This window comes from Monomorium pharaonis, chromosome 1, assembly GCF_013373865.1.
Source record: "Monomorium pharaonis isolate MP-MQ-018 chromosome 1, ASM1337386v2, whole genome shotgun sequence".
Lineage (NCBI taxonomy): Eukaryota > Metazoa > Arthropoda > Insecta > Hymenoptera > Formicidae > Monomorium > Monomorium pharaonis.
The window spans coordinates 14,493,682-14,739,500 of NC_050467.1; the positions used below are offsets into that span (position 1 = coordinate 14,493,682).

The 245,819-nt window shown below is 34.9% G+C and overlaps 7 protein-coding genes, 4 long non-coding RNA genes and 1 pseudogene across 18 annotated transcripts; 8 read left to right on the forward strand and 4 right to left on the reverse strand.

Annotated features, from left to right (window-relative positions):
• Positions 1-4,635: 4,635 nt before the first annotated feature.
• LOC105836395 (DDRGK domain-containing protein 1) lies at positions 4,636-7,219 on the reverse strand. 2 transcript variants are annotated; one of them, XM_012680396.3, is made up of 2 exons: positions 7,032-7,219; positions 4,636-5,730 (listed from the first exon to the last, which is right to left on the reverse strand). In XM_012680396.3, exons 1-2 carry the CDS (start codon positions 7,105-7,107, stop codon positions 4,934-4,936), a joined length of 873 nt encoding a protein of 290 aa, XP_012535850.1. In that variant the 5' UTR covers positions 7,108-7,219; the 3' UTR covers positions 4,636-4,933. The 2 variants fall into 2 exon arrangements, with proteins under 2 accessions (XP_012535850.1, XP_028046946.1); XM_028191145.2 differs by lacking the exon at positions 7,032-7,219 and adding an exon at positions 6,673-7,014.
• Positions 7,220-16,336: 9,117 nt separating this feature from the next.
• LOC105837229 (tuberin) lies at positions 16,337-227,267 on the reverse strand. 6 transcript variants are annotated; one of them, XM_036289105.1, is made up of 30 exons: positions 227,054-227,267; positions 226,825-226,961; positions 224,192-224,385; positions 223,924-224,124; positions 223,676-223,850; positions 222,490-222,690; positions 207,867-208,008; positions 207,613-207,761; positions 207,365-207,537; positions 194,523-194,691; positions 194,237-194,458; positions 193,922-194,174; positions 190,175-190,293; positions 189,911-190,075; positions 189,181-189,346; positions 155,016-155,212; positions 150,939-151,055; positions 148,940-149,121; positions 148,652-148,865; positions 102,260-102,694; positions 102,016-102,184; positions 101,740-101,941; positions 101,326-101,509; positions 101,081-101,257; positions 100,419-100,591; positions 99,921-100,269; positions 99,693-99,833; positions 99,432-99,602; positions 16,701-16,838; positions 16,337-16,628 (listed from the first exon to the last, which is right to left on the reverse strand). In XM_036289105.1, the coding sequence occupies exons 1-30, from the start codon at positions 227,130-227,132 to the stop codon at positions 16,416-16,418; spliced, it is 5,607 nt and encodes a 1,868-aa protein (XP_036144998.1). In that variant the 5' UTR covers positions 227,133-227,267; the 3' UTR covers positions 16,337-16,415. The 6 variants fall into 6 exon arrangements, with proteins under 6 accessions (XP_036144998.1, XP_036145006.1, XP_036144993.1 ...); XM_036289113.1 differs by having other exon boundaries at positions 101,332-101,509; positions 227,054-227,132; XM_036289100.1 differs by lacking the exons at positions 16,337-16,628; positions 16,701-16,838 and adding exons at positions 53,134-57,144; positions 57,265-57,420 and having other exon boundaries at positions 227,054-227,132.
• Positions 39,391-42,355, forward strand: LOC118646392. 2 transcript variants are annotated; one of them, XM_036289139.1, is made up of 2 exons: positions 39,391-41,147; positions 41,359-42,355. In XM_036289139.1, the coding sequence occupies exons 1-2, from the start codon at positions 41,138-41,140 to the stop codon at positions 41,904-41,906; spliced, it is 558 nt and encodes a 185-aa protein (XP_036145032.1). In that variant the 5' UTR covers positions 39,391-41,137; the 3' UTR covers positions 41,907-42,355. Both variants share the same exon structure in this region; 1 of them encodes a protein (XP_036145032.1).
• Positions 47,227-75,487, forward strand: LOC118646396. The gene is made up of 2 exons (XR_004963941.1): positions 47,227-47,357; positions 74,306-75,487. It is a non-coding gene; the product is annotated as an uncharacterized LOC118646396 (long non-coding RNA).
• Positions 53,237-56,979, forward strand: LOC114254047 (annotated as a pseudogene).
• Positions 61,935-73,382, forward strand: LOC105841100. The gene is made up of 2 exons (XM_036289135.1): positions 61,935-64,088; positions 64,168-73,382. Exon 2 carries the CDS (start codon positions 69,900-69,902, stop codon positions 70,950-70,952), a length of 1,053 nt encoding a protein of 350 aa, XP_036145028.1. The 5' UTR covers positions 61,935-64,088; positions 64,168-69,899; the 3' UTR covers positions 70,953-73,382.
• On the forward strand, positions 88,300-92,170 carry LOC114254557. Its single transcript, XR_004963942.1, has 2 exons — positions 88,300-89,136; positions 89,222-92,170. It is a non-coding gene; the product is annotated as an uncharacterized LOC114254557 (long non-coding RNA).
• LOC118646395 lies at positions 90,720-97,955 on the reverse strand. The gene is made up of 2 exons (XR_004963940.1): positions 93,175-97,955; positions 90,720-92,875 (listed from the first exon to the last, which is right to left on the reverse strand). It is a non-coding gene; the product is annotated as an uncharacterized LOC118646395 (long non-coding RNA).
• Positions 143,438-145,773, forward strand: LOC118646394 (protein PXR1-like). Its single transcript, XM_036289142.1, has one exon. It carries the CDS (start codon positions 143,900-143,902, stop codon positions 144,275-144,277), a length of 378 nt encoding a protein of 125 aa, XP_036145035.1. The 5' UTR covers positions 143,438-143,899; the 3' UTR covers positions 144,278-145,773.
• On the reverse strand, positions 151,444-155,009 carry LOC118646399. The gene is made up of 2 exons (XR_004963946.1): positions 154,820-155,009; positions 151,444-154,659 (listed from the first exon to the last, which is right to left on the reverse strand). It is a non-coding gene; the product is annotated as an uncharacterized LOC118646399 (long non-coding RNA).
• A 7,532-nt stretch (positions 227,268-234,799) lies between the features above and the next one.
• Positions 234,800-236,320, forward strand: LOC105840888 (transmembrane emp24 domain-containing protein eca). The gene is made up of 4 exons (XM_012687972.3): positions 234,800-235,101; positions 235,396-235,616; positions 235,712-235,858; positions 235,940-236,320. The coding sequence occupies exons 1-4, from the start codon at positions 234,960-234,962 to the stop codon at positions 236,087-236,089; spliced, it is 660 nt and encodes a 219-aa protein (XP_012543426.1). The 5' UTR covers positions 234,800-234,959; the 3' UTR covers positions 236,090-236,320.
• Positions 236,321-242,553: 6,233 nt separating this feature from the next.
• On the forward strand, positions 242,554-243,591 carry LOC118646497 (vicilin-like seed storage protein At2g18540). The gene has a single exon (XM_036289520.1). It carries the CDS (start codon positions 242,554-242,556, stop codon positions 243,589-243,591), a length of 1,038 nt encoding a protein of 345 aa, XP_036145413.1.
• The last annotated feature ends 2,228 nt before the right edge of the window (positions 243,592-245,819 follow it).

The following is a 245,819-nucleotide window of genomic DNA, read 5'->3' on the forward strand; positions in this document are numbered from 1 at the left end:
CGATCCGAGCTCTCCATACCCCTCAATTAATAAAGAACCACGCCCCTCTACCACTTCGAGAAAAGAGCCACCGGCATTAGTGACGCTTCCTATCCAGCTACCGAATTATAGTTAACTGTTGTGCGGCGCGGAAATCCGCGCCTGGCGCCCAGAAAATTAGAGCATTTTCGGAGTTACCGCTCAAGCAGGCTACCGTTTTCGGACGTTACCGATCTCGCGAGGAAGCGTTACCCGCGAACTATTAGACAACTATTGCTGTTAATTGGGCGTAGCTCCTCGGACCCGGCGGTTCCCGACGAAAGCTACGTCGCAATTTATCTACATCCCTGTATGTATTACTTTTCATTTAACAGTTGCGCAATATTAGAGTAGTCACGTTGCTTTCACACAGTGTTCATTCTGTCCACGTCACATATTTCACATTTAAGTTTTATATTTGTCATGTCACGGTATGTATCATATATGAAATGGAAATCACGTGTTAATAAAAGTTTGGTATTTTTATTAATAATGTTACGCGTCATTTTCACATCAGTATCACATCTAACGTGTGCTTGATTTTTCTGTTAGATTGTTTTTAATTAAGCGAAGCATAATGTTACACATTACACATAAATGTTGCGAATGTTCTTAATATGTTAATTATTTTATTTCAAATTATACATATTCCACCAATAAATGAAAGCCTATAAATGAAAGATAGGGATGCAGATAACAAATGTATAGTATTATAACATAGATGATATCATAGATGATATATAACATACATAATATAAACACAGATAATATAAATAAAACGTAGTATATAAGATAATATTATTACTTTATAAATGCTATATACATAAAATCAATTTTATTGAAAATTTATTTTAATTAAAAAATTTTTTTTTCGGAAAATAAACAGCGTAATTAAATGAAGGTATTTATGCTATAAAACTTTTGTATAAAACATTTTTTATATTTTGTTTAGTTTACGAGATATATCGAAAAAAGGTAAAAATGTCTCAACCTTGGAAGGGTGGTTTCACTCCTTCAAACCGTTTATAAGACCAAACGGAAAATTTTCTGATTTTAATGAAACTTAGCATAAATGTAGAGGGGGTAAATGCATTAATTTAGAAATGTTTTATTTTGATTCAAAAACAACTTGAAGAGGTGAAAGCACGCTTCAAAGTTGAGACATTTTTGCGTTTTCTCGATATATCTCGTAAACTAAACGAAATATAAAAAAATGTTTCATACAAAAGTTTTACAGTATAAGTACTTCTATTTAACTATGTTATTTTTTTCCTTTAAAAAAATTTTTTTTTAACAAATTTTTTTTCTTTGTAAAAAAAATTTTTTGGAAAAAAATAAATAAAATAGTTAAATAGATGTATTTATGCCGTAAAACTTTTGTATGAAACATTTTTTTTTATTTTGTTTAGTTCACAAGATATATCGAGAAAACGCAAAAATGTCTCAATTTTGAAGCGTACTTTCACCCCTTCAAGCCGAACCAAAATAAAACCATTCTTTGGTTTTATTGATAATTTTGAACCAAAATAAAACATTTCTAAATTAATGTATTTACCCCCTCTACATTTATGCCACGTTTCATTAAAATTAGAAAATTTTCCGTTTGGGCTTATAAACGGTTTGAAGGAGTGAAACTATCCTTCAAAGGTGAGATATTTTTATCTTTTCTCGATATATCTCGTAAACTAAACAAAATATTAAAAAATGTTTTATACAAAAGTTTTACAGCATAAATACTTTCATTTAACTACACTGTTCATTTTACGAGAAAAAAATTTTTTTTAATTAAAATAAATTTTCAATAAAATTGACTTTTATGTATATAGCATTTATAAAGTAATTACACTATCTTATACTACGGTTTATTTATATCATCTATGTGTATATTACATATGTTATATATTATCTATGTTATAATACTATACATTTATATCTGTATCCCCGTATGTATTAGTTTTCATCTAACAAATGCGCAATATTAGAGTAGTCACGTTGCTTTCATACAGTTCATTCTGTCTACGTCACAAATTCACATTCAAGTTTTATATTCGTCATGTCACGGTATATATCATATATGAAATGGAAGTCACGTATCAAAGTTTAATATTTTTATTAATGTTACGCGTCATTTTCACATCAGTATCAAGTCTAACGTATGCTTGATCAATACACCACATCTAACGTGTTTGATTTTTCTGTTAGATTGTTTTTAATTATGCGAAGCATAATGTTACACATAAATGTTGCGAATGTTCTTAATATGTTAATTATTTTATTTCAAATTACACATATTCCACCAACGCCTATAAATGAAAGAGAAATACAATTACGTGATGTGATAAAAGATATTATAACAAATGTAGTGAATGACTTATCACTTGATGAACTGTGTGAAAGCAACGTGACTACTCTAATATTGCGCACCTGTTAGATGAAAACTAATACATACAGAGATGCAGATATAAATGTATAGTATTATAACATTGATAATATATAACATACGTAATATACACATAGATGATATAAATAAAACATAGTATAAGATAGTATAATTACTTTTATAAATGCTATATACATAAAAATCAATTTTATTGAAAATTTATTTTAATTAAAAAAAATTTTTTTTTTCGAAAAATAAACAGCGTAGTTAAATAAAAGTATTTATGCTGTAAAACTTTTGTATAAAACATTTTTTATATTTTGTTTAGTTTACGAGATATATCGAGAAAAGGTAAAAGTACCTCAACCTTTGAAGGATAATTTTACTCCTTCAAACCTTTATAAGCCTAAACGGAAAATTTTCTGATTTTAATGAAATTTGGTATAAATGTAAAGAGGTAAATACATTAATTTAAAATGTTTTATTTCGGTTCAAAACCGGCTTGAAAAAGTGAAAGCACGCTTCAAAGTTGGGACATTTTTGCGTTTTCTCGATATATCTCGAAAACTAAACAAAATATAAAAAAATGTTTCGTACAAAAGTTTTACAGCGTGAATACCTCTGTTTAACTATTCCATTTATTTTTTCCCCAAATTTTTTTTGCAAAGAAAAAAAAATTTGTTTTTGAAAAAAAATTTTTTTGAAAAAATAAATAATATAGTTAACTAGAGGTACTTATACTGTAAAACTTTTGTATGAAACATTTTTTTATATTTCGTTTAGTTTACGAGATATATCGAGAAAAGGCAAAAACTCTAAATTTTTGAAGGGTTTCAACCCTTTAAACCGTCTATAAGCACCAACTTATAATTTCTAAATCCATGTATTTACCCCCTCTACATTTATGCCAAGTTTCATTAAAATCAGAATTTTCGGGTTCGCGAGGTTCCCTTGTGAGTCGGAAATTGTAACTTACATGTAAGTTACGTGTAATTTCAGAGTAACGTAACCTGTTATATTCGGTTACATTGCTGTTACACTGCTACTATGTTACTGTGTTCACTGGGTTTGCTGTCACATCATAACAAATGTTTGCTTAATATAAAAGATCTATAGTTTGTACCTACGAAATTCGTATTCACAGACTAGTAGACGACGAGAACAGTGTCGAGTTTCGAAAATTAGATTTTATTGCCTAATTGAAACAAAATTGTGAAACGAAAATTTAGGTTATATACGCGTAAAAAGTTGATAAGTAGAGCAATAAAAAAAAATATTTTTTGTCCTCGATATAAAGTCCAATTCACAGATGGATATTAATATGTGTACTTTAATTTTGGAAAAGAATTTCTAAATTTATAAAAGAGATATATACGAAATCTCATTAATGATGTGCATGAATGACTCTACATTATCGACCTCGATCAAGTTTAAGAGGCAGTCCAGCATCGCCTTAAACCTGTTACGAAAGCACAACCTGTGCTTAAGCGCTACCTGTTTCATCAACTACTTTCTTCTCAGACACTCGTCAACGCTAGGTGGCAGTACATTTATTTTCTCTTTCTTACCGACGGCCATCTTATGCTTCGATATTTTTATTCATATATATATCACGAAAACATGTGTATTCTTTACAATAATAAACCTTTATTTTCTATACGTAGTTCGATGGTTAATTAACTCCTTCATCACCTCTTCAAACTTTGTGAGCGAGTGATAATCGTCACAAAACTCTTTAAGAGCATCAACTAAAAATTTCTAAATTCATGTATTATAGGACATGTACCACCTTTACATTTATATCAAGTTTCATTAAAATCAAAATTTTCGGGTTCGCAAGGTTCCTCTGTAAGTTATGTTTTGTTTTATTTTTGCTTTAAAATTAAAAAATTGTCTATTTGACTTTCATAATTTTTAATATTTTGATATAAAAGAATAATATAAATATAAAATGTGGTTTTACTTAATGTCAGATTTACAAGGTACTTTTGTTTAATTTTAATTTTTGTTTAAAAAATTTTTACTGATAATTTAAATAGTTTAATTATATGTATCTGAATAACAATCAACTATAATTTATTATATGTATTTGTCTTTATTGCAATAATAAAATAATTTAAATCTTTTTCTAATAGATAATCAGGTTAGTCTGAGATTAAGTACAAAAATATATCAAAATCCTGAAATCGCAAAGTTGTCTCGTGATTGAAAATTCTAGATAAAAATATAAACAATTATTTTTTTTTGTTTTTCATTCATAGCTTCCGTTAATTTTCCAAAAAAGGCAAAAGAGTTGAGCAAAATTACAAAGTAAGCGATTAAATGGAATATAAGTACATAAATGAAGATGTTAGTGGAAAAAAATTAATAGCTACACAGAAGTGATACAAAATGTATAACTTTACTCTTGATATTACATTAAACTCATATTATAAAAGTAAAAACTATTAAAATTTTATTATCACTGTATACAGTAATCATACTTGTTTAGTTACAATCGAAATATGTACAACCAAAATTAAGTGTAGCATTTATCTAATTAGTTGAAATGCTACAGCTTTTTGCAGGAATCAAATTAATTAGATTATTTGAATTTTCAGCTAATTCAGTGATACTAACTCGACCACGTTGTTGCACAAATTTTGTAACAGCTTGAAGTTCTTCTTGCGATATATAAATAAATTTTCCTCTATCATCAATTACACCAGTTAAATTACCATTAGCTTGCAATTGTTGAACTCTTTCAACTACACTTGCTGTTTTTAGTCCAAAATGTGCAGCTAGATCTTCTAAAACCAGTATTTTGTTCAACTTTATATATGCAAGAAATTCTTTCAATAAATTTTCCTCGCATTCCTTATTTTCCTGTTCGTAACCTTCCTCCTCTATACTAAAAGTTTCTTTCATTTTCAAATATTCTTCGTATTCTCGTTTCTCTTTTTCTTCTTTAATTTTCCTTTCTGCTTCTTCGACTCGTAATTGTTCGGCATGTTCCTTCTCAACCTGTTTGTTCCTTTCATCTTGCAAAAGTTGCTCTCGTTTTTTACGTTCTTCTCTATCTCGTTCAGCTGCTTCTCTTTGAATTTTCTTTTCAGCTTTAGCCGCTAATTTTGCTCGTTTCTTTGCTCCTACTTTATAATCTGGCAACTCTATTTTATCATCTCTGTCTTCATTGTTATCTTGGTCATGATTACGTCCGTCGTCTTCCTCAGGTTGGTAATTAACATTTCCTTGCATACGACGTCTGACATTTCTCATGGCACCTACTCGCCTCAATCGGACAGCTTGAGCCATTCTAGCATCTCGAGCATTGGTTCGTACTTTCTGTGTAACTAAAGATAAAACTTGCTTGTTTACTGCTAAAGAGACCTTTTTAATCATTTTGTATAGAAATGAACAAGAGATTTACAAAGCACATCTTATATATTCCAAACTGTATTAAATTATCAGTTTATTATTTTAATTTATTAATTTAATATAGAATATTTTTGACTATACAATATCACTTTATCATTTAAAGTTATCAATTTTTAACAACTACAAGCATCTTAGATTTATTCTTTTTACTATAATAGTAACTAATTCAATCAATAAATATTTTACACATAAAGTTAAGATTGCCTATTTTGATTTGCAATTATGTCAGTCTGGAAATATGGTTGCTAGCTAGATATCAATGCTCAGAAACATCTTTAAAATTCCTTCTTTCCTGGAAAATAAACTATAAATAATTTCTTGCAAAAAATAATACCTCAACCAGGATAAAGTTATCGGCGTGCAATTTATGTAAGTATATTAAATTAATGCAAAAATTATATTCAGCCAAGATCCATTGCAAATCAAAATAAATGATCTTAACATCAATCTTTTTTTCTAATCGATAATAAAAACTTTCAGTAGTAAATATTGAAATTTTGGCTGTGATCAGCTGCAAAGAATAAAACAATGAATAATTTAGAATGTAATAGTCCACACAGCCTAAATGACCATATAAAATTCAAATAAACTTGTATTTAAACAAATGATCTTATTTATATATCAACAAAAATTATTTCATAATATTACTTTCTCATCAAATTTATGAGTATTACAAAAAATATAATAAAAATAGCATAAAATTTTACACATAAATTAAAGCAAATAAAATATTAAATAACTCGAATTTTACACAGATGTAATAGTATATTACATCTGTGTAATTTAAACAAGTATAGATAGTGTTACAATCTAAATTTTTATATCGTTGGTAATGCTTTAAGAGATGCGACACATACATTCTTAAATTTTGGTAGTATACATTATTTCATTAGTTCACAATTTAAGGCCCAGTTCCATGATTTAATTTAACTAAAGTTTAACCAACCAAACACACACGCACGCGCATTCTTTTTCACTGCACTGCTGCACTGGTGCAACAGGTTAGAGTAAAGACAAATATATCTTTCTCAATTTAATTTATTGTACCGGTGTAGCAGTGCAGCGAAAAAGAACAGGCCTTAGATCTAAAAAGGTTAAGTGACAGCAAATGGTTGGATTAGATCATGAGAGAATTCACAAGATTTTCATATGAAAAACAACTGACTTATAAAGAAAATTATCTATAATTTATCATGTTAAAGCGTGCCAAATTTACCTTGTATAAAAGCGGTACATATAACAATTAGTACAATAATTGCTGCGGCGGTAAATGTACACAGATAAACATCCATTTTCGACAGGAATAAAGCTTCGAGTCCACGATCCGAGAACGAGAACTTGGTCCCCAAGCGTGGACACAAGGCTTAAGGCCGCCGCACAGCTTCTGCATAACCAGTGTTGCCCAGTGTTGCCAACTCTGGGTTTGCTGTTTCTACCAAACGGCATAGTTCCTACCAGAGACTAAAGGGCCATCTACAATGGAGTGTTTTAGCCGTAACAGCACTAAAACTACGGCAATGCTGTCTAGAATAAAAACGACGTAGCAATAACATACAAGCCGGCCATCAAAGAAAGGCGACCAAAAACTAATCCCGAATGCCCCAACGCTCATCGTAAGCACGCAGTGAATTGGCTCAATGTCTGCTGTAGGCTGTAAACAGTAAAGCAATACAAAGTGGAGACATTTTCTACGACTACTGCTACGGCCTACGACTCTCCATTGTAGATGGCCTTTTAAAGGCCCTCACACATGAATTGACATAACCGTAACAGTAAGGTTTCGACCAATCACGTACTTGAATTAGCTAAAGACCTATAATCAAAGATTCGCCAATGGCAAACACAATTTTGATTGGTCACTTGAGTCACATGGTTTATCCGCCATTGCGTACCCACGCTGGGCGAGGAAGAGGGGAGAGTGCTCTGTGTTGAGCAGTATAAGTTAAAGGAATATGTGTCAGAAATTATAAGGTAATTCAATCTCTGTATTCTAGGGTCACTTTTGACGATACACTCAGGAAGAACAAGAAAAATTAAATTTGCATTTGTTATATGGCTGCGTACAACTTGGAGCAGGCTCACATTGTTTACTATCTCCACTACTCCAGACCCCAGCCCCAGATCCCAGCCCCCGGCCCCAGCCTCCATCCAGTCACCGTATAGGTACAAGATGGTGGATAGCAGTCATGGTGGGGGGTTATTGGCGCATCTTTGATTATAGGTCTTTAGAATTAGCTGGTTACGGCTAGAGATACTATACAGAGATTCGCCAATGCGTTAACGATTTCTGATTGGCTCCCGTCGCTTGAGGTATAACCGGAAGTATGAGAAAGAAAGATAGATATAACTGACAGAGAAAGCCTAGCCGACTTAACCTGTCACCTGTCAAAAGAAAACAGAGTGTCTACGTGTCTACCAAATAGAATATAAAATCAGAGAGAAACCTGAGGTTGCACATATTTTTCTACGAGTCTAAATACAATGCTTGGTAATTATTCAGTTTAGCCACTGGTATTCAAATATTGATGTAGTTGTGCTTATTCGATACAGTTTTGCTTCAAACGAACGAATCTAGCAAAAAAAGCGTCGCTCTGCCCCGGAAAGCGAAATAATAATCGTAAAATTTGTCGAATATTCAGGTTAAGAAATCTGTCATTCCGATAAAATGTAGCGACACGAACACTCTCCGCGGCCATGTGCGCATGCTCTACAGTCATATGTACATGCTTGGCGGCCATATACGCATACTCGGTGGTCATATGTGCATGAAATAAAGGCGCGAATTTAAAATGTATGTGTACTTTTAACGACTTCCTTGTATTCTAATAGTAACTAATAATAAATGAGTCTACATATACTAAAAATAATAAATACTGTAAAGATTAGCATATGATCTAGTAATAATCAACCATCATTGACAATTCTTACGTAAGGATCTTGCTAATCTTTTGTGTGGAAAGTCGCAAACCCATGTGGTGCAGAGAATGCTTTACGCACGCACACACACACACACACACACACACACACACACACACACACGGGGGGGGGCCTTCGGCCCCCCCTCCCGCACCCACCCCGTCCAAGTCGCTAACCCATGTGGCCTTATACTTTGCTTGCAATATACATGGGTTGCCTATGTATATTGCAAGCAAAGTAAAGTCCACATGGGTTAGCGACTTGGACGGGGTGGGTGCGAGAGGGGGGACCGAAGGCCCCCCCTTGCACCCCCACTTGTGTGTGTGTGTGTGCGTAAAGCATTCTCTGCACCACATGGGTTTGCGACTTTCCACACAAAAGATTGTGCTTGTAAAAATATGTATATAGACATTTGAAATTCGCGCATTTTTACCATGACTTGTGCTAAACAGAGCATGCGCTTGTGACTAAAAGCGTGAGAATATGATCGCTGCGCGTGCTCAAGTCATTATATTGTGTCAGGTATGACAGGTTTCATAACCTGAATATTAGTCAACTTTAGCGATTATTATTTCGCTTTCCGGGGGCAGAGCGACGTTTTTTTTGCCAGATTCGTTCGTTTGAAGCAAAACTGTATCGAATAAGCACAACTACATCGATATTTGAATACCAATGCCTAAACTGAATAATTACCCAATGCTTAAATTGTATTTATAATACATAATGTATATATAAACATAATATGTATTTATATATAATAATATATAATTTCTTAATAATCAATTTATATTACTTAACCTTACATGGGAAAATTAATAAAATATGCCTAAACCTTTTTTTTAAATATATTGTGTTTTAAGGGGATACTAAACTGCTTTGTTTTATCACTAATTTTTTGGACACCGAAATCTTTTTATTGATTGCATGGAATTGAAAAACCTTCTCCAAAATTAAAGTACAGATAGTAACGCGGTGCGCTGCGATCAATTTCATATGAAAAACGAAAAAAAGTTAGAAAATTATAGTTTTGTTATCGACTTCTGTAGTCGACTTGTGAAAACATTTGCTGCGTATAAAAGTTTTAGACTTTGTACGTATAAAATAAGCATGAGGCGCACTTGGCATTTCAGCAAAACAATACTGTGTTTTTAGAATGAGCCTAGGAACTTCAGAAAAAAAGTTTTCCGTGTTTAAGGAAATCCTATCTGTTTTATCGACAGAATTGTACAATTTGTTCCAAAATCCTTCTTTATAATTAAAGTATAGACGATAACAGTGTGCGGAATACATAAACAATACATCTGGAGAAGGATTTCTAAATCTATAAAAGAAATACATACAAAATTTTGTTAATGACGTGCCTAAATGACTCTACATTATCGACCTCGATCAAGTTTGACGAGCAGTTTAGCATCCCCTTAATATTTTTTTTGTTCACGATTATTAAATATCAATAACTACAAATAAAAAAATATATTGTGACGTGGTAGCTCAGCTGCCACGAGTAGCAGCGTTCCTCCCCCGTCACAGGCTGCGAATTCGCGCCGTACGGGGAAAATGGGCGAGAGGCGAGAGGGGATCTCCATGGGGAACCGCGACAGACCTAGCGAGCGTAGCATTAATGTCTTATATTTTTGATTTCTTTGCGCGGCGGCCGTCTTCCGATAGAATGCGGCGAGAGAGCGAGAGAGGAGGAGAGAGAGCGACAGCGATGCGGGGAAGGAGGAAGGACGCCACCGGTGCCCGGGAGAGACGAGCACGCGGCCCGCACGGGGATTCGGCGTGGCCCTGGGAGAGCCACGGCCGGAGCCTAAGGCGGCGGTGCCCGCCGACACCACGACGGAACGTCCCGGAGGGCTGTGGAGGAGCCCGGATGGGACCAAACGCGTCGAGGGAGGCGTCAAGTCCTCTCACGAGGGACGGAGGTCTCCGCGTGCGCTGCCCCGGCTCGGGAAGTGGCCCAGCGGGAGAAAGAAAATTTCGCGGGGGCCTGCGAGGCCCCCGGAAGGATTACGGCGCGCACGTCCCTGCGTACGCAGGACTGCGTGCCTTGCAGCAATTGGGTCGCGGCGCGGAAACAATGCGCATGACGGGACGGGGGGTCGCGGCGTCGATCCGGGATCGACCGCGATCCACCCCGCTTTTGCGTGCGAGCGGCCCAGCCGGGAAGTTGCGTGTCGTGTCCCTTAACAAAATTATCGGTGTGGCTAGTGCGAGGCTGCAACCAGGACAAAGGGACGAGCCTGGAGACGGTGGAGGACAACGCCAGGAACTTATCGGTGAGGGGACCTGCCCAGATAAGCCCATGTGAGCGGTTGCCGGCCGGCGAGGTGTCCCCAGTCCCGTTCTGCATCCGTTTTTGCGTTGGTGCGTTATTCGCGTGGGCCGCAGGGCGGCCGTACGTTCGCGTGAGTAAGTGGGTATTTACCGGATGCAAGCGGGCGGGACGCCAACGCGCCGAGCCACGGGGAGGACGGTGGTGAGAACGCTCGGGTTCCGTCGGAGATTCCCCTCGACCGTGTGCACCGCAAAGCCCTCGCGCGAGCGAGTATCGCGTCGCGAGTAGCGGGAGGACGGGACGCCCGGTTTCGCGACGGTGTGTGGTGCGGCAGCGGCCGGCGATCCTTTTGTGACCCCCGCGAGACACGCGGTCGCGTTCTCTAGTTGCCAGGAGTGTCGGCACGTACGAGCGCCCGAGATTCATTGTGCGCGGGAAATTCTATCGTCTGTCCTTGTCGGCCGCGTGCCTATCGCGGGAGCCTCCCGCGTATCGTTCGCGCTCCTGCTTGGTTTGATTCGCGACGGGGCGCCGCATGGTCGGAACGCCGCAGGCCGCGTCCCGTGACATTATTATTTCTGTCTGATTATTAATTTTCAATAAAGATCGTTATCTGTTAAATTCAGAGCCTAATTTTCTAGTGTGCCGTCCGCCCCTTCGTGTTACCGCATTCGCCTGCTCCCTTACGATTCACCCCGCCCCTCTACCGTTAGGCAGAGCTGGCCGAGATTGTCGCGCGAGGATCGAGGGCACCTTGGCGTATCGATTTCGCGGATTGACGCGTCGCCGAGCGCGTCTGGCGCCCAACGACTCCTCGCGATCGCGTGTGACTGAGATTCGAGCGCGACAAACACGGCATCGGGGGTATCGGCTACCCCGCCGGTCCTATCGTTTTTGCCCGCGGCTTTTCCGGTCAGGAAAAGTCGTGACAATATATATTGTATTCTTGCATTTACAATCAAAATAAACCGCCATCGAAAACGTCATATCCGATATCCGGTTTTACCCCAAGACGGCACATTGGCGAATCTCTGTTATAGTATCTCTAGTTACGGCAGGTTACGGTTATGGTCGCCCAATCCGACGCGTCAAAACCTTACGTTATGGTTATGTCAATTCATGTGTGAGGACCTTTACCGGAATCCTACTAAACTTACGAAATTTGAATAATTTTACTTTTAGGTTGTAGTTAAGGAAAAATGTTATAGACTTTTCTCTAGTTTTACCAATAATAATAAAAAATAATAATTGCTCATTTACTCAGTCTTAAAAAAAAAAAGAATATATTTGATAAAAAATATACACAAATATATATACATACCCAGTAAACACATTTTATAGCGGCAATATAACATGGAAGTTACATGTAATTTAACATTGTTATTCTTGTGATATGTAGGTGCTATATGACATGGAAATAACCTGTTACGTAATATTTGTTATACGCAAGTGATATAGCTGTTATACATCGTTTTGGCGTTACAGTTATTCAACAAAAATTGTATAATCGTAACATAACACGTTCGTATCAATGTTATTACGGAACGATGCGTCGTAGTTGACTCAGAAATCAGACAACATTCCCAGATAGCACACGGACGTCCTTAGGACGTCCTCAGGACGGACTTCGTGGATATCCTGAGGACGTCCTGATTTTATCCCGGGACGTCCTCAGGACATCCTGAGGAATAGCAAACAAGCGCCACTTTTTAGTCCTCAGGACATCCTGAGGACAGTCCATCGGACGTCCTGAGGATACCATAGGATTTCCTTAGGACATCCTCAGGAATAGCAAACAATGACCACTTTTTATCAGATTTTTTAGATTTTTTTTTTTAGGATTTTTGATAAATGTATCGATTTTTTATAAGAAACTCATAAGAAATTTTTTGAAACGTTTCTCAGAAAAATTTAAAAAATAAAAAATTCCGATTAATTTAGAAAATTTTTTAAATATTTCTAAGTATTTTTAACAGTTTTTGAGAATTGAAAAAAAACTTTAACAAAAAATTAAAAGTTCTAATTATTTCTACGATAATTTTGTAAGAGGAAGAAGACTATACATGTTTTAGCGACAGTTGTACCTGTTAAAGCATGTTTAATCTCTGTACCCGAGAAAACGGTCACCCATCCAAGTATCAACCATCGCCGACGATGCTTGACTTCGAAGACCATACGCATCCTAACGCTTCGTGATGATCCATGAGTACTTCTTGTTTATGCATACATATTTGTTATAGATCATTACAATAGATGTTGTCAGAAGGATGAAACATATATAGTTAACTTATATTTTTATAAATAAATATAAAGTTTTACAGTTTTTTAAAGTCATTTTTACATATGCGCGCGAAATAGCATGTGGAATAACTTATTAAAAAACTGTTTTTGCGCCGTTTGTATAAAATAAAATTAAAAAATTATTTAATGTCATCTTTTATAATTTTTTAGTATTGTTAATATGCCATATTGTTTCAATAAGTGTAGACATTCAATCTGACTTTAAAGTCAACATTTTTACACATTTGATTTTGCAATACATTCTAGAAATACATACGATATTCAAAGATTTCTCACTTGCTATATTAATTTACGTTTTTTTTCAAAAATTACTATACGTCCAGGATGTCCTGCATACTATTTTGGGATGTCCTGAGGACTTTCGTAGGATGTCCTGAGGACTCTCTTAGGACGTCCTAAGGACTGTCTTGGGATGTCCTGAGGATTGTTTTAGAATGTCCTGAGGACTGTCTTAGGATGTCCTGAGGACTTTCAGGATATCATTCTTAGAACATTCTGTGCTATCTAAAATGTCTGGTATTTATACAGTCATTATATTTAAGTTTATCTTCAGACATTTTGTAGCTAATAAAACTCTTTATACAATATTTTAAGAATAACGTTTTCAGCTAGAATACATATATCCTCAGGATATCCCAAGGATGTCCTCAAGACATGAGTAAAATTTTAATTTATATTAATACTATTACAGAATTTAACATTCTAAACTTACTTTAGAAGTCAAATTTATACATAAAATATTTACAATAATACAACTATTATATCCTGACAAGATCCCAGGACATCCCGGGACATATTCAGGATGATCCTGAGGACGTCCTGTGCTATCTGGGTTATAACATCCTGAATGACAGATCTATTTAATAATAAAAAAAATTATTATAAAGATAATGTTTTCAAAAATAATGGTTTGTCTACAATTACTGCGCACAAAAAATGCACAAAATCTAAATTCATCATGTGCTGAACAAAAACAGAATAATAAATGTATACTATTCAATTTTTCTTAGAATTATGATCTATATAGTTAACCATCTAATTAATCATTTAAACGCTTCAAAGATTAGTGCTAAATAGATCGCAATTTCCATCAAATTATTAAGGTTATGGAAAAAGATAAATTTAACAATGAAATTAATAAGTAAATAAATTAATGCTATTTATTTTTAATGTTTTACAAAATTTAATTGCTTTTATAAAAAATAATATAGTTGCGTCAGTTTATAACATATAGATATATGTAGACAATAACAAGTACTCATATCGATGAGTCAAATTGGCGTAGCAGGTAGAGTACAAGGTTCGTCATCCTAAGGTGTCCCGGGTTCAAGCCTAGCAGCGGCAAGTAAGAATAAAATAAAAAATAACGTAATTTAAATTTAATTAATTAATAAAAATTTATCCTAAATTTAGTATGTGCTGTTGATAAAAATAATTTAAAAAAAAATGAAATTTTTATTTTATTTTTCTTTATAACTGTTGTGTGACGATTAGATAACATGTAATTATAACATGTTATATTGCTGAGTCGGAAATTGTAACTTATATGTAAGTTACGTGTAATTTTCAGAGTAACGTAACCTGTTATATTCGGTTACATTGCTGTTACACTGCTACTATATTACTGTGTTCACTGGGGAATAATAAACTTGTCACATTGACAGCAATTGTGCATGCATGTTGACAACTTGCCGTCAGTTTGTTGAATTCTAATGTAGAATTTTATATGATGTCAGAACAACAGACAGTTTGCGGAAACACCTTGGCTTTAGTTTGATAAAATTAATAGGGAATAAGTGACAGCAAAATAACAACACGTTGCCTTTATTTGGCTATCTGGGTATTTTCTTCTCTCTCGCACGCAGGCGTGTGTAAGAGAGAAGGAAATACCTGTTATATCGTGTACGTAAGCCTTACCCCCACTCCTGAAATTTGGGACAATCTTCGGTCTAGATATACTATGCTCTAGTTTACACCGAGCACTTGGTACGCGTATCAAGTAGTGAATTTAAGCTGATCAACCAATGATTAAACACATTCACTAGTTATTTACTATTTGATACGCGTACCAAGTGCTTGGTGTAAACTAGAGCTGTGTCTATGGAGGGATGAGAGCAAGAGAACGCGATGGATAATATGCGGCGCGTGGGAGCGAGAGCGCACGAGAATACATACGCGATGGGTGGGAGCATCGATATATAGTACTGGATGGAGCATATAACGAAAATCGTCTTGACGGACGTAGAAAGGGACAAGACGATGTGTGGATAGGAGCGGCTCATGGAGCTATGGAGCCCTGAGGTCCAAATAGATATATTAGATACAAATGCATAAATATATTTTTTCTATCGATAATATTACATTATAATAAAACATAAAACATTACATAACCTTATTTAACATGCCGCAAATATATAACTATAATAGGTTACTTACGCTGATACATCTTTGTTTAACTCACTCGTTTTGCACAATAAACAGGCAGAAACCCTATTTATTAATTATTTATAACGAATATATCAATAGTTCATGCACACGTCAGAACACGTTGCCCGTTGCACATGTATAGCAATACACATTAAAAGCGTTGTAGGATACGGTACTGTTCCCTTTCTTCTAACACAAAATTCAACCAATGAAGAGAGAGTAGAAAGAGAGATCCGAGCCCACACATCTACTTCTCTCTTTCTAGATCTCTCCAGACGGAACATCAAAGAAATTTTGCCGCATGCTCCATCCAGTACTATATATCGATGGGTGGGAGCGAGAGAACGCGATGGGTAGTATGCGATGGGTACTATGCGATGTGTAGGACCGAGAACGTCCGATGAGTTTGAGTGAGAGAACATGCGATAAGTGTGAATGAGAGCATGCAATAGGTGTGAGTGAAAGAGCATGCGATGTGTGTGTGTGTGTGTGTGTGTGAGTATGCGAGAGTGTGAGAGTGCAAGTGATAGCTTGCGAGAATATGTAATGGGTGGAAGCAAGAGCGTGCGAGGAATGAAAGCGAGAAACGCATATTATATATATATTTAATATGTATTTATTTAATATTTTATAATTACAAATTTTATTTTTATAATATAATTTTTATAATATAATTTTTTACATCCAAAAATCATAATTTTCGTCTATCAGTGGCGACATATTAAATAGACGGCGCAGGTCCCAAACATCCGCCTCACCAAATTGGACCCATGAACATTCGATGACATCATCATTCTGCGCTTTATGGATATCTCTATGATAATGCGTCCAGAATTTTTCCCGAATATTAATAAAACCGGGTATCCTGATGTCATCCCGATAGATCCATGACTAGAAAAAAATTAACAATTTTTAATCTTATAATTTAACAACTTTTTAAAATATAAATGTCTAAAAACTTACTTGCTCGCCAATTGGTTCGCGAACCGACAATAATCCTGCTAGAAGGATATTTATTGGAGGACCAGGAAGCGGAATTTCCACGCGTAGCTCGTTGTGAATAATGACGCGCTGGACGGGCATCCCATCCACGCACACGTACTAAAAGACCAGAAGAATATAATTAAAAACTTGTACAATTATATTTAATTTTGTACACTGCATATGAAAATTACACTGCTTATACCTGTGACAGGATATTCAATCCGTATAGCCTGCATTTTTCACAAAGTCTTTTACAGAACAGTTTTCACAAAAATCTAATGCATGATCTGACTGCACCGTTGAGAAGCAGTAGACTAAAGATGTGTGCCACTCTCACTTGAGAGATGAATTTGAAAAAGTCGTGTCAGCTTTGTGGAATTTTTTTATTTGCACGCATTCTCATTTCAAAACTTTATAATGCTGTCTCGGTTAACGTCTCAGTTAACATCTCGTTCAAAATAAAAACCACATTAAACTTACATCTATACCTTACATCTATACCATACATTATCAAACTACATTGTACAGTTATCGAACCGCTATCAAACGGCATCACACATCTATTGAACCGCCATTGAACTACTATCAAACTACATCATACAGCTATCGAACTGCATCATACAGCTATTAAACTGCATCATACAGCTATCGAACCGTTATCAAACTGCATCATACAGCTATCGAACTGATATTGAACTGCATCGTACAGCTATCAAACTGTATCATACAGCTATTGAACCGATATCGAACTATCACTTGTGAAATAAATTGAAAAAAGTTGTGTTAGCTTCATAGAATTTTTTATCTACACATTATCATATGTGATTTATCAACAAGATCATGTTATATGAGTTATCTCGGTCAACGTCTCAGTCAAAGAGCATATTAAACGTATCATATTCCCCATTTCATACATCTATATATCTTATATCTTATATGGGGAAAGAGTAGAAAACATTTTACTGCATTTTATTTTTCTTTATTTTGAAAAAATTTCACAATTATTTTGATGTTGCGACTGTTATGAGTGACACATTCATAACAATAAGGTGTCAGTAACACGATGACGTAAGTCGGTCAGCTGCAGTCAGCATCGAGCGCATCGCGCGAGGTTTCGCGCAATCCGCTCGACAATTAGCGCAATGCTCCTTAGACAGCACTTGCTGTCTAAGCAATAATTTGGAAATACTGACCGATTTACGCCCTCACGCAATCCTCCCCTTCTTTCGATCCAACTACCGAATTATCGGATATATAAACCGGCGAAAGAAGATGAGGAGCGGGTCAATCCGAAGTAGACAAACGAAGACTACACACGACACTCTGCTTTGCGGGGTCGTGTATCGCCGAGATAACTTATTGTAAATACACAACCACGACGCTCTGCTTTGCGGGGTCGTGGACGAGCTCATAGACGTGATACTCTGCCTTGCGGGGTCGCGATCTATTCACTGTAACTGAATACAAGAATAAAAGTGTTCAATACAACTAACGGTGTGAGTGACCAAATACCTTCCTCGCGAGATCTCTGGCAACGATCCCAAATCGTACTCACAACGAGGGGTACAACACGACCATCAGTTATATATTTTAAATACATTTTGTAATGCACAATTCTTAATATGTTTTTCACATCGTATAGTATTACTAACATCTAGATTATTTAAAGATTCAATGTCTTCATAATCTGTATCTAATGTCTTGATATATATCCCATCATCGGTATCGAGCATGTCCGTCAACCATTCTCGTTTCTGAAGTCCCTTAACGTATATGATATTGCTGTCATCCGTATTACACACAGCAGATGTAATCAGACGTTTCGCCATGCTATACGGTATCATCCCGTCTTTCCATTGCAATCCATGATGATATGCAATCAATCAAGAAGCGCAAGACTTGTCGGATTTTGTAAGAATACGCCATGGCATGGGGCTAGCAAAAATATAATGTGCGAGAACAGTTCCTTTTCTCAGTACCGCCACTTCCTTTACGATAAATTTTTTATCGACAATGAATCCTTGCAGATCCACAAATGTCGGTACGATCATTATGAGTAACTCTTCAAGACTGTACTTTAATACCAAATATGTCAGTTTTTATCAGTTTGATGTTACATGATTTTGCGCACTACTTTGGACTACGGACAATATTTAATTACACGATCATGTAAAATGAGACAATAAGCAGTAATATTCGCAGGAATTTTTCTTGCAATCAAATTCTATGCGCACATCTACGGTAGCACTCTTGACGGATTCGTTTTGTCGCGAACAGTCAATGACCGCAAAAGATTTTCTTTCCAGGAATGTGATTACATTGAGCAGTGTTTCACACTCATATCCATAATAAGATTTACCAAAACGTCGATACATGTCATACAGAATGGCATATCTAGATTTAGGAAAGTCTAAATTCATATCGTCATACGGATAAAATTCAGAGTTTAGATAAAGTTTTACATTGGTTAAATTACAGTCGTCAAAGATTGTAACATCTTGAGACATGATATTTTTTCGACCAGTCTGCAGTGCGAAAATAACGAAGCGCGGTTTCTCGAGTTGAATTACAGTTTTAACAGCTCATGAATGTTTCGTCGTACTCTGCAGCAAAGGATACTCGTACAGATCCCAAGAGCGAAAACTCATACTTAGACATTGTCCACTCTCCAAAGCTCGCAGCAAAGATAATTTGTTGACTTCGTTTAACGTAACATGCGGCATTCGCCACTGCACTTTAAATAATTCAATTTCCGGTTGAGCCGTAGAATTTCCAACGATAGAATTGTTATCGTTGCGCGCTTGTATTAAAATCACTTCATGACGAGCGTTAACAATCACGCGTTTGTAATCTTCGCAAAAGCCTAATAATACACTAAGCGGTACGCAAAAGTTGAAGTATCTTTTCGGTAGGTTATACGAAAATTCCCATCCTGCATTCTGCATAATTACTGCTTTGTCATATGACAACGATACATAGTTCTTGAGAGCTGGTTATTCCAACGTTTCTGTTGCGATCAATTTCCACACCGTTGAGTTCATATCGAATTTCATCAAACATGAACGCCACGCAATTATTTCCGAGATTTATCTCATCTTTATCCTTATCCGTATCGTCTTTCTTCTTCACCACCAATCTTCCTTCGACGTAGAGAAAACTTTCACATAATATCGTGTATAAATCCTGCTGTTGTATGGGTATCCTTATTTTATCGCTGTATCCAAAAGTGGTGTTGGCGTATGGATTGTACGTATGAGTCACAATCTTGATGATGTTAGACATCTTAGATATTTCGTACGATGAATCCCAATGATTTTAAAAATTCAACGTTTAACGCGGTGAGATTCTTTTTATCAGACGAGCGAATATTTTTAACTGTCTTACAATTTATTTCACACGGTCGAATATTCTTGATTGGTGTAAAAATTGTATCCTTCACGTGCTTATTCAACACGAGCATCTCACGTTATCTTAGTACGTGTAATCTAACGTTAATCTCCTCTTCACGAAAATCGAGTAATTAACCGTCCTGATCCACAATGCGAATCGTCAAATCAGTAATGCTCCATGCGACGATTGGAAGGTAAATGATCTGTGCAGGCGTTTCCAATATCTTATATCCTGGTGGTACCCTCGGCGAAAATTCGTGTATTGTGTGTACGCACTTGTCGTTGCTGTACGCACCCGCAGTCACGTTACATTCTATGCGAATAATGTTTACGTTTATGATATTTATGCATCCGATTCGTGCCACATTCGCGATTCAAGAATACGTCGCGATGAAAATCCCAACAGCGATCCAACGTTGTTAGGTTTAAAGAAATTTATCTGATAAGCACACATAGTCTCACTCTTCATTGTATTATTGTTAGCACGAATCACCAACGGATATTCGCTCTCTTCTTCATCTTCTTTGTGAAACGTCCTCTTTTCCGCAACATCGGGATGAGATTGTAAAATTGCGCGTTTCAAATATCTATCTATATCACGCAATTCATACGATCCTTCGGAAATTGTAATTTCCTTGTCGTCTTTGTCGTAATAAAATTTGTTATTCGACGAATTTACATTAGGTATGGTATAGTATGTTTCAAAATCTGTGAGACCGAGCTCGTAATCGCCATTGCTCAAATCTACGGCTGGAAAATAACTTACCGCGAGGATGCTACTCTTGACGGTTAGCGTAAACGTCAGTGACATGTTGAAACGAATACTGAGTTAAATTGCACAATGTTAGTCTTTAAATTGATTACTAACTGTTTGAAGAAAACGCAGACATAGTTGGCCGCAGTTGCTTTGATCATAACATTGATAAGGCGTGTGATTGTACTCGATTCGCGTTACATCTAAATATTGCACCAGTTCTTTCGGCAGTCTAAGATTGCCGAAACTATCAAAGTATATAGCGCGATTTCCTGTCTTTGCGTATGCCACCCAGTGTGTACTTGATCTTTCAGCATTATCTAAATTAACAATACCGCTCTCGTTTCAATATGCTCCAGCCGTTGGTAATGCTGTACGCATAAAAATTCCTCTAAAGTGTGGAATGCGCATACGTTTCGCTAACTGTAATAATTGTGTGTTAGTAGTTGCACCTTTTGGCATTTTTAACGTCTTTTTGACGTTTTTTTTTTCGTCGACACTCCTTGTCCACGCTTATATGGAACGAGATAAACTCCATGACCTTCCATGACACGATTATAACGTTTCAATTCGTTCAGCTGACACTGCGCTGCCTTGTTATCATTCACAACCTTCGCAACTCCCGCCGCTCCACCGACCAACGACCCGAGAACGCCCAACAGCGGTAGAATGGGTAAAACACCGCCGCGTTTCGCTACCGGAAGTATTCGTTTACTCGCTCTCTTCTTTTTATCACCTTTTTTCTTTTTCAAACCCATACCGATTTTCGTTTTAGTTTTCATAGCTGCCCAAACGGCTGCTGCAGCAGCTCTTTCTCCGAAAGTCGAATCGTTCGCTGTAATGCGTTTTCGCGCTTCCGCAGCGAGTATATTATCAGCTGCGTGTCTATCGGTGAGTTCGTTGCTCCGGGAGTACGCAATGTCGTGTTCGCGACAGGCCGCGTCCAACAGATTAATACTCCGATCACCTCTGGCCAATCGCTTTTTCAGCCTAGAACCGCCTAGTACCTGGACCGCAAAATTGATATCCTGGGGGTCTATTACGGTTCTTAGGTGAGTTCACTCACTTTTCGCATTTCCAGCATTCTCTCCACTGATTGGTGTATACTTTTAGAACTAACAATATACACCAATCACTGTAGCTCACTTTTCACATTTTCACAGTGAGTGATTTCACCTAAGAACTGTAATAGACCCCCTGGTATGTGCAGTTCGAAAGGAAGCGCATTTATCGCACGATTTAACAAGCCGCGACTTACTGCTGGCATTCGCGACAATTCTTTATCAACGGTGCGGGGCCGTCGATATGCGTCTGGTGCAACGATTGATTGTAAAGTTCGTAGAAACGACGATGGCTTCGAATCTCCGTGTCAGTCTGTAACGAGCCGTTCCTCCGCCACGTTAAGGCATATAGATACGAGGCCGTTACCCTCCTACCTCTTGTAGTCCCCTCCGCTTATCTCGGTCTCCCCGCACATCTCCGCTCCTCTTGTCACCAAACGGGGGCTATAAAAGCCCTCCGCTGGTGATAAGGAATCAGATCTCCCCGGTCTAGCGAACTGAGCCGACCGATCCTCTCAGCGAATTGAGCTAAGTATCCAGAGCACGCACTGAGTGCCGAACTTAACCTAAAACCGGCTTCCTTACTAGCGCGCACTGAGCGCTTCCTCGCGCCACGCAGTGAGTGGCAGAACACCGCCCCGCTCGTCACCCGGATCCCGGTACGCGTACTGAGCTACCGATCCCGACCGTACACGGGGACCCCCGCACTGAGGGGAAACCGCCGACGCGGAGGATCATCCACGCGGGATGATTCCCAGACGATAACAACAGCTGATCACCGTGGCTGTCGAGCCAAGCTCCGCGCCGCACCGCGCAGTCGCGCACCACCGCGACCAGTCATAGCGCCGCATCGACCGACTCGGCGAATGAGAACGTCGCACCGTACCGCGCAGCCGCGACCGCCGCAGCCAATCCGGCTACCGCCGCGACCGACACGAACGCCGCCGCACATTATACCGCCGCGATTATACCGCCACGAACACCGTAGTCTGTAAGACCGGCCGCTACCGCCGATCGACGCACCGACCGATACACGGGCCATACGCCCGCCGCAGCCAATCCGGCACCGAATACTCAACGCGCACATGCGCTCCGCGACACACGTCGCCATAACAAATCGCCCGCGACTCGCATAGCGAGATCTTAGTTGTAAGTTGCACATATTAGAGTAGGGAACCTGTATATATTAGATAGGCATATATTAGAATAAATCATAGTTATAAATATATACCGCTTGCCTCTGTTATTCATTCAACCAGCCCGCCGCCCGAACCCTGAATTACCCGCGGCTATCCGTAGCACATCATAATTAAAAATTCACGGTTACAAGTCTTTATATGTTCCGGAAGCCTGTCCCACACGTGTTCGATATAATTGCCACACACGCGTAGCAGAATAGGTTTCGACACGAATTCTAACTGCTCGGCACTCAAATCGAGTATATCGGAGGGATGTGACAATATGAGAAACATTTTATATACTGAGCAATTTTGCTCGGTGCGTCTCTATAAATAGATCGGTCTTATTATAATTTTTGTCAATTTTTATTAGAGCATAGAGGGAGAAAATATGCGGTTTGTGCAACATTTACCAGCGATTAAAGTAACAAATTTCGATGACAGAATAATGTCCAAAAGAAAAATACGGAGGCATGGAAACATGTTGCAGAGTTCTATACGTGGTATAATTTGCGGTTCGTCAAATTGTGGCAAGACGAACGTATTAATAAGCTTGTTGGAAGTCCGCATGGAGTACGTTTTGAGAATGTGTATGTGTACTCGAAATCATTACAACAACCGAAATATCAATATTTGAAAAATTTATTGACACCGATTGAAGAAGTTAGTTATTTTGCATTCTCCAATAACTGTGATGTCATTTAGCCGAGTAAAGCGCTTCCAAATTCCATTTTTATCTTTGATGACGTGGCGTGTGATAAGCAAGATACGATAAGAGACTACTTTGCAATGGGGCGACACGTGGATGTCGACTACTTCTATCTCTGTCAGACGTATGCAAAGATACCGAAACATCTTATACGCGACAATGCGAATTTGCTAATTTTATTCAAGCAGGATGGTACCAGTCTAAAACATGCGTACAACGATCATGTAAATACCGACATGTCTTATGAGGATTTTAGCAATTTATGTCATACTTGTTGGCAACAAAAGTATGGATTTTTAGTGATAGATAAGGATAGTGCACTCGCCGATGGACGATATCGAAAAGGATGAGTGAGTCCCAGATGCGCACAGTAATAAACGGACACAGCAAGCTGAGTGAAACGGACACAGTAACAAACGGACACAGTAATAAACGGACACAGTGCAAAACGGACACAGTAACAAACGGACACAGACCAAATGCGCACAGAGCGAAACGGACACAGTGCGAAACGGACACAGACCAAATGCGCACAGAGCGAAACGGACACAGTGCGAAACGGACACAGACCAAATGCGCACACTGCACATGCGCACGGACTAAATGCATACACGGAAAGTCGCAAATCCATGTGATGCAGTGAATGCTTTGCACGCACACACACACACACACACACACACACACGGGGGGTGCAAGGGGGGCCTTCGGCCCCCCTCCCGCAACCACCCCGTCCAAGTCGCTAACCTATGTGGACTTTACTCTGCTTGCAATGTACATGGATTGCATTTGGTCTGTGTCCGTTTCGCTCTGTGCGCATTTGGTCTGTGTCCGTTTGTTACTGTGTCCGTTTCGCACTGTGTCCGTTTTGCTCTGTGCGCATTTGGTCTGTGTCCGTTTGTTACTGTGTCCGTTTGGTCTGTGTCCGTTTGTTACTGTGTCCGTTTCACTCAGCCTGCTGTGTTTATTACTGTGCGCATCTGGGACGCTCCCAAAAGGATTTAATGACTTCGCAATACCATAAAGCAGTTAGTTGTTTTTGATACATTGACCAAGTAGCGTTTCTCAACATGGATAACACAGATAACAATATGGATCGTGAGAAGATTAATTGATTGATTGATAGATAAGATTTATTCGACCAGAGGGTATAACCCTATATGGTTCCCAAGATAGTTTCTACAGAGTATTTCACAGAAATGTGTTAGTACAATTGAAGGAAATATATAATATATATAGTTAGAGTATTAAGCATAGCGGAAGAGTGTACTATTCCTAGGCTATAGCTCTACAGTAGAAAATATATAGAGAATGCAAATAATTGGTTCAGCGTAGTGTGATGAACTCAAGTAAAAAAAACAAAACCGTAAGCGAAAGTATAACTGCAAGCATAGTACACAAGTACGATATAATTAAGGAGCGTGCAAAGCAGGCACAGTAGATGGTTGATCCAACAGGGGGATGCATGTAGGAACAATGAGGCCCTCGACCTCCACTCGGTATGCCCAGTCCGTCTTGTCTCGCTCAAGAAGAAAGGAGTAGAGGCGCGTCTTGAAGTCGGAGAGCGAAAGAGTGAAATCGTTGGGGGAACGAGGGGCAGGATCAGCAGGAACTGAGAGCAAATCAGGAATAGAATTGAAGAGGATTGAGGATTGGATCTGAAAGGAATACTGCATGGCAGCAGTGCGGGGAGTGGGGTAAGTAAAGAAGCGAGGAGGAATACGCTGAGAGGAACGCACAACTGTGGAGGAGGCAACAAATTGATACTGTTGATAAATATGGCAAGGACATTGTCTCAGCAACACGGAATACGCCTGAACACCGACGAAGTACGCCCGACGGGAGGAGACAGACAACCAGCCAATAGCAAGGCGATAGGGCGTTAAGTGTGAGAGGTTGCCAAAGACAAACCTGACACACGCGTTTTGCATGACACAATGCGTTTTCTGGAGTTTTAATGTGTTGGTTTTGTTGAGTCTAGGATAGGCAACACAAGCGTAGTCAAAGTATGGAAATACCAGGGCCTCGACGAGGTGTTTGCGTAGGCGAAAAGTAAGGGAATGACGGTAGAAGCGTAGTTTACGCAAAGCAAAATGAATTCTCTTGATAGTTTGGTTGATTTGTGGGGCCCAGTCCAAGTTAGGGGTGATAGTAATGCCCAAGGCACGAACCTATGCTTCGTAGCGCAGTAGCTGATCACCAATGCACACACCATGGATAACACAGATAACAATATGGATTGTGAGAAGATTGTGAAAAAGATTGCGAAAACAAATGATTCAATTCGCAAAAAATATCGCGCTTTGAAAGCAGGTAAAGTGCAAGAAAAAATGGCGTTGGAGAGACACTTTAAGCCCATTGTCGAACCATTAAAACAGATTGTTGAAAACATCGTTGGTGATGTATCAGATCCGATTAAGAATAAAACGTTCTTCTCGGGGGAAGACAAATACGCAGAATCAAAACCCAAACGAAAGCGATCAAACGCTTCGTTTAACAATTCTATAATGACCTCTACTTCTGTTAAAAAAATGAGACGATCAAAAACTGTAACAACTAATTTGAATGAAACATCACAAATACTACATGATAGTGATTTATCGTACAGTCATGTACCTTCCGTCGAAGACGTTTTTGAAATCGCAGCCAATGAACCGCTTGTGACGTCTATTCGACAACAGTTGGAAATGCGAGAGGGACGTGAAAAGTTGCACATACACTATAGTCCATTAGATCAAAAATATATGGGAGCTGTTCTGAGCGGTAAAAAACCAGTCATCATAGATACTGTTTACGGAGTTTATTTCACCGACTTTGGAACGATGCTCGGCGATAAACGCATCGACATACATAAGAATGATAACATAGTTATAGATGGTAAAATATACACGGGAACGCCTGGTCTGTACGAATTAATTTTCATGAAAATGCCCAACATGTACACGAATAATGACCTGCAAAATTATAAAAACATTCTATTGGTGACAAATGCATATAGACGCGGACATATTGCACATAATCAAGTAATGGGCAACAAAGGGTCTAAATATAAAAATATAATTGCGCCCTTAGTAACAGACGCAAAAGTTGGACAAGGTCTATCAAGCGCTATTACATTAAATGATAACAAGATCGATTATGTTCATTGGGATGATCCCAACGAGCTTGTGGATCGCCTTCGATTGCTCGAGGCCTCATACCAGGCAGTGCACAATGCTCACGGCAACGAGATTCTATCAATTATCGAGGAACTTCGCGAGGCTGGTTTTATTATAAAAGTGCGTGAAACAAATCATTTAGTCAACATCGAAATGTCAATCAACAAGTTTGGAACATTACTCGGAAGAGGTGGTGCGGAACCATATTATCAATGGAGCGGATTAGTCAGAAATTACGTGCGCAATAACGCTCTTATCATGGCTGTCACCAATTTTGGTGCAAAGTCGCGCAAGATTCGACGTTTAGCGTTACCTGTAGATGATAGTGATGCAGCCAATAAACGATATGTGCAACAAACTGTGAAAATTTTAAAGGATCGACAGGATGAAATCGAGAGGAAGATTGAGACACTTCAAAGTAAGGTTGAAATTACAGCTCATATGTTAAACGAGATTCAAAGACAGCTCGACGCAATGACTCATCGTGCAGAGTAAAAAAGTCAGTACGTTGAATATATGCACCATTTACATGTCATACTCTGAACATGTCTGAGAAACAATTGCTGGTTGAGAAGTTGCATGCTCCGGCGAGAAGAAATTTTCCTCGAAGACGCGTCATAGTTCATGGATACGATGACCTGTGGCAGGCGGATGTGATTGAGATGCGTCCTTACACACGATTTAACCGAGGTTATCACTACATACTCACCGTTATCGATGTGCTGAGCAAGCATGCATGGGCTGTGCAGCTGAAGGCCAAGAGTGGTAGCGAAGTTGCTATTACGATTGCAAAGATAATTCGGAAAGATGGAAGATGTCCGAAAAATTTGCAAACAGACAAAGGAAAGGAATTTTATAACGGCAACGTGCAGAAACTATTAAAAAAACATAATATCAATCATTATTCTACATACTCTATAATGAAAGCATTAGTTGTCGAACGCTTTAACCGAACATTAAAGAACGTCATGTGGAAAAAATTTACACTCAATGGAAATTATAGATGGATTGATTTGCTGCCGCGTCTTGTGTCAGAGTACAATGCACGAAAGCATCGAACTATCGGCATGTGACCCATCGATGTTACGCCTGCAATCGCTAAAAAATTCTTAACCGCGGTGTATAGTCACGTAAAAATTGCGGCACTCGCGCGATTTAAGGTAGGTGACTCGATGCGCGTCAGCAAATTCAAAACTTTTTGAGAAGAGTTATACACCAAATTGGACTACGGAGATATTTAAAATTATTAAAGTACAGCGTACCAATCCTGTGACATATGTACTGGAAGAGTACATACAGCTTTCCTGTGGAAAACCTATCGCTGGAGGATTTTACGAATATGAGCTGCAGCGTGTTGCAAATCCTGACGTGTATCTCGTTGAAAAAATATTGCGCAGAAAAGGAGATGAGATTTATGTCAAGTGGCTGGAATTCGATGAATCGCATAATTCATGGATACATAAAGACACTGTTATTTAAATTAAATATAAAAAATTGTTTTTATTATATTCACATAAAAGTACAATGTAACCAAATACATTATTATATTAATTTTATATTATGTGAGATTTCTTTATCATCCTTCCATCATCCTTAATACATTCTTATTAATACTTGTTTTTGTGTAATAAAAATATATAAAATTATTTTTAATGTAAAATGTGAAATTTAAAAGCTATATAATGTTAAAGATATTATAGTGGTATGCGATAATGTCCCCACAGTAACGTTTTAACTGAATCGGGTATAAGGTATCTCTTGTCATCATATGGACTTAGAGCGATTTTCGTTTCGGACACCGTATATACTTTATGTAGCTTGAATCTTATGCATGATTGGCGACGCGTCATCTCGATCTCATCTCTCAAACACTAGGTATAATCATTGAATGTTATGGTTCGCGCTACTATATTATTCTTGACACCTTTCGCCTTTTTAGTGTCCTTCTTTCCATCTACCTTTAACGCATACATCTTTGCTCTAAGTCCAACAAACTCAGTCATTATCACACCATTATTCTCGTCTTTCATCAAGCCCGGAACTTTTTTATTCTCGAGAGGCATACCGTACGCGTTGTCGACCGGATAATCGCTCGTGTCGAACCTAGCGATATCACGTTTCATCGTCTCGTAAATATCCTCGCACTCGACGAGGTATATGAGACTGTCGGTGTCGGTATACATGACTACATTTGTCACGATACAGAGGTAGCATGTATTCATGGTGAAATTCATATAGACACGTCTTAGAACTATCTACGATACACATGCCTACGTAAATCGGCTTATATAATTTCACCTCGAGTTTTCTAAGTTCAACGGCGATTAAATTTTTTGCAAAAATACTTCGACTATGAAAATTCGGTTTCGCGATCATTGTCTCCGCACCATACCGCCCCACCCATTTTGTCAACAACTTAACGTCAACATGATTGCGCACATTCTCCATGATTTGAAGGGGATCCGGGAGTGACAGAGTTACCGACATTTTTTTGGGAACTTGGATTTTCGAATTGGAGCAACAGAATGCAAAATCCTTTTACAGGATTAAAGTACGCACAAAAATGAAGGGGGCGATGTACAATTTGTTCTGATAAATAAATAAAAATTGTTATTTATTAGTCACTTAACGACAATATTTGCTTCATACAAAAAATCTATAGTTTATATGTATAAAATAATCACGTCGCCCCCTAGAAAAAACTCTCAGGAATAATATCGTGCAATTAGAAATAAGATTAGAATCCTAGAAAAAAAGATTCGCATTCCGCAAATTGGAAAATGAAAAAACGAAAATTTGGGTTATGTACACGTAAAAAGTCGATAAGTAGAGCAATATAAGAAACAATTTTTTTGTTTTCAATATAAAATCCAATTTATAGATTAATATTAATATGTGTACTTTAATTCTGGAAAAGGATTTCTAAATCTATACAAGAATTACATATGAAATCTCATAATGATGTGCACGAATGACTCTACATTATCGACCTCGATCAAATTTCAAAGGCACTCCTGGATCCCCTTAACCACATTATTCATTAATTTATACAAGTTTTTTTTTGAAATCATTTTTGGCGAGTGTCCGGAATCGTGTATTTAACTCTATGTATTTACAGATCCATGGAGATTGTGCGAATTGTAATATACGGTGTATTTTCGCAATACGAAGACCGTGACGCATGCACTGCGGCAGGTTGCGGTAATGTATGACGTAACGTTTCTTATCATACAGCGTGGCGAGAAGTTTACATTCACGCTTGCCTGGTTTATCACATGTTGGGCAGAAAGGTAGGTCAGTGTACTCGTCGTGAAGGTCTCGGGGATACTCGAGATCAACTTCGAGAATGTATCCCGTTGGTGAATCAGCAGCGATCGCATTTATGTCAAAATTCGAGACTTCGATCCATTGAAATTCTCCATACAGCAGCGGCTGACACATCGCCCAACCGTACAAATTATTAACGTCAAAATACATAAGATATGAGGATGATTTCAATGGGTCGTACGTCTGTATGTATTTGTTGTTAGCCTGTGCATATCTGCCTGAACATTTACTGAGACCGCCTCGTATACCGCGTTCGATGAACATTACCATGTCAATGTCAGTAAGCAGTTCGAAAGTAATTTTTGTATATTTTAACATAGCGTCCCACGTGTATCCGGAAAGAGTGTAATAATGTGCTGGATCGAGACCATAACTTTCTAAGCATTTATCGCGGCATAGCGGAATAAGCAAGTGAAATTTGCCCCCGCACTAATCGAGCTCAAATTGATATCATTAGTTGGCACCCTTGAGATGTAAAACTTCCCCAAATATTAGCTACAAAATTGCATTTTTGGGGGAGTTATGGAGGGGGAAAGAAAAATAAAGAAAGTGGTTTTTTTCGAAAATAATTGGACCGATTTTAATGAAAAAAATATATGTTGTAAACATCATTTAGACAAGTTTAAGAAAATTTTAAGTAATTTTTGTGGTAAAAAAAACCTGATAAAAAAATTTTTGAATTTTTTATGAATTTTCTTGGGGGCGATAGTTCTGAGATACTTTTATATTTTCACAAAAACATCTCTAGATCTTCTTCTTTAACACATTTTTTTTAATCAATCGGAGTGGTGGAACATGGTTAAAAATAATAATTCACACCGCGCTACCGTGCCGCGCCGCGCCGGCTGGGCGACCGGGCCGCGGCGCACGGCGATTGTTGTCATGTTGAACTTACATACTAGTTGCAGTGTTGCAATATTTAGTTGCCAAGAAAAATTATGATATAATAATATAAAATATAATAACACATATATTTCCAGGACGTCTGCAATGGGAGCGTCTTACAAGGGGACCTTACGGGTCATGGAACACCGATTTTTTTTATACTTATAGGATTTGAAGATCAGTACCCGGACTTCAATTTCCTAAAGCAGTACGACGCGCTTCTCAAAAATACTCGAGAAAATCGATTTTGAAGATTTCCGATATCTGTAAGTACAGAAAATTTTAACCTATTGTCAGAGCCGCTCGTAGCCGAGCGCACAGAGCTCTAGTTTCGTAAGCGCGGAGTCGCTGGTTCAATTCTCGCTCTGGCCTCAATTTTTTTTTCATAAGTTAATAAAGTTTTTTTTTTAATCCTATATCTTAACATTTATCAAATTGAAATGCTAATTAATTATTAAATATTTATTTGTTATTTTTTAAATAAAAATTAAGATTTTTTTATTTTTAATTACTACTTGATTGAAAATGCGAATATTTATAATAAATTAAAATTTGGTACAAAAAATAGAAAACATTAAAGAAAATGAAATACTTTTTAAGAGATTACGAGTAAATACAAAAATAATATAAAAAACAAAAATAATATTTATAAAAATGGTTGTTTAATTTTTATGAGTTATTAATTCATGTATGTTATAAAATATATTAATAATAAATACATTTGACATTACTCGTCAGTATTACATGAGCCAATTTAATTTTTATTTAAAAAATAACGAATAAATATTTAATAATTAATTAGCATTTCAATTTGATAAATGTTAAGATATAGGATTAAAAAAAAAACTTTATTAACTTATGAAAAAAAAATTGAGGCCAGAGCGAGAATCGAACCAGCGACTCCGCGCTTACGAAACTAGAGCTCTGTGCGCTCGGCTACGAGCGGCTCTGACAATAGGTTAAAATTTTCTGTACTTACAGATATCGGAAATCTTCAAAATCGATTTTCTCGAGTATTTTTGAGAAGCGCGTCGTACTGCTTTAGGAAATTGAAGTCCGGGTACTGATCTTCAAATCCTATAAGTATAAAAAAAATCGGTGTTCCATGACCCGTAAGGTCCCCTTGTTAGATGCGCACAGTAATAAACGGACACAACAGGCTAAGTGAAACGGACAGACCAAATGCACACAGACCAAATGCGCACAGACCAAATGCGCACGGACCAGATGCACACGGACCAAATGCGCACGGACCAAATGCGCACAGACCAAACGGACACAGTAACCTACAAACTTATCACATGGGTTGCAATTTTTCAGGCACCTCTATCGACGGGGTGGATGCGGGAGGAGAGCGAAGCCTCCCTTGCACTCCCCGCGCGCGCGCGCGCGCGTGTGTGTGTGTGTGTGTGTGTGTGTGTGTGTGTGTGCAAAGCATTCTCTGCACCACATAGGTTTGCGACTGTGCGCATTTGGCCCGTGTGCATCTGGTCCGTGTGCATTTGGTCTGTACGCATTTGATTTGTGTCTGTTTCACTCAGCCTGCTGTGTCCATTTATTACTGTGCGCATCTGGGACTCATTCTCTGCAATTAGGTTATAAAACTTATCGTTTCGGCAGTTCATCACGAGGAAATTGCAGTACGTTTTTAAATTCCATATGTTCGGGGTGCTTTTTTAATGTGAGTCCCCTTACCTCTCACATTATTTATGGGAGCGTCCCAGATGCGCACAGTAATAAACGGACACAGCAGGCTGAGTGAAACGAACACAGTAACAAACGGACACAGACCAAACGGACACAGTAATAAACGGACACAGTAACAAACGGACACAGACCAAATGCGCACAGAGCGAAACGGACACAGTGCGAAACGGACACAATAACAAACGGACACAGACCAAATGCGCACAGAGCAAAACGGACACAGTGCGAAACGGACACAGACCAAATGCGCACGGACCAAATGCACACGGACCAAATGCGCACACTGCACATGCGCACACTGCACGTGCGCACGGACCAAATGCAATCCATGTACATTGCAAGCAGAGTAAAGTCCACATAAGTTAGCGACTTGGACGGGGTGGGTGCGGGAGGGGGGCCGAAGGCTCCCCTTGCACCCCCCCCCCGTGTGTGTGTGTGTGTGTGTGTGTGTGTGTGCGCGCGCGCAAAACATTCACTGCATCACATGGGTTTTGCGACTTTCCGTGTATGCATTTGGTCCGTGCGCATGTGCAGTGTGCGCATTTGGTCTGTGTCCGTTTCGCACTGTGTCTGTTTCGCTCTGTGCGCATTTAGTCTGTGTCCGTTTCGCTCTGTGCGCATTTGGTCTGTGTCCGTTTGTTACTGTGTCTGTTTCACTCAACTTGCTGTGTCTGTTTATTACTGTGCGCATCTGGGACTCACTCTTATTTATCATCGGTGTGTTTTTTTAAAGTGAGTCCTCTCGCCTCTTACATTATCCATCATCGAGGTGCTTTTTTAATGTGAGTTTCCTTGACTCTCACATTATCTATTATCGGGCTGCTTTTTTAAAGTGAGTCCCCTCGCCTCTTACATTATTTATTATCGGGGTGCTCTTTTAATGTAAGTTCCCTCGCCTCTCACATTATTTATTATTGGCGTGCTTTTTTAAAGTGAGTCCCCTCGCCTCTCACATTATCTATTATTGGGGTGCTTTTTTAAAGTGAGTCCCTTTGCCTCTCACGTTATCTATCAATGGGTTGCTTTTTTAAAGTGAGTCCCCTCGCCTCTCACATTATTTATCACATGTTTTTTTAATGTGAGTCCATTCGCCAAAAAGATAATGTGAGAGGCGAAGTGTCAATGTACTCATACGGAAATACACCTTTTCGTGTCAATAAATCGAAATCCTCGTCAGATAAATGTAAAAATTCGGAACGTACAATTTTTAATTTTTCTTTGCTTAGAAATGATGCTAATTTTTCAAGACTAGTATTTAAAAATTTATATAAATCTATGAACCGTAGTTTTATGTAAATGTGTGGATCTAATTTGTCGGCTGTGTCTACGACATGTTTTGTAAAAGAAATGTACTTTTCTTTTGTGATGGGGAGTACATCGGTCTTTCCTTTGAACGCTGTGGCTATTTCCTTAATAATGAAATGTGAATCGTATCCAGATAAATTATAAAAAATAATTGGCATGTATGATACATTTCGATAATTTAAATTGCAGAGAGAATGTGCAGGACCGCGGTAACGACCAGTCAAATGACAATGATCGCGCACCCGCGTATCATCCGACGCGAATGGTTTATCGCAGATATGACACCGCGTCGCGCTACGGTATGCCTCCAATTGTTCCTCCGATAATGTTTCCATGGGGACATCAGTTGATAAACGAGTCTTAATTCATTATACGCTAATTCTTCAAGTTGTTTAGTGAACCACGCGACGCAATCTTTATCGCGACGAAACCGGTACGCGGATAACGTGTTGTCGTACGAGCATCGCACGTAATATCCGATGCTGAATATCTTATGTTGTTGATATGTGTACGACGCTTGCTCTGTATCATGTTGCGTCTTCCGCAGCACACACTCGAGGTCCGCGTAGACGATAAAGGGCACTCGTTCCTTGTGGTTTACATTCCGGAAATTCAACCACTTGTCGTCTTCAACAGGCAATGTGATAGCGCAGTCGTTCATTTTCTGACAGTCTACAGCGTGTGATTGCAACCTCTGGCATGATGAAAAATAGTTCAAGCACCTGTAAAAAATAATGGAAACATTTTTAATTACTTTTTTTTGCTAGATCATGTGAATTCTTTTAATATATTATACATACCGATCGCAAATGAATTTTTTTCCATTATGGTTGCTCAGTTGGGAACTGACGAGACGGGACAGATTTTTTATCCAAGGAAAGTGGCTTACGCTGTCTTCGCGCGGATTTTGCATGTATAATAAATTAACATGCTTCTCTTTCTTGTCATTGGAGAACCGCAGCGAAAGAATTAGCATTGCCATTTCCATTTTCATCCCGTAGACGTTGATCAATATATTGTTAAGACTCTCAAATTTTCCTATATCCTTTACTGTAACGGGAAACATAATATCATCAAACTTTAGGACTGTTGCATAATGCGGATATGACGACTCCAATCCTGTGTTTCTTTCAGCAGGATGTATTCTTCATCGCTTCATCATTATTTTTCGCGGTAATGTCACATGACACCCCGCGTGTAGAGGATTGTACTTATTTATATTTAAAGTCAAATTAAGTATTTGCGACAACGCCCATCCGCTATCACGTTCTTGAAACTCTTCGAGCGAAGCCAAAGTGGGCTCGATAATGTGTCGCTCGTACCACTCATCCAAGGCCGACGTTTGGAATAGTTCACAATTTTTGGTGTTTTTACTTTTGTTGGCACGTTTATCACTCGTTACAAACACGCCATTGAATGCTGTGTTCACTTTTACACTGTTGTGTTTTTCTAGAGCGTCCCGCACTCGCTTGAGCGCTATACCGCCTGCGTCTTCTAAAAACGTTCGCTGTTCAATATAGTTTATATTTATCACTGCACCTGTCTGAATGCGATTCTCGAACGCTGTATCTATCTCTCGCCACATGAGTCTGTTCGCGTTATTACTAGTGCTCGTAATTACCACCTACATGCACGAAACGTCTTTGTAATTGTGTCTTTTCACCTTCGAGTCGCACGATTCTCGTCACCAACGATTGTCTTTGTCCGACGGCAAGCCGACGACGTTTGATACGGCTATGTTCCTCAAGCTGTTGACACAAACTCGTCGCATCGCTGCAACCACTCGCCCAAAGTAGTGAGTCCATTTGCTTGCTCCAACAGCTCGCGTTCCACTTGCTCGAAATTATTTTCCATTTTTGTTTTTTAGCACTGTTTAAAACAATACCGTACAATCTTCAACAGGACACTCGCATATGATTTAGTAGCACCTAATACAGAATCGAAATTTGTCTTGAATTTCAAACTGCATTAGCTTGCTTTGTCTTTCACACCGAATAAAAAAACATATCTCTATCTCTTGCTCAGACAGAACGTATTCATCCTCATCATTGTTCAAAAGATTTGAAAATTCATGGTAAGTGCGCAGCATTTTCTCTACATAAGGATTCTCAGTATCATAACAAAAGTGGGTCATTATTGCTATCACTTCGATATACCTTCCAACACCTGCTGGTATCTCAATGAGATGGTAACAGCATTCTTGAGTCTTTTCTACGATTTGTTTTGCTATATCATATTCATTTTCATCGGTGTCAACCCAATTGAGTATCTCTCTATATAATTTTTGCTTCATATGATGAGGCCAGTTATGAACAAATTGGTCGTGTATGTAAACTTCCTGTATTATGGTGCGTTCATGCGTTCCGTATACCGAGTTCTCGATCACGTAGAAATTGCACTGGTGATATTCTCTGCACATGCTTTCGTTTTTCGGAATCATCATTATTGTTAAGAACATAAATGGCATCTTCTACGATATCGTCATTCATGTTGTAATAATGTATGTTTTTATACTAAGAAGTCTCTACTGTGCGCACACTGAACACATATTGCACTGAATTATTACTCCGGATTGACGACGGTTTCAAGTTGCACTCGGATCTTAAACTTCGCATCAAATGCGGTATTATGCGCTTCCCGATCGCTTATATATTTTTTATAACTCTTCATTTTCTTTGTCTTAACATCGGTGCTTGACCTCTGCAAGATTTGCATTATTTGAATGTGCGATTCTGAATGATCTCATCAAGTAAGTATCAAATAATTTATGTACGTGCCTAAAACATATTTTGTTACAGCAGCCGTACATCGGCGCTAGACCTCTGCAAGATTTGCATTATTTGAATGTGCGATTTCCGTATGATCTCATCAGTAAATATCAAATGTACATGCCTAAAACATATTTTATTACAGCAGCCTACATCGGCGCTTGACCTCTCAAAGATTCACATCATTTGAATGTGTGATTTTCGTATGATCTCATCAGTAAGTATCAAATGTGCATGCCTAAAACATATTTTGCCGCAGCAGCCGTACATCGGAGCTTGACCTCTGAAACGTTGGTCATCCTTGAATGTGTGAAGTTTGAAATATGTGATTGTCCCCTCTACTGAGATGTGTGAAGGGCGTGCAATATAAGAAGAGTTCTGACAACGGTATCACATCAGTTAATTAGCGGAATACGGACGGTAAAGTTCCAATCTTGCATTAGTTAATAGAAGGAAGTCGGAGTTTCCCCCGAAATTAAACTATTACGTTTCGATTCAGCAAAATGAAACGTGTGATAAACCGTAAATATTTTTTAAATTAATTAAATCAAATTTTGTTACATATTTAGTTGGATTTTATTTTTTATATCTTGCAACTTTTTTTTTTCTTTACAGAACAATGTCGCAGCCGCGTCATACTCCGCGCATTCTGGGGAGGAGATTTGCTTTGACAGCTACATTCTACAAATATTTGGATATAGGAATCAGTGTGGGACTTGAGCCTTTTGTAGAGATGATTCTTGGTGACAACAAGAGCAATGAGATACCGCTGTCACGTGATACCTGGGTAATAATGATTGAGAAACGGACGGATATCGAGCAACTCCTGCAGTCGGCAACCGCTACATCGTTGTGGATTAATGATCTTTTCATCGAAGTCGTTAAAATACGTAACGAGAGTATCATAAAATTCACTTTAAATAACAAAATTATGTACATGAAACCATCGACTGTACAATTTTTACTAAATCTTGAAGATGTTATCAATAATGCATATTTTAAGTTATGGAATGATATGCATATAGTAAAAAAACGATATAATCAATTTGTAAACTGTTTGCGGCGAAATAATATTCATAACAAGTGCAATGCAGTCAAATTGTTAAATGAAATATGTGTAAAAACTTCGCTCGTAGATTGCAAACTGATGGCTTATGCATCAGACAATATTGTATACGACGCGTTACAAAAGGAATAAGTGAAAAAAATTATAAGTAATTATTCTAACTTATTTTCTCTCTTCCCTATTCCTTTGAGGTATAATGGCGTGCGCAGAACCGAGTAGGAGGTACATAGATAAGATGGGTGGGAACGCATGTATGTAACCGCATATGAAAGAACACAACGAATGAAAGAGAAAGAGCGAGAGAATGATAAGACTGTATGGTTGGAAATATCGCGTACGGATGAGAGAGAGAGAGAAAGAAAGATTCGCAATAGAGGGAGAGAGCGAGCACCGCGGCGATGGCTGCTGCAGCAGCGGCAGGCGGCGGGCGGCGGCGGCAGTCGCGGACCCCGATTCCCCCTCTCCCGCTCCCGGGTCGCGGACACGAAAATCCTGCGTCAGCAATTTCCGCACCGCGAGATCCCCCTCCTCGCGTGACGTCATACCATCGCGCCTACGGGTACCCCCCGCACACCCGCACCTTCCTCGGAGCCCCCTGGTTAGAACTCTCTTAGGCCCGGTTCCACAACTCACGGTTAAATTAACTGGCCGATTATTCCATTGGAATTGATCAATCGTATTTGTTAATTTTGCTTAACGACAAATACGATTGGTCAATTCCAATGGAATAATCGGCCAGTTAATTTAACCGTGAGTTGTGGAACCGGGCCTTAGTATTAACTACTGTTAACTATACATATTTCATCCTTCTTATAACATCTATTGTAGTGATCTATAACAAATATGTATGCATAGACAAGAAGTGTTCATGGATTATCACGTGGCGTTAGGATGCGTACGGTCTTTGAAGTCAAGCAACGTCGGCGATGGTTGACACTTGGATGGGTGACCGTTTTTTCAAATATAAAGATTAAACATGCTTTAACGGGTACGACTGTGGCTTGGCTGGAACATGTTGTTATAGTCTTCTTCCTCTTACAAGATTACCGTAAAAATAATTAGAATTTTTTATTTTTTGTTCAAGTTTTTTCAATTCTTACAAGGAAAATATCACAAGTGTCCGACGCCAATTTGATTTTCCTTGAAATATGTTGTCAAACACACAAATCTAAGAGACACGTATTTTTTTTTATGAGCGGAGTTTCATGTTTAGAGGGTGAAACACCCCTTTGAAAAAAAACAATTTTTTTCTTTCGGAGCGAATATCATCGGAAGTATAAAAGATAGAAAAAAATTTTTTAAATAAAAGTTGTACGGTTTCAAGAGTATTTTAAATTTGTAAAGAAAAAAATTTTTTTTAAATTTTTTTGTTTAACAAAACACCTCCCACCATTATTTTTTTTAAATTAAAAAAAATTTTTTTGCTATATTAAAGGATTTCTTTTTTCTAAATTCAACCATGTATATTACAGTTATGTTACGAAATATCTTTTTTGAGAATTAATTATAAAGATTTCCGTATATAAGCTATCCGTGCTCATATGCGCTTTGTATTATAATTTAAAAACAATTTAACAAATTGCACATACATTTTAATTGAAAACACGTGATTTATACTTATCTTGAATATACATGTAAGTCTAATAAGAGATAAAAATTAATTAAATTGAAAACATATTAATTGAAAACATTTAATTCATCACGTTCTTGATATGAGGGATACGTGACTTTTAGTTCATTATATATATAAAAGAAAACGTACAAAAATTATTGCTATATATATATAATAAACTAAAAGTCACGTATCCCTCATATCAAGAACGTGATGAATTACATGTTTCAATTAAAATGTTTTCATCAAATATAATTAATCTTTATCTCTTATTAGGCTAACGTGTACACTCAAGATAAGTATAAATTGACAGTATAAATATAGTCATGTAGCAGTCTTACGTTCAATCAGTGCAATCGTTTTGTAATAATCATATGTGTGCAATTCGTTAAATTGATTTTAAATTATAATACAAAGCAAAGTTTAACATCTTTACAAATGATTCTCAATCCGCTTAATGTTGTTAGACTTTTATTGGCATCTATAAGTTCAATATATCTAACAAAAACGCCAGTAACTGAAGCAGAAATACAATTAAAAGAAGACATACAAAAATTATTGCTAGATAGCATTTTTCACTATAATGGATTGGAAGTGATGGAAGAAACCTACCTCGATTATCAAGAACCTTATAAATTACACAGTTTCGAAATAATTGAAGATGACAAAGAAGCATGGAGTGAAGATAATTTAAATTCTCATCTACAGTGTTCAAACAGTGAAGTAAATTTTGACAGTACTTATAAAAGACGAGCTGTTGAATATTGGCGGAATTTAGACGATAATAAAGAAATTAACCACAAAAAAAGGCATCGTTCTCTAAAATCAGTACAAAGTAAATTTAAAAGAGTTTCATCTAAACGTCAGTTAAGACGATGGGAAGAACAACTACAATCAACTGGAAATCGTTTGGAAAAATTATCTTATATCTCCAAATTTACACATGATAAATTTACTGCAGCTATTGAATCAGGATTTATGGTTCATGATATCGATTTAAAAAGATGGGCTTTACAAGCTCAAGAAGAAATAGGAAATGTAATTCCTATATTTAAAGCATCTCACAGCTGGATATCAAGATTCAAAAAATCCCATCGAATTGTTTCAAGAAAAGTTACGAAGTTTGTAACTAAAAGAACAGTGGAAGATTCTATTGATTTACAAAACTCAGCAAATAATTTTTTAAAAACAGTGAAACCACTTATTGAACAGTTTGGAGCAGAAAATGTTTATAATTCTGATCAAAGTGGTTTTTAATTAGAAATACATTTTGGAAGATCATTGTCTCCTAAAGGAATAAAAAAAGTAGGGCGTATCGTACAATCTGTGTCATCAACAACCCATTCATACACGATACAACCAATAATATCATGTAATGGTAATTTGCTGTCACCTTTATTTATTGTTTTGAAAGAAGCTAACGGCGAATTTGGACCGAGAGTACAAGAAACTTTATTTAAACTAACAAATGTTATTGTAAAAGCATCGAAATCTGGTAAAATGACATCAGGTAATATAAATTTCCTTTTATAAGGTTTTAGATTTTTAAATATTGATAATTAAAAAAATATATAAATTTGGATAAACAATTACATAAAATTATATAATAAAATTAATCTCTGATACATAATCAATTATCATCTTTATAAAATTTTATATTTAATTTAACAATCTAATAACAATCATAAGAAAGTTATTAAATTAATTTATATTTGTTACAGATCATTTTAAAATGTGGTTAGAAGCTTATTTTTCAAACATTGGTTCTAATAGCGTTCTTCTTATCGATTCATGGACCGGACATTGTCCCAATATCATTTCGGATTTAACACCTCTAGATAAACATATTACTACCATGATTATACCGAAAGGTACTACAGGAAAAATACAACCATTAGATGTTTACGGATTTAGAATTTGGAAAAATTTTGCTAAAAGATTTTCAGATATAGTTTTATTATTGGAATGTGATATAAATTTGCATGAACGAAATAATATAATAAAATTGCAATCTTTGATACATAATCAATTGTCATCCCCGCGATATCGTAACTTATTTAAATATTCGTGGTTTAAAAGTGGTTATACGAACGAAAGACTACAGGAATTTAAAAATCCAGTAGAATTTAGTTTGGATGATACTTCAACAACATGTGATGTCGAAGGTTGCAATAATGTAGCTATAGTAAAATGTTCATGGTGCAAAAAATCATTATGTTTAAAACATTTCTTCGTTGAGTATCATTATTGCAATGAGTATAATGAGTAAATGATACAATACAAAATGTATAAATTTATTGTATAAATATTTAAAAACTATTTTATTAATACATATTTAGAAATGATTGTGATGATGTAAATCACAATTTTATTATGTAAATAAACAAAATATAAAAGCATAAGACCAAAAATAGCTTTAAGAAAATAATCACAAGATATAAAGAAATAATGTACAGAAATTAGTAAAATAAAAAAATTTACTAATTTTAAAGAAAAGTAATAAAAACCATTATAATTCTTAATATTATTTATAATTTATAATTTGTGATGCTAGAATCAATTATATAGATTTCTATTATATATCTTATCAAAATTGTGTATAATCTTGTTTAGACGATAATTATTTGCGTACATGAGCACGGATAGCTTATATACGGAAATCTTTATAATTAATTCTCAAAAATGATATTTCGTAACATAACTTTAATATACATGGTTGAATTTAGAAAAAAAAATCTTTTAATATAGTAAAAAAATTTTTTTTTAATTAAAAAAAATAATGGTGGGGGGTGTTTTGTTAAACAAAAAAATTAAAAAAAAATTTTTTTCTTTACAAATTTAAGGTACTCTTGAAACCGTACAACTTTTATTAAAAAAATTTTTTTCTATCTTTTATACTTCCGATAATATTCGCTCCGAAAGAATAAAATTGTTTTTTTTTCAAAGGGGTGTTTCACCCTCTAAACATGAAACTCCGCTCATAAAAAAAAATACGTGTCTCTTAGATTTGTGTGTTTGACAACATATTTCAAGGAAAAACAAATTGGCGTCGGACACTTGTGATACTTCCCTTGTTAGAAACTTTTAAAAATACTTAGAAATATTCAAAAATTTTCTAAATTAATCAAAATTTTTCATTTTTAAAGTTTTTCCGAGAAACGTTTCAATTCTTATAAAAAATCGGAATATTTATCAGAAATCCTGAAAAAAATTTTTTAAATTCTGACAAATTTTTTTACTAGGGTATATTACGACCCAACAAAATTACCTTTTTAAAAAAAGGTATAAAAAAGCGCCAAGTATACGCGCGCATGGAACGCCCTCAAAAATCTATTTTTGTACAAAATAATTTTAATTTGGCACTACAAATGTAAAAAATTTTAATAAAATTTTCTTTTCCCCCAAAAACAGCAAATAATTTATTTTCTCTACAAAAGTAATGGTATGAAGAAAATGCGCCAACCATGAAAATGGATGTTCATACAAACTAAAACATCCACTTTTACAAATAATTATCTGTACAAATATTACAAATAAATATTTTAATACAAATTTTACTACAAAAACTTGGCGCCGCTAAACCGAATAATTTGCCAGCTCTCTTTCTTTTTCTTTTGTACGTGCATCTCTGATTTGAGTGCGTGCGTGTGTGTATATGTGTGTTAGTATATAATTTTGTTCATAAGGAAGCGATTTTTAATATCTGAGTCTCTTAGGGCCGGTTATTCCAACTTCTTGATAAACTTATCTACCAGGTAGGTGTCTATCTTCATTTCTTTTCTTAAATAAATAGACAAACATATATTGATAGTTAAGTTTACAAAGAAGTTGGAACAATCGAGCCTTATGCGTGCGTATGTTCGAATATGTCTCTCTCTCTCTCTCTCTCTCTCTCTCTCTCTCTCTCTCTCTCTCTCTCTCTCTCTCATGTGTACGTGTATAATGTTATGCGCATATAATGCCATTGCGATTTCTATTGTAAAAAATTGTAATTTTAAATAATTATTATTTTATTATGTAAGTTAAATTGTAAGAAAGCAATTTTGTATTAAAGCAAATTATTCGGTTTAGCGGCGCCAAGTTTTTGTAGTAAAATTTGTATTAAAATATTTATTTGTAATATTTGTACAGATAATTATTTGTAAAAGTGGATGTTTTAGTTTGTATGAACATCCATTTTCATGGTTGGCGCATTTTCTTCATATCATTACTTTTGTAGAGAAAATAAATTATTTGCTGTTTTTGGGGGAAAAGAAAATTTTATTAAAATTTTTTACATTTGTAGTGCCAAATTAAAATTATTTTGTACAAAAATAGATTTTTGAGGGCGTTTCATGCGCGCGTATATTTGGCGCTTTTTTATACCTTTTTTTAAAAAGATAATTTTGTTGGGATTTCACTCATTTTGTAGTGTCAGATATCTCATTTCTTTTTATAATATATATAAAAGTTAACGTTACTTTAAATAATATTGGAATATTAAATATATTCTAATTTTTTAAATATAAATTTATAATAAGTGTGCTAGAAGGATTTGAGAAAGAGAGAGAGAGGGAGGGAGAATAATGTTGCGTATATAGTAATGTCTATTCCAAAACACTTTATTATAATTAATACAATTCTTTTTATGCGTTTACAAAAATCACATTAAAAAATTTTTAAATTTGTAGTTAAATTATAATTGTACTTTTATAATAATTGTTTATTGTTCTTTTACAATTATTGGTAATAAACCTATTTTGTTTCTGTTTCACTTAATGCTCTTGGAACATATATATAATTATATGCCGGATTGTAGAGGTGAACAATTTACACATATTTGTTATTTACACATATAAATAAATAATAATTATTGTGCTAGAAAGAGTATTATTGTTAAATAGAGAGAAAGAGAGGGGGGGGAGAAGGGAGAATAATATTGTGTAGTAATGTCTATCCCGAAACAATTTATTATAATTAATGCAATTCTCTTCATGCATTCAAAAAGATATTTAAAAAATTTTTTATTTGTAGTTAAATTACAATTGTACTTTTAAAATTATGTTTATTGTCCTTTACATTATTGATAATAAACCTATTTTGTCCATGTTTCACTTAAAGCGCTTGCAACATATAATCATGTGCCGGCTTGTAATGGTGAACAAAGCGTGGCTGTCACAGAAACTTCTCATGTTTGCCAAGCCAACACATGATTATATGTTCCAAGAGCATTAATTAAAAACAAAATAGATTCATTAACAATAACTGTAAAATTTTGATTTTGAATGTGATTTGTGAATGTATGAAAATTTTTCTTACCATATTTTAAATCCAAATTTTAAATCAAAACTAAATAGTGAGCATTGCAGCATTGGTAGGAACAAATTATTACTATCCAGTACTAGTTGTTTTGTAAGTAACATTGTAGAACTAGTGGCTTTGTAAGTAATATTGTAGAATTAATGATTTTGTACGCTTCCTGCTGCTCTTCTGTCAACTTTAGCTTCTTTGGAATTGGGTTAAGTCTAAGATACACCTTGACAGTGTAAGATTGGTAATTCTTTTTCTTTTAAAACTAAAAAAGAAACATAACAAAAAGTATTGATCTTATGTAATCGTGAACAAAAGCGTGGCTGTCACAGAAACTTCTCAAGTTTGCCAAGCCGATACATGATTATCTGTTTTTCAAGAGCAGTAATTAAAAACAAAATAGATTTATTAACAATAACTGTAAAATTTTGAATATGATCTGTGAATGTATGAAAATTTTTCTTACCATAAAGAAATTTTAAATCCATACATATACTATCAGTTTAAAAATTAACATTACTTTAAATAATATTGGAATATATTCTAATTTCTTAAATACAAATGTATAATAAGTGTGCTAGAAGGATTTGAGAAAGAGAGAGAGAAGGCGAGAGAATAATATTGCGTAGTAAATCTTTTAAAAAAAGTCTATTCCGAAACACTTTATTATAATACTTTTATAATTATGTTTATTGTTCTTTTACAATTATTGGTAATAAACCTATTTTGTCTGTGTTTCACTTAATGCTCTTGGAACATACATATAATTATATGCTGGCTTGTAATGGTGAACAATTTACACATATTTCTTATTTATACGTATAAATAAATTATAATTATTGTGCTAGAGAAAGAGTATTATTGTTAAATTAAGAGAGAGAAAGAGAAAGAGAGAGAAAGAGAGGGAAGGAAGGAAGAATAATATTGTGTAGTACTGACTATCCCGAAACAATTTATTATAATTAATGCAATTCTCTTCATGCATTCAAAAAGACATTAAAAAAATTTTTTATTTGTAGTTAAATTATAATTGTACTTTTAAAATTATGTTTATTGTCTTTTACAATTATTGATAATAAACCTATTTTGTCCATGTTTCACTTAAAGCGCTTGCAACATATTTTGTCCATGTTTCACTAAAGCGCTTGCAACATATAATCATGTGCCGGCTTGTAATAATGAACAAAGCGTGGCTGTCACAGAAACTTCTCAAGTTTGCCAAGCTGACACATGATTATATGTTCCAAGAGCATAATAAAAACAAAATAGATTCATTAACAATAACCGTAAAATTTTGAATATGATCTGTGAATGTATGAAAATTTTTCTTACCATATAGAAATTTTAAATCCAAACTAAATAGTGAGCATTGTAGTATTAACAGGAACAAATTATTACTATCCAGTACTAGTAGCTTTGTCAGTAACATTGTGGAACTAGTAGCTTTGTAAGTAATGTTGTAGAATTAGTGAATTTGTACACTTCCTGCTGCTCTTTCGTCAACTTCAGCTTCTTTAAAATTAATTTAAGTTTAAGATACACCTTGACAGTGTAAGATTTGTAATTCTTCCTCTTTCTTTTAAAACTAAAAAAGAATAACACAAAGTATTGATCTTACGTAAGTGAACAAAAGCGTGGCTGTCACGGAAACTTCTCAAGTTTGCCAAGTCGGCATATGATTATATGTTTTAAGAGCATTAATTAAACAATAACTAAAATTTTGAATGTGATCTTTGTGAATGTATAATGAAAATTTTTCTTACCATATAGAAATTTTGACTGGAACAAATCATTACTATCCAATACTAGTAGCTTTGTAAATAATGTAGAACTAGTAGCTTTGTAAGTAAGGTTGTAGTATTAATGATTTTATACGCTTCTTGCTGCTCTTCCGTCAACTTCAGCTTCTTTGGAATTGTCTTATAAGATTTGTAATTCTTCCTCTTTCTTTTAAACTAAAAAAGGAAACATAACACAAAGTATCAATTTTATCTCAAAATAGTTTATTTATTCTAACAAAAATGAAAACTCTGTATAACTTATCTGATTATGCAAATTTCCCTCTACAATGTAATCCACGATGTAATATGCATAATTGTGCATAACACTAATAAAAACTAACTCGCCGCTAACCTCGCACACGTCAACACGTCTCTAACCTCGAACTGTCACTCGATCGACACGCGGCGGCACGGATTCGATTATCTTCACGATACATATGGTGCGTTCCGTTTCATGGCGCATGGTGCATCGTTCATCCTTGTTGTCAAATGTGTGAGCACAAAAGATAAAGGAGGATACAGTACAAATCCCCACCATTCGTCCTAGGCGCCGGGCCCCGGGCGACGACGATAATAATGATGATGACTACGACGTTTCTTAAACCAAATTTACTCTTGAGCGAAAAATTCTAATCGCGATACCTCCGCTCGTAAGTCATATAGCGGAAAAATAAAAACACTTTTATTATATAAATCGGATGTAAGCTATCTATTAAGCCTATTTAGAAATCAATCAATTAAGTCGTTATTGAGATCCGATAACTACGGTCTTCTCGCAAACGACGTCTCGCGTAAAAGAAGCACGGTGGTGCCTCGCTGCGCATACACTTGGCGCGAGGCACTACCGTGCCTCTTAATATCTTAGAAAATCCCTTGGACATCTTTTGGATATCGTTTGAGATATCTACAGGATATCAAATCGGTGAACATTTGTGCATCCCTTGGATATCCCTTGGATATCGCAGACGGTCCACGGATATCCAACGATATTGCGATATCCCAAAATGACATTCCAGGGACATCCCTAGGATAAAGTGTGCTGTGTGGGGTACTAGTATTATCAGATGTTTTTGAATTAATTAATTAATTAATTAATTAATTAATTAAACCTTGTATTATGTATATCTCGAGAACGGTTAGAGATACAAACTTGGGATAAGCACTAGTATTATCAGATGTTTTCGGATTAATTACTAATTAAAATTTAATTAATTATTAATTAATTAAATTTTTAAACATGCAATCTCGAGAACGGTTGGAGATGCGAACTTGGGATAAGCAGTCCCCTACAGCATGAAATATTGCTGCAACGTTGCAGAAATATTATTTTGCAAGATTGAAATATTGCAGAAAATATTGCTGCAATATTGCAGCAATATTCCTATGTCCGCTCCAAAACAATATTGTGCAATATTTCTGACATATTTCTGCAATATTCCCCGTAAAATTTCTGTAATATTTCAGCAATATTGCTGCAATATTTCTTGTAAGATTGCTGTAATATTTCTGAAACGTTAATGCGCAATATGAAGGAAATGTTGCAGGTGGTTAAATTAATCAAATAATATGTAAGATGTGTATTATACGAAAAACGAAAAATGAATTTATTGTCATACCGTTACGGCACAATAATTTAAAAAATTATTAATTAAAAAAGTAATTAAATTAACATATACCAACGGATATCGAATATCGTTCCATTCTAGATTTAAGTAAGCATTAAAATGAAGCAAGTCCAGAAAATGCCCATCCTGATCAATTTATACGCTAGAATTACACATGCATGTATGGTTCACACATGTTTAATTGATGTATTATATATATAAGTCAGAGTGAACATCTTCTGGACTTGCTTCACTCAATCTAGTATGGGACGCAACGCTGTCGTGATTACAGAATTTGTTGCACATCTATGTATCTTTTAGCTCTAATCTTACATAAAAATTTAAAATAAAAATATCCTGCTCTATTTTTTTATTTGTCCCTTAAAACTATGTAAAATATTACTTATTGTTAGTTCTAGATTAAGAAATACGGATTATACGGAAATAAATTTTGCAAGGTTGCAATATAATATTGCTACAATATTGTGCAATATCTGTTAGGAAATATTACATTTGTAATATTGCTACAATATTGCACAACATCTGCTAAGAAATATTACATTTGTAATATTGCTGCAATATTGTGCAACATTTGCTAGGGAATATTATATTTGTAATATTGCTACAATATTTCTGCAATATTGGTTATATTATGCACTATTGCAATATTTCTGCAACGTTGCAGCAATATTTCATGCTGTAGGGGGTGGTATTTTCAGAATACTTTAGAGACTTTATGCTTATTAATAATTAATTAATTAATTAATTAATTAAACCTCGTAGCATGTGTATTTCGAGAACGGTTAGAGATACAAACTTGGGATAAGCATTAGTATTATCAGATGTTTTCGGGTTAATTACTAATTAAAATTTAATTAATTAATAATAGAGATGCAAACTTGGGATAAGCAGTGGTATCATCGAAACACTTTAGAGACTTTATGCTTATCTATAATTAAGTAATTAATTAATTAAACCTTGTAGCATGTGTATCTCGAGAACGGTTACAGATACGAACTTGGGATAAGCACTAGTATTATCGGATGTCTTCGCATTAATTAATTAATTAAATAATTAATTATATAATTAATTAATTAAATTTTATACCATGTATATCTCAAGAACGGTTGGAGATGCGACCTTGGAATAAGCACTAGTATTATCAGATGTTTTCGGATTAATTACTAATTAAAATTTAATTAATTATTAATTAATTAATTAAATTTAAAAAATGCAAATCTCGAGAATGGTTAGAGATACAAACTTGGAATTAGCACTAGTATTATTAGATGTCTTCGGATTAATTAATTAAAATTTAATTAATTAATGTTTTGTTTAAACATATCGTAGTAAGTTAATCATAGTTTCATGGATTTAAGTTGCCTAACACCACAAAATATATAATATCCGCACAGAATTATCTTTCTTTAAAAAAAGGTAAAGAAAGATGCCAAATGTATGTGCGTGCGTGTGTGCATGTGTGTCTTTAAGGTTTTACTATGCTTATGTTTGGATACATGAGACAGTACAACCAATATGTCTGGGCAATTTTTATGTGACAGAATATTAGACTTCAATTGCATCGCATTATTTGATGTCTAAAAGAAATGTTTATTAGGTTATTTATAATAAAAGAGTGAGAGAATGTTAGGTCGTATATTCCGCGTGTCGCAACAAAAAAAAAAAACAATGATACGCATACATACAAGTAGACATTTTCAATGGAAGAGAAAGATAATATACATAATTTTAATACATATACACAAGCGGATAGAAATGATAGACATACTAACTGTACTAATTCGGATACGTAATTTTTTTCAATGTGGAAGCATGTGAAAAAGGAAATATCAATCTGAAATAGTACAGTTAATATGTCCAGGCATTTCTATTTGCTTGAGTATGTGAGAGAATATTAAATTTTTTGTCGCGTAATTTAGTTTGTTAAAAACCTAATATTATATAAGCAATAAAGTAAACTTGAAAAAATGTTAATTTTTGTATTGTCGCAACAAAAAAAAAAACAAAGTTATAATATAAATATACATATACATATACAAGCGGATAAAAATATTTAGACATACTGACTATATACTATTGCAGAGTATCTTTTTCAATGTGAAAGCATGTGAAAAACAGATATACTCCGAATAATATAGTTAATAAGTTTATGCTCCGTTTATATATGTGTATTAGACCTTATACGCATCACATTATTTATAAAAATATAATTGATAATTAATGAAATAAACATGTGAATATTACAGATAAAGAATAAAACCAATATAACTTTGTTTTGTTATTTTAATTAAATCTGAGTCTCAATCTTTAATTAGATCTTGAAGACCTTCATATATATTATAAAAAGAAATGAGATATCTGGTACTATAAAATGAGTGAAATCCCAACAAAATTACCTTTTTTAAAAAAGGTATAAAGCGCCAAGTATACGCGCGCATGAAACGCCTTCAAAAATCTATTTTTGTACAAAATTTTTATTTGGCATTACAAATGTGCACTACAAAGGAAATTTTAATAAAATTGTCTTTTCCCCCAAAAAGAACAAAAAGTTCATTTTCTCTACAAAAATTATGATATGTGTTGCGCCCGAGTCGAGAGATTGTTCGGTGCATCGGGATTTCTCCGTGGAACGTGAACGTTGTCCCTTGACTACGGATGTTGACGCGTTGTCAAGGGAGAGTTGAGCTTGAAATTTCGAGCCGAGCGGACGTGCTTTGATCTTGATCCGTGAACGATCTTTGTATTTCAAGCCTCATCAAAGAGTTTTACGAAAGAGAGTGTCTTTGTCATTTCGCGCAGAAGTGCGCGAGTGATTGTGCGAAGCAGATTTGCCGAGTGAACGCAACAATATGAAGAAAATGCGACAATTATGAAAATGGATGTTTATACGAACTAAAACATCCACTTTTACAAATAATTATTTGTTCAAATAGTACAAATAAATATTTTAATACAAATTTTATTACAAAAACTTGGCGCCGCTAAACCGAATAATTTGCTTTAATACAAAAAGCTTTCTTATAATCTAACTTGCATAATAAAATAATAATTACTTGAATTTACAATTTCTTACAATAGAAATCGTAATAGCATTATATACATTATACACGTACGCGCGCACGCGTGAGAGAGAGAGAAAGAGAAAGAGAAAGAGAAAGAGAAGAGAGAGAGAGAGAGAGAGAGAGAGAGAGAGAGAGAGAGAGAGAGAGAGAGAGAGAGAGATTCGAATGTACGCACGCATAAGAAACTGAGATATTAAAAATTGCTTTCTTATAAATAAAATTATATACTAACACACATACACACATACACGCACACGCGCGCACGCACGCAAGCACGCACTGACACATTCAGATGCACGCACAAAAGAAAAAGAAAGAAAGCTGGCAAATTATTCGGTTTAGCGGCGCCAAGTTTTTGTAATAAAATTTGTATTAAAATATTTATTTGTAATATTTAAACAAATAATTATTTGTAAAAGTGGATGATTTAATTCGTATAAACATCCATTTTTATAGTTGGCGCATTTTCTTCATATCATAATTTTTGAAGACAAAATGAACTTTTTGTTCTTTTTGGGGGAAAAGACAATTTTATTAAAATTTCTTTTATAGTGCACATTTGTAATGCCAAATAAAAATTATTTTGTACAAAAATAGATTTTTGAAGGCGTTTCATGCGCGCGTATACTTGGCGCTTTTTTATACCTTTTTTAAAAAAGATATTACTTAGCCTACGGGAAGATATGTACAATATATACATCCTAGTTCTACGTCGGTCGGACGGAGCGCGCTAATGCGCAGCACCTTGGCACGCGGTCGCGGGGTTGCGCAGAAGTCAGGAAGCCGAAAGCCGGCGTGCACCAGGTGGCGAAACGGTCTAATGATCTGCCTCGTCGGCGGGAACTAGGAGGCTGAGAGCCGGCGTGCGCCAGGCAGCGAGACGGTCTAATGACCTGCCTCGTCGACGGGAACTAGGAGGTCGAAAGCTGGCGTGCGCCAAGCGGCGAAACGAACTAATAACCTGCTTCGTCGGCGAAATCAAGGAAGCCGAAAATCGGCGTGCGCCAGGCGGCGAAGCGGTTTAATGAGCTGCTTTGTCGGCGGAGTCAAGGAAGCCGAAAGCCGGCGTGCGCCAGGCGGCAAAACGGTCTGATGTTCGTTTCGAACGTGGCCATTCCGAACGTGGCCATTTCGAACGTGGCCATTTCGGACGTGATCATTTCGGACGTGGCCGTTTCAAACATGGCCATTTCGAACGTGGTCAAATTTGAGCGTGGCCATTTCGAACGTGGGCAAATTATATCCACTCGTGAGAAGTTAGCAAAATCATTTTATGTAGATAACTGCGTCACGAGCATTGATTCCTATGCCGATTTACGAAATTTTTAAGAAGAGCCTATCTTCCTAATGAAGAAAGCTAAATTTGATTTAAGAAAATGGAAATATACTGAAATAAAAAGTCAAGATAACCAAACCACAGTGCTCGCTGGGATACTGAGAACGATACATTAGCTTTATCTGATTTCCATTTAGACATATTACCAGAGAAAGTAACAAAAAGAGTCGTACTTTCGTCGACGCAGAGAGTATTCGATCCATTGGGTTGTATTTGTCCCGTGCTACTTAAACCGAAATTCATGCTACGACAATTCTGGGATCAACATTTAGATTAGGACATTGAAATTGAGTCAAACAGCAAGAAAGAATTTCTAAATTGGATGCAGCAATTAATTTACTTCGAGTTTTGAGGATCCCCAGGTGGATTTTTGGAGAGCAAAACGACTCTATATCATTTCATATTTTTGTTGATGCAAGTTTACAGGTTTACGACACAGTTTTATTTGTCCAAGTAGAATCAAGTTTTGATGTGAAAGTGCATCTAGTCGAAGCAAAGTAGTAACGCCACGAGAAAAGAAAACGATGCCACGTCTAGAGCTACTCGCTGCTTCGATTGGAGCAAAAATGATGCATTCTTTTGACAAAGCAACAAATTACAAGCATATCAAGAGGTATTTCTGGAGCGATTCCACTACCGTCTTATCCTGGATACGTAGAAAAAGACAATGGGCGGTGTTTGTATGGAATCGAGTTCAACAGATAAGGAAGCTTACAGATCCTGGAGATATGTGCCGGGAGCACTTAACCCAGCAGATTTGCCCTCCCGGTGCTATGATGCAAAGAAACTTTTAGAATCAAAATAGTGGGAGGAACCTACATGGTTAAAATTACCTCCAGAGAAATGGCCTACAAAAAAGGAAGAAGCCGACGAGAAATTAGTCATCGAAGAATTTCGCAAAACTCCAAGGTAATTCAAGGAGACGTCTTTCGATGCAAAAAGCAACGTGGTAATGAGTCATTTTACTACAAATTCTACAGAGAAAAATATTCCATGGTACTTGCAAAGATTCTCGTCGTACTCTAAGATATTACGTTTAATTGCATGGATACTAAGATTCATCATCAATTGCAAAAATATCCACGTGGTCAAAAGTGAAGAAATTACTGCCAAAGAGATAATTTCTGCGGAGCTACTTCTAAGTCGACTAGCACAAGAAGAATCTTTCAGCGGATCTAAGGACCCACGATTACAAAAATTAAATATCTTTGAAGATAAAAGATTTCTACGTACGAAAACGATCATTCCTAATCGTCCAGACGACTTCAACTTTAGGTATCCTCTCGATAATTCTCGACTTAAAGCATTTATTAACAGAGAAAATCATCCAGCACACACATGTGAAGTTAAATCATGCTGGTATAAACATTATCATGAACAACCTGCGCGAGAAATTTTGGATTCTTCAATGTCACAAAATGGAACGTTCGGTGATCAATAAGTGTATGCCGCAGGCATACTCAGCAAAAGGAATGAAGCCCCCATCAATATCTTTGCCAGAAAATAAAGTCAGAGATGCCACTACGTTCGAAATAATAGGTATTGACTTCGCAGGACCTCTTTTTTTTAACAGAATGCAAAGCTTATATTTGCCTCTTTACATGTGTGGTTTATCGAGTTATCCATTTAGAGCTCGTTACTACATTGTCTACAGAAGGATTCTTAGAAGCTCTTAGAAGATTCATAGCACGACGAGAAAGACCTTTTATTATTTACAGCGACAACGAAAGAAACTTCGTGGGAGCATCAAATTTATTAAAAAAAATTAACTGGAAAAAGATCTCTCAATACGGCGCCATTAATGAAATACAATGGCATTTTAATCCACCTTCAGCTGCCTGGTGGGGAGGATGGTGGGAGCGTCTCATACATCTCGTAAAGGATTTGTTAAAGAGGACATTAAGAAAAACTTCACTCAATTATGAGGAGATGAATACAGTCCTATGTGATTGCGAGGCTGTAATAAACTCAAGACCACTCACTTATCTGTCCGAGGAAAACGGCGAAACAATCGCGATTACACCTGCGATGTTTCTACGAGATATACAAGAAGAGCGGGTTCCGGACTTGGATCAAATTGGAAGATCCTATCTATAAAAAAATTTACGCTACCGCCAGAGACTAAAAAAAGAATTAAGGAAGCGATTCCGCATCCAGTATTTGGGGCAGTTGTCTCATCGCAATAAACGCAAGCACTCTGCAATTCCACTCTCAGGCAATATTGTTTTTGTTGCTAACGATTTGCAGAAGCGCCTCGACTGGCCCCTAACCAAGTGTACCAGCGTAACGTACATTGTCGATTATAATGTTATCCTCGTTGTCCACATCGAAACGCTTATTACCGAGCATCATTCCATTCTTCTAGAGATGAACACCGTATATGTTGTCAATCGTCGCGAGCGAGTCATCCGTCGTTTCAAAAACATTCTCAAGCGATTTTATCGGTTGTACGGTTGTGGGACGCGTATAGAGGTTATTGGTACGTCGTTTGAAATTTGTTAATGATTAGATTTTTGCGGTGTCGCGGAAAAATCGAACGAGACGTTTGAACGGTTTTTCTTACTCGCATATGCCTCATCTCTCTCTTCCTTCTCACGTTTACGGGAACGAAATGTTATCAATCGGCTGGTCTTTTATTGCACGTACGCTGGAATTGTCAATAATCTTTTGCAGCGGTTCGATCAACGGTTTAAAGTGTCTCTTAGTCACGATATCCTCCTCGATCCTACCAGTTTTTAGAGCGCAATGTTTCTTGCGGATCGATTCACTCGTTTTCTCAATCTCCTTCGCGATTTTCTCGCACTCGCGTGTATCTTTGTCCTCAACCATGTTAACAGAGAGTGTTGATCGCACGTTTCACCCTGACAAGGTATCAGTAACGACTAACTGTTTTGCGATATTGCAAACTCATTAAATCCTCTTCTGTATCGCCTGTTAGCAAGCACACTGTCTTTGTCCATCACTAAAAATCCGTAATCACGCTGCCAACAATCGCGACATAATTCATTAAAATCATAATACGACATGCCGGTGTTTACGTGATCGTTGTATACGTGTTTCAAGTTGGTACCATTCTGCTTGAACAGGATCAGCAGGTTCGCGTTGTCGTATAAGATGTTTGGGTATTCTCGCGTACGACTGACAGAGATAAAAGCAGTCGACGTTCGAGTGTCTACCCATTGAAAAATATTCTCTCACGGTATCCTTATCGCATGCAACGTCATCGAAGACGAAAATCGAGTTTGGACGCGCCTCGCTCGGTGGAATGATACGTCACTGTTATTGGAGAACGTAATGTAACCGATTTCATCCATCGATGTTAACAAATGTTCTAGATACTTATATTTCGGCTATTGTAGCGATTTCGAGTATACGTACACGTTCTCGAAATGTACACCGTGCGGACATTCCAACAAGTTTATCAGAATGTTGGTTTTACCGCAATTCGACGGACCGCAAATGATGGCGCGTATAGTATTCGGCAGCATCGCACCATGCTTACGCCTATCCCCGCCGACCTCCATCGATTGTAATTTATCGTTGTAATTTGTAACGCAAATCGTCAAAGGTTGCCGCACGAATCTTATGTTTTCCGAATCTGACTACATAGCGGAATTGAACGCCCTATTTATAGCTGTGCGATTGCAGCGTTTTATGGAAATGTGCGCATGTGTGTATGTGTACACATCATGCGCCTGTGCCCGCGTTTGTACATATGTGCCCATGCATGCTAGAAAGAAGGCGCTTGCTAGAGAAAGTATGTACTCGTGAGTATGTGTGCGTGCGTGGACAAAAGCGTTTGCATGTGTACATGTGTAGAGAAGGAGTGTCAGTAGTCGGGCGTGACGCTGTGTGTATTAGTGAGGGAAACGCAAGTTGTATGGGTGAGAATGGGATATTAAAGCAAACATTAAAATTATTTTAATTATGATTGGGATTGGGGAAAAGGTAGAGAACGTATAATAATTATACAATAAATATATTAAGAATAATATAATATTAAATACAATAAAAAGTTAAAAAATACAAAATACATATAAAAAATATAAATGCGTTATAAAAGATATAAAATACGTAAACTAATCTTAAAAAATATAATATTATTATATACTCTATCATATATTACTCATATCTCTATCATATATCGCGTTGATATAACTTAAAGTAGTGTTCATAAACATTACGTAGTCCCAATCTTCTATTTCTTGTTTTTCGAACTCTATACTGAATAAATAACGAAGATCAAATATATCGTTATAATTATAATTGTTGTTCTCGCCGTTTTCTTCCTACAGCCAATCGTTATACGCTCCAACCGGCGGGTACAATGCACTTGATTACGTTGCTTTTTAAAGTCCATGTAACCGTGGACGCGGACAGTCACTGGTATTGATACGACCCCGCACCAGAAACACTGAAACAAAAAAAATATTAATCAGAAAATATTAATCAGTAAATATTAATTAGTAAATATTAATCAGAAAAAAACGCAATGTATACGTCGGAATAGAAAAAAGGGTACTACAATGCTTGCCTGTAACCGGATGTACGCCCTATGATCGAGCAACGGAAAAGTGTTGGGGTGTCGATGAGTCGTGCGCACGGGCTGCCGGCTATGGATACTTATGTATCCCATAGCCGGCATACAAGTAGGTAATTTTACTTGAGGTTCTCCCTCTAATAACAAACACTGTAAAAAAATATAAAATATATTAATATTTATAGATAAATTAATATAAAATAATATAAATTAGTATAAAATTATATAAATAATATAAAAAATAAAAAAAAATAAAAAAATACTTACAATCCATGCCATTTTATTCGGATTTGGCATACACATTTTTGGATTTTTACACAAGGAGTGGATGCGTCACAGTTTGAAGTCAAACTGACGGTGCTGTCAGTCCGGCTTCGAAGGCATTGTTTATAATTTTTGTACTTATCCCCACGCTGTGGAGATACCACTTGAGCTTGTCATTAATGCTCGAGTAAACAATTGCCTTTTGAGAGGTGCGATGTTTCACTCGTGACTTGAAAACTATTTTTTCATAATAGTACTCACGGTTTTTTACAGCAAATAATAAAAAATTGCTAGGAGACACAAGCCTCGCGGGACTATTTATAGGCATGCAAAATCGTAAGTCACTCAGTAACAAACATGTATCTCATACTGTCACATCCCTCCGATATTATAAATTTAAGCTGAGTAGTTACAATTCGTACCAAAGATCGTTCTGTTACGCGAGTGCGGCAACTATATTGAACACGTGTGGGACAAGCTTCCGGAACATATAGACTGATTTCGAAATTCAGTAATATCGTCACTGCAACGAGCATTACAATCAGCCGTGGCAGCAAACGCACATCGACGAACCCGCACCGTTGATCAAGAATTGTAGCGAATGCCAGCTGTCGCAACGGTAAAAAGCGGCTGTGGTCATCTTTTGAATCGCGCAATAAACGCGCTTCCCTTCGAGCTACATATCCCCGATTATCAATTTTGCAGACCAAGAACGCATTTGGAAAAGCAATTAGCTAGAGGAAATCGGGGTATAAATCCACTGGACGCGGCGTGCACCGAACACGACATTGCGTATTCTCGGAGCAACAAGCTCGCCGACAGACACGCGGCGTACGAGATACTCATGAAAACGCGTAATCGCGAAAGACTCGGCTCTCGGAGAAAGAACAGCCGCCGCTGCCATCTGGGCAGCCATGAAAGCCAAAACAAAGATCGGTATGGGCGTGAAGAGGAAGACGGAAAAAAAACTTTTGACAGCGAAACAGGCGGCATGTTACCGATTCTACCGATGTTGGGCGCGCTCGGATCATTGATCGGCGGAGCAGCCAGCGTGACAAAGGTGATAAACGAGCAAAGCTGCGCGACGTCAGCTCGAGGAGCTGCAACGTCACAATTGTGCGATGGAAGGGCGCGGAGTATATCTCGCCCCGTACAGAGGCGGACGAGGGCCGTACCTCGCCCCGTACAAGCACGGAAAAGGTATAAAAGCGAAACGAAAAAATATGTCAAAGAGGCGTTAAAAATACCCGCGGGTGTGACGACAAACGTACAACTACATCAATTGGCAAGACGATTGCGTATCCCGTATTTCAGAGGAGTGTTTATGCGTAACGTGTTACCGAAGAGCGGTGCGCATCTAAACAAGAGCGGTATCGTAAATCTGGATGATGCGGAGGATCACGGTACTCACTGGGTATGCAAAGAGGAGAAACCGCGTCGCGTATTTCGACAGTTTCGGCAATCTGCGGCTACTCATAGAACTCGTACAATACTTTGGGGACGATATGACAAAGATAGAGTACAATCGAACGTCGCATTAAACCTATGATCAAAGGAATTGCGGACAATTTTGTTTGCTATTTTCACACTCGATTTAAAGACTGACGTTGCGCTGTTTAAACTCAGTTTGTTCAAACATGTCGTTGAACGGTGTGCAACTGAGCGGTGTGCAAATAAACGATGCCCAAACGCACCGCGTCCAAATGAACGGTGTGCAAATAATCGGTGTGCATCTTTCCGTGTGCAAATGATCAGTGCGCATCTTTCCGTGTGCAAATGATCGGTGCGCATCTTTCCGTGTGCAAATGATAGGTGTGTATCTTTCCGTGTGCAACTAATCGATGCGCATTTCTTGGTATGCAAATGAGTAGTGGGCAAGTGAACAGTGTGCAAGTGAATGGTGTGCAAGTGAGCGGTGTGCAAATGAATGGTGTGTAACTTTTACGTGTTCTAGTGAACGGTGGGTATTTTTTCGTGTGCAAATATCCGGTGGTCAAATTTTACGTGTCCATATAACTGGTGTACATCTTTAATAAAATTTCTTTTGTGTCCAAATGCACAGTGTGCAAATGCACCGTGGCCATTTAAACTGTGCGCAAGATATCGTGTCCAAAAGCACCGTGTCCATTTGAACCGTGTGCAAGTGCACCGCTCCCAATTCCTGCTAACTTCCGTGATCTCGCAAAACTCGATGCGGAACAGCTCGAACGCAGTTCCGCATCAACCTAAATAAAAACCTTACACGGCACAAATAAACCGCGAGACTACCGCGTATTAATGTCGAAACGCTCAGCCTCGCGGAAGTTGCCCAACGTACCCGATCACTGGCCATTAAAAATCGCGCTAAGCCAAAAAGTCATCCGGCTATATATGTCAGTACGCGCAGTGACTAGGCGGAGAGTAACTTAACAACGTCCGAGCTACATTGGTTTACTAGGTCTTATCGCAAGTGACACCTAACACCGCTACACGCAATAGCTGATTGTAAGCCTGGCCATGAGACAAGAATAAAGTTCATTTGACGAACGAGTAAGAGTGTTTTTCTATCGTTGAAATCATGAACTGAATCTTCACACTATGGGTCCTAACCCGGAAGGCAGAACAAACCACTGAACTCCTACGAGAGGAACTCTCGATCCGACCTACCGTTACAACAGTACGCATAAAAGATTAAAATATTAAAAATCGCTTTCTTATAAACGAAGTTACATACTAAACACACACACACATACACGCGCGCGCGCGCGTATACTTGGCGCTTTTTTATACCTTTTTTTAAAAAGGTAATTTTTTGCACTTACCTTTCCGGTCGGAAAGTGCAAACATTTAGATGCAATTTTCTCAGAAACTAAAGCCCATTTATCCAAAAGTCAGGACATAATTTTTGCTTTTTACCTCTCTTTTCGAATGCACTTGGCTCATTCAAAAGTAGAGTTAGCAGATACCGGTATCTCCTTGTCAGTTTTATTACAACTTTATGATACAGTGTGTTTACAATACTTACTTTTTAATTAGTTATTATTTTAACAAAAATTTTTAAACAAACTTGACCCGCAACCGTCGCAAGTTATAGGCTATAGCGCGTTGAACATAAACATATTGTTGCGCTTCCCAAAGCACTCGCACTTCCACCAACACAGCTCCCGCGGCAACGCGCGAAATAAACACACAATTTGCAGGGAACAATAACTTTATTGAAGCTCGTGTTACAGAACAGGGATCCCGAACACGTCTGCACGAGTTGACGTCTCAGGATGTTCTCAACAAAACCATTTGTTTATCGATAACTTAGCAACGCCGCGATCGTTTGACTCAGCTGACTGAGGCGATCGATTTATTGATTTTCTGCGTTAAGCTCGCGCCCACAACGCGCGCAAAGCTCTCACTCGCGAAACTCGCGCTCGCAATATCTCCCTCCTTCTTTAAAATTGTCGTCCCGACAATTCAGGGAGGATTTCCTCGAGGAAAACTTCCTGGGCTTAGTTTTCAAACGTTTCTTGCTCTACCCGGAGCTGCAGCCACAGGTTACCGAGCGACGCCTTCTCCTCCTCCGCCTACTGAAACTTCCGTTCACCCTCTTCTCGGAAATGGCCAGCTTCCAGAACGATGCACGGAGTCCCAACTTCCCAAAGCAAAGATCTTCGCCTGTTCAATAAAGTTATTGTTCCCGGCAAATTGTGTGTTTATTTCGCGCGTGATCGCGGGAGCTGTGTTGGTGGAAGTGCGAGTGCTTCGGGAAGCGCAACAATATTATTACACAACCACACAAAATTAAAAACTTGGTTTGTACCACGGACCAGACCATGATATCTTTATGTATTTTAAGCCGTTAAACACAAATTTGGTATCAGAATTGCCCCATCACCCACCATTTCTTCTTTTTTAATTGAAATTGGCCTAAAAATCTTGAAAACTGCAATAATTTTTCTGTACGCGAAAAATGATGGGTGATAGGACAAATCTGACACCGGATTTGTGTTTAGCAGCTCAAAATGCATAAAGATAATGCATATCATAATTTGGTCCAACACAGACCAATTTTTTGCATTTGGCTGTGGTGCACCGCCAATGAACACAAATCCGGTGTCAGAATTATCTCATCATCTACTATTTTCGGCGTGCGGAGTAATTATTGCGATTTCCAGAATTTTTAAGCCACTTTTTCAATTAAAATAAAGAAATGGTGAGTGATGGGGCAATTCTGACACCGGATTTGTATTTAATGTATTGTATAAACTCAAAATACATAAAAATATCATAAACTGGTCCGTGATACAGACCAATTTTTTAATTTTGTATGGCTGTGTTATAATTTAAAATATTTTAAAAAATTAAAAACAAAAATTTCTTTTAAGTGTTATAAAATATACCTATATATCCTCTTCAAAAAAACCCCCAAAAACTCAGCACTTCTTTTTGCTCGGAAAATGTACGCTGCTTACACTCGGGGTATTAATCACTCATAGTTCGATTCAGCTAGCTGCCAAAATAAAATTAACGTGCATTTTGGCGTCGGACCGGTACGACGCTATAATCAGATATTTAGACTAAGTTTATATGGCGATGTCAGGCTCATCACCTTTAATGCCCAAAAAGTACAACCCGCCAAACTTCGCCAAAGCATAGGCGGCCGCCACTCACAATGACAGCAAAAGGTTAAATCAACAATTCTGAACACTTCGTACATACTGTTACGTCCAGGTGAATAATTCACGCTGTCCGTCACGACCATATGATGCGTCGCGCCGCGAACCAGGTTGCTATAGCAACCAAGCGCTGGCAGACTCGTGCGTTCTCGCTATCAGGGCCCGGTATATCACGTGCTACGAGTATGCGGTCCGTCCCGTTGGTGCGCATGCGTTAACTACTAATGCTAATTACTAATGAACCGCATTAGTTATCGCAAAACTTCCAAAAGGGGAGTAATCCTTCCCCTTGCCGGCTCCTTTGTTAGGAGGCTCGGCTCTGGCCTACTAATAATAATTGAATAATTTAACTAATTAATTCATTAATAACTTGTCAGAGAAGGGGTAAGCCTATGCTCTCGTGCGTGTCGGTGCATTTGCACTCGCGCGGGACCACTTGGCGCGGGGTAGCAAGGGCCAAGCACTTTTATTTAATTAATAAATAGCGTTAATAGATTTCGAGCACGAGGAGGAGCACGCGATATCTCCGTGGCAGCGAAATCTCCTATCCTCAAAACCGCGATGAAAAACTCAAGTAAGGAATGCGGGCGATAGTTGCGCGCCGCGTAAGCGTAAAATATGAATGCGGACGCTAAACTCCATCTGATAACTATAAAATAAAATACAATAATTAATTAACTAGCAAAATAAATGACAGGCGATAAATGATTTATTGCCTCGTCTTCCACGCTCTTCACCTCCGAACGCCCTTACTTGGGAGTATATAAACCGCGATTTTCGGGCGAAAATCGGGATTTTGCCACTCTGACTGGCGCCGAAAGGCTGTAAGACTTGCTACGTTTCGTTTTCGAACTAAGAATTATTTCAGTTTTTTCAGTTTCGAACTTAGAATATTTCGATTTATCTTGAATTAAAACTTAGAAAATTTTCGTTTATTTCAAGCCTAACTTAGAATATTTCACGAAATTCGAATTTAGAACACTTTTCGGATCTCGAACTTATAAATATTTCGGACATTCGGACTTAGAATAATTTCTGGACATATGAACTTAGAATATTTTTTTGATATTGAACTTAGAAAATTTTCACGATACCGAGAAAGACGCAGAGTGGCAAACTTCCCTATTAACTTATCCTATTAACTAGTTTTTTTTGTTTTATTCTAGAATCAGAACAAGCAATCGTCGCGAGCGTTGTACGTGCACATTCAAACGAACAAAACCGAAACCAACATTTGTGAAGGTGCGAGTTCTCATCATTTAAATAATTTTTTTCTCATTATTAAAGCCGAAGCAGTGATATTTAACTTAAGTTTTTTTTCTTTTCTTCCCTTCTCTCTTTCTTCGCGTCGCGGATCTGCGTGTGGCTAACATAATCGGTGGTGCTTCGATTTTTTAATCTTCCTTCACAGACGGTGTGGTAGGTGAAGCAGAGCGCAGAGCTGCGTTTCCGCAAAGAGCGCGGTAACCCCGCTAAGCGAACGCTCCGCAGCGTTCTCTCGCAGTACACGGGAGGATTGCGTTCTCTGTTTCTCTCTTTCTCTCTCTCTCTCTCTCTCTCTCTCTATTTGTCGTTACTCATCCTGCGGGAGATGAACAAGCCAACGGTGCAGGACGGTGTGCGCTGTGTAACGTTCATCCTTCCCCGTCAACTGCCTCTACAAACCCTATCGGGTTTAGCGTAGCCCCGGGCATCGGCGCACTTTTAAGTATTTCGCCATTACAGACAGCACCGGAACGGATACCATCGGTGCCGCTACAAACCAGGCGCCTCCACCCACGTGTATGGTGGTAAATATACGTCTTCCGCTCCTGCCGATCCGTGCTTTGAGGCAATCCAGCGTCCTCCGATTAAAACGACTATCGCCGCGCGAAGCACCGGCCGACCGCGTCGACAGACGATTAAATCGTAATCTCCTACTTCACACTATTACACTTAGTAATTATCAATTTATTGAGAACTAACAAAATGGCATTCCCCGCGACAGGATGGGAAGGTTACGCCGAGAAGGCCGGAAGGTGCAGCTGAAGAGGCTGCACAAGGAGCTGACCAAGCACGGGAAGTTCGACCCCTGTATTTTTGATCGGGCACTCCCTTCCGCTTTCACTGCACCGCCGCCTCGGCCCTTGCCTTCCCCCTCGCGACCGCTTTAAAGCAACGACACCGATCCACGGCCGTCGAGCAAGACTCAAGGCCACAAGCATCAGAAATCGACGATCGTGGCCATCGCTCCTGCCGGAGACGTGTATCCCGGCTAGGATCACGCTCCTGAACATTTTAGAATAAAAGAAAATTTTCCTTAAACTTCTCTCTCGTTTTCTATTTCTTCTGCCCGCTTGTACGTACTCCCTGTTCCCGCTCGGCAGGGAGTTCAAAAATTATTCAAAAATTTAACAATACTTGATCCTTACCCCGCCGGACGTAATAATACTGATATCAATAAAAAACATTTTTAAATATATCAACGGATTGTAGATCGCCTAACGGTCTGCATCGGATCTTCATGATAAATATAATTTCTTTCTATTAAATTTGTTCGGAATTAAAGGGAATCGCGGAGTTTTTCCAGCTGGCGTCGGAGCCGGAAGGAAAAGATCGCTCTCCTAAAAAAAAAAATAAAAAAAAGTTTTTTTAAATACTTTTTGTCACGAGTTTTTTAATCAGCGTAAGCGACGAAGCGTCGCTTGATTCTTTTATTATTTTATTGATTTTTCATTTGACCGGCATCGACGTCGTGTGATATAATCACGTTTGGTTTTACACGAACTTAGTGATCTTAGGCTGAATCGGTCATTCATTTCTCCTCACGGTAATAATAATCGAGTAGACGTTCCACCTTCCGGACTGAACGAGAGGCCACGCAAAGACGCTCCTCTCTCTCTTACATCCTATTGCTGCATTAAGAATACATGACCCTTCGTACCGTTGAAGCAGCTGTACGGAACACTTGAGGCCTGCAAAGCGCAGGAGACAGAATTTTCGGGTGCCGCCTTTGAAGATCAAGGCGTCATTTCCCCCTTTAAGATTACAAAACAGCAGATATTAAACCAATCATTTTATTACGAACTGCCGCATGCATTCCTTGGCGACAGACGCCATAACCACACGCGCGCAGCGGCGACAGACGCCATTTTTGTTTTACATCCATACAGCTGCAGTTAGTGTTATGAACGCATGCAATCGGCGACAGACGCTATATTACTTTTTTCGATAGTTCGACCGCGTGCAAGCATTCGTCGAACGTGGTCAAATAATTCTTAATTATTTTGAATACGCAACAACCAAGATTTACTTAACGCATTCTATTTATAGAATACGATAAATATTTTCTATATTAACAAAATCATTATTTTCAGTCCTTTTGTATTATTTGCAAAACTATAATTAGTTTTGTGATACCATCCTCCAATTAATTTTTATTTTATAAATAACTTTAAATGTTTTCAATTCAAATCCTAATTTATTCTTTTCGATTTTAGTCTAATTTCCAACTAATAACTTCTTTTTAAAAAGTTACGAATTTATATTGATTATAAAATAAATCATTATTTTATTTACCTGGAATTCCACGTAGTTTTCTTTCGCCTGATCTGCCTTTAATTTTTTATCAGCTATTTTAATAAGAGATTCGAATTAAATACAGTCCATCTCAACAACTTCAACATAAGTTTCTTTCCTTTTAATAATTTCCCAAACATTTTTTGGTTCTTCGAGCCGGATAATGGCGTCATCGAGAGCAGGTTGCGTGGCAGGAATTATTTTCTGCACGTGTTAAAGATCTCATTTCGTAAATTGAGGGGACCGCATGGTCTCCTCCATTAATTAATCAATTAATTACAGCAACAAGGGGCCATTTTTATGGTTCTATTTTTACTCCCACAACAACTGGTAAATCAACGAAAAATTAAAAAAAGCACATCAGCGTAGTAACAAATTCAACGAGCCAAGAGATTATCAAATCGATCAGAATCATGTCGCAACTGTCTTCTCGCATTTCAATTCAATTAAGTCGATTTTTGAGCATCTCAAATATGCTCCAGAATTCGATAGAGATTCTGAAAATGTAATCCGACACCTTATTAATACCAGACTGGACATTCTAGAAGACGATTGGGTAAAATTTCGATCTGAGCTCGGCATGAAGCTCTCTGCCGTAAAAATTCGGAAGGCCTCGAAGAACAGCCATATCTACGGACGAAAACATACGAACGATGCCAGGAATTCTACGTGCAGGCACGTGCAACGCTTCTCGCCCGTCAGGGTGAACTGGATCGGGCATCTTGTACAACGAGATCTACAGGCTCTTACCCTTTTATACCACCAGCGACGACCAATCGACGAGGCTTACTCAGAATCGACATCCCAAAATTTTCTGGAAACTACAATGCATGGCGATCGTATCGTGATCTATTTTTATAAATGGTCGGAAACAACGAAACATTGGATAACGTTGAAAAAATGCACTATCTTAAAACGAGCTTGACAGGAGATGCCGCCAAGCTCGTAAATATTGAAGTAGCCGAGGATTCCTTTGCCATCGCATGGCAAAAGTTGGTCGATCGATATGAGAATAAAAGGCTGTTAATTTCTTCACATCTTGATCGACTCGCCAACTTAAAGCAATTGACATCAAGGTCTGCCCGTGATCTAAATAGCTTGCTGTCGACCGTCTCTGAGACGATGGATGCGCTCAAGGATGCACTGATACCTGGGACGCACTATTAGTGCATCAACTCAGTCGCTTATTAAACGCCGATACCCAAAAGCTGTGGGAGGGGAAAAATCCAACTTCCTCTTATTCCACTTTTAAAGAATTCGAAGATTTATTGATTGGTCGGACGCGAACGTCGGAAAGTCTCGAATCAGAAACAAAGGGCAACTCCAATGGAAAAGGTCGACCACATCGTTCATCCGGCAAGCCAGACAACAAAATCACGCAGTTTGATAGTCACTACGTCTCGGACACCGGGAAGCTTGTCGTGTCAAGCTTGCAAGAAAGATCACTATCTTCACACCTGCCCACAATTCAAGGCGATGACTGCTCAGCGACGGCGACAACTCATCACGGAAAAGCGACTTTGTTTCAACTGCTTCGGCAATCATGCTGTGGCCCGCTGTTCGAATACTCGACGGTGTCTCAAGTGTAGCCAAAAACACCACTCTTTAATTCATGATAGCCTCCGACCTGCTTCAGAAACCGCTACATCCACGGATGCCAAAAAATCAAAACCGGAGAACTCTCAGAAAAAGGACGATAAACATCAATCCAAGCCCACAGATCAATGACTAGAAGCGACTCTCGCTCATCACGTCAAAATCTCTACCTCGGAAAGACCACTCACATTACTCGCTACGTGCCAAATATTAATACCCACTTCTGACGGAGATTTCAGGGTTGCTCGGATGCTCCTCGATTCCGGTTCTGAATTATCTTTCATCACGAAAGAATTAGTCGCTTCGCTAAAATTACCACGCACCAAAGCTTCCATTCCGCTACTCGGCATTGGCGGAACGCATTCAGGACGCATGCGAGAACGTGTTATAGTACCGTTGTGCTCGGAATACGACCCTTCTGTTACGTATGATTTACAAGCATACATCCTTCCACGAGTGACATTTGAGCTACCTACATTCACGATTTCAACTGACTCCTGGGAGCACCATCAGGGATTGCAGCCGATCCAGATTTCGAACGCCCTAAACCGATTCAAATCATTTTAGGAGCAGACGCTTACGGCTACATTATAAAACGTAAGTTAATTCAGAGTGATCCTTCCTCACCTATCACGCGGTCAACCATTTTTGGCTGGATAGTATCTGGGCCTATAAATGTTGAGAGTTATCGACGCGGTCGGAAATTATCACTGCTCCATCGATCACCATCTACATCAGCTGTTAACTAAATTTTGGGAGCTTGAAGAGCTTCCACACACTAAAGCCACTACTCTCAGCCCAGAAGAAGCCAAGTGCGAAAAGCATTTTTGCGCTACTCATCTACGAGAAGAGAGCGGTCGATACGTTGTACGACTGCCCTTGAAAATGTCTCCTACCGAACTTGGAAACTCATCTTCCACAGCCTTTAATTGCCTAACGAGACTCCGCCGACGCTTCGAGAAAGATCTTCTATTTCGTCAAATGTATACTGACTTCATGCATGAATATCTAACGCTCGAACATATGGAGCCCGTACCGAACGCAGATATCAACCGTCAACCAGCGTATTATTTACTACATCACGGAGTCTATCGTGAGAGCAGCCTAACAACCAAGTTACGTGTAGTCTTCAATGGCTCCAGTCGTACAGACAATGGAATCGCGGTGAATGACATCCTTTATTCTGGAGCTAAACTACAAACCGACATCTTTGACGTACTGCTCTGGTTTCGTCAACATCGTATCGTATTTTCAACGGACATCGTCAAAATGTACCGTCAAATCAAAATACATAAGGATGACAGAGATCTTCAAAGGATTTATTGGTACGACAAAGTTATAAAGCCTCAGCCGTTTCGTTTGACAACGATCACGTACAGTCTCAATTGCGCGCCCTATCTAGCCCTCTGAGTCCTCGAGCAGCTCGTCAAAGACGAAGGACATAGATTTCCCTTGGCAGTATCATCTCTAAGTAAAGGGCGCTATGTTGACATCATCGGGGGAGCCGACACACTTGAAGAAACGACGGAAATTATACATCAGCTGACACATCTCTGCACGGGGGGCGGGTTCCCTTTACAAAAATGGAGCAGCAACTCAAAGAAAATCCTGCAACGTCTCTTAATTTCTCCAAACGAAAATGCGCCAGTCGTTCAAATTGAATCGCCTGAAGTTAAGATATTGGGTCTCTGTTGGCATTCTAAAAGAGACGATCTTCAATTTACTTCGTGGCCTTCACCAAACCGTATTGTTACCAAACGGACAATCCTTTCGGAAATTGCTCAACTTTACGACCCACTAGGATTGAAATCACCGATCGTAATACGAGCAAAAATACTTCTCCAAGAACTCTGGGTTGCCAAAATCGGGTGAGACAAATCTCTACCACTGGAACTCGAAAATCGATGGAACAGCTTTCGCCAAGATCTACCGTTATTAAGCCAATTAAAGATCCCACGCTAGCTACATCTCTCCTCAAAGGCGAGCGTCATCGAACTTCACGGTTTCTCTGACGCCTCGCAACTTGCTATGGCTGTGGTTATCTATCTTAAAGTCATCACCGATGCGGGAGAAGCATCAATATCTCTGATATGCGCTAAAACAAAAGTGGCGCCGTTAAAACGCATAACAATACCTCGACTTGAATTAACAGCCGCCGTCATGTTGACATGTCTTCTTAGCAAGATTCAACGAACATTAGAACTAAATGAATGCTCGACATATCTATGGACAGCTGTGGCACTTACCTGGATCACTACCCACCCGTCTCAATGGAAAGAATTTGTTCGAAATCACACCACCATCATCCAAGAAGCTGCGCCGACAGCGACGTGGAATTTTGTTCCTGGCAAGAATAACCCAGCTGATTGCGCGTCAAGAGGTTTAAACAGCGCTCAGCTAAGAGAGCATCCCCTGTGGTGATCAGGGCCCGCGTGGTTGCGCCAGAATCAACATAATTGGCCGAAAAACAACGCACCGGTCGCGCCTAACGTCGATCAAAAAGAAAAACCGCGACACGTGTTGATAACCAGAAAAGTTGTACCATCTACCTACTGGGATTTACTGATGCGTTATTCTTCCCTAAAGAAACTACTCCGAATAACCGTACTATGTCAACGAGCAGTTGCGCGATTCTGTACAAGACATTCTCCCTCGCTGGACAGCCCGCTAACTCCTGAATTGAGACAAAGCCGTCAATTTTGGATCCACCAAGTTCAACGAGTGTACTTTCACGAAGACATTGCAATATTATTAGCAAAAAGACTTCTTTCCAAAACAAATCCATTAATACGTTTAACACCATTCTTGGATAGCGACGGTCTTCTTAGAGTGGGCGGCCGACTCGATCACTCACAATTGGATCCCGAAACAAAGCATCCATACATTCTACCCAAACAGTCACCTTTAACCTCTTTAATTATAGCAGACTCTCATGCCCAGACGTTGCACGGAGGAACGCAAATCATTCTGGCACATATTCGCCAGACTTATTGGATCCTAGGAGGCCGAGCACCGGTGAAATCATATATACTACGATGTGTTTGTTGTGCTCGTCACCGGAAGCAACGAGCCCAACAGCTAATGGGGCAGTTACTGGCTGCAAGAGTGACCCCGGCTCAATCTTTTTTGAACACCGGCGTTGATTACGCCGGCCCAATCACGATCAAGACCTGGCGCAGAAGAGCTGCCAAGACCTACAAAGGATATCTGGCTATTTTCGTCGGCCTTGCTACGTCAGGTGTGCACCTGGAGGTCGTAACGGAGTATAGTACCGAAGCCTTCATGGCCGCCTACGAAAGATTCTGTAGTCAACGCGGAATCTGTGCCACATTACATAGCGATTGCGGAACAAACTTCGTCGGAGCTGACGCTGAGCTTCGAAAGTTGTTTAATACCGCTTCACGCAAACTAAAGAAATTAGCTAGTTTTCTAGCCAACTGTGACCGGGGGTATGGCTTCCGAATGGAAGTTCATACCCCCGGCAGCTCCTCATTTTGGCGGCATTTGGGAAGCGGCGAGCAAATCGACAAAATTTCATCTTCGCCGAATAATTGGAGACTCCACATTGACTTATGCGGAACTTTCCATTTTCATCACTCAGATCGAGGCGGTGCTTAATTACAGGCCTATTTGCCCAATGTCTGATGACAGTGAAGACTTCTCCTTCCTCACTCCCGGACACTTCTTAATCGGAGAAGCTATTTACTCTATCCAGAGCCAAGCCTTGCAAGAGAATCAACATCACGCTTGTCTCGTTGGCAGTTAATCCGCCAAAAGACTGAATTGTTTTGGAAGCGTTGGACGACCGAGTGCCTACAATGTTTTCAATCAATCTCCAAGTGGCATCATCCCTCGAACAAGTTGAAAGAAGGTTCTATGGTGCTCCTTTCGGATGAACAGTATCCGCCGATCAAATGGCCGTTAACGCGCATTATAAAGTTACACCCGGATCAAGACGGGCTTACCCGTGTAGTAACCGTAAAAACTCCTACCGCGACGTTCAAAAGACCAATCACGAAAATTTGTATCTTACTTGTCGAACGCAAAGGACAAAAATTCAGTAACGATGTTCCCGAAGGCGGGCGGGAAAATGTTCGGAATTAAAGGGAATCGCGGATCGCGGAGTTTTTCCAGCTGGCGACGGGGCCGGGAGAGGGAGATCGCTCCCCTAAAAATAAAAAAAAAGATGTTTTTTAAATACTTTTTGTCACGAGTTCTTTAATCAGCGTAACCGACGAAGCGTCGCTTGATTCTTTTATTATTTTATTAATTTTTCATCTGACCGGCAAAGAGTCGACGTCGTGTAATATAATCACGTTTGGTTTTACATGAACTTAGTAAGCTTAGATTTAATCGGTCATTCATTTCTCCTCACGGTAATTTCTCAACCTACTGTTGCGGATAATCAAGTGGACGTTCCACCTTCCGGACTGAACGAGAGGCCACGCGAAGACGCTCCTCTCTCTCTTACATCCTATCGCTGCATTAAAAATACACGACCCTTCGTACCGTTGAAGCAGCCGTACGGAACACTTGAGGCCTGCGAAGCGCAGGAGACAGAATTTTCGGGTGCCGCCTTTGAAGATCAAGGCGACATTTCCCCCTTTAAGATTACAAAACAACAGGTATTAAACCAATCATTTTATTACGAACTGTCGCATGCATTCCTTGGCAACAGACGCCATTTTCGTTTTACATCCATACAGCTGCAGTTAGCGTTATGAACGCATGCAATCGGCGACAGACGCTATATTACTTTTTTCGACAGTTCGACCGCGTGCAAGCATTCGTCGAACGTGGTCGAATAACTCTTAATTATTTTGAATACGCAACAATCAAGATTTACTTAACGCATTCTATTTATAGAATACGATAAATATTTTCTATATTAACAAAATCATTATTTTCAGTCCTTTTGTATTACTTGCAAAACTATAATTAATTTTGTGATACCATCCTCCAATTAATTTTTACTTTATAAATAACTTTAAATGTTTTCAATTCAAATCCTAATTTATTCTTTTCGATTTTAGTCTAATTTCCATCTAATAACTTCTTTTTAAAAAGTTACGAATTTATATTATAAAATAAATCATTATTTTATTTACCTGGAATTCCACGTAGTTTTCTTTCGCCTGATCTGCCTTTAATTTTTTATCAGCTATCTTAATAAGAGATTCGAATTAAATACAGTCCATCTCAACGACTTCAACATAAGTTTCTTTCCTTTTAATAATTTCCCAAACAAAATTAAGTTAAATTTTTTTAGCTTTATTTAAACTGCACGCCGACAGGTTTCATCAAATTTGCAACATAGTTAGCAAATTAAATTTCGATGCTCAAGAGCATCTTAAAATCCGCCCTTCCTAAAAAATTGTAAATTAATTTATTGTGAAAAATAATATCTCAGCCGGGGGGATCTACAATCCATTGATATGTTTAAACATATACAGGTCGGACGAATTAATGTACTAGAAACATTTTTCTTTCATAAATAGATAAGTATACCTTGTAAGTCTTCCGTTTTTTACCCCAATCTTTTACTAAAATTCATCACCTTGAAACGGATACAATTGAACTATTTTTGTCCTTAAAGTATGCCATAGAAAAATATCTTTACTAAATTTTTAGTTTAAAATATCAAAAATGGTAAAAGTTATGAATTTTTTAAATAACAAGTTATTTTTTCGGTTTTGTTTCTCAAATTTGTTTCTTCATATTTGACATCAAATTTTATAAAAAAAATCAATTGTATCTTAAAAAAGGATATTCAAAAATTATCCAGTAATTTTTTCAAGTTAAAACCATCAATACCTTTATTACATTTAAATGATTGGGGTCTAAAGGATCTCATTATGAACATTATAAATTTCACATGAGATTTTCACGTGAAATATACTCATACGTTAAGGGTTAATATAATCCTTTACATTCTAATATTTTTTTTTAATGTTGCATACGAGTTAAACCTTTTGTGATTACACCTTCAAAAAGTTTCGGAGCTGGTCACTCTGGAATATAATAAACCCCAGTAAACGTTTTTACTTGCCGTATTACCAGTTTTTATTATGACAAAAAAAAATACTGAATAAACTTGAAATATTTTCCTAAAATACTGTTTAATAGCGAGTGTGAAAATTTGATTTTAACATAAAAAAACATTCATCTAATTTTCAAATAATGATTCAGATACAGAGTGTCAAACTTTTGGGGTCTACTGGATCTCAGGTGACCATAAAAAGTTAATATTTCCATTCAACAATAATAATTTGATCAGACTCAATTTTCATTCATCATTGTTTTTATCGTGCATTATTATTTTATTATATATAATACACGCAAAAATTATGTTGTGTATTCCGTAAAGTCGTCCATATAAACTCGCTTATTAGTTCTCGGTGATAATTCATCTGTAGAAGTTTCCGGGTTATTATTAATGTATTCTTGCAATACTCTGTTTCTTAATCGCTTGATGTGACGTAAACGTTCCAACCAATTGGAAGCGTATGGGTTGTGACTGTTTTGTTCCAAAGATGAACAAACCATTGAGGCCAACTATAAATAACATTCTATTATATCGTATTATGTTTAATCCTTCTAATAAAAATTTGTATACAAGGTTAAGTAATATTTTCTTAAATTCAATATTAAACAGTTAAATTAAATTTAAAATTTAAATAAAGTTACATTAAGTTAATGACTTATAAAATTAATTTAATTATGTTAAAAATTGCGTGAAAAAATTTATCTAAAGTTGTGTTAAGATTAATTCAAGTTCAATTTGAAAAGTTTATTTATAATAAATTAGAATGTTGTAATTTTTTATAATTCTAAATAACAGATTTAAATAATAGATTATTGTAAATATAAGAGAAAAGTTATAATATAAAATAAATCATCAAATTTAATATTTTATTTGTAAAAAAAAAAGAAAATTACTTTTCATATAAAAATGTATTTTTTTTACTTAGATAAATTTTGGACTTGGTTAGATGGTGTGAGAGTAAATGGTCGTGTGGCGACAGGACGACAATTCACCTGCAGAACGGTTACGCTAGGAAAGAGTGGAAAAGGCAAATGGATGGAGACTTTGGGTAACGAAGTAACAAAGAATTTTTGGAAAGTTTCCGAAACAATAACAAAAAAGACGCAGAAGGATAAAAGAATTAGACTACAATTCCGGTAGGTTAATGGCTGTACATTATAGAAAAGGAAAGCAAGGTTCTATGAAGAGGCAAACAAAATGCAGGAGAGATAAGTAAATTGAAAAGAGAAAATTAAAGGGTTTTCTGGTCCGAAAACAAAAAAAGCATGGATTAGAGGTGCAATAAAAAGAAAAGACAACGGCCTAGGATAGTGGCTGTATACATTAGAGAAAAGGAAAATTAAATGCTACGAAGAGGCAAAAAAAGGGTAGAAGAGAGGAGTAAATTGAGAAGAGTAATTTAAAGGGCTTTCTGGACCGAAAACAAGAAAAGGTTAGGTCAGAGATGCAGGAGAGAGATAAGACAAGAGGAAATATTAAGGTAAAGTATTAAAAGGAACGAAGCGAAGGATATAGTTTTATTGGTGATCCATATAGTACAGACTGCGTGAAAAAAGTAAAGAAAAAAGGATTGCGGTCTGCTTTGGGTTATGGATCAGGACTTGAATGCAGTTTATAATGGTATAAGAAAAGAAAATTCAGGATGTACACGAAAAGAATGTAAGATATAGAAAAAAGATTCGAGGACACAAGGGTGACAGGAAAGATAGAAAAAGGAGTAATATAAAGAAGGAAGAGAAAAATAACAAATACGACGAATTTAGTATGACGAAGAGAATAAGACTGTGAAGGGGCTGTGTGATGGGTTCACTGTCTTTCAAAGAGTAGATACCCAGGTAGCAAACACAAGTCAAATTTTGGTCATTTCCTAACTATTATTGATGTCACTAATTGACGTCCTAATTACGTTAAAATTATGGTCTAATGTCACAGACTGTTGACGTCACAATAAAGACGACATTTTAACATCATTTTTATGACTATCCCAGGTAAAAGTCGCCGTTATTTTGACGTTTTAGAAAATATTTCGGGTACGTGTCCTATAAATGCAGCACTTGCATTGTGAAAATATTGAAATAACATAATTATAATGTAAGAAAAAAATAAATTTACGTTGTTTCTCAACAAGCATAGTTATCCTCACCACACCATAATCACATCTGGCATTGCCTAACTTCTGCGATCACCCATCCAACTCTGAACCACTGTTGACATTGCTTGACTTCAAAGATCGTACGCAACCTGGCACTTCGCAATGATCCATGCACACTTGATGCTCATGAATACATATTTGTTATAGATCAGTTCAATAGAGGTCAGAAACATGAAACGTATAGTTAAATAATATTCATAAATAAATATAAATCTACAGTTCTTTTACTAATTTTTACATATGCAAAATAACATGTGGAATAACTTATAAAAATATTAATTGTTTAATAAACTGGCCAGTCGGGTCGACGTAAAGAGAATTTATTTTATTTATAAAAATATGTTTTTGTTCGGTTCTTTTGATAAAGTTAAATTATATCCCAGACAGCACACAATATTTATAAAATTCTTATAAAATATTTATAATATTTATTTGAATATTTTATAAATATTTATCCAAATATTTTATAAATATTTTTGTGGTATTAGATTTGACAGATCATAAAAATTTATCATAAATATTATAAAAATATTTATAAAATATTTATAAATATTTACAAAATATTACTTGTACAAATCTTTATTTTTTATTTACCATAAATATTGTATAAAATATTTAGACTATATTTTAATAATATGTTGAATAAAGATTTTTTTCTTCATGTACATATATAAAATATGTATAAAATACTTATACATTTTAAAAAAATAAATATTAAAAAATATTTATAAATATTTATCATAAATTCATAAATATTGTGTGCTGTCTGGAATAATTCTAAATATAGAAGTTGATGGTGATTAATATATAGTTAGATATATGTAGTTAATATAGACTTATAGATATACCGGGAGGTGGCCTGGTCCGAGGAGTGGGGGGTAACGGAGGAGGAGCTTGGCCGAGCTGTCGCTCGGCTCCGGGCCAAAAAGACTGCTCCGGGGCCGGATGGCATCCACGGTCGGGTCTGAGCTGTGGCCCTTTGTGTCCTCGGGGACCGCCTCAGGCGGTTGTTTGACGGCTGCCTGATGGCGGGACGGTTTCCCTCTCTCTGAGAGGTCGGCCGGCTGGTGCTCCTCCCCAAGGAGGAACGCTCCGCGAACTCGCCCTCGGCGTATCGCCCGATATGCCTGTTGGATGAGGCGGGCAAGCTGTTCGAGCGCATTCTGGCTGCCCGCCTCCAGCGGCATTTGGCTGGGGTGAACCCCGACTTGGCGGACGCCCAATTCGGGTTCCGCGGGGGCCGGTCCACGGCGGACGCTGTCCTCGTGGAGAAGGTCGTGTCCCGGGGCCGGGTGGCAATTGCGGTGTCTTTAGACATTAGCAACGCGTTTAACACCCTGCCCTGGATCCGGGAGGCCCTTGAGTGGTTCAGGGTGCCTCCCTACCTGAGGAGGGTGGTCGGGCACTATCTCAGCTGCCGATCCATCCGGTATGTCGGGCGGGACGGTTGTATGATCTCGAGGGGGACCAGTTGCGGGATTCCACAAGGATCGTTGCTGTGAAACCTAGCGTACGACTGGGTTCTGCGGGGCTACATCCCTGGTGGCGCCAAGCTGGTGTGTTACGCCGATGACACGCTGGTAGTCGCCGCCGGGGATGATTGGGACGAGGTCGGCCGGCTGGCGTCCAGATCGGTGGCGCTGGTGGTCGGCTGGATCACGGAGTTGGGGCTGAGGGTGGCCCTTCACAAAACCGAGGCGATCTGATTCGCCGGACCTCGGGTGAGGGGCCCCCCTCGGCCCCACATCACGGTGGGGAATACCCGGGTCGAGGTCGGGACCCGGATGAAATACATGGGTCTCGTTCTCGAAACCCGTTGGGGCTTCCGAGAGCACTTCGGCAGCTTGACCCCCCAACTGAGGGCCGTCACCTTCTCGTTGGGGAGGCTGATGCCCAATCTCGGAGGGCCGGGGAGTGGAGCGCGCCGCCTCTATGCGGGGGTGGTGACGAGCGTGGCGCTCTACGGTGCGCCCGTGTGATCAGTGGAGCTGCGGGCCGATCGGCGCAATGCCCGGGTCGAGCAAACCGCTACGAGTGGCAAGCGGCTCTCCGCCGGGGTGGCGTGACCCCGGCGCCGAGGGCTGTCGAGGCTTGGAACTTCCAGGCCCGGCGGCGATCCCTGGACCTCTGGTCCGAGCAACTCGCTCGGGCGAGGGAGGGGTCTGGGGTTCGTCGGGGCGGTCCGTCCGGTCCTCTCGGACTGGGTGGGTCGGGCTTACGGGGCCCTGACGTTCAGATTGGCGCAGGTGCTCCTCGGGCACGAGTGTTTCGGGGAGTACCTACATCGAATTGGGAGGGAGGTCGACCCCCGGTGTCACCACTGTCGGGCGGTTCACGGGACACGGCGCAGCATACCCTTGAGTAGTGCCCTGCGTGGGCGGGTCAGCGTCGTGTCCTGACCAGTTCAATAGGGAGGGACCTTTCGTTGCCCGCCGTAGTCGTGGCCATGGTGGGCGACGAAGGGTCATGGAGGGCGGTGGCCTCCTTCTGCGAGGATGTTATGAAAGAGACGGCGGAGCGGGATCGGGAGGCTGATAGGGCTGCGAGGAGAGCGGCGTACGGGAGAGTCCCTTTGCTGGCTCCTTCGCCCTCCCCTGGTGGAGCGGCCGGGGTGGGCCGTGGGGGAACACGGTTTACCCCATCTTTTGGCTGCCCCGGAACGGGGGACGGGGGACGAGTGGTTGCGTCTCTCGCCCTTGTACACATATGACGGGGGGGCGGCTGGCTTAAAATCCGGCCGTCCCTCAGGAATGGGCTTCCCCCGCAACTACACTCCCACATTTAGGATGGTTAGAATGCCGCGGGGAGGGGGGCATTCGAGGCGTACGATGAACCGCGGTTGCGTACCTCAGTGATCCCGCGATTCACCGGTTGCCCCGGAGGCAGGCAACCACCGAGGGGTTTAGTGGATATGCCGTCGCGCCTTTGCAATTGCGCGGCGGTGAGTCCAACATAGCCCTCGCCCTTTTCCTCAAGGCAAGGGTATGCATAAGACGCATTCCCTTCGTAAAAAAAAAGTTAATATATAGTTAGATATAGTTAATATAGACTATATTAGATATAGTCTTTGGAAATAGTTTTTTAAATGTTTGTTTATATGTTGTGACGTGACAGCCGCAGGCTGCTGTCCGTCACAAGGGCCTTACCGGCCCTTACGCGTTAACATCACGCGGATCCTGCGTCCTCCCGCTCGGGAACGGACGTAAAAGCGTATTATCTCGTGTTTTTGTGTGTGTGACGTCTCGTGTGTTGTTCGATCATTAATCGTTAAGATTTTTGCGAGCTTTGCATCGCGAGTGCGACGGGAATCGGTGGCCACAGCGATCTATCTTGCAATTTTTGGACGTCTCGTCTCGTCGGAGAAGCTTCCCGGAGGTCGCAGAGTAAGTGGACATCGAGGGAGTAACGGGGACCCTTTTTGAGCGGGAGTCGGCAGGTAATACCGCCCTTATCTTGCCTATAATTTCCATCTTGTGAGAATTTCGATACTGCCGCCGAATCACGCTTTCAGGATCCAGCAAAGGCGCGCAAAGCCGGCATCCCGACGGGGCGACTGCAGACCCGATCCAGCATAAATTCTGGCGGAGATCGCGACAGCTTACAATCAGTGAACGCCCTCATCGAGGAGGAGGTAACGCCCTGGTAGCGGAGGATGCGCCCGGCAAGGAGAGAAGAATCTGCCGCAGAAGAAAGCGCCAAAATTCTCGTGCACGGGGCCCAACAGTATCGACCACCGCGCTTGGATCGATCAGCCAGCGACGGCGTGCACGCCGCGCGTTGCGCGAAAATCGATTTCGGAAAACCGCGGCCAATAAGGGCCCGGCGTATCGGAGGCAAGGTGGGGCGCGTCGCCGAGCGGCCCCCGCAGGATCCAGGATCCCGCACTCGAGACACTGCAGACGTTGTATTGTATCGTGTGTGCGATCCAGATCCCGAGCTGAGATGGCGTGTAAGAGGACGCAGGAGCCGGAAACCTCTCGATCCGGACGAGGCCAAGACGAAGGAACCGGCTTGGTGAGACGAGCGTCGTGAATTGTAAAGCCACCGATTTCGCGATTGGGCGACTCGCGAAAAAGTCACGAGAGTATTACGATCTTGTAGTTATTCGATTAGAGTCACGGATTTATTGGATTATCGTTGCTTCGCCCGATCGCGCCCGCCCGCGTGAGTTCGCTCCGTGCTTCGTTTCGTGTTACAATTACGTTGCGTGTGTGTTCCGATCCGCAGCCGAGTCAATTGTAATTTTGTCCTGTAGTTGTGTCACGAGTTATTAACCGCGCTGTAAATTGTCGCGCATTTCTAATTTATTGTTACTAAAATTTGATTTAATTTGCTGCACTGGCATCGCGACTCTCTATTAATTGCGCTCTCGTGCGATTTCCTCTCATTGTTTTGTACCGCCTCGTTAGCTAGCTCATAAGAATTATCGCGCATATCATTCGCGAGATCTTGTAACGTGTGGAAGAGCACGAGTCCGTCGCGTGTTGCGCGGGCTTGGAGTGACTGTTCATTCCGATCGCCCTTGGTGACACTGTTATCCTATCGGGAGTTTGGCGTCCACTAACGGCGCAGGATAAAGCGTAAACAAGTCGGAGAATTTCCGCGTACGCAAAATAACTCGTTTCAGATCTGTCCCGCGTTTGTCAAATTTAATTCCGAGCGGTCATCCACTTGTGCCACGCACGAATTACCATTGCCGCTCAACGAAGCCTTGTCATTTTATATCACCTGTTGTCAAATATATTTGTTAATCTTACTGTTACATTTACGTGGTTTCAATTCTCTCGCCTTCTCGATTCCATCCGCCCGCGTCACCTCTCCCTCTCCCATTCCCAACCTCTCCCTCTGCCATTTTAGGGCTGAGTAGCTGGCTATCGGAGCCGCTAACGCCCCGGTCGCCTACGAGGCTTATTCTTTTCGCGACTAATTTGAGCGTAATCTCCCGTGTATTGCGAGAAGAGTGGTACGCTTAACGTACCTGGCGCCCAATCAAATATTTTTGTAGAAAACCTTACGAGAAACGGTCGTCCCGACATCCGGGCGGCTAAGAGCCGCGACCAGGGACGGAGGCGAAGTTGGCCGTCGCTCGCGAGCACGGTTACAATCTTTATATGTTAGGTTATGTTTATACAAATTAGTAAAAAATAAACGCATAAAATTCAAATTATTATATTTGCTAACCAAAAAGCAGGATCGAATTAATACGTCATAATAACGTCACGGAATGACGGCGAAAAATAAGACCAAAATATTACGTCATAAAGACGTCATTAAATAACGTCAATATGCCATCATTTAAATGTCATGGTCGCATTTTGGTCATAGGACGTCATTCGTACTAATATGAACAAAATTTGACGTCAAAATGACTTGTCTTTGCTACCTGGGTAATGGAATCGGTTAGGTACACGTGAAGTAGAGGGATAGCAGTTATAAGTAGAGTAGGAGAAGATAGGATTATCAATGTATGTGGGTAATATGATCACCTCTTTTAAAGCATTTTGAAGTATTTAAAAATATGATAAGATAGAATAGCGGTAAAGCGAAAATAAGGGAATGGAAGAGGTAGAGAGTGGTTTAATTATCTTATCGTTATGTCATTGGTATATTAGAATATTGGAAGTGAGTAGCGAGAGAAATGATTAAGTAAGATTATATTGTATTCTATGTATAATTTTCTTTTTGGCTATAGATGCTAAAGAGAAAAAAGGTTTCTTGTATAAGGATTCTTGCGATTATAGAGTAAGATAAGATGAAATACATTAGGTTTATAGGTAAATAGATTTATTTGATAGTAAAAAGCCATGCAACTGGATATTAGGATAAAAGAATAATTAAACGGTTGGAGGGATATATGTAAAAATGTAGAAGGTATAATATATAGGATATAGAATAAGAAACAGGAAAAGGTAAGGTGTTTCGAAAATAGAGTAACTGAATGTAAATAAACAGGTAAATGTCAAGAGAAATAATAATTAATAAATTAGGAGTTTAGGTTAAACCAGTATAAAAGATAAGTTGTGGATGAATGCAAGGTTAAGATTTCTAATGTAAACCAAGTTCCTTCTTGGCATTGTATATGCTTGAAGTAATAAAGATTCATTCATTCACTTAAATAAATTTTAAACTTAAAAAGTTAACAAATAAAAATTAGTGTTTTAAAAATAACTAGTTAAAGTTATAAAAATTAATTCTTTTAAAATTAACTACCAAGGAACCTCGCAAAATCAAAAATTTAAATTTTAATGAAACTTGGCATAAATGTAGAGGGGGTAAATACATAAATTTAGAAATTTTTAGTAGCGGCCCAAAAACGGTTTAAAGAAGTGAAACCACACTTTAAAGATTAAGACATTTTTGCGTTTTCTCGATATTTTTATATTTTGTTTAGTTTACAAAAATATATCTTGTAAACTAAACAAAATATAAAAAAATGTTTTATACAAAAGTTTTACAATAAAAGTACTTCTATCTAACTACAGTAATTTTCAGTTTTTTTCAAAATTTTATTAATGTAGTTAGACAGAGATATTTTTGCTATAAAACTTTTGTATAAAACATTTTTTGATATCTCCAATACTTTTCGAGATATATCGAAAAAAGCAAAAATTTTCTCTATGCATCAAGAGTTTCATCCTTTAGATCGCTTTTAATCAGCACTTGAAAATTTATAAATTCATCTTTTTGTCTAATTACCTGTTTTTTTTTCGTGAATGGAAAAAAATGCATTGTGTATCCCCCATGGTCGATTTATAGGGGTATGTGGGATCCATTAAAAAACTCACCGCTTGGATGAACAAAAATACAAAGAGACGACATACTGTCACCGGGAACAGGTGAGCTAGGACTATTTCGGGGACCTAATTACATGTGTGTTTTATCTAAAGTTAATAAAAAAACATTTTTATTTAATTACGTTAATAAAATTTACAAGAAATGAACTTTTTGGGGGTATTTCCTATATAAAGAAATTTTTGGGGTGACACATGGAAAAATTTTCAGACACTGTCGATTTCTGATAGAAGTGTGATCCATCCTTAAAATGTCCGCGGTGGTGTACTTTCAGCATGCTCAAGAAGGACTTTGGATATATTGTATAATATTCTGGAAAAATTCATTTATCCTTCTTACAATTTATACATAGAGTTTGTCTGTAATGTATAAAAAAACATTTAAATTATTACAAACGTTACTAATAAACATTATAATTATTTAAATAAGAAATTTGTTACTTACGAACAATTCTTATATTTCGTAGTGTCTACAATTATAGTATTCCTAAAAAAAATGATGCATGCAAAAATATTTCATGCACCAGGAGCAACTCATTATAGTAGGTTCACCACATGAAGATTACTGGAAAATATCGTCACGTTTACTATACGTTTATCATACTAATCTAAATTTAATAAACAATACATCACGTATTTATTTTTATGACAGGTGTAATCGCAATTTAAATTACTTATCTTTTATTAAAGAAAGAAATGTAGATTTTCTTATAGTTCAATCACAATCAGTAATTACACACAGCTACACTACTATGCCCACAATTTCTGCAAGCGAGCAATTACAATAACCTTTTTATTTCGTATTAAAAAAATTGCTGATTGTGATTGAATTATAAGAAAGTCTACTTTTCTTGCTTTAATAAAAGATAAGTAATCCAAATTGCGACTACACGTATCATAAAAATGAATACATGATGTATTGTTTATTAAATTTAGATTAGTCACGTATGATAAATGTGACGATATTTTCCAGTAATCTTCATGTGGTGAACCTACTGTAATACGTACGTTGCTCCTGGTGCATAAAATATTTTTGCATGCATTATTTTTTTGAGGAATACCATAATTGTAAACACTTCGAAATATAAAAATTGTTCGTAAGTAACAAATTTCTTATTTAGATAATTATAATGTTTATTAGTAACGATTGTAATAATTTAAATGTTTTTTTATACATTATAGACAAACTCTGTGTATAAGTCGTAAGATAGAAAGACGAAAGAATTTTTCTAGAATATTATACAATATATCCAAAGTCCTTTCCAAGCATGCTGAAAGTACACCACCGCTTACATTTTAGGGATGGAAATCATACTCCTATCAGAAATCGACGGTATTTGAAAATTTTTCCATGTATCACCCAAAAAAATTCTTTATATAGGAAATATCCCCAAAAAGTATATTTCTTGTAAATTTTATTAACGTAATTAAATAAAAATGTTTTTTTTATTAACTTTAGATAAAATACACATGTAATTAGGTCCCCGAAATAGTTCTAGTTGTTCCCGATGACAGTTTATTGTCCCTTTGTATTTTTGTTCATCCAAGCGGTGAGTTTTTCAATAGATCCCACATACCGCCATGGATCGACCATGGGGGATACACAATGCATTTTTTCCCATTCACGGAAAAAAAAAAAGGTAATTAGGTAAAAAGATGAATTTATAAATTTTCAAGTGCCGATCAAAAGCGATCTAAAGGATGAAACTGCTCTTGATGCATAGAGCAAATTTTTGCTCTTTTCGATATATCTCGAAAAGTATTGGAGATATCAAAAAATGTTTTAATAACTGTAACAACCAAAAGTTGTACCGTATTCTACAACGCTTTTAACCGTATTGCTATACATGTGCAACAGGCAACGTGTTTTGACGTGTGCATGAACTATCGATATATTCGATATAAATAATTAATAAATATGGTTTCTGCCTGTTTATTGTGCAAAACGAGTGAGTTAACAAAGATGTATCAACTCATGCGTAAGTAAATTAATATTATAGTTATATATTTGCGGCATGTTAAATAAGGTTATATAATGTTTTATGTTTTATTATAATGTAATATTATCGATAAAAAAAATATATTTATGCATTTGTATCTAATATATCTATTTGGACCTCAGGGTTCCATAGCTCCATGAGCCGCTCCTACCCACACATCGTCTTGTCTCTTTCTACGTCCGTCAAGACGATTTTCGTCATATGCTCCATCCAGTACTATATATCAATGGTAGCAATCAGCTGGTTGCAGCGTCTAACGCACAAACACTCATACACTCTTTCGATTGATCACTCACTCACCTGCTCACTCACCTTATAGCAGTGTAGCCAATCTTCATGCTTATGAACAATCATTAGAGATGGTTGTTAAAGATGCACGACACATCCAACTTTCTCGTTTTTGCTAATTACACTCAATTGACACAATACAAATTGCGGGTTTACTGTTTATTCATTCACTATCGATTCCCAAAAATTACTTTACTCACCGTTTCCAAAAATTACTTTAAAAAAAAAACGCGAATGCGAATAGCACAGGACTCGACGCAAAGCGACGGACCGCAAAGACGGTACGACGACAACCACGAGGATTATGTTTACAATGTGGAGCGACTGGGACCAAGAATGCCGGCGCCGTGGTAGAAGTCGCTGTCGCGACTGTTGCCATTTGCGGCGCCGCATCCTTGGCTGCGTGGCGCGTAATTAACGCGAGCGGCGAGATAAGACAAACGATCGGCTAAAACCTTTGCATTACTTGCGAATGCGGTAGAAAACATGAAACGTATGACGTACTTCAAAAAATTATTAATTATTTATTATAATTAGTAACTATTTCTAATTATAATAAATAATTATTATTTTAAAAAGCATGTATTATACGTCGTTATTACGTTTTCGAAACTATTGCAGTTACGATACAAAAGTGTCAGTCAATCGCAAGAATAATGTAATTAATAAATTACATTTGAGAAAATTAATTTTTATTCTGCTCATGAGAGATGTTTCACAGTCGAAATGTATTGGTCGCTCTGAAAAGAGCGGATTGGTTAAAAAAATTTTTTAAGTAGATGCTTAAAATGCCCGCCATCCATCCTAACGCATGCTCTCATGCGTTTTAATAAATTTCTTTTGACATTCTCCATTACTTCTTCGTCGATATCCCAAATAGCAAATCGTAATCTTGTCTCTAGGTCTTCGATATCTTCGGGAAGCGTTTTATAAATTACTTTCTTACAATATCCCCATAAGAAGAAGTCCAGAGAATTAAGATCCGGAGATATTGCGGGCCAACGTATCGGGCCGTACCGACCCATTCAGTGTCCGGGGAAATGCTCGTTTAAGTAACCTTTGTACGGTTGACCAAGATAAGTTTTGTTCTCGAGCAACTACCCAAATGCTTGTTTCGGGATTATTTTCGAAAGCACGTAACACTCTCTCCGTGTTCCGTACATTTCTAATGTCGCGATCTCTCCCAGTGTCATGTTTGTTCGGCAGGAGACTGCCAGTATCGTGAAGTCTTTGAGCTGCTGTATGTATGACGTGACCCGATGGATGTCTTCAGTGTTGAAACAATTCGGTGTATCTTCTTGCAGCAGGGTACGGCTGCTCGCGACACTCGCCAAGTGCCATCATCATGTCGTAGTATTCTTGACTTGTATACGCTGCCATATCTTCTTCGCCCTAATTGATTATCGCACGGTTATTGTACAGCATCGATCGTGCGTCTAATTTATACGATCTTCGCGGGTGGTCGATGCCCCCTCCTCGCCGCCGCGACAAATCGCCGGACACTGAATGGGTCGGTACGGCCCGATACGTTGGCCCGCAACATCTCCGGATCTTAATCCTCTGGACTTCTTCTTATGGGGATTATTGTAAGGAAGTAATTTATAAAACGCTTCCCGAAGATATCGAAGACCTAGAGACAAGATTACGATTTGCTGTTTGGGATATCGACGAAGAAGTAATGGAGAATGTCGAAAGAAATTTATTAAAACGCATGAGAGCATGCGTTAGGATGGATGGCGGGCATTTTAAGCATCTACTTAAAAAATTTTTTTAACCAATCCGCTCTTTTCAGAGCGACCAATACATTTCGACGGTGGAACAGCTCTTATGAGCAGAATAACAATTAATTTTCTCAAATGTAATTTATTAATTACATTATTTTTGCGATTGACACTTTTGTATCGTAACTGCAATAGTTTCGAAAACGTAATAACGTATACATGCTTTTTAAAATAACAATTATTTATTATAATTAGAAATAGGTATTAATTATAATAAATAATTAATAATTTTTTGAAGTACGTCATACGTTTCATGTTTTCTACCGCATTCGCAAGTAATGCAAAGGTTTTAGCCGATCGTTTGTCTTATCTCGCCGCTCGCGTTAATCACGCGCCACGCAGCCAAGGATGCGGCGCCGCAAATGGCAACAGTCGCGACAGCGACTTCTACCACGGCGCCGGCATTCTTGGTCCCAGTCGCTCCACGTTGTAAACATAATTCTCGTGGTCGTCGTCGTGCAGTCTTTGCAGTCCGTCGCTTCGCGTCGAGTCCTGTGCTATTCGCATTCGCGTTTCTTTTAAAGTAATTTTTGGAAACGGTGAATAAAATAATTTTTGGAAATCGGTAGTAAGTGAATAAACAGTAAACCCGTAATTTATATTGTGTCAATTGAGTGTAATTAGCAAAAACGAGAAAGTTGGATGTGTCGCGCATCTTTAACAAGCATCTCTAATGATTGTTCATAAGCATGAAGATTGACTACGCTGCTACAAAGTGAATAAACAAGTGAGTGATCAAATGAGGAAGTGTATGAGTGTTTGTGCGTCAAACGCTGAAACCAACTAATTGCTATACGCGACGTGTGTGTATGCCGTGTTTGTGTAAGAGAGAGAGAGAGAGAGAGAGGGAGAGAGGGAGGGAGGGAGGGAGGGGGAGATGCGTGCGTGTGTATAAACGTCTTTCCCAGCCCACCTTCACTTTCTCTCTCTCTCTCTCTCTCTCTCTCTCTCTCTCTCTCTCTCTCTCTCTCTCTCTCTCTCTCTCTCACTTTTACACAAACATGGCATACACACACATCGCGTGTAGTAATCAGCTGGTTCCAGCGTCCGATGGCCGACGATCTGGAACAACTTTTGGTTGTAGTGATTTTAGGAAACGCGTATTCCTAACATAATTCCAAGACAATCTTTTCTTTACCAAAATTTTATTTAAAGCATAATTTTATGTTATAAGATAAAATAAAAAGCGATTTACGCGGTGGTAATCATCCGTCAGCTGACGCGGATAGTCAGCCGCGCCCGCGTTACGCTCGTAGCGCGCCGCCCCTGCCTGCCTTCTGTACTCGACGCGTAATTCGTTAACTATTTTGGCTTATAACTCAAAAATTACGCTTCAAATAAAATTTTGGTAAAGAAAAAATCGTTTTAAAATTGCGTCAGAAATACGTCATTTTACGGACCTAATGTTGTTCTGAATGGCCTTTTATCTCGAAAAGTTTTGGAGATATCAAACAATGTTTTATAAAAAAGTTTTATGGCAAAAATATCTTTAATTACGTTAATAAAATTAAAAAAAAATTTTTTTTTCAAAAATTAAAAAATTTTTTAAATTTTTTTTCAAAATCTTATTGCTGTAGTTTTAGATAGAAGTACTTTTATTGTAAAACTTTTGTATAAAATATTTTTTTTGTTTAGTTTACGAAATATATCGAGAAAACGCAAAAATGTCTCCACCTTTGAAGGGTAATTTCACCCCTTTAAACTGTTTTTGGGCCGCTACTAAAAATTTCTAAATTCATGTATTTACCTTCTCTACATTTATGCTAAATTGTATTAAAATCTGAATTTTCGAGTTTGCGAGGTTCCCTTGTAACTGTAGTAAACATTCGATACCGTGTGTGTGTGTGTGTGTGTGTGTGTGTGTGTGTGTGTGTGTGTGTGTGTGTGTGTGTGCGTGCATACGTGCGTGCGCGCGCGCGCGTGTGTGTGTGTGTGGTGTGTGTAGAATAGAAAATCCATAATGTCAAAAAAATATTCTGTATATATTGTACATGCAAAAAATGTATATAAATAAAGATATACCTACATTTAGGGATATTTATAAGATACATGAATACACTTGATTTGTATAGGGTTAAAACGGATCAAGAGGAAAAAGGGGGTTTATGATTAGAAGGGCCGTGAAGGGGATGGAGGTGGAACGTGTAAAGATCGCACAATGGCCAGGGCGCGTAGGCGGTGATGAGAATGTATTGTAAATATGATGTATAATATGGAGAGACTGCAAACCCTGAAGGGACGCAGTAAATAAACATACATACATACATACATATATACACTTGATTTGTATATTCAAAAAAGATCATAGCGTATATATATATATATGTACAATATATTTCATGTATATTCCATGTATTTACATTAAATATATGTACATGCGATATACGCTGACGTAGATACATTTATATAGAATATTGTAAGTTGCGACAGTGAGCCGTCTAACTCGTAATCAAATTTTAGTACGCATGTGCGAATACGTACATCTAATAACATAGCTGCGCCCACGATATTTTAATCTGCTTCAATCTCTTTTTAGTTACACGTGTCGCATATCTGCAGAAGATCTGACACAATGAGCTACCAAAATACAAAAATCTCTATTTAAATTTTATAGCGTGATGTTATGTGTGATAAAATAAAGAAAGGTGGTTATACTATAAAAGTTGTACTATAAAAGATTGTCAAAATATTTCTGGGCGTACATCTAGTTCCAGCTTTTTGCGTTTTCCAAAAGATTCCGAAAGGTAAAAAAGTGTTTCTTATTAGCAGATTTGTTGATTATTGAATTATATATTAAATACATTTATTAATATTTCAAATGCCTTTTAGAGCAAAATTGTGGTTGAGAAAATGTAATCGTGAAATAAAAACATCAGTAATAAATTCATATAAAAATTATAAGGTTTGTGATGATCATTATCCATCATTGATGTTTTTAAACGATTTAAAAAATAGACTGCAACCGCATGCAATTCCGTTACTTACAACAAATAATAATCAAGCTATTGACGAGTCAAATAAAAGCAATGCAATTTTTAATTTGAGTGAATCTGAAGAAAATATATTATTCAGGTAAATATTCAAGTAAATATTTTCTAATTTTGGAGTTGTTGCAAAGAAATTTGATGAGTATAATTATTGTATTTTAGTTAAATGCGGAGATATAACGTCTAAATGAACGACTTGAAACCGAATTTTCATACAAAATTGAACATCAATCAGTATCAAGTAATAATTTTAGTTCAATAAAATTAATATTAATAACAAAATATTTGGATGAATCAGACTGAAATATACATTTGATTATATTATCGTACAATTTATTATGTTTGTTCTTTTTTTGTAGTGAATGGATAATATAATCAATTAATTTTTTGTGTTATAATTCTTTAGTACTTTTAATATTACTTTTTAATATAGTTAACACCCATCAACTAATGAATAATGAACATGAAGAAGTAAAATCAGCTTTGCATCTAAAACATCAGTACAATCAAACAGAGCCAAAACTTTCCAATTATTCCCCGCGCAAAAAAATTTTAAGAGGCAGAATTACAGTATTACATCGAGAAGTTCGACGATTAAAACAACAACTAGAACGTCAGAAAAATAATCTAAAAACTTCTATGAGAAAAATCTCTTTGGAAGAATATTGAGGCTACTGACAAATTTTTGCAACCAGAAATTGCAAATTTTATAAAAACTCAAGTGCGTCTTACTAAATGTAAATCAACCAAAAAACGGAAATATTAGCTTACATTTAAAAAGTATTGTTTGTAAAAAGTTTTGTGGGGGAAGAAAAGCTTACAATTTTTTTGCACAAAAATTTATTCTTCCTTATGTTAGAACCTTACAACGCATGATTCAACATTGGAAAATTGCTCCAGGTTTACATGATTTTATTTTTGATGCTTTAAAAAAAAGTTGGAAACTTCTTCGTCACCTCTCGATAAGTATTGCATTTTATGCATTGATAAAGCATCAATTACAGCAAATTTGTATTATAATATAAATCAGGACGAAGTTATTAGGTTTGAAGATTTGGGTGATGACAAATTTTATCGTCTAGCGTGTAATGTTGCGGTTTTAATGATGAGAGAGGTTTGTTACAATTGGAAACAACCTTTGGCTTACTTTTTTCTCAATTCTTCATTCTGCTATGAAATGAACAATCATTATTCCTCAAACAATTGCAAAATAGCAAAATGCAGACTTTAAAGTACTCGCGTTTGTTTCAGACATGAGAGGAAACTTTAAACAAACTGCTAAACTTTTTAGTGTGACAGAGGACAATTCATTTTTTTGTTAATAATAAGCAAATTTTATATTTTTTTTATTTACCTCATATAATAAAAACTGTTAGAAATAATTTTCACGACAATATCATTAAGTATAATTCTAAATCAATTTCTTGGGAATTCAATATTTATTTTATGAAGATCAAACTAGAGAATTTCGACTTGCACATAAACTTACTGAAAAACATATAAAATTTTCAAATTTTGAAAAAAATGAAAGTATACTTGGCTACACAAATTTTAAGCTCTACAGTGAGTAGCAGCTTGAGGAAATTAGTAATTTCTAGAGCTTTGAAACCTGCAGATACGACAATTGCACTTAGAACAGCAGATTTTATTCAAAATATGAACGATTTTTTTTATCTATTCAATTCATCTTCGGTTCAACATCCATCTCAATTTAAACAAGCTTTGCAGGGAACGCAGTATCAATTGAAATTTCTTTCAAAAATTAAAGAATATATATTCAAATTAGTGAGACTTCCGTTTCAGGGCCGTTGTGAGTTAGACGTATGTGGATAGCCGGTAGTTTTATAGAGTGATACTGAGAGTTATTGAGGTGTTAGGAGAAGTAGGATAGCGTGATGTGATTGCGGAGAGCGAGTGGAGTGTGTGGATGGTCAAGATAGAGTGGGGAGAAGAGTGTGTAAGCAAGAAATTGCATATAAAGTAGGTGAGTTAGTGGGCAACAGAGCAGAGGCAGGGATTAGATAGGTTCAAGACAGGCGTGCGTGACGCAAGGATTGAATGGAGTAGAGAACAGAAGCGCCGCCTGAAGGTCTAGAGAGGGGATAGGATGGTTAAGGTGTATTCACAAGAGACAACGGGCATAGTCTAAAGCATGAGTAATATAGAGAGAGGAAAAAGCGATAGTTGTACGTCGTTAGAGGGATAAAGGGGAAGTAAGAGAGTAGCAAGATCTCCGCCTGGAGAGGGGGGGGGATGAGTTGGTTAGAAACTTAAGGACGTGGAAAGATGAGACAATAGAGGGACTAAAAGTAGTAAAAACGGAAATAAAAGAGGAATTAAAAGAGATTGTGGAAGAGCAGGGGAAAAGGATGAGAGAGGAGATAGAGGCTTTAAAAAAAGAAATCAGGGAGCTTAGGGAAAGGGAGAGTAGATGGGAAAGAGAAAAAAAAGGAGTTAGTGGAGGCACAGGAGGAGATGAAAAGGATAGAGAAGACGGATAAGGTAGGAGATAGAATGCTAGATAAGAGGGTTAAAGAGATGGAGAAGATGGAGTTGAAGGATAGAGAAGAGAGGAGGAAAAATGTGATACTTAGGGGGGTGGCGGTAAAGAAGGGTAAGAGAAGGAAAGCCGTAAAAGGGGTGTTTAAAGATATAGGGGCGGAAGTGACGGTGAAGGGGATTAGAAATATAGGAGAAGTAAATAAGAAAGGGAGGGAGTTGCTATGGATAAGGTTAGAAAATGAAGAGCAGAGGAAAGAGGTTTGGAGTAGAAAGAAGAATTTAAGAGGGCGGGAAGAAAGAATTTTAGCAGATTGGACTTGGAAGAAAAAGATAATTAGATGGAGGTTGGAAAGGATAGCGAGAACGGAAGAAGAGAAAGGAAATAAGGTATGGTTAGGTTAGGTTAGGTTATGGTAATTTGTCCACGTGGGAGGAGGCCTTTTCCTTCTTCGAAACAGTCATGTCGCGGAAGGAGGAGGCTGAGAGGGGGTCCTCGCGGATCCCCCTCTCCGGACTTGGGGGACGCCGGAGCGAGAGACGCACCCCCTCGTCGCCGGCGTCATAGTCGCCTGCCAAATTCGGTGGGCGGGGACCGCGACTGGGCATTGATGCCCCCGCCCCCTTGGCCGCCGCCGCGATGGCCCCGCTCGGGCCTGCGGGGGGCAACAAGGGACGTCCCCCGAACGACGAGGGAGGAGAAGCAACGGGCGCGCCGGCCTCGAGTTGAGTGCGAGGTCGGCGCGCGCAAACAGGGTGTATGGTCCGGGGGGAACTAGGGAGGCAAGCCGATAGACACGGCCCTTCTTCCCCCCCGGACCATCGAAACAATATCCGCCCGCTAGGGGGAGGGTCCGGCCCGACCACTGGGCACAGAGCTTCCCCCTCCCCCCACAAGCACGCCGCGGGTCGTTGGGGGGTGAGGTTGCTCGGGGCGACGTTCGCCCCTGCCCTCGACTCCCTCCCCTTCTTCAACGTGAGTGATATACAGTCGGACCTCTCATTTAGCATAGCCACGGGACCAAATATGATAAATGAGAGGTTCGTGTTAGCGCCGCCCAAAACAGGGCCGTACGTACATGTCGTCAGATCCAGTTTCAAATTGTGGAGGTTAGAATGTGATTTTTGCATTGGCAAGTACGTATGTACGGACCTGATGCAGACGACTGCGCATCGAGTATACGCAGCGACTGTGATCACGTGGTATACTAAAACAGAGGTTTTTGGTATGCTAAATGGGAGGTTATGCTAAATGAGAGTATGCCAAATGGGAGGTCCGACTGTACTCGGGGGGACCAAACATCGATCTCCCGTCCCTCTTCCCTCCACATGTCGTGGACTAGGGGAGGGAGAGGAGTGGCGGCGGGGGGGGAGGAGACAAGATTACAGCCCCCCCCCCCCGAATACAATGGCCACTGGTTCATGTTCAAAGAACCAGCCGGGCGAGCGGGGCTCTCCGGTATCCGGAGACGTCCGCCCCGCTCGCCCGGAGCGACGCGCGCGTCGTCACGGCGCGTCGGCGCGGGGGGGCCCACCGGCAGTTATGCTGGATAGCAATTCCCGGTGGATCCCCCAAATCGCGCCGTCAAGGCCATCCTAGTGAATAGAACGGATATTGCACGCGATCGGGAAGGGCTTAGCTTTCTCGATTGCAAACCCGTGAGTCCCATTAACCCCTGCCCGTGAGTCATCGGTGGCGGGGGTATGCGTAAATGCATTCCCACCTCGTACAAAAAAAAGGGTTATGGTAATTTAGAAGACTGCAAAGATTGCTCGCTATTAGAGCAGTGGCGGGATACCGCACAATCGCATATAATGCGGCCATGATACTGGCCAGGCTTATCCCGGCTGATATAATGGCTATAAAACTTAAAGATACTTAAAGATAATAGAATACATATGGCTCTAGATTTAGATTATGAGATATCAGTATTAAGTAAAAGAATGATAAAAGAGGAAGAGAGACATAAGGCGTTAGAAGCCTGGAAGAATAGATTAGAAAGGTTAAGTCCGAACGCTCCGGGACTCGCGAAGCAATTTTGCCTAATCTTGAACTCTGGTACGGAAGAAGCAACGATGACCAGATGACTGAAGTTATCTTTCAGGCTTACCCAAGTTCTATCGGACATGGTAGTTTTAGTTATTTTCTGTTTAAAATAAATCGTAGCGTTTCCCCGCGCTGTAGACACTGCGGAGCCAATGAAGATAATGCTCAACATACCCTCGCAGACTGCGAGGAGTTTGAAGAACAACGTTCAGAATTAAGAGGAATAATAAGTGAGGACTTAACGCTTAGATCAGTAATTACATTTATGTTAGTTAAGAAGGATGGCTGGAATGTTCCGTTTTTGCGAAAGTGTAATAAATGAGAGAGAGAGAAAGAGAGGGGGGGGGAGAGAAAGAGAGAGAAAGGTAAATAGAATTCTCAATAGAAGATAATGGGCGAACAAAAATTTGTTGTTCGCCATTTATGTGCAGAGGGATAGGAACAAAAACTATCCGGGGTTTAGCGCACCCCCACTCCCGAGCTAAGTTGAGAGATGACTGGTCCCTGTTACCGGTAAGAATAAGTATTATAAGGTCCTTGTAAACCACGAGACTGGACGGACCTTGGGCTCATTTATGGGCTCTGGGTTACGTTGGGTTTCCTGGTTGGTTAGTTCTATGTTGTAAATATGTATATATAATAATAGTTTGTAAGCATAATAACCCCGTCAGATTATGCGTAGTTCTGAGGAGATATATCTCTATGGACTTTTGCGAACTTTTTCCGAAGAAATGGCTTACGTCAATGCCGGGGAAGTCTGCAAAAGAGGTCCAAGGTAGAGGAAACGATTGGATGAGAGTTTTAGTGGGTAGGCAACGCTGACACCAGTTACGTAGAATCCCACACTACCCGGGGCTCCCGGGTATCTTTTGAAGATTTCTCTCATCCGCGCAAAACAAAAAAAAGGTTAGGTTAGGTTATGGTAGGATTAGAATAGGAGAGAGTTAGTGGAAATGGGATGAAAAAGAGGAAGTATTTATAAATGAGAAGGGAGAGGTTAGGGTGGAGGGGAAGGGGGAAGAGAAGAGAGAAAGAATGTAAGGGGTATAAGGAGAGAGGGGAGGATGGATGAGAGAGGAGTGAGAATTGTTTTTTGGAATGTGGCAGAGTTAGGGAATAAAGATAGAGAATTTTGAAAGGGTATGAAAGAATGGGATGTGATGTTTGATGGAGACGTGTGTGTGGTTAGATGGAAAGGGTTGGAGTCCATTATTATTTAACATTCTAATTTTTTACTTAGAGGAGGTTATGGGGAGAGTTAAGTGAGGAGATTTAAAGATAGGAGGAGAGAGGGTTTGCACGTTAGCAGCACGTACGCAGATGATCTTGTGGTTAGGGAAGCGGAAGATCAGATGAGGAGTATGAGGCTTGAAGAGTATTTGGATGAGAAGAACTTAGTATTAAACGCAAGAAAATCGAAAATAATGAGATTTAGAAGAGGAGAAGGTAGGAAAAGCAAAAAGAGCTGGTGATGAAAGGGAAGGAGAATAGAAGAAGTTAAGGAGTACAACTATCTGGGATGTATCATGCAAAAAAACGGGGGACAAAAGGCGCAGGTAAGGGATAGAGTGAGGAGAGCGGCGGCGGTAATGGGACAGGTTTGGGGGATCGGGAAGAGAAGATATGGCAAGGATTGGGGGAGGAGGTTATGAATGTTTGACAAGCTGGTTTGAACAGTAATGAGTTATGGAGTGGAAGTATGGGGATGGAAGGAGAGGGAGAGTATAGAGAGGATAGAAAAAAGATATGTAAGGTGGGTGCTAGATTTAAACTGGAACACACCGGGATATATGGTAAGAGAGGAAATACAGAGGGACAAATTGAGAAGTAGAGCGGAAAAGAGAGCGTGGGCATATGAAAAGAGGTTGGATGAGAGGAGGGGCAAATATCTAGAGGAAATAAGAGCAAAAGGTAGGATAGCAAAGGTAGAGGTGGAGTGGGAAGAGGAACCGAGTTTTTTGAGTATAGAAGATGGAAGTTGGAGGAGATTGAAATGGGACATAGAGAAGAGGTATTAGAGGCGATTATAAGCAAGGAGAGGCAGTTACAGAAGGAGGACAGATGGAGGAAAATTAGTGAGTCTGAGTATAATAAATGCTATAAATGGGTTAAAGAGGAAGGGATTCCAAAATATAAAAAAGGGTAGGGGGAGAGAGTAGGTAGAGAAAAGTCATGAGGTTTAGGTTAAGTAACGAAATGAGGGGGGATAGATATTGGGAAGAAGAAGTAAAGAAGAGATGTAGATTGTGTGGATGAAGGAGTGAAACGTGGGAACATGTATGGTAAGAGTACAGAGATTGAGGGGGGGGGGGGGTGGAGATAGTTGGCAGGTAGCAATGGAGGATTTTAGGGTCGAAAGGAGAGGGTGAAAATTGGTTGAGAGAATTAGAGAGGGAGAGAGACGAAAGTAAGGAGGAGGGAAACGTAGAAGGAATAGGGATAGAGACAATAATGGATGCATAGGCAGAGGAAACGGAAGTCCAGCGGAGCGGTATGTGTGTGTGTGTGTGTGTGTGTGTGTGTGTGTGTGTGTGTGTGTGTGTGTGTGTGTGTGTGTGTGTGTGTGTGCGCGCGTAGAAAAGGGGGTGTGGAGGCGGTAATAGGCCAAAGCACCCCAGATATTAGGTTAAGTAGATTAAGTTTAGTTATAAGAGTAGTGTTAAGAGTAGATATAAGCGGTTGAATTGTATAGAGATTGTAAACCCTAAGGGGAAACAATAAAGAACTTATATATATTCAAATTAATGATATATAATAAAGCTGGTGTAAATATTTCTAATAAAATTAAAGTTTTTAAATGCATGAAGCACAATATAAATTCTCTTCTACAAATATGGAAATATTTGCAAAATGTATATCCAGAAATCCAATTTCTATTATTACGCCGTTTTACTTAAGATTGTTTGGAGCACTTTTTTACGGATGTCCGAGGATCGAATGGTAATGTTTTCAATCTTACTCCAGTTCAGTTTTTCTATTCATTCAGAAAACTTTTTTCTCTAAAATATTGTACTGTTAAAACTGGAAATTGTGAAAGAAATAATGCTGAGATATTAGCAGCTGTTACAAACTTTAGAGAAGAGGATTATAAAGATACCCAACACAGATGATTTTGAACCAATACTTTTGGATGATCATGATTATCGTGAGATGGATGTAAATGAACAAGATGCGTTCAGATTTGTTTGTGGATATATAATACGTAGATATCTTCAAAAACATTCATGCAATATTTGTTTTCAATATGCACGTTCGTATATTGATTTAAATGAAATATCATATTACTTCTTTTTTAGAGCTTACAGTCTACTGAAGATAATTCTTTTGGAAATTTATGTATGCCAAATAATGATTTCGTAGCATATATTAAAAAATTAGAAAATTAATTTTTTTCCAAAGCTGAGAAATTAATTGTACAGAAACATGTAATTCGTAAACTTATTACCATTTTCGAAAATGTTGAATTTAATCATCTATGTAAACATTTTTCTTATAATTATTTATTGAGATTATATGATCGGGTACGACTTTTTTACTCATTAAAAATTATAAACAGATCTTTTAAGTCGCAACCCAGACATAGAAAAACTATAATTTTATGTCATAATTAAAATTTAATTTGTATGTTTTTCTATTTAGTTTGTACGTACGCAAAATCGTGAAGCGTTCCACATTTTTAAAAGCAACGGTTTTTTGTTGATTAAATTTATTATTAAAGTTTATAATTACAATTTATATTGTTAAAGATATTTTCTTGTGTTATCAGTGCTATGTTTTGCATGTAAAAATCTATAACTTATAGAAATAAATTTTTAACATTTCTACTGCTCCTATTTCTATTTCTTTTTCATAAGCATGTGGTAATTATACATATAATACAATAATATTAAATATTACAAATTTTTTATTATTTTAATTATTGTTTCAGTTGACGTCGACGTTTGGAACACATTCTTAAAATAAAGGATACGCATGAAAAACAATTAAACAATTAATTTAAAAAAATATTGCAATAAAAATTATGGTACTTTACAAAAATATACGGAATAGCAACATAAAATTATTTTTTAAATATTTTTTACTTTAAAACTATTTTTTGTACTTACAACAAATAAAATTTATATTAGTTTTTGCATCTAATAATTTATAATTGTTTATACGCTGAATTATTTATATATAATTAATATATAATTTAGATAATTTAAATAAAACAATTTTAAAAAACAAAGATAAAGTTATTAGAAACACTTAATTTTATTTGTTACTTTTTTAAAAAGAAAAAATAAATAAATAAATGAATATGCATTTTTCATATATATGTAAATATTTACAAAATATATAAGTATATCAATATTTACACAAATTTATGTGTGGATGCATTTCAATAATCGAGTGTATGCATTGAATCGTAGCGCTGATGTACGTCTAATAATATGGCTGTATATCACGTGACTGAGGACAACTACATCAAAGGTGCCGACGCTTACTGTCGCAACTGGGTATGGTTAGACTGTGACATAAATATACACAGAACATATCTTATATATATTCCATGTATTTAACATCAAATGTATATACAAATGGTATACGATGATGTAGATATATTTATGGATATACATTATGGATATACATTATGAATATACATTGTATGAATCATATGTAACATCTGTATATGCATCCCAATGAACATTAGAACATCCTTTGTATGTCCTATATATGTTTTATGTATATACATATATGGATACTTCATATTCTATGTATATACACAGAATGTGAAAAGTATTCTTTTCATTACCACCGTTACGTGATGTTTTCTCGTAAACAGAGTGCACTTTCTAATAAATAAGAAAGGATCACCAAAAGCGTGGAAGCAAGTAAAATTTCGCCATCGACAGATAATACCAGACTGAGATATGTTAGTTTATAAAAAGGATCGAGAAAAATAGAATTGTGAAAACTTTTATTTTCACATTCTTTGTATATATAATGAATATGAAATATCTAATACATAAGATATACATAGGATGTTCTAATGTTAATTGGGTAATTTTTAATTAAAACTTATTAACTTTTTATATTTTATTATATAATTTTTAACTTCTTATATAATTATTATTCACCTTTCACAGATAGCACAAAATATTATCATAAATATTTATAAATATTTTACAAATTTATTTTCAAAAAATATTTTTTAAAGATTACATAATTATTTTCATTTAGAAATGATACAAAAATTATTATCAACAATATATAGAATATATTTTTAAAATGTACTGAAAAATATTTATGGTATATGAACTTGAAATATTTTTTATATTCTTTGATAATAATGGTATAAATATTTATTTTTAATATTTTCATAAATGTTTATCATAATTTTTTTTATACTTGATAAACTCGGACATAAAAATATGTACAAAATATTTATCATAAATATTTTTCCTTCTTATAAATATTTTATAAATATTTTGTGCTATCTTGGTTGCTATTGTACGATACTTACATTAGCATGTAGAGCAAGTTGTCGTGAAAGAATAGCCAAATTTTGATCGGAAATAATTTTAGGCTCGTTATGACCAATATGTTCAGCCAATTCTTCTCGTGCTTGCACTGTAACTTGATTTGTACCATGATCTAAAGGTTGAATCACAACACAGGCATAATTAAATTGACCCTAAGAAAAAGTAAACAAAAACGGATTAAATATATAACAATTATATATACAAAACATACAAATTTTAAAAGATATTTTGAACATATATACCTTAACTGTTTGTATATTGTATGGTTCCTCAGATTCGTTGTATACAAGTGTTACATAATTGTTCCCAATATGCGTTTTTTTAGATGTACACTTTGGGTCGCTCGCTTTTGTAGGCATTAATGTTGCAACATGAAAAGCAACCTAAATTTTAGAATAAAATCATTAATTTAAAAATAACAAGAAAATAGATTAAATTAATTAAATTTAATTTACGTGATATTAATTTACCTGTGTAACATCATCTTGCCAAATATAAGCAAACTCTCCATTCTCGCCATTGCGATCTAATCCACCTAAAAATACATTTTCATCAACATCTTTTAATTGGACTAAAGTCCCTAAACGTTTCAAAAATTCAGTGTATCGAAGGGAGCCATGTTGATTTGCCAAAATTTCAATTTCATTTGAAGCTTGTCCAGGACCGACATATAGTACTCCAATTTTGTGAGTTTCGTACGGTGGTATTCTATCTAGATTTGTCACTGCACGTTGTATGGCTGTTGTCTGTGGAACCAATAAAGGCTTTTCTGTGGTAGTGCCAAAGTGCGCTGCATGATAAAGTTGAAGAAATACAAAACTATAACAAACAAGTCAACACGTGTTAATTTCGTTTTTTTGAAAATAATTTTTATATTATAATAAAATATTCTAAAATGTAAACAAATTATATCATAGTTCTACCAAAAAGTACATAATAAACAATACAAAAGTACAAAATAAAAGTACCTCGGATTAATTCCTGTTCGTGGCGGATCTTTTACTCGAGGAGAAGTGCCTCGCCGTATATTATCCCATTCTCGTGACTTTTTTACTGGGCTCATAACAGAGATTGTGTGACCTCTATCGCGGAAAGGTATAGGTAAAGGAGGTAATGTAGAGGGATCAGGCCTTTCATCTTTCTGTTAAAATAAATTCTCATTTACAATTCTAGTGTAGCATAACCATGTACTAATTACTATCATTTTAAGCATATTAATTAATATGCTCATTAAAAAAATTTTTTAATTTAATTTTAAAATTATAGTTTTTTAAAATAATAAACACTTGTTTTTTTAGTATTTTTTCAAATAAAAATTTTAATATATAAAATATAAAATTTTAATACATAAAATAAAAGTAACAAATTCGAAAATTAATTCATTTTATAAATATAAAAAGGTCACTAAACTGGTCCATACCACTATATTTTTCACTAATATTTTTTAAACAAAAAATTAAAAAATAAAACTTTGAAAACAATTTAAATAGAAACTAAAAAATATCTTATGTCAGATGATATAACAGTTTTTATAATACTGTTTTATATTTGTAACAATTAATGTTTTCACAACATAATAAAAAAAATGGCTAAGATAAGAGAAAGAAGAAGTAATTCATTTTAGACACACCTTATCTGCAATATGGGTTCGTCCAACAGGCGGTTTACTTTCAATAGTCACTTGCTTCTGATTGTAATCGAGACTAGATAATCGAGAATATATTTGAGTAGGTGATTGAGGCGCTTTGGTGGTAGATGATTGTATCTGTACAGGACGCGTTTGTATTCCTAAATAATTTCCTGGTGCCTATATAATAAATTTCATATTATAAAAATATAGTTTTTATTATTTAGTTAATATTTTATTTGTTTTACTTGTACAGTTGTAGGAGATGGTGGTACGGTATTGTTGGTCGTTGAAATAGTTTGAGTCGCTTGTGTTGCTCCTGGATAAGAATATTGCGAACGTAATGCGTTTGGATGATCTCCGGTATGATCTGAAGAAGGAGGTGTTGTTCCCATGCCAAATATTTCTTCTGGTATAGCTTCACAACTTACTCTATAAATTTCATAAATAAATATTAAATATAATTAGGACAAATTATTTTCTTTTTATGATAGCAAAAGTTGAATATTAAAAATATTTAATCATTGAATTAAATAATTTATTTTTCAAGCATTTTTAGAAATATTGTAAAATTTTATTCTATGTATCATCAATTACCACAAATACGTATACACATTATATAATACAAATATGTAAATATAAATGTTATCGATAAAAATTACCTCATATCTTTTGTATAAATATTTTTTGAATGCTTTTTCAAATCTGCCTCCAGTTTAACCTCTAGTTCTGAGCAAGTAAAATCTTTATCAATTTGTAGCTGCACATTTAGTTTTTCTTTATTAAAAAATGGATTTTTCCAATTAGCACTCATTTCTGGACTAGAATTTGATCGGCGTACTGGATTTCTAGAACGCCGTGTATCTATAGAACATATTTCCACATTTTTAAAAATTAAGATTTTAGATTATTTAAAAAAAACATTATTGAATAAATACCTTCTTCACCTTCTTCGAAACTTTCTAAACTATCTCTTGAAGTTTGCCGAAATGGACTAGGTCGAACTGGTGAACCAGGTATAGCAATTGGACCTGATGCTAGAGAAGAAATTACTGATCTCGTGCCATGTTCATTTTGTGATTGATTATTATTTTGATTTGGCACATCCTATAATAGAAAAAATACTATAAGTTCTTTTACTTTTTCCAAATAAATTACAGCTATAATTAATTTTGAAAATACCTCTGTTTCATCATCAGAGTATTCTGAGACATTTTCCTGTTGTTTATTCGGTATTACATCTTGATTTGACATATATAATGCCATAATGTCATGTATAGGAAAATCCATAGGAGTTTCAAATTGTGTAGAATTCTGAATTCTCATAATCCACGACATATCGCCTGTAGGTCTACGAACATATATTTCAGCCCACCCTTGACACCAACAAGCACAAAATACATGTCCAACTTGTTTATCGTTATTTAATAGTTGTCCCAATTTGGATGTTTCAATTTGATCCTTGTCACTTTTTTCCATAAGAAATTCTTTTTTTATATTATCAGAATCTTCTGTAGACTTTTTAGATTCTTCTGTAGGAGAGTTTGTAGCAGTATTTGTATTTGAACTTCCATGGCCACCAGAAGATTGTCTGGATAATTTATCTTCTTTCGATGTCTACCAATATAATTTCTTATATAATATATATCTTTTATTTATGTTCATACAATACAATTGTAGGCATATTGATTTCAGTAATAGTACATAAAAAGAATCGATCAATAATGACCAATACTAAATATTGTAAATATCAAAAATAACTGCTAAATATCATATGTACAATTAAATAAATTTGACGAAATTAGTAAAAGTAATTCGTTACTATTACCTTTTTAAAAAAAACTCATTATTATTATCGTTATTCAAACATTAACAAGTTACACTCAAGTAACACTCATTACTATTTTCATTACTTTCTTGACATTAATAGTATATCATATACAAATTTTTACGGTGAATGTAAAAAAAATATCATAAAATTTTATAATATTATTTAGTAAAGAAATAACATACATAATTTTAATACATTCCATACAACTGATTGCTTTTGAAAGGTTTCAAGTTTTCATTTTTTATATGCAACAATTCTGGAAAAATTTAATTCTGGGAAAATTTTCTGCAAAATCTTATACAAAATTGCAATAGAAATGTTTCTAACATCTATTACATGAAGTAAATTTAATAACATATCTAGAAGCAGAACAAAAAACAGCATGACATCATCAAAATCATGTCAACATAGTTCCAAGATAATAGTTATATTATAAGTAGCTTTTCGATCAATCACAATTTATTTTATCACTTTGGTATTATTGTGATTTATTATTCTGCTTAAAATTTATAATATCAGAGCAGAGATTAATTAAATTATATTCATTTTGTATAATAGTTTTATAAAATATACTGTAGAACTGCTATAACCATATTAATCATATTAATCAATTAAATAATATGTGTAGCAGTACTTCTCATTATATAGCATTTGCCTTAATAATTTAACTTAATATTTTTTTTCATTTAAAAAAGTTTTTTCAAAAAAATGTTATCGGAATATAAACTTTAAATTTATATTTTATTTAGAAAAATACAAGTACAAGAATGTTATATAAATAAAATATCATTATTTTAAATATTTATTATATCTTTTATTAACATATTTCAAATATACAGGGTAATTCTTAATGACTGGTCCAACTTTTTATCATGGGAGATGCATTATCGACTGCAATACGTACGACATATGTATGTATTGTACTACATGTGTGTATTACAGTTATGGCCGGCAACTTATATATGAAGTGTGTGGAGAATTCCACACTCGGATTAATCTGAGTGTGGAAATTCCACACTCAGAATTTAACCAATTTGTTCCAAAATTATTTATGAATTGTGACAAAAGCTATTGCCACAAACTGTATTATTATATTGTCGGGGTAGCCAAAAAAACTAACAAATTTTTATAAAATGGGGCTTTAATTTGTTAAAAAATCAAATTCCTTGATTTATAAAACCAACAAATAACATATAAGTATTAGTGCAAAACAAGTTCAAAACAAATCTGGGCCCCGATTCTTGAATTCATTCGCAAGAGAAACGTATTCGCAAATTCTGTTCTTGCAGAAAAGTTGGAACCTTATTGGCTATCGTATGACCTTTAACCAATAAACTTGCACTTTTCTGTTGGAGTGGGTATTTGCGCATACGTTTCTCTTGCGAATAAATTCAAGAATTGAGCCTCTGAAGTGATTTGATTTGAACTTACCTTGCACTAATACTATATGTCATTTGTTGGTTTTATGAATCAAGGAATTTGATTTTTTAACAAATTAAAGCCCTATTTTATTAAAATTTGTTACAGTTTTTTGGCTATCCTCTCTCCCTCTTAACCTAACTTAACCAATAGCAGAACTCCACACTTGGAACTTTGCTAAGTTGCCGGCCCTGATTATAATTGCATTCAGTAAGTAAAAAGTTGGGACAGCCATTAAGAGTCACCCTATATTTATTATATTATACCAAATAACAGATTGTAACTTTTTTGCAATTCTCTGAATAAAATAAATTTAAATATTATTTCTAAAGTATTTTAAATTTATCAAGAAATAAAGTATTTCAGTAATAATATTTATATTACTAAAAAAAATAAGAAACACTTTTCATATACCAAACATTTAAGCTATCTTCAGACCGTTGGAACTCAGCAAAAAATTGTAGAAACAAAATTTAAAAAGCGTTTTAAGAGGATGCTAAACTGCCCATCAAACTTGATTGAGATCGATAATGCAGAGTCATTATTTATCCTTGTTCATGAAAAAATTTGCTTTAAAATACGAGTTACATAGCTTATACTTACAAATAAATGGTGTCTCGCAGTTTGAAATAGAAGGAATAAGACTATATTTGTCAAATTACGATTACAAACCGTAAAAAAACATATTTATGTGAGCAAAAATTTTATTCATTTAAGCGCTTTTATTATAAAAATCTTTTTTTTACGGCTTGTAATCGTAATTTGACGATTATAATCTTATTCCTCATTCTATTACGAACCCGGGAACACCATTCATTTGTACGTATAAGCTACATAAGTTGTATTTTGAAGCAAATATTTTTATAAACTAATAAACTTTAAAAATTTTTTTGCATTTTTGGTCTTTATCTAATCGTCCCTGGGTACTTTAAAAGTGTAAAAGGATTATCAATTCTGTAAATTCAATTCGAAATTAAATGATTAAACAGAATGTCGGTAAAACACACACGGCTTTAGCATCCTCTTAAGGGAATACTAAACTGCTCTGTTTTATCATTAATTTTCGGACACCGAAATCTTTTTATTGATTGCATGGAATTGAAAATCCTTCTCCAAAATTAAAATGCAGATAATAACGCGGTGCGCTGCAATCAATTTTATACAAAAAACGAAAGAAAGTTAGAAAATTATAGTTTTGTTATCGACTTCTGTAGTCGATTCGTGAAAACATTGGCTGCGTATAAAAGTTTTAGACTTTGTACGTATAAAATAAGCATGGAGCGCACTTGGCATTTCAGCAAAGAACAATACTGTGCTTTTAGAATGAGCCTAGAAACCCTAGAAAAAAAGTTTTCGGTGTTTAAGAGGATCCTATCTGTTTTATCGTCAGAATTGTACAATTTGTTCCAATGTACAACTTTTTATTGCATTTACAGAATTAAAAATTCTCCACAATTAATTTTGGAAAAGGATTTCTAAATCTATAAAAGAAATACATACAAAATTTTGTTAATAACGTGTCCAAATGACTCTACATTATCGACCTCGATCAAATTTGACGAGCAGTTTAGCATCCTCTTAAGGGGATGCTGGAGTCGTCTGTTTTACCGATTGAACGTTATTATTTTTAATTAGGCCTATTTTTTTACTGATTTCATAGAATTAAAAATCCTTCTCTACAATTAAAGTATAGATAATAACAAATAGTGCCTCCCTATAATTTCATGTAAAAAACAAAAAAAGTTAGTAAATTATACTTTTGTGCAGTCGTCTCGTATCTTTCATTTGCAACACATAAGTTTTAAAAACATTGTAAGTACAAATAACTAGTACGCACTAATCTTATTATACGAAAGCATAATAAAATGCTTGCAGAAATAAGCTAGAAGCTTTAGTATAAGAAAAAAGCCTCAGAGAAAATTTCGTATATATGTGTGAGTGAGGAATCGGTACGAGGCGGTCCGAGGATAGAAACAGAGCACTAGTTTAATTCACAGATTAATATTAATACGTGTATTTTAATTCTGGAAAAGAATTGTTTAATCTATAAAAGAAATATATACAAAATCTCATTAATAATGTGCACGAATGACTCTACATTATCGACCTCGATCAAGTTTGAGAGGCAGTCCAGCATCCCCTTAAGGGGATGCTAAACTGCTCGTCAAACTTGATCGAGGTCGATAATGTAGAGTCATTTGGGCACGTTATTAACAAAATTTTGTATGTATTTCTTTTATAGATTTAGAAATCCTTTTCCAGAATTAATTGTGGAGAATTTTTAATTCTGTAAATGCAATAAAAAGTTGTACATTGGAACAAATTGTACAATTCTGACGACAAAACAGATAGGATCCTCTTAAACACCGAAAACTTTTTTTCTAAGGTTCCTAGGCTTATTCTAAAAGCACAGTATTGTTCTTTGCTAAAATGCCAAGTGCGCTCCATGCTTATTTTATACGTACAAAGTCTAAAACTTTTATACGCAGCCAATGTTTTCACGAGTCGACTACAGAAGTCGATAACAAAACTATAATTTTCTAACTTTCTTTCGTTTTTCGTATGAAATCGATCGCAGCGCACCGCGTTATTATCTGTACTTTAATTTTGGAGAAGAATTTTCAATTCCATGCGATCAATAAAAAGATTTCGGTGTCCAAAAATTAATGATAAAACAGAGCAGTTTAGTATCCCCTTAAGAGGATCCTATCTGTTTTATCGTCAGAATTGTACAATTTGTTTCAATGTACAACTTTTTATTGCATTTACAGAATTAAAAATTCTTCACAATTAATTCTGGAAAAGGATTTCTAAATCTATAAAAGAAATACATACAAAATTTTGTTAATAACGTGCCCAAATGACTCTACATTATCGACCTCGATCAAGTTTGACAAGCAGTTTAGCATCCCCTTAAGAGGATGCTAAACTACCCGTTAAACTTGATTGAGGTCGATAATGTAGAGTCATTCGTTTATCCTTGTTTATAAAAATATTCGCTTCAAAATATAAATTATGTAGCTTATACGTACAAATGAATGGTATCCCTCAGTTCAATTCGTCAAATTATAATTAAAAGCCGTAAGAAAAAATTATTTGTGTGATCAAATTTTATTCATCTAAGCGCTTTCACTATAGATTTCTGAAAATTTGATCGCACAAATAATTTTTTTTTACTGTTTTTAATCGTAATTTGACAAATGTAGTCTTATTCCTCAATCTATTCTAAACTGAGGGATATCATTCATTTGTACGTCTAAGCTACATAATTTGTATTTTAAAGCAAATATTTTTATGAACAAGGAAAAACGAATGACTCTACATTATCAACCTCGATATAGTTTGACGAGCAGTTTAGCATCCTTTTAAAGTTTGAAACTTCTTGTTGCTTTTTGCGCACGTACACATGTACGCATAATAATGTAATATAATTATATTATTATTAAAGCCAACAAGAGAGAGAAAGAGAGGGCGAGATTAAGGGAATCCTAAAGTCGTTTGTTATATCGATATTTTTTAAATAATTTAATTTTTTAATCGGTTTTATAATCGCAAGTCTTTTACAAAATTATAGTGTGCACAAAAATGTAGAGAAAAACGATCAAATTTATATCAAAAACAAAAAAATTATTTTTGGTACGTAGAGTTGTCACTTGACAATATTGCTTTGTATACAAAATTTACGATCTATATGTACAAAATAAAACCGTATTCCTCTAGGGATAACATCTACAAACAATATCGTACAGTGGAACTAACAGTAAAAGTCTAGAAAGATATTTTACTTTAAATATAAAAATTTATTTATTACAAAACTATTTAATTTTTTTTTCATTTAGGTTTTGCCTCCCGCTTCTTCTCCCATTCTCGCCTCCACCACTTTCTACGCACTTGTAACAAAAAATAGTACGTGCAACCTGTGCGGTTCAAACCTATTGTCCACAAGTGTCGGTGAACGTACTTGCCTTCGACTCGTGCGTCCACTGCTTATTCGTGGCAATAGCCGACTTTCCGCTTGTTATACAATGTATTATTACTGTTTCTTGTGTACATACGTAACTATAATTAACAATTTTATTTATATATCAGTGTTTTTTGTTTGCACATTAAAAATGATCTGATTAAAGATTGAAACATTTGCTATTATAAATTCAATTTTACAATATAATAACATTATAAGAAAATGCCAAAATCGTCGCATTTCTTACTAAATTAATCTCTTACACGATGTTGTATAATACAATGATAAAAGTAACTATTTAACCGTTACAATTAATGTTACAACTAAGAAAACGTAACATTTATTACTAAAAAAAAGGAATTGTAATAACGAAATAATGATAATGTTACAAATAACGCGTTACTTTTTATATTATTTTATTTTGAATGATACTTCGAAATATTTGTATTAATTTATATCGCCTTTTAAGACAATAATGAGAAAGAATATACGTGCAGTGCCGAGACCGTATCTCTTTTTCACAAATTAAAAGACCCTTTTATCAGATATCAATAATAGTTGAATCGATTACGTTATGTATGCATAATCAATAGTTCGATTTATTATTGACTGAATTTGAATTAGATAATATAAAATAGTTCTTATATTTCCTCTATGTGTCCTACAAGCAGAGATTTCGTGATAAAAGTCCAAATTGATAAATTTACATTTAAGTACGGAAAAGACACGGGAGTGAACCTAGCACCTCCACCATTAAAAAAAAATTCGGAAATACCGCATAATTTTCTGTTAATGTTCTACCCTAGTACCGAATTTTTTGCTCCTACGCGTTCGCAGGAGATTAAGACCAAAAGTAGGGAGCTAAGTTTACGTGACGGTAGCACCGCCACTGATAAAGAAAAGCGTAAACAAAGAAACAAATACAGCAAAATGTTCTGTTCATTTTCTGCTTTAAGAAACCGTGAAGAGATATTAAAAATATTGAACGGTTATCAAAGTACCGGCACTCAGAACAATTGTACAGCAAAGATATAAAAGAAAATGATTAAAAATAAGAAACTAACAATGATTACGTTTACACGTCGGGTTTAACAACATCGGAATTATAAAGCTGGCCAACTACACTGAGAAAAATGTCTAATAGTTTTGATTGGAAATAACCGTTTTAGTCCTTTTCCAATCATTTTGTAATCGGAAAATTCAACGGATACAAAACGATTAATATTTTTATCCGCTGAAATGCAATTTCCGATAAAATGCAAACAGAAAATGCAATGCCATAAGTCTATCCGTTAAAATTTTATAGGATATACCGATAACTTAGTAGGACATTACATTTGAACGGATAAAAAGTAAGTGGTTTGTCCGATAAAATAATATCCGATAAGGTATACCAGATCCGACCCAAACAGTCGGTTAACTAGCGTAATAATTTAATCGGATAAGTAGTTCGCAAAATGCTAGGCAAGGGCGCAGCGCTTCTCCTTCTCGTGAAAAAATTTACATCAAAAGGCCTATAAGAAAAGACCACTCAGGGCTTACCTAGCTGTAGCTGCACTAGCAGCAAAGTATAATATACATTTTTTTATTACTCGAAGAAAGTTCCTCGACCTCTGCAACTCTTTGAGAGCTTCCGAGAATTGATAAAAATAATATAAAAATAAAATTTTAAGCCTCGATCCTTGGTCTTATGCAGTAGCCAAGAAGTAGCGAAAAACTTAGTCATATTCATAAAGCGAAATTTTCATACGAGTTTCCGATAAACTGTGAACAGATATTTTGTCTGTTCAATGTAATTGGAAATATCTATTTGTTATTTTTTCGATGGATAATCCGATTCTTTTCATCGGAAAAAGCCTGGGAAATTTTTCTCAGTGTACAGCCATTCCTCGGAAAAATGGAATGGTTATAATTGGCCAGCTCTAGAAGTATCAATGTTATTAAACCTGTTTAAGGGTGTCGTATAAGATAGTCAATACCACGACAACTTATAAAGTACTTCCTTAATCACTTCGTCGACATTGACGCCACATGGCGCGGAAAATATGTGTGCCCCAGGGGGCATTGACGCCATATGGCACACATCGTTTATTTTTTAATTGGCTGTATCGATTTGCATGAAAATTGATTTCCAAAGATTTTTTGTATCGCTGAATATGAATCCAAGGTCCAAACTCCAAAATTCAAAATGGCGGACCCAATATAATCAAAATTTTCCGATTGTTATGAAAGCTGGTATCTAAGGGTGTTTTGGGTCGCTGATTACAAATCCAAAGTCAAAACTCCAAAATTCAAAATGGCGGACCCAAAATAAACCCAAATTTAGCAATTCAAAAACCCCTGTATTATGAATTTTATCTAAATTAATTAAATTAAAATATTTTCGGTCCGCCATATTAGATCCGTTACTTTGAATTTTAAAATTCTAATGTTTGATTTGTAATCAGCGACCCCGAAAGTTTTTAGATACAAAATATCTTTGAATTACGATTACTTTTTTTTCTTGCCCACAGGGGCACGAACAGTGAAATTTTGCCTGCCGACAAAGTGGTTAATCGAATACTTATAAAATATACAATTTTAAAATGTTTAAGTTGCACAATATCTTTAAAAAGCTTTAAAATACACAAAAATACAACAGAAAAGTACTCTTAAAAAATTAACTGCTGCAATAACTGTAGCATCAAAATGATCGTTTATTTATCTGCTTTTAAGATATACAAGTCCCAAATTTTTTGCTTAATATTTAACTTGTGCAACTCAATTGTTAATGCGCGTACGCAAGAATAAAATACCTTAAAAAAATAAACTGCTGCCTCGAGTAGGGTACCAAAATTATCGACTATTTATTTGCTCTTAAAATATCCAAGTCCCAAATTTTTTGCTTAACATTTAACTTGTGTAACTCAATTGTTAATGCGCGCATGAAAGAGTAAACTATCTAAAATAATAAATATAGAGCAAAAAATTCGAGATATCAATATACTATATATATAAATTCGAGATAACTTGAATATCATAAGAGCAGATAAATAGACGATAATTTTGGTACTACTTATGAAAAAAAACTATTGAGATTCAATAGTAACTATTGGGCTATCAATAGTAATTATTAGATTTGAATAGTACGTTAATAGTAACTTTTGACAGTTTACTACTGACAAAGAGTACACTTTTAGCGGTGTTGCTATACGACGAATAGTATACTATTAATCCAATAGTTTCATAAACTGTAACTATTGAGAAAATTACCACTGACAAATAGTATACTATTGATCCATTAGTTTCACAAAATATGACTACTGGTGGTATTACTATTGACAAATAATATACTATTGGCCCAACAGTTTCATAAATTCTGACTACTGGTGAGTGTTATTATTGACAAATCACTATTGGACCATCAGTTTCATACAAGTGTGACTACTACTAGTGTTACTATTAAGAAATAGTATGCTGTACAAACTATGCAGCATACTATTGGTGATGTTACTATTGATAATTAGAATACTAATAAAGCATTAATTTCAATAGAACTATTGAATAATGGAGATTCGATAATTATTAGAAAACAACAAGTTATATATTATATATATTATATAATACACGACGATAGTTATTATATTATTTTATTAATATTGGGTAATTAATCTATTCAGAAAAAGTACTAATACAGTATTAAACATGATATTATCAAAAAGAATTATTACACAGTTTCCTGGCGGAAAAATTTTCTACAAAATTATAAGAAACAATATTCTATAACAAATTATTTTATTTCTTACATTTCTTACAATGTCCACTTTGTAAGATAATATATAATATATTCGATTTTTGATTATTCACACGATTGGTAATTAGCATTAATTAGAAAAGATGTATTAATATATTGATGAAATCTATTTGATAAAATAACTTTATTTGTCAGATCGTTGACGAATGATTATTTAGTTTAAAATTATTCAGTAATTATTTATTTTTACAAATACGTACGTTTACTGTACTTAAATTATTCATAATTATTCATTTGTGAAAAACATTAATGTAAAAATGTATAATTGCTAAATAATTAATTTTGAACTAAATGGCAAAACCATTCTTCGACATCTACAGTCTGGCAAAAGTTATGATTAGGGCTATTACTCTTCAAGTCAATAATCTTTCAATAGTAACTATTCACATCTGAATAGTAACTATTCGTCAATAGCCTTGCGAATAGTTATTATTGGAGAGTTCTATTTAAACCACTTATTCTCTAGTAGTAACTATTTACATTGTGACTGTCAATAGTTTCATGAATAGTTACTATTGAATCTCAATAGTATTTTTTTATAGGAAATTATTTGTTAATAGTTTTGTGAAAATTACTATTGGAAAATACTATTTAGTCCCAAATAGTTTTCTCAGTAGTCCGCCTAAAAACTACTGGAAATTTGCCAATAGTTTTTCTGAACAGTTACTATTGGATCTCAATAGTTTTTTTTCATAAGAGTATACTCAAGGCAGCAATTTATGTTTTTAAGAGACTATTCTGATGTGACGGGTTGAAAAAATTAATTTTTTTATTTTTTTCTGATAGTATTTATCTATAAAAATAATATCCGACAGTCGGTATAGTCAATTTCGACATGAATAAAAGGATATACATTATATATGCCTGGCGGACCGGCACAATGCCAATGCCTTTAAAAAAATCCGAGCAGCTCGTAAGGAGGTCAGAATAGCTCCTGACGACCTTTACGAAGAAGTGGAAGGAATTTTGTATGGGCCTAGAATCGTTGATTAGCTGTAAAGGTATGATTTTCTTGAATTTTCAAAAAACTTTAAACGCGTTTTTCTCAAAACAACATTTTTGCACTCGGCGCAGGTGATTTCTCAAAAACGGCTTGACCAATCGAGTTGAAATTTTAGGAGCATATTCAGCACATACATGGCTATTGCCCAAACCTCAATCATGGTAAAATATTAATATTAACTTATATTTTTGCCCCAATTATGGCGTAAAAAAACGTATTTTTTTAAACATCTTTACCAAAAACGCCATTTTTTTAATTCATGATATAAATTAATAATTGAGGTTCGGGCAATAGCGACACTTATACAGATTAACAATTTCATTGAATTTTTTGTTTCAGATCACCTGGAGGGCCTTAATCACCTGCGCCAGCAAGACGATTTTATTTATGTGTTCATTTACGAGTAAATAAATAAATATGCATATTTTCTACTATAAAAAATTTTTTTTCTATTCTCCTAAAGTACACCTTTCAGAGCAAAAAATGTTGTGCCGTTACATGCAATACTTTTTGAGAGAAAATTCGTCAAAAATGCGTAACAACCTAAAGGTTGTTACACCAGAATAGCTCCTTAAGTTTAGTCTTGCATGCGCGTCAGCACGCCCACCATAATAATTGAGTTACACAAGTTAAATGTTAAGCAAAAAATTCGGGACCCGGATATCTCAAAAGCAAATAAATAGACCATCATTTTGATATCATACTCGATGCGGTAATTTATATTTTTAAGGTAGTTTACTCCTGCGTGCGCGCATTAACAATTGAGTTGCACAAGTTAAATATTGAGCAAAAAATTCGGGACCTGGATATCTTAAGAACAGATAAATATACGATTATTTTGATACCATACTCCACGCAGCAGTTTATTTTTTTAAGATAGTTTACTCTTGCGTGTGCGCATTAACAATTGAGTTGCGCAAGTTAAATATTGAGGAAAAAATTAAGGGCCCAGATATCTCAAGAGCAGATAAATAGACGATTATTTTCATCTCATAGTTGATGCAGCAGTTAAATTTTTAAGAATATTTTTCTGTTGTATTTTTGTAAATTTTAAGGCTTTTAAAAGATATTATGCAAGTTAAACATTTTTTAATTGTGTATTTTATGAGTATTTGATTCAGGATACTTCATAAGTTGTCGTGGTATTATTAGCTTCTTATTTTTAACCATTTTCTCATATATCCTTGCTGTACGATTGTTCTGAGTGCCGGTACTTTAATGACAGTTCAATATTTTTGATATCTCGGTTTCTTAAAACAGAAAATAAGCAGAAAATTTTAATATACTTGTTTTTTGTTTATTTTTTTTTATTAGTGGCGGTGCTATCGTCACATGAACTTAGTACCCTCACTTTTGGTCTTAATCTCCTGCAAACCGGTAGGAGCAAAAAATTTGAGACTAGGGCAGAAAATTCGCAAATAGCAAAAAATTATGCAATATTTCCGAATTTTTTTTTTTAGTGGTGAGGGTGCTAGATTCAGTCACGTAAAAAAGGCATCGAATTTTGAATAGTTGAATTAAAACCCCCAAATTTTTTAACGAATTTGTTTTTAGCAAATTTCACCTAGAAAAGAGTACGAATGTATGAAGTATGGGGTTTTATTTCTTTAATTAACCAAATAGATCATGTTTTTATCGGTATTTGTTAGGTGCAATGTTTAATTTCAAATTAAACATTAATTTAAATCGATCGGTTTAGCGGTTTCCCCGGACCGATTGATTGAAATTTTGAAAAAATTAAGGGAACAAGACTTTGTTCCTTAAATTTGACCTAATCTTTTTAAAATTCAATAATTTCATTTTTTTTTACTTTTTACTCAATTTTGAGTTTTTTGAAGATTGAGTAACAAAAAAAAATCCAAAAAAATTTTTTGGAAATTTTCGAAATTTTTGAAAAAATTTTTTTGGATTTTTTTTTGTTACTCAATCTTCAAAAAACTCAAAATTGAGTAAAAAGTAAAAAAAAATGAAATTATTGAATTTTAAAAAGATTAGGTCAAATTTAAGGAACAAAGTCTTGTTCCCTTAATTTTTTCAAAATTTCAATCAATCGGTCCGGGGAAACCGCTGAACCGATCGATCTAAAAATTTAGGGGGGTCTTTGGGGTACATTAGACTGTAAAATTTTCTTCTAACCTAAGCTTTTGCCCCAATATTGTCGAAGACAGTCGATTTACCAAAAAAGGGGAAAATGGCATTTTTTTGCTCTTTTTTCACGTTACCGTTTCAGGTGGGACAAAATTTTTTTTTCAATCAACCATGACAGATTTTGTAGGAAATTTTCTGCAGAAAACGAAACCGCTCGTCAGCTCGCTAGGCGACCAGTAGTTTCAGAGATATCGGCAGTTGAGTGAAAAAGGGTCCTTTTGCATTCAAAATTCGATATCTCAAAGACAAATAGTCGTATCTGACTTCCAAAAAAAGCAAATTGAAGCTGAATAAACAGGCTATGCGACCTATGCATTGGTTTAGCTCGAAAAATTTTTTTCATACCCGTAGAGCGAAAAAAAAATGTAAAAAATTTTCAAAATTTTTTCTTCGTGCTTTATCCAAGAATTGCATGGCTACCGGTGCTCAGAAAAATTTTTAACCAAAAAATTCTAAAACTAGAGTCTTCAAGCTTCAAAAGCTATGTTTTTTTATTTCCTGTACGACCATTTTTCACTAAAATACAGCCTGTTGAAAATTGGCAAAAAATTTAGAAAATTTTTTTGTTCCTTTAATTTTTGCGAGAAGTGTAGTTTCCTAAAAATGTTTTTTTATTCTTCTTTTTTATATTTATTTCGTAATGCAGTTTTAAACATAAAGTTGCCTAAATTCGAACACTCCTTGAGATCAGAGGTCTAATAATGTCAACCATCACTACGCCGTGACCATAGTATAGCTAAGCAGTGACCGTAACTTTAATATATAATCTGTATGTATAATAACCTTAATGTTTCAAGATGACATTTCATGATTTACATTGAGAGACAATAGACGATTCAAAAAAAGCGTGTCTGGTAAAAAATATGCTTCTTAGGCGAACCTAACGGAATAACAGTCTATAGAACTACTAATTTAGGTAATAAGATGCATAAGTCAATAAAATATAAATGAATAAGTAGTATCAAGTCGACTGTCTGGCAAATCTGTTTATTAAATGCACGACGTTTCAATCGTTAATTTTGGTCCTCTTCGGGTGTAGGTGCAATGCTTAATTACGACATAATAACTTAATAACTTTGGACCAACAAAATATAAAGCATGTTCTACAATAAATACAAACTGATATAAAGTTATAATACTAATAACATCCCAGTAAACATTGATATCTTGTAGAAATCAAAAAGACATCTTATTCAAGATATCTTTAAGACATTTCTAAAAGATATTTAAAAGATATCCAAAAAGATTTTGTCGAAGATATCTTCATAGAATTTCCAAAAGATATCTAAAAGACATCTAAAAGACATCTTAAAAGATGTCTTAAAAATTTTCAAATTAGACATGTTAAAGATATCTAAATGAAAGATCTATACAAGATATCTTAACCTTTTCCTGACCAAAAGCCTTATATTAGGCTTATAATTAAATTTACCGAAAACACTATATATTCATTTAGCTAAAATTACTTCTTTTAACATAATATATGCATTTATTTCAAAATAATTTAATATGTTACTTTAATGACACTTCATATACTGTCTCATATACTTCATAAAGTGCAACATAATCATATTTTTATATACATATTTTTCAACATTTTTATTGCAAATGACGCTAAACAATCATTTTAACAATAAATAGTAATATAAAGTTCAAATACAACAAAAAAATAATCACTTTTTTCGAATTAAAAGCCTAATAATATTAGGCGTTAGAGTGATATGTTATCTTCTTCGTAGTTCATTTCACTGACAAGGACAAAAATGTTTTAGTATTAAAATTTAAAAAGTCGGCCAAAAAAGGGTTGATCTTCTAGAGGTTAAAGATGTATGTCTTTTATACATATACCTTGTAGACCAATTCTAGAATTGCTTTAAGATATCTATAAACGTCTTTATATATTTATTACTCAACATTAAAAAAAAGACATTTTAAATCATAATTTAGTAGTTCATGTAGCGGTGAAACATCCGCCACAATACAATGTGCACACGCGTGCAGCATCCGCAATCGTGATGTAGTTCGCGGAATCGCCGCTATAGGCGACGACGCGATGCTGCCTTTCTCGTGATGAAATTTATATTCTGAGAGCTATATAAGAAGATCACTTACGGTGATGGATTAACTTATGATAGTAATCGTAGTAAGCTCTCAACCCTCTTAGAGCCTACGTAATAAATTTTTTGTATCCTGATGGAGAGAATTCCACGGATCTTCTCGGAGAAAGCTCTCTAAGCCTCCGCATAAATGTATAAACCTTTATAAATGTCAAAAAAGAATTCTAGAAAAGGTCTTCAAGACGTATAAAAGACATCTTTAAGATGTCTCATATAGATTTTTTGGATTTCTAAAAGACATCTTTTAGATATCTTTAAGATATCTTTTAGATTTCTTTAAGATGTCTTTTAGACATCGCCAGATATCTAAAAGATATCTCAAACTGTTGCATAAGACATCTTTTAGATCGCGAAAAGATATCTTTTCGTAAAAAATGCGAGATATCGCAAGAAATCGCAAGATGTCTTTTAGAAATCTAAAAGCCATTTTTTGTCTATATGGGATTAGGTTTAGAGAGTGTAAAAAGACAATAAATGTAGAGAGCAAAAGTGGAGAGAATTAAATATTGAGAACTTACTAAAGTCAGTAGAAATATAAATAAAACCAAGTATAAGTTAAAAATACACAGCTGGTAAAATATAATACAAAAGAACATGATATAAAATACGTCAACGAAGTAACAAGTCAGCAAGTCAAATAAAGATCAAAAACAATAAGTCTTTAAGATATATGTATATAGAGAGTAAACACTAAGCAATCTTTATTATTCTATTGTATAGGGTTTTTCGTATCTTTCTGTAAGTTGATGGAATTTTGTTTCTTTTTATAAAAAACATTCTCTTTTTTGTCTGTTTTTTTTCACAATGTAGTATTCGAGGGTTTTGCCAAATGAAGTCGTCGTTTTCCATCGTTCTGTGTTTACTGACCGCTGAGTTTTCACTCTCATTCTTTTTTATGTTCTTTTATTCATGTCTCTAACTGACGTTTTGTTTGCCCAATGTAGGAAAAATTACAATTATTGCTTTCTAAATGGTAGACAACATCTGTTCTCTTTAAGATGTCTAGCTTATCTTTGCCTTTTTTAATAATGATGTTAAGCTTTTTTGAAACAGTGAAAAGTGTGTTAATGCCAATTTTTTTCAAATGGTGACTAATACCGTCCGTAAAACCATTTATATAAGGTAGTCTTAAACAACTTTTATTATCGGACGTAGCTTGTTTAATTGTTAGACTACTAGTAAAAAAAATGTGTATGATTTTTCAATTTAGCAATTCAAAGATTAATATACTTATTAATGACTTCGTCAGGAAAACAGTTATTTTTTAAAATATTTTTAACTAACGTAACGTTTGTTTTGTGAGACTTTTTGTCCGATAATAAAATTGCTCGGTCAACTAAATTAATTATGGTATTAGTTTTGTATCTCATTAGATGGTTAGAAGAGAAATTTATGTAGCGGCCTGAAAACGTAGGTTACCAGTTTGTTATCAACTTATCTTCGTCACGAATGACCATAGTGTCCAAAAAGGTTATGGTTTCATTAATTTCAATTTTATGGGTAAATTTTAATCTAGTGTGGTAATTACCCACTCGGCAAGTAATGTTGTTGAAATATTGTAATATTTGAAAATGGTACATAAATATTTCGTTAATATTTTAATTGTAACTTTGCATGTGAAATATTTTAAAAATAAATCTGCACCATATATTTATAATAATGCAAATGCAATATTTCTGAAATCTTTGAGAGAAGATAAAAAAGTTTGCTTTCATATTTATATGGCTCTGTACTATTACAAAAGAAATGTGACAAATGCATTATTTCAAAAATATTTCTGGAAAATTATAAAATAATATTAATATTTCTTATACAATAAATATTTCTGCAAAATATCAAACGCAACATTGCATTTAAAGTATTTCTAAAAAATTTTTGAAGGATTGTGTAGGTAATAAAAATTTATATTGCTGAAAATGAATTTCTGCAATACTGCACAAGAAATATTGCAAATATAATGATTCAGAAACATTTCTGAATGTTTGAAATTGACATAAAAACATATTCTTTATATAATTATACAATTAATAATGATAACATCAAAGTATACACGAAATAATAAAAAAATACCTTATTTTAATGCATATATTTTATTTAATACATTATAAATATTTAATACTTTATTGCAATAATTACTGAAATATTACCTTTTCAAAACTTATAGTTTCCTCGATGCGTTCTCATTCATATAAATTAACAAAATTAATATCTTGGTTACTATTGCAACATCGCAAAATAATATGAGACTTTTACTTCAATCCTTTCTATCTTTCTAGTTACTGTACACTTTAGAGCATTCACTCTAAATATTTATTTATCTTTTTTTATTATTTTCTCATGTAAAAAGTCTCTTTTTACGATATATTACTTTTTTGTAATGTTATAAAATAAATATCTTTTTTTTAATATTACTAAAATAAAATAAAGTTTTAAAAAATTATGACAAAATGGAAGTATTCTGTTACAAATTTCTATAATAATGCAAATCTATAAACCTTTATTAACATAATCAATGTATTAAACATTTTTTAAATATATTTATTTTAAAACTGTTGTATTACACAAAAATAAGATTACTTACATTTAAAAAATATTGTAATAATAATAATTGAAATAGGATCAATGAAACTGTCAAAAATAAATATACAAATAAGATCGCCTATATTGATCTATAACAGATCTTAGTGCTAAAAAATTTTGGTATAATTTTTATTATTTCTAACTCATATATATGAACTGTGCGTATTTTATCGGTCTTGAAACAGTCACTAAATATAGACTGAAGAATGCGACATAATTCATAAAAAATATTAAAAATTACACAAATTATTCAATACCAAAACCCGCTATAAATCAATATAGGCAATTTCATTTTTATCTTCACATTTAACGATTTCATCGATCCTGTTTTAATTATTATTATTATATTACAATAATATTTTTTAAATAAATCTGAAATTTCTTGGTTAAAATGTATTTAAGATATTTTCTGAAATTTTTTGCTATCTGCATGAATATGTTTCAGAAATATTTCAGTAATATTATCAAAATATTACTAAAATCTTTCAAAAAGATTGCACTTAAAATGATCGCGGACATTGAAACATTGCAGAAGTGTTGCAGAAATGGTCGTGAAATATTTCTGTGATATTGCTGTATACAGTGTAACATTTCAAATAAAATATTTTAGAAATATTACATGCCAAATATGTATTAAAGATTGAAATAACATTATCTATCTCATTCTCAGGCAAAATAGTGATTACATTATCAACGTAACGATAAAACATTGAAATAGTAAAATTTAACTTTTGCAAGCAAGTGGTTTCAAGATCATCTATTACTATGTCCGCTAAAATTAGTGATAACGGTGACCCCATGGGGCTTCCATACACTTCCTCATAACATTATCCATCTAAACTGAAGCAAGTGGAGCTTAAATTTAAATCGACCGCATGTATAAATTGCGGTAATTGTAATTTTATATGAGTTGATATCTTATTCTATCGTTTTTTTATTGTATCAAATACCAACTCTTTTGGAATGTTAGTGACCAAAGATGTTACGTCTAGTAAACCTAACTTGTCGGTCGCTCTCTTCAATATTATTGATGTTATTAACAAAAGACCAGCTGATATTCCCAGATGAAAATACATGATGATCACGTTTCATCACGGTATGATCGTCATACTAGTAACTTTAACTTAATATCTTTTTGAAGATCATTACATGGTTAACATAACATGAGCACAAAACGTACACAAATGTGTCTGATTTATACAATAATCATATCACGTTTCATCATAATATGATCGTCATACTAATAACTTCAACTTAATACCATTTTGAAGATCATTACATTGTTTGTGCGTGCGTAGAGTAAACGCGATCGCACGGAGAGAATGCCGGGATCCGTCCCGATAGAGACGCGAAGCGAGTAGTGAGGAATGCGGTAGGTTCACGGGGGGTGATAGGAAGAAAAAGGAGGTGTGGTGTCACTCACACTTTAATTATTTATTAAAGTGTTCGTTAAAACGGACGTTCGGAGCGAAGGGCGAATCTTTTACAATCTTACGGAAATCTTGACACGTCCCGATATTACGCTGCCTGTAATCGACGCGGAAATCTTGAAGAGCCTCTAGATCGAAGCTCTCGCGAATCCGGAAATCTTGCGCGCGATCCGACGGAGATCTTGTGCACGAGGCAGAGGACGTTCGCGGGAAAGATACGGCCACCCGCTCATTAATGTAACGCACTCACACATTCACGAATGTTCGAACTTAAGAATGAATGAACATAAGTTGTCGAATTAGGGATGGAAGAAGTGAATCCCCACAGCTAGGATCGGCGGATGACGCGAGATCTGCGAGACGATCTAATGTCGGTGCCGGGCTGCGAGAGACTGGTTAATTTTTCGTCGTAAGACAATTACGATCACGGAGGCGAAAAAAGGGGCGGTAAGGGAACGGATCTCGAGACTTATTTGGGCATTGATTTTGACGTGCCCTTTTTTGAGCATGTTTATTTGCATAGTTGTCACGATGCGAGAAAACAAAAGACGCGCGCGTGATGAGCTAGTGACAGCGCCGTGCGACTGGATGCATCGAAGGATTGAACTACAAGAAGCGCGATGGCTGTCAGCAGCTCTCACTACTCGCGGATAAAACAGAGCAAAAAGAAAAAATGTTAAAATTCTATTGAAACTGTTCTAGTCTCAAACATTACATGATTAACATAACATATATTGATTAGGTACAATTGGGACGAGAAATAATGTTATTATAGCTTTATAAATGGACATAATGTCTTAAATTATGTAATTTAACTTAATTAAAGGGCCCCGCACACACTTTTGCATAACGCATAACATAACTGCATAAGAAATTCGATTGGTTGAATTTCTTATGCACTTTGGTTATGGACCAATCAATTTGACGATTCTGATTATGAAGCTTGCGATCTTATGTGTTCCCAGATGATTCATCAGACGACAACAATTAAACAATTTAACTATTTGTTATCATATCATCATTCTTGATTATTTTATTATTAACCAATGATTTTAATACCAGACGTGTTATAAAACATTGCAACGTATTAAATTTTATATATTATATATAGATATTACGTTTTATATTTTATCAATAGAAATTTTATGTTCTTTTGTTTATGTTGTGTAACATGCATGAATCTATATCTTTGTTTATGTTGTGTAACATATATGCATATAAATCTATGATATCTATGTTATGCTATGATATCTATGATATATATGTTAAATAAGTTGTAAAAATGCACACACACACGCACGCACGCATGCACGCACGCATGCACATTTTATACTTTTAAAAAACTCAATACTTTTGTAAAATAATTAAACTACTACAAATTTTGTGTAATTTTATTTTTTTATACTATAAAACAGTTAGAAATGCGTGAAATTTAAAGTAATACCTTTTTTGAAGATCATTATGATCAACATGTTATGAGCTCAAATGATGTATAAATGCATGTATTATGTGTGTCAAGTTTTGTTATCATAATGTTATCACATGAGATATATTTCTGACATCATAATGTGACTGCGTTTTGAGCAGCATATACGCACGCATCTGCATGCATTTTTGAGATCATATTATATCAATATATGTATACATGCTGAGTACAATATGATATCATTTTTCTATCTGGGTTAATATGCGATTTTGGTTTGTCGATAAAATTTTGCAATATGTTGTGTAGAAAAAATGGGCTATCATACAGTGGATTTCCGATAGTTGAAATGATAATGTGTAAGAGAAGCTATTCTTATGTATTTTGGGAAAACCATAACATCTTGGAAGATTTCCATTTGTGCATCTAACGAGGGAACGGAACTGTCCCTCATCGATTTTAATGAACTTTGAATGTGTTGTAGAACATGAAGAAATATTAGACCCGTATTTTTTTCTAGCGGCGTATCTCGACGTTTAGGGGATAGAAACCATCCCTTGAAAATAACGCATTATTTCGTTTTTGGCGAATATCTTTGAAAATATAAGATTTATGAAAAAATGTTTTATACAGAACTTTTATGGCATTTTATACTCTTTACAATAGTATATTTAGATTTTTTAAACTTTTTAATTTACCTCACCCTCACCCCTTTTTTCAATATTTTGAAAATTGTGTAAAGACAAAAATTAAAGAGCATTAAAAGTTGAATCCATCCATGTATAATGATATATGGGTTCCATTATTCTCAATTATTGGCAAAACGAGATGATAATCTCGTGCTAAAGGCACCGCGCTAGAAGTTGCGTTATTTCTTTAGTCGCGTCACATTCAATAACTGCCTCTCCTGCGTATATTTTTATATTAGAATACATAAAAACGGATTAATCTTAATTATGTAATACCCAACGTATTACACGGTATAAAGCATAAATGCATATATATAACAAAGGTAGCATCCCACACGGCATGTAACATTGCTGAAATATTGTAACGTTTGGAAATAGTATAAAAATATTTTATTAACATTTTAATTATAACTTTTTATCTTAAATATTTCAGAAATGTATTTGCTTCATGTTTTTATAAAATTGCAAATGCAATATTTCTGAAATCCTTTAGAAACATAAAAAAAGTTTGCTTTTATATTTGACTGTTTCTGTAATATTACAAAAAAAGTAACAAATATAATATTTTAGAAGTATTCCTAAGACATTATAAAAGTAACATTATATTTAAATTGCACAAATGATATTTCCATAAAATATTAAACGCAATATTGTATTTAAAATATTTCTAATAAGTTTCTGAAAGATTGCATAAGTAATAAAAAATTACATTACACTTAAAATAGCTACCATACAAAAATTTTATTGTATTTAATAAACAAAATTACCTTTTTAAAAAGGGTAAAAAAAGGCGCCAAGTGTTTGGTTTTTTCTTTAAGCAAAAAAAAATTATTGGATGGTTCAACCTAAATAATATAAAGAAAAAATCACAAATTCAAGATAAAACTTTTAATCAAATTCAACCTAAGTGGTATATACTTTTGGATGATTCAACCTAAGTATTATATACTAAGTGTGTCAAATTTAACCTAAGTAATATATATTCTTAAAATTTTTTAAGTTTATACTCACACACACAAATTAACTTCTCTACAAAAATAGTGATATCTAAATATTTTGTGCCAGTTATAAAAACAAATATTTTTACAAAAACTAAAACATTATTACTATTCTTTAGCCAGTTTTTATAATACAAAACAATTTTTTAGATTTGACACTATAAAATGAGAGTATTTTAACGATAAAGAAGATTCTTAAATATAAGATTAAACTATAAATATTAGCCTTTTGTATTAAATTATTGGCTGTTGTGCGCCGATACGAGACTGCTGTGCGCCTGCAAAAAACAATTGTCAGGAAGCATATTGGCAAGAAATAAAGGAGATAATATTGAGCTGGAAAATAAGTTTTAATACAAATAAATTATAAATATTATAAATAAATACTTTAATACAAATAAATATTTTACCACAAAAACTTGGCGCTGTTAAACCGAATAATTTGCACATATAAAAGAAAAAGAAAGCGCTGGCAAATTATTCGGCCAAAGATCTCTTTCCTATTACTAATGGATATTTTACTGAAGCCTCATGTGATGCGCCTGCGCGAGAATAACCGGCCCGTCTATCAATACCGATATTAAACTTATTCGCCCGTGTCGTGTGCAAAATGTATATATATATATCCGTATAAATGTATTTTCAAACTCATTAAATTAAAATATATAATTATCTTTATTATCAAAGTGTGCTATGTGCATATAGTGTAAATAATATAATTATGCAAATAATTATTGCAGTTTATACTTTATTCTTCTCTCTTGATGTTACATATTTTGTTATATTGTATTTGCAGTTTTAAATATTAAAAAAATACTTTGCTTTATATTAATTTATATTTACATTTGTAGCAATAAAAATGTACGTACGCACATATGTATACATATTAATGCATTAGTATATGCTACTTTTGTTATACATATACTAATGCATTTATGCTTTATATCGTGTAATACGTTGAGTGTTATGTAATTAAGATTAATCCGTTTTTATGTACTAATATAAAAATATACGCAGGAGAGGCAATTATTGAATGTGACGCGAGTAAAGAAATAACGCAATTTCTAACGCGGCGCCTATAGCACGAGATTCTCATCTCGTTTTGCCAATAATTGAAAATGATGGAACCCATATATTATTAGATATAAATGGATTCGGCTTTTAATGCTCTTTAATTTTTGTCCTTACAAAATTTTCAAAATATTGAAAAAAGGGGTGGGGGTGAAGTAAATTAAAAAATTTTAAAAATCTAACTATACTATTGTAAAGAGTATAAAATGCCATAAAAATTTTGTATATAACATTTTTTCATAAACCTTATATTTTCAAAGATATTCGCCAAAAACGAAAAAATACGTTATTTTCAAAGGGTGGTTTCAATCCCTAAACGTCGAGATACGCCGCTAAAAAAAAATATAGGTGTAATATTTTTTCATGTTCTACAACATATCCAAAGCTCATTAAAATCGGTGAGGGACACTTCTGTCCGTTCCCTTGTAAGACGTTCATAATGGTTTCTTCAATAATGCTATTATCACGCCAAGATTTCACAAGCTAATTAATCTTGGAATTAAACTTTTTAATGGGATTATTTGTCAATTTTTTAATAAATGAAAGTATCATTTAATAAATCGTGCATTTTCTTTTTGTAATTTTCCCTACTAGTAATAACTGTGGCTTGCCCTTTGTCAGCTCTCGTGACAAAAATATCACCATTTGCTTGCAAAAATTTCCTACATTCGGCAAACTGGTTGAGGATATGCCTATTCATAAAGTTAACGTAATTTTTGTTACTGAGTTATGCAAGAAGTTAGTCACTATGACTCTCGTTTGACCAACAGAATTTGGAAGTATTTTGTAGCAACTGGTTTCAAAATTTTTTATTACATTAATAACAGATACCAAACGATCCTTCCTGTCAAGTTGATCTATGGGCAACCCGAATTTCACCTAAACTAAGAAATTCAAAAATATGATCCGGGATTTCTTTCTGGCTAATGTTTACGACCCATTTTTAATAATTAAAGTTAAAAAAATTGTTTATGTGTGTTATTTTTGTTAATAATCAATAATATTGAAGTGAGCGACCGACACAAGTTAGTTTCACTAGATGTAACATCTTTATTCACTAACATTCCAAAAGAGCTGGTATTTAAAACGATAAAAAAGCGATAGAATAAGATATCAACTCACACAAAATTACAATTAACGCAATTTATACAATTGATTTAATTTCAAGTTCCACTTGCTTCAGCTTTGATTGATAATGTCACGAGCAGGTATATGAAAGCCCCATGAGGTCACCGTTATCAATTTTAGCAGATATAGATGATCTTGAAACCCGTTGCTTGCAAAAGTTAAATTTCACTATTGCAATGTTTTATTGTTACATTGATGATGTAATCACTATTTTGCCTGAGAATGAAATAGATAATGTTATTTCAATCTTTAATAATTACCACACTAGATTAAAATTTACACATAAAATTAAAATTAATGAAACAATATTCTTTTTGGACACTATGATCATTCGTGACGAAGATAAATTGATAACAAACTGGTAACCTATGTTTTCAGGCCGCTACATAAATTTCTTTTCTAACCATCCAATGAGATACAAAACTAATACTATAATTAATTTAGTTGACCAAGCAATTTTATTATCGGACAAAAGATCTCATAAAACAAACGTTACGTTAATTAAAAAAATATTTAAAAAAATAACTGCTTTCCTGACAAAATCATTAATAAGTATATTAATCGACAAATTGCTAAATTAAAAAATCGTACACATTCTTTTACTAGAAGTCTGACAATTAAAAAAGCTACATCCGATAATAAAAGATGTTAAACACCACCTTATATAAATGGTATTACGGACGGTATTAGTTACCATTTAAAAAGAATTGGCATTAACACACTTTTCGCTGTTCCAAAAAAGCTTAACATCATCATTAAAAAACGCAAAAATAAGCTAAACAATTTAAAAAGAACAGATGTTGTCTACCATTTAGAATGCAATAACTGTAGCTTTCCTTACATTGGGCAAACAAGACATCTGTTAGCTACAAGAATTAAAAAAAGAGAAATGACATAAAAAAGAATGAGAGTAAATACTTAGTAGTCAGTAAGCACGATAAAAAACCACAACTTCAATTGGCAAAACCCTCGTACTACACAGTGAATCCGAATACTACACAATGAATAAACCAGAAGAAAAAAGAGATTTCCGCCATGTTCTTTAAAAAGAGAGCAAAAATTCTATCAACTTACAGAAAGATACGGAAAATTTGAACACCCTATACAATTGAATAATAAAGATTGCTTGACGTTTACTCTCCACATAATATATCTTAAGGACTTATTGTTTTTAATCGTCATTCAACTGTTACTTCGTTGACGCATTTTATATCATGTTTTTTCGTATTATATTTTACCAGCTGTGTATTCTTAACTTATACTTGGTTTTACTTATATTTTTTACTGACTTTAGTAAGTTCTCAATATTTAATTCTCTCCACTTTTGCTCTCTATATTTATTGTCTTTATTGTCTTTTTTAAAAAATGTATTATTTTTTATTAATAAAATTATAGAAATTTATATTTATTAAAACCGCAAAATTTTATTGTAAATAATAAAAAAAATTAGTATATAGACTAAAAAAAATTTATTAGAACTGGTCTTCAATCCAGCTCACACGGATAGCAAAACAGTAAGCGCGCACTTAACTCACGGCCACCGCGCTTCATGTCGAAAAGTGGCTTTCCATTGTACTTACTTTATCGGTCAAAAATGCACACATTTATAAAAGCAATTTTCTCAGAAACTAGGGCCCATTCACCCAAAAGCCAAAACACGGTTTTTGTTTTTTCACCTCCTCTTTCGAATGCATTATGGCTCGTTTGAAAGTAGGCGTAGCAAATGTTAGCATCTCCTTGTTAGTATCATAAGCCGCCATTTTAAAAAAAATTGTCGAAATCTGTTGGCAAATTCGTAATCAGCAACTTGAAAAACTTCGGTATACTGTTTTCCGAAGTTTCATAATTTTTTTTTCATTTTAACATAAATTTTCTGTGAAAAAAGACTATTTTTTACACTTTATTTACTTATGTAACAAAATTAACTAATAATAAAAAAAATTACATCTTATCAAATACTACTGAGACTCTTAATAAAGTAAAATTACAAGAAAAAATAATAAAAGGCAGTATTTGATGTTTGAAAAATTTTAAAAATCAGTGGTTGATATACCACCTGCTGCATAAGGTTAATTATTTCTAATCTTAGGACCCTCTAATAAATGCTCCATAACCTGATAACCTATTAATAGCAAACCCTATTATTCCATAACCATGGGGATTCAATACAAACAACGAAAAAATTCTAATGTAATATTATGACTTTGACATACTCAATAGGTGCATGAACTCTTAGATGTCCAATTACACCTTTTATAATACCCGTCCAAAACGAATCGCATAACTTTATAGCACTGTATTTTTCAGTAGCAAACCCTAAAACTCTATAACTCCCGGGATTTTTTAACATTATTCTGTATATTTAGAGCATTACTCATGATTGCCTGTGTTTGAGTACTCTTTTATCATCGAATAACTTATGAAGCAGATTCCTTTTACAGTTTTTATTTTTCACAATTTTTTCTTTCTTTAACATCCAACAGAAATCAGCTATCATATTTTCGTTTCATCTGCCTTAGTAACGACGTTCCATTTCTCTAGTGTCTAGATAGAATCGTTTTCTCTGTTCTTCACTGTAATTTCCAAGATTTTGTGGGAAGTAATTGAAATGTGAATGGAAAAAGTGTAGCTTGAGTTTTATTAAACACCTTAATGCATGGAAGTTTTCCACTATATCAGCTACTAAGTCCTTAGTCTTCACTTCTGTAATTATCCAAAAAGTTTTCGACTATCTTCTTAAAACTAAACCATACAGCTCGGCATTCATTGTATCGAGAAATGACTTGATACTTGAATACTTGATACTTGAATTCTTAAAGTAAAGGTCATTCCATATTGAAAGTTTCCTAAGATGTCGCGCTTTATCCCATCGAACAGAATATCCTCAGATCTTTAATTCCCGTTTAAAATTCCCGGCAATATCAGATGCAAAATTAAAGGAAAGAATTTTGATGGCCCTGAAATTCGTATGTTGTTAAGAGATCAAGGATTTCTCGATACAATGAATCCTGACAAATGAGCTGCATGGCTTAGTTTTAAAAAGATTGTAACGAACCTCCCGTCCGCCGGCTTCCACCGTCCGCGCGCGCGGCCCGACCGAACACCCGTCGGGCCGCTATACGGGCACCGGCCCGTCATAAAAACACATCTCTCGTCGGAGACATCTCCGACGATCCGCGCACCGGCCCTCCGCTCGCTCGAGCGGAGGGGATCGGACACGGAGGAACCCGAGCGCTCGCGAAACCTTACGAACCTCCACCCGGACGGGTATAAAAGGCCGTCCCGGTGGAGGACCAAGACACTTCTCCAGGGGGTACAAACTTCCATTGATTTCTTGGTACCAGTGTTTGCAACGCCCTCGCTAAGTATCCGTCCATGGCCGAGAACTAAAAAGGACCAAAGAGTATAGTACTGTAGGTAAAGTAGGCAGTTTAAGTGGTATGAGTGCGTGTATGTGTTTATTATTACTATTGTTTGCAATGGTGGGTTACAAAGAAAAATACATATAAATAAAAGATTATATATTATTTTATTTTAGTACGTCACAAATTCATATATACAATACAATATATTATATACAATATACTAATATATAGATTAATATTTATGTATTAACAATATTGTAGTTGTGCAAAAATCACACGATAAAATTTTATGTATATTAATATAATATCAGACAAATTACACATGATTCAAGGCATTATGCAGTATTGGGATATGTTATGTGAAATTAAACGGGAATTAAAGAGGGAAATGATAACACTACCTGTGGTGGAACATCGTTATTTCTTAACATCATGTTTATGAAACCTTCGTATTTTTGTAGTCTTATCGTTTTGATCCTTATTTTTTCTTCTTTTTAATGTTATTGTCTCATTTAGATTTCGTTGTTTCAGCTCCTTAATAACTTTTTTCATGCGTCTCTTTTGTGCTTGTAGTTTTATATTATTGTTATACAATATTTATAAATTTAACAATGAAATTAATAAGTAAATAAATTAATGCTATTTATTTTTAATGTCTTGCAAAATTTAATTGCTTTTATAAAAAATAATATAGTCGCGTCAGTTTACATATAGGTATATGTAGACAATAACAAGTACCCATATCGATAAGTCAAATTGGCGTAGCAGGTAGAGTACAAGGTTCGTAATCCTAAGGTCCCGGGTTCAAACCTTGCAGCGGCAAGTAAGAATAAAATAAAAAATAACATAATTTAAATTTAATTAATTAATAAAAATTTATTCTAAATGTAGTATGTGCTGTTGATAAAAATAATTTTTAAAAAATGAAATTTTTATTTTATTTTATTTTTCTTTGTAACTGTTGTGTAACGGTTAGATAACATGTAATTATAACATGTTATATTGCTGAGTCGGAAATTGCAACTTACATGTAAGTTACGTGTAATTTCAGAGTAACGTAACCTGTTATATTCGGTTACATTGCTGTTACACTGCTGCTATATTACTGTGTTCACTGGGATTATATGATATTATGGCTAACTGTGGCTAACCACTTAAACTGCCTACTTTACCTACAGTACTATACTCTTTGGTCCTCTTTAGTTCTCGGCCATGGACGGATACTTAGCGAGGGCGTTGCAAACACTGGTACCAAGAAACCAATGGAAGTTTGTACCCCCTGCACTTCTCGACCGACCGTATTCCGGCAATCCTGTCCGCCCGATACGACGAGAAGTCCTCCTCGATCAAGTAGTAGAGTGGAGCGTCTCCGCTTTCGCCAAGCGCTCTTGGCCACGATCACCCACATCCTTATCCTGGGCTCAACAGTCGAGGGTGGAGTGTTCTCCGCCTTCGCCGAGGCAGTCTCGGCCGCAGCTCATCTCCATCCTAAATACACGGCCCGGACGCAAGAGATCGAGCGTTCTCCGTCTCCCCCGAGTATTCTCGGGACCGGTGCCGTTTCCTAAGACACACGTCATCTCCGACACGGGACGAGAACGTATCGGCCGCGCATCCACGATCACCTACGCTCCGCGTGAACACGGCTCCGCGCCCCACGCCGCGCACTCCCGCGTCTCGCAACTTGTACACGACACAGCGGGATATCCCCGACCATCGCACCGCGCACCCCGCCTTCACCACCGAACAACGCCGCGGATTCCGACGAACAGCTGACGCCGAAACGTCAGCTATCCTATACATACTGTAAATATACTTGTAAATATTCATTTAAATATAATCATTAAGAAACCAAGTACACCGTCGGGTACAATTCATTGCCTCAGGACCTTTTCTACCCTAGATCCCGACGAGCTACGTCCGTGTAGAAAAAAACGGTCGTTACAAGATAGTTGAAAATTTTTTAGGTAATTACAGAAGTGAAGACTATAGAGACTTAGTAGTCAATATGGTGAAAAACTTCCATGCATTAAGATGTTTAATGGACCTCAAGCTACATTTTCTCCAGTTACATTTCGATTACTTCTCACAAAATCTTAGAAATTACAATAAAGAACAGGAAGTGTTCTTCATAAAAGAACACTCTCTGTTTCCAATAGAATTCTATCAAGACATTAGAGAAACGTCGTAACCAAAGTAAGTGGGACGAGAATATAATGACTACTTCTGTTGGATGTTAAAAAGAGAAAAAGTTGTGAAAGATAAAAACCGTAAAAAAAATTTACTTTATAGGTCGTTCTTCGAAAAGAGTACGCGAACACAGGCAATCATGAGTTATGCTCTAAACATACGGAAAATCCCGGAAATTAGAGTTTTTGGGTTTGCTGTTAAAGAATATAGGGCTAGAATTCGTTTTAGACGAATTATGAAAGGTATAATTGGACATCTAAGAGTTCATGCAGCTATTGAGTTTGTAATGTCAAAGATATAGTATCATGTTAGAATTTTTCTCGTTATTTCCCATGGTTATGGGGTTTGCTATTAATATTATCAGGTTATGGTGCATTTATTAACGGGTCCTAAAATTAGAAATGTAAATAATTACCATATTTAATTAAAACAAAAAAATATATTTTTTTAAAGATGTATGAAATTTTTCAATTGCGCCAATTAGAAGGAGAATATATAGGTCTGTTCTTTTAACTGCATTACTGCAATAAAAGTTAGAATAAAAAAAAATATATTTGTCTTATTTTGACTTATTGCATCAGTGAAACAGCTAAAAAGAATAAACCATATAAAACTCCTGTATTCCTTAAAACATAAAATATTGTACTACTTTTAAAAAATAAAACTGAAGTGATAATATTATTGTATTTTCATTCAAAAATATTTTAACCCAAATAATATTTACACAGATTGTAATGGAGGAAAAGCACCGAATTTGGAACACCAGTTGGTTTTTGGACTATATTTCTTAAATAATAGTTAGAAAAGCACTTGTAAAAACACGAATTCGAATTAAAAAGTATCTTCTATTAAATAATATAATAATTTTTATAGTACTGCTTCGTATTTGTTTAATATTTAATGTTTTCAATACATGTCAAAAAGAGCCTCTGACGAAATGGGCGACTAATTTGGAACATGTATACGATCGAAGTATTAAGTATCATATTTTAATGATTTATACATCTTATCTAAATTACGTAGTTCTATAAATTCTATGTTATTCCGTTAAGTTCGCCTAAAAAGCATTTTTTTAACAGGCAGGCCTTTTTCGACTCATCTATTGTCTATCGATGTAAATCGTGAAATCTCGTCTCGAAATATTTAAGTTATTACACTGTAACCGTGCTCGCGAGCGACGGCCAACTTCGCCTCCGTCCCTGGTCGTGGCCCTAAGCCGCCCGGGTGTCGGGGCGACCGTGTTCTCGTGATGTTGTTGTAATGTAAGATTGGCCGCCATGTTAACAACGGAAAGACTAATAAATCCGTGATCCTTCGCAGCTCGCCCAACCGTGAAATCGACGGCTTTACAATGATTTAGTGACGTTCGTCTCACCGAATCAATTCCTCCCCAGCTTCTTCCGAGTCGGGATACTCTGGCTCCTGCGTCCTCTTACAATCTCCAATGGCTCGGGATTGATAACGCACGGACCGCAATCAGTGTTCAATCCTTGATTCTGCGAGGGCCACTCGATGACGCGCCCCACCTTGCCTATGATAAGCCGGGCCCTTATTGACCGCGATTTTCCGACTCGATGTGCGCGCAACGCCTGACGTGCGTTGCCGCTACTTGCTGGTGAATCCTAGGCGCAATTATCGAATTTTCGGGGCTCTACGCACGTGAATTTCGCGCTCCCTTCTTGGCAGCGGCTCCTCGTCTCTTAACTGAACGCATCCTCCGTCTCCAGGATGTGGTCCTTGCCTCTCCATGGGCGGAAAAAATGCAGTCAATCCGCGTAGCTCTTGCCGGGATTCCGGCGGGATCTACTCTGGAGCCGCGCCGTCAGGGCATCTTTTCCTGCGTGCCTTTCCTAAGATCCTGCAATCGTAATTCGGCAATAGTAACAAAAACTTTTAATGTGCTGTAAAATTGCAAGCAAGGTAAAGGGCGGTACGACCTGCGGGCCCCCGATCGAAAGGGGTCTCTGTAAATCCCTAGTCGACAGCTCACTCCGCGACTCCCGGAAACGTCCTTCGTCGAGACGAGGCGTCTAATGTTACACAATGAGCTTCTCTCGGTCGCCGATTTCCGTCGCCCTCACAATACAACAGTCGCAAAAATTCCAACAATTTAATAAAAAAACAACACACGGGACGACACAGACAGAAACGCGTCACGCTTCCGCGTCCACTCCCAAGCGGGAGGACGCAAGACCTGCGTGATGTAAACGCGTAAGGGCTACCAAGGCCCTTGTGATAGACAACAGCCCGCAGTTGTCACGTCACAACATATATAAATTATATATTAAAGTTACGATCACGGCTTAGTAACAGTTGTCATTACTAGACTTCTGATCTCATAAAGTGTTTCAATTTACGCACACACGACAATGTTTAAAACTGCACTACGAAATAAATACAAGAGGAAAATAAAAAAACATTTTTAAGAAACTATAATACATGTGAAATGATAGTAATGTTATCGATTATTTTGTTTAAAATGTGCAATTTGCAAGAAGAAATTGTGCAAATAAAACTCTCGCTTTTGGCAAATTTGTTTTTAGCATATTTTATAAAAAAAAAGTCTAAATTTATAACATATAAATTTTTACTTCTTTAATTAACCAAGCGGATCATGTTTTTATCGGTATTCGTACGATGTAATGTTTAGTTTCCAAGAAATAAACGGGTTCCAATTTAGAAAAGCGTTCTAATGGTGGCATTCTTCTATATATAATAATTATTATAAAACGTTTAATCTTAAAAAAATAACAATACAAAATTAAAAAATTTAGTTAAAATAAAATTTTAAACCCATTTACGGACAAATGTCTAATTTTTTTTTCACGTTTACGGTTTAAATTTTTATAAATGTAAAAAAAAATTTAACATGGCGTTTTCGATAGTCTTTCTCTGCCAAATACTGACATCGGAATTAATCTATAAATCGAGTAAAAGAAGTTATGGCCTCTTTGTCCAAAAAGTGTAATATTTTTCGAAATTTTTTCCAAAAATTTCACATTTTGGATGCGAAAATGTTTTGCAGAATCATTGTAATAGGGATAAATCGTGAAATAAATATCTGCTTATTCAAACCTCGTTAGAATTTTTCAAAAATTCAATATGGCGGATTTAATATAACAGTCAAAAATTGAAAAATCGTATAACCAAAATATTTTGAATTTTCTCGCTTTTTTTTGTAAAATCTTTTCAAAACACTTTAAAAATACACAAGCTCACTATTTTATGTAAGTCATGATAAAACATAATCAATACAAATAATGGCAGTTTCTTTCAAAAAATGCGAGAAAAACATGATTTATCGCCAAATAATAAAGAAAACCCATGTTCATTGCTGATACTTTATCATGCTCGTACCTACGCATACACCTATTTACGTTCTCTCTCTCTCTCTCCCTCTCCCCTTCCCTCCCTCCCTCCCTCCCTCTCACTCTCTCTCTCTCTCTCTCTCTCTCTCTCTCTCTCTCTCTCGCGCGCGCGCGCGTGCATGATGTTAACCCTCTGCCTACACATGGAGTTACGGTAACCCCAGTCGATTTTGAAATGTTCGCTACTTAAAAGTATTTAGCAAGGGGACGCTGGAACTGGGAGGGGGATAAAGTTTGAACTGTGCTCTACTTATTCCTCTTTGAGCGTTGTGAATGTTCTGAAAACAACAGAAGTAAGAGCATCGAAAGTGTGTGTTGGGGTTATAGTTACCCCGTGTGTAGAGAACGTAACAAAAAAAAAATGGAAAAGTTCCAAATTTGAAGAGTAAGTAAAGTTACTTTTTTGTTCATTACGTATCATTTACGCATACAGTACTTATATATATTACCAATGTCGCGATCACTTTGTGAAAATATGCTGCAATTGTAGCATTACAAATTAAAAATTTTTTCTATAACAAATAAAATCTTTTGTAATAAATATTTTTTATATTAATAATTGTTTTTGTGTATTAATAATTGTTTTTTAAATAAATATTACTATTTTCTTTTACTATTGTGTTTAAACTGCATTCATTTTTTACTAAATTCACATTACAAAATAAATATACTTTTTGAACAAAATAAAAAAACTGACGATAGATTCTTAAGGGGTTACACCAACCTAGACGGTCGAAAAACAGGCCTAACTTTGATATTTTATTCCTCCTAAACGGGTAGTGGGAATTAAATGAAATTTTGGGTGATTATTGACTTATGTTTCGAAAATATAAAAAAAATTTTTTTATTAAACAATGGCGACGGAAAGCAGAAATATGGCCGCCGACACACATTGAGGTTTGGAAAAACGCATTTTGCGGTGACCACTGTCCCGTCTAAACGATCCATCTGAAACAAAAAAACAAAATGGTGTTTTTAAGTTAACAGTAGTGATTTGTCGGTGACGATCGCCGATTGTCGATTTTATCGTTTGTTACAAAATGGCGATGAGTTGAAGTTAAAATTAAAAAAAAAAAACGAAAAATTTTTGTCCTTTTCATTTTTTTATTTTTTAATGAAGACCGATTAAAAAAAAAATAGATCGTCACCGACAAAAGAATGTTTTTGAGAGTATTGTGTAAAAATTTGAAAACGATCCATTGATTAGTTTTTGAGATCTGGTGGTCACCGACTTTGAAAACCATGTTTTGAGAAAAACGTGTTTAAAGTTTCAAGTTTAGTTCTACTATTGTTAATAGCCGAATTTTGCACTTTACCTCTAGTCGACAATTCTGGGGCCATATGAAATTCCTTCCACATCAATAACAGCAGTGCTTTGTGAAGACTTTTGTTGACAGCGAGCAATCTTTTCTTCGCGCGTCGCCTTCTGCGCTCGTACTTCGGCCACATTGATGCGCGCTCGGTCTTGATTTTCGCAATATGCAGCACAATTCTTTTATTATCATTAATAAATATGCGGCAGCATCTTAATTAAATGTGTTGGCAGCAATTTGCACAACGTGTGCACCGCTGTGCTGCACTTTTGGCGCTATGCGCCAAATCAGATTGTTCAAACTTTCGTTAACGTTTTGCGTAAATCCACCGACGCATTTCTCCAGTAAATTATCACTAGAAAGTTGTTTTCAAATATTGGACGAATGGCTTTAATCACATCATCGTCCAGTGGCGATTTATGTTGATATTGCTCCAATTCGAGCACTCGAACGCTCGATCCCGTTTTACTCAACTCTCTGTAATTCCGGCATTTTTTCAGATATCAACATAAAACTTTCAGGATATATTCTCGAAACTTGAAACTTCAAAAAAATGTAATAAAAAAAAATCGAATTTTTTTTTTCCGCTAGGTTGGTGTAACCCCTTAAAGTACAACTCTTCCCCTTTTCATTGAACACCATTTTAATTACTTTATCTATTTTTTTCTAATAAATACGAGCGTTTAAAAAAAAGGCAAATTTTTACAAAAATTTTTCTTTCCTTTCTCATTCTTTTCAAAAAAATCTTTTTTCTTTTAATATCTTCGACTTCTCAGTCAAGACCATCATAATTCTGAGATTTTTCCTTTCGATTAAAGAAAAAAAAAGTTAAAATTGATTAAATACATGTGGAGATGTAAGTCAACGAAATTTTGGGGTTAGCGTAACCCCTGTGTGTAGGAATCGAAAGAAAAATAAGATGTGTTAGCAGAGGGTTAATTCTTGCGTCCAAGATGCTTGTAGGGCATTCGAAGTCTGGAGGCTTTATTAAACAGGTACCAATGAATGCTTCACTTTTTCTTTTGAGTCGTTTTACTCCTACCCGGCATGCAACATGATTCTCTTATGGGGATAAAGCTTAAAGCTCGTTTTCCCGATTTTTACTATTTTTTGCCTGTATCACATTTTAATTTATGTTTGTGTAAAAACTCGGCGCCCAATATTCCGTCGTATTTCACAGGCGTATTATCTTGAATTACATATACCGAGTAACTAATTTTTCCTTCTCGGATCGGAATACGTATACGAGTTTTTCCTATAGTTGTAATCGAGTGTCCATTAAAGCCGGTGATTTTCTTTCGATTTTCCATTTATATAATGGCGTCATCTTTTAGTGTTTCCAGTTTTATGAATGAAATGGTTGCGCCGATATCGATGATAAATTTGATTCTTTCTCGTTCGGCCTCGCATACGGGCAGTGCTAGCATATTTAAGTCTGTTTTACTGTCCATCGTACGCTTTACGTGCGTAATCTGATACGCTGCGGCCGTGCGCGCCGAACTCGAGTCATCGCTTGAGCTCTCGTTGCTATCGTTGCTCGCTGATTCCGAGCATTTTGTCATTTTAATTTCTTTATTCTTATTTTTGCTATCTTTAGCTTCAGTATTTTTATCGTTTTTGGCTCTTCCTTTGGGCCAAGGGTCACTTTCCTTTTTAGGGTGCCCGTGTAATTTCCAGAATTTGTTAAAAATACCTGAAGGTAATGACGCTACTCAAGTAAAACAAGCATTTTACAATATTGCCAGATTTCTAAGATGTATTGGAGCATTAGACTGTACCCACGTTAAGATACAATCACCAGGCGGTCATAATGCTGAAATATTCCAAAATAGGAGAGAAACAATTCTTTTCTTTATATGTGCAAACTGTTGCAGATCCATTTCTGAAAGTAAGAGATATAGTTGTACGAAGGCCAGAATCTTCTCGCGACAGTCATATATTTAGAAATTCTGCTTTATGTGCTGCCTTCGAAAATGGACATTTTGGAGAAAATATATTAGTTGGAGATAGTGACTATCCAATAAAGTCTTATTTATTAACTCCTCTGCAGCAAGTAAAAAATAATGTTGAAGCACTTTATAATGAATCATTAATTCGTACAAGAAATGTTGTAGGAACATCATATGGAATATGGAAGAGGAGATTTCCGGCATTAGCAATTGGAATACGTTTAAAATTAGACACAATTCAAGCTATGTTAGTAGCTACAGCCGTTTTACATAATAAAGCTTGTGATGAAAAGGAGAAGATACCACCAATAAATAATGATCAGGAAGTTGCTATTAATATTGCCAATAATGTCCCTGTGCCAAATGTTGAATTAATAAATGTTGGAATAAATGAAAATAATCTAATAAGACATAATTTAATCAATAATTATTTTGCAAATCTATAATTATTTTCTTTTTTAATTCTAATATATATGATTATTCAATCTTAATATATACAATAGTGTTTATATTGAAATATGTATAAATGTTATAATAAATATGTAAAATGTACGTATAAAAATTGCATATTCATTTTTGACATAAAACATTAAAAAAATTTTAGATTAAATATTAATATTTATAAAAATTTATCAATTTTATAATTATTATTTTTATACGTGCAAAAATAAGACTACATCATATTCAGTTAACTTCATATTTAAATTTTGAAGGTAAAAAATTTAAGAACATAATACTTAAAATAGAAAATATAAATTTTATTGCACAGTAAAACAAAACAAAACAATTTTATACATTCATTACACAACTATAAACTTTCAAGGTAAAATACAAAATAATTATTAATGACAAAACATGACTAAACAGTGAATTTAGTATGCAACTTTATTTTCATAATTATAATAACTAAAAATAACGGCAGAAACTGGAAAATTAGAAATCATGTTATAAAAAGAAAATCATAAATCTAATTAATGCAAACATCTTCGATATACAATAAATAAATATCTTTTTTATAAAAAATTAATGCATAACTTGCATATAAAAGTAGAAAACTGAGAAAGCAAGATTTGAAAGAAAAATGAGAACTAAAATATCACATTTATATGATACATTCAAACAAAATATAAAATTTGTATTGTAATGAACAAATAATATTTTTTACATTTTTTTTAGAATAGAAAGCTGATTTTCCTTAATTTCCCTTTTTAGTTTTAAAATTTCCATTTTTATTTTATATTCTTCCAAAAATTTTTTCTTTTGCAGTAATATGAACTTTAATTCTCGATAATTACATTATTATTTATTTGTTCAAAGTGTCTTTTCGAGGTACATTTATCTGTTTCTTTTATCTTCCCTGAAAAATAATAATTTTATATTAGAAAAATGAAATAATTATATTTTTTTCATGCATGTAATATTTTCAGTTTCTTTTTTGATTATATTTTATCTTTTATTACATTGCATCAGTTATATCATAAATTCAATATTGTAATTTTTTCTTATTTACTAATATATATATATAATTTTTATTGCCTGCATTATTAACAACAAGCTTCTTTGACATAGGCTCCTTTAAATTTTTACTGCAATAAGTAGTCCAATCATTTGCTAACAATAACTCACTTTCCTTGACATCTGTCTTTTTATTTACTTAATTTTCTGATTTGATAATTTTGAATAACTTTATTAGCCATGGACTTTTTTACATTAGAACACTACAATGCGCGCGCTTCGCGCGCCATTTAGCTTTTTCATACTGAACATTGTACTTTTTCACATTTTCTGTATTTATATTCAGTTTATTTACACTTAATTTATTTCTCTAATGTTGTACTTCACTCCATACATTTTATCTGTGTATTTGAGTAGTAATAATTTTTACAATACAATATTCCAAATATTATATTCTATTCTTTTTAAAACGTTTTTCCTCTTGTTTTTTAAAAATATTTATTCTTATTTTTAAGGTATGTATTTTTCTTTACTCTTTTCCTTTTTTTCTATATTCTAATTTATCTTACTTAATTTTTCTAATGTTTTTTTATTATTCTTAATTTGTAGTTTCCCTTTATTACATTTTTTAAATGTCTAATTTTGATTCGGTTGATATTCCATCTGTCGCTTCTTGCTCTTATATTGATTCGATGCGTTGTTCTTCTCCGACACCTTCTTCTCCTCGTCAAAATTCTTCAGGTATTTGTAATTAATTTTCCTTTAATAAATATCTTTTTTTCTTTTTCTTACATTTTTAGTTTTCTCTTTTAATTTCAATTTTATTTGTCTAGCTCAATTGGATCCATCTTCGGTTAATCCTTCTGTAAATCCTTTGGAAATGTTATCACCAAATAAATTATTTGATTCCTTGCAAAATTCTGCAGTGTAAGTTTTTTCTTCTTTAACGATTTCATAATTTTTCCTTCCTTTTTTAGCTATTTTCTTTAATTTTGTCTTTTTTCCTGTTTTTATTCTTTCAATATGATTATCTAATATTAACTCGTTCTTTCGTTTTTATTATCCTTTTCTATTTTATAGAAAAAGAAAACTCAATTTTTAGTCAGTATTAAAATGGGATTTACAATTTTCAATTAAAATATGTGCCCAAATATTATTGATTACGTCTCGTAGAATCAATAATATTTAAATTCATATTTTAATTAATTTATCTTCAATACAATGAAATTGTCGAATACGTTGATGGTTTAAAGCCTCCCCAATTTATTGGGGATAAAAAACAATTCTAATTTTTTTAATTTTACCTTAATAATGGTAAAGGTAAATGTATCCAAGTAGTGGCTTGGAATGATGATATTAACTTAATTAAAAATGAAATCTTATCGAATAATTAAGTTTACTGTTTCATTAAATTTCTGTAAATTAAAAAAAAAATTATAATTTTCTAATATTTATTTGTTTTTAATATATATTTATTTACTTTTTTATTTTTCCTAAATCCTTTTTTTTCTTAATTTCTTTAATTTTTAAACAATTAATTTTATTTTATTTACTATCAAATAATCATATTACACTCCTTTACAATTAAATTTTCTAGATTATCCATTTAGATGGCGTTCAAGCTAGGCTTCCTAAAAATTCCAAATATAATAATGCGAATGTACCTTTTGAATTGTTAATACGGCATAATACTTTAATTACCACTCTTGGTAAATTTTATCCCAAAAATGCCGAGATTGAAGCTATAAAATGTTCAATTAAAGAAATTTTAAATATATCCGAACAGTTTGTTAGTAAGTTGAGAAAGAAAAAATGGCGCCATAATGGGTGGAAGTGAGTTGTGTGTGTGCTCCGGAGTTGGAAGTGAAGGAGGAGGAGGGAGGAATGGAGGAGAGTCAGGAGGTGGATATTCAGGAAGGAGGCGAAGAGACGCATAAGGAAATGAAGGGAGAAAAAGAGATGAGGTAGAAGAGGAGAAATGAAGGTTCGAAAATTTCGGAGTTAGGCAAGGCGGAAAGTGGAACGTGGAGAGATTAGTTGAGAGCAAGAAGAGTGTAGTGGAGAGGGCGCTGGCAAGAAGGGAGTTGCTGTGGAGGGAGAGAAGTATGGAGGTTGGACGGGAGAGGGCAGGTCCGGAGCGACAGCACTAGGAAGGAGAGTAGAAGAGAGAGATCGATACATCGATCGAGGGAGTCGATAGTAGAGGAACTAAGATCAATGGGAAGAGGAGGAAGAGATCGATAAACTCGAGATAGGCCGGTGGTAGCGTGTCGAGTGAAGCCTGTGTACAGACGCGTGGTCCGCCGAAAACAGAGTTATAGAAGAGCGAGTATTAAGGAGGCCGTCTACAGAGGGTAAAAAAAATCGATTTTTTTTCTTGCTTAAATCGATAGTATTTCATCCGTAGAACATGCTCCTGAAGTCCCAAGTATAGATTCAAATTGTATCAGGCCGAAATGAGCACGTGCAGTGTGCACGTTCTGAGCGCTCCGAACGGGACGGCAAGTAAAAATCCCTAACGGTCTTTGAAAAAGTACAATGCCTGCTCAGAAAGAATTACTTAAGAGGTGTTTAGGTGGGTATACAAAAAATGCCAATAAAAGTTTTAATGCGATGATTTGGCAACTGGCCCCAAAATACTTCCATTGCGGCCGCAAAATCATTGAAATTGCTGCCTACATAGCTGCTGAAATTTTCAATGAAGGCTATTTATATTATTATATATGTCGGTTTTAAGAATCATGTCATGCATGGAAATAATTATTGGACCAGTATGTAGAAATGTTGCGGATAGAATAAACAAAAATCGCACAATTAGCCAAAATTGTTGTAGCAGATCTGTTGCACAGGAAACGCGTACTTACGACAAACAATGGCTGTTAGAGAAGAATGAATTGTATGAGGACACTGAGAACATTTATATGAAAGGATAGTAAATTAATCAAAAAGTACGGATAAACAATCATTAGCAAGCTTTTATCAACCTTTTTCTTTGATTGAAAACTTTAAACGCGTTTTTCTCAAAACCACTTTTTTCGAAACTGCGTACACGATTAAAAAATAACTAATCGACTGATCCACTTCTATTTTTTTTTAATTAAAAGTTATTAAATTATCTTCTGTGTGAACCTAAAATATAAATTAAAAGTCATGTAAAAAAAGTTATTTAAAAAAAAAGTCAAAAATTTTTCACAAAAAATCAATTTTTTTTTAAATGTCATTTTTATAAATGTATGGCTTTCTTAGGTTCACTTAGAAGCTATACCCATAAACTTTACAAAAAACTTTGGTTTTCTCCTTTCAGTCGATTCTACTGAATGTTATCGTGTAAGCAGTGTGAAAGAAATTTTTTAAGGCAGTTGTGCATTTTTGCTTACAACTTATAATTAAATAAATAAAATTTTATAATAAAAATTGTACCTAAAGTACTGTATTTTGAGTACCTAAAGATATGCACAATAAGTGAAAAAAAATCGCAAAAAGATCCATTGCTTAGTTTCATTAGAAAAAAATCATAAATTAGTGCTTAACTTTAGCCTCCTAATGTAGACGGCCCCCTTAAAAAATGGGAAGAAAATAAGTGAGATAGAGATGTGGCAGAGGATAATGAAGGGAGGAAAAGAAAAGAAAAGGGAAAAGAACGAGGGGGAGAAGAGTGAAATCCTGGAGAAGCTGAGAAGGATAAGGGAGAGTGTGGAGAAACTGGTGGGACTGTGGGAAATGGAGAGGAAAGAGAGGAGAAGGGAGTATAGTGGTGAGCAGGTGACAGAGGGAGAGTGCAGTGCGGAGGTTAGCAAGGGAGAGGTAAAGAAGATGAGCAAAGAAAAGAAGGAGACAAAGATGGAAAGAACGGACGATCAAAAGAAGTGGAAGGAGAGAGGTCACCGGGACGAGAAGGGAGAAGGCAAAAAGGGGAAAGGAAGGATCCAGAAGGGTGAAGGGGCGGGGAGAGAGAGGAGAAAGAAATAGGTAGAGAGAAGTGATCAGAGAAAGGAGAATTGGTGTGAAAGATCAGAGGAGGAGAAAGAAGAAAGAGGTATGCAGGGAGAAAGACCGGAAGATAGGGAGAAGAAGAGAGGGGAGGAGCCGGAAAAGTCAAGAGGAACGGAGAAGAAAGAAAAGGGACTACTGAGACAAAGGAACGAGGAGGAGAAGGGAGGCAGAGATGAAGGAGCAGAGAAGAGGACGGAGGAGAGAGGCGCAAAGGAGAAGAGAGGCGTGACGGAGAGCAGACAGGAGGAGCGGAAGGAGACAGAAAGACAAAGAACAGACAAGGAAGGAAGCAAGAAAGATGACAGAGAGACACGGAGCGAGAAGATGGAGAAGAGGGGAGTAGGAAGAGGGAAAGGGGAGGCAGGAGAGAAAGAAAAGAGAGGGGGGTACAAGGGAGAGAGGGAATGGGGTGGGGGTATGGAGGAGGGTGGAGAAAAAGTTAAGAGAGAGAGAGGAAGAGGCGAGAGGAGAGGAAGAAGCTAATAGAGAGAAGGATGAGGAACGTGATATGGAGGGAAGTGGAGGGGAAGGACGCGGAGGAGAGAGAGAAGTTTGTATGGGGTATAATAAGGAAAGAACTAGAGAGAGAAGTGGAGGTGGGCGAGATAATGGAAAGAGTGGGAGATGGAGGGACGGTAATTTTTGTGGAAATGAGAAGGTTGATAGACAGGGAGAAATTATTGGGGAAAAGAGGGAAGGTGAAGAAGAGGTGGGGCATAAGGATAGATGAAGACTTAACACGGGAGAAAAGAAAAGTAAGATGGAAAATGTTGGAGAGAGCGAGAGAGGAGAGGAGATTAGGTAGAAAGGTGGTAGTGGAAAACAGGAGATGTTATGTGGGTAAATAGGAGGGAGTGGGAATGGGATGAGAAAAGGGGGAGATGGTGGAAGAAGTCGGTGGAGTAAAAGGAGAGGGGAGAGAAGGAGAGAGGGGTGGAATAAGAGGGGAGACGGAGGGGGACAAGAAGGAGAGTTCTATTTAAGTTTTTCTTGGGATTGTTATAAAGACATGGAGGAAACCAAGGTTGGCGAAGTCGGAAGAAGAGAGGGAGTTTGGCAAGGAAAAACAGAAAGAAAGGAGAAGGAAGACAAGGAAAGAGATAAAGAGGAAGGAGAAGGATAGAGAGAGGAGGAGATAGCAGAGTTTCAAGGAATGGAAGGAACAAGGGAGAAGAAAGGGTAGAAGAAGAAAAGGGGATAAAGAGGGAAAGTGCAGAGGGTTAAAGAAAGAGGGTCCGTGGAAGGGAGAGAGGTGCAGAATGTAACAGGTCGCAGATGGCCAGGTCGGGTAGATGGAAAATGTGTTTTAAAAGTTGTAAATGGTTTGGGTACGCTCCATTGAAAAAAGCGCCATTGTATATACCCCTTGGGGTAAAGACAATAAAGCTATCTATCTATCTATCTATCTATCTATCTATCTATCTATCTATCTATCTATCTATCAGTTTGTTAGTAAATTATTTTAAATCTTTTTTTTTAGTATTTCTTTAATTTAATTAAAATAATTTTTTTTAATTTTTCCTAACTAGTTATTTTTTTAAATTTTAATGTAATTTTTTAAATTTAAAAAATTGTTTTCCATTTTTTTCCATTTTTTTTTAATTATTTTTTTTCTTTAAGTTTTTAAATTTTGTTTTTTTAAATTATTTAAATTTTAAACTTATGGCTCATTACTATTTTACATTTAAAATTTTCTTAAATATAAAAATTAATCTTTTTGTTCTTATTTTTGCATTAATATTTGTTTTCAATTTAATAATATAAACATTGTATTTAAATTTGCATAGTTTATTTTTAAATTTTTCTTTTTTTTGCATTTATATAATGTATATTTTGTGTTTGGGGTTGGTTAAATTTTATTCTCTAATTTGTTTATATCAGTTTTTTCCCAACTATCTATTAAACTTAAATTAATGTTTTAAAAATTCTTAAAATTTTTATATTTCTTTCTATCTTTAAAAATGGTTTTTTTTTCAGAATTGGAAGGATTTATTAAAACAAATTTTACTTCCACTTTTAATGTAAAATAAAATGAAATAATTGGTTTGGGTGCAATTACAGGTGGTTATTATAAATTAGAAGTTCACATACTAAATTTTTTGACTGATGATTATTCAAAATTAAATTTAAAAAGAAGGAAATAAAATCGTATTTATTGCTTCTATACAATTTACAGGTAATAATTATTTTTTATAATTAATTTTTTAAATAAAATTTTTATTCTTATTTATGTTTTTTTTTAATTTAATGATTAATTTTAATTGCAATTTTATATTTTATATTTTTTTAAACTATTTTTTTTTAATTTCTCCTTTAACCAAATTTTTTAAAATTGTCCAGTTCTCTTTTTTTTTCTTACATAAGTAATATTTTTTTACGTCATTTAGTATGCGATCACATTTATTACCATTGTTTATTAGGTTTTTAAAATTTTTTTAAATATTTTTTATAAATTGTGCCCCAAAATTAAATTTTTTACATAATTATTTTTGGTCTTATTTAACTTACCTGCGTAGTGCTCCTTTAATTTAAAAAATTTAAATGGGGTTTAACAATTTATACTTTAAAAGGAATTGACCTGTTTGGGTATTTAATTTAATTTAAATAATCTCATTAAAAAACACTTATGTAAATTTTAATTTTATTGATTTTTCAGCAATCCACCTTATGTTGTTATTAATAGTATAAATAATATTTAAAAAATGGAAGTTTTCATGCCGCTACATTATAACTAAAAGGCATTTACTTGCCTCAAAAAAGAACGATTGACGAAATATCATCTAAACAAGTAAAATCTTTAAATAAAATTATCTTTTCATTTTTAAATACATATTGATTTTCCTGCCGGTGCGATAATATGTGCATGTATTTATGAGGATCTTGTTTTGTGTGAATAGTTGAAAAATGATGTGGTACAGCAAAAAACGCGTGGGCCGATCAGGGACTCCGCCTTCCCCCTGCATCCCCTGTAATTTTTCCTAACCTAACCCAAACATTGATATGTACAACTGATATGTATCGTATTTATGAAACGTAAAGTAAACAACGTCCACACTTGTACAGTACCACATAGGTTTACGACTTTCCACGCTGTTCGTTTCCAATGTTTTTGCATTAACCAAATAGCGACTTTAAAATGTTTGGGTTAGGTTAGGTTAAGAAAAATTACGGAGAGAGGATGCAGCCGCGCGCAGACTCCGCCCCTCTCCCGCCCACCCGTTCTCTACATAACCCTTTGCAAATTTCCATGCTTTAAATTTTAAAAATAATATTTATTAAACTTTTTCGTCAACTTTAACTGTTAATATCTCCCTTTGCGGAGCAGAGCGACGCTTTTTCTGCCAGATTCGTTCGTTTTGTGCGGTGAGGAATGAGCTCTCCTTAAAGTATTACCAAAATGTTCTAGTGCAAATTAAAAAAGTATCGTATTTATTAAACTTTTGCGTTAATAATTTTTTGTGTATAACTCAAAAACTAAGGCCGAGCGGCGGTAACAGGTAGGGAAATATTGTTTAGAATGATAACCTTGACAACATATTTGAAGGTCATCAAAATTGGTGAAGAATCGCTAATGTAAATAATTACCAGAAATAGCCAAACAATCAATTTCTGCAGATAATGTCGCAATAATTGTAAACTTCACATTTTGTCAATCTATTTACAAATGATATTGAAATAGTATGCATATTTCTTTGTGAAATCTTCATTTAAGAATGGTTGACTAATAATTGTACAATTTGATTGCTGTAATGGTTTCTACAATAATTGCAAAATTTTCTAAAATATATTCAGCAATAATTATGCAGAAATGATACTCACTAATACTACAATTATACGGAAATGTATTTTAGACAATCGACTTTTTAAAGATTGCTACTTGTTACACAAATTAAATTTAGAATCAATCATGACATAATATATTCTACATTACATTTTGAAATTAAAATGCTGCTAAAATTTTTCTGCATACGTTCCTATCTGGACAGTGGACATTTGGAACTAAATAGATTAATGTGAAAAAAATTTGCATAGCTAGACTTTGAGATATAAATTAATAAAATTGAGACCAAAAAAAAAAAATTAAAAAATTAAGAAAGAACAATAATATAAAGTGTAATAATAATAATATAAAGTTTAAATTGTTTTTGTTGTTTCTCTTATTTAAATTTGAAACAGTGTCAAGTTGTTTTACATTAAAATTTTTTTATTAAAAAACTATTTAGATTTTATTAAAAAATTAAAGATGTTAGTACTTCAATTTAGTATAATATTTTTCTTAGAAAGACATACACATGACATCGTCGTCAAAAGGTAAACACGTTTTATCTTTTTTTAAAATTATATAAATACCTCAATACTTGAAGTACGCTGTAAATTTAAATGAGAGTTTTTTGTTTGCTCGAGTAGAAGAAAGCCAGGTTTGCATGCTGCCCAACAATTGTCACAAAGTCCACCACGCATAGCTTTATTACTACAACCACTTGTCGTTACAGTAATAAGTCTGTTGCCAAGAATCCAAGTCATTGATTGACCTTCTTTAAGAAGAAAATCGCCAGCTGGCAACCTATTGTAAAATATCAATGTAGTTTATTCTCTTGCTCTAATTTATAAAGATTAAGAAATTAAGAAATTTATTACCTTTTTGGTCGTGCTGAATAATTTGAAAATGTATATCGGGCCATTAAATCAACACAAGTTTCAATAAGCTCAATATGAAAATTCATTAAGCCTTCATCCATTGGAGGTTTCAAATCTAAAGCTCTACTTTCTCCTATCATTCGATTGGCCATTATTGGTCTTTCTCTTCTGCCTCTGCTACCCTATATACATAAAAAATATACACACACGCACGCACATATATATATATATATATATATATATATATATATATATATACATACACACGCGTGCGCACGTTTTATTTAAATATGTAATAAAAAAGAGGTGCAAATACACATGTGCAATATGATAAATTAGAAAGATTTATTAACCCTTTCATATATTTTTCTTCTAATTGCTTTTTCATAAAACTTGTTAGATTTTATGGGTCGCTGATAACGAATTTGAGGACAGAGATTTTCGAAATTCAGCATCCAAGATATTATATTGTTATTAAAAAAAAATTTTTGTTAACAGAGAAAGGCATTTTTCTCACTTTAATTCATTTTGAACTTTGGGCATCGGATTCATAATTAGCAATCCGAGAAGCCCCTATATAGCAGATTTCAAGCAAAAATATTTAAATGGTTGTTAAAGCAAAAATATTTAAATGGTTGTTAAAGAATTATTTTTTTCTGAAAAAATGGACATTAAAAAAAATGTGTTTATGTCAAATATTTTTGGAATGAATGAAATAATATGGGTTTATACTATTTCGCTATGTTCTTACATTTTACAAACACCAGAAAAACACAAAAAACTCGACCCAAATACTTAAAATAGAAAGAAACTTACAAATACATGACCCATTAATGTCCAATGGCTAGATCAGCGGGGGGGAATCGAAAAAAACTATTGTTTTTCTCAAAAAGTCGATTTTCGTAATATGTTTAAGTAAATTTTGTTATAAATTAAAAAATTTTTGTTTTGTGCCTAAAATGTTTTTTTTTACCTAAAGTAAAGTTTTCAATAGTTACTTTTCCGATCGCCTCGCTGGTTTAACCACGTACATCAGTGCTTGAGCCTAGTTGCCCTTTTCGAGCCGATTCCCGAACGCGCCGCCTCCTATGCCCCCACTACCGCGCGCGGCCTTGACGGCCGAGCCGCCGATCTCGCCCGTACGCTTTGTCTCAGAAGCAGCTCTGTATAAGAAATAGTGCCCTGCACCACAAAATTCATTAAAATTACTTTAAGTAAATAATTTTTGTTTTTATAAACAAAAAAGTACTAACTTTTTTATTACTAATTTATTTTATGTAGTATAACAACATGTAAAAACATAATATGTAAATTAGAATTTTGACAATAGTTTAATTTTTACATCACCCGTGAGGTATTTTTATTGATGCTTTTTTTTTAAGTGGTTTTCTCAGTAGGCCTAATCCACTAAAAGATGAAATATAATATATAGCTTGGCATTCTTCTAATTTTCCTGTCGTTTTTATATATCTTACAATATATAAAATTTTGTTTTCCTGCCAAGCTGTATATTATATTTCATCTTTTAGTGAATTAGGCCTACTGGGGAAACCACTTAAAAAAAAAACGCATCAATAATAGTATCTCACGGGTGATGTGGAAAACTATTGTCAAAATTCTAATTTACATATTATGTTTTTACATATTGTTATACTACATAAAATAAATTAGTAATAAAAAAGTTAGTACTTTTTTGTTTATAAAAACAAAAATTATTTACTTAAAGTAATTTTAATGAATTTTGTGGTGCAGGGCACTATTTCTTATACAGAGCTGCTCCTGAGACAAAGCGTACGGGCGAGATCGGCGGCTCAGCCGTCAAGGCTGCGCGCGGTAGTGGGGGCATAGGAGGCGGCGCGTTCGGGAATCGGCTCGAAAAGGGCAACTAGGCTCAAGCACTGACGTACATTAATGTGACTTAATATAATACATATGCACACATGTAATATTATAAAAGGTATTTAATTAATATAATTATAATAGATCTTTATTTTTATACTTGTTCAGTCAAACTGGAACTACGCTTTCTATTTGAAGAATCTTCGTTGATAACATTAAAATCAGATTTTATTAAATGTCCTTCTTCAAGAGGAATTATTACATTTGCTTTCAAACCCTGTTTTCCAACAAAAAAGAAATAAAAAATAATTTTATTTAATATTTTCAGCATAGAGGAAAGAATAACAGGAGGGATTGTAAGGTATTTTTTAAATAATGGAAGTAGCCAGAAAATGATTAATTATCCACAGCTTTCTCTCTAGTGTACACGCGGTCTTCTCTCTTATTTCTTTAGTAGTTCACAGTAGCCCACACAAATATGGCGCCTGTGGCGTTCCTCCTCTTACGTCTGTTTAGCCGGTTGCAGGGTATATCGTCCCTCTTGTTATTCTTTCCTCCATGATTTTCAGAATTTGATTAATATACGAGATATTCCAGAAATAATGAGAATAAAAAAATCTTTGTATTCATAAAACATACAAATACTGGTTCACCTTCAAAATACATTTTTTTCATCTGGAAGTTCTAAAAAAATTAATTACTTTTTTAGTTCTGGCCACATTAGACCCGCCATTATTAAGACTGTAAATTCTGATAAAATATAAACAGTGATGTTGGATTCATCCAAAATTCATACCATAAAGAAAAAAAGCTTGACAATGCTTGATTTTCATAGAATTGTTGTACTCCTGGTTTGAATACTAAAGGGATCGCTGCCAGAGATTTTGCAAAAAGAAATTTAATCTTTTGCACTGAGTAATAAACACTTTTAATATATTCTCCGTTTACAATAATGCGGTTAGGCTACGACCCCGCAAAGCAGAGTGTCATGTGTTAAACTCGGATTGACCTGACTTTAGTTGATCCACGACCTCGCAAGGCAGAATGTCGTGGTAATCCCTGGTAAAAATTTCTGTTAGGAACAAATAGAAACAGTAAAAAAAAGATAGAATTTCTAACAGTTTTTAACCGAATCCTATACGTTGTATCTGCAAGCTTAAAGAAAAGACTCAATTACTATCCGTTTCTATAAGCAATATTGTTGCATTCGCAAATGCAGTTAGAAATTGCAACAGCGTAACTGTATGTACTAGTAATTTATCTGTATATCAGGATTTATAAGTTTTTGCAGAAATAAATTCTGTCCGTTTGCATCCTGTATGCATCAGATTACGGATACTATATCTATCTACCTATGTTTGCAACGTCAACCTATAGAAATTTATTTGTAATTTTGGATACGATTTTTTTCCGTTTCTGTCCACATTCTGAACGCACCAAGTGTAGACAGTATGTATCTGTAATTACGGATGCTATATTCATCTACTTGTGTTTGCAACGTCAACCTATAGAAATTTATTTGTAATTACGATTTTTGTCCGTTTCTGTCCACATTCTGAACGCACCGAGTGTAGACAATATCTATCCGTAATCACGGATGCTATATCTATCTGCCTCTGTTTGCAACGTCAACTTATAGCAATTTATTTAAGGTATATAATCGAGTTTTAATGAAATGATTTGAATGTATGTATGCAGACGTATAACGTTTTTTTTTTTAGTTAAACTAATTCAGAGTTTATTTTTCTCCTTCTAGTGCAAAGGAAAGAAGATAAATTGGGCAATCAATTAAAAAGATTTTTTTGTTCTATCCGCGCGTGCACGTTTTTGTATTCGTTCACTTCACAGCATTTATAACTGGACGTTTTGAATTTTTGTATAGTGCATATAGAAACGAATAGTTACATCACCGTATAGAGTTGGATCGTTCCGTTAGATACCGTTCGCGACTCGGCGACGAGTTCGCTGGTGCCCTTGAGGATAGTAAGCAGAATGAAAGGACGTTCGTGGAACAGGTGTTAAATAAGAAAACGCACTGCAATTACGTGTCACATGGACTCATCGCGATGTCCAAGTCGTACGTCAAAAACAGAGTTATATGAGCGCACAGATTCGGATAGTTCTGTTACAAATCAGTTAGATGCAGTTAGTCTTTCTTTCCGTTTTTGCGTATATCCTATACAATCTGCAACATTTTTTATCCGTTTCTATCTGTAAATGCAGAAAAAGAAACGCATAATAAAACAGTTACAAACGGATAGGATACATTTTTTATCCGTTTCTAATAGAATTTTTACCAGAGACGCTTTCGACTGACCCGTCCCTCACTTTCTTTCGCCGCCTTATATATTTGTTAATTTGGTTGTCTGGTCGAGGGAAAGGAAAAATTGCGCTAGGACGTAAATCGGTCTGTGGTCCAAAATCTTGCTTACAACAGTAAATGCTGTCTAAGGAGCATTGCACTAATTTTCGAGCGAATTGCGCGGAACCTTGAATAATGCGCTCGATACTGACCGATGCAGCTGACCGATTTACATCATCGGTGCTACTAACACCTTTTTTATCGTTGTGAGTGTGTCACAACAAAATTATTAAGAAAAAACCTATATTTCACTAAATTTCTTGCAATTTCTGTTATTTTAAAAGTTACAGTAAATTGGAATAAAAAAAAAATTTCTAGTTAAACTTCAACTATTTTACACCTTTATTCACCTTTGGACGCGGTTAGAAATGGATCCTAATACTTCTTCCATTTGAAAAAAATATTGAAAAAAATATTGGAAAAAAAATTTCCAATTTTTCTGTACTTTCTACTTAAAATCCGCCATATTGGTTTCTGAGTGCACAAAGATGCAATTTTAACCTCGGAAATCAAAAGAGCATACCAAAAAATGGTAAGATACATGGTTTTGGTCAAAACATTTCTCATTTTCCCTATTGAATATGAAGCTCAAAAATGAACAAAAAATTGCATGTCTTTGAACGTTTAAGGTTAAGTTGAGTTGAGTTTAAGGTATTATGTATCAAAATCAATTTTCAATAAATTTTGGAAAAAATTTATTATACAGGTAAATCAAACTGTTTCGCATAACTGGTTAAAATTTTAAAACAATTTACCGTGCCGAACTTGAGCTATGAAGCCTCAAAGGTGAGTCTTTAACATAGGAAAGATAGACCAAATGTAAAAAAAATCGAATGTTATGGCTTGTAGGCAAAAATTCTAACAATAAATATTCTTTACAAACTAACATTTGTTAGAACATATTATTTCTATTAAATTAAAACAAAGTTTACGATGATTGCCCGTGCCGTTTCTACATAAATCTAATCAAAAGTTCGTTATTTTGATCCCGAGTAGAGAGTGACTCGCTCACAACATAGCGGCAATGTTGCGCCGCATAAACGAAAATGGGAGAGAGAAGATAAAACGAGTATGTCCCATATATATAATACTCATATATTGCTAGCGTATAAAGCTAGGCTTATCTCATAGAAGTGGGTGAAATCAAAGAGAGACAGACATAGTGAAAATCGTGTACCTGCGAAAATCGTTGTATGCAAGTGTGGCACGTGGTAGTAGGGATGCGCGGTAGCGGGAGCGACTTTTGCGCGTGCGCAAAACTGTCACGGTACACCAAGTAGCACCGTAATGTTTTCATCCTCTTTTCAGTTCAACTAGCAATATAGTCTTATTATATATATATGGTATTTGCGTGAGTTTCACTTCCACTTTATTTATCTCGCTGCTCTCGTGCAATGCGACGTTGCCAGATCTTCGTTCACTCTGTTGTGAGATTGTATGTTATGTGTGTGCATACGAACAAGAAGCGCCACGCGTTGTAGTGATGTTCAAAGGTGTATCATCTTTTGTTTACTTTAACCTTTTGATCAACATTGAAAACTTATTAATTCTCTTAGAAAGTCCCAAAATGTCATATTTATATTTTAGATATAATCCGTGTTTTGATTATCAATGTGAGTAAGGTCAATATATTGACTTTCCGGAGGAAAAAGGTAAAGATTAAAGTTAAGGTTATTTACATTCTATTCTTTTCTGCGGGCCGTCTTTGAGCACAACTGGAGGGTACATAATACCTTAAGGGGATTTACTTTAAAAGCGATAAAGCCTAATTGCATGTTTTTTAAATAAAAGGATTTCTTGAACATTATTCGCATTATTTCTAGAACAATTCGTATTAATTAATATACACAATAATACACATAATTATATACACACCGTAGTAATAAATTTAACAAAATCCCTTCGGAAAGGAAGTCTGCATTTTAAAAACCATACAGCAATTACATGGTAAGCCAGAGAAACTGTATAATGATTATATTTAAAAGGATTGGTATATGGCAACAGTATTGCAAATACAGACATATATTGATCTCCAATAAAGCTGGCAAAAACTTTTGGAAGTCTAGTTAGAGCTAAAATAGAAAGTTATATTGTCCAAATTAGTATAATAAATTAAATATATAACTTAAGTTAATATTCTAAAGACCGCATTGTCCTAAAATTTTTTTTTAACTGGCTTATTAAAAAATATTTTATAAGTGAAAAATTTATCAATTTTTCATCTTTCTCTATTTTTTCGACCTTTTTGATAAAAAGAATACATAGCCCAGGTAGCAAGGTGACGTTAATACGACGTCAATAATTCGTCATTTAAGGTCGCGGACGTCATGTTACCAAATTAAGATGTAATAGTAACGTCATTTTTTGACCTAGATAGATAGATAGACTTTATTGTGTCCCAATATGGGGTTACAAGGCGCTTTTTCCACGGAGCGTTCCCGAACCGTTCACAGTTGTATCCTCTCTACTCCCAAACCGACCTGGCCATTTGCGACCCTTACATTCTAACACCCCCACCCCCCTCGCACGCCCTTATCCCCTTTTCCCCACCCCCTAATCCCACTCTCTCCTCTCTTTTGGCCCTTCTTCATTGTCCTACTTCCATTCCTCTCTCTTCATCTCTGCTCTCCTCCTTCCACTCTCCTCCTTGATTTCCTCTTTCCGTTTTTCATCAAGGGGCCTCTCCTCCTCTCCTCTTTCTCCTGTCTTCCTCTGCTCTCTCCGCCTCTTCGTCTCTTTCCCCTCATGCTTTTTCTCCGTCTCTCCTTCTTTCCTGCTTCTCCTCCTAAGACAATCAATTAAATCATTATTCTCCTTCCACCTCTCATTCTTCCCAACTTGCCGTTTTTCCGTCATCTCTCGACTTTCCGTGCTGTTGAACCCCCCGACTCTTTACGCTCTTCTCTGCTCTTTTCACTCTCCTGCTCTTCTTAAACTCCTCTCCTTGTCTCTCTTTCTCCTTCTCTGATCTCCTCGGCTCCTCTCTCTTCCATCTGCTTGACCGTTCTTCTCTTTCACTAGCAAGCCGTTTATCTGTACATTCATACTCCTCTACATATCAGCCATACATATAAAGATATAACATATATAAAATATATAATACAAAACAGGAACGAAATATACAATAACAAGACAATCACAATTGTAAACGAAGCGGAAGTCCACCTGCCCCATAACTTCTTCTACCTCTTCTACCCTCTCCGCTCTCTCTTCCATCCTTTTCTTCTCCTCCTTGTCTCTGCTTCCTCCCCCCCACCAGTCTCCATCGTCCCTCCACTCCGCTCCCTCTCTACCCCGACTTTCTTTGCTCCTTGTTCCCTTTCAGCCTCTTCTCCGCTTGTCTCCATCCGACCGTCTTTTTCTTCCCCTCTGCTTCCTCTTCTTTCTCCCTGGCCGCTTCTCCATACCTTTCTTCCCCTCTTTTCTTCCTCGTCTGGATCCAAGTCCTCTTCTCCCCACCTCCCCAGTCTCGCCTCCAGACTTCTAAATCTTTTCCTAACCTCTTTCAGCCCTTTGGCATTTTCACTCTGTTTTCTTAATTCTCTTCCAGTCTCTTCTATCCTCCTCTCAACCGCACTTTCTTCCCTCACTCTGTCCTTTTCCGTCTCCTTCATTATCCCATTCTCTTCTCCTCATTATTAAATTTCATCTCTGTCTCTATTTTCACCTCATCTGCTTTCTCTCACTCTGCTATTACTGTTTCTGCGTCGGCTATCTTCTCCTTTCGACGGACCACGTGCTGTGAGAATCTGCGTTCCCAAAGCTCGCTACCGTCTGCCGCCTCACTCCTGCCAACCCGTTTTCCACCATCCTCTCCATCCGCGCCATCTCTCCTCTCCTCGTCATCTTCCTCGTTCCCGTCTTCATCTCCTGCCAACCGACTTTTCCTTTCTTCTCAGCGCCCTCTCACTGTCCTCTTCTTCTCCACGGCTACTTCACTCCACATTCGTTCTTCTCATCTCCAAAACTCCATCACGATATCTTTTCATATCTTTCCTTTTCCGTCGCCCTCCTGCTTCCCTCCAATCACCCGACCACCACTCGTCCTCTTCTACCCGAATTTTCACTTTCCTACTCTCCCTCTCACCTCCATTATCACTTCACTACTCCTTACTTCGGAGCTTCCAAATTCACACCCGTTCTCACCGACGCCATAACTTTTTCCCCCCGTCATTTTTTGACCTATTATTTACGTCAGTCATTTATCCATCCTACAACGTATTTCCGACGTCATATTCTTGACTAATTAATAACGTCAGTTAATTGATCATTTTACGACGTATTAATAAGATTTTATTAGTGACTAATTACTGACGTTAACTATAATTCTTTGTAATAATTGACGATTTGATCTCAAATGACGAATTATTGAGGTCTAGTGGACGACACTTTGCTACCTATCATTATTTAAAAATTGGTTAATAAACAACATTATTAAAATTAATATAATATTTTATATAATTAATACTATCAATATTTTAGAATCATCCCAGACAGCACATAATATTTATGATAAATATTTATTAATATTTATTAATATTTATTTTTTCAAAATATTATATAAATATTTTACACATATTTTATATATACGAAGAAAAAATCTTTATTCAACATATTAAAATATATACTAAATATTTTATATAATATTTATGGTTAATAAAAGATAAAAATTTGTATAAGTAATATTTTGTAAATATTTATAAATATTTCATAAATATTTTTATATTTATGATAAATCTTTATGATTTGTCAAATCTAAGCCCACAAAAAAAATTTATAAAATATTTGGATAAATATTTATAAAATATTTAAATAAATATTATAAATATTTTATAAATATTTTATAAATATTGCGTTCTGTCTGAAGTATAATTTAGCTTTATCAAAAGAACAGTGCAAAAACATATTTTTATAAGTTATTCCACATGTTATTTTGCATATGTAAAAATCAGGAAAAAAACTGTAAATTTATATTTATTTATAAAAATATTAGTTAACTACAAGTTTCATGTTTCTCGCATCTATTGAACTGATCTATAACAAATATGTATTCATGAACATTAAGTGTTCATGGATCATTACAAAGTGCTAGGTAGCGTACGATCTTCGAAGTTAAGCAACGTCGACGGTGGTTCAGAGTTGGATGGATGACCGCGGAAGTTAGGCAATTCCAAATGTGACTATGGTGTGGTAGGTCACGATGATTGTTGAGAAACAACGTAAATTTTTTTTTTACATTATAATTATGTTATTTCGATATTTTCATAACGCAAGTACTGCATATATAGGACATGTACCCGAAATATTTTAAATTTTCTAAAACGTCAAAATAACGGCTTTTACTACCTGGGATAGTCATAAAAATGACGTTAAAATGTCATCTTTATCAAATGTAATCTAAAAACCTATGTTTTGTCATAAAAATAACAATAAAATACCGTCAAATGAACGATACTAGCTTCTTGAAAATAACGTCAATAATATGAAAATAATGACGTATTTTTGACGTCAATATATGACGTCGTTAAGATGAGACAAATGTACGTCAGTTTTACGACATTTAGACGTCATTTTATCTCGACATTATGACGTCTGGTTCGTCATAAAATGACCAAAAAATGCCGTCAATTAAACGACACCTTGCTACCTAGGAGATTAACAAAATTATCGCATAAGTTACGCAAAATTTTGCATAATTTTAAATAATATTATCACGAATAATTATCGCATTTTAATTTTTCAGAGCAAATTTTCAATTTGAAATTTTTTAATGTTTCTTAGCAATTTTAATTACACTGGGACACAAAAAAAAGTGGTTGGTCCAGCGGACAAAACTAATCAATACTTATGTATTTTGACCTGCTGAATCCGAATCCAAGGTCAGAATTGCAAAGTTAGCTCATATTTCCTAACCTCAAAAAAAAAAAATTTTTTTAATGTTGGTTCGACGGACCAAACTAGTCTATTCTTATATTTTTTGACCCGCTGAATCCAAATCCAAGGTCAGAATTGCTGAATTGGCTTATTTTTTCTTAACTTCAAAAAAAAAATTTTTTTTTTAATGTTGGTTCGACGGACCAAACTAATCTATTTTTATGTATTTTAATCCGCTAAATCCAAATTCAAAGTCAAAATTGCTGATTTACTCATTTTTTTAACCTTAAAAAAACATCTTGTAAAAGCAGTTTGAGTCACAAATATATAATATCCAGAGCGTGCTTGCGTAACCATATTACCAGGTATATAAATATGAAACCGGAATTTTTGTATAAAAAACACACGTTTATTGTATGAAAATGATTAAAAATATTTTATTCGAAGTATTACCCATCGCTAGCTATACATTTTTCTTATCTCTCTTACAATTTGTGGATGCCACGCGAAAAAAACTGTTCCTCTTTTAAGGCAAACCAGTCATCGAGCCATTTTCGTATATTTTCGTAAGATGTGAAGCGCTGCTCAGCAAGTGCGTGTCCCATCGGTGCATATAAGTAATAATCGGATGGAGCTAAGTCTGGTGAGTAAGCATGCGAAAGTATTTCCCAACCAAACGCCTCAATCGTTTCTTTGACCAGTTTTGCTGTATGTGATGGTGCATTGACATAAAGTAAAATCACTTTGTGTTGCCTTTGAGTTGCTTTTATTCTGGTCATTTTTCACGCAAAGCTTAATTCAAATCAATCATTCGTTGTGGGTAGCGTTCAGTATAAACGGTTTCGCCAGGTTTTAGCAGCTCATAATAAATCACACCCTTCTCATCCCACCAAACACAGAGCATTGTCTTCCGTCCATAGCGATTTGGCCTTGCAATCAATGTCGATGGTTTGCTTGGAGTTACCCATAATCTTTTACGCTTAGAATTCTCAAAATATATCCACTTTTGATCGCCAGTCACAATTCGATAGAGAAATGACTTTCTTTTGTACCTGACAAGCAGCATTTCGCAAGTGGTTTTTCGGTTTTCCTGCTGTCTTTCATTCAGTTTATGTGAAACCCATTTTTCCCATCTTCTGAATCTTTCCCATGGCTTTCAAACGTATGAAGACGGCTTCTTGTGTCACATTTAATTGATCCGCGAGTTGTTGCGTTTGAGCGTCATCCTCATCCAACAATGCTTGCAGATCGCTGTCTTCCAACTTTTTCGGTGGTCTTCCGCGTTCTTCGTTTCTCACGTCAAAATCGCCACTTTTGAATTTTTTAAACCACTCAAAGCACTGTGATTTACCAAGAGCATGCTCACCGCAAACTTCGACAAGCATTCGATGCGATTCTGCAGCAGTTTTCTTCAAATAACAGAAAATCAATGCTGTCCGCAAATCATAGTTTCCAAGCACAAAATTCGACATGTTCAACGCTATTAAAAACTATGTTGTTGTATGAAACTTGTATTGTTGTAAGTTAAAAATCTTTATCAAATGTCAAAATAAAAAAATGGCGCGGTTTGACGGTAACTACATTAACAGCTAGCGCCATCTATGAGCAAAATTCACTTTCATATTTACAGACCTGGTATCCAAGGAAAATTCAATACGTATGATAAGTCTAAGCATCTATGAATAAATAGCGTAGAAAATTCACTCCCTTTTTCTATTATATATAACTCTTCTATTCTCAAAGGTTTGGATTAATGAACAAATTAAAACCTGGATGTTGCAAGTCTGATGCGTGGAGACTATTCATCGATTCTTCTAACGGAAGCTTGAAAGCAGTGTTGCTGCACAATACTAATGTATGCCGCCTGTAGCGCACTTGGTAACGATAAAAGAAGAGTACACAAACCTGAAAACAATTCTTAAAAAAATTAAATACACAAAAACATAGATGGCAAATTTGTGAGGATCTGAAAATTCTCATTATATTATTAGGTCAACAATCAGGTTACACAAAAAATCCGTGCTTTCTATGTGAATGGGATAGTAGAGATCAAACGAACCATTATATAAGAAAAGAATGGCCGACAAAGACATCTTTGCAACCTAAGTCTAAAAACATCATAAATGAACCGTTAGTTAAACCTTCAAAAGTTCTTCTTTCACCTCTTCATATCAAATTAAAACTCTGAATAAAAATGGTTAATGCTATCAGTATTTACAAAAAAAATTTTCCAACATTTCTGATGCAAAATTGTGAGAAAGAATTTTCGATGGACTTCAAATACGTAAAACGTTGAGAGACGACAATTTTGTCACCAAAATGAATGAAGACAAAAGAGCAACATGGCTGAAGTATCACAGAAAATTTTCTAGAAAACCATAAAAATCAAGATTACAAAAAAAGAGTGGCAAAAATAATAAAAAACTATAGAAAACTAAATTGCTTAATGAATCTTAAGTTGCATTTCTTGGATTTTCATACCGACTACTTCCCAGAAAATCTAGGTGATAATAGTGAAGAACAGGGAGAGATTTCATCAAGACATCAAGGAGATAGAGCATCGATATCAAGGCAAGTGGGATGTAAACATGATGGCTGATTTCTGCTGGACGCTTAAACGAGATGTCTCTGTAAAAGGGAAAAAACACAAGAAAAGGCCATTGCACAGAACCTTCGAGAATAAAAGAATTAGATATAATAGAAAAAGAAAGTGAATTTTCTACGCTATTCATTCACAGAAACTCAGACTTGTCATATGTATTAAATTGTCCCCGTGTAATGTGGTTACGCAAGCCTGCACGTTCTAGATTTTATACATTTGTGACCCAAACTGCTTTTACAAGATGTTCTTTTAAGATTAGAAAAAAATCAGTTAATTCAGCAATTCTGACCTTGAATTTCGATTCAGCGGGTTAAAATACATAAAAATAGACTAGTCTGGTCCGCTAGACCAACATTAAAAAAAATTTTTTTGAGGTTAGGAAATATAGGCTAACTTTGCAATTCTGACCTTGGATTTGGATTCATCAGGTCAAAATACATAAGAATTGACTAGTCTGGTCCACCAAACCAACCACTTTTTTTGTGTGCTTGTGTTCTTTTTTTTAAGAAACGGCACAATGACAAAGTCTTGATACGTTAAAAAATTATTTAATGCAACTTTGCTGCATTACACCTGCCTGCAAATTTAGCATTATCACGAGTCGATGTCGAAAGACCAACTAGGTCAAAAGTGACGCGCATTTTTTCAGTGTTATTAGATAAACGTGCTTGAACGTATCGTCGCGTTTATCTAAACACACCATTACATCAGTATCAAATACTATAAAGACTCACAAGTGGCGCACGTTTAATGCAAGCGTGTAGTAAAATCTCTTTTTCTTTTAGAGACCGTGTCTGTTTGTGAGCTGCGAGATGAGTTTGTTAAACCCAAACTGGAAATACCGTAATTTCTACATTACGTGTGTAGGGATCAAGAACCTAAGCTTCGCTATTTGGGCTAGGAGAATAACACATCTAGTTCCCTAATCTCAAACTATGGTACGTGATGACAGGTATGGTAAGAGGGAGAACCAATTGCTAGTGACTCCCAAATACGGGCGCTTTTCTATTGTATATAGTTTTTCCTCCGAAATGAGCGTAATTCGGGGGTCGTAATTCGATATTGGTCTACCTTTATTATAACAAACAGCTCATTTATTGATATGACCACTCACAATGATATAACTCATTGAAGATTGGAAAATAAGACACGATTGGAGTATAAGCAATCATTATATGATTAATATTAAAAAAGAATTGCCCAAAGATACAAGGTTTATTACTAAATAAACAGATTTAATGTACATAAAATTAAGTGGAGCTATTTTCAAAAAGGAGGAGAATATATAATATTCAATAAGGCCAATTTTTTGTACCAAAATATCGCATTTATTGGATAATATTCGTATAGTTGAGGTTGAGAACTTTCCGAAATGACCTATAAAAACGTTTTTACGTTGGGCAAAACTAGAGTTACGAGCCTTCAAAGTTTAGGTAATGAGGGCCACAAAATAGGCGATAGTGATATTTAGTTTTTTATGAAAACTGAATAAACTACTTTTATTACATTTATATGTGCGTTTGTACATCTGTGTGTGCAAATGCATGTGCATGATATAAATATGTGGGTATCTTTTTCATTTTACCCGTCTCTTTGCATATGGGCTTGGGATCGTCAATGGTAGAGTTACTTTAATAAAGAAAAAATTTTTAATAGATAAAAGACAAAAAATTAAAAATTGATTTAAAAAATAACAAAAAAAGTAACTTTAATTATCAATTAAAACATTGAACAAAGCGCCCCGCACCCTCTCCTCAACCTTCCTTCCTACCAGGATAAGGGTTATATAAGGACAATTACAATCTAAAAGTATCGGAGCTCCTAGCCCTGATGATTCAAACTGTAACGTTTGCGAAACGTCGACGCTGTACCAGAATGCGGCATGTATCTAGAAGTCTTTTCTATTGGAAGCAACGCCATCGAAAACTATAAATCTAAAATTTTTATTTTAATAGATCAAGTTTTATCATTGTGTCATGTGGAAAAAAGATCCTTAAAATTATCAAAAAACATTTAAAAGAAAGTTTCAAGCGTTTAGTTTTATGTGTTTTGAAAAATAAAAATGCAATGCTTTTTTTCGTAATGTTATGCTTATTTAAAATTATATAAAATTTTGACATAAAAAAGGATATTTAAAAAATACGATTTTTAGTTCACCTACAAAACATAGTTTATTATATAATGTTATGCTTGGCATCTACATGAACGAAAAAAATAATTTTACATCTCAGAAATGCAGGAAAAATTGATTTTTTTAAAGATCATTTCAAATTTCAATGTAAAAATCTGATACTATAAAAATTTTTCATAAATGGACTGCGAATGTATTGCAAACGCTTCTTAAAAATTATTATTGGCATTTATGGCCGAAATAAGAAAAATTTAAGTGGAAAAAATGGTTGATACAAGATAGTAAAAAATTGTTTTAGTTCAATCCAACTACAATAACGAAAACGTGGTAGTTATTGTCTTAATTATTTTTCATTTTTTAATTTTTAATTGTTTTTAATTTTTGTATTTATTTTTTATTGTTTGTTTACATATTTATTATTAAAATCTCAATATGTTAATATATGTAATCTTGTAGGTTGATACAAGATAGTAAAAAATTGTTTTTTCGTTCAATCCAACTACAATAACGAAAACGTGGTAGTTATTGTCTTAATTAGTTTTCATTTTTTAATTTTTAATTGTTTTTAATTTTTGTATTATTTATTTTTTATTGTTTGTTTACATATTTATTATTAAAATCTCAATATGTTAATATATACAATCTTGTAAGTTGATATATACATACATTTTTTTGGTTACACAATGCGTATAACAATACGTCAAAATATGTCATTTTATTTCGGTACAAATACTTAAACTGCCATTTTGGATTCACCATTTTATAATGCCAAAAAAATCTAAATATTAGATTTTAAGTTTTTCTAACTTGAAAAATCCAATATTTTCAAGTTTCTTTTTTTCTAAAATAAATAAATTATTTGATTTTACTTAGGATGGATATAGAAGTATCAAAATGGAACATAAGTGCGGGGAGAAGGATTCAAAGAAAAGTAGGACAAAAAAATCGTTCAAAATAGCGGCAATGGATATTTAACAAGTAGAATTTTGTTTTCTTTTAAGTCTAAGCTGTCACATCCCTATTTTCAAACAAAACACTGTGACCTAATGCAATGTTCGATAAGCTGCAATTTAAAAACTAAGTGTCCAAAATTTTTGAAAAAATTCTAAAATAAAGTTTAAAGGTTATAGAAAAATACATTCCAATTATAGAAAATTAATATTTTAATTATTTTTATTTGAAAAAATTCTTAAAAATACAATTTTTAAAAAATTACATTTTGCATAAAAAATTCATAATTTCCTTAAATTTTCATATTTTATAGGAAATTCTAAAGTGACAGAGTTATTCGACATTCTTTGCTAACTCGGATTTTCAAATTGGAATAACAGAATACAAAATCCTTTTACACGATTTAAATACGCACAAAAATAAAGGGCGGGAGCGACGAACAATTTGTTCTGATAAATAAATTGTTATCTATTAAAAGAAAAAATTCACAAAATCCAAGAACTTTTAATAAATTCAACTTAAATGATATTTTTTATAACAAAAAAAATCACAAATCCAAGATAAAACTTTTGATCAAATTCAATCAAATTAAATAATACACATTCCGAAAATGGTATAACTTTGATTATTAGAGTAACAATTATTTTAAATAAAAAATTATTGTATTCACACATACAAATTAATTTTACTACAAAAATAATAATATGTAAATATTTTGCGCCAATTCAGAATGAACACTGCAAAATAAGTGTTGTTTTTTCTCTACAAAAATAATGATATAAAAAAATATGCGCCAATTTATAAAAATATATGTTTATTCTTTAATTTTTTAATTTATCATCAAACTTGTATGACAAGAGATTGATATTGGAATTTAATTGAAATGTAATTAATTAAGAACAAAACCAATATTCTTTCACTTTGGTTTAAATGGTCAAATTCCAAGATTTTACTATAGAAACCTGGCGCTACTAAACCGAATAATTTGTTTTGAATACAAAATCACTTTCTCACAAATTAATTTATATATTAAAATAATACGTATAACATTATATACCCACGAAAGAAAGCAAGAGAGAGACATTTGAATGTAAACACGCATAAAAGACTAAGATATAAAAATTGCTTCCTTATAAACAAAATTATATACCGCACGCACGCACGCACGCACGCACGCACGCACGCACGCACGCACGCACGCACGCACGCACGCACGCACGCACGCACGCACGCACGCACGCACGCACGCACGCACGCACGCACGCACGCACGCACGCACGCACGCACGCACGCACGCACGCACGCACGCACGCACGCACGCACGCACGCACGCACGCACGCACGCACGCACGCACGCACGCACGCACGCACGCACGCACGCACGCACGCACGCACGCACGCACGCACGCACGCACGCACGCACGCACGCACGCACGCACGCACGCACGCACGCACGCACGCACGCACGCACGCACGCACGCACGCACGCACGCACGCACGCACGCACGCACGCACGCACGCACGCACGCACGCACGCACGCACGCACGCACGCACGCACGCACGCACGCACGCACGCACGCACGCACGCACGCACGCACGCACGCACGCACGCACGCACGCACGCACGCACGCACGCACGCACGCACGCACGCACGCACGCACGCACGCACGCACGCACGCACGCACGCACGCACGCACGCACGCACGCACGCACGCACGCACGCACGCACGCACGCACGCACGCACGCACGCACGCACGCACCACGCACGCACGCACGCACGCACGCACGCACGCACGCACGCACGCACGCACGCACCACGCACGCACGCACGCACGCACGCACGCACGCACGCACGCACGCACGCACGCACGCACGCACGCACGCACGCACGCACGCACGCACGCACGCACGCACGCACGCACGCACGCACGCACGCACGCACGCACGCACATACATAATGTTACAAAAGCATCGGATTTGCTTAACATCATGCAATAAAGAATAGAAATCTAAGAAGAAATGTCTAATACTATTTTTCGATGCGGTAAATAGTTTAGCCTTAATTCATCATTGTAATAAGTCAATAAGCGCGGAGGTACAAAAGAAAGTCAGTGACGGAGAATGCGTGAAGTTGACTCCTTGTTATTAAAAATTAAAAAATGTCTAATGCTAATAATTATGGATAAATATTAGCACTCAAAGCTGTAAAGCTGCGGAATAAAAAATATCTTTAGTTGAAGATACAAATTCAAAAATTTTCAAAGTTCCGTCAAAATGGAAATATTTCTCGGTAACCGACAGTTCTATTGAAAATTTTGGTAGCCTTTTAAAGAATTTTATCGATAATTATTAGCATTAGAAGCATTTTTTAATTTTTAATAACAAGGAGTCAACTTCACGCATTCTCCGTCACTGACTTTTTCTTGTACCTTCGCGTTTATTGACTTATTACAATGATGAATTAAGGCGAAACTATTTATCGCATCAAAAAATAGTATTAGACATTTCTACTTAGATTTTCATTCTCTATCGCATGGTGCTAAGCAAATCCGATGCTTTAGAAACACCCTGTATATATACGGAGTGTCTCGCACAAGGTATGAAATACTTCATAGAAAGATAGATGGGACATAAAAATCCACTATAGTTTTTTGATGTCTCCAATGATAGTCAAAATATTAATTTTTCAAATTGTACGAATGAGAGCGTATCGAGAAAAGCGTTGAGCCGCTCGAGCTAGAGCACGGCCCACTGTGTCAAGCATTGGCTGCCGGCTCGAGCGGCTTAGCGCTACTTTCGGTGCGCTCTTATTTGTACAATTTAAAAATTTATTATTTTTGGAGATATCCAAAAATTATAGTAGACTTTTATGTTCACCTTGATCTCATCTATCTTTCTATTAAGTATTGCATACATTATACAAGACACCGTGTATATAGGGCGTTTTCTGTAAATGGAGACCTCTCTCTGCCCAGAATATACTTCAATTTTAAAAAAGCAGCAAGTGCGCAAATTATAGCTGAAAACGTCTATTTTTTAATGTCGTTTGGTATTTTTTGAAAAATTTAATACAAGGTACCAATATGGTGTCAAATTGAGATTATTTTCCCTCATTTATAAACAGAATATTTGAACAAAATATCAAGACACAATATGTAGACTTTGAAATGCGTTTTCAGAGTAGCTAAAAATTTCTAGATACTCATTTTAGTTAAAATATTATTTTTTGATACTTCGATCAAATATCCTGCGTGTAACTCACTGACTTTAGTTATAATTTGTTCGGAACTGATGAACAATTATCGCAAACATATAATATTACAAATTTAAAAATCAGAAATTTTCGATTAATTTTCGACTAATTACAAAAGGTTTCAAAATATAGATTATAATATATGCTGAACAATCTAATACTAATGTGTCTATAACTGGTAATCAACAATCAATCCAAACACACAGTATCATAGATTTGTATTAAAAAATACACAAAAAAATGTATAAAAAATGTAAGAAAATAATATGGCTGGACTATCTAATAATAATTTGTTCGGAACTGATGAACAATTATTGCAAACATATAATATTACAAATTTAAAAATCAGAAATTTTCGAGCTAACTACAAAGGGTTTCAAAATATAGATTATCATAATTTAAGTCAACATTATATAGGAAAAATGGAAGTCGAGTGTCAATATTGTAGAGCGAAACATTTTCACGCTGAAAAAGTTCACAATAAAGATAACTCATTCAAAGATTATTGTAATCATGGAAAAGTCATATTGGAGCCTTTACCAACATTTTCTAATGAACTACAACAATTATTTTTAGGAAATCATGAAAAATCTAACGAGTTTTTTAAAAACCTAAGAAGTTACAATGGTGCATTTTCTTTTGCATCTTTTAATGCTAATTTGATTAATTTTAATGCACAAAAACGAGGACCTTATTGTTTCAAAATTCAAGGTCAAATTTATTACCAAATTAATACTGCATTATATCCTGCTATAAATGAGCAATCAAGTTATGGACTGCTTTTTATTCTTAACGCTAACGAAGCTACAGAATGCCGTTTAAATGTAAATACAAATCTTGATGAAGAGTTATTGCATACATTAGATGACATTATTCGTAATAATAATATATTTGCTCAATCATATCAAATAATGCACAAAAAAGTACTTAATCAAAAAAGTTTAGATTTAAATATACCTAATTTAAAAATAGGATTTTTAAATAAAGAAACAGGCATTGATCGTGGAAGATATAATGTTCAAAAAATTAATGAAGTTGCTGCAATATTTTCAACTACTGCAGATGGAAATATTCCTGATTGTTATGTTACAATTAGAAACAAATGTGATAAAACTTTAAAATACGTTAGTATAATGGATCCAAACGTTGAACCTTGGATTTATCCAATATATTATCCATATGGTACACAAGATTGGCATGATAATATTAAACAAATCGATGGAAAACGTGTAACTAGATCTATGTATGTTCAATACCGAATGGCTGTACGTAATAATGTCAATGTTTTTTTAATGGGTAAACAGCTATTTCAACAATGGCTTATTGATAGCTATGTAAAAATAAAAAAAATAGAATTAATTGGTATAAAGAAAATCAAAAACATTTGAGAGTGGAAAAGCATCAAGAACTAATTGATTATTTAAAAAAAAAAGTGGCTGATACTAATGTTCATATTGGACATATAATACTACTTCCTTCTACATTTATTGGTTCACCTAGAAATATGATGCAAAATTATCAAGATGCGATGGCTATTGTTCGCAAATATGGCAAACCAGATATTTTTATTACGACTTGTAACCCAAATTGGCTTGAAATTAAAGAAAATTTTCTTCTAAATCAACAATGATAGACCTGATATTTGCGCCAGAATTTTTGATATAAAAAAAATTAATTTAATAGATTTGATTGTTCGACAGAAATTTTTTGGAGAAGTAAAAGCATTTGTTTATGTAATCGAATTTCAGAAACGCGGTTTGCCGCACATACATATGTTAATAACTATAAAACAAAATTGCAAAATTACTAATTCGGAAACTGTTGATAAATATATTGTTGTGAGCGTTTGCTCGTTTTTGGGAATTCTTTCCCGTTAGTAGTTGGGATCGTTCTGCCTGAAGGGTTAGGATCCAAAGGGTGAAGGTTCGGTTAGGTGTATGAGAGAAAAGAAGACGCTTCTTACTTTCTTGTTCGTTGTCTTTTATTTCTTTCTTGCGCTTACAATCAGCTCTGTTGATGTCACGTAACACTCGCGATAAGGTTTACGGTATGCGACGATGCTCGGTCGCTGTTATGATACTCTCCGCTCGGTCACGGCGTGGTCGCGTTTATATATTATGATATCTGGCGCAATTTCGGGGGCCAGTGACCGGGCGTCGGTAGCTTCCGCGAGGCTAAGCGTTTCGACATCGGAACGCGGTAACCTTGCGGTTTGATTTTGCAGCGTAGGGCCTATTTCTAGGGCGATACAAACTGCTTCCGAGTGCGCTGTTGTAATCTCACGGAAGTTAATTGGGACTTCCGTGAGCGCGGCGGATTCTTGTGCGTCTTTTGAAAGAGGTGCTTCTTGCAACGTCTTTCGAAAGATGCGCAATTTTAATAGATATAGTTGTAATCGGCTTACAACATCCCTCCCCCGTTAGATAAGAAAACGAGGGTGCGATGTTTTCGCTTACAGCTTTGTTCTCAGATGACAACCTGCTTTGCTAGGCCTTGGTGGTCTGCTAGTTCGTTTTGTATAGATTATGTAAATTATGATGGCTATTATGATTAAGGCGGTAACGCCGCTGGTTGTCATTTTCAACAAAGAAAAAACTCTTGGTTAATTTTCGTTTTTTTTTTACATGCACCCAAGAGTCTTTAGTTGTTTTTTTTTCTCAGATTACACGCTCGCTTGGGAAATGGTTTGTGTTACAATATTTGTTGTGGTTGTGTATATACATATATTGCTTTTGTATCTATCTTATTTATTACATTTGTTTTACAGACGATAAAGTATTTTTATAATTCGCAATAGCGCTGGTACTTATTAGTGCTAACTATTCGAGAATCTCAGTCGCGTCTTGCAGTAAGTGGTTTTGTTAAGGCGTTTGTCAAGATCGTCTGTTGTGTATGGATGTTTGGTTTTGGATTTTGTTTGTGATTTTTTTTTGTGTGTAAATTTTATTAATGTACCATTTTGTTGTGTTCTTTCTTTGGATTATTTTGTGACTATTCCTGCAGCGGTACCCGGATCTGCTATTTGGTGAGTCCTTTTACTCCTCTATAAATAACTTTAACCGGTTTGCGTGTACGCGTAAAGTCTTTCGCCCCATTTTTATCGTATAGTTGACGTCATTATTTTTCGTGATTATCTTGTATGGTCCGATCCATTTTGCGTCTAATTTTTTCGATCGGCCGCGTCTTACCGTTTCGTCGTAGAGCAATACCTTTTCCCCGACCTTAAAATTTGCTGGCCTTGAGTTTTTGTCGTATTGTTTCTTCGCCTTTTGTTTTTCTTCTTGTGCCTTTTCTTTTGCTATTCTGCTTGAGGCTCGCAATTTTTCTCGTAGCTCCTGCGCATAGTCGTCGTAGGAATATGTCAGTCTAGGCGGTTGGTTTAGGGCTGTAGGTAGGGTCGCTCTATGTCCATATATCAGTTCAAAGGGGGTAAGCCCGGTTACGGTATGTGGTGTCGTATTGTACGTAAACATAGCGTACGGTAGCCACTCGTCCCAATCTGTTTGATCGGTATTTATGTAGTGGCGCAAATATTCTGCCAGAGTCCGGTGTGATCTTTCCACTGTTCCGTTGCTCTCTGGGTGATATGCAGTAGTCTGCATTTTTTCGATCTTTAGCAATTTGCATACGTTCTTGAAAATTTCACTTGTAAAATTCGTACCTTGATCTGTGAGTAGTTTCTCTGGTATTCCGTGTTCAAAAATTATTTTAGTGGCAAATGCTCGTGCCACTGTATTTGCATCCTGACTTTCTATCGGGATCGCCTTGCTGAATTTCGTAAAAATATCTTGGAAGGTCAAGATATATTTATTTCCTGTGGTCGTTATCGTTAATGGTCCCACGATATCCATAGCGCGTTTTTCAAATGGTTTTTCGGAGGTATCCGTGATCACCATAGGCATCTTTGTTTTTGCTTTTAATTTGTTTTTCTGGCAGTGTTCACATTTTACGATGTAGTCTTCCACATCTTTCGTGATTCCTCGTCAATTATGGTCCAATCGTATCCTTTTTAGCGTACGTGCGATTCCTTGATGACCTCCTAGAGGAGCGTCGTGATATTCATATAATATCTGTTCCTTTTCTTTTTCCGTGTATTTCCGGTTTGCTGTTTCTTCTTCTTCTTTTTCTTCTTCCTGTCAATTTTTATCTTCGACGGTATTTACGTGCTCCGTGTCTTCTATTACGGGGTGTCGGCTTAGTGCATCGGCATTGGTATTACCTTTGCCTGCCTTGTGTATTATCTCGGCTATCGTAACTATATTCGGCGAGCTTGAGTCTCCATCTTATCAGACGAGATCCCGGATCCGTCACATTAAATAGCCATACGAGTGGCTTGTGATCTGTAATTATCTTAAATTTTGTGCCGTATACATATGGTCGAAAATGTTTCACGGCCCATACGATCGCTAATAATTCTTTTTCGGTCGTATTATAATTCTATTCTGCTCGATTCATTATTCTGCTTGCGTAAGCGATCGGGCGGTCTTGGCCGACGGTGCCTTGAGATAACGCCGCTCCTACCGCGTAATCTGACGCGTCTGTAGTGACGAGAAATGCTTCACTGAAGTCCGGATATTTTAATACCGGTGCGGTAGTTAATTTTATTTTGAGTGTGTCGAACGCATTTTGTTGCGTGGTCGTCCATGGGAATTTTTCCCTTTTTTTTGTTAGCATTGTTAAGAGTTTCGCTATTTTTGAAAAATTTTCAATAAATTTCCGGTAGTACCCCGCTAGTCCAATAAACGCTTGCACGTCCTTTACTTTTGTAGGGGTGGGAAATTTTTCCACGGCGTCCAGTTTTTTGGGATCGGGTAGAATTCCGTCCTCGGTGATTACTAGGTAGTTCACCTCCTTGCGCATGACCTCGCACTTTTCCGGCTGGAGTTTCAGGTTACTGTCTCTCAGCCGTGTCAACACAGCGACTAGCCGTTTGTAATGCTCGCTCAGGCTCGGCCCGTAAATAACAATATCGTCTAAATATACTAGACATTTAAGACCTTGTAAACCCGTTAAAACTGAGTTCATTAGGCGTTGGAACGTCGCGGGGGCATTCCTTAATCCGAACGGCATTCGATTGAACTCGTAATGCCCGTACGGTGTGGAGAATGCCGTCTTCCCCTTATCTTTTTCTGCTACTAATATCTGATGATATCCGGCAGCGAGATCGAGCGTGGTGAAATACTTTGCATTTCCGAGTTGATCTAATATATCTGTTATGTTCGGGATCGGGAAAGAGTCTCCGATCGTAATTTCGTTGAGTTTTCGGAAATCTACCACTACTCTGAATCTCGGTTTTCCTGTAGCGTCAGGTTTTTTCGGAACGACCAGTAATGGTGCGTTCCATTAACTTTTGCTTTGGCGGATTATTCCTTGTTCTAGCATTTCACGGATTTGTTTATCTACTTCCGTTTTTTGTTTTTCGGGCAGTCTGTATGGTCGTACATTCACGCTCGCAGATTCTGTCCTGGTGTGTATCTCGTGTTCCACGAGAGTTGTGTATGTGAGCTTATCTCCTTTTAGATAGAAGACGTCGCTGAACTCTTCGCATAGTACTTGGATCGCTTTCTTTTCCTCTTCGTTTAAATGTTTTAACTGAAGTAGTTTAATTATGCGCTCTGCGCGAGGTATCGATATCTCATGTTTCCATGCATCTCGGATTACGTTCGCCGTGTAGATATCCGGTGCGTTGTTTATATTTATTTTTTCAATTTCAACACAAGGTAATTGTAGATCGACTTTTTTGTCGTTTGTATTTATAATACTTATTGGGCACGTGTGATTTTCGGGTTCTACTAGGCAGCTTCCTAAGAATACTCCCGGTGCCATCTCCTCGGAGTTGATGACTCCTAGGGTGTTTACACTCGCTGTGACTTGCACTATCGTCTCGCTCCGTGGCTGCAGAGTGACTCGGCGGTACGGGTACAGTTTGAATTCGGTGTCGCCTAATCTTATTGTTTTAGTCCCATAGTTGCATGTGACATTATTTTTTCTTGTAAAATCAGCTCCTAGTATGCCCTCATTCTATTGGGGCATCGTCTCGTATGACGTACATCGGATGCTTGATTTTTTGTCGTGGATTACCACGTTCACGGACGTTCTTCCTAGTGTCATAATAGAATGCCCGGTTATTCCGGTCAATTTAATGTGTTCATCACGTATTTTGGTTTGTCCCTTAAGTGTTTTTAATTTTATTAATGACACGGTTGAGCCGGTGTCAAACAGGAACTCAATCTTGCCCCGCTCTGCTTCGCGTATGGGCAGTGTAATCATGTCGAGGCCAGTGTCGCTGCCCCGTGCATGCTTCACGTGTGTCACACGATATGCATCAGCTGTGTGCGAGGAGCTTGCGTCATCGCTCGAGCTCTCGTCGCTGCTCGCTGTCTCGGTATGCTTAATCATTTTTATTTCCTTGCTCGCTCGCTTGCCGTTTTCTATCCTTTTCATAGTTTTAGGCTTTTTGCTCCGGCGGTCATTGTCTTTTTTCTTGGGTCGACCGTGAAGGGACCAACACTCTTTTCGGGTGTGGCCTGCCTTTTTACAATGGTCACAGTATAGTTCCACTGTGTTTACGCGAGGCCGTCCCTCCGGTCGCGGTAACTCGAACCGGTTAGCGTATCGGCTGCTGCGGCATTCTCGCCCGTCATGCCCATTCTTGCCGCACTTTCCGCATCGCAGAATATTCCGTGCGTACTTGGGGACGGTGCGAGGGTCTTCCTTCTGATTTCGGTTAGGTTCCTTTACTTTTTCTTTGGCACTGGCGCCGGATATCGCGTCCTGCAGCGTTCTATATCGCTGGGCGCGTACCAGGAGTTTGATATCTTCGTGCAAACCGATCTGGTAGTTGTACAGGGCCTGCTCCTTAATATTGTCCAGGATGGCTCGCTGTTGTTCGATAGTGTGGTTTTTGCCCTTCTCCATGGACTCATATAGTTCCATGGCAAGAAGGTCCACTCGCCGTCCGAATTCCTGCACGCTTTCCGCTGGTTTCTGCTTGAGCAAGTTAAACTCTTGTTGCAGGTGTGCGGTGCTCCGTTTGGAAAGGTACTCATTTTCGAGCTCTCTTTTCAGTTGTTCGAAGCTGTATACATCGCGCGTGTAGAAGTCCATCATTGCTTTACCTTTAAATTTCGTGCATAGGATGGCTTCTAGCAGGGTATGTTCGTCGGCTGGGTGTATGTTTTTCATCGCGTATGTACCGGCGCTAATAAATTCGCGGACGCGGTTTCGCTGTGTGCCGTCGATGTCCGGTATCATATTTCGCGCTTCTTCCATACTCAAGAAATTTACTGTCGATCCGCGCTGATTTCTAATGTCGTTATTCGATCGCCCGTACGACAAATCTAAGGCGTGAAAATTTTGGGGTCTCAGGGGTGCTTCCGTCCTTCTCTGATAACCCGGATCTCTTCTACTTAGACCTAATTAGAATTTCAGGTCGCGTAGTTCATGCATAACATCATGCAATAACATTGTTTCTCGTGGCGGGAGGTTCGGATTTATCCTCTGTGCCGGTCGTTCTTCTGCATGGTCATTTTCCTCATGCGGGGATCTATGAAGTCGTAATATTTCTGCTTCGACTTCATTTCGTGGTATATTTCCGGACGCTTCGGCGGGAGAGTGAGCCATTGTCGTAGGACTGGATGTCAGTCGATTGTCGGTCCGATTTCGTCCGTTTAAGTCACGCGTCGTATTAGGTTCGGCGCTTATCAAACTAAACTCGCGTGCGTTCGCTGTGGTTCCCTGTTCGGTGACGACATGTGTTCCATGGTCGCCTATAACACGTAGCGCGTGTTGTGTCGCGTCTCGTATATCGCGTAACGCGGTTCCCGCTATGCCTACTGCCTCGTGTTCTGGAGAATCTATTGTTTCTTCCGAGGGCTGCTGGCCTTCGTTTCGCGGGCTGTCTCCGTTTTGGGACATTAATTATTTGTTTGAATTAGTCGAGACAGTGTGCAGCTCGCATGCTGTATGTCTCGCGGTCGTCTCCCGAGTATTATCGGTGGAGTCGGATTACGCACGGCTAAGCGTCTTATCGCGGTCGCGTGTGAACGTGCTAGAGCGTTGTACTTGAATCAACGTTTTATTCGCTGATACTGTATTATTGATTGGCGCGTATAAAAAAAAAATCTCTTTTTTTGACAGGCGTTTTCTTTTGCGGTTAAACTTCGCGTTGACTCGTTTTTTCGCGCGGTGTCAATTTTCTGCTGTATTATTATTTCTCGGTCGCGTTGCCCTTCGCACAGGACATTACAATGAGTGCGCAAATATTTGTTACAATTCTGACTTACATTAGTAGAACGGCGCGCATGGCGGTTGTCGTAGGTCAGCTCGCTGGATGGACTGGCGCGTACGGCGTTGTAGTAGGATGTGCTGCTTTTCCTCGTAGTCTACGGTCGTCTAGTCGTCGCCCCTTGTTGTGGTCCACCTCTCGTTGGCTAGTCGTCCGTTCCGTCCCCCGGCAGAGAAGCTCGTTCTTCAAGGTCTCTTAGCAACGTGTAGTGATGCGTTGGCACAGATCTTTGCACTGACGCACTGAATAACACGATGGTGCTGTCTCAGCTCGTCTTACTGTCGGCTGGTCTTCTTCTCGCAGGATTATGCTTCCTTCGAGTTTTTGGATTTCCTTTGTTAGTTTCAGCTTCTTCTATCCGTTTTTCCTATCCCTTGTCATTGACGGCTTCTTGGATCCCACCGCTGCCACCAATTTTGTTGTGAGCGTTTGCTCGTTTTGGGAATTCTTTCCCGTTAGTAGTTGGGATCGTTCTGCCTGAAGGGTTAGGACCCAAAGGGTGAAGGTTCGGCTCGGTGTATGAAAGAAAAGAAGACGCTTCTTACTTTCTTGTTCGTTGTCTTTTATTTCTTTCTTGCGCTTACAATCAGCTCTGTTGATGTCACGTAACACTCGCGATAAGGTTTACGGTATGCGACGATGCTCGGTCGCTGTTATGATACTCTCCGCTCGGTCACGGCGTGGTCGCGTTTATATATTATGATATCTGGCGCAATTTCGGGGGCCAGTGACCGGGCGTCGGTAGCTTCCGCGAGGCTAAGCGTTTCGACATCGGAACGCGGTAGCCTTGCGGTTTGATTTTGCAGCGTAGGGCCTATTTCTAGGGCGATACAAACTGCTTCCGAGTGCGCTGTTGTAATCTCACGGAAGTTAATTGGGACTTCCGTGAGCGCGGCGGATTCTTGTGCGTCTTTCGAAAGAGGTGCTTCTTGCAACGTCTTTCGAAAGATGCGTGTCGCAATTTTAATAGATATAGTTGTAATCGGCTTACAACAATATATAATATTTCTGTTAAAATTCCCGATCCTGCTATTGATAAAAATTTACGTAAAATTGTCATGACGAATAAGATTCATGGACCATGTGGTGATTGGTGTATGATAAATGGAGAATGTTCAAAACATTTTCCAAAATTCTTTCACAAAGAAACAACTATGGATGAAAATGGTTATTCACAATATCGTCGAAGAGACATTGGCATTTCGTATGAGAAACCCGGAGAATTTATAGTAGATAATCGATTTGTTCCTTATTGTCCTATATTATCAAAAATTTTTAATTGTTATATTAATGTTGAAGTTGTTTCAAATATCAAGTCAGTAAAGTATTTATACAAATATATTTACAAAGGTCACAATGCAGCATCTGTAGTTATAGAACAAGATGTGAATAATGTAGAAATTGTTCATGACAAAATCAAAGATTTTATCGAAGCACGCTATGTAGGACCAGTTGAAGCTTACTGGGGTATTGTAGGTAAAACATTACAAGAGAAGAGTCATTATTCGTCTACCTGTACATTTGCTATTATTATATCTCATAATTCAAATGGACAAGATTTACGATCTGCTTTAGATCGTATAACAATATTAATGGATTATTTTGAATTAAATAAACAAGATGTTGATGCACGTCAGTATGTATATACAGATATACCTTTATATTATGTATTTAAAAAGGTAACATTTAACGGAAAACAAATTTATCGTTGGGAAAAACGTCAATGTCATTTTAATTGTATTGGATGCATGTACTCAGCCTAACTGAAATAGAATTATTTCATTTACGTATTCTTTTATTGAATGTCAAAGGAACAACATGCTATAATGATTTAAAAACAGTCAATGGTGAATTACATCAAATGTTTACTTCTTCATGTTTAGCTTTAGGCTTAATTAAAAATGATGAAGAATGGAAACGTGCAATAAGCTTCTGTTTGAATGATGCCAAGACAACTTAGGTTACTTTTTGTTCGAATATTAATACATTGCCAACCAGTGCATCCAAAAAAATTGTGGGATGAATTTCAAGTTGCAATATCAGAAGATTACATACAATTTGGACGAGTCACTAGGATAAGAAAAGCTTATATTCGAATTGGTCAATTACTTCGCAAAGAAGATTGGGAACTTTCACAATTTCCAAAAATGGAACAAATAACGATTGAATATGAAGAACATGCCAAACAATTGGAAAAAGAAGTCTTACTATCAACAACAATACAGTCAGTTAAGTCATGACCAAAAAATAATTGTTGATTATGTTTTAACTCTTTTAGAAAAAACTGACAGTCAACAATTAAAATGTTTATACATTGACAGTCCGGGAGATTCAGGTAAAACTTTTGTTTATACAATATTACACTATTTACTCAAGTCTCAAAACAAAGTTGTTAGTACAATGGCTTTCACTGGTATCGCTGCAACGTTACTACCAAATGGAAAAACAACACATAAAACTTTAGGTTTGCCCATGCCTCTTTTTGCTGACTCAACATCAAATATAAAAATTCAATCAAAAAAAGCTAAATGGTTGAAGAAAACAGATGTTTTTATTTGGGATGAAGCACCAATGGCACCGCGATATGCTCTTGAAGTGATGGCTCACCTTTTGCAAGATTTAATGCAAAATAATATAAAATTTGGTGGTAAAATTGTTATTCTTGGTGGGGATTTCAGACAATTATTGCCAGTACAACAAAACGCTACACGGTCTAAAACTGTAAATTTGTCAATTAAATTTAGCTCATTATGGCAACATTTCAAAATCTTTTCATTAACGGAAAATATGCGTATTTTACGACATGAACAAGAATTTGCTAATTTCTTATTAGATTTGGGAAATAGTACTTTGAATGATCAATTTAATAATATTGAAGTTCCACTGAGATGTGTAGCAGATTTAAATGCAAATATAGTAAAAGATACATACGAAGAAATATTTAAACACCATCAGTATAGACTTACAGCAAAACGTGCTATACTTTCTACACAAAATGTTGATGTGGAGAAACTAAACAAACAAGTTGTAAATTTACTTGACAAATCAACAGAAAGAGTGTATCCAAGTATAGACACTACAGAAACTACTAACGATATTCATGATATTAATAAAGCTATTTTAACAGAATATTTGAATACTTTAAATCCAGCGACTCTTCCACCTCATGAACTTCGGTTAAGAAAATACACGGTTATCATGTTGATTAGAAATCTAAACATCAGCGAAGGTTTATATAATGAAACCAGATTGTTAATTTTAGAGTTAAGAAACAATTGATTAAAATGTGAAATTTTAACTGGTGATAAAAAAGGGGAAATAGTTTTTTTTAATCGCATAACTTTATATTGTGAAAACGTTTATCCATTTGTGATGAAAAGAAAACAATTTCCGATTAAAATAGCTTTTGCTATGACAATAAATAAATCACAAGAACAAACATTTGACAAAATTGCAATTGATTTAAGAAAAGATATTTTTAATCATGGTCAATTTTATGTGGCATTTTCACGAGTTAGATCTTGGGAATCATTGAAAATTTATTTAGGACAAGAAAAACAAAATAGATTAATAAAAAATTATGTATATACAGAAATGTTTCAATAAAAATGTCTTCAATTAATTTTACAATATAAAACATAATTGCTATGGTAATAATAAATTTTATATAAATATATTTAAAATAAATACAAATAAAAATAAATTTGAATTAGTACTTTATAAAGTAATATTTTTTTATATGTTTATTGTTTGATAGCATCCTGTGATGAACAATATATTTTGAGAATGGATTATTCAATATGACCATATTAACATGACTCTGAGGATGTACTATCTGCAATAAAATCATTTGTCGTGAAAAATAAAAACAATTATTTTTTATAACAACAAAAAGTTAAAATGTTAAAATTTTGCAACATTTTAAAGTGATAAATTACAATTTAATATTTTACATAAAAACTATAATGAAAAAACTTTATGTATATACACATAACTCAGTGAAAAATAACCAATCAAATTAATATCAAATTAAGAAAAAATTAATATAAATTGCATTGATCAAATCAAATTGATGTCGATTTGATGGTTATTTCTCACTGGAAGAGTTAGAAAAATAAACAGAGAAACAGAGAGAAAAATAAACAAAAACAAGAAAGATATAAAAAAAATATGGGCAAAATATAATAGAGTGTACAAAGAAATAAAAATAGATGAGAAGCCTTTGTATATTTTAGTGGGGTATAAAAGTAGGGAGTCAGTCAATGATAGCAAGATTTAAGTGCGGAAACGAGGCATTAGGGAATAAATATTGGAAAAAAGAAAAAGTGTAGGCTATACAATTTAAAAGTAGAGACTTTAGAAAACTTATTAGAAGAATTTATAGAATTGCGAAGACAAAATTTCTCTGTCAGGAAAATGTTATCAGAGGTAAATATAGGTACAAAATGGATGAAAAATGTAGTAAAGACGAGAAATGACAAAGAAAAGCGTAAATAGTCATTAAGAATCCTATGTTATTATGTAATTAAGCTATGTAACCTTTTTTCAAAGGCCGAAATGTTTAAGAAATAAACGAGTTGTGTATATGTTATATGTGCAATAGTAATTTTATGCAGGGTGTAATAACAAATAAAAAAGTAACATTTGGCGCGCGCAAAGCGCGCGCATGTTCTAGTAGTAATAAAAAAGACTATGGGAACGCGAGAAGTTCGGTTGAGCGATATTGTTGCCGCTTTTCCGCGATGCTGATTGGTTCTCTCACTTGACTAATTTCGTATTGCAAAAGTTGTAATTTGATATTTTAGTTAATACAGGCGGGCGCGAAGCGTACGCTGCGTGCTAGTCCTCTTTTAAAATAGCCATGTAACCTTAAAGTTGGCTGCTAATCGCAATTATATTGTTTTTTTTTAAATTGCTTAGAAAAGAATAAACGTTAAGAATCTGAATTAATATGAGCAAGATTTTAACGAGAAACTTGTGCAAAATGATAACAAACTTTTACTTTTTTCAATTAAAAAAAACATGTTTGGTTTTCATGCGATACAAAAGGTTTACACTTAAAAAATCAAACTTTCGCATAGGGATTCTCAAAGTAGAGTCTTTGCCCTTTAATTTAAAAAAAGTACATGTAATTTGGATGATTTTTCGCAAAGTTGCATCACTTTAAATATTGCCTAAAAATCGGTCAAAAATTTTGTTTCGTTTTTTTGCGTCATTGTAAAAGGCGAAAGAGAGAGAAAATTAAAAATATGTTAAGAGAAACTACGACAAAGAGTAAAATAAAGTAAAATAGAAGAGAGAGAAACAAGATTCTTTTAAAGGTAATAAAGACGAAGAATAGATAACGGAGAAAGAGAAAAAGAGATAGATAGATAGATACGTTTATTATGCCCAAGCCTAGATTAAAGAGCAAATTATGATTACAAAGCATAAAGTTACAACATATTTGTATAAAACCAACAAAACGCTAGTGATATTGATTGATTCGTACATAAGTAATAATGATTAACAACATAATGATTTGTATATAAAAGTTATAATGATTAACAACATTCTAATAATTAGTAAGAGCTAGTAAGAGTTGGCAGTATTAAACCCCAATCATAAGCAAACTAAGGTCAAAATAGAGATACAACAAAATAAGAGTAAAATAAGGACGCTGAGATAGACTATACATAGAAAACGCAGTAAATGACATTTAAACAGATTCATAAGCTAGAAGATATGCGCGAAGAAGACACTTAAAAGTATATAGTGAAAGCGCAGATACAATATGATCAGAGAGAGAGTGCCAAAAGTAGACCGCCGATAAATGAAAGGAATTTCTATAAGCACTAGTTCGATGAGGAGGAATATGGAAAATTTATGATGATGAAATTGCGATTAGATCTCCTAACTGAAGGATTAAGATGTATGAAGAGTTCGCGTAGATAGGAAGGAGACTGAAGATAAAGAATGCGGTATGTTAGGCAACCAAGAAAATACAGCCTCCTATTTTCAACAGAGAGCCATTCAAGACAACGTCTGTACGGTGTAATATGTTCATCGCGCCTTAAGTTGAAGATGAATCTAATACAGCAGTTCACAAGCCTCTGTAACCTAATATTCTGTTCATCAGTCAAACCATGATAAACCAAGCAACAGTAGTCTATATTAGAGATAATCAAAGTATTGACCAATTTGATTCTAAGCGCAGTCGAAAGAGAATTTTTATTGAACTTAAGCTTATACAAGGCGTAGTGAACATTTTTAGAGACCCGTAAAATAAGTTTGCTCCATGACAGGTTTGACGTAAAAATGACACCCAAATTCCTCACCTCACTAACAAAAGATAAAGGGGTGCTATCAACTATAATAGGAGGGAAAAGAGAGGTGTCCATGTTTCTAGTGTGAGGTTGACTAGCTAAGATGATTGCGTTAGACAAACATGTTAGATTAATTTTGAGACCATTGTTGTTTGCATACTCAAATATAGCATTAGCATCTTTAGAGATCAATTTCAGGCCACGAAGGACATTCATAGGAGAGCAGGAAAGATAAATTTGCAGGTCATCAGCAAACAGCATATGACCAGAAAAGGACAAAACATTGCCAATATCATTTATGAAAAGTGAGAATAGCAGCGGACCCAATACAGAACTTTCAGGTACACCAAGGGAGGTTGGAAGCCATTCAGAGCGATTTCCGGCTTCATCTATTACAGCCTGAGATCGACCAGTTAAGTATGAGTAAAGCCAAGTGACAACTGAATCGGAAATACCAAGTACTTTGAGTTTGGTAAGAAGTCGGAGATGTGGGACGGTATCAAACGCCTTGCTGAAGTCAAATTAAGACTAAGATAGTGATGAGTCCGGCATCCATCCCTGCCCTAACGTCATCACAAACACGTAGTAGAGCGGATTGGGTGTTATGGTTGGACCGATATGTCGATCGCCTCGGATCCAAAAGATTGTAGTTATTTAAGTAGTCAACAATTTGGCCAGCGACTTTTCAAGGATTTTGGACATTTCCGGCAAATTGGCAATCGGTCGAGTGTCAGACGGGGACCTAGGATTACTAATCTTGGATAGGAGACGGATGAGAGCTTCCAGTGAGATGGAAAAACAGAGAGTTGCAACGACTTATTAAATAGATCCGTAATCCACGAGATACGAGGCCATGCTAAACGCAGAACATAAAGTGGTATGCCATCAGCGCCCGACGCATAAGAGTGAAGAGGGCTATAAGCAATTAGATTATAGATCTTGTTAGATGTGACAGGAGAGAACACAAATTCAGGACGACAAGGTGGACAGGATAAAGAAGAGATGGCAAAAGTAAAGTCAGCAAAGCATAGCGGCGAAGCAGAAAAAACAAAAACATAATAAGAGTTTAGCTGGGATGAGATAAAAAAATTGAGTGAAGAACCAAAGGTGGACCTGGTGAGACCAAGTCGAGCCAGGTCCCTCCAAAGTTTGGCAGGATCAGTAATATTTTCAAGGAAGGCAAGAAGAAACTCGTTCTTAGCACGCCTAATATCAGAGTTCAGTTGGTTTCTGAAGTGTTTATATCTGAGATATCCGAGCAGACTGTTAGACTGCTTGGCCTGCTTGAATAGAGTATTGCGAGCGCGTAGGCGGTCCTTCAGATCCTCAGTAAGCCATCGCACCGACGGCCTTCTAACCACAAAAGTGCGAGTCGGAGCGCAAACGTCAAGTGCATTGCAGAGAGGGTCAGCATTGCACTAGATTCATGAACATAAGATTTGTAAGATAAGTTGCTAATGACAGTAGAAGCACTGTCAACTTCGACGTTAAGAAGCTTAAGAAATTCAGAGTCCACTATACGCCTGTAGCCTCTCCTCCTTATAAGGTGCTCAGTGTCGGCTTGAATTTTTATGGACAGGGCGAGAGACAGGTCATGACCGGCTATGAAAGGACTCGAAGACTTCATAAAAGATACAATTTTTTCACAATCATCAACTATGAAGACATGAAGCCATGTATTAGAGAAAGCTGTATAAAAGGTGGCTTCAGATTGGACAATATGAAGTGATAGGCCAAACATAAGTTTCCGTAAATAAGCTGCCTCGAATTGGTCGGTCAACAAGTTGCAATTTAGATCACCTCCGATAATTACGTTTTTATACATATAGGAAACACAGGTGAGCGACGCAACAAATTTATTAAGGAGATAGCCTTTTGGCCTTCTGTACACGGATGCAAACAACAATGCTTCATTACTAGATAAGCGAATTTCAACAATCAAATATTCTGGTTCGTTAATGTGACCACCGTCTGACACGGAAACAATAGAAGCTTTAAGTGATTTATACGTAACAAGCTACCCCCCCCCCATTGGGCCTACACGATCATTGCGAATTAAGAAGTAATCATCTAAGGCCACTAAATCATCAGAGATGCCTTCTTTCAGTCAAGTTTCAGAAACAGAAATGATATGATGAAGAAAGAAAGAGAGAGAGAGAGAGACGTATTTGTAGATGTAGAATATTAAAACCAATATTTAATATTTTATTGAATATTATAAAAAATAGTAATGTAAAAATTTATAAATTACATTCTTTATTATAAATTATGTAGTATAAGTAAATATTCAATTTTTATTATAATTTACAATTTAATTATACGAGGATTACATTGAAAAAGAGATGCAGCTCTTCTATATAAAACACGCATTTTAAAATTTTCAAACATTTTTTCTCATCCATGATTACGGGTGTTTTATATGTCGTAAAACATCGTGTCGCTAATCCTCTTTAAAAATTATTATTTACGATAGTAACCACGAACTGTAAGAAAAAATTTCAAAGAATTATACCGTATGAGTAGTGTAAATACTATCGTAATTTGATTAAAAACATAATAAAAATTTCAATAATTCCTCCTTAATCCGCGTTTACTACTTACCATAATAATTTTTACTATAAAGTTTTCTCTGTGTATTATAAGTCTATCACAGGGATTAATTTTAATAAAAATATAAATTTCTTACTTATTTAATTTTTAATTAAGAATATAAATATAAAACAAAAATTTTATTTAGTTGTTATTTTGATTTTAACTGATAAAATCTTGTAATGTTTTTTGAAGAAGTATAAGTTCTTTTTTCGAGCACATAATAACAGTTTTTTTAATTTCTAATGACAATTTACGACGTTTAAGACTATCATCAAAAAATATATCTCTTATTAAAAATAATTGTTATTTATTTAAAAAAAATCAATTTAGTAATTGCTTCTTTAAGCATTAAAATTGATATTTTTTGATACACATGTATGTACACGTACACACATATTTTTTGTCATTAGAAAATATTATTTTTATTAAAAAAAAGTAAGAAATTATCATAACTCAAAGGGAGAATTCAACATTACGCGTCACTCGTGCGTAGCCATTGCCACTTGTTGTAACAACTCCCCCCGCGCGCCTAGCAATCTCAAGGCCCAAACGCTGGGAGGGGGGGCGGCCGGGCGCTCGGCGCGCTTGCATTTACCGGTAGGCCGGGCTAATACAGCAAATTTTACAAGACAATAACTCGTTAACTATTGCGAAAATGAAAAAACGGTAAAGGACTTTTCTATTTAGTTTAATGCGCTCTACCTGCTCATAAACTTATTCCATAAAGTTTTACCGAACACCCTGTATATATATATATACATTGTGACGTTGCAGTTTCGCTGCGGTACCGCAGCGTCCCTCCGCCGTCACAAGGCCCGAGCTCGCGCTAGCGAGAACGGCCGGGAGGTGCAGGGAGCGTATCGCGATCCTCGGCGGGCCACATTGGCGATATTATTTGCGAATTCTAATTATATTTCTTTTTGTATTTTGCGTATCGGGCGCTTCACTCGACGAAAACCGAGGAACACCGCACAGGACAAGGAATTCGGCCTTGGCGGAGCAGCGGAAAATAGAGAACAGGGCCGAGGCATAGGACGATTACCTCGAAGGTATGGGACCCCAGCGGGAACCGCGAGGCAAGCGGCACGGCAGAAAACTGGACAAGGTGTCACATTGGAAAAGCCGACAAAGCCAGCCGCAGCGGAAGACCCTTCAGCTTTAACCAGCCTCCCGCATCGGTCCCGGGAAGATTATACTAACCGGAAGACCGCCTGCAAGGGAAGAGGATCAAAAATCCGCGATCAAAGGACGCCTGACGGAAATTGGGTACGCCGTTGAGCGCAAACTGTCGCGAGGCGCGTACCGCGTACCCCTTATTGGCTGACGCCATGCGCAGCCACGTAGCGCACCCCCTGCGTGGGACAAATACTCAGGCAGTATTAAATTAATCAGTAATTAACTCTTATTTTAACTATTAAAAGCACTCATGTTAACACTATTGTTAATACTTTTAATATTTAAAATAAGTAATAATTACTGGCTAATTTAATACTGCCCAGTATTATGTTTGGATAAACTTCCTAAAACGACATTTACCTTCGATTTTTTAAAAACTGTATTCTTACGTATTTTGGCGCGTTGATTACGAATATGATAGTGAAATTAGCGCAAATTTGATTTTTATGGCGGAAACCATAAAAAACCATAAAAGTCAAGGTTTTTTTCATTTATTTCCGTAAATAATAAAAATTTCACAAAATACTTCAGATAAAAGTTGTAGATCTTACATACACATTTTATGTTCTATCTATTGAATTTTGCCATAAAAACAATAGTTTTAAGAAAAACGGTTAAATGTTCAAAACTTCATATAACTCATCCAACAAACCAACATTTTTTCGCACACACATACAAGGGCGGGCTTCGCAAAGCTCCCCTCCCGCATTCACCCCGTCGGTAGGAATGCCTTGGAAAGTCGCAAACCCATGTGATACAATAAGAAGCATAGACACTTCTTCGCTGTAACCACACGCACGCAGGCACATACGCATGCACGCACATAGGGAGGGTGCAAAGGGAGTTTCGCCTGTCTCCCGCATCCACCACGCCGGTAAGGGTGTCCTCGAAAGTCGCAAACCCATATAGTACAGTACAAGCGTGGACGTCGTTTCGCTCTATAAACAAAAGGGAGAGTGTGGGTGGACCTTGCTACGCGTGGAAAGTCGCAAACCCATGTGGTACAGAAAACACGCGGGCAAAGAAGATACTTTTCCCCTTCTATTATTAACTAATAAAATTAACTAATAAAACTCAAATTGTGTTAGATATGTTTCATGAAATTTTAAATATTTAATGTCGTTTTTCTCAAAAACTATTACCTTTGTAGCAAAAAATCAATACAACATAAAATATGTATTTTGATAAGATCTACAACTTTTATTTGAAGTATTTTATTAATTCCCATTATTTACGAAAATAAATAAAAAAAACCGTAATTTTTATGGCTTTTTTATGGTTTCCGCCATAAAAGTCAAATTTGCGCCAATTTTCACCATCATATTCGTAATCAGCGCGCCAAAATATGTAAGAATAAAGTTTAAAAAAAAATCGGAAGTACGTCGTTTTCGGAAGTATGGCCTTGTATTTTTATAAGAGTTCTAAGTAAAAGCAAAAGGAACAGTTTTTTTTATGGAGTTTGATCTCTTGAATGCAATAAAAAAATTTTTTTTAATTTACAAGGTACGGGGAACACCTTAAAAATTGGACAAAAACTGGTTCAAATTGATTTTATATTTTATCTTTTATAAATTTTATTTGTTTCAATTTTTGGAAATTTTTATATATTGTAACTTTTTCTTACTTATTTTTATATTTTGATTAATAAAAAATAAATGAAATTGTTGTTATATTTTTCAAGTTGATTTATTTTTATACTGCATCCACCATCTTGAACTACTTGAACTACTTAAAAAAATCAATTAATAATCATAGTTTATACTTTAAAGAGGCAAACTCCATCACTTCAATCATTTACAACAGTCATGGACAAAATTTTTCGAAGTTTCCTACTATAAAAAGTCAATAGTCGATGAAAAAATTTATATCAACTTTGAGCCGCCATATTTAATTTCCAATAAAAAATTTTGAAATTTTGACCCCGGAATCTGAAAGAGCTACTCTTTTTACGTAGAAGAGCATATTTTGTTTTAAGTTTTCATGTGATCTCATCACTTTTCTGAGCCAAAAACCAATCGACTATAAAATGTTCGCTTGGGAAGTAAGGGGTTAAGGGGATCCGGGAGTGAGAGAGTTACCGACATTTTTTGGGGAACTTGGATTTTCGAATTGAAATAACAGAATGCAAAATCCTTTTACAGGATTAAAGTACGCACAAAAATGAAGGGGGCGACGTACGATTTGTTCTGATAAATAAAAAAAATTTGTTATTTATTAGTCCTAACAACAATATTTGCTTTATACGAAAAATCTACAGTTTATATGTATAAAATAATCACGTCGCCCCCTAGAAAAAACTCTCAAGAATAATATCGTGCAATTAGAAATAAGATTAGAACCCTAGAAAAAGATTCGCATTCCGCAAATTGAAAAATAAAAAAACAAAAATTTAGGTTAAGCATACGTAAAAAGTCGATAAGTAGAGTAATATGAAAAGTTTTTTTCGTTCTCAATATAAAATTCAATTCATAGATTGATATTAATATGTGTACTTTAATTCTGGAAAAGAATTTCTAAATCTATACAAAAAATACATATGAAATATCATTAATAATGTGCATGAATGACTCTACATCGACCTCGATTAAATTTCAAAGGTATTCCAGAATCCCCTTAACGACATTTTTATTATACCGCGATGACTTTTTGTTTTACTTGGATATTTTCAAATTTACTAAATGTGACGGATTTTAGAAACACTTTTTTTGTAAAATTTCATATGCAGAATTCTGTCATTTTGCAGAATTCTTTCAGAATTGTATGCACGAAATGTAAAAGATTAAAACCTTTCTGTAATCGTATTTAAAAAATATACAACACTGATCATTAGAGGATTAAGCATTTGTTTTGACAACATGCAACTTACTTGATAAAAATTCTATAATAGGCATAGCAATGTAAACTGTTGCAGAAATTTTAGATAAATTCAATAGCACTTCAGATAACAGTTTATTCATTGCGTCACGCATTTCTAAAGTGCAGATTGTTAGACTTGTTACACATTGGCTTGCACACTTTGCTGTGAGACCAACCTGAAAATAATAAAATTTTTTATCACTCCGAACCATAGATACATAAATAGAGCATAAACTCGCTTTGGTCCTAAACCCTTGGTTCCAAGATATAACTACCAAGATTATTTGAAAAGATCTCCTTCGCGCATGCGCATTCGCATATTTCCAGCAGACGCATGCTACTAAGGTCAAAATATATGTAAATATATGTATTATGCATGTACTTTTCACAACACACCATTTCATATTTGCATTTAAATATAAAAAACTTTAAAAATATTTCGGTTTCTCATGGCAATCAGACGATTCTTTGACTAATATAGTCAAAGAGGCAATGACAATCCGCCGAAAGAAATCAATTGCGTATGCGTAAAAGAGGAATAATTGCTCCCTTTCCCCCCTTATCTTGGGACCCAAAAAGTTGGACAATGCTCCATCTATATATCTATATAAATATGTACGTAGATAAAAATATCTTCATGTATTATAATTCTTGGGGGTGTGTGTGTGTGTGTGTGTGTGTGTGTGTGTGTGTGTGTGTGTGTGTGTGTGTGTGTGTGTGCGCGCGCGCGCGCATTTTACCTCTAGACATTTTATTAAACTTTGTTGTAAATAAGGTTCCAAGTGCCCATGATATGATGCCAGAGATGCTAATACTGGAAAAACGTAGACTCGAAATTCGGACAGAGTAAATTTAGGTGGAACATTATACAGTGACTCGGGGAGACGCAAACTTTTATCACTCACCTAAAATTAGATTATATTTAGCGATATTAATAAATAATTAAAAAATAATATAAAAATTAAAAAGAACAAAAGAATAAGTTTAACCATTCTATGACTAACCATTGAACACAAAGCTGCTGCAAAAAAATCAATATCATTACTCTGACGAGACAATACTAGTGCTCTATTCTGCATCACTTGAGGTAATTCTTTTAATATAAGGTATAAAACTTTCCAATCTGTCAAAAAAGTAATATATTTGTATATATATATACAAATAATAATTATATACCATAAAAGTATTTCAATCATTTAATTTTAATCAAGGTTGGATAATTTCATAAATGTATAATAACTATATTTGGTTCAGAGAGACGCCGCCCGTGCGCATAATAGCGGATAAAAAGATCAGAGTGGGGAGGGCGTACCGTCTTATTTTATATCGTATATATGGCACTTGGACCCACGGCTATTATCTTACTGCAGTAGTGTCAATTCATTAATTTTATTTCATTCATAATATTAATTAATTTTATAATATTATATAATTAATATTCCAGGTTTCTGCCATCATTAATTTAACTAAGTATTAGAATAAAAGGTAATTATTCAGTTTAGGGGAGGCAGCTCCGATGATCTAGACCTTGACATATCAAGGTCACCCTTCTGAGTGACTTTATTGTTATTTAAAATTGTGGGCAAATAGCGAATTAAAAATGTTTGGGTTAGGTTAGGAAAAAAAACCGGGAGGGGGTGCAGGGGGACGGGCGGAGCCCCTCTCCCACTCACACGTTCTCTGCACCACACTTTGCAGTATAGGAGAGTATGAAATATTTATATACAATAATAATTTTATTTATTCGTGATATTCTTCAATAGGATACATTGAAGCTATATAATACATATAGTGTTCTTTTCGGGTGCCATATCGTGGTATTCCAGCTCGAATATTCCGCCACAGACGTTCAATATTTTGAGTATGTACTCCTGTACTTAAGTTCATAAAATTTTCACTATAATTAACTGTTTATGCGTATAATTATAATTACTTAATGAACTGTGTGCCCACCAACTATCGCTATGAATAATAGTGCCTGGTAAAATACAATGACGTATAATTGGTAGCAAGATTTCAAAGAATCGCTGTTCAACAAGTACAATAAATAAACGGCCTATGTTTCGTTCAATGGCTTCAAATAATCATTGACCAGTTATAAGACGTCCGCGATGTATAAGTCAAATATAAGTCTTTATTATTGATGTAGAAAGAATTAAATTGCACAATCACTGTTATCTATCTTAATTTCCAATATATATATATTTTATATCATTTAATAATATATGAAATGCGTGATTTGCATGTTTGCTAATTAATATACAAAGCGTGGTGCAGAGAACGTGTGGACGCGGGAGGGGTGGAGCCTGCGCGCGGCTGCACCCCCTCCCCGTATTTTTTCCTAACCTAACCTAACCCAAACATTTTTAATTCGCTATTTGGCCACAATTTTGAATCTAAAGTCGCAAACCCTTGTGGTAAAGTACAGGCATGGACGTCGTTTCGCTCTGTAAGCAAAGGAAGATGGATCTCGCTACGCGTGGAAAGTCGCAAAACCATGTGATGTACTCCTATACTGAATAATCATGTGTCGTATTTATAAAACTTTTTTGTTAATAATTTTTTAACAAATCACGAGCGACGGCTAAAATCTCTCAAAGGTCACTCAGGAGGGTGACCTTGATGTCAATCTACATCGGAACTGCCTCCCCTAAACTGAATAATTACTGAATAAAAATGTACTCGTAATACGAAACTAAACTGTTCCACAATATTTAACTATCAATATGCCAAATATTCCGGTGGCCCTGCGTTATTTGTTGCTAGCACTCCCAGTGAACACAATAATATAGTAGCAATGTAACAGCAATGTAACTGAATATAACAGGTTACATTACTTTGATGTTACACGTAACTTACACGTAAGGTACAATTTCCGACTCAGCAATATAACATGTTATCTAATCGTCACACTACAGTTACACGCGTTCCGTTTCACGCATAATACGCATATCCTGTTTCTAAAAATGATAACATAAAGAGACTTCTAAAAGATAACATAATGATGTCAGAATGTTAACCAATGCGCCGTTTTTAGAGAACAGAAAGATATTATAAAACTGATATCTAAAAGATTTCTTAAATTGGATATCTTTAAACTGCAATTAAAGAAAAATAAAACAAAATAAAAATTTTATTAAAAAAAAATTCTTTTTATCAACAATACATACTAAATTTAGGACAAATTTTTATTAATTAGTTAAATTTAAATTATATTATTTTATTTTGTTCTTACTTGCCGCTGGTAGGTTTTAAACCCGGGACCTTAGGATGACAAACCTTGTACTCTATCTGCTACGCCAATTTGATATGGGTACTTATTATTGTCTACATATACCTTTATGTTATAAACTGACGCAATTATATTATTTTTTATAAAAGCAATTAAATTTTGCAAAACATTAAAAATAAATAGCATTGATTTATTTACTTATTAATTTCATTGTTAAATTTATCTTTTTCCATAACTTTAATAATTTGATGGAAATCGTGATCTATTTAGCACTAATACTTTGAAGCGTTCAAATGGTTAATTAGATGGTTAACTATATAGATCATATATTCTAAGAAAAATTTAATAGTACATTTATTATCTTGTTTTTGTTCAGTACATGATAAATTTAGATTTTGTGCATTTTTTTGTGCGCAGTAATTGTAGACAAACCGTTATTTTTGAAAACATTATCTTTATGATAATTTTTTTAAATATCAAATAGATATCTCATTCAAGATATTATAGTGTTGTCCGATTTCTGAGTCAACTACGACGCATCGTTCCGTAATAACATTGATACGAGCGTGTTATGTTATGATTATACAATTTTTGTTACATAACTGTAACGCTCAAACGATGTATAACAGTTATATTACTTGCGTATAACAAATGTTACATAATAGGTTATTTCCATGTTATATAGTACCTACATATCACAAGAATAACAATGTTACATTACATGTTACTTTGTTATTCTTGTGATATGTAGGTTATATTGTCGCTATAAAACGTGGTCACTGGGCTGGTAATCAGCGCGAGCAATAAGACGGTGTAGTGAAGGTTGCCCTCCGCGAACCGGACAAAAACTCTACTCCAAGCAACGTCTCTCGTTGAGTATAGACTGTATATCCAATTCAATAAATATAGACTGTGTATCCAATTTGAGAAACATAAAAAGTTAAAGAAACACTTTGTACAACACAATTATATCTTTATCTAACAATACAACAAGTTGATAACTGTACAGCAATTTTCTCTTTCCATTTTTTGACGTTTTAATGTGCGCGCGTGCGCGCGTGTGTAAACATACATATAAATTTAATTGAAAGAAATAGTTTATAAAATTACTTCAGTTACATAAAAAATTCTATGAACAAAAAATAAACAAAGTTTAAAAATACGTTAAAATAAGTTAATAAAAATAACAAAGAAATTCATAACGCACGCATGCACGCACGCATGCACGCACACATATACATTCACATGTTCATTAAAATACATTTTACTAAAAAACGTATTTTTTCTTTTACATAATTTTTAATTTATAGAAAAAATTAATAAGTTAAAGTTTATGTGTTTTAAAAATAATTAATTAAATTTGAAAATTAACTTATTTAAAATTAACCAAGTTATTAGGTTAGATTAAAAGTTATTAACTTTTAAACATCATTTAATTTTTTAACTAGTTATTATCCAACTCTAATTTTAATTTTTTTGGTTTTTAATAATCTATAAAATAATAATCTTCAAGCATTACCTTTTTCTTGTTTGATACATGAAATAATAGCTTTACACCCATAAGTCAAAGATATTGGAGTAATGTGACAAGATAAATGTTGCAATGGCACTGGACTTATTGGCGGAGGACTGTTGCTTCCACCGGTATTATTCATACGCTCATTTGTACCATGTTCCAAAACAAGATATGGACTAAATCGTGTCACAGTACCATCTAACATACCAAGATGATAGAAAGAATTTGCTCGAATTTTTAAAAAACAGTCGAAGATCTGCAATATATTATATTAATCAACATATATCCATAAAATTTATCTGATTGACAAATAATTACCAAATAACGTATTGTTGATACATTATAAAAGACTGACGGATCTTTGTAATGTTGCTCAAGATGATTTACTAAAATTTTATAAGCACAAATTGTATGACTTGACGGCAAACGATAAATTTTAGAAATAAATATCTTTATAATTCCAATGACAGCAGTTTTTATATCTTTAATATCGGCATCCGTAGATATTGTAGTGTCTGATGTAAAAGGCTTGTTGATTAGCTAAAATTAATTCTTTTGTTATATATACACACTCATATTATTTGTATTAAAACAATTCTGATACCTTTTCCAGTATGTCTAAAAGTTCGACGCATCGCTTGGTATCACATTCCAAACAAAGATCTATTAGTAAATTTGCTGTGACAGTGCGTATCGTTATATCTGGATCTGTATCCACATGTTGTGTATATGGTACAACTATTCGCTCAATTAATTCATCTTCATATCTAGATCTTGAATAATATATCAAATAACGTTTATATTGCATAAATATACCCGGTATCCCACTTTAATTTTCGTGCCGTAATTTGAAAACAATGCATTAAAAAAATGTATTTATTTAAAATTGCAGGTAAAAGAAACCATCAGGGGTGCGTTCCACTTAACGCCCGCAACGCTCATGAGCGTTGCTTATCCTTGTTTAATATTTGATAACCAACAAGGATGAAATGATTCCACGGTCGTTGCGAGCTTTAAGTGGAACGCACCCCAGATAAACTAATTATATAGAAAGAAAAGATGGCGGCCCGTGATAAACAGATAAGACTTTCGAACCCGGAGTTTTGTAGGAAGAGGAGGTGAAATAGTGCCCAAAGAGAGTTAAAAATTGGAGGCAAAGAAAGCGAGACATGAGAGGAAGCCCAAACATTGAAGGAAGGAAAGGAAGAAGCACGAGAAGCAGGAGAACAAGTTGAAAAATTGAAGTAAGGCATCAGAGGAAGTGGAGAAATAAAGAGTATAAAAGTAGTGCACAGAGAGGGCGCCAGAAGAAAAAAGCGATGAAGTGGTGACAGATGGCGCGTGTGGAGAGAAGATCGGAGAGAGAGGAAGTCAGGACGTGCATTGAAGAAGCTGGGAGATGTAATTAGGAGATTCAGAAGCAATGTATCGATATATCGAGATTAAGCGGATCGATGGAGAAGAAAGAGCAAGGAGGAAGTTGACGAGCCGAAAGAGGGCAGCAGTAGGCGGTGATAGTGAAAATCGGAGCACGTGCGATAAATCGATATGTTAATGGAAGATCGATGGTCGAGTGAAAAATATACGGTTATGGTAGGCAGGCAGGTTATAGGTGTCCCAAGATGGAGGCGGGGAATGCGACGTGGCCGCGCATTTCTCGCCGAGTCAGTGCGATGCGGGCCCGCCGGACTTCTCCGTAAAGAGAAGTCCCAATGGCGGGTTCCGAGCAGGGCCCTCCCCACCTTCCTCCCCTTCAGGAAGTTAGAGAAAGGGGAGGGCATCGATGCGGTGGCCGGGAGGTGGTGGACTACTTCGTGTGATCCCGTCTCCCGGCCTATAGCACCGGCAGACGGCTATACTAGAGTTTTCAGTGGGTATTGAGGAATTTCTCAAATTTCCCGAGTCCCACATATCCTCTGCCGATTTCCCCATCGGCAAAAGAATGCGTAAACGCATTTTCCCTAATATAAAAAAAAGGGCAGGTTATGGTGTAGCGTGGGAAGAGTAGGAAAGAAAGTAAGAGAGATAAAGGTATAATCAAGTAACTAGAAAGAGTAACGATGGAAAAAGTATTGGTTGAGCTAATAGAAATAAGAAGGTGAGTGTATAGGAAAGTTGAGAGAGATAAGGAGGTATATGGAGGAGGTGGTGATGATAGTGAGAGAAAGGTGTGTAAAGACTGGAGGTAAAAGAGAGAGTGAAAGTGAAGAAAGGCAGAAGAGATTGAGAAAAAAAAGGAAGGCAAAGATGCAGAGGAAAGAAAAGAAAAAGAAGGAGAGAGAAGAGAACCGTGGCACGGAGTAGGAGAGCAAGAGGCTGGAGAAGAAACAGAAGAGAAAAACAGCAGACAAGGATAGAAAGCAAGGAGAGGAGAGCTAGAGGAGGCTGGAGGTAAAAAAAGGAGAGAAAAATTGAAGAAAAGACGGAGATTAAGGGAAGAGAAAAAAGATGTCAAAAGGAAGGAGGAGCAGAGAAAACAGGAAGGATGCAAGAAAAGAGAAGATAGGTAGGAAGAACAGGAGAAGACAGAGAGGGCTGGTAAAGTACAGTGAAAAAGGAGGAAAAGGGCAAGAAAAGAGAAGCGAGAAAGAAGAGAGAAAGTGGAGTGGAAGAGCAAGGAGGAGAGTGTAAAGAAAGAGAGTGTGAAAGAGAGTATAAAAGATGAGAAAAGAGTGAAGACAAAAGAAAGCGGAAAATGGGATAAAGGGGCGGACGAGAAAGAAGAGGAACGAAATAAGAACACAAGAAAAAAAGAGGAAAGAAAAAAAAGTAGAAAAAAAAGATAGAAAAGAGAAAAGAAGAGGAGTGGAGGATGGAAGTGTGCAGAAAGAGTGCAAGGAGGTGATGGGGAAAGAGAAAAGGAAAACAGTAAACAAGGATAGAAAGCAAGGAGAAGAGAGTAAGAAGCTAAAAAGGAAAAAGAGAAAGGCGAGACAGGAGAAAGGATGGAGATTAAGTAAAGAGAAAGAGGATGTCGCAAGAAGGACGCAAGAAAAGAGAGAATACGTAGGCAGAATAAAGACAAGGAGAGGAGAGAACCAAAGGGAGTAAGAAGGAAGCAAAGAAAAGAGACAAGAAAGTGAGGGGTAACCGGATGGAGGATGTGGAAGGAGAAGAGTGAAAAGAAGTGCAGAAGAAGAGAAATGGACAGAAGAGAGAAGTTGAGAAGAGAGCAAAAGAGGAAAAAAGAACAAGAGGTGTGGTGGGAAAAATAAAGGACAGCCAAAGGAGGAAGGTAAATGAAAAGATAAAGAGGAGAGTGGAGGAGCGAGAGAATAGTTTACAGAAAGAGAGAGAGAGAGAGAAAGAGAGGGGGGGGAGAAGAAAGACAAATGTCATTTGGAGAGAAGTGGAGGGAATCAACCCGGAAAAGAGATTTATAGAATACGTGATAGAAAGAGCGTTGGAGAGGATAGTCAAGATGGGTAAGATAGAGAAAAATCGGGGGAAAGCAAGAAGGTGGGTTTTGATAACGGAATTGGAAAGAGTAGCGAATAAGAAGGAGATATTGAAAAAAGGAAGAGATTGGAAGATTTTGGGGAGTGGGGATGGACAAGGACATCCCAATAGAGGAGAGAAGGATAAGGTGGAGGATTATAAAGGCGACGAAAGAGAAAGAACAAAGAGGGAAAAAAGATGGAGATGTTGAATAAGAAACTATAGATAGAAGATAAGAAGTGGAGATGGGACGGGGAGAGAAATAGATGGAGAAAGAAGGAAGAAGAATAAGGAAAGTGATGAGAGGGAGGAGAGAAGGGGACAACAGAATATGGACAATGAAAGGGAAGTAAGGTATTAAAAGAGAAGAGAGAAAAAGTAAATGGAGTGCGGGGGTGTAAGAGAGATAGGATAGAAAAGAAAGTAGTGGTAGAATTAGGAGAGGGCAGAGAGAAGAAAGAAGGAGGGAAGAGGAGAAAGATAGAGGGGGGAGAGGTCGTAGGTGGCCGTGGAGAGAAGGGAGGACAAATGTTTATAAGGCTGAACAATGGCCAGGGCGCAAGGTAAAGAATAAAATTTTTGTATGTTTTTGTAATGTAACTAATTGTAATAAAAGAAGAGAAGGAGGTTATGAGGGATCCCCCTGTTTGGTGGTCCCCTTGAGAACATCCGGCAACCCTAAGGCGAGACTGGAATAAACTATACAATTATACATATACATACTAACTAATTATATTATGCCCAACAAGAAAATAACATTAAACAGCGCATAAATAGGTAAAATAGAGAGAGTCGTATAACGCATATCTTAATATTATATTCAGGGTTGGGAAGTAATGCGCTATTCGTAACGTCGTTATCGTTACCGTTACTTATTTTTGGTAACAATCGTTATTTTTTTCTATTTATAACGGTGACGTCATTATATTTTTACAGTAATGATAACAAATTTAATCGTTACTTTAATCATTACTTTAATTGTATCTTTATTCAATAGATCGCGCGCCGGTCACATGCAAATTGCGCGCATTTTTAATTGCATAAATTCCGAAATAGGCAAAAAACAATTAGAACTTGCGCTAGTAATAAGCTGTATAATAGAAAGTCTTCTAATACTTATTATTAGCATGAATTCTGATTAGTTTCTGTCTGTTTTTTATTTCTTTTTATCAAGGTCTGAATGTGTCCTAAAGTTTGTTAATAATTCTTCTTACTTTTTTATATGTTAAATTACATATGAATATTAAAAGACTTTTATTAGCAGATGTGATATTAATGATTATACACGCAATTAGAAAAGTGTATATCCATATTAATATATTATATCTATACATATATAACACACACACACACACACACACACACACACACACACACACACACACACACACACACACACACACACACACACACACACACACACACACACACACATATATATATAATTGTGAGCTTTTAATAAGTATAAACTGTTTACTTTGATATAAAGTATTTATTACGAAGTGTGTATGAATGAGCGAACAGAATAGAACATTCGAGAAACTCGTTGGAAGATTAGGTAGGTTAAGGCAAAGAAGACGGGCGCTCAGCAGTATGGGCAAGATGTCCTCCCATTCCCAGCGCCGCTATGCTGTATACTTGAGAAGTGTGAGAAGCGTTAAATCCAACAATAATAAAAGTTTTATTATTCCTTTGTGGTTGGATTTTAACCTTAGTTAGTTTCGATTTGTAACGTATAGATTTTCAGTACTAACAATAAATAACCCAAACAGCACCTAAAACTAAAAGGTGACAAAAAGTTAACACTTTTAAGTTATCTTTTCGTCAAAGCCAAAAGACGTCAGTAAGACATCTTTTCGGCAAGTCAAAAAAGATAACATAAAATGGATATCTTTTTGTCATCTATTTTTTGTTACGTTTTCGGCAAAGTAAAAAAAAAAGATAAAAATATATTTTTGACCAATCTAAAATAGTTATTATTTTATATTATTTTAAATTTATATTTAACAATAAAATTATTCAAAAAATTACAAGAATTATTCGAGACCGTCCCAAATGCGCACAGTAACGGTAACACCACCAATCAGATTGCTGGGTTGGTTAGGGTTAGAATGAATTTATAGAATTTGATTGTCCGTTTGTTACTGTGCGCATCTGGGACTCACTCGAATATTCCATCGTGCATGTGATTATAAAGATAAGTAGAATTCGTTTGTATCGACCGAGTACTTTGTGCCTGATGATCTGAGAAGAAAGCAAAGATTAGTTCTATCTATGGTGATATATGGTGGAGTTAAGCCCTTGTCTAGTGCGTGGTTAATTTAAGTCTTTCGGGCGCGCAAGTGATTATAAACATATTTCACCGACCAAATTTTTAAACGTACTTTTATGATAATTGATACATAAATTACTCCGGGTTTTGCGTCGCTGTGTGACTCTATTCACTCTACCATGGGAAACATAACCTCCAAATGACAGGTACGTTTTTTCTGAATACACTAATCCACTTTGTTTACTTTCTTAATATTGGATCAAGCCTTCTTATCTATTTCTATAATTGATTGTCAATCAAGTCGATCATGTCCATGATCTTGTTTTACAGTTTCCTTGATGTGCTGGACTATATAAACAATTTATTTCTTATGCAGCAGTCACTGTCAAATATCGATGAAGTGGTGAATAATATAGAAAATAAAACACTATTGGTAAGACTCATGATAGCAATCCTGTGCTCGCTGGACAACAAGCAGTCATCCGAGAAATTTCAGTAAGTGATTGTATGTCGATTCTGATTTAGTTTAATTTAGTTAAGATATTGCAATATTAATTTATACATGCAATGTTTTATATGTATCTTTTTTATTTTATTTTTTCCAAAAATAATACATATTTATGTGTTAGGATGATATGTGTACCGTTTATCTACCTACCAAAATTTGAATTGCAAGCCTAATATGTAATCAACTGGAGCCTGTAGGTACCATGGCGATTGAATTAAAGTGATACTAAGTGAAGACTGAACCGTGAAGCTGTTGGCACTTCACTTTCGATCATTTGCATATGCTAGTGGAAGGAGTAGATAATCTAAAGTACGCATATTAAAAATATTTAGACATTATATTACTTAGACATTATCTTAAAATTATAATATCTACTACGGATTTCTTTGGTGATTTCAGAGTATTGACATAAAGAAAACAATATGGAGAATTTATTGTACCATTACAAGGAGTGATGCAGATGATGCAACATTTTAACAACTACATAAATATACCACAAGTGAAGCAATTATCTGATCAATTAAGGACGCAAAATGTATTTTTAATTCGTACCCTACAAACATTTTATGCCAGATAGATTTCCATAAAAATTTCAAAAGTAATTTATTTACACTACTTTTTTCCAAAATAAAGATAGTGATTGTGGCACAGTGAGTTGTGTGTCCGCTCTCTGATTACGCGGTTTTGAATCCAAGTCTCCTGCACAGAGAACAGACACACAACTCACTGCGCCACAGTCTTTACACAGTCGTTTGTATGGATAAAGTGCTTTTTTCACATTATATTGTAAGAGCTAATAATTAATAGAATTGATCCTTTGATTAAGTATATTATCTTTGTTTGGACAAAAGGTTCGTCAGATTCAGGATGAGTTGGCTTAGCAGATTACAGCGGATTTCAAACAGACTTTTTCAAAATCCAAAGCATTTCAATCAGTTAACAGAAAGATGTTTTTTTATAAAAATAATTATTTTTGCATCTCAAAAAAAATTCATAATTGATGACATACAATTGAGTTCTTTTTTAACTCTCTCTGCTATCTGGGATGTTTATTAAAATCTAACCTAACCTAACCTAATCTACAATTAGAAACCTGTTTAAAAACACTTACTAAAAGATGACTTAAGGTGACTAATTTTAGACATCTTTCATTTGTCTCAAAGATGATTAAAAGATGTCTAAAATTAGTCACCTTAAAATCATCTTTTGGACAAGGCTTAAAAGTCAACTTAAAGCAGGTCATGAGCCGACTTTTAGTTGACTATACGCTCTGACTAAAAGATGTCTTGGACTAAAATATGACCAGTTTTAGTGATCCTTTTAAACAACTTGGTGCTGTCTGGGTAAGTATTCTTTTTAATAAGGACAATAAAATAACGAAAAAATAACAAATCGTTATTTTTCTAGTAACGAGTAACGGTAACGAGTTACTTTTTAAAATTAGTAACAAGTAACGGCAAGGCGTTTTACTTTTATGAAGTAACGCTTCACCCTGATTGTATTATTGGTATTTAGTAACTATGACATAAAAAGAAACTTTCTTGTGCAAACCGACTTTTATTCTGTACCATTTTAAATCTTCCAATAATCCAAATAGCTCAAAGCTCTTGTTTTAAAACATTACAGAATATCATGCTTGTGAATAACTTCGTATTTTAAGATTTTGGGTTAGTAATCAGATAATCTAATTAAAAAGTCCAAAGTATGTAAAATCCACTCTGATTAATTTTTTCAGATTAAAATCTTTTTCACTCCAAAGGTCCCCCCGCCATTAAGACAGGTGAAATGTCTCTAGCCTTAAAATTGGAAAATAACTTTAAAATAATATTAGTGATGCTAAAAAAAATTTTGTAACATTGATTCCCATTTTTTCTCCCCTTTCTCACATCCCCCAAAAACCAGTTTTTAAAAATATTTTCTTTTCTTGAGAACTAAATTTAAAAATTTTGAAAAAAAGTTTTTTACATAAGGTATGACTAACAGTTTTTCCGTGAATTTTTATTATATCCTGAAATCACAATTCTAACTTAAACAAAATTTTTTTAATTTTGAAACGCTGTAACTTATAAACGCAGTTTGTTGTAGACACGAATTATATACAAAATGCTCATTTCGCATATTTTTTCAGATTTTTAAAAGGATCAATTTAAACTAGCAAAAAATTACATTTTTTAAGTCATTTTTTGCTATTTTAACAACATAAAAACTTTTTTAATTTTATCATTTGTACAGAAAATTATATTTTAATATAATATGTTTTTTCAAATTCTTTTAGATTTTTTGGAATTGTTTACCTTAATTTAGAAATGGGAAAAATGTATTTTTTACTATTTTTTTCACATTTTTAAGCTTGAAAATATTATTTTTTTATTATTCGCACTTAAAATTGTATGTTCAAATTCACTGCGTTTTCTTACTTTTTTTTAAGTCTGTGAAATTATTTTTCTAACCTTAAAATAAAAAAATATATTTTTCGTAATTTTTTTGACATTTCTAATTCTGAAAACGTTCGCTTTCATTACTTTTTACACTAAAAATAGCATATTCTATTATAATATACCATGTTTCTTCAATATTTCCAGATTATTTGGATGGCTAATCTAACCTAAAATGCAAAAAACATGTTGCTGACATTTGTTCAATTTTTGACCCTAAAAACACTGCCTTTTTGAAAATCTAATATTTTAGTATACTGTCCTTTTTAGAACATTTTTATATTGCTTGGAGTAGTTTACACAACCTAAAATTACAGAAAGCATTGCACACGTATATTATAAATCGTCCACCTATTTTGATTTTTTTATAATATTCTATTTTTTATCGCTTTTAATTTTTTACAAAAAAGTAAAAATAGAAATATTTGTTAATTACATTTCAGAAAATTATATGCGTTCTATTAGTTTAAATCAAATATTGAAAAGAAAATTAGAACTTTACGTTTACATTAATTTTGTGTACATATTTTTCTGTTATTGACTATAATTACATAATCCCACATGAAGTTCTTAATAACACATAATACTTCAAAATATGTTAAATTACGCTTACTTACTACAGAGAATTGATTTTTTTAATTTTTAATTTTTAAATAAATTGATGCAGCAATATTTTAATGCTTGCCCGTAGTTTAAGGGATCCTTTTAATAATTGGCACTTTTATTAATACAACATTTTTATAAAGTACAAATCGTTTAGCGCTCAAAATATTTGTGCAGTTTAATCTTAAAATAAATATGCGTAATTGTTACAAACAATCAGCAAAACATTTGCAAGTTTTATTATAAAACTTTATTTGTACTTTATAAAAATGTTGTATTTAATAAAAACAGGGAAGTAACGAGTTACTTGTAACAAAGTTACAGTTACAGTTACTTTTTTTGGTAACTAATAACTTAACTTAAATAATGTAATTCTTTTCTCCATCTGTAACTGTAACTTAACTTACAAGATGCTAACATTTGCTATGCCTACTTTCAAACGAGCCATAATACATTCGAAAGGGGAGATAAAAAAACAAAAACCGTGTTTTGACTTTTGGGTAAATGGGCCCTAGTTTCTAAAAAAATTTCATTGAAATATGTGCATTTTTGACTGGTAAGGTAAGTACAAAGGAAAGCCACTCTTTGACATAAAGCGCGGTGGCCGTGGGTGATACTTGCGCGCCTACTGTTTTGCTTTCCATGTAAGCTGGGTTCAAGACCAGTTCTAATAATTTTTTTCTACTCTATTATAAAATTCTGACATTCTTGTACAATATTGTGGAAGAAAATTTACATAAAAATATTGAAAACATAAATGTTTTCTCGCACCATAAACATATTATAAAAGCAACTTGCGTGTTGCAAATACATTTTTGTTATGTACGTTGGATGGAAAACACAACTGATTAATATTATAAAATATGTCACGTTTATTTGCTAATTTTAACACGTACCAAGCAAATTTGATCATATTAAAAAAATGAACGCGACATTGTATAAGAATATCAAAACTTTATAATAAATAAAAATGTATAATTTGTTATTATAATAAAATTATATAAATTTATATTTATTAAAACCGCAAATTCTTTATTATAAATAATAAAAAAATGAACTTAATTAGCATATAGACTTAAAAAAAATTATTAGAACTCGTCTTAAACCCAGCACGGATAGCAAAACAGTAGGCGCGCACTTAGCACCCACGGACATCGCGCTTCATGTCGAAAAGTGGCTTTCCATTGTACTTACCTTACCAGTCAAAAATACACATATTTAAATGTAATTTTTTCAGAAACCAGGACCCATTTTCCCAAAAGCCAAGAAGCCCTTTCGAATGTATTATGCCTCGTTTGAAAGTAGGCGTAGCAAATGTTAGCATCTTCTTGTAAGTTAAGTTACAGTTACAGATGGAGAAAAGATCGTTACATTATTTAAGTTAAGTTATTAGTTACCAAAAAAAGTAACTGTAACTGTAACTTTGTTACAAGTAACTCGGTACTTCCCTGTTTTTATTAAATACAACATTTTTATAAAGTACAAATAAAGTTTTATAATAAAACTTGCAAATGTTTTGCTGATTGTTTGTAACAATTACGCATATTTATTTTAAGATTAAACTGCAAAAATATTTTGCAAGAAAAATTGTATCGATTCTTAAAATCAAATAATTGCAGTATTAATATGCTAAATAATTACACTACAATTAAGAAACTTTTTATTAAATATAACACATATATTCCGAGTTCTGCATATGTGGAACATATGTTTAACATCGGTGGCTCTATAATGACGCCACAAAGAGGTCACCTTAATTGTAATATATTTGAATATCAAATTATATAAAATTAATAAAATTTTTTATTAAAAATTTTTAACAAAGAGAATATATAAATCAATGCATTATAGTTGATGTAGCATTATATTTTATTAAATTCTAATAACAGTAACATATATGATTTAGTCTTTTACCTTTATGAAGTTCTCATAATTTAGTGTACATAAAATAATTTGTTAAAGCCTATAATTAAGTCAAGAGACATGGTAGTGTCTCGCGCCAAGTAAACGCGCAGCGCGAGACCACCGTACATTTACGGGAGTACGCGACTTGCGAGCACCTGAGATTATTAGATCTCAATCACAATTTATCCGATCGAGTTCTAACTAGGTTCAATCGAAAGCTTGGGTTTGATTTATAAAAAAAAATGTTTTCATTTTATTTCTGCGTGCTCTACGAGCGGAGATATAGCAACGTAAAGTCCAAAATGTAAATTTTTCATTTAAGATACGTCGTCGGTCTTTGTCAAGTACACAAATTCAACACGAGGGCTCTTCTAAGATTTACTTGTGACAACTAATTTCTTATAAAATATATACTGCATATTGATATGATGATAAATCGCTGTCATTCGTGATATGATCGTTTTGTGAGAGTAAAGCATAAATATTAAGTGATCTGTAAATCGTACGGTTAATAATTTCTTATAAGAAAAGTCTCGTAGATCCTATGAGAAGTGCGCGTTCGTAGTCGAATATATACTTTGACACTAGCAGACGAGTCCGCGACGAGTTTCACGGCAATGTGACAGTGATTAATGATGTAACGTACGCGAGGTTAATGGCAAGCAAGTTTTTATTTAGTTTCTGTATGCATATTACATTGCCGAAGGAGATTATAGTATAACGTACTATCCGTTGTACAATTAGATAAGTATATTATATAAAATTTTAATTTCTTTAAATGGAAATGCTAACGTCAAAGTATATTCGACTACGAACGCGCACTTCTCATCAAATCTACGAGACTTTTCTTATAAGAAATTATTAACCGTACGATTTACAGATATATCACTTAATATTTATTCTTTACTCTCACAAAACGATCATATCACGAATGACAGCAATTTATCATCATATCAATATGCAGTATATATTTTATAAGAAATATCGTCACAGGTAAGTCTTAAAAGAGCCCTCTCATGTTGAATTCGTGTACTCGACAAAGACCGATGACGTATCTTAATTAAAAAATTTACATTTTAGACGTTGCGTCACTATATCTCCGCTCGTAGAGCACGCAGAAAAAAAATGAAAACATTTTTTTTTATAAATCAAACCCAAGCTTTCGATTGAACCTAGTTAGAACTCGATCGGTTAAATCGTTATTGAGATCTGATAATCTCAGGTGCTCGCAAGTCGCGTACTCGCGTAAATGTACGGTGGTCTCGCGCTGCGCGTTCACTTGGCGCGAGACACTACCGTCTCTTAATATCTCCGGATTTAATTCTCAATGTGTGTGCACTTAATTAAAATCACCAAAATAACATATTTTCAAATATCATACTTATACAAAGTTTTTGACAAAAGTTTGGTGATTGAGACGAATTAATAACAAGGTGGATTATGACAAATATTCTTCAAATACATCAAATCCTATACAAAATCTAGAACTTTAGATGCCTCTTTTTCTGAATTAAAACACTGTTTTAACAAATAGTTTAAGAAAATTATGAGAATCTTTATAAAAACTATCTAAAATTTCAGTCAATTCCGTTAAGGAGAAAAACGGCCTTATAGACCCCCTTTTTTGGTAAAAATAATAAACCACAAAATTTCTTATCTCTGCTGCTCACAAACACACATATTCGCACACAGAATAACAGATACTATACATCCGACTATATTTCCACGTGAATGTATCATAAATAATGTAATCCCAACAATATTTAAATTTTGAGGACTCATAACTTAGAAAGTTTAAAAAAAGAATTTATAACCAGTAATTTAAAAACGTTTCGACATCAAGGATGTGCAATAAAAAATAAGTGTTTTAATAACATGCCTAAAAGTCCCGGACTCAAAATCTAAGCTCATCTGAAGACCTCCTTTAATCATAAACAATTTTTATTTAAATTTTTTTTTGAAAATGCTTTGTTTTCAAATTATATCAGTACGAAAGTTAAAAGGAGAACATTTTATAGAAATATACGCATGCACGCACATACGAGCACGAGCGCATGTTTTATATCAAACATACTACGCTTATCTTAATGACTCTACAAAACTATATAACTTTTATTTAAAACATTTATTGTGAATAACTTATTTTTTGCTTGAAAGATTTGCAATTCTCACATTATGTGAATCATCTCATATACACACGTTGCTATATAAACATGTACATCTTCTTATACATAAAAAGGAATTATAGCAATTGTAGTATTAATTTAAAAAAAAGCTTATAATACCTATTAACATAAATGACGTTAGTCAGTACATCCAGAACCTTCATTCTAATAGTTGTACGTGTTTCAATTTTATAATAACGTTCCATCAAAGATCCTAATTTGGTTTGCCATTGATGATATGTAGGGCCTATCATAGAAGCTCTATATTCAATTAATTTCAATACAGACCCTTCCTAAAAATAAAAATTTATACAAATTATTTATAAATATATTTACATTACTTTGCACTTATATACTTATATACTTACAGGTCGAGAATCACTACAACGTTCAACAAGATCATAGAAATGTTGAATACAACCATTGTAACTGTTAGCATCAAGCAAATTTTCAATATTAGTAATAGTCTCATGTAAACTTGTAGAAACCTGTTTAGTTGCCGGCTGACTACTAGTTTCTGAGATAATGTATTAAAATTATAATTATACACAATAATTCTAAATTATTACATAGCTATTTTCTTTAATCATGTAGAACAAATACAACATTTAATAAGCCTTACCAGTGTGAGTAATAATTTCCTGTATAATACCGAGAATAATGCTCCATGTAGGATCCCATAATTCATTACCATATTTATTCACCAATCTTTGTATCGATAAGGTAACTTCATACATAACAATGGGATGGTTACATTGTAGAGCCTGTTAATGTTATAATTGGACATTTTATTCCATATTTAGGAAAGAATGGAGCTTGTTGACACAAGATGTAAATTTGTGTTTCATTCATGTATTTGTGGTGAAAGAAACAATGAAAAAGTTATTGTAAAATATCTTTTTTATAACATAAGTACTATTCCTAACATTTTATTTAAATCAAACAACTATTATTGTAATTTAAATTATATTATCGTATTTAAAAAAAGAAAAAATCTGATTAAAAAGGAAACAAGTAAATTTTTGTTTTATAATTTCATGTTCTTCAGCTTGAGAAAAAATCTAAATGACATGTTATTAAGTTGTTATTAAGTTAAAAAATTTTTGTTATTGTACATGTTATCAAGAAGTACGATAGTGTTTCGTTCCAAGATAAGATACGCGTAGCAAAACCGACCTAGCATCTTTTATGCTAGACATTTTGAGAAACTCTTAGATTATCGGATTTCAATAATGGCTAAACCAAAAGTCTGAGTAGACTCAATCAATAACTTGTGTTTGATTTGTATAAGAGAAATATTCTTATTTTTCTTGTACAAGTCCTATGAGTAAAAATATTTTAGTGTAAAATCCGATTTAGTAAATTTCCACTTAAGGGTATCCTAAAGTTGTCTGTTTATCGACATTTTTTCATTAAACTAATCTTTTAATTGGCTTTATAGAATCGCAACCCTTTTACAGAATTAAAGTGCGCACCAAAATCTAGGGGAATACGGTTGATTTAATATCAAAAACGAAAAAAATTTTTATTTTTGATACGTAGAGCTGTCACTTGATGAAAATATTTGCTCAGTATACAAAATCTACGATATATGTACAAAATAAAACCATATTCCTCTAGGGATAACATATACAAACAATATCATGTAATCCAAACTAAGATTAAAAGTTAAGAAAAAAAGATTAGATTCATGAACTTTTTATAACTGCAAATTCAGACATAGGTTAGAAAAAGAGCAGTCTGAAAAGCATTTTGTTTATTCTCGGTATTAAATCCAGTTCATATGATAATATTACATATACTTTAATTCTGGAAAAGGATTTCCGAATCTGTAAAAAAAATACATACAAAATCTTGTTAATGATATGCACGAATAACTCTGCATTATCAACCCCAATCAAGTTTGACAGACACTTTAGAATCCCCTTAAAAAACATGTTAACCTTGTCAAGAAGTTGAAAGGCAAGGTGAATACGATTTGTTTTTTTTTTTACACCATGTGGTGCTTGTGTTGCTAGTGTTTGACGTTTGTTAAAACAAGGATGAAATAAGGTTCACAGTAATGTGAACATCAAAAAGTACATAGCCTTTGTTACTTCAATACTAAATAATGATCGTATGATTAGCTCATAAGGATGTAAAGTACATTCAGCAGAAAAAAAACAGCTTTGCAACTATTGTTAAAATTTGTATACGTTTATACATTTAGATTTGACAGAAACTAAGGACAAAAATCAATCATTAAAAAATTTTACAACAGTTGCAAAACTACTTTCTCTGTTGAATACAGCTATAAAAAAAATCTTCATACTATTAAAATATATCTTAAATAATAAAAAAATTTTTGTCTTTTTAGTTTAAAATGTGAAAATACAATTTTTAATTGCCCGTTTTATAACATTGTCTTAGCTCTTAATAATTATTTACAACTCATATCTGATTTGCTTTAAAATAATTTTATCAATAACAAAAAGTAATTTTATTATTAGTACATACAAATATCAAGATTTAGTTTATTACTTTTAAGTATTCAAATACTAGTAACCTGATATTATGCAATACATATTGTTGTATATATTTAATATATTGCGTCATCTCATACTTGGACATCTTACGTTATTTTTAATCCAGTATTTCTAAAAATCTATGTTATTAATATTTTAATATTAATATTATAAATGTATTTAAAAGAATAAAATTAATTTAACCCACTATAAGTTTTGTTACTATGACCTTGTTGTCATTTTATTCGTTTAACCCTCGGTTGTCACACTGGATACAGTGTACCCATGCGTCAATTTTGAAGTCAAATAATTCATCACATAAATTTGTAACTTAAAATATTAAAAAAAAAAGTTTTTGTAAAAACTAATCGTTTTCAAAAATTTCAATTTTCAAGATTTTTTTAGCATAAAGTTTTTGAAAAATTTTAATGTTATAATAATCAAATAATACTCTAAAAGAATTGAAGTTAACCCCAAATTTAATTATTATATCTCTGATAGTTTTAAAACAGTAACTGTTTGAAAATTGATATAGGTACGTCGTACTCAGTGTGACAACTAAGATAAATGTGACAATCGAAAGTTAAATTTGTTTTATGTAAAGGCATTAAATTTTGGTGCATATAATTTTTCAGTAATTACAATAACATATTCATGTTAAAGCAAATAATTTTTAAACACTATATTACAGCCCAGATAACACAAAATATTTATAAAATATTTATAAGAAAAAATATTTATGATAAATATTTTGTACATATTTTTATGTCCGAGTTTGCCAGGTGTAAAAAAATTACGATAAATATTTATAAAAATATTTAAAATAAATATTTATACTACTAATGTATATAATTATAATCATATACAATATATATAATTATACAATATATTTTCACACGTGGCTTCGGCTGAATGGTGGATCGTTGATTCGGTTTAGTGAACTGTCGCGGAGCGGAGCCACCGATCGATCCCGTCGACCGGGAGGCTGTTGCGACTGCGTCGCCGGTTTTTGACGGGAGCGTGCGAAGCAGAGAAATTTTGAGCCCAGATCACCGGCAGATCGGCTTCGAAACAATCACGTGAAACGATATCTGTCGCGTGTTATCTCTCTCTCGGAGAGTCAGTCCGCGCCGTGGAAGCGAAGTAGTGCGAGCGAAAATACTTGCTTTTCTCGACAGCTACAAAGTTTCGATCAACTCCGATCACTCTGCGCGATTTCGGAAGCATTCGATAAATTCGCCGGCTCCCGCGCTCAACCAACACGCGAGCCATTCGACGGAGCTCCTCATATGCGGAGCACTCGCCCGCTGCATGATCGCTCCGTGATCGTGGTTACTCGCGAAATATTAGTCGTTATACATTGTGAGAGTGGAAATTAGCTGCTCGGTTTATTGTAATTCAATTGAGGATAAAAATTGGATCTATTGCTACGAAGCTAGTTCGTCAATTCCCCATCCTCGGAGCATCTCACTCAGAGAGCTCCAATCGGAGCTTGAACCAGCGTCGCTTCGGAAAAAAGGGAAGATCCACCAGCATCACAGGAATTTAAACTAGAGCCGTGGAACTTCTGACAATATATATATAATTATATATACAATTATATATATAATTATAATCATATATAATATATCTATTTTTCTACTATATAGATAGATGTATTTATTATTTACCCCAAAGGGTGTTACAATGGTGCTTTTTTTCCATATGAAGCGTACCCAAACCATTTACAATTTTTCAAACAACCCTCTTTCTTACCCGACCTGGCCATGTGCGATCCTTTACATTCTATCACTCCCACCCCTCCACGGATCTTTGTCCCCTAACTCTCCCCAACTCCCCCTCCTCCTCCTTTCTCGCTCCTCCTCTTTCGTTCCTCCTCTGCTCCGTCTTGTCCATGTCTTTCCATCGTCACTTTCTCCTCTGTCCCTCTCATTTCCCTCCATCTCTCTCACCGTCCTCCTCCCTTCTTCGCGTTCCTCTTCGTATCTCCCTCTCCTCCTCTGCCACTCGTACACCCTCGCTTTCTTCCATGCCTCTCTCTCTCTCTCTCTCGTGGTTTCCTCTCTCGTCTTCCCTCTAACTCCTTCTATGAATACAATTCAAACTGTTATTTTTCCTCCTCCGTTCGTCCTCCTCCTACTACCCCTAATCTTCTCCATACTTCCAGTCCTCTCTCCCCTTTTCCTTTGCTACCCCTTTTCTCATCTCTCTCCTTCTCCGCTGCTTTCCTCGAGTTCCTCTTCTCCTCCTTGCCGTCTCCTCCTGCCTTCCTGTTCTCTTCTAATTCAGCATTTCCTTTCTCTCACCCTTTATCTCTTTTACCTTCTCTACTCCTTCCCCCATCCTCTCTTCTCCTCCTCCTTATCTCTGCTCACTTCCCACCACCAGTCTCCATCGTCTCCTCCACTCCGCTCACTCTCTTCTCCGACCTTCTCTTCTCTCTCGTCCTCGTTCCCTTTCCTCCCGCTTGTCACCGTCCGACCCTCTTTTTTCTTCCCCTCTGCTTCCTCTTCGTTCTCCCTGTCCGCTTCTCCACACCTTTCTTCTCCTCTTTTCCTCCTCGTCTGGATCCACGTCCTCTTCTTCCGTCTTCCACCTCTCCAGCCTCACCTCCAGACTTCTCAGTCTTTCCCTAACCTCTTTTAACCCTTTTGATATTTCCACTGTTTTCTTAATTCTCTTCCAATCTCCTCCATCCTCCTCTCGACCGCACTTCCTTCCCTCACTGTCCTCTTCCGTCTCCTTCATTATACCGTTCTCTTCTCCTCCTCTTAAATTTCATCTCTGCCTCTATTTTCACCTCACTTGCTTTCTCTCACTCTGCTATTACTGTCTCTGCGCCGGCTATCTTTTCCTTTCAATGGACCATGTGCTGTGAGAATCTGCGTTCCCAAAGCTCGCTACCGTCTGCCGCCTCACTCCTGCCAACCCATTTTCCATCATCTTCACCATCTGCGCCCTCTCTCCTCGCCTCATCATCTTCCTTGCTTCCGTCTTCATCTCCTGCCAACCGACTTTTCCTTTCTTCTCAGCGCCCTCTCACTGTCCTCTTTTTCTCCACAGCTACTTTACTCCATATTCGTTTCTCTCACCTCCGAAACTCCACCACAATATCTTTTCATATCTTTCCTCTACCGCCGTCCTCTTGCTTCCCTCCAATCGCCCGACCACCACTCGTCCTCTTCTATCCGAATTTTCACTTTCCCACTCTCCTTCTCACCACCATTATCACCTCACTATTCCTCACTTCGGAGCCTCCAAATTCACATCCGTTCTCACCGACGCCATTCTCAATCCTATTTATACTACTATTATCAAAGAATATAAAAAATATTTCCAGTTCATATACTATAAATATTTGTCAGTACATTTTAAAAATATATTCTATATATTGCTGACAATAATTTTTGTACCATTTCTAAATGGTTTATTAAAAATAATTATATAATCTTTAAAAAATATTATTGAAAATAAATTTGTAAACATTAATAATAAATATTCTGTGCTATCTATTATAGGAGATTCATATACATAGAATATAATTAAAAAAAAAAAATAAAAAATAAAAAATAAATAATAAATTTTTTAATCTACATTTATTTTTATATTTAGTGCATTTTCTTCATTATTATTTCAAAGAATATCTTTGTTTTTTTTAAGCAATTTTGTTGTAACATGATTTAATATATTTGTAGGCAAAAATTTAAATTAAGATATAAAAGTTTTTGTATAAAAGTTCTTTTTCAAAGACGTTTCTCGGCGTATATTTAACGTTTTTTTAAACCCATTAACATCCAAGCAAACGCATTTTTAACATAATCTTTTTTATTTGCAACGTTAAAAGTCTTAACAAAAATTTGAAAAGTATCATTTCTTATATAAAACTTTATGCTCTTTCAGAATCCAGCGTCAAAATTTGTGTAAAATAAAGTCCAAAAAAGTTATGGCAACTTTTAGGTAGAAAAATGCGAAAAAATCGCAAAAACTTTCTTTTTAATATTTTGTTGTACATCAAAATAGTATAAAACTCCAACTCTTTTCGCAACCATCGGTGCACAAAATAGTTATACTTTGAGGATATATTTTTCAAATTCGTCAACATTGTCATTTTCATTGAAAAATGGTGACTAAATCGTAAAAATTTATCGTATTTTTTTCACAATAATTCGTAAATTTCGGATAACTAATAGCTTATTATCACTGAAAATAATGGGATTAATATTCGCAGTTCATTTTTGATCAAATACAAATTTTTAATATGACGGATTCAATATGGCGATCAAAGTTGTCAAAATCGTCAATTTTTTTACATTTTTCCTAAATTTCTCCATGAATCCTTTCTCAAAAATTGTTTTATTAACAAAGTATTATTAGTTTATAAATTTATTTATTGGTATAGCAATGGACATAAATATATAAAGTTATAAAGGCACACAATTTAAAATAGTAGAAATTATTGACTATTAAGGGGTTATACTACTCAGCAAAAAATTTTTTTTCGTTTTTTTTTTATTGGCTTAAATAATGCATAAACTATCTAAAAATGATATTCCAGCATAATTATAAGTGGGAAACATTAAAAAAAATTTTTACAACTTATTTTCCGAAGTGCCGCCGAGCGCTTTGAAATGTTTAAAAATGCCACTCCGTCACGCGCAGCATTTTGAAGCGTTGTAGTCAAATCGGTATTTTTATATAGGTAAAAGTAAGTTATACTTTCTCAAATTAAGTGTTAATTAAATGCGAATGAAAGTTTAAACGCCGTCGTTTGGATAGTAGCGCCGAAATCGGTATCAAGCAGCAAAACTATTATTGATATAGCGACTAACACTGCTGCAATCCTTTATAATGATGGTTTTCAAGGATTACTTGCTATAATGAGCACTTAAACTGAAGATTAGCCACAAATTTTACAATTATTGTATAGAAATCGATGAACGGCGCTTCAAGCTGCAAACCGCTCAGCATCAATAAATAAAAAAAACGCGCGGAAGGACCTTACATCGCTTAGAAAGGAGGCTGAAGAGCAATATTAAGGATTGGAAGAAATGTTTTACGGTCCTGAGATAGCAGAGTGAAGGTAAAAAAATCAGCAAGCCAATATTTTCAATTTTTCATATAGTAAACATGTTTTAAAACTTTAAACGCGATTATCTCAGAACCATGTTTTTCAAATTGGCGTGCAGCATAACTCTCGCAATTTATATTCGATTGACTTGAAATTTGAACTGTAGCTTCTTAGATAGATTATCTATCGAAGTACCAATGATTTTTACGATCAATAAATAATTACATTTTTTATAAACGATTTAAAACCAATTTTTCATCAAAAAAAGTAATTTTTTTTTAATGCATGCCAAATTTGTAAAAATCAATATTTTTTAATAATCGTTGGTACTTCCAAAGAAACACTAATATAGAATATAAAAAAATTTTTTTTATCCCTGTAGATGCTGTATGAACATTGCTACCTTGCACGCCGTTTATCTCTTCGAAAAAAAAAAAAAAAGCGTTCTTAAGTAACTTATTGCCACGACTCCATCTTGTACTTTAAATAAAAAAAAAATTTTTTTGTATATCTTAAAACTTATATAATAAACCCTGTAAACTTTAGTTTGATTGCTTTATTAGTAGTGGAGAAAAAAATTCATTAAAAAAGCCTCATTTTTCAGCACGCCTGGGTAGTATAACCCCTTAATCCTAAGCTTACATTTTTTCTTAAATGCATTTTTCATGCAATTTCGTATGCATGGGTTTTTGAAATTGTCAAATCTGGAGTTAGAATTTGAAGATTTTCAAAATTTAAGATGACTGATACGATGGACGAAATTAATAAATAAACCAATTCATTTAAATTTGAGTATCTGAGGGTTTTTAGAATCGTTAATTATAAATCGTTAATTATAAATCTGGAATCCAAATTAAAAAATTTAATATAGCAGACCTAATTAGGCGGATCAAGATTTTGAAAAAAGGATTAATTTATTTCAATTCGGGTATCCGCGAATTTTAAAGTCGCCGATTATTCATGTAAACTCGAAATCAAAAAATTCAGAATAATGGATTCAATATGACGATCAAAGTTTTTGAAAAGAAAGGCTGATTTATTTGAACAAATTCAAAAAAGGAACCAAGGCCAGTAATCGAGTGTAAACACAAGTATTAAATTATATGATTTAATATATAATTCAAATTATGGGAGACGTTTCGTGCTTCACAGAGACTTTCTCAATCTCTTAATTCTGATAAAATAAATAACATAGTAACAATTTCCCCTTTATAACTTATTTAAATTTGGGCACTTGAAAATTTTAGTAATTGCTAATTACGAATCCAAAGTGAAAAATTATAGATTGAACAAATCGATACTGTAATATTGCAAAGTTATTGCTTTACAATATTATTTGTATGAAAAAGAGAAAAAGTTCTTTTTCTAAGTAATACACAAAGAAAGTTCGCAGATTTTACAAATCTACTTTGAAAAAAACCTAAATACCCAAATACCTCAAAAATTCAAATATCTAATTATAAAAAAATTCCGACCATTTTTTTAAAACTTTTCTCGCCATATTGAATCTGCCATTTTTTTCAGATTCATAATCAGCAATCCCAAAACATCTGAGATACTCAAATTAACCTATTTGTTTATTAATTTCGTCCACCACATAGAATTCATCTTGAATTTTGAATTTTTCATTCCGACTTTTACAGATTCGTAATCAGCGATCCCAAAAACCCATGTATACAAAATCCCATAAAAAACAAATATAAGAAAAAATGTATGCTTCAAAAGATTAATAGCCAAAAATTTCCACTATTTTAAATTTACTACCTTATGACTTTATAAGTTTATGTCCATTAATTAACTGTTATGAGTGACACACTCATATCAGTAAGAAAGGTGTCAGTAGCACTGATGACGTAAGTCGGTGCAGCAGTCAGCATCGAGCGCATTGCGCAAGGTTCCGCGCAATCCGCTCGACAATTAGCGCAATGCTCTTTAGACAGCACTTGATTTTGGAATACTGACCGATTTACGCCCTCACGCAATCCTCCCCTTCTCTCGATCCAACTACCAAATTTACTGATATATAGACCGCCAAAAAAAATGAGGGACGGGTCAATCAGAAGTCGACAATCCGAGATAACACACGACACTCTGTTTTGCGGGGTGTATCGCCGACACAAAAACATTGTATTGTATACAACCACGACACTCTGCTTTGCGGAGTCGTGGACAGTACACTCATAGACGCGACACTTTGCCTTGCAATCTAACCGCACACTGTAAACAGTCATTACAATAAAAGTGCTCAACACAAAGAGTGGTGTGTAGTGACTAAAAACTCTCCTCGCGAGATCTCTGGCAGCGATCCCTAACGTACTCACAAAGAGAGGTACAACAGTGGTGGCAGCAATAGGATTTGCACTGCCAAAAAGAAGATTCAAGAGGAGCCAAGCGTCACCGAGCAATCAGCTGTACAGGCTAAGAAGCCAGCCACGCCAGAGCGTACATAGCGCGTCAGCAATAAGAGTAACTCGAGACGACGCCGAGACCTACCGCGACAAGACTCAACTGATTGCCGCACCATGCAGCTTATCGTCATACTTATGTAAGTCCGACACATAAAATTGTAACGCGAAACAGCGTAGGACGACACAAAATTGTAACGCGAATAGAGCAAAATATTGGTTGACTCCCGGTAACTGCAATTACCGTAAAAGAAATAGCTACCGTAATTCAAAAGGCACACGAATGCAAACGCACCAGCGCAACGCGACATATGCGCTATTGCAAATAAGTCGTAAGGCGAACTCAGCACGCACGCCTATAACCGAACGTCTATGTCCACCGAGCAAAACATTGATACAGCGTTTAACCCTTCGAGGTCACACTGGGTGGTTACCACCCATCGCTTAAATTCAACACATATCTTTCCGATTTAAGAAAAAATGATACTAGTAACGCCATTTAATGGTAATTCAAGGTTTTATCTATACTCTTGTACTATACTGTAACTGAAAGTCGCATTGGTTTGTTTTTGGCAGTCGTCCAAAGACAAGGTAAGGTGGTAGCCACCCCATGTGTGACCTCCGTGTAAATTTTTGTGTCCTTTAGTGGTTCGAATTCTTGTGTTTTTTGTGGTCTAAAAAGTGTGAAAGTATGATATAATACAGATTCTTATGCCTAGAATTCTTTAAAATCTTTATGTTAATTTATTCTTCAAAAATATGCAGCAGAATGGTCTATAATTTACGGCAGCGACCATATAAGATATTTTACAAAATGATGGACGTAATGATTTCAACGATATTAATTCGGATGTCGAAGAAAATCATATTCAAGCAATTCAGTACAATCTGTGGACGAAATGGACAGTGATCTTGAAAATGTAACGTTAGATTAACGCATTCTAACATTGCGTGCACGCGGTAAACCGCAATCTACTTTGCAAGGAAAAAAATGATTTTGCGTGGCATACAAAAAAGTGACGCTCAAGTAAATATTATCGTAACATGACTTTTCTATGAAAATACCCGTTTTACAGTATGCTAAAATACTTCATGTGCAGTATGCAAAATAAATACTCTTTTTGAAAAAATGATCAAAGACTTTTTTTCCTTGAATACAAGACTTGAACAATAAAAATCTAAATTTTTAGCTAAAAATATTGAAAATTAGAAAAGTTATGATCTATTTTGTAAAAACTCTTTTTTTTCTAATGTTGGAAGATTCAAAAATTTTTTTAGGTACTAACGGTTTTAGATTTTTGCTTAAATAATATCAGAATATATTTTCCAAACATTCAAGTTTATCCATAAATTTTTTTGTTACCATATCTTTGATAATTTCATAAATACAGCACTTTAAAAATGACGATGGATGGTAACCACCCAGTGTGACCTCGACGTTAGAAAAAAGAAGTGTGACCTCAAAGGGTTAACGTAGTTCAAGACGCGTTAACATCAATATTCGATAACGCGATTCGGATTTTGGATAGTCACGCGAACTCTCCGAATATAACAACCAAACGCGTGTTCCCGATACAGGGACCAGACTTTAGTCTAATAAATAACGACAATATGGACACACATTCACAAACGGGAACAGACGTAGCGAAACCGTCGACACGTTCCCCGTCACATGCGTCACCCCGCGTAATCCGGGAAGAACCCGAAGAAGAAGCACAAAAGCTTCAGGACTCACACAAGCAAAGTGGAAATTACACGGGCACCCTAAAAAGGAAGGTGACCCTTGGCCCAAAGAAAGAGCTAAAAACGATTAAAAAACTGAAGCTAAAAATAGCGAAAATAAGAATAAAGAAATTAAAATGACAAAATGCTCGGAATCAGCGAGCAGCAACAGCAAGGAGAGCTCGAGCGATTACTCGAGTTCGACGCGTATAGCCGCAGCGTATCAGATTACGCACGTAAAGCGTACAATGGACAGTGACACAGACTTGCTAGCACTGTCCGTATGTGAGGCCGAACGAGGAAAAATAAAATTTATCATCGATACCGGTGCAACCGTTTCATTCATAAAACTGAAAACACTAAAAGATGACGCCATTTCCATAAGGATCCATAAAGGAAAAATTGAAATCATCGGCTTTACACTCGATTACAACCATAGGAAAAATTCGCATACGTATTCCGACCCGAAAAGGAAAAATTAACCATTCAGTATATATAATTCAAGATAATACGCCTGTGAAATACGATGGACTATTGGGCGCCGAGTTTTTACACAAACATAAATTAAAATGTGATTACAGGCAAAAAATAGTAAAAATCGGGAAGACGAGCTTTAAGCTTTATCCCCATAAGAGAATCATGTTGCAGCCATGCCGGATAGAAGTAAAACGACCCAAAAGAAAAAATCGTGAAGCATTCATTGGTACCTGTTCAATAAAGCCTCTAAATTTCGAATGCCCTACAAGCTTCTTGGACGTAAGAATTAATACAACAGTACCGCACGTACCTCTTAAAAAGATTCTGATCGGCAGTGTTACTAACAAGAACAACACGATCCAAAAACACGGCAGGGTGAGGAGCCGCCGCCGCGAGAACAAATAAGAAAACCATTAAATGACAAATCTATCATGAATCTGGTAATAAAGAATATTTAAATGGCGATAAACTATCGCACCCGCCCAAAACACAAAAGCAAGAAACAAATGGGCAAATAAGCTAGATGCTGAAGCAGGAGATTATAAGTCCCAACATCTTCGGTGGGACAAAACACGCCTCAAAACGAATACTCAAAAATCATTTGAAAGAAGAAAAAATCGAAACAAAAAACATCACGACAAAAGAAGATGGAAACAAATTTTACAATAGAGCACACACAACTAAACATTCTATTTTGCGCATATTTAAGTTAAAAGAAATTTCCTGCAAAAAACTGTATATTATATCTAGTATTTAAACCTCACCATCTGTAAGTTACTATACGACATCCGACACCTCGTAACGTAATTATTATTGTAATTGTAGCGTCGAAAAACGAAATTTGTAAACAATCTGATACACGACGGCGTGATATAACTATAAGCGAAAAGCGAAAATTCAGTTCCCTCATTTTCTTTTTATCAGGGATGTTATAAGTGACACATTCATACCGATAAGAAAGGTGTTAGTAGCACCGATGACGTAAGTTGGTCAGCTGCAGCAGTCAGCATCAAGATTTTGGAATACTGACCGATTTACGCTCTCACTCAATCCTCCTTTTCTCTCAATCCGACTACCAAATTTACAGATATATAAACCGCCAAAAGAAAGTGAGGGACGGGTCAATCAGAAGTTTATAATCCGAGATAACACACGACACTCTGTTTTGCGGAGTCGTGTATCGCCGACATAAAAACATTGTATTATACACAAACACGACACTCTGCTTTGCGGGGTCGTGGACAGTACACTCATAGGCGCGACACTCTGTCTTGCAGGGTCGCGATCTAACCGCACACTGTAAACAGTCATTATAATAAAAGTGCTCAACACAAAGAGTGGTGTGTAGTGACTAAAAACCCTCCTCGCGAGATCTCTGGCAGCGATCCCTAACGTACTCACAACGAGGGGTACAACAATACATATAAATAAATAACCAATAAATAAATTCATAAACTGATAATAGTTCATGTATAAAACAGTTTTCGAGAAAAGATAGAGAAATTTAGAAAAAATGTGGAAAAATTAACGATTTTTGCACCTTTTTAAAAATTATGCAATCTTTACTAAAAAAATAAAATCAGTTTTTTTTCTATTGCATATATTTATATTAATTCAATTTGGAATGTCATAGATAATTAACATGGTAGTATGTGCCAATTTATCCCGATATCGAGGCAAGCTAGATATACATATAATGACATATTCGTTTTTTATTGATTAAAAAAATTATATCAGAATTGTTTTCAGCATAAAAATAGCGGAGGTTTATTTTGTCACATAAGTACACTCACCCGCAAAAAAAACGGTCTACCTAATTTTTCTCAAATTTTTAAATATCTTTCAATAGCGACAACTCCGTCAAAAATTGTCGAGATTAACCAAAGCTCAAATTAAAGCTTAAACTTTTCTTTTAAAAATCATATAAACTCTAATTGGGTTACAACAAACATTTCATAAAATGGCGGACGTCGAAGAAAGCTTAAAAAATAGAAAAATAATTTTTTTAATTGCATAGCTCAAGAAAGTCAGCTCCCTAATTTAAAAATGTATGAGGTTTTAAGCTCATTCATTTTTTAACAAATCCATCTTTGGAACATTTTTTTACGATTTTTTTAACAGAGCTACATGGTTTTGAAAAAAAATGTTACAAAACGACAACTTTTCCATTTAAAATCAGCAATTCATGAACAAATTGTCATTCAAAAATTTTTTCAAAAGGAAAATTAAAACGAAAACTTTAAAGTTTAAAAATTTGCTTTTCTTGAAGGTAAACGAATAAATTTAAGACAAGAAAAAAAGAAATTTAATTAGCATTATGCCTCAATACAAAAATTGTTAAATGCAAGAGGAAGCAATACACAAATGCGCGCGCGCACGCACACCCACGTCGTTGATCCAGGATGCACACATGTATACACTCACATGATATATAAATCCAATCGTTCACTTTCAAGAGAAACATATTTTTTAACTTTAAAATCTTTACTTCAATTTTCTTTTTGAAAAAGTTTTTCCATAACAATTTGTTCATGCATAATTTTAAATAAAAAAGTCATTTGTGTAATATTTTCTTCAAAACAATGTAGCTGTTTAAAAAAACGGTATAAAAATGTTCCAAAGATGGATTTGTCTGGAAATATATAAACTTAAAAATTCATACATTTTTTAACCAGAGAGGTGATTCCTTTGAGCTACGCAATAAAAAAATTTTTTTCCCCATTTTTCAAGCACTATCTTTGACATTCACCATTTTGTAAGACGTTTGTTGTAACTCAATTACGATTTATATGGTTTTTAAGAAGAAAATTTAAGCTTTAATTTGAGCTTTGGTTCATTTTAATCTGATAACTTTTGGTGGAGTCGCTATTGAAAGATATTAAAAATTTTGAGAAAAATTAGGTAGGCCGCGTTTTTTGCGGGTGAGTGTATAATTAATTATAAGTAATTTAAAATGTTGACTGCCAAAAGTGCAAAAATTGTACCAATGGGTCTTGGTCTTCTCTATATCAAATATTATAAATACATATACACTTAGGTATGCGCATACATACATCTATTGATACATACTTGATAGAATGAAGGTAAAACAGAAGCTGGGGTACACTCTAATTTTGGTATTCTATGCGTACCCCACAAACCCATATTTACATAAAACACTGCGCCTCGTAATAGACGAACATCACGTTGAAAGTTTGTATCTTGTAACAAATGACACATTGTATGCAAAGCGCAGTGACCCATATGTGTTCCTAATAAATTCCGCATAATCTGTAAAATTATATATATTATATAATATATACATTACTTCTCATTTTATTTAACAATTTCATAATCCATCAAATCTTTGTAAAAATTTTATTTTGTAACAGAGAAATCTAATGTATACATGCACTTAAAATTAAATTTTATCACTTATATGTATAAACATCTAATACATATTGCCTATTTGTGATCAATATTAATAAAAAGAAGGGATTTTCTCAGGAGTTTATGTATGAATAATGTAATATTACATAAAACTAATACATTTTATAAATGTATATTTCTTCTTCTATCAATGCAATACTAATATGAATTCTTATTAGTATTGAATTAATAGAAGAAACAATATACATGTATAAAATACATGAAAAGTTTTATGTAAAATTACATATTCCATGGTGGATGAAAAGCATCCACAGTGGTAAAAAAAACCATGGTAAATTCCAATTTATACCATTCCAAACTTTATATTTTTAGTCTACTAAATAAAACATATCATTTCAATCATTATAAAATGACAAAATCAATAATAATAAATAATATTAAAATCTTATAATCTAAAATCTTTTACTTCTAATTTAAAATATTTTTAAGCAAAAACTTTATAGACATAAATGTTACAAAATTTTATATTAATTTTTATTCTAATAAAAATAGCAACAAAATTAAAATATTTTATCTATATAAATTTGTTTCACATTTACTTTTAAACATCTCAAAATAAAAAACCTAATTTAATTACTATGTTGATTCATATTTAAATTAAAAAATCTATTACGGATCTAATTTTTATAAAGATTAAATTGGAAAAGTTTATTTCAATTAATACTATCTAATTTCTATTATTTTCTCTATTGTTATAAATAAAAAAAATCAGCTTTTTCCAGAATTTATCGATTTTTATCACTGGCATGGATCTTTTTCAAAAATTTTTCCTTGGTGATTTTACACATGTTTTTAAATATAAACATTTAAATATTATTGTTTGTACCTTCCAACTTGTCTGACAATAAGTCTCAACATTTACACTTCTACATAAAGCTATAATAAAGGTTTGTAATGAGGCAGATTGCAAATTACTATAACACATAATTGCATCAAGAGCTTCCAAACATCCAGAAACAACTTCAGTATTATTGCTGTAATAACACAAATGGGAGATATACCTAAAAAAAAGTATAATAACCTGTTATGTCAAGTAATTTAACTTATGAAAAAAATATAATTTAAGATATTTACTGAACAAGACCAGATATAACATTCTCGTCAATGTAAGCAGAATTAAATTTGATAACATTTACAAGAAGAGACAAAAATTCAGCTCCTCTTTTTCCATCTGCTGTTACCATAGGCATCCATTCTAATAAGAAGGGACCCATTTTCTCTTCCAAATGTAAAATATCTTTCCCATGTTCTGTTAATGTTTGTAATAATTCCAATCTAAAATATTTAAAAAACAATAGACAACATATTAAAACAAAGTAGCGGATAACACTTGTTAAAATACCTAGGACCAATATCTTCAGGAATATCATATTCCTTCACTACCATAAAAAATTTTACACGCATCAATGATGATAGTTTAGAATATTGTCCTTGTACAAGACATTTTAAAAAATTCAATGTTAAATGCCTATGTTCACGAGGAACATCCTTTCCTAGTAAATCTTGAACTAAATTCCACAAACGTTCTGCTGCTCCCTATTATTAAAAACAAACAGAATAAAAGTCATATAAAACTAATATTGCTTGTTTTAGATGACCTGACTGGCCACTTTATTAAATCAATATGTTAACATAACGTTTCGACCCTTGTTTTGGGTCCGTCTCAAGTGTAATCTACAATTATAAAAATAATGTATAAACGAAAATATAATATCTATATAATTTCCTATAAAATGTGACAGATATAAAAGTACTTCAAATTGTGCAGTTCTAAAAATAGGTAGAAAAAAAAAGAAACATAAAGGAGACAGAAAAAACAAAAAATTTTTTATAGCAAACTACCTTCAACCTTGTCGAGATGATCAAGAACAGAATTATCGACAAGAATGAGCTTTTGATATCATTGGATGTCACCGCATTATTCACCAATATTCCAAAAGACTTAATACTAAATGGAATTAAAAAACGTTGGCAATATATTTCACCTGTCACTTTATTTAGCTTGCTCCAATTTTTATATGCTATAGAGCTCATTCTAACTTTCACGAGTTTTTGTTTTAATAGACAATTCTACAAGCAGATTCATGGTAGCTCCATGCAATCTCCGTTATCCCCAATTCTTGTGGATATTGTGATGGAGGATCTCAAGACAGAATGCTTGCGAGGTTTACAATTTGATATGTCTATGTTTTGCAGGTATGTTTATGATGTTTTTGCAATAGTTCCAAAAGTTGGTGTTAATGACATTCTTGACGTTTTCAACAGTTATCACCCACAACTAAAATTCACTTATAAGATTGAATATAATAACTCTATTAATTTTCTAGATACATCAATTATTAGAAAAAGAAAGAAACTCATCACAAATTGGTATAAAAAATCCACATTTTCGGGTAGATATATAAATTTTTATTCTAATCATCCATTAAAACATAAGATTAACACTATCATGTGCCTGGTTGGTAAAGCAATTTTACTCTCAGACGAATGGTTCCACCAAGAAAATTTAGAAATTGTAAAAAGTGTCCTTTTAAATAACTGCTTTCCTACACAGGTTATTAACACACACATCAAAAAACGATTCAAAGAATTAAAGTTTTGTAATAACATTAACACCAACGATAAAAAAAAACAAATTTTATATAAAATACTGCATTACCATTCCCTACATCAAAAGCATAAGTAAAAATTTACGTTTGATTCTAAATAAAGGTGGGCTTAAAACGGTATATACAATACTCCAAAAAACTTGATCAACTTATAAAAAAGGGCAAAGATAAGCTAGAACTTAATAAAAATACAGATATAGTATACCAAATAAATTGCAATGACTACAATGTAACATATATCAGAAACAAAAAGACACCTTGAAACTAGATTGAAAGAACATAAACAAAATATTAAAAAACATGAAAGCAATCAGTCTGTCATAAGCAAGCATCATCTACCACATAATCATGATTTCAACTGGTCAGCACCTGAAATTTTAAATAAAGAGAAAAATGTTAAAAAAAGAGAAATTGTGAAGATGTTTCTCATCAAAAAACACTCTTATACTGTCAATGCACAAAAAGACACAGAGAATTTAAATCTTATTTACGTATAATTGAGTTGGTTTAATCTTACAGATACACAAGTATTTAGTCAAATATTTATTTATCTTATAGCTTGATAATAGGCTTCAAACCATCACATTTGTCATCTAAATTAGTTTCTTGTTAACTACAGCTGTGTAATGGTCGTGATTTTTATCAGTGTGATTTTTATTCCCACTAAACTACCACTAAACTTCTACATCTTTTACATGTTTTATATTACATGTTTTATAGTATCACCTTTTTAATAAATAAATGACATATTTTACTCAAACACAAGGGATACTTTACTAATGTTTGATGTTTATAAAATTTAAACTGACTCACAATCATATAAGTTATTTATTTCTAAATAAAATATATTCTATCAACAATATTTTAAAGAAATGCAATTTTAGCTTCAGACTTATGATTTACTTGCATAATTCATGACAAATGAGATGGTTGCACGAAGTTTCTACGTATTAGAAAATTTATTACATGGAAGGTAATTCACTATAAAAATTTTTTTGTTTTTTCTGTCTCTCCTTTATGTTTCTTTTTTCTTTTCTACTTACTTTTAAAACTGCACAATTTGAAGTACTTCTGTATCTGTCACATTAAATTCATAGAAAATTATATAGATATTATATTTTCATTTATACATTATGTTTTTACAATTATAAATTACACTTGAGAAGGACCCAAAATAAGGGTCGAAACGTTGTGTTAACATATATTGATTTAATAAAGCAGTCAGGTCATCCAAAACAAGCAATATTGGTTTTAATTCACTGGCGAATTAAATATTATCACTTAAATCAAATATAAAAATCTGTGATTTTTTTCAGATCTTTTATATATGTAAATATTTAGAATGGCATTATAATCTTTTACTTACATCTTCCCACTGTTGATTGAGCACTGCATCACGAAGCTCCTTAATCACTTTTGTACGATGATGCACTGGACTATCAGGACTAATTTCTTTTTCGATATCATAAGTCAAAGTCAACTCTTCGCGACTCTTATAACTTCCTGCAAAATGAGAATTTATGTGATTATAAATATACCGGACGTAATATCAAATTTGCAATATAAGGAGATATGTAAGCCCGAAACAGATTTACCTTTATTTATGCGAAAAAATTGTTTTAATTTATCGTGCAATGTTTTACTGTCTTTATCTTTTGAATTCATTTTTGACATTTTAATCTCAAACTCAAAGATATTTATACAGAAATCCTGTAAACACTAACAACACAATAACAGTATAAGGGCCCATCACACACGAAGTGGCATAACCTGCATATGCATAGCATAAAGCTGGTCACACACACTTTCCGTAGAACGTAACAGTAAGGTTTCGACATGTTGAATTGGGTGACCGTAAAGGTGCCTTTTCACGCTGGCGCTTGACGCTCATTTTCAGCGTCAAAAGACATCACGTGAATAAAAATAAAGATACTTATTCGTCATTTTTAGTCACGTAATGTCTTTTGACGCTGAAAATGAGCGTCAAGCGTCAGCGTGAAAAGGCACCTTAACAGTAAGCGACTAAATCAAGTACGTGATTGGTCAAAACCTTACTGTTACGTTCTACGGAAAGTGTGTGTGACCCGCTTAAGAGCGCTAGGCCAATAAGGCTACGGTCCACTTGACGCTACAAACGTTTCGAAGCATTCTTTGATTGGTCAATTCGTAAAAATCTTTGTTTCGATTGGTCAATCCAACGCTTCAAAGCATTTGTAGCGTCAAGTGGACCGCAGCCTAAAGGGCCATCTACAATGGAGTGTTTTAGCCGTAACAGCACTAAACTACGGCAATGCTGTCTAGAATAAAAACGACGTAGCAATGGCTTAGTTTACATCGTGCATTTGATACGCGTATCAGGTACCATATTCAGGTATCAAATTCGTACTAAATATTTAGTACGCACGATGTAAACGCTGCCGGATCAATTTGGTACGAGCGTATCAAGTAGGAGTATCGTACTAAACCACAGTTTAGCTATAACCAGTTACGACAGTCAGCGAAATTCTTCGTATAATATTTTACGACGCATGCGTCAACTGTACTATCTAAAATATGGCGGACATGGCGAGCCACGCGGTACGAAGCTATGAGCTAGACATGTGATAATTGCGTGTTAGAGGTTATATTGTGTGAATATTTTTTCAGTGATATTAAGCGATATTAATTAGGTATTATTTTGAAAAGATTATTAATGAAGATCATCTTCAGTGTTTTTTTCAATATCATTTATTTTGAAATAAATTATAATAATGAGTAAAGTTAGTAAAGATGGATTTTCCTGTGTCATGTGTAAAAACATATCTGGACGAAACGCAGGAATAAAATTTTTTGGTTCTCCAAAAAATCCATTTATTTATTATTGTTTAACCTCATTTCAGAATTTAACTTTTTTTAACTTTTTCTGTAATTTTTTTTATTTATTCACTTTTCTCTTTAATAACAATTTGACACGAATCATAAGAAATATTTTTACTATCTTTTTTTGTTTTATATCTTCGAATAACGCGCTTTTTTACAATCCAAAACATGGCGGATGGTCACGTGACTAGGTAACATAAACATCAAAGGTTCCGACTGTACTGTCGTAACTGGTTATAACTAAACTGTGACTAAACTGATACGCGTACCAAGTGATACAAATGTCGATGTAAACGCATAAAACGCATTTTAGAGAGAATTTAGCAATTGAGCATAACCTCAGTGCTAAAATCTAAAAACCGGTGTGAAAATGTCTTAGTAGGAGACATCAACATGAATTAAATTTGTATTATATTTTTTACAGTACATGCTTAGTACATTCGATGTAAACGCGCCCGTACTAAGGCTTTGGTGCGCACCAAACTTAATACGCGTACTAAGGTTTTGACGATGTAAACTAACAAGGGAACCTCGCGAACTCGAAAATTCTGATTTTAATAAAACTTGGCATAAATGTAGAGGGGGTAAATATATGAATTTAGAAATTTATCGTAGCTGCCCATAAACGGTTTAAAGGGGTGAAACCACCCTTCAAAGATTGAGACATTTTTCGTTTTCTCGATATATCTCGTAAACTAAACAAAATATTAAAAAATGTTTTATACAAAAGTTTTACAATAAAAGTACTTCTATCTAACTACAGTAATTAAATTTAAAAAAAAATTTTTTTTAAACAATTGTTTTATAATTTTTGAAAAAAAAATTTTTTTCAAAATTTTATTAATGTAGTTAGATAGAGATATTGTTACCATAAAACTTTTGTATAAAACATTTTTTGATATCTCCAATACTTTTCGAGATATATCGGAAAAAGCAAAAATCTGCTCTACACTATGCACTGAAAAAAGCATGAGAGAATGCGATAGCACCGCGACGGAGAGCGTTAAAAAATATTTTAAAGAAATTTTTTATTAAGGTTTATTTATGATATTAAATATAATATAAGATACTAAAAATATAATAAAATAAAGTAATATAAAATAATAATATTTTGTATAATATAATAATATGTAATAATATAATATAATAATGTCGCACGTGAATGCATGCTGATGTGAGTGAGAGAGAAAGAGTAAATAATATTAATATAATATAGTAATATAATAATATAATATAATATAAAATATTTATATCCAGACTTCTTGGTCCGGATCCATTAGCGGTGACATGCCAAAGAGTCGATGCAGATCGACGACATCTGCCAATCCAAATCGGCTATATGATTTGTCAATTAAGTCATTATTTCGCTCTCTGTCGATCTTGCAAAAGTATCGCGTCCAAAATCTTTTCTTATATTGATAAATCCATGTATGTGGATGTTATAGAGATATATCCATGTCTAGATACAAAATTAACATATTTTAGTGTGGCATTATACATTGAACAATATAGTTTGAATCAGGGTAATGAAAATGCAAATTAAAAAATAATGCATTACTTATTAATTTTTTAATATTTTTTTATTACATTTTTAGTATCTTATATTATATTCAATATCATAAATAAACCTTAATAAAAAATTTTTTAAAAATATTTTTTAACGCTCTCCGTCGCGGTGCTATCGCATTCTCTCATGCTTTTTTCAGTGCATAGTGTAGAGCAGATTTTTGCTTTTTCCGATATATCTCGAAAAGTATTGGAGATATCAAAAAATGTTTTATACAAAAGTTTTATGGTAACAATATCTCTATCTAACTACATTAATAAAATTTTGAAAAAAAATTTTTTTTCAAAAATTAAAAAACAATTGTTTAAAAAAATTTTTTTTTTAAATTTAATTACTGTAGTTAGATAGAAGTACTTTTATTGTAAAACTTTTGTATAAAACATTTTTTAATATTTTGTTTAGTTTACGAGATATATCGAGAAAACGAAAAATGTCTCAATCTTTGAAGGGTGGTTTCACCCCTTTAAACCGTTTATGGGCAGCTACGATAAATTTCTAAATTTATGTATTTACCCCCTCTACATTTATGCCAAGTTTCATTAAAATCAGAATTTTCGAGTTCGCGAGGTTTTCTTGTAAGCCAGTGTAACACAGTGGGTCTGTTCGCGTCACATGCTCCGACATGCTCCTATTCACCCCAACGCACTCCAATACGTTGATTCCGATGACGCCAACCTATTAGAATGCGTTGGAGTGAGTAGGAGCATGTCGGAGCATGGCGACGCGAACAAACCACATGTCTGCGGTGAGCTCCGGCAAACGCATGCGGTGACCAATCAGCAACCAGGCGCAGGTCGGATTCCGGCAAGTCACAGCAAGCGCTTGAATTTTGATTGGTCACCGCATGCGTTTGCCTGAGCTCACCGCATACATGGAGTCTTAGCATTAGTGTGAGAAAGAACATGTCAGTGTGTCTCGCTCACATTAGTGGACACAGTGTAACACAGTGTCCATTAGTGTGAGAAAGAACATGTCAGTGTGTCTTCCTCACACTAGTGGACACTGTGTTACACTCATCCCAGTGAACACATTTTATAGCGGCAATATAACATGGAAGTTACAAGTAATTTAACATTGTTATTCTTGTGATATGTAGGTGTTATATGACATGAAAATAACCTGTTACGTAATATTTGTTATACGCAAGTGATATAGCTGTTATACATCGTTTTGGCGTTACAGTTATTCAACAAAAATTGTATAATCGTAACATAACACGTTCGTATCAATGTTATTACGGAATAATGCATCGTAGTTGACTCAGAAATCAGACAACATTATAACATCCTGAATGATAGATCTATTTAATAATAAAAAAAATTATTATAAAGATAATGTTTTCAAAAATAACGGTTTGTCTATAATTACTGCGCACAAAAAATGCACAAAATCGAAATTCATCATGTGCTGAACAAAAACAGAATAATAAATGTATACTATTCAATTTTTCTTAGAATTACGATCTATATAGTTAACCATCTAATTAATCCTTTGAACGTTTCAAAGATTAAATAGATCGCAATTTCCATCAAATTATTAAGGTTATGGAAAAAGATAAATTTAACAATGAAATTAATAAGTAAATAAATTAATGCTATTTATTTTTAATATGTTTTGCAAAATTTAATTGCTTTTATAAAAAATAATATAGTTGCGTCAGTTTATAACATATAAGTATATGTAGACAATAACAAGTACCCATATCGATGAGTCAAATTGACGTAGCAAGTAGAGTACAAGGTTCGTCATCCTAAGGTTCCGGGTTCAAACCTAGCAGCGGCAAATAAGAATAAAATAAAAAATTACATAATTTAAATTTAATTAATTAATAAAAATTTATTCTAAATGTAGTATGTACTGTTGATAAAAATAATTAAAAAAAAATGAAATTTTTATTTTATTTTATTTTTCTTTGTAACTGTTGTGTAACGGTTAGATAACATGTTATATTGCTAAGTCGGAAATTGTAACTTACATGTAAGTTACGTGTAATTTCAGAGTAACGTAACCTGTTATATTCGGTTACATTGCTGCTACACTGCTGCTATATTACTGTGTTCACTGGGATAGATCTTATAGATATGGACTGGCAATACCAAGCGAAACCGTGTCCACACTTCTCTCTCTAAAAAATCCGGAAATATGTTTCGCGCATGCTTGCACATATTATACATTGAAATTCAATGATTGGTCACGGATCTAGTCACGTGTTTTAACTTAATATGTGTATATTTATGTATATACATATGTATGCATGCGCTGACATGCGCGATAGTTATTTCCGGTAACTTTAGAGAAAGAAGTACTAAAAAGTCTGTTTCTCTCTCGCACCTCTTCTGGACACCGTTTTCTATACACAAACTGTAGGCAATTGCCGGTCCATATCTATAAGCTCTATGGCTGTAGGCTGTAAGGCCTGGGGCTCGATTCTTGAATTCATTCGCAAGAAAACGTATGCGCAAATACCCGCTCTAACAGAAAAGTTGCAAGTTTATTGGTTAAAAGCCATACGATAGCCAATAAATTTTCAACTTTTCTGTAAGAACAGAATTTGCGAATACGTTTCTTTTGCAAATGAATTCAAGAATCGGGGCCCAGGGGCTCGATTCTTGAATTCATTCGCAAGAGAAACGTATACGCAAATACTCGCTCTAACAGAAAGTTGTAAGTTTATTGGTTAATAGCCATACGATAGCCAATAAATTTCTAACTTTTCTGTAAGAACAGAATTTGCGAATACGTTTTCTTGCGAATGAATTCAAGAATCAAGCCCCAGGCCTAAACAGTAAAGCAATACGAAGTGAAGACATTTTCTACGGCCGGTATTCATAGTCGGATCTTATATTTAAGATCATCTTAAGTACTGTCTTAAGATGCCATCAACCAATCACAGAGCCGTATTAGCATCTTAAGACATTGCTTGAGACGATCTTGAAATAAGATTTGACTATGAATACCGGCCTACGACTACTGCTACGGCCTACGACTCTCCATTGTAGATGGCCCTTAAGCATATTATGTAAATCAATATGACGACCTTATACTAGGACCGGTATTCATAGTCGGGTCTTATATTTAAGATCATCTTAAGTACTGTCTTAAGATGCCATCAACCAATCACAGGCCGGTATTCATAGTCAAATCTTATTTCAAGATCGTTTCAAGCAATGTCTTAAGATGCTAATACGGCTCTGTGATTGGTTGATGGCATCTTAAGACAGTACTTAAGATGATCTTAAATATAAGATCCGACTATGAATACCGGCCACAGAGCCGTATTAGCATTTTAAGACATTGCTTGAGACGATTTTGAAATAAGATTTGACTATGAATACCGGCCTAGGAGCTGATTGATTCAACGATCTTACCATAGACCTTATAGATATGGATCGGCAATTGCCTACAGTTTGTGTATAGAAAACAGTGTCCAGAAGAGGTGCGAGAGAGAAACAGTACTTCTTTCTCTAAAGTTACCGGAAATAACTATTGCACCTATAGTGTGTGCGATGGCCCTAAAGGGCCATCTACAATGGAGAGTCGTAGGCCGTAGCAGTAGTCGTAGGAAATGTCTCCATTTCGTATTGCTTTACTGTTTACAGCCTACAGCAGACATTGAGCCAATTCATTGCGTGCTTACGATGAGCGTTGGGGCATTCGAGATTAGTTTTTGGTCGCCTTTCTTTGATGGCCGGCTTGTATGTTATTGCTACGTCGTTTTTATTCTAGACAGCATTGCCGTAGTTTTAGTGCTGTTACGGCTAAAACACTCCATTGTAGATGGCCCTTAAGGCCGGATCTACAATAGGTGTAGTAAGTCTTAAGCTCTAAGAAATTAACGAATTATATTCGTTTATTCTTCTCATATTCGATTATAATTAATCAATTTCTTATGGCATAAGGCTTACTACACCTATTGTAAATCCGGCCTTACTCCTACTGCCATTGTAGACCCCGCATTACGCATTAGCCCGGATCTACAATAGTGGTTTGTTCGCGTCACATGCCCCAATATGCTCCTATTTACCCCAACGCACTCCAATACGTTGATTCCGATGACGCCAACCTATTAGAATGCGTTGGAGTGAATAGGAGCATGTCGAAGCATGGCGACGCGAACAAACCATAGGTGTAGTAAGCCTTATGCCATAAGAAACTGACCAATTATAATTGAATGTGAGAAGAATAAACAAATATAATTGGTTAATTCCTTAGGTCTTAAGGCTTACTACACCTATGGTTTGTTCGCGTCGCCATGCCCCGACATGCTTCTACTCACTCCAACGCATTCTAATAGGTTGGCGTCATCGGAATCAACGTATTGGAGTGCGTTGGGGTGAATAAGAGCATGTTGGAGCATGTGACGCGAACAGACCCCTATTGTAGATCTGGGGCTCGATTCTTGAAGTCATTCGCAAGAGAAACGTATACGCAAATACTCACTCTAACAGAAAGTTGTAAGTTTATTGGTTAATAGCCATACGATAGCCAATAAATTTCCAACTTTTCTGTAAGATCAGAATTTGCGAATACGTTTCTCTTGCGAATGAATTCAAGAATAGAGCCCCTGGGGCTCGATTCTTGAATTTATTCGCAAGAAAACGTATGCGCAAATACCCGTTCTAACAGAAAAGTTGCAAGTTTATTGGTTAAAAGCCATACGATAGTCAATAAATTTTCAACTTTTCTGTAAGAACAGAATTTGCGAATACGTTTCTCTTGCAAATGAATTCAAGAATCGAGCCCCTGGCCTTACGCAAGTTACGCCGCATGTGACGGCACCCTAATAGGTTGGCATCATCAGAATCAACCTATTAGAGTTGGTCTGCTTGGATTTGCTCCGAGTACACCCAGAACCGACAAAACGAACAAGGGTTTTGATGAGAATCGGTTCAATCGAACGGTTCGCGAACCGTTTGCCCATCTCTATTATATTCTCAATTTTCGAAGGTGACGTGTATTCCGTTCCGTCTTGTTCTGTCTGTTGTAATTTTGTTGGTTTTCACTGTCTCGTCTGGCATGCGTGCGAACATTATTCGTAATTTCATCATCTTGTCATTGGCATTGTACCCTATACCATGCAAAATATGTTAAAACACGCAAGTATCTTTTCTGTCTTTCTGTGTATTCTCCACTTTGGAGCTGGTCTATATTTTCATATCGGTGAAACTGAGCGAAAATGCTTCATTGAAGAGATTCCCGATGACACTACGGTTTTAGGTACTTTAAAATATTACCTTTTATCATTTTAGTTTTTAACTATTATCACTTTTTTCTCGTCCAATTATCTTTAGCGACGTTAATCTTTAAATTGCCGGCAGGGCCACTATGGCCCAGAACTTGTTAGAACTTTGCATAGGATGTACCTAGTATATAGGCATACTTTTGTAACTTTTCTATAGTGTTATCTAACCTCTATTTTCTGGCAGTTTAAAGGTTAGAAGAGAATTTGTTTCGCTTTCTACTTTTATCTGCTATTTACACAACAAATATTTCTTTATCCATAATTTGTAGTCAATTACAAAGTGGAACTTTATGATCCAAGAAGTGGAGGTTTTATGCCAAGTAGTCCTGGCATTGGTATGCATGTTGAAATAAAGGATCCTGATGACAAACCTATTCTCTCTCGAGTTTATAGTTCTGAAGGTCGAATTTCCTTTACCTCGCATACTCCAGGAGAACATGTAATCTGCTTGTATTCTAATAGTACAGCCTGGTTCAGCGGTACTCAATTGGTAAGATACCTGTATATATTGTCGCTTATTAAATAAAAAAGTAATGAAAAAAATTAATAAACAAGTCATGTTGAAAAATTATATTTTATTTACAGAGAGTACATTTGGATATTCAAGTAGGGGAACATGCGATTGATTATGCCAATGTAGCACAGAAAGAAAAATTATCAGAGCTTCAACTTAGAATACGTCAGCTCTTAGATCAAGTTGGACAAATAACAAAGGAGCAAAATTATCAGAGGGTAATAAAATGTTTCTGTATAGAGTAATATTATAATTATTGTGAGAAAAAACATTATGCAAAAACATTAAAAATTTTTCAGTATCGAGAAGAGCGCTTTAGACAAACATCTGAAAGTACTCATCGCCGAGTGTTCTGGTGGTCTCTCACTCAGACGATAGTTGTTTTAATAATGGGTGCATGGCAAATGAAACATCTTAAGAGTTTCTTTGAGGCAAAGAAATTGGTTTAAATGTCATGATAAAACGCAGGTGTTGATTTTAATAGCAGTTGTATCATTTATATGTCTAAATTGCATTCATAGCTTTAGGCAATTTCTATTAATTGAGCACAGTGGTTGTCACATCAACTAATTTATATGAAATTATCAGTTATTTTCTACAGTAAATTATTTGTGATTGCATTATTGCCTAATATTCAGTAAGTTAAAAAAATTAAATGTCCCAAAATATTTTCTTAGTAACTTATTTTTCTCTTCTGTGGCATTGACTTTCTACGTCATTTTTCCTACTTTCTATCCAAATCCTGACATTGTGCACAAATTCTTACATAGCAGTTTTAAAATAAGTATATATATCTATATATATCAGTTGTGATGTATGTATGTCCGTAACTCCTCAGACTGCTTCATCATTTGTGGTCCGATCTTAACGCCACTGGTGTCAAAATTTAGCAAATTTTCCGGAGACTGCTACCATGGATTCGAATTCTTCAAAAACAGGTTGTTTCAAAAATGATGGGTAAAAATATACGTTTTTTTGACTAAAGTTTGTATTCCCGCGAATTCTTCCGTCATTTGTGATCCGATCCTCTTGCAACTGGTCTCAAAATTTAGCATTGTTTCCGGGGATGGCGTCTATGGACTCGAATTTTTCAAAAACAGGGTGTTTCAAAAATGATAGGCTTTAATATACGTATAAATGACTGAACTCTATCCGCGAACTACTCCGTTATTGGAGGTTCGATCTTCTTGCAATTGGTCTCAAAATTTTGCATTTTTTCAGAGGATGGCTACTATGGATTTGAATTTTTCAAAAACAGGGTGTTTCAAAAATGATGGGCAAAAAAATACGTTTTTTGGACAAAAAATTGTATTGTCGCGAACTCCTCCGTCATTTGTGGTATGATTCTCTTGCAACTGGTCTCAAAATTTTGCATTTTAACCGGGGAGTCCATTTTTCAAAAACAAGGCGTTTCAAAAAGATAGGCCTTAATATACGTATAAATGACTGAAGTCTGTTTGCCCGCAAAGTACTCCGTTCTTTTTGGTCTGATCCTTTTGCAATTGGTCTCAAAATTTAGCATTTTTTCCGGGGATGGCTACTATGGGCTCGAATTTTTAAAAAACGGGCTCGATTCTTGAATTCATTTGCAAGAGAAACGTATTCGCAAATTCTGTTCTTACAGAAAAGTTGAAAATTTATTGGCTACCGTATGGCTTTTAACCAATAAACTTGCAACTTTTCTGTTACAGCGGGTATACGTTGCGCATACGTTTTCTTGCGAATGAATTCAAGAATCGAGCCCCAGGGTGTTTAAAAAATGATGGGTAAAAATATACGTTTTTTGGACAAAAAATTGTATTGTTGCGAACTCCTCCGTCATTTGTGGTCCGATCCTCTTGCAACTGATCTCAAAATTTTGCATTTTTTCGGAGGATTCTCTTGCAATTGGTCTCAAAATTTAGCATTTTTTAAGGAGGAAGGCTACTACTATAGGTTCGAATTAAAAAAAAAAGAATTTACACTATTTGTAAAGAAAATTCTTAATCATTCGGCAAACGAGGTAAAATTTAAAATAGAAAAATGTCTATTTAAAATCCAGAAGCTAATTTATTAATTTTAAAAAATTAAAAAAAATGTATAGAATTTTAATGTAACTATGGACCTAATAAAAAATAAATAAAAATATTAATTAAAAGTATAGTAATTTGAGCTACAAATAATTAATTTAAAAAATATAAATATATTAGTAAAATTTTTAAAAAGTAAAGTTTCTAATAACTAATTTTAGAATAAATGTTTTGTATGTACAATAAAAAGAATATTCTTTAAAAAAAGGAGTAATGATAATTTAGAATTTAAAATTTTCCACTAAAAAAACACCTAATAAGACCTAATAAAGTTAAAAATATATTAATTAACCCTCTGCCTACACATCTTATTTTTCTCCCGATTCTTACACACAGGGGTTACGCTAACCCCAAAATTTCGTTGACTTATATCTCCAAATGTATTTAATCGATTTTAACTTCTTTTTTTTTTAAATCGAAAGGAAAAAATCTTAGAATTATGATGGTCTTGGCTGAAAAGTCGAAGATATTAAAAGAAAAGAGATTTTTTGAAAAGAATGAGAGGAACGAAAAATTTTTGTAAAAATTTGCCTTTTTTTGAACGCCCGTATTTATTAGAAAAAAATAAATAAAGTAATTAAAATCGTGATCAATGGAAAGGGGAAGAGTTGTACTTTAAAAATCTATTATCAGTTTTTTTATTCTGTTCAAAAAATATATTTATTTTGTAATGTGAATTTAGTAAAAAATGAATGCAGTTTAAACACAATAGTAAAAGAAAATAGTAATATTTATTTAAAAAACAATTATTAATACTCAAAAACATAATTATTAATACAAAAAATATTTATTACAAAAGATTTTATTTATTATAAAAAAATTTTTTAATTTGTAATGCTACAATTGCAGCATATTTTTGCAAAGTGATCGCGACATTGGTAATATATATAAGTACTTTATGCCTAAATAATGCGTAATGAACAAAAAAATAACTTTACTTACCCTTCAAATTTGGAACTTTTCCATTTTTTTTGTTACGTTCCCTACACACGGGGTAATTGTAACCCCAACACACACTTTAAATGCTCCTACTTCTGTTGTTTTCAGAACATTCACAACGCCCAAAGAGAAATAACTAGAGCATAGTTCAAACTTTTTTCCCCCCCTGGTTCCAGCGTCCTCTTGCTAAATACTTTTAAGTAGCGAACATTTCAAAATCGACTGGAATTACCGTAACCCCATGTGTAGGCAGAGGGTTAAAAAAAGTTAATACAAAAATGTATATTGATAATCCTGATTAACTTTAACTTTATGATTTTTAAAAAAAGGGTATGTTTGCGAATTAAAAAAAAAGGATTATAAAATAAGTATAGAAGTAAATTTAAAAAAAGATTTTTTAAATATATATAGATGTTTAATTAAATTCGTCTAAAAGTAGAAAAGAGACAATTTTTAATTTTAAAAAAGGCATGTATTTAAAAAATAAAAAACTAATTACTTATTTATTTAAAAAAAAGAAATGTATAGAATTGTAATTTAACTTTGGGACATAATTGTAATTTAACTTTGGGAAATAAACATTAATTAAATATATTGTTTAAAAATATGGTAAATTGAGCTATAAATAAGTATATTTTAAGAAATTATATATTTGTTAAATTTTTAAAAAGAAATGGTTTTTAAAATAAATTTTAGATTAATGGTGTAAAAAAAAGAAAGGTTTAATGATAATTTAGAAACTAAAATTACAAAAAAAGCCTAATAAGATAAAGTTCAAAATATATTATTTATAGTAAGGTAATTTAAAGATGAAATACGGTTTATAAATAAAAGATAAATAATAAATTATACTAAGCACAAATAAATAATAAAAATGTGATAAGAATTTTACAGATTATAAAATCATAGTTTTGTACAAAAAACAAAATTTGGCGTTTTTTAAAATGCACAATTTATACGCAAAAAATTAAAAAAAAAACATTTAAAAAGATTTAGAAAAACCTTTGAAGGAAATTCTGAAAGAGAATTATGATAGTGATATAAAAAAAAGCGAAATTGAAGATTTGAAAAAAAGTATTTAAAAAATAACAAATCTTTAAGTTTGGAAAAAAAATTAATTAAGATTTATTCTTAAAAAAAAATTTATTATGAATAATTTAAAATTTAAGAATTAAAAAATGACTGGAATAATATTTTGGTCGAGGTGCAAAAAAAATTTGAAAAAGAAATGGAGGAGCAGAAGAAGAAAGAAGACTCTAAAAAGGACGGAAAATAGTATGCAGGAAGATAATGTTCCGGAAATTAAGAAAAAGATAAGGAATGAAAACAAAAAAAATTTTTAGAAATAAATGTAATAAATTAATTAAGATGGTAATTTAAATGTATAAATAATTAATTTGTTAAAAAAAATAATTAAATATAATTTTAAAAAACCTGAGAAATTGAAATGGGTCACAAAGAATGATTATGAGGATGAGACTGAAGGTTGTTGTGGTGTAACTCAAAAAAAGGTTATAAAAAAAGTTGAATGATTAAAAGTTTATAATTAAAAAAGCCTTTTTTTAAAAAAAGGAGAGTAATCGCTGGAGAGAAACAATTTTTTTTAGTTAGAGAGGCTATGTGTTTATATTGTATATGAGTAGGAGTGAATTAGGGAGGGGAAACTATTTTAAAATGATAAAATGTAAAAAAATAAATAGTTGTGTTAGTGTATGTATGTGTTTGTGAGATTGAGAAAGTTTGGATATTTGTTTCTTAGGAAAAGTGTGATTGTATGTATAGTAAATGAATATGTCTATAAAAGTATTAAAAAAAACTTTTAATTTATTTCTTTTGGAAAAAATAAACAGCTATTTTCAAAGGCATGATTGTAATTTGTCTATTAACGAATGATAATAAAACGTTAAAGAACGCAGAAGAAATAATTAATTATACTAGCCAAAGGAAACGTCGGAAGTATTTTAATTTGAGAAAATAGAGGTTTGATGTTTTTATATGTACATCTGAAAAAAAAGGTGAGAGGTTTAAGAGATTAAGAAAAGGTGAGAAAGACAAGATACTAATATATTAATTTAATTAAAGAAAATAAATACGATAAAACCATGATCGGACTTAAATTTTAATTTAACATAGGTTAGAGAAGACAGAAACATATATATATATATATATATATCAAAGTAATAAGTAAAAACTCAGTAAATTAATGGAGACAATTGCAAGATAATGATTGTGAGTTAAAAATCGAAAGCAAATTCTAAATTTATTACTGTATCCTAATAAAAAAAGGTAAGTATTATTCATGAATTAAAATTTAAAAAAAAAATACATCCTTAAAAAAAAAGAAATTTTTAAATCAATAATAAAAAATACCAAAACAATTTAATAGATTAGTTTATAATTAAAAAAATATATTTTAGAAAAATACAAAAAATAAAGCATAAAAAATACTTAAATATGTTTAATTTAATTGAAAAAAAAATTTTTGAAAATTAATTAATAGAAAAAAAGTTTAAAAAAATAAGAAAAAAAAGAATATTCCTAATATTTTAGAAAACCATAAGAAAAGTATATTTCATTACCATAATAAAATATAATTACGAAATCCATTTTTTAACTTTAACTTTAATTATAAACGTAAAGATATAATTCTTTAAAAATTTCAAAAATATATTTTTAATAAAGTAGTATAAAAATAGAAATAATTTAAAAAAATGCATATTTTTAAGAATTCATTAATAAACTATTAACATTCTTTTTATTCTTCTTTAAGAATATTATTAAAAAATGGTTTAATGATTTTTAGAAAAAATCTTAAAATTTTTTAAGGGTATAAAAATCTATAAATAATAATTAAAACAACGTAGTTGTTTAATTATTATTAGTATAAGTTTTAAATAATAATTGTTTTTTTATAGATTATTATTTAAGGAATTATACAAATTTATTTATTTTGGAAAACCTTTATATAATTATTCCTTTACCTATTTTTAAAATTAATAACTTCTTTAGGTGTAAAAATTCCTTTTTTTCTCTAAGAAATACTTTATTAAAATTTTACTTTTTTGTCATTAGAAAATTGTATTCTGAGATATATTCTAATTTTAAATATTTTAAAATACTTTTTAAAAAGACTTTTTGGATGTTTTTTGGAGAAAATTTTTTTAAATAAATTTAAATTAAAGTACAAAATTAAAAAAAAATTATATTAATTTACCAAAATAAGATATGATTATAAAATTTCTTTCTGGGGAAGGGAAGATGGCGTGGTTGAGAGTGGAGGTGAAACAGGGAGCTCCGGAGTGAATAGTGTGGTGAGGGTGTAATGTGAAAGAGAGGAGAGAAAGAAGTGGACGATTGGGAAGAGAAGACCGGGACATAGACGGGCAATTGGAGGGAAGTAAATGGAGGATGGAGGTGAGAAGATATTAGGATGGAGAAGTCGGGGCAGACATCGGAGTAACGAGAGACGAAAGCCGGGAAGATGGAGGCAGGTACGAGAAGAAGAGGTCAGAGAGAGGGCGCTGGAGAGATGCGACGCAGAGAAGAGTTTCGAAGGAGAGGAGTGAAGGAAGGAAGGAGGGCAGATGGCGGTGCGCTCGGAGTGAGGCAGCGCGAGCGCGAGCGCGAAGAGAGAAGAGGAGTGTCAATCTGGTGGAAGGAAGGGATTGGCAGTGTGGGGCTAGAGTTAAGTTGGCAAGAGTGCCAGGGCGGGATGGTAGCGTGTTTGGGAACGCGGGTTTCCGTACACGTGGTCCATCGAGGGCACATGTCGACAGAGCGATTCTGACACAGGAGGAGAAAGATTGTGCAGAAAGAGATAAAGTGAAAGTGTGCAGGGAGAGAGAGTGCCGGACTCAGAGGAGAGAATAGGCGGGGAGAGGAGAGAAGCAAGGGAGGAAGAGAGAATGGAGGAGCTGGGCAGAGAATTGAGGAATTTGAAGTGGGAAATGACAAGGAGACTGAGGGAAGTCGGAGAGAGACTGAGAGGATTGGAAGAGAGGTTAGAGGCGCTGGAAGGAGAAGGCATGAGAAGGGAAGAAGAGGTAGCAGGTGAGAGGGAAGAGCTGAGGAGTATGAGGGAAGAGAGAGGAAGAGGCAGCAGAGAAGAGGAAGCGCAGAGGGACGACGACGAGGAGGGAGAGATGGAGAAGAGGAGGATCGGACGGGACGACGGGAGAGAAGGAAGAAGTGGGAAAAGGGAACAGGTGGTTGGAGAGAAGAGGGAGGAGAGGATGGGGGAAGGCGAGAACAAGAGGAGAAGAGAACGGAGGGAAGAGGAGAAGAAGGGGCGGAAGGACGGAGTCGAGGAGAGCTGGTGGCAGGAGACGAGAGGAGAGGAGGAGAAGGAGAGGAGAGGGGGCGAGGAGAGAGACGAGGATGAAGGAAGAGGACAAGAGAGGAGCAGAACGAAGGAGGGACAGACAGGAGGAACTGGCAAGGAGGAGAGGAAGGGAGCAGAGAGAGAGGAGAAGGAAGATGGGGAGAGAGATGGGAAGGGGATAGAGGCATGGAAAAGGGTGGAAAGGGAAATGGAGAGGAGGATGAGGGAGAGGGCGGAGAGAGAAGGGTGGGAAAGAGTAAGGGAGGCGGAAAGGGAGAGAAGAGTAAGGGAGGTGAGAAGAAGAAACATAGTGTGGAGGGGTGTGGAGGGGGAGGGGGCGATAGAAAGAAAGGCGATAATAGAGGGGATTATGAAGAGAGAAGCGGGAAGGAAAGTAGATTTAGGGGTAGTATCAGAAAGAGTGGGGGAAAGGGGGACGATAGTGGTGATAACGGAGGTGGTGAGAGAGGAGGATAGAGACTGGTTGTTAGAGAGGAGGGCGGAGATAAGGAGTCGCTGGGATGTAAGGTTAGACGAGGATTTATCGATGGAGGAGAGGAAAATCAGATGGAGGATGTTAGAAAGGGCAAAAGAGGAGAGAAATAAGGGAAAGAAAGTATAAGTGGGGAATAGAAGCATGTGGGTGGACGGGAGAGAATGGGTGTGGAATAAGAGGAAAGAAGAGTGGGAAATAGGCGAGGGGGAAGGAAAGGAGGAAGGGAATTAAAGGGGAGAGGAGCTGGTGGAGTCAATTGAAATCTTATGTTTTTTGTTTTATGTTACTAGGAGGTGACAGAGGAGAAATGGAAAGAGACGTGGAAGGGGAAGAGAGTGGTGAGAAAGAGACAGGAGAAGCAGGAGGGAAGGAGAGAATGAGAAAGCAAGAAGAAATGAGGAAGGTGAAGCAAGGAGAGCAGAGGAGGCAGATGAGGAGAAGGAGGAGGAGAGGTCCCAGAAGGAGAAAAGGAGGGAGAGGACGGAAGAGAGCTGAAGAGAACAAGTGGAGAGGAAAGGGGAAGAGAGAAGGATTGAGTGGAGGAAGAGGAGAAGGGGGGTGGGGGGTAGGGGGTGAGGGGTGGGCGAGAGGGGTGGGGGGTAACAGAATGTAAAGGTCGCTTATGGCCAGGTCGGTTCGGGAGTAGAGGGGCTATGTATGTGAACGGTTCGGGAACGCTCCGTGAAAAAAGCGCCTTGTATACCCCGTAATTGGGACGCAATAAAGTCTATTCTATAAAATTTCTTTTTAAATTTAATTTTTTATTAAATTATAAAAGATTTAATTCTTTAAAATTAAAAATTTAGTTTTTTTAAAAAATATAAATCAATTTTAAAAACTTTTTAAAAAAATGCATTTTTTAAAGAATTGCTGTATAAACTTTAAGAAATTCTAAAAAATACAACAATAATATATTATATTGTTATATTTAAAAAATGCTTTTTCTAAAAAAAGTAAATTTTTTTAGAGGGTAAAAAAATCAATATATAATATTTAACAAAAAGAAAATTATAAACAATACTTGCATATTGTGTTACAATTACATCCTTAAAAAAAAATATCAAATTTATTAAAAAAATATGCCTTGATTTTTTAAAAATAGTTTTCAAAATAGTTTAAAAATTTTCATTAAGTATTTAAAAAATACATATTTTAAAATATTCCTTTATAAATTTTAAAATCTAGAAAAAATTTTTTAATACATTTTTAATATTTTTTAAAATTTTTAAAATGGTTTTTACAATAAAAAAAATAAAAGTTTTAAAATTTATATAATACTATATAACAAAAATGTAAATTCAAAAACACTCAAATTTTAAAGATTATGGTATAAAAAAAATTAAAATTTCCAAATTATGGAAAACCTTGATATAAATATTCCTTGACCTATTTTAAATTTAATAAATTTTTTTTTCATTTTACATATTTTACTACAAAAAATACTTTATTAAAATTTTTCATATGGATCAATCTAAAATTTTATAAAAAAGATCAAATATAATTTTAGTTTGTTTTAAAAACGTTCTAAATTAACTTTTTTGATGATTTTGGAGGAAAAACTTTATTAAATGAATTTAAAATAAATTATTGAAAGTCTGCTCTGAGGTATATGACAGTTTCAAATCTTACTTTCCCGCGCCACGCTCTTTTGGGCGTGGTCGGTCTAAGTACTCTCACACCGATGTCTTTTACGCGATCCTCGGGCAGGAGGGGTTATGCACTAGGTATCCGAATGGGCACCGACGTCGTCTGCGTCCGGTTAACGTCGCTGCAGCTCCCGTGGTTTCTCGACCGTCCGTTGCGCACACGAATGACCGAGACCCAGGAAGGCGCACTTAATTTGCCTCCCCTGGACAGGGGGAAGGAACTGGGGCTCGATTCTTGAATTTATTCGCAAGAAAACGTATGCGCAAATATCCGCTCTAACAGAAAAGTTGCAAGTTTATTGGTTGAAAGCCATACGATAGCCAATAAATTTTCAACTTTTCTGTAAGAACAGAATTTGCGAATACGTTTCTCTTGCGAATGAATTCAAGAATCGAGCCTCTGGATTATGTTAGGTACAAAATAACGCAGGTAAGTATCTTGCAGGTAAGTATATGATGTATTTCACACCTATTTCAGTTTAGGCAAGTACAATGTGCACACCTCACTCCAACGCGTCTCACCCGAGAGTGTCGGCCTTTGTTCACGCCGGGTGCTTCCGCACGCCCCCTCCTTTACCCAGCGCCGTTGTCGGCGCGTCTAGCTACTAACCTCCCAGCTGTGCGCTGCGGCTGCCATCTTTCAACTCGGCCATGCTGACTTACACTTCGTCCCGGAGTGTCGCTTATACTTCTTTTTTTTTTCCGTTT

What these genes read in the sequence shown, in the direction of transcription:
- LOC118646394 (XM_036289142.1), top strand. Translation starts at nt 143,900, where the DNA reads ATGTGGCAGAGGATAATGAAGGGAGGAAAAGAAAAGAAAAGGGAAAAG.
- LOC105840888 (XM_012687972.3), top strand. Translation starts at nt 234,960, where the DNA reads ATGCAAAATATGTTAAAACACGCAAGTATCTTTTCTGTCTTTCTGTGT. An exon ending in CGATGACACTACGGTTTTAG is followed by an intron (nt 235,102 to 235,395) that starts GTACTTTAAAAT and finishes CATAATTTGTAG; the next exon opens with TCAATTACAAAGTGGAACTT. An exon ending in AGGAGCAAAATTATCAGAGG is followed by an intron (nt 235,859 to 235,939) that starts GTAATAAAATGT and finishes AAAATTTTTCAG; the next exon opens with TATCGAGAAGAGCGCTTTAG.
- LOC105836395 (XM_012680396.3), bottom strand. Translation starts at nt 7,107, where the DNA reads ATGGATGTTTATCTGTGTACATTTACCGCCGCAGCAATTATTGTACTA. An exon ending in ATGTACCGCTTTTATACAAG is followed by an intron (nt 5,731 to 7,031) that starts GTAAATTTGGCA and finishes TTTTATCTTTAG; the next exon opens with TTACACAGAAAGTACGAACC.
- LOC105841100 (XM_036289135.1), top strand. Translation starts at nt 69,900, where the DNA reads ATGCGTTATTCTTCCCTAAAGAAACTACTCCGAATAACCGTACTATGT.
- LOC118646497 (XM_036289520.1), top strand. Translation starts at nt 242,554, where the DNA reads ATGGAGGAGCTGGGCAGAGAATTGAGGAATTTGAAGTGGGAAATGACA.
- LOC105837229 (XM_036289105.1), bottom strand. Translation starts at nt 227,132, where the DNA reads ATGTCAAAAATGAATTCAAAAGATAAAGACAGTAAAACATTGCACGAT. An exon ending in TTTTACCTTCATTCTATCAA is followed by an intron (nt 208,009 to 222,489) that starts GTATGTATCAAT and finishes TAACATTAACAG; the next exon opens with GCTCTACAATGTAACCATCC. An exon ending in ACAATATACAAACAGTTAAG is followed by an intron (nt 99,603 to 99,692) that starts GTATATATGTTC and finishes ACTTTTTCTTAG; the next exon opens with GGTCAATTTAATTATGCCTG.